The 250,129-nt window shown below is 48.0% G+C and overlaps 3 protein-coding genes and 2 non-coding genes across 5 annotated transcripts; 2 read left to right on the forward strand and 3 right to left on the reverse strand.

Annotated features, from left to right (window-relative positions):
• Positions 1-6,683: 6,683 nt before the first annotated feature.
• On the reverse strand, positions 6,684-133,040 carry HID1 (HID1 domain containing). The gene is made up of 19 exons (XM_075349631.1): positions 132,855-133,040; positions 111,822-111,971; positions 111,567-111,737; positions 108,516-108,632; positions 101,017-101,123; positions 99,746-99,865; positions 79,309-79,531; positions 79,173-79,229; positions 77,161-77,301; positions 60,695-60,785; positions 60,405-60,556; positions 60,236-60,314; positions 55,929-56,093; positions 55,488-55,715; positions 54,994-55,127; positions 24,340-24,411; positions 20,622-20,713; positions 19,322-19,480; positions 6,684-8,928 (listed from the first exon to the last, which is right to left on the reverse strand). The coding sequence occupies exons 1-19, from the start codon at positions 132,918-132,920 to the stop codon at positions 8,865-8,867; spliced, it is 2,388 nt and encodes a 795-aa protein (XP_075205746.1). The 5' UTR covers positions 132,921-133,040; the 3' UTR covers positions 6,684-8,864.
• A 122-nt stretch (positions 133,041-133,162) lies between these two features.
• CDR2L (cerebellar degeneration related protein 2 like) lies at positions 133,163-173,132 on the forward strand. Its single transcript, XM_075349632.1, has 6 exons — positions 133,163-133,940; positions 139,807-139,919; positions 144,036-144,184; positions 162,675-162,839; positions 164,170-164,440; positions 167,338-173,132. Exons 1-6 carry the CDS (start codon positions 133,862-133,864, stop codon positions 167,917-167,919), a joined length of 1,359 nt encoding a protein of 452 aa, XP_075205747.1. The 5' UTR covers positions 133,163-133,861; the 3' UTR covers positions 167,920-173,132.
• A 13,865-nt stretch (positions 173,133-186,997) lies between these two features.
• Positions 186,998-207,481, forward strand: MRPL58 (mitochondrial ribosomal protein L58). Its single transcript, XM_075347483.1, has 6 exons — positions 186,998-187,177; positions 188,385-188,418; positions 190,851-190,910; positions 194,202-194,284; positions 195,182-195,351; positions 207,173-207,481. Exons 1-6 carry the CDS (start codon positions 187,040-187,042, stop codon positions 207,255-207,257), a joined length of 570 nt encoding a protein of 189 aa, XP_075203598.1. The 5' UTR covers positions 186,998-187,039; the 3' UTR covers positions 207,258-207,481.
• A 22,570-nt stretch (positions 207,482-230,051) lies between these two features.
• Positions 230,052-230,124, reverse strand: TRNAR-CCU (transfer RNA arginine (anticodon CCU)). The gene has a single exon. It is a non-coding gene; the product is annotated as a tRNA-Arg (tRNA).
• A 233-nt stretch (positions 230,125-230,357) lies between these two features.
• On the reverse strand, positions 230,358-230,430 carry TRNAR-UCG (transfer RNA arginine (anticodon UCG)). Its single transcript has one exon. It is a non-coding gene; the product is annotated as a tRNA-Arg (tRNA).
• Positions 230,431-250,129: the final 19,699 nt, after the last annotated feature.

The following is a 250,129-nucleotide window of genomic DNA, read 5'->3' on the forward strand; positions in this document are numbered from 1 at the left end:
GACTTGGGGGAAGAGAGGCTGATACTGGGGGAGACTTGGGGGAAGAGAGGCTGATACTGGGGGAGACTTGGGGGAAGAGAGGCTGATACTGGGGGAGGCTGGGAGGAGAGAGGCTGATGCTGGGAGGGGGGAGGCTGATGCTGGGGGAGGCTGATGCTGGGGAGGCTGATGCTGGGGGAGGCTGATGCTGGAGGAGGCTGGGAGGGGGGAGGCTGATGCTGGGAGGGGGGAGGCTGATGCTGGGGGAGGCTGGGAGGGGGGGGCTGAGGCTGGGAGGCTGATGCTGGGGAGACTGGGAGGGGGGAGGCAAGTTGCTGGGGGAGGCTGGGAGGGGGGAGGCAAGATGCTGGGGGAGGCTGGGAGGGGGGAGGCTGATGCTGGGGGTGGCTAGGAGGAGAAAGGCTGATGCTGGGGGAGGCTGGAAGGAGAGAGGGTGATGCTGGGGGAGGCTGGAAGGAGAGAGGGTGATGCTGGGGGAGGCTGGGAGGAGAGAGGCTGATGCTGGGGGAGGCTAGGAGGGGGGAGGCTTCAGCATAGCGTTAGGGACCCAGTTACGAGATATGCCGTGAAGGGGCAACTGGGCAGATATACAAATGGCCATTTATATATGCTAAATATCTCATTTTTCTCAGATTTTCCTTAGCTGGAATGCAGGTCCATGTTCACACATTCATGGTTTTTTGTACTTGGGGTAAGAGAGGCTGATACTGGGGTAGACTTGGGGAAAGACAGGCTGATACTGGGGGAGACTTGGGGGAAGAGAGGCTGATACTGGGGGAGGCTGGGAGGAAAAAGGCTGATGCTGGGAGGGGGGAGGCTGATGCTGGAGGAGGCTGATGCTGGGGAGGTTGATGCTGGGGGAGGCTGATGCTGGAGGAGGCTGGGAGGGGGAGGCTGATGCTGGGAGGGGGGAGGCTGATGCTGGGGGAGGCTGATGCTGGGGAGGCTGATGCTGGGGGAGGCTGGGAGGGGAGAGGCTGAGGCTGGGAGGGGGGAGGCTGATGCTGGGGGAGGCTGATGCTGGAGGAGGTAAGATGCTGGGGGAGGCTGGGAGGGGGAGGCAAGATGCTGGGGGAGGCTGATGCTGGGGGTGGCTGGGAGGAGAGAGGCTGATGCTGGGGGAGGCTGGAAGGAGAGAGGGTGATGCTGGGGGAGGCTGGGAGGAGAGAGGCTGATGCTGGAGGAGGCTGATGCTGGGGAAGGCTGGGAGGGGGGAGGCTGATGCTGGGAGGGGGAGGCTGATGCTGGGAAGGATGATGCTGGGGGAGGCTGGGAGGGGGGAGGCTGATGCTGGGGGAGGCTGGGAGGAGAGAGGCTGATACTGGGAGGGGGAGGCTGATGCTGGGGGAGGCTGGGAAGAGGGAGGCTTATGCTGGGGGAGGCTGATGCTGGGGGGGAATGATGCTGGGAGAGGCTGGGAGGAGAGAGGTTGATGCTGGGGGAGGCTGGGAGGAGAGAGGCTGATTCCGGGGGGTAGGCTGATGCTGGGAGAGGCTGGGAGGAGAGAGGCTGATGCTGGGGGAGGCTGGGAGGAGAGAGGCTGATGCTGGGTGGGGCTGGGAGGAGAGAGGCTGATGCTGGGGAGGCTGGGAGGAAAGAGGCTGATGCTGGGAGAGGCTGAGAATAGAGAGGCTGATGCTGGGGGAGGCTGGGAGGAGAGAGGCTGATGCTGTGAGGAGAGAGGCTGATGCTGGGGGCAGAGAGGCTGATACTGGATAAAGCTGGGGGAGAGAGGCTGATGCTGGGGGAGAGGCTGCTGCTGGAGGTGGGGGGAGGGAGGCTGATGCTGGGGGAGAGGCTGCTGCTGGTGGAGTGGGAGAGAGGAGCCAATGCTAGAGACAGAAGACAAGGGTTGAGGGATAGTACAATGACAAAATTGATGGGTGGGAGTGTAAGGACTCAGAATGAGAAGGGGCAGCATTGGGAGCTCATTATGGAGAAGGGGCAGCATGTGTGGGCTCAGTATGGAGTGGAGCAATGTAGGGGAGTCAATATCAAGAGTAGGGTAGTGTGTGTGTGTGTGTGTGTGTGTGTGTGTGTGTGTGTGTGTGTGTGTGTGTGTGTGTGTGTGTGTGTGTGTGTGTGTGTGTGTGTGTGTGTGTGTGTGTGTGTGTGTGTGTGTGTGTGTGTGTGTGTGTGTGGGGGGGGGGTATCAGCATAAGCTCTAGTGCGGGCGGCACGGTGGCTCAGTGGCTAGCACTGCAGTCTTGCAGCGCTGGGGTCCTGGGTTCAAATCCCACCAAGGACACCATCTGCAAGGAGTTTGTATGTTCTCCCCGTGTTTGCGTGGGTTTCCTCCGGGTACTCCGGTTTCCTCCCACATTCCAAAGACATACAGATAGGGACTCTAGATTGTGAGCCCCAATGGGGACAGTGTTGCCAATGTATGTAAAGTGCTATGGAATTAATAGCGCTATATAAATGAATAAAATTATTATTATTATTATTATAGTGTGGTGGTCTTAGTATGATGAGTGGGGCAGCATGGAGGTGTCATTATGGAAAAGAGGAAGGCAGCATTAGGAGCTCATAGAGAGGGGCAGCATGCATGGGACATTGTGAGGAGGGGGTAGCATGCATGGGACATTGTGAGGAGGGGGCAGCATGCACAGGACACTGTGAGGAGGGGGCAGCATGCATGGGACATTGTGAGGATGGGGCAGCATGCATGGGACATTGTGAGGAGGGAGCAGCATGCATGGGACATTGTGAGGAGGGGGCAGCATGCATGGGACATTGTGAGGAGGGAGCAGCATGCATGGGACATTGTGAGGAGGGGGTAGCATGCATGGGACATTGTGAGGAGGGGGCAGCATGCACGGGACACTGTGAGGAGGGGGCAGCATGCATGAGACATTGTGAGGATGGGGCAGCGTGCATGGGACATTGTGAGGAGGGAGCAGCATGCATGGGACATTGTGAGGAGGGGGTAGCATGCATGGGACATTGTGAGGAGGGGGCAGCATGCACGGGACACTGTGAGGAGGGGGCAGCATGCATGAGACATTGTGAGGATGGGGCAGCGTGCATGGGACATTGTGAGGAGGGAGCAGCATGCATGGGACATTGTGAGGAGGGGGCAGCATGCATGGGACATTGTGAGGAGGGAGCAGCATGCATGGGACTTTGTGAGGAGGGGGCTGCATGTGAGCACAGTGTGCAGATCATATTTCATAATCGAGGAAGGTGTGGTGGGTACACAGTAGTTTATAAGTGAGGACAGTGTGGTGTTTTAGTTTATTAGGGGCAGTGTCACAGTCACAGTATATAAGTGGGTACGGTGTGGTGGGAATATTTTATACTCATGCTATGATTTGATGTGCCTGTGGTGATCCCCATTGGGTGGGTTAGTGCCCTTCATTTCTCATTGATACTTTTTCAAGTGTTTTACAGAGTAGATCTGTCTTAAACAGATGTCGTGTGCGAAAACTCATAGTTTTACGTTGTCACTAAGGGGCACGACCACTTAAAGTGCCTAGGGCAGCACGAAGGCCAAATACAGCCCTGGAGATGTGCAATATTGAAGATGAATATTTTACCACATCTCATATCTTTTTCAGTCCCTGCAGATTAGGATCCCGAGTTCTTTCTTCAAGGAACTGGCTTCACTACATACCAAATTTATCTGGGTGAATAAGCCGGCGAGACTTTCCCATTCCCTCTTGTGCAGACCTAAGTGTAGGGGAGGTCTGGGAATTCCTGATCTGAAAAAATATTACTGGGCCACACATATGGTTAGGGTTCTGGATTGGTGATGCCACTCTAGGACGAAGCCGTGGGTCGCCCTGGAACAGAACTTCTCAGACATACATCTCCCGGCCATTCCCTGGATCTTGAACTTTTCCCCGACTACTTTGAGATCTCACCCCACTATTGGCGCTACTCTGGAATGCTGCTCGAGAGGCGAAGTTCGACGTCTTCTCCTGCCAGTGCCTTCCCCCATGTCACCTATATTAGATGATCCGGATTTCCGTCCTGGCCTCTCGGACCCTGTTTTTCAGAGCTGGGTTCAGGGGGGCAGATTCAGAGCTTCATGTGCTCCCTTCATTGCTTCACTCGGTACGCCGGGTCTCTCAAGAGATTCGAAAAATTGTGTCTGGGAGAGGGTGCCCTGCGGCACTCACTTTCCCTGGTATACGATTTGCTATCAGACCCGGGAGATTTGCGCCCCCCCGCCTACTTGCTGCAGTAGGAAAGGGACCTAGGGACTGCTCTATCTGATTCACAAAGAAATAACATTTTACTGCTGGCACATAAAACCTCGATCAGTTCCAGACTGTTGGAGGCTAATTTCAAACTGGTGGCTAGGTGCTACAGAGTCCCGACTAGACTTCATAGGATATTCCCCTCAGTCGACCCCATCTGCTGGAGATGTGGCTCGGGGGAGGGTGATTACGTGCACGTCTTCTGGTCCTGCCCTTCTTTGCAGCGGTTTTGGTCAGAGGTGAGGGAGGCAATTAGACTGGTGACCGGTACGAATGAGACACTGGGTCCGGAATTGTTTATCTTACAGTTATCGGAACTCCCGGCTCCTAAATACAAGCGCTCCTTGCTAAGATTTCTGATCATGGCCGCCAGGTCTTGCTTCCCGCTTGGCTGGAAGTCCACTACCCTCCTCCACACTGACACAGTGGGTTTCAAGGACTAACGACCTAATGCATATGGAGGATTTGACATCCTCTCTCAATGATCGAGAGGAAGATTTTCATAGGACTTGGTTTCCATGGTTGGAGTTCATTTACTTGGTGGAATACGCTAGATTGCTCTCTGTTCCACGGGAGTCGTGATGCTCTGGGGAAACTCCCCCCTCCCCTTTTTTTTTTCCCTCGCTCTCTCTCCCCCCCTCACTTATTTGCCCCCCATCTTCCCCTATTTTCCTCTCCCCCTATTCCCCTTTCCACCTCTTTCTCTTAACCGGCTTTAAACTTTCTTTAGGCTTTGCTCTCTCTTTCTCCGCTCTATATTCTACCCTCTTTGTGTTGGGTTGGTTCATAAAAGGTTTAAATCGGGCCAGAGTCGAGCGGTTGTGGGGACGAGATTTGTACATGTGTGCAGATTGTTAGGTTACATGTCAATGTTAAATATTTGAAATAATTTATGCTGCTCTGTGTGGAGCAGGAGATATCTTGTATTGCTTCGAGTCTGTCTTTAAAATAAAGAATTTAAAAAAAAAAAAAAAGCCTTTTGGCATGAAGTTACGGCATTATGACGATTTCTGAATTAAAAAAAAAAAAAAAAATATCACAAAAAGTTGCATATTCTAATCAGGTTATGGCGGTGGAATATATATACAGTATTTATGTTGCAACCATTTTTAACTTGGATAAAAAGTTTAAATTAGAGCAAAAATGTTACATTAAAATGTGACATTTGACAAATTGGGCTCTAATAATTATAAGTGTATTACCATGTTTAAAAAACTACGTTGGCATAATTTGTACCATATTCAATACAAAAGGTATCACATTTGAAAGCTATAGCTCTAAAGTTAGTGTACTATAAATTTTTACACAAATTCTAAAATTTTTCATAAATGTAGACAATGGAGTACCCTGTAGCAGATTAGAAGAGACCTATCCTCTTGATGTACAAGTGGAGGTCTATACTCCCTCCATATTCTTCACTGGAAATGTATCCTCTTGATGTACAAGTGGAGGTCTATACTCCCTCCATATTCTTCATTGGAAATGTATCCTCTTGATGTACAAGTGGAAGTCTATACTCCCTACATATTCTTCACTGGAAATGTATCCTCTTGATGTACAAGTAGAGGTCTATACTCCCTCCATATTCTTCATTGGAAATGTATCCTCTTGATGTACAAGTGGAAGTCTATACTCCCTCCATATTCTTCACTGGAAATGTATCCTCTTGATGTACAAGTGGAGGTCTATACTCCCTCCATATTCTTCACTGGAAATGTATCCTCTTGATGTACAAGTGGAGGTCTATACTCCCTCCATATTCTTCACTGGAAATGTATCCTCTTGATGTACAAGTGGAGGTCTATACTCCCTCCATATTCTTCATTGGAAATGTATCCTCTTGATGTATAAGTGGAGGTCTATACTCCCTCCATATACTTCAATGGAAATTTCTAAAACATATGCAGGGGGCTACTCAAGAGTGAACGACTTGTTATTTCTGAATTTATACAAGTTTATCATTTGGCATTTGAAGAAACTGATCTTTGTTAGAATATGTATTTGCTGTGAGTGTAAATTGGAAGATGTGGGAAGATTTATTAAGTAGACATCAGATAATGAAGTGGAAGTAGGGAACCATGTGTCTATAACCTAGTACTAATGCTTAACCCCATAAAACCTGCACAATATTTCCTGCACTGTATTCCAGGTGAAATATATGGTCTATGTTTTCATTGAAATATATGGTCTATGCGGTCATACATTTCCAGGAGGAATAAAAAAGGAATGTCACAATCCTAAGTTCTAAAAAAGAAAATTGTTGTAATTTCATTTGGAATACAAGTAATTACTAAGTCATAGAGATATCTGTATCCTAGGCATGTAAGTCCAGGCGTCAAAGAGTGCACAAAGCAGTATAGGAACCTATATACACAGCGGCTGTACCAACACGTGTCAGTATCGGGATATCAGAGTTTACAGAGCTGTGCAACCTTTGACTTGTTTTTATGCGCACAAACACACACTTCATGACAAGTATTATTTATAGATCAATTTATTAATATAATTTAATAGATTATATCTGATTTCACATACAGGAGATGTAGTGCTATTCAATAAGAGATATAAAGAGCAATTCCTCCTTGATCCTAGCCGTACATGGCGTCAACAAGCAGGCTGGTTTTATTATGACAGTAGGGTCTATTTCATAGGGCATAGCCCTAAATATCATTATAACCCTCAAGAAATATCAGCCCAAGATGTTTCACCGTCACAGCAACACTTTCAATTTGCATGTAGAATAATTTACAGAAAAGATAAGTAATGCAATGTGTTAAACATATGCTTATCTTCTTATTGATTGGGGTCACAGTCTGATTATAGTCCGTAGCTGCATTAACATTAATGCAGGGTTCATAGCTGAAATCTCCCAGCACTCTTTGCTTTCTCTAGTGACTTACGTTGCAAGTGCAATCATTACATTGGCACGGTACAATAATCTGTTCTAGGAGGGAATAGATTTACCTGTTTACACCAGTTTTCTGGTGTCAAAAAAGTTGAAAACTTTGGCACACTCCATATTTGCACTAGAATGTGTATATAACCTTTCACTTTCCTTGCTTCTGTATAAATGGCAAAAAAGAGAGAAAACTTAGGCAGAATAGATAGGATCACCATTAATCTGGTAGATATACTATAATTTACGCTGAACATTGGGAGTAAATTATAGTGTAAATCTACACTTCCTCAAAGAGGGGAAGATTTTAGCTTCTGGTGACAGACACTCAAATTGACACCATATTTATTAGTTGTGCGGCTCTTAAAGCAACACTCCAGCATTTCTTTTTTCACCACTAGAGTAGTACTTCTAATCTAAGTCCCCTGCACCCAGTCTTATACTCACCCTGCAGCGTCTTCATGTGTTTTTAGCGTCACTCTGGACAGTCTTAGGCACTTTGTAACCTGCTGGTTGCTCCAGTGTTTCATGAAGTGCACCAGAGGCTCATTCTGGCTCTTATAGACTTGTATTGACAGCTTGTGGCGTAACTTCTGACTTTTGGAAAGCTGGACGCTATGGGCAGAAGATGGTGCTGTGGGACCAGAGTGACACCGGAAAAAGATGAAGACACCGGAGGGTGAGTTTCATGGCGGGGGCAGGGGACTTAGACTTAAAGCAACACTCCAGCGCTGAAAGTTCCCTCTGCTAAAGTGGTGCTTTAAAACTTTGACTCAAAAGAAAAGCCAGTTTCCACTATGAATGCTACTAAACTATAGAAGCACTACTGAGCAACATGGGATGTATCTGTGCTTGGCAAAATGGCTGTGTCCAATAACCAGCAAAATTGTGACTGCAGCTGTAGAGAGTAGGGCAGATTCATTAAGGCAGGCATTGCACAGATCAGCCTTAATGAGTGGCTCACTGGAGTATGATGCATCTAATTAAGTAAATCGAATGCACCGTGCCTGAAATGCGTTTGATGGGCAGATGTAGCCACACCCTGTGCCGACTCTGCCCCACTTCCACCTATTTTGGTGGAGCAGCATCATTCAGGCGGGTAAACACCAAAAGTTGCAGAAATTTTGAAACTTTTTAAAAGTGTTTTACTCCAGTTTTCTGATGAATCGCCCCCTATATTCCAGGCTTTAACTCCGTACAAACGTAATGTATCTATGAAGTCCCCAGAGTGTAGAACATGTGTACAGCATATGAAAATGGGAACAAGTGGCCAATGACTGACATCCTGGAACGCTGACCATTTGCCCAGGTAATATTCACACTACATCCTGACCCATTGTGTGGCACGTATTTCTTAATAGGAGGAATTGCTCTTTAACACAGGCTCAACACCTACCCATAGACAGGACAGTGTGAACAAACCATATAGTCGTAGCGAGAATATTGTGTAAACCTGGCTCAGATGACATGAGGCCTATTATGATACCGCCATTAGATATCAGGAATCATAATTCAAAAGCAGCTGTAAAGTTCTCAACTACAAAATAAATCAATACATAAAACAAAAATATAAAAATAACAAAAGCTTATCAGTAGTACACATGGTATGATATGATATGATATGCTGCCTTTCCACGAAGCAGATAGTGGTTTGGAGTTAAGTAGTCGATAACTTGTGCAAACACTTGGGCGCCTGGGAGGGAGCATCCTATGACAAGTAGTGAGGACTTCATGTTCGGTAGGTAATCTTCAATGGTTAAGGTCTAAACCCTCTGGATCTCAAACAATTTCACGTCAGTGTCATACCAGATAGGAGGATCCATGTTTCTGCAAAGGAGAACCAGAGTCAGAACCTTCAAAGCACACATATTAACCCTTTCAGGATCAAGGCGTTTAGATACCAGAACACCCACGGCAATATTCCACCTATTAAAATTACATATTCTATAGGGCATCATCTCTTTCTGCATTTTACCTTATACAAATACTATTTTTGTGGGCTTTTACATATTAGTGTTTTATTATTTAATTTTATACAGGTGCACAAACATTTCAATTTTTTTTATTTTAATTGTCAAGGACGGATACAGTGTGGCAGGAGAGAAAAAAAATCATAACGGTGAATCATTTGTGCTCACATTTAATGATGAGTGAGTTTCGAAAAACTCGGATTCGTGATACTCGTAACGAGTACTGTCTAATACTGTGCCTTTGACACAGTAGACCACTCCCTTCTACTACAAATTCTCTCATCTCTGGGCATCACAGACTTGGCCCTATCTTGGATTTCTTCATACTTAACCAACCGAACTTTCAGCGTCTCCCACTCTCACACCACTTCCTCATCTCGCCCACTATCTGTTGGGGTCCCCCAAGGTTCAGTTCTCGGACCCCTGCTGTTCTCCATCTACACCTTTGGCCTGGGACAGCTCATAGAGACCCACGGCTTTCAGTATCATCTCTACGCTGACGATACGCAGATCTACCTCTCTGGACCTGACATCACCTCCTTACTAACCAGAATCCCGCAATGTCTGTCTCCTATTTCATCCTTTTTCTCTGCTCGATTCCCAAAACTGAACATGGACAAAACAGAATTCATTGTCTTTCCTCCTCCTCCTCACTCAACCCCCCCACCTGACATATCCATCAATGTCAATGGCTGCTCACTTTCCCAAGTCCCACGTGCTCGCTGCCTGGGAGTAATCCTAGACTCTGATCTCGCTTTCAAGCCACACATCCAAGCCCTCTTCACCTCCTGCCGCCTCCAACTCAAAAGTATTTCCCGGATCCGTACATTCCTTTCCCAAGAAGCTGCAAAAATACTAGTACATGCCCTTATTATCTCCCGCCTGGATTATTGCAACCTCCTGATCTGTGGCCTCCCTTCTAGTCTCGCACCCCTACAATCTATTCTAAACTATGCTGCCTGGCTAATCCACCTATCCCCCCACTACTCCCCAACCTTTCCTCTCTGCCAATCCCTTCACTTGCTTCCCATTGCCCAATGACTCCAGTTCAAAACACTAACCATGACATACAAAGCCATCCACAACCTGCCTCCTCCCTACATCTGTGACAGTCTCCCGGGACTTACCTGCAAGATCTCCTTCTCTATTCCCCTCTCATCTCGTCTTCCCACCATCGCATCCAAGATTTCTCCCGTGCCTCCCCCATACTCTGGAATGCTCTGCCACAACATATCAGACTCTCGCCTACCTTGGCAAGCTTCAAAAAGAACCTGAAGACCCACCTCTTCTGACAAGCCTACAACCTGCTGTAACCCCCAGTCTGATATAGCGCCGTACAACCAGCTCTACCCTAACCTACTGTATCCTCACCTATCCCTTGTAGACTGTGAGCCCTCGCGGGCAGGGTCCTCTATCCTCCTGTACTAGTCTGTGCCTTGTATTGTTTATGATTATTGTACTTGTCCCTATTATATACACCCCTTTCACATGTAAAGCGCCATGGAATTGATGATGCTATAATAATAAAAAATAATAATAATAATACTTGCGTATTCATTCCGAATAGTGTGTGCAATGCAAGTCAATGGGGAATACTCGCAACGTAAAGAGTAACCCGAATGACGTGCTTTTCATGCGAGTAGCGAATAGTACGGCATTTGGGTTACTTGTTACATTGCGAGTTTTCCCTCATTGACTTGCATTGCACACGCGATTCGGAATGCATACGCGAGTATTAGACAGTACAGTGGAACCTTGGTTAACGAGAACAATCCGTTCTAGGAGCGTGCTTGTTAACCAAGTTACTCGTTCAGCAAAGCAAGACTTCCCATAGGAAAACATTGCAATGCAGACAATTCGTTCCAAAACCTGTTAAATGTCCCATTCCACACACGTACAAACACGTACAAACACAGATTTTGCTCACCTTACCTTCCATTCCCTCGCCGGCCTCATGGAACTTGTAGTTCGCCCGTACACGCTGTGTATCGTGTAACCATGCGACCAATGCCGGAGCTTCCGCTCCCAGCGCGCTGACGTCAAAGGCAGGAGCCGCTTGCCTCTGATTGGCCAGCGTGCTGCCTTTGAGTAACGGCTGACAGCAGAAGTTCCTCCCTCGTCGCTACAGGCTGTGTATCTGCAAGCCTCGCGATGACGGTGGACCTTCCCCTATCAGCCACTACTTAAAGGCAGCGTGCTGGCCAATCAGAGGCAAGCGGCTCCTGCCTTTGACGCCAGCGCGCTGTGAGCGGAAGCTCCGGCATCGGTCGCATGGTTACCCGATACACAGCGTGTACGGGCGAACTACAATTTCCATGAGGCCGGCGAGGGAATGGAAGTTAAGGTGAGCATAATACTGTATGTGTGTGTGTGTGCGTGCTTGTTTGTGTGTGTTTGTGCGTTCTTGTGTGTGTTTGTGCGGACTGCAAGTGCGGGTCAGAGCGCGGTGGATGCACGGAATCGGAAGTGTATGCGGTGAGTATTTGCTCGTACAGCAAAGATTGCTCGTAAACGGAGTTACAAATTTACAGCAAGCTTTGCTCATTCAGCAAAATACTCGCTAATTGGGTTACTCATTAAGCGAGGTTCCACTGTACTTGTTACGAGTATCGCAAAAACTAATATTTCGAAACTCGCTCATCATTACATATTTTGCATGATATGGACTCATTATTAAAAGGGTGCAAGATGCACATATAACTTGTGTCCATATCATAAAGAATTCCCTTGTAGATACATCGAGGGTAAGAAGAATGCACTTTAGTTTTGCTTTTTTTGGAAAATTTGTTTTTTCCCATTTTAAGGACATTTTTACATTTTTTTTACATTTCATTTTATACATATTGTATGCATTATCATCTTTTTAATGATTTAACTATCAGACACAAATCTTGGCATCCTAGCATTCTTCCTCATTCTTTGTCACAATGGGAAACCTATGATGTTATGGTGACAATGATTTTCATTGCAATACCCTTGCAAGACAGAAGCTTCTTGCTGATCATTTCAGCTCGGGGAGTTGGGTTAACCCTTCCATCAAACCTCTTTAATGGTGTACTGAGCTATGGAACGTTCTACCATTAAAGACTTACAGGAGATGGGCAGCGGGAGGGGGATAAAAGAGTTTCCTGGTACTACATAATTAAAGAAGGGAATTTTGTTTACTTACCGTAAATTCCTTTTCTTCTAGCTCCAATTGGGAGACCAAGACAATTGGGTGTATAGCTACTGCCTCCGGAGGCCACACAAAGCACTACACTTAAAAGTGTAAGGCCCCTCCCCTTCTGCCTATACACCCCCCGTGGGATCACGGGCTCCTCAGTTTTAGTGCAAAAGCAAGAAGGAGGAAAGCCAATAACTGGTTTAAAAACAAATTCAATCCGAAGAAACATCGGAGAACTGAAACCAATCAACATGAACAACATGTGTACCCGAAAAAAACAAAAATCCCTAAGAAAACAGGGCGGGCGCTGGGTCTCCCAATTGGAGCTAGAAGAAAAGGAATTTACGGTAAGTAAACAAAATTCCCTTCTTCTTTGTCGCTCCATTGGGAGACCCAGACAATTGGGACGTCCAAAAGCAGTCCCTGGGTGGGTAAAATAACCCTCGTGACAGGACCGTAAAACAGCCCTTTCCTACAGGTGGGCAACCGCCGCCTGAAGGACTTGTCTACCTAGGCTGGCGTCCGCCGAAGCGTAGGTATGCACCTGATAATGCTTGGTAAAAGTGTGCAGACTCGACCAGGTAGCCGCCTGGCACACCTGCTGAGCCGTAGCCTGGTGCCGTAATGCCCAGGACGCACCCACGGCTCTGGTAGAATGGGCCTTCAGCCCTGAGGGAACCGGAAGCCCAGCGGAACGGTAGGCTTCAAGAATTGGTTCCTTGATCCACCGAGCCAAGGTGGATTTGGAAGCTTGCGACCCTTTACGCTGACCAGCGACAAGGACAAAGAGTGCATCCGATCGGCGCAGGGGCGCCGTGCGGGAAATGTAGATTCTGAGTGCTCTCACTAGATCCAACAAATGCAAATCCTTTTCACATTGATGAACTGGATGAGGACACAAAGAAGGTAAGGAGATATCCTGATTGAGATGAAAGGGGGATACCACCTTAGGGAGAAACTCCGGAATCGGGCGCAGAACCACCTTGTCCTGGTGAATCACCAGGAAGGGAGATTTGCATGACAGCGCTGCTAGCTCGGACACTCTCCGAAGAGAGGTGACCGCTACAAGAAAAGTCACTTTCTGTGAAAGGCGAGAAAGGGAAACATCCCTCATAGGCTCGAAAGGCGGCTTCTGGAGAGCAATTAGAACCCTGTTCAGATCCCAGGGCTCTAACGGCCGCTTGTAAGGAGGGACGATATGACAAACCCCTTGCAGGAACGTGCGTACCTGAGGAAGTCGTGCTAGGCGCTTCTGAAAAAATACAGATAGCGCTGAGACCTGTCCTTTAAGGGAGCCTAGCGACAAACTTTTTTCCAAGCCGGATTGTAGGAAGGAAAGAAAAGTAGGCAATGCAAATGGCCAGGGAGGAAATCCCTGAGCAGAACACCAAGATAAGAATATCTTCCACGTCCTGTGGTAGATCTTGGCGGAGGTTGGTTTTCTAGCCTGTCTCATGGTGGCAATGACCTCTTGAGATAACCCTGAATACGCTAGGATCCAGGACTCAATGGCCACACAGTCAGGTTCAGGGCCGCAGAATTCCGATGGAAAAACGGCCCTTGAGACAGCAAGTCTGGTCGGTCTGGTAGCGCCCACGGTTGGCCTACCGTGAGGTGCCACAGATCCGGGTACCACGACCTCCTCGGCCAGTCTGGAGCGACGAGGATGGCGCGGCGGCAGTCGGACCTGATCTTGCGCAGCACTCTGGGCAACAGTGCCAGAGGAGGGAACACATAAGGTAGCCGGAACTGCGACCAATCTTGAACTAAGGCGTCCGCCGCCAGAGCTCGGTGATCGTGAGACCGCGCCATGAAAGCTGGGACCTTGTTGTTGTGCCGGGACGCCATTAGGTCGACGTCCGGCATCCCCCAGCGGCGACAGATCTCCTGAAACACGTCCGGGTGAAGAGACCATTCCCCTGCGTCCATACCCTGGCGACTGAGAAAATCTGCTTCCCAGTTGTCCACGCCTGGGATGTGAACTGCGGATATGGTGGATGCCGTGTCTTCCACCCACGTCAGAATCCGCCGGACTTCCTGGAAGGCTTGCCGACTGCGTGTTCCTCCTTGGTGGTTGATGTATGCCACCGCTGTGGAGTTGTCCGACTGAATTCGGATCTGCTTGCCTTCCAGCCACTGCTGGAAGGCTTGTAGGGCAAGATACACTGCTCTGATTTCCAGAACATTGATCTGAAGGGTGGACTCTTGCTGAGTCCACGTACCCTGAGCCCTGTGGTGGAGAAAAACCGCTCCCCACCCTGACAGACTCGCGTCCGTCGTGACCACCGCCCAGGATGGGGGTAGGAAGGACTTTCCCTTTGACAAAGAGGTGGGAAGAAGCCACCACTGAAGAGATTCCTTGGCCGCCTGAGAAAGGGAGACGTTCCTGTCGAGGGACGTCGACTTCCCGTCCCATTGGCGGAGAATGTCCCATTGTAGTGGACGCAGATGAAACTGCGCGAAAGGGACTGCCTCCATTGCTGCTACCATCTTCCCTAGGAAGTGCATGAGGCGTCTCAAGGGGTGTGACTGGTCTTGAAGGAGAGATCGCACCCCTGTCTGTAGTGAACGCTGTTTGTCCAACGGAAGCTTCACTATCGCTGAGAGAGTATGAAACTCCATGCCAAGATATGTTAGCGATTGGGTCGGGGTCAGATTTGACTTGGAAAAGTTGATGATCCACCCGAAACTCTGGAGAGTCTCCAGCGCAACGTTCAGGCTGTGTTGGCATGCCTCTTGAGAGGGAGCCTTGACAAGCAGATCGTCTAAGTAAGGGATCACAGAGTGTCCCTGAGAGTGCAGGACTGCTACTACTGCTGCCATGACCTTGGTGAAGGCCCGTGGGGCTGTCGCCAGACCGAAAGGCAGAGCTACGAACTGAAGGTGTTCGTCTCCTATCACGAAGCGTAGAAAACGCTGATGCTCTGGAGCAATCGGCACGTGGAGATAAGCATCCTTGATGTCTATTGATGCTAGGAAATCTCCTTGAGACATTGCGGCGATGACGGAGCGGAGGGATTCCATCCGGAACCGTCTGGTTTTCACGTACTTGTTGAGAAGTTTTAGGTCCAGAACGGGACGGAAAGATCCGTCCTTTTTTGGTACCACAAACAAATTGGAGTAAAAAACGTGACCTTGCTCCTGAAGAGGAACCGGGATCACCACTCCTTCTGCCTTTAGAGTGCACACCGCTTGCAGAAGAGCATCGGCTTGGTCGGGAGGCGGAGACGTTCTGAAGAATAGAGTTGGAGGACGAGAACTGAACTCTATCCTGTACCCGTGGGACAGAATGTCTCTCACCCAACGGTCTTGGACCTGTGGCAGCCAAACGTCGCCAAAGCGGGAGAGCCTGCCACCGACCGAGGATGCGGAGAGAGGAGGCCGAAAGTCATGAGGAAGCCGCCTTGGTAGCGGGTCTTCCGGCTGTCTTTTTTGGGCGTGACTGAGCCCGCCAAGAATCTGAGCTCCTCTGATCCTTTTGAGTCCTTTTGGACGAGGAGAATTGGGACCTGCCCGAGCCTCGAAAGGACCGAAACCCCGACTGTCCCCTCCTCTGTTGGGGTTTGGTTTGTCTGGGCTGAGGTAAGGATGAATCCTTACCCTTGGACTGCTTAATGATTTCATCCAAACGCTCACCAAACAGTCGATCACCAGAAAATGGCAGACTGGTTAAGCACTTTTTGGACGCAGAATCTGCCTTCCATTCCCTTAACCATAAGGCTCTGCGTAGAACCACGGAGTTGGCTGACGCCACTGCCGTACGGCTCGTAGAGTCCAGGACAGCATTAATCGCGTAAGACGCAAATGCAGACATTTGAGAGGTTAAGGATGCCACCTGCGGAACAGATGTACGTGTGACCGTGTCAATCTGTGTAAGACCAGCTGAAATAGCCTGGAGTGCCCATACGGCTGCGAATGCTGGAGCAAACGACGCGCCGATAGCTTCATAGATGGATTTCAACCAGAGCTCCATCTGTCTGTCAGTGGCATCTTTAAGTGCCGCCCCATCCTACACTGCAACTATGGATCTAGCCGCAAGCCTGGAGATAGGGGGATCCACCTTGGGACACTGGGTCCAGCCTTTGACCACGTCAGGGGGAAAGGGATAACGTGTATCCTTAATCCGTTTGGAGAAACGCTTATCTGGGTAAGCGTGGTGTTTCTGGACTGCCTCTTCAAAGTCAGAATGGTCCAGAAAAGTACTTAATTTACGCTTGGGATACCTGAAATGGAATTTCTCCTGCTGTGAAGCTGACTCCTCCACCGGAGGAGCTGGGGGAGAAATATCCAACATTCTATTGATGGACGCTATAAGATCATTCACTATGGCGTCACCATCAGGCGTATCCAAATTGAGAGCGGTCTCAGGATCAGAATCCTGATCAGCTACCTCCGCCTCATCACACAGAGTCCTCCTGCTGGGACCCTGACCAGTGTGATGAAGTCGAGGGCCGCTCATAGCGAGCTCGCTTAGGCTGTCTGGGACTGTCGTCCGTGTCAGAGCCTTCACCCTGGGATGCATGGGACACCCCCGGAGCCCGGAGCTGTTCCAACTGAGGGGGACCAGGGAGCAATGAGTCAACAGTGCCCCTGGTCTGAGTTACTGGTCTAGACTGCAAAGTTTCTAGAATTTTAGTCATAGTCACAGACAATCTATCAGCAAAAACTGCAAACTCTGTCCCCGTCACCTGGACAGTATTCACAGGTGGTTCTCCCTGGGTCACCTCTAGCAGAGGCCCCGGCCGAGCAGTTGCCACAGGGGCCGAGCACTGCACACAGTGGGGGTCAGTGGAACCTGCAGGTAGAGTAGCCTCACATGCGGTGCAAGTAGCATAGAAAGCCTGTGCCTTGGCACCCTTGCTTTTTGCGGATGACATGCTGTGGTCTCCTCTGAGCAATATAGGAGGGTATATAGCCAAGAATCACTAGCGACCGTACAGTGCAATGTATAGCATGCAAGCATAAAAATACAAATGTACACTTCGGCACTAAGTGGGGTCAGCACCAGAGGTGCCGCTTACCGCCCGCTCAAACGCGGGTGTGTGGTCGCCAGAATCCCGTGTCTGGGTCTCCCAGAACCTGTCTCCCCTCTCCAGCTCAGACTGCACACAGGAATGGCTGCCGGCGTTCTGTGAAGAGGGGCGGACCGTGGGCGTGCCACAGACAAAGTGCGGGAAACTGGCGTCCCACTGTGCCCAGTGTGAGGGCTGGAGTATGTAAATAGACTCCAGCCCTCTGCGCTGACATTCTGTACAGCGTCCCGCCCTTCCCCTGACTGGCAGGTCTGGGGGCGGGAACGAAACGAAACTAGGCCGCAAAAGCCGGGGACTCGATTAATAAGCGCGGCCGTCATACATGCACGGCCAGCGCGGAAGTCCCCGGCGCACCACAAGTCCCAGCCGCGCCGCAGCAAACTAACAGCAGCGGCCGGCGCGGCAGTTCGCAATACATAGACTCACTCAGCAGAGCTGTAGTGAGTAGTGGCACAAGCGCGCGGCGCTGTTGTCCCCGGCGCACTAACACACTCAGCAATGCTGCAGTGTGTCTGCGTCTGTATGGGGACACAGAGTACCTTGATGTAGCAGGGTCCTGTCCCTGACGATACTCAGCTCCATATCCAGCAGATTTCCCAGGGGCTGTGGATGGAGCACGGTCTCAGTGCCTGGAGACCGGTAAAATCCCACTTCACCCAGAGCCCTAAGGGGGATGGGGAAGGATGCAGCATGTGGGCTCCAGCCTCCGTACCCGCAATGGGTACCTCAACCTTAACAAACACCGCCGACAAAAGTGGGGTGAGAAGGGAGCATGCTGGGGGCCCTAGTATGGGCCCTCTTTTCTTCCATCTGACATAGTCAGCAGCTGCTGCTGACTAAATAGTGGAGCTATGCGTGGATGTCTGACCTCCTTCGCACAAAGCATGAAAACTGAGGAGCCCGTGATCCCACGGGGGGTGTATAGGCAGAAGGGGAGGGGCCTTACACTTTTAAGTGTAGTGCTTTGTGTGGCCTCCGGAGGCAGTAGCTATACACCCAATTGTCTGGGTCTCCCAATGGAGCGACAAAGAAAGGGATCTTTCACCAGGTTTTTGCTCCCCCATCTGAGAGCAGCATAATGTAGAGACAGAGACCCTGACTCCAGCCATGTGTCACTTACTGAGCTCTTTGCTTTCATTTTGATAAAATCAATGTTCTCTGCTGCAGATCTAGCAGTTATACAGAGCTCATGAATATGAAGGACTACATGGCAGCAGGCCAAGTAGTCCTTTAATGATAATCTACTGCTGATTAATCAGTGATTTTAATAAAACTACACTAAGCAGCCCAGTAAGTGACATCTATGGAATCAGGATCTCTGCCCCTACATCATGCTGCTTTTAGATTAGGTGGCAAAAACCTGGTCACAGATTTCCTTTAATGGCCTATCCATATATGACTGGTTGAATAGGTGCAAATCCTAATTTGCACAGGTGCCCAGGAGAATATATATCAGTACATCATCTATATATTGCCAAAACCTGAGGCCTACACCATTCACAGAAGAACAGCACTAAACAGAATAGCTTACATAGATGCCAAACCAAGTGTATCCCATTTTTCACACATTTAATAATGTACATCCCTTTAAACTACACCGCTACCTGCATGTCCACTGTTTTAGGCTCCTTTCACATTGCATTCTTACCTCCGTTCAGTGGTCCCGTCAAAGCTTCTGTCCGAACTCCCCGCAAAACAGCTTTTGGACGCATGAGCCGATGAGGCCACTGACCATAATGTTGTAGGCGGTCACCCTGTGCTCTGTTGTGCACCATTTTCAGGCGTATACACTTACTGGAGGCGGACACCCAGATGCAGTCTACTATGTCTGGGTGTCTGTCTCCAGAAAGCGTATAATCCTGAATACTGTGCATGACAGAGCACACGGTGACTCCATCTGCACCAATATTGTCAATGGCCCCGTCTGCGCATGCGTCCGAAACCAGTTTTGCAGGGGGGGACAGAAGCTCTGATGGGATCACTGAACGGAGTTCACAACACAATGTGAAAGCGGCCTTAGCCGGATTTCTATTTATTTATTAGGATTGTCTCACCTCAAGTAGATGACACCCCACATGTATGTACGAAACCACATAGCAGTGCCGGCATTGGCCTGATATTTGCGAATCAGAATGGGGTGAGGCACAGGTAGTAGCCCCACCAGTGTGCCATGCTGTAGAAACTTCAGAATTTCAGATTCATCAGTCAGTCCCCTACAAGACATAAAATGATCACACCACTTTAATGTGTAACTCAATAAATTACAAATGGCGTCCAAACAAACATTCAAATGAAGAAATTTATTTACTACCAAAACAGGAGTCTTTCTCACAAAATACACAAATAAAACAATTAAATTGATAAAGGTGGTGGAAACACAGGCACACAAGCTAGATCATTGATCGGAGAAAAGAAGAAAAAATGCTTTATGGGGAAAACCCACTAAGACCAAAGAGTGCAGCTTCCCTTTCAGTTATTCAATAGAAAAAGATAAACTGGTCAACAGTAGGTTACAACTGTAGGTGACTTCTTAATTAAGCAGAAATTAAATATGACCCAGCATGTGCATACAACACCCTCTGCCATCACTAAACCGGTCACACTACAGTAATAGCACCCTTCACATCACTAGTCTGTCATCACAAGCTCTTTCACCTCTTACGGTCACGGTAGTCTCCCTGATGTTTTGACACTAGTGACAGCCTTAGGAGTGGAGTCTCCCATCTCCATCTAGTTTCCTTTCCTTTGGTGTCTCATGAGTTAATTTCAGTTTTGTTGCCAGCAGCTCTGAGAAGGGCAGCTGTTGTTGCTTTGGGCCACACCCATTTAGGTTAAATACTGGAGCTTTCCCAGAAGACCTTGCTGCTGTTAGAATCCATTTCTACTTTGGCCAGCCTGGTGGAAGGAACTGCTGAGGTTTTCTCCTGTGCCCATGCACCTGCTACTATTGAGTTTGTCTGCTACAGTGAAGTTTGGTGTTTTGTATCCTTCTGTTTATGTCTGTCTTTCCTTTCCCTCCATGTTTATTAGTTGAGTGGCGACTCTAGTGTACTCGTCGGCCTACTGACTAGACAGGGTGAGTTTAGGGCCAGCTGACGGACCCCGGTATCCTGCTCGCCGACAGGTTGAAAGGACCTGTATAGGGATGCTAGGGAGCTCAGGAGTCCGCTTGAGGTGAGTGCAGGAGGTGCCCCCTCACCCCTCTCCCTAGCAGCAGGGATCTCCAATGTATCGGGACCCTGGGGTTTCCCCATTTTTGTGGTGTTTTTTGGTAGTGCGTCAGGTGCCCGTTGGTTTGATCATGTGTGACACGCATTATATACAGACATCTCCAACTCCGGGCGTGATACTTACTTGTCAATGCAGATCTTCTCTACTTGTGGAACCAAGACCTGTAACAGCCTCATGATTGTCTGCAGGGGCAGCTTCACTTTCCAAGACAAAACCTGTCAACGATAACAACGATATGTGAGATATATCACACAAACACACACACACAGAGTGTGTGTGTGTGTGTGTGTGTGTGTGAGATTATATATATATATATATATATATATATATATATATATATATATATATATATAGTGTATATATTATCATAGACACTTTCAGATTTAAAACCTAATTCAATAGTGATTCAGAAATTGCTTCTTGGTTGTTACTGAGTTAATACTGCAATGATACAGTCACTTAATTATACATGTATACCAACCAGTGTGCCAATTGTGACATTAATTGGAATTGGGGTCAGAAAAAAATTAAAATAAATCACAGTAATACTGTACTTTATAAAATATAGCGATTTACTGTAAAGAAACTATATAAAAAAATGGAGCAAGTGTATACTGTATATTCCACTTTCATTTTGCATTAAAGGGAATTTGTCACCAGGATTTTACTCCCCCATCTGAGAGCAGCATAATGTAGAGAACAGAGACCCTGATTCCAGCAATGTGTCACTTAAAGTTACTTGCTGTAGTTTTGATAAATTCACCATTTTTTTTTTTACTGCTGATCCATCAGTTCACCAGTGAATGCTGACCTCTATATAACCCACCCTACACCATTATTGGCAGCTGTGTACACTGTGCATAGGCAGAAGGTGGTGGCAGGGTTATACAGAGCACATGGATATAGAGGACTACATGGCAGCAGGTTTATTAGTCCTGTAGTGATAATCTGCCGATAAAACAGTGATTTTTTTTTTTCAAAACTACACTAAGCAGCCTGGTAAATGACACATCGCTGGAAAAAGGGTATGTCTTTATATTATACTGTTCTTCGATTAGGTGGCAAAAAAACTGATGACAAATTCCCTTTAATCAACCAAGTTTTCTAAAAAAAAATATAGATGTTAATTTTGTTATAGCATTACATTTGGCCAGGAAGGCTCGTGTGAATACACAGAACATAGGGTCCCATACTGAAGAACATAGTAGACTATCGTAATCCATACAAAGGCATAAAAGAAAAAGGGGATGTGGAACAATCCCAATGAAAACACAAAATACCAAGTAACAGAGCCCAATCTACACAGATGGGTGAGATTTTCTTTCAGATTTCTAGGTTTGACAAAGGTGATAAAGTTGTGACACTTCCTCTTTGGTTATTTTGGGAAAAATGGAGCAATAAAAAGCAGAGTTCCATCTAAATGCCTCTGCATTGTAAAGTGATGAGCAAAGGCTGCGAAACGCACAACAGCCTGTGATTTATGACCACAGCATTGTCATATACCTGTCTTCAGAAGTGATGTATAAAGGCAGAGACCTCAGTGTTAAACATAGCTTGGGAATAATGGCTGTAATAAGTACCATTTACAACACACCTTCTTCATATTAGAAAGGTCAGAAACAGCGATAGGCGCAAGTCGACCACTGAGAACCATACGGTTACCAAAAACGATGGCCTCAAAGATCTCAAGCTGAGCGGTTTGTCCAATCCAGTGCCACCTATGCACAGCTCACCGCTGGCCTTTGTTGACATGGTTCTCGTAGTGTCGTCACATCTACACCACGTCACCATTGTAGCCAATCACTGAGCTCAATGGTCTTGTGTTGCCTACTAGGGATAAGCGAATGTATTCGCCATTATTCGGTATCCGACGGATAACCGGCTATTCGCACCATTCGGTATCCGACAGATAAATTTTCCTGGCGCTCGTTTTCCAGCCTTTAGGTCCGGCATAATGAGAGTGAGAGAGACTGTACTGTTTCTGCCTATTCCTCAGTCACCATAGCTCGCCGTTGGGTCAAACGTGAAATTATTCTGGTTTCCCATAGACTTACATTGGGCGTCGAATATTCGCGAATGGTCGAATAGCGGTGACGTATTCGCCGGATATTCGGCAAAGCGAATATTAGGGTATTCGCTCATCCCTATTGTCTACCTTTGTATCATTGCTGCTGCCATGTTAACATAAAACAGAGGTGAGCAGAGATGAGATGGCTCTGGAGTGGCTTTAGTTGTTTTGCAGAAAAGCAAGCATCTGAGTTATTACTTAGACAATCCCTTTAAGCTATTTCAACCAAATAGCAAAACTACTTCCTTTGGCAGACCGTTCCAAATTTTGGCATTTTTGTGATGCTGAATGAGAGGGGTGTCAGTGCTTAGTGGTTCAAAACTCTTTTTATTCATAAAACCATTTTGTGAAAAATACAATCCTGGATACGTGCATCTGTCACTAAAGGAAACTTACTGCACAAGCTTCATAATTCTCATCAAATTCATTGTCAATAATAATGAGCGAGTGTGCTAGGCAGTGCTGGTTACTCGATCAAGCATCAGGGTGCTCAGGTATCCGCGGGGCTCGGCCAACTATCGCGGGAGCTTGGATGTGTTGTCCGTCCGTGAAACAACAACTACAACGCACAGGCTGTCTTCACTGCAGATGTGTGCAGGCACCCCATTGCAGTCCCTGTATGGCACTTACTGTGGTTAAAGCAATTTTCGGATGTAGTGCGCCAAAAGTAAAAACCCCACCGTCCCTCCCCCAAAAATGCTCTGTTTATTGCTGTATGTGAGCGGAGAGCCGAACTGCCCAACCATTGACTTCCATTATACTTGAGATGAGCCCTTTCAGAGTGTCTGCCCTGCTTGACTCGAGGACCGAGCACCCAAGCATTATAGTGCTAACCCATCTCTAATTGTCACACATCTGTATGCAGTGAGCTCCCTCTAGTAGCAGCAGCAGGTAAACAGTATCTTATTATTCAACTCAATGACTGTTTGAAGAGAGGCAGCAGAAAAAAATCACTTCTAGCCCCACACTCAGTGTAGACTCCCTAGTAGTGATGAGCGAGCACTACCATCTTCAGTACTTAACACGAGCAGGTGGGACACTCAGATGGGCTCAACTTGAGAACCGAGCAAAATTGAAGTCAATTGGAAACTCAAGCATTTTTCAGGAAGATCTGCATGAAAAATGCTTGAGTTACCCATTGACTTCCATTATACTCGGTACTTGAGTCACGCCCATCCAAACATCCAACTGCTCGTTTCAAGTACCTAATACCGGAGCATGGTAGTGCTCGCTCATCACTGCCCCCCCTGGCAGTGACAAGATTTTACTGTACACTCAGTGACACACACCCAACACTTTTTTGTACAAACCTCTGAGAATAAACTCGCTAGTTGTAATCATTTATTAGTAATGTCCATATAATTCTATTTTAGTTACTTAATGGGGTCGTCTCACAAAATGTTTTGTTCAAAGCTTAACAGAGTTTGTGAACACAGCAATTAAAAATAGTACTCGGTTTTGTGAATACGTGACATTTTGATCTTCAATCTTTGATCTCCAGCCCCCTGTGGCTGGAAATTAGGTTCACCTTCAATGGTGGACGCACATGCACAGTAGCGTCTTCTTGGTCACATGGGACAAGCTGCTGCCGCCCAATGAAAGAGAATAGTAATAAATTGCAAAGCGGTGAAAATGTCAGTGCTTTTTTCAATTATATGGTCGAAGTAATGATGTGCACCATTCCAGAGATTATTATTTTTTTAATTTGTGGGATAAACATATTTAATACTCTTCTCATTTACTCCTATCCACTTTCTACCGTTGTTCACTCACCCAGTCTGTCGATGGGTTCCAATGAGAAGAGGTGCTGGAGTGACGTCTGCTCTGCCGGCCTTGTGCGGCATCCTGTAGGATGTAATCAAATCATAATCAGCGACATTCATATAGAAGAGTGTTTATTTTTCTTCACCTGGGGCAAAGACATATACACAAGCTTCATATAGCTCTTTAAGAGGCTGAAACATTACTGTAACCCTAGGGCGCTAAAGCTTGAAGTTTTCATATTGGATAATTTGGATTGCTGCTTTTATTTCTTTAGACTGATATTAATGCTTGGAGATCTGGGGTCCAGTATCCTGAAGCTCTCCAGATCATTAAGGGCTCACTCAAGCGAGCGTATAGCAAGGTTGAATGCTACCCAGTATTTTGTCAAATAACACTGGGCCCATGTCACGGGGGTGTACGGATGGAACAGGGGCTCCTAGGGTGACCCCAAGACTCAGGCCCCTGTGCTGTCCCTTGTCTCGAAGGTAGACTTGATGGTAACCAGGTTCGAGCCTCCAACATGGCCCTGTCTCCTGTCCAAGCCCTGATACTATGATACTACTTCCACCTACCCAGGGAGTAGGCCGGAAACCCAGTGACCAAAACCCCACAAATAAATCACAGACAAGGGTAAACAAAAACGCTTGCGCACCGCACACAACTGGAGAGCTCACACCACATAGAACCGCAACTTGAAGATCACCATAAAACTGGATAATCACAGGAACCGATGAAGCAAAAAGCTATATCCGGCACTCAGCCCTAGAATCCACAACCTTATAAAGAGTGAGGGCATCTGGTGGTGATCAGCAGCCTGAGCTCCCAGCAGCTGATTACAAGTCAGCAGGGAATAACTCCTGCTGTATTGGAGAGCAGTGAAACCAGAACCAGCCGACACCCATGACAGGTTGTGCAACTAAGTGATCCTAGGCGGTTTGTCACACTCTGCAGTGTGAACAGAGTCCGATTCCGTGATGACACCCAACAAGTGAAACGCTAAACACCGCACAACAGTCCATTGTTATTCTATGGGGCAGTGCCAACTTGCAGTGCGAGTGCATCCAATAATCGGATCAAGTGCACCCATACAAGTCTATATAAGAAAGAAGTCCAGCGCAGTCCTAAAGATGTAGACTTTAAAATCATCAATATTTATTTATGAAATCCAATAAAATCCATAAAGTGTAGAGCGGTCAGCAAAAAATATACAGGGGATACAGGTATGGAGACCCCACAGAACTACGCGTTTCGACACAGTCTTACTCATGTTCAAGTGAGGAAAGAATGTTGGTTTCCTAAATGGTGTAACACACGCCCTCCATAATTGCATACACATGTGAGTTACCTACATAGGTTCCATATACATAGTAAATGGTTGCAATGCGGTTTTGTGAATAAAATCAGGGAAAGGTGAAAAGAAAAAATAGTGATTTAAAATGGTTAATAAAAATACATGTTGCATTGATTATATGTTCTCTGTCTTAATATTTTATATGACATATTTATAAATTTAGGAATACAATCACTAAAGAAGGGAATTTTGTTTACTTACCGTAAATTCCTTTTCTTCTACCTCCAATTGGGAGACCCAGACAATTGGGTGTATAGCTACTGCCTCCGGAGGCCGCACAAAGTACTACACTTAAAAGTGTAAGGCCCCTCCCCTTCTGGCTATACACCCTCCCGTAGGAGTACGGATTCCTCAGTTTTAGTACCAAAGCAAGAAGGAGGAAAGCCAATAACAGTTTCAAAAAACAAATTCAATCCGATAACAAGATCGGAGAACTTAAGAAACAACATGAACAACATGTGCACCCGAAAAACGAAACCCTAAGAACAATAGGGCGGGTGCTGGGTCTCCCAATTGGAGCTAGAAGAAGAAGGGAATTTTGTTTACTTACCGTAAATTCCTTTTCTTCTAGCTCCAATTGGGAGACCCAGACAGTGGGTGTATAGCTACTGCCTCTGGAGGCCGCACAAAGAACTACACTTAAAAGTGTAAGGCCCCTCCCCTTCTGGCTATACACCCTCCCGTAGGAGTACGGATTCCTCAGTTTTAGTACCAAAGCAAGAAGGAGGAAAGCCAATAACAGTTTCAAAAACAAATTCAATCCGATAACAAGATCGGAGAACTTAAGAAACAACATGAACAACATGTGCACCCGAAAAACGAAACCCTAAGAACAAATAGGGCGGGTGCTGGGTCTCCCAATTGGAGCTAGAAGAAAAGGAATTTACGGTAAGTAAACAAAATTCCCTTCTTCTTTTTCGCTCCTAATTGGGAGACCCAGACAGTGGGACGTCCAAAAGCAGTCCCTGGGTGGGTAAAAAGATACCACATGAACGGGCTGTCAGACAGCCTCTTCCTACAGGTGGGCCACCGCCGCCTGAAGGACCTGTCTACCTAGGCTGGCATCTGCCGAAGCGTAGGTATGCACTTGATAGTGTTTGGTAAACGTGTGCAGACTCGACCAGGTAGCCGCCTGGCACACTTGCTGAGCCGTAGCCTGATGCCGCAATGCCCAGGACGCACCCACGGCTCTGGTAGAATGGGCCTTCAGTCCAGATGGAATCGGAAGCCCAGCAGAACGGTATGTGTGAAGAATTGGTTCCTTGATCCACCGCGCCAGGGTGGATTTGGAAGCTTGCGATCCCTTATGCTGACCAGCGACTAGGACAAAGAGCGCATCAGAACGGCGTAGAGACGCCGTGCGAGAAATGTAAATCCTGAGTGCTCTCACCAGGTCCAACAGATGTAAACCGTTTTCAAATTGGTGAACTGGATGCGGACACAAAGATGGCAAAGTGATATCCTGATTGAGATGAAAGGAAGAAACCACCTTGGGAGAAAACTCTGGAATTGGACGCAGTACTACCTTGTCTTGGTGAAACACCAGGAAGGGAGATTTGCAAGATAACGCCGCTAGCTCGGACACTCTTCGAAGAGACGTGACCGCCACAAGAAAAACTACCTTTTGTGAAAGCCGAGAAAGGGGAACCTCTTTCAAAGGCTCGAAAGGCGGCTTCTGGAGAGCAATGAGAACCTTGTTCAGATCCCAGGGTTCCAATGGCCGTCTGTAAGGAGGAACGATATGACAAACTCCTTGGAGAAACGTGCGTACTTTAGAAAGCCGTGCCAAGCGCTTCTGAAAGAATACGGATAGCGCGGAGACTTGACCCTTAAGCGAGCTAAGCGACAAACCTTTTTCCAACCCAGACTGCAGGAAGGAAAGAAAAATTGGCAATGCAAATGGCCAGGGAGAAAACCCTTGAGCCAAGCACCACGCTAAGAATATCTTCCACGTCCTGTGATAGATCTTAGCTGAGGATGGTTTTCTAGCCTGTCTCATTGTGGCAACAACTTCATGAGATAAACCTGAGGCCGCTAGGATCCAGGACTCAATGGCCACACAGTCAGGTTCAGGGCCGCAGAATTCAGATGGAAAAACGGCCCTTGAGACAGCAAATCTGGACGGTTTGGTAGTGTCCACGGTTGGCCTACCGTGAGATGCCACAGATCCGGGTACCACGACCTTCTTGGCCAATCTGGAGCGACGAGTATGGCTCGATGGCAGTCGGACTTGATTTTCCGGAGAACTCTGGGTAACAATGCTAGAGGTGGGAACACATAGGGGAGTCGGAATTGCGACCAATCCTGAACCAAGGCGTCTGCCGCCAGCGCTCGGTGATCGTGAGACCGTGCCATGAAAACTGGGACCTTGTTGTTGTGCCGTGACGCCATCAGATCGACGTCCGGCGTCCCCCAGCGGCAACAGATCTGCTGAAACATGTCCGGGTGAAGGGACCATTCTCCTGCGTCCATGCCCTGGCGACTGAGAAAGTCTGCTTCCCAGTTTTCCACGCCTGGGATGTGAACTGCGGATATGGTGGACGCTCTGCTTTCCACCCACGTCAAAATCCGCTGGACTTCTTGAAAAGCTTGGCGACTGCGTGTTCCCCCTTGGTGGTTGATGTACGCCACCGCCGTGGAATTGTCCGACTGAATCCGAATCTGCTTGCCTTCCAGCCATTGTTGGAAGGCTCGCAGGGCAAGATAGATTGCTCTGATTTCCAGAACATTGATCTGCAGGGTGGACTCTTCCTGAGTCCACGTCCCCTGAGCCCTGTGGTGGAGAAACACCGCTCCCCACCCTGATAGGCTCGCATCCGTCGTGACCACTGCCCAGGACGGGGGAAGGAACGACTTTCCCTGTGACAATGAGGTGGGGAGAAGCCACCAACGCAGAGAGTCCTTGGCAGTCTGAGAGAGGGAGACAGTCCTGTCGAGGGACGTCGATTTCCCATCCCATTGGCGTAGAATGTCCCATTGTAGAGGGCGCAGATGAAACTGCGCGAACGGGACTGCCTCCATTGCTGCTACCATCTTTCCTAGGAAATGCATGAGGCGCCTCAGTGAGTGCGACTGGCTCTGAAGGAGAGATTGCACTCCAGTCCGTAGCGAGCACTGCTTGTCCAGTGGAAGCCTCACTATCGCTGAGAGAGTATGAAACTCCATGCCAAGATAAGTCAGAGATTGGGTCGGGGTTAGATGAGACTTTGGAAAGTTGATAATCCACCCGAAACTCTGGAGAGTGTCTAGTGCCACCTTCAGACTGTGTTGGCATGCCTCTTGAGAGGGTGCCTTTATAAGCAGGTCGTCTAGATACGGGATGACCGAGTGACCCTGCGAGTGCAGAACAGCTACTACTGCTGCCATGACTTTGGTGAAGACCCGGGGGGCTGTTGCCAGACCGAAAGGTAACGCTACGAACTGTAGGTGTTCGTCGTGTATGACGAAGCGTAGGAAACGCTGATGCTCTGGTGCAATCGGCACGTGGAGATACGCATCTTTGATATCTATTGATGCTAGAAAATCTCCTTGAGACATTGAGGCTATGACGGAGCGTAGGGATTCCATCCGGAACCTCCTGACTTTTACGTGTCTGTTGAGCAACTTTAGATCCAGGACGGGTCGATACGATCCGTCCTTTTTTGGGACCACAAACAGATTGGAGTAAAAACCGTGACCTTGTTCCTGAAGAGGGACGGAGGTCACCACTCCTTCCGCCTTTAGAGCGGCCACCGCCTGCAACAGAGCATCGGCTCGGTCTGGTGGTGGAGAAGTTCTGAAGAAACGAGTTGGCGGACGAGAACTGAACTCTATCCTGTACCCGTGAGACAGAATATCCCTCACCCAACGGTCTTTGACGCGTGACAGCCAAATGTCGCCAAAGTGGGAAAGCCTCCCACCGACCGCGGGTGTGGGAATCGGAGACCGCAAGTCAGGAGGACGCCGTCTTGGCAACGGTTCCTCCGGCTGTCCTTTTTGGGCGTGACTGAGACCTCCAAGAATCTGAGCGTCTCTGGTCTTTTTGAGTCTTTTTTGACGAGGCGAATTGGGACCTGCCCGGTCCTCGAAAGGACCGATAACCAGACTGACCCTTCCTCTGTTGGGGTTTGTTTTGTCTGTGTTGCGGTAAGGATGAGTCCTTACCCTTGGAGTGTTTGATGATTTCATCCAAACGCTCTCCAAACAATCGGTCACGAGAAAAAGGCAAATTGGTTAAGCACTTCTTGGAATGAGAATCTGCTTTCCAATGTCTCAACCACAGGGCCCTACGCAAAACAACGGAGTTGGCTGACGCCACTGCCGTGCGGCTTGTAGCGTCAAGAACAGCATTAATCGCGTACGACGCGAATGCCGCCATTTGCGAGGTCAATGGTGCTACCTGCGGGGCAAATGCACGTGTGACTGAGTCGACTCGCGCAAGCCCGGCTGAGATAGCTTGGAGTGCCCATACGGCCGCAAAAGAAGGCGCTAATGACGCTCCAATCGCTTCATAGATGGATTTCAGCCAGAGCTCCATCTGCCTGTCAGTGGCATCTTTAAGTGCCGCTCCATCTTCAACTGCAACCAAGGATCTAGCTGCAAGCCTGGAAATTGGAGGATCCACTTTTGGACACTGGGTCCAACCCTTGACCACCTCAGGGGGAAAAGGGTAGCGTGTATCTTTAAGCCGTTTAGGAAAACGCCTTTCAGGATAAGCGTGGGGTTTCTGGATTGCGTCTCTAAAGTCAGCGTGGTCCAGAAAAGTGCTTAATGTACGCTTAGGGTATCTAAAATGGATTCTCTCGTGCTGCGAAGCTGACTCCTCTACAAGAGGAGCTGGTGGGGAAATATTTAACATCTTATTGATGTTAAATATAAGATCATTAACTATGGCGTCACCATCTGGTGTATCTAGATTGAGAGCGGTCCCAGGATCAGAATCCTGATCAGTTACGTCCGCCTCATCACCCATAGATTCATCTCGCTGGGATCCTGACCATTGAGATGAATGTGAAGGCCCGTCATAGCGAGCCCGCTTAGGCTGCCCGGGGCCATCGTCCGAGTCAGAGTCTTCACCCTGAGGTGTATATGCCCGTCCCGGAGCTTGGAGCTGAGGGGGACCAGGGGGCAATGATTGCACAGTGTCCGTGGCCTGAAGTACAGGCCTAGCTCGCAATGTGTCAAGAATTTGTGACATAGTGAGAGACATTCTGTCAGCAAAAGCTGCAAACTCAGTTCCTGTCACCTGGACAGCATTCACAGGTGGTACACCCTGGGTCACGTCCAGCAGAGGTCCCGACTGTGCAAGCGCCGCAGGGGCCGAGCACTGCACACAATGGGGGTCCGTGGAGCCTGCCGGTAGAAAAGTCCCACATGCGGTGCAGGAAGCATATAATGTCTGTGCCTTGGCACCCTTGCGTTTTACGGACGACATGCTGCTGGCTCTCTGCAATGTGAGAGAGTCTATAGCCAAAGGGCGACCAGCGCTATGTAATACCAAGTATTTGTAGAAACAAAATACTAAGAATACTACTGGCACAAGAGGGGGTGAGCCCTGAGGGCTGCTTACCGCCCGCTGAATAGCGGGTAAGAGGCGCAGAATTCCTTGTCTGGGTCTCCCCGGCTCCCCTCTGCAGCTCAGCGTGTCAGCAGGAATGGCTGCCGGCGTCTGTGGAGAGGGGCGGTCCGTGGGAGTTCCCAAACAAAAGTGCGGGAAACAGTGTCCCCTCTGTGCCGATTGTGAGGGCTGGAGTATGTAAAAACGACTCCAGCCCTCGGCGCTGATGCACTGGCCAGCGTCCCGCCCCTCTCCTGACTGGCAGGTCTGGGGGCGGGAACGAACGGAAGCAGGCCGCAAAAGCCGGGGACTCGAGTTATCAGCGCGGCCGCCGTAAAAGCGCGGGCCGCGCTGAAGTCCCCGGCGCACCACAAGTGCCAGCCGCGCCGCAGTCCCAGCGGCCGGCGTGACCGATTCCCAGAAGTGGCCAGCGTCCCGCCCCTCTCCTGACTGGCAGGTCTGGGGGCGGGAACGAACGGAAGCAGGCCGCAAAAGCCGGGGACTCGAGTTATCAGCGCGGCCGCCGTAAAAGCGCGGGCCGCGCTGAAGTCCCCGGCGCACCACAAGTGCCAGCCGCGCCGCAGTCCCAGCGGCCGGCGCGACCGATCCCAGAAGTGTGCCTGCTTCAGCGAAGCTGAATGAGGCCATGGCACAAGCGCCGTAGCGCTGATGTCCCCCGGCGCACTACAACACCCAGCATGCTGCGGTGTGAGCGCCAAATGCACGGGGACACAGAGTACCTTGAGGAAGCAGGGCCATGTCCCTGATGTACTCCGCTCCATCCAGCATCTTCTCCAGGGGCTGTAGATGGAGCACGGTCTCAGTGCCTGGAGACCAGTAAATCCCACTTCACCCAGAGCCCTGTAAAAAGGGATGGGGAAGGAATCAGCATGTGGGCTCCTGCCGCCGTACCCGCAATGGGTACCTCAACCTTACAAACACCTCCGACATACAGTGGGGTGAGAAGGGAGCATGCTGGGAGCCCTGTATGGGCCCTCTTTTCTTCCATCCGACATAGTCAGCAGCTGCTGCTGACTAAAAACAATGGAGCTATGCGTGCGTGTCTGACCTCCTGCGCACAAAGCTAAAACTGAGGAATCCGTACTCCTACGGGAGGGTGTATAGCCAGAAGGGGAGGGGCCTTACACTTTTAAGTGTAGTTCTTTGTGCGGCCTCCAGAGGCAGTAGCTATACACCCACTGTCTGGGTCTCCCAATTAGGAGCGAAAAAGAAAAGGAATTTACGGTAAGTAAACAAAATTCCCTTCTTCTTTTTCGCTCCTAATTGGGAGACCCAGACAATTGGGACGTCCAAAAGCAGTCCCTGGGTGGGTAAAAAGATACCTCGTGATCGGGCTGTCAGGCAGCCCTTTCCTACAGGTGGGCCACCGCCGCCTGAAGGACCTGTCTACCTAGGCTGGCATCTGCCGAAGCGTAGGTATGCACTTGATAGTGTTTGGTAAACGTGTGCAGACTCGACCAGGTAGCCGCCTGGCACACCTGCTGAGCCGTAGCCTGATGCCGCAATGCCCAGGACGCACCCACGGCTCTGGTAGAATGGGCCTTCAGTCCAGATGGAATCGGAAGCCCAGCAGAACGGTATGTGTGAAGAATTGGTTCCTTGATCCACCGCGCCAGGGTGGATTTGGAAGCTTGCGATCCCTTATGCTGACCAGCGACTAGGACAAAGAGCGCATCAGAACGGCGCATAGGCGCCGTGCGAGAAATGTAAATCCTGAGTGCTCTCACCAGGTCCAACAGATGTAAACCTTTTTCAAATTGGTGAACTGGATGCGGACACAAAGATGGCAAAGTGATATCCTGATTGAGATGAAAGGAAGAAACCACCTTGGGAGAAAACTCTGGAATTGGACGCAGTACTACCTTGTCTTGGTGAAACACCAGGAAGGGAGATTTGCAAGATAACGCCGCTAGCTCGGACACTCTACGAAGAGACGTGACCGCCACAAGAAAAACCACTTTTTGTGAAAGCCGAGAAAGGGAAACCTCTTTCAAAGGCTCGAAAGGCGGCTTCTGGAGAGTAATGAGAACCTTGTTTAGATCCCAGGGTTCCAATGGCCGTCTGTAAGGAGGAACGATATGACAAACTCCTTGGAGAAACGTGCGTACTTTAGAAAGCCGTGCCAAGCGCTTCTGAAAGAATACGGATAGCGCGGAGACTTGACCCTTAAGAGAGCTAAGCGACAAACCTTTTTCCAACCCAGACTGCAGGAAGGAAAGAAAAATTGGCAATGCAAATGGCCAGGGAGAAACCCTCTGAGCCGAGCACCAAGCTAAGAATATCTTCCACGTTCTGTGATAGATCTTAGCTGAGGATGGTTTTCTAGCCTGTCTCATCGTGGCAACTACTTCATGAGATAAACCTGAGGCCGCTAGGATCCAGGACTCAATGGCCACACAGTCAGGTTCAGGGCCGCAGAATTCAGATGGAAAAACGGCCCTTGAGACAGCAAATCTGGACGGTCTGGTAGTGCCCATGGTTGGCCTACCGTGAGATGCCACAGATCCGGGTACCACGACCTTCTTGGCCAGTCTGGAGCGACGAGAATGGCTCGATGGCAGTCGGACCTGATTTTCCGGAGAACTCTGGGCAACAATGCTAGAGGTGGGAACACATAGGGTAGTCGGAATTGCGACCAATCCTGAACCAAGGCGTCTGCCGCCAGCGCTCGGTGATCGTGAGACCGTGCCATGAAAACTGGGACCTTGTTGTTGTGCCGTGACGCCATCAGATCGACGTCCGGCGTCCCCCAGCGGCAACAGATCTGCTGAAACACGTCCGGGTGAAGGGACCATTCCCCTGCGTCCATGCCCTGGCGACTGAGAAAGTCTGCTTCCCAGTTTTCCACGCCTGGGATGTGAACTGCGGATATGGTGAACGCTTTGCTTTCCACCCACGTCAAAATCCGCCGGACTTCTTGAAAGGCTTGGCGACTGCGTGTTCCCCCTTGGTGGTTGATGTACGCCACCGCCGTGGAATTGTCCGACTGAATCCGAATCTGCTTGCCTTCCAGCCATTGTTGGAAGGCTCGCAGAGCAAGATAGACTGCTCTGATTTCCAGAACATTGATCTGCAGGGTGGACTCTTCCTGAGTCCACGTCCCCTGAGCCCTGTGGTGGAGAAACACCGCTCCCCACCCTGATAGGCTCGCATCCGTCGTGACCACTGCCCAGGATGGGGGTAGGAACGACTTTCCCTGTGACAATGAGGTGGGGAGAAGCCACCAACGCAGAGAGTCCTTGGCAGTCTGAGAGAGGGAGACAGTCCTGTCGAGGGATGTCGATTTCCCATCCCATTGGCGTAGAATGTCCCATTGTAGAGGGCGCAGATGAAACTGCGCGAACGGGACCGCCTCCATTGCTGCTACCATCTTTCCTAGGAAATGCATGAGGCGCCTCAGTGAGTGCGACTGGCTCTGAAGGAGAGATTGCACTCCAGTCCGTAGGGAGCACTGCTTGTCCAGTGGAAGCTTCACTATCGCTGAGAAAGTATGAAACTCCATGCCAAGATAAGTCAGTCATTGGGTCGGGGTTAGATGAGACTTTGGAAAGTTGATAATCCACCCGAAACTCTGGAGAGTGTCTAGTGCCACTTTCAGACTGTGTTGGCATGCCTCTTGAGAGGGTGCCTTTATAAGCAGGTCGTCTAGATACGGGATGACCGAGTAACCTTGCGAGTGCAGGACAGCTACTACTGCTGCCATGACCTTGGTGAAGACCCGGGGGGCTGTTGCCAGACCGAAAGGTAACGCTACGAACTGCAGGTGTTCGTTGTGTATGACGAAGCGTAGGAAACGCTGATGCTCTGGCGCAATCGGCACGTGGAGATACGCATCTTTGATGTCTATTGATGCTAGAAAATCTCCTTGAGACATTGAGGCTATGACGGAGCGTAGGGATTCCATCCGGAACCTCCTGACTTTTACGTGTCTGTTGAGCAACTTTAGATCCAGGACGGGTCGATACGATCCGTCCTTTTTTGGGACCACAAACAGATTGGAGTAAAAACCGTGACCTTGTTCCTGAAGAGGGACGGAGGTCACCACTCCTTCCGCCTTTAGAGCGGCCACCGCCTGCAACAGAGCATCGGCTCGGTCTGGTGGTGGAGAAGTTCTGAAGAAACGAGTTGGCGGACGAGAACTGAACTCTATCCTGTACCCGTGAGACAGAATATCCCTCACCCAACGGTCTTTGACGCGTGACAGCCAAATGTCGCCAAAGTGGGAAAGCCTCCCACCGACCGAGGGTGTGGGAATCGGAGACTGCAAGTCATGAGGACGCCGTCTTGGCAACGGTTCCTCCGGCTGTCTTTTTTGGGCGTGACTGAGACCTCCAAGAATCTGAGCGTCTCTGATCTTTTTGAGTCTTTTTTGACGAGGAAAATTGGGACCTGCCCGGTCCTCGAAAGGACCGATAACCAGACTGACCCCTCCTCTGTTGGGGTTTGTTTTGTCTGTGTTGCGGTAAGGATGAGTCCTTACCCTTGGAGTGTTTGATGATTTCATCCAAACGCTCTCCAAACAATCGGTCACGAGAAAAAGGCAAATTGGTTAAGCACTTCTTGGAATGAGAATCTGCCTTCCAATGTCTCAACCACAGGGCCCTACGCAAAACAACGGAGTTGGCTGACGCCACTGCCGTACGGCTTGTAGCGTCAAGAACAGCATTAATCGCGTACGACGCGAATGCCGCCATTTGCGAGGTCAATGGTGCTACCTGCGGGGCAAATGCACGTGTGACTGAGTCGACTTGCACAAGCCCGGCTGAGATAGCTTGGAGTGCCCATACGGCAGCAAAAGATGGCGCTAACGATGCTCCAATAGCTTCATAGATGGATTTCAGCCAGAGCTCCATCTGCCTGTCAGTGGCATCTTTAAGTGCCGCTCCATCTTCAACTGCAACCAAGGATCTAGCTGCAAGCCTGGAAATTGGAGGATCCACTTTTGGACACTGGGTCCAACCCTTGACCACCTCAGGGGGAAAAGGATAGCGTGTATCTTTAAGCCGTTTAGAAAAACGCCTTTCCGGATAAGCGTGGGGTTTCTGGATTGCGTCTCTAAAGTCAGCGTGGTCCAGAAAAGTGCTTAATGTACGCTTGGGATATCTGAAATGGATTCTCTCGTGCTGCGAAGCTGACTCCTCTACAAGAGGAGCTGGTGGAGAAATATTTAACATCTTATTGATGGATGCTATAAGATCATTAACTATGGCGTCACCATTTGGTGTATCTAGATTGAGAGCGGTCCCAGGATCAGAATCCTGATCAGTTACGTCCGCCTCATCACCCATAGATTCATCTCGCTGGGATCCTGACCATTGAGATGAATGTGAAGGCCCCTCATAGCGAGCCCGCTTAGGTTGCCTGGGACCATCGTCCGAGTCAGAGTCTTCACCCTGAGGTGTATGTGCCCGTCCCGGAGCTTGGAAGTAATTCAGCTGAGGGGGACCAGGGGGCAATGATTGCACAGTGTCCGTGGCCTGAAGTACAGGCCTAGCCCGCAATGTGTCAAGAATTTGTGACATAGTGAGAGACATTCTGTCAGCAAAAGCTGTAAACTCAGTTCCTGTCACTTGGACAGCATTCACAGGTGGTACACCCTGGGTCACGTCCAGCAGAGGTCCCGGCTGTGCAAGTGCCACAGGGGCCGAGCACTGCACACAATGGGGGTCATTGGAGCCTGCCGGTAGAAAAGTCCCACATGCGGTACAGGAAGCATATAATGTCTGTGCCTTGGCACCCTTGCGTTTTGTGGACGACATGCTGTTGGCTCTCTGCAATGTGAGAGAGTCTATAGCCAAAAGGCGACCAGCGCTATGCAGTACAAAGTATTTGCAGGAACAAAATACTAAGATTACTACTGGCACAAGAGGGGGTGAGCCCTGAGGGCTGCTTACCGCCCGCTGAATAGCGGGTAAGAGGCGCAGAATTCCTTGTCTGGGTCTCCCCGGCTCCCCTCTGCAGCTCAGCGTGTCAGCAGGAATGGCTGCCGGCGTCTGTGGAGAGGGGCGGCCCGTGGGAGTTCCCAAACAAAAGTGCGGGAAACAGTGTCCCCTCTGTGCCTATTGTGAGGGCTGGAGTATGTAAAAACGACTCCAGCCCTCAGCGCTGATGCACTGACCAGCGTCCCGCCCCTCTCCTGACTGGCAGGTCTGGGGGCGGGAACGAACGGAACCAGGCCGCAAAAGCCGGGGACTCGAGTTATCAGCGCGGCCGCCGTAAAAGCGCGGCCCGCGCTGAAGTCCCCGGCGCACCACAAGTGCCAGCCGCGCCGCAGTCCCAGCGGCCGGCGCGACCGTTCCCCAAAAGTGTGCCCGCTTCAGCGAAGCTGAAATGAGGCCATGGCACAAGCGCCGCAGCGCTGATGTCCCCGGCGCACTACAACACCCAGCATGCTGCGGTGTGAGCGCGAAATGCACGGGGACACAGAGTACCTTGAGGAAGCAGGGCCATGTCCCTGATGTACTCCGCTCCAATCCAGCATCTTCTCCAGGGGCTGTAGATGGAGCACGGTCTCAGTGCCTGGAGACCAGTAAATCCCACTTCACCCAGAGCCCTGTAAAAAGGGATGGGGAAGGAATCAGCATGTGGGCTCCAGCCTCCGTACCCGCAATGGGTACCTCAACCTTACAAACACCTCCGACATACAGTGGGGTGAGAAGGGAGCATGCTGGGGGCCCTGTATGGGCCCTCTTTTCTTCCATCCGACATAGTCAGCAGCTGCTGCTGACTAAAAACAATGGAGCTATGCGTGCGTGTGTGACCTCCTTCGCACAAAGCTAAAACTGAGGAATCCGTACTCCTACGGGAGGGTGTATAGCCAGAAGGGGAGGGGCCTTACACTTTTAAGTGTAGTACTTTGTGCGGCCTCCGGAGGCAGTAGCTATACACCCAATTGTCTGGGTCTCCCAATTAGGAGCGAAAAAGAAATCCATAATATAGTCCTTAGTACAGAAACACTTTATAAAGTCCAATAAATGCATGTTTAATCTAATCCTGATTCTCATTTGATATATATGTATCAATATATGATTATCAGTAGTGGAGGATTATTTTTGTTATTTATCAGCAAACAATATTTTGTCTAAATAGGTGGTTTTTACTTTTCATTGATAATATGCACTTTTAGTTTTAATCTATCTTTTTATAAGGTTATTGTGAATTTTATATAATAGGAAAACATTTTTTCGCAAAATCGCATGTAATCGTAGGTTCGGAATCATATTGGTACAAATTTCAACAAGAACGGTTTCATAAGCTGCATTAAAACATTTTTCATATATCAGACAATATAAGTTTAATAATCTATCCCCTATTGTTTAAAAATAATAATAATAATAATAATAATAATATGATCATGTCATGAATTCTGTCTGGTGTTCAAACATATTTTCATATATTTTATTATATTAGCTGCACCATAAGATCTATATAAGACAGTATAAGTTTAATGTATATTATACAAATACTGCACTATTAAGACCCCCTTCCCAAAATAAATTGATGAATATATGGTGAAATTTCTGATATAACCGTACTAATTTTAATCAAAATAGGGGAATGACCATTAAACTTATACTGTCTTATATAGATCTTATGGTGCAGCTAATATAATAAAATATATGAAGAAGGGAATTTTGTTTACTTACCGTAAATTCCTTTTCTTCTAGCTCCAATTGGGAGACCCAGACAGTGGGTGTATAGCTACTGCCTCTGGAGGCCGCACAAAGTACTACACTTAAAAGTGTAAGGCCCCTCCCCTTCTGGCTATACACCCTCCCGTAGGAGTACGGATTCCTCAGTTTTAGTACCAAAGCAAGGAGGAGGAAAGCCAATAACAGTTTCAAAAACAAATTCAATCCGATAACAAGATCGGAGAACTTAAGAAACAACATGAACAACATGTGCACCCGAAAAACGAAACCCTAAGAACAAATAGGGCGGGTGCTGGGTCTCCCAATTGGAGCTAGAAGAAAAGGAATTTACGGTAAGTAAACAAAATTCCCTTCTTCTTTTTCGCTCCTAATTGGGAGACCCAGACAGTGGGACGTCCAAAAGCAGTCCCTGGGTGGGTAAAAAGATACCACATGAACGGGCTGTCAGACAGCCCTTTCCTACAGGTGGGCCACCGCCGCCTGAAGGACCTGTCTACCTAGGCTGGCATCTGCCGAAGCGTAGGTATGCACTTGATAGTGTTTGGTAAACGTGTGCAGACTCGACCAGGTAGCCGCCTGGCACACCTGCTGAGCCGTAGCCTGATGCCGCAATGCCCAGGACGCACCAACGGCTCTGGTAGAATGGGCCTTCAGTCCAGATGGAATCGGAAGCCCAGCAGAACGGTATGTGTGAAGAATTGGTTCCTTGATCCACCGCGCCAGGGTGGATTTGGAAGCTTGCGATCCCTTATGCTGACCAGCGACTAGGACAAAGAGCGCATCAGAACGGCGTAGAGACGCCGTGCGAGAAATGTAAATCCTGAGTGCTCTCACCAGGTCCAACAGATGTAAACCTTTTTCAAATTGGTGAACTGGATGCGGACACAAAGATGGCAAAGTGATATCCTGATTGAGATGAAAGGAAGAAACCACCTTGGGAGAAAACTCTGGAATTGGACGCAGTACTACCTTGTCTTGGTGAAACACCAGGAAGGGAGATTTGCAAGATAACGCCGCTAGTTCGGACACTCTTCGAAGAGACGTGACCGCCACAAGAAAAACTACTTTTTGTGAAAGCCGAGAAAGGGAAACCTCTTTCAAAGGCTCGAAAGGCGGCTTCTGGAGAGCAATGAGAACCTTGTTCAGATCCCAGGGTTCCAATGGCCGTCTGTAAGGAGGAACGATATGACAAACTCCTTGGAGAAACGTGCGTACTTTAGAAAGTCGTGCCAAGCGCTTCTGAAAGAATACAGATAGCGCGGAGACTTGACCCTTAAGAGAGCTAAGCGACAAACCTTTTTCCAACCCAGACTGCAGGAAGGAAAGAAAAATTGGCAATGCAAATGGCCAGGGAGAAAACCCTTGAGCCAAGCACCAAGCTAAGAATATCTTCCACGTCCTGTGATAGATCTTAGCTGAGGATGGTTTTCTAGCCTGTCTCATTGTGGCAACAACTTCATGAGATAAACCGGAGGCCGCTAGGATCCAGGACTCAATGGCCACACAGTCAGGTTCAGGGCCGCAGAATTCAGATGGAAAAACGGCCCTTGAGACAGCAAATCTGGACGGTCTGGTAGTGCCCACGGTTGGCCTACCGTGAGATGCCACAGATCCGGGTACCACGACCTTCTTGGCCAGTCTGGAGCGACGAGAATGGCTCGATGGCAGTCGGACTTGATTTTCCGGAGAACTCTGGGTAACAATGCTAGAGGTGGGAACACATAGGGGAGTCGGAATTGCGACCAATCCTGAACCAAGGCGTCTGCCGCCAGCGCTCGGTGATCGTGAGACCGTGCCATGAAAACTGGGACCTTGTTGTTGTGCCGTGACGCCATCAGATCGACGTCCGGCGTCCCCCAGCGGCAACAGATCTGCTGAAACACGTCCGGGTGAAGGGACCATTCTCCTGCGTCCATGCCCTGGCGACTGAGAAAGTCTGCTTCCCAGTTTTCCACGCCTGGGATGTGAACTGCGGATATGGTGGACGCTTTGCTTTCCACCCACGTCAAAATCCGCCGGACTTCCTGAAAGGCTTGGCGACTGCGTGTTCCCCCTTGGTGGTTGATGTACGCCACCGCCGTGGAATTGTCCGACTGAATCCGAATCTGCTTGCCTTCCAGCCATTGTTGGAAGGCTCGCAGAGCAAGGTAGATTGCTCTGATTTCCAGAACATTGATCTGCAGGGTGGACTCTTCCTGAGTCCACGTCCCCTGAGCCCTGTGGTGGAGAAACACCGCTCCCCACCCTGATAGGCTCGCATCCGTCGTGACCACTGCCCAGGACGGAGGAAGGAACGACTTTCCCTGTGACAATGAGGTGGGGAGAAGCCACCAACGCAGAGAGTCCTTGGCAGTCTGAGAGAGGGAGACAGTCCTGTCGAGGGACGTCGACTTCCCGTCCCATTGGCGGAGAATGTCCCATTGTAGAGGGCGCAGATGAAACTGCGCGAACGGGACCGCCTCCATTGCTGCTACCATCTTTCCTAGGAAATGCATGAGGCGCCTCAGTGAGTGCGACTGGCTCTGAAGGAGAGATTGCACTCCTGTCCTTAGCGAACACTGCTTGTCCAGTGGAAGCTTCACTATCGCTGAGAGAGTATGAAACTCCATGCCAAGATAAGTCAGAGATTGGGTCGGGATGAGATGCGACTTTGGAAAGTTGATAATCCACCCGAAACTCTGGAGAGTGTCTAGTGCCACCTTCAGACTGTGTTGGCATGCCTCTTGAGAGGGTGCCTTTATAAGCAGGTCGTCTAGATACGGGATGACCGAGTGACCCTGCGAGTGCAGAACAGCTACTACTGCTGCCATGACCTTGGTGAAGACCCGGGGGGCTGTTGCCAGACCGAAAGGTAACGCTACGAACTGCAGGTGTTCGTCGTGTATGACGAAGCGTAGGAAACGCTGATGCTCTGGCGCAATCGGCACGTGGAGATACGCATCTTTGATATCTATTGATGCTAGAAAATCTCCTTGAGACATTGAGGCTATGACGGAGCGTAGGGATTCCATCCGGAACCTCCTGACTTTTACGTGTCTGTTGAGCAACTTTAGATCCAGGACGGGTCGATACGATCCGTCCTTTTTTGGGACTACAAACAGATTGGAGTAAAAACCGTGACCTTGTTCCTGAAGAGGGACGGAGGTCACCACTCCTTCCGCCTTTAGAGCGGCCACCGCCTGCAACAGAGCATCGGCTCGGTCTGGTGGTGGAGAAGTTGTGAAGAAACGAGTTGGCGGACGAGAACTGAACTCTATCCTGTACCCGTGAGACAGAATATCCCTCACCCAACGGTCTTTGACGCGTGACAGCCAAATGTCGCCAAAGTGGGAAAGCCTCCCACCGACCGAGGGTGTGGGAATCGGAGACTGCAAGTCAGGAGGACGCCGTCTTGGCAACGGTTCCTCCGGCTGTCCTTTTTGGGCGTGACTGAGACCTCCAAGAATCTGAGCGTCTCTGGTCTTTTTGAGTCTTTTTTGACGAGGCGAATTGGGACCTGCCCGGTCCTCGAAAGGACCGATAACCAGACTGACCCTTCCTCTGTTGGGGTTTGTTTTGTCTGTGTTGCGGTAAGGATGAGTCCTTACCCTTGGAGTGTTTGATGATTTCATCCAAACGCTCTCCAAACAATCGGTCACGAGAAAAAGGCAAATTGGTTAAGCACTTCTTGGAATGAGAATCTGCCTTCCAATGTCTCAACCACAGGGCCCTACGCAAAACAACTGAGTTGGCTGACGCCACTGCCGTGCGGCTTGTAGCGTCAAGAACAGCATTAATCGCGTACGACGCGAATGCCGACATTTGCGAGGTCAATGGTGCTACCTGCGGGGCAAATGCACGTGTGACTGAGTCGACTTGCACAAGCCCGGCTGAGATAGCTTGGAGTGCCCATACGGCAGCAAAAGATGGCGCTAACGACGCTCCAATCGCTTCATAGATGGATTTCAGCCAGAGCTCCATCTGCCTGTCAGTGGCATCTTTAAGTGCCGCTCCATCTTCAACTGCAACCAAGGATCTAGCTGCAAGCCTGGAAATTGGAGGATCCACTTTTGGACACTGGGTCCAACCCTTGACCACCTCAGGGGGAAAAGGATAGCGTGTATCTTTAAGCCGTTTAGAAAAACGCCTTTCCGGATAAGCGTGGGGTTTCTGGATTGCGTCTCTAAAGTCAGCGTGGTCCAGAAAAGTGCTTAATGTACGCTTAGGATATCTGAAATGGATTTTCTCGTGCTGCGAAGCTGACTCCTCTACAGGAGGAGCTGGTGGGGAAATATTTAACATCTTATTGATGGACGCTATAAGATCATTAACTATGGCGTCACCATCTGGTGTATCTAGATTGAGAGCGGTCCCAGGATCAGAATCCTGATCAGTGACGTCCGCTTCATCACCCATAGATTCATCTCGCTGGGATCCTGACCATTGAGATGAATGTGAAGGCCCCTCATAGCGAGCCCGCTTAGGTTGCCTGGGGCCATCGTCCGAGTCAGAGTCTTCACCCTGAGGTGTATGTGCCCGTCCCGGAGCTTGGAGGTAATTCAGCTGAGGGGGACCAGGGGGCAATGATTGCACAGTGTCCGTGGCCTGAAGTACAGGCCTAGCTCGCAATGCGTCAAGAATTTGTGACATAGTGAGAGACATTCTGTCAGCAAAAGCTGTAAACTCAGTTCCTGTCACCTGGACAGCATTCACAGGTGGTACACCCTGGGTCACGTCCAGCAGAGGTCCCGACTGTGCAAGCGCCGCAGGGGCCGAGCACTGCACACAATGGGGGTCAGTGGAGCCTGCCGGTAGAAAAGTCCCACATGCGGTACAGGAAGCATATAATGTCTGTGCCTTGGCACCCTTGCGTTTTGCGGACGACATGCTGTTGGCTCTCTGCAATGTGAGAGAGTCTATAGCCAAAGGGCGACTAGCGCTATGCAGTACAAAGTATTTGCAGGAACAAAATACTAAGATTACTACTGGCACAAGAGGGGGTGAGCCCAAAGGGCTGCTTACCGCCCGCTGAATAGCGGGTAGGAGGCGCAGAATTCCTTGTCTGGGTCTCCCCGGCTCCCCTCTGCAGCTCAGCGTGTCAGCAGGAATGGCTGCCGGCGTCTGTGGAGAGGGGCGGTCCGTGGGAGTTCCCAAACAAAAGTGCGGGAAACAGTGTCCCCTCTGTGCCTATTGTGAGGGCTGGAGTATGTAAAAATGACTCCAGCCCTCAGCGCTGATGCACTGACCAGCGTCCCGCCCCTCTCCTGACTGGCAGGTCCGGGGGCGGGAACGAACGGAAATAGGCCGCAAAAGCCGGGGACTCGAGTTATCAGCGCGGCCGCCGTAAAAGCGCGGCCCGCGCTGAAGTCCCCGGCGCACCACAAGTGCCAGCCGCGCCGCAGTCCCAGCGGCCGGCGCGACCTTTTCCCAAAAGTGTGCCTGCTTCAGCGAAGCTGAATGAGGCTATGGCACAAGCGCCGCAGCGCTAATGTCCCCGGCGCACTACAACACCCAGCATGCTGCGGTGTGAGCGCCAAATGCACGGGGACACAGAGTACCTTGAGGAAGCAGGGCCATGTCCCTGATGTACTCCGCTCCATCCAGCATCTTCTCCAGGGGCTGTAGATGGAGCACGGTCTCAGTGCCTGGAGACCAGTAAATCCCACTTCACCCAGAGCCCTGTAAAAAGGGATGGGGAAGGAATCAGCATGTGGGCTCCAGCCTCCGTACCCACAATGGGTACCTCAACCTTACAAACACCTCCGACATACAGTGGGGTGAGAAGGGAGCATGCTGGGAGCCCTGTATGGGCCCTCTTTTCTTCCATCCGACATAGTCAGCAGCTGCTGCTGACTAAAAACAATGGAGCTATGCGTGCGTGTCTGACCTCCTTCGCACAAAGCTAAAACTGAGGAATCCGTACTCCTACGGGAGGGTGTATAGCCAGAAGGGGAGGGGCCTTACACTTTTAAGTGTAGTTCTTTGTGCGGCCTCCAGAGGCAGTAGCTATACACCCACTGTCTGGGTCTCCCAATTAGGAGCGAAAAAGAAAATATGTTTGAACACTAGACAGAATTCATGACATGATCATATTATTATTATTATTTTTAAACAATAGGGGATAGATTATTAAACTTATATTGTCTGATATGTGAAAATTTTTTTAATGCAGCTTATGAAACAGTTCTTGTTGAAATTTGTACCAATATGAATTCGAACCTACGATTACATGCGATTTTGCGAAAAAAAATTTCCTATTATATAAAATTCACAATAACCTTATAAAAAGATAGATTAAAACTAAAAGTGCATATTATCAATGAAAAGTAAAAACCACCTATTTAGACAAAATATTGTTTGCTGATAAATAACAAAAATAATCCTCCACTACTGATAATCATATATTGATACATATATATAAAATGAGAATCAGGATCAGATTAAACATGCATTTATTGGACTTTATAAAGTGTTTCTATACAAAGGACTATATTATGGATTTTAGTGAATGTATTCCTAAATTTATAAATATGTCATATAAAATATTAAGACAGAGAACATCTAATCAATGCATGTGTAGAATATTAAGATATTCATGTTTAGCAACATGTGTTTTTATTAACCATTTTAAATCACTATTATTTTTTCTTTTCACCTTTCCCTGATTTTATTCACAAAACCGCATTGCAACCATTTACTATGTATATGGAACCTATGTAGGTAACTCACATGTGTATGCAATTATGGAGGGTGTGTGTTACACCATTTAGGAAACCGACATTCTTTCCTCACTTGAACATGAGTAAGACTATGTGTCGAAACGCGTAGTTCTGTGGGGTCTCCATACCTGTATCCCCTGTATATTTTTTGCTGACCGCTCTACACTTTATGGATTTTATTGGATTTCATAAATAAATATTGATGATTTTAAAGTCTACATCTTGAGGACTGCGCTGGACTTCTTTCTTATATCGTTTAATGGGCTGCCAAGCTTTCCCTGCGCTGGGTCCACAAAGACAGTGGTACACAGCAACTCGGTGAGCTGAACTTTTTTCTTTATTTCATACAAGTCTATAGGTGCTTGAAAATCATCGGACTGCAATGATGTCATCTGAGTGCAGTCCGATATACACCACAAACAATGGAGAAGATGGAGAAATTAAATTCTCCATCTTCCTTACCTGTGCTTCGATAATCATGTGAAAATCAGAGCACAATAAATGGACACTCGGATGAAGCCAAACTCTGATCATAGTTTGAGCAGATTGTCATTAATGTAAATCGATCCGATTCTCTCACATGAAAGAACATAAGCCCAGGTGAGCAAGCCCTAATAGTTACTTTGAGAGCGCTGCTCTATAATCTTGCTTATGAAACTTAAAACTGACCATCCACACTTGGACTGAGAACCACCTATACTTTTCACATGTATCGTGACCCCACCTGGTGCCCTCCGTTTCCCTCCTCTGCTCAAACTGGTGATCCGTAGTTCCCACTTCAAAGCCCGGCACTCCCTGTATTCCTTTTAGGTCAAATCCTTTATTGATTCAATCCCATACACGATAAGAAGTCACAGTAACGTGTTTTGGCTTGAAACGTATTACTGTGACGCCTTTCCATGCATGGGATTGAATCAATAAAGGATTTGACAAAAGGAATACAGGGAGCGCCTGTCTGTTTTTCTTCATTTGGATGGTGGATGCCTTCCCTAGATTTGAGCACCATAAATATTTGAGTGCCGCCTTGAACTTTCCTTTACACCTCTGTAAAAACCACATATACACCGTGCAGAATTATTAGGCAAGTTGTATTTTAGAGGATTTTTTTATTATTGATCAATAACTATGTTCTCAATCAACCCCAAAGATTCAAATATCAAAGCATAATATTTGTGGAAGTTGGAGGGGGTTTTTTTAGATTTGGCTATCTTAGGAGGATATCAGTTTGTGCAGGTAACTATTAATTACTGTGCGGAATTATTAGGCAACTTAATAAAGAAGGGAATTTTGTTTACTTACCGTAAATTCCTTTTCTTCTAGCTCTAATTGGGAGACCCAGACAATTGGGGTGTATAGGCTATGCCTCCGGAGGCCGCACAAAGTACTACACTTAAAAGTGTTAGGCCCCTCCCCTTCTGCCAATACACCCCCCGTGCTCCCACGGGCTGCTCAGTTTTGGTGCAAAAGCAAGAAGGAGGAAAAAATAATTATAAACTGGTTTAACTTCAATCCGAAGGAAACTCGGAGAACTGAAACCATTCAACATGAACAACATGTGTACACAAAAAAACAGGGGCGGGTGCTGGGTCTCCCAATTAGAGCTAGAAGAAAAGGAATTTACGGTAAGTAAACAAAATTCCCTTCTTCTTTTTCGCTCTATTGGGAGACCCAGACAATTGGGACGTCCAAAAGCAGTCCCTGGGTGGGTAAAATAATACCTCGTAAGAGAGCCGTAAAACGGCCCTTTCCTATAGGTGGGCAACCGCCGCCTGAAGGACTCGTCCACCTAGGCTGGCATCCGCCGCAGCATAGGTATGCACCTGATAGTGCTTCGTGAAAGTGTGCAGGCTCGACCAGGTAGCCGCCTGACACACCTGTTGAGCCGCAGCCTGGTGCCTCAAAGCCCAGGACGCTCCCACGGCTCTGGTAGAATGGGCCTTCAGCCCTGAGGGAACCGGAAGCCCAGCCGAACGGTAAGCTTCGATAATTGGCTCCTTGATCCACCGAGCCAGGGTTGATTTGGAAGCCTGTGACCCTTTACGCTGGCCAGCGACAAGGACAAAGAGTGCATCCGAGCGGCGCAGGGGCGCCGTATGAGAAATGTAGAGTCTGAGTGCTCTCACCAGATCTAACAAGTGCAAATCCTTTTCACATTGGTGAACTGGATGAGGATAAATAGAGGGTAAGGAAATATCCTGATTGAGATGAAAGGGGGATACCACCTTAGGGAGAAACTCCGGAACCGGACGTAGAACCACCTTGTCCTGGTGAAAAACCAGAAAAGGGGCTTTGCACGACAACGCTGCTAGCTCAGACACTCTCCGAAGTGAAGTCCAAGGAAAGTGTATGTATCCACTCACCTGTGGTATGAAGGAGACCAATGCTTCCCAGACACGTGCAAGGATAAACCAGCTGGCAATCTTGTATGGAGACTTTTTCAAAAAAATCCAGCACCGAATCCAGGAAATGTATTAAAAATTAATGACGTTTATTGAAACATATTAAAAAGTCCTCTCCGTTTCTTTGCTCTGGACCCTATTTGGACTTTTTAATATGTTTCAATAAACGTCATTAATTTTTAATACATTTCCTGGATTCGGTGCTGGATTTTTTTGAAAAAGACTCTCCGAAGTGAAGTGACTGCTACTAGAAAAACCACTTTCTGCGAAAGGCGTGAGAGAGAAATATCTCTCATTGGCTCGAATGGTGGTTTCTGAAGAACCATCAGCACCCTGTTTAGATCCCAGGGTTCTAACGGCCGCTTGTAAGGTGGAACGATGTGACAAACTCCCTGCAGGAACGTGCGTACCTGTGGAAGTCTAGCTAGGCGCTTCTGGAAAAACACAGAGAGCGCTGAAACTTGTCCCTTAAGGGAACCGAGCGACAAACCCTTTTCCCGTCCAGATTGAAGGAAGGACAGAAAAGTAGGTAATGCAAATGGCCAGGGAGAAAAACCCTGAGCAGAGCACCACGACAGGAAAATTTTCCACGTCCTGTGATAAATCTTGGCGGACGTTGGTTTCCTAGCCTGTCTCATAGTGGCAATGACTTCTTGAGATAACCCTGAAGACGCTAGGATCCAGGACTCAATGGCCACACAGTCAGGTTGAGGGCCGCAGAATTCAGATGGAAAAACGGCCCTTGAGACAGCAAGTCTGGTCGGTCTGGTAGTGCCCACGGTTGGCCGACCGTGAGATGCCACAGATCCGGGTACCACGACCTCCTCGGCCAGTCTGGAGCGACGAGGATGGCGCGGCGGCAGTCGGCCCTGATCTTGCGTAACACTCTGGGCAACAGTGCCAGCGGAGGAAACACATAAGGGAGCTGAAACTGCGACCGATCCTGAACTAAGGCGTCTGCCGCCAGAGCTCTGGGATCTTGAGACCGTGCCATGAACGTTGGTACCTTGTTGTTGTGCCGAGACGCCATGAGGTCGACGTCCGGCACCCCCCAGCGGCAACAGATCTCCTGAAACACGTCCGGGTGAAGGGACCATTCCCCTGCGTCCATGCCCTGGCGACTGAGATAATCTGCTTCCCAGTTTTCCACGCCTGGGATGTGAACTGCGGATATGGTGGAGGTCGTGGCTTCCACCCACATCAAAATCCGCCGGACTTCCTGGAAGGCTTGTCGACTGCGTGTGCCGCCTTGGTGGTTGATGTATGCCACCGCTGTAGATTTGTCCGACTGAATTCGGATCTGCTTGCCTTCCAGCCACTGCTGGAACGCTTTCAGGGCAAGATACACTGCCCGAATTTCCAGAACATTGATCTGAAGCGAGGACTCTTGCCGGGTCCACGTACCCTGAGTCCTGTGGTGGAGAAAAAACCGCTCCCCACCCTGACAGACTTGCGTCCGTCGTGACTACTTCCCAGGATGGGGGTAGGAAGGATTTCCCCTTCGACATTGAAGTGGGAAGAAGCCACCACCGAAGGGAAGCTTTGGTCGCCTGAGAGAGGGAGATGGTCCTGTCGAGGGACGTCGGCTTCCTGTCTCATTTGCGTAGGATGTCCCATTGAAGAGGACGCAGGTGAAACTGCGCGAAAGGGACTGCTTCCATTGCTGCCACCATCTTCCCCAGGAAGTGCATGAGGCGCCTCAAGGGGTGTGACTGGCCTTGAAGGAGAGATTGTACCCCTGTCTGTAGTGACCGCTGCTTGATCAGCGGAAGCTTCACTATCGCTGAGAGGGTATGAAACTCCATGCCAAGGTATGTGAGCGATTGGGCCGGTGTCAGATTTGACTTTGGAAAATTGATGATCCACCCGAAACTCTGGAGAGTCTCCAGGGTAGCGTCGAGGCTGTGTTGGCATGCCTCTAGAGAGGGTGCCTTGATCAACAGATCGTCCAAGTACGGGATCACCGAGTGACCCTGAGAATGGAGGACCGCTACTACAGTAACCATAACCTTGGTGAAAACCCGTGGGGCTGTTGCCAGGCCGAATGGCAGTGCCACGAACTGCAGGTGTTCGTTTCCTATGGCGAAGCGCAAGAAGCGCTGGTGCTCTGGGGCAATCGGAACGTGGAGATAAGCATCTTTGATATCGATCGATGCAAGGAAATCTCCTTGGGACATTGAGGCGATGACGGAGCGAAGGGATTCCATCCGGAACCGCCTGGTCTTTACGTGTTTGTTGAGAAGTTTCAGGTCTAGGACAGGACGGAAAGACCCGTCCTTCTTTGGGACCACAAACAAGTTGGAGTAAAAACCGTGGCCCTCTTGATGAAGAGGAACAGGGACCACCACTCCTTCTGCCTTCAGAGTGCCCAGCGCCTGCAGAAGAGCCTCGGCTCTCTCGGGAGGCGGAGAAGACCTGAAGAATCGAGTCGGGGGACGAGAGATGAACTCTATCTTGTAACCGTGAGACAGAATGTCTCTCACCCAGCGGTCTTTTATTTGTGGCAGCCAGGTGTCGCAAAAGCGGGAGAGCCTGCCACCGACCGAGGATGCTACTAGAGGAGGTAGAAGTCATGAGGCAGCCGCTTTGTTAGCGGTGCTCCCAATGGCCTTTTTAGGACGTGACTTAGACCGCCATGCATCAGAGTTCCTTTGTTCTTTCTGAGACCTTTTGGACGAGGAGAATTGGGACCTGCCCGCGCCCCGAAAGGACCGAAACCTCGACTGCCCTCTCCTCTGTTGGGAGAGGTTCTGCTTGGGCTGGGGTAAGGATGTATCCTTTCCCTTGGATTGTTTGATGATTTCATCCAGGCGCTCGCCAAAGAGCCTGTCGCCAGAAATTGGCAAACCGGTTAAACGCTTTTTTGGAAGCGGAATCTGCCTTCCACTCCCGTAGCCACAAGGCCCTGCGGACTACTACCGAATTGGCGGTCGCAACTGCCGTACGGCTCACAGAGTCCAGGACAGCATTCATAGCGTAAGACGCAATTGCCGAGGTCTGGGAGGTAATGGAAGCCACTTGTGGCGCGGCCGCTTCAATTTTCGCTTGACCTGCTGATATAGCTTGTAGCGCCCATACGGCTGCGAATGCTGGGGCAAAAGAAGCTCCGATAGCTTCATAGATGGATTTCATCCAGAGCTCCATCTGCCTGTCAGTGGCATCTTTAAGCGAGGCCCCATCTTCCACTGCAAGTATGGATCTAGCCGCCAGTCTGGAGATTGGAGGATCCACTTTGGGACATTGAATCCAACCTTTAACCACTTCCGGGGGAAAAGGATAACGTGTATCCTTAAGGCGCTTAGAGAAACGCTTATCCGGACAAGCATGGTGATTCTGGATTGCCTCTCTGAAATCAGAGTGGTCTAGAAACATACTCTGTGTACGCTTGGGGAACCTGAAGCGAAATTTCTCCTGCTGAGAATCAGACTCCTCCGCCGGAGGGGCTGAGGGAAGAATATCCAGCAACTGATGAATGGATGCAATAAGATCATTCACTATGGCGTCCCCGTCTGGAGAATTAAGATTGAGAGCGCTCCCAGGATCAGAATCCTGATCAGCTGTTTCCGCATCATCAACCAGAGAATCCCCCCGCTGAGACCCTAAACAATATGATGTCGAGGGAAATTCTAAGCGGGCTCGCTTAGACGATCTGGGGCTAGGTTCTAAGTCCGAACCCTCCGTCTGGGATGTATGAGATACCCCGTGAGGACATTGTTGGTCCAACTGAGGGGGGTCAGGGAACAATGATTCAACAGAGTCCCTTTGCTGAGATACCGGTCTGGACTGCAAGGCTTCTAGTATCTTAGCCATAGTCTCAGAGAGTTGATCCTTAAAGGCTGCAAACTCAGTCCCCGTCACCTGGACAGTGTCAACAGGTGGCTCCCCCTGGGCCCCTCTTAGCAGAGGATCCGGCTGAGGAAGTGTCACAGGGGTCGAACACTGTACACAATGAGGGTCAGTGGAACCTGCCTGTAGCTGGGTCTTACATGCGGCGCAGGCAACATAATAAGCCTGTGTTTTGGCACCCCTGCCTTTTTATGGGCGCCATGCTATAGTTTTCCCTGAGTAACACAATAGGGTATATAGCCAGAAAGAACTGTGCTCATACAGTGTAAATTATATACAGTACACAAATAATGTACCCATACAATACAGCACCATGGGGCTAGCACCACATGTGCTGTTTACCAGCCGCCTAAGCGGTTGTGAGGCCACCAGAGACCGTGTCTGGGTCTCCCATGAATATGTCCCTCTCTGCAGCGTCGGTGGAGCTGACAGGAATGGCTGCGGCGTCCTGACGAGCTGAGGAAGCTGTGGGCGTGGCCTAGAAAGAGCGCGAAACGGGCGCTCATACTGTGTACAGTGAGGGGAGTGGAGCATGTAAATCATACTCCAGCCCTCATTGCTGCTCGCTCCGTGCAGCGTCCCGCCCTTCCCCTGCCTGTCAGGGCTGAGGGCGGGAGAAAAAAAGGGAAACTAGGCCGCAATGAAGCCGGGGACTGTAGTAATAAACGCGGCCGCCGTAAAAGCGCGGTCGCGTGAAAGTCCCCGGCGAACTACAAGTCCCAGCCGCGCCGCAGTGTCCCGTGGCAACGGCGGTCAGTGCGGTAGCCCTTACATATAAACACACTCAGCGACGCTGAGTGTGTAATGGCACATATAGACCCGGTCAGCGCCGCGGTCCCCGGTGCACTAGCACACCCAGCAAAGCTGAGGTGATGCCGTGCGCGGTCCCCATAGGGATACAGAGTACCTTTAAGATGCAGGGCCATGCCCCTGAACGGTATCGGCTCCTATCCATCAGGCTCCACAGGAGTTGTGGATGAAGCCCGGTCTCAGTGCCTGGAGACCGATAAGATCCCACTTCACCCAGAGCCCTAAGGGGGATGGGGAAGGAAAAATAGCATGTGGGCTCCAGCCGCCGTACCCGCAATGGATACCTCAACCTTAACAACACCGCCGACAAAAGTGGGGTGAGAAGGGAGCATGCTGGGGGCCCTATATGGGCCCACTTTTCTTCCATCCGACCTAGTCAGCAGCTGCTGCTGACTAATCTGTGGAGCTGTGCTGTGCGTGTCTGACCTCCTTCGCACAAAGCAAAAAACTGAGCAGCCCGTGGGAGCACGGGGGGTGTATTGGCAGAAGGGGAGGGGCCTAACACTTTTAAGTGTAGTACTTTGTGCGGCCTCCGGAGGCATAGCCTATACACCCAATTGTCTGGGTCTCCCAATAGAGCGAAAAAGAAAACCAAATATATTCCCATCTCACTTGTTTATTTTCACAAGGCAAACCAATATAACTCCACAAAATTTAGAAATAAACATTTCTGACATGTAAAACCAAAACCCCCAAAAAATTAGTGACCAATATAGCCACCTTTCTTTATGATGACACTCAACAGCCTACCATCCATAGATTCTGTCAGTTGCTTGATCTATTTACGATCAACATTGTGTGCAGCAGCCACCACAGCCTCCAGACACTGTTCCGAGAAGTGTACTGTTTTACCTGCCTGTAGATCTCACATTTTATGAGGGACCACAGGTTCTCTATGGGGTTCAGATCAGGTGAACAAGGGGGCCATGTCATTATTTTTTCATCTTTTAGACCTTTACTGGCCAGCCACGCTGTGGAGTAGTTGGATGCATGTGATGGAGCATTATCCTGCCTGAAAATCATGTTTTTCTTGAACGATACCGACTTCTTCCTGTACCACTGCTTGAAGAAGTTGTCTTCCAGACTCTGGCAGTAGGTCTGAGAGTTTAGCTTCACTCCATCCTCAATCCGAAAAGGTCCCACAAGTTCATCTTTGATGATACCAGCCCATAGCAGTACCCCACCTCCACCCTGCTGGCGTCTGAGTCGGAGTGGAGCTCTCTGCCCTTTACTGATCCAGCCTCTGGCCCATCCATCTGGCCCATCAAGAATCACACTCATTTCATCAGTCCATAAAACCTTTGAAAACTAAGTCTTAAGATATTTCTTGGCCCAGTCTTGAGGTTTTATCTTATGTTTCTTGGTCAGAGGTGGTGGTTTTCAGCCTTCCTTACCTTGGCCATGTCCCTGAGTATGGCACACCTTGTGCTTTTTGATACTCCAGTAATGTTGCAGCTCTGAAATATGTACAAACTGGTGGCAAATGGCATCTTGGCAGCTTCACGCTTGATTTTCCTCAAATCATGGGCAGTTATTTTTTGCCTTTTGTGCCCAACACGCTTCTTGCAACCCTGTTGGCTATTTGCCATGAAACTCTTGATTGTTCAGTGATCACGCTTCAAACGTTTGGCAATTTCAAGACTGCTGCATCCCTTTGCAAGACATCTCACAATTTTGGACTTTTCAGAGCCCGTCAAATCTCTCTTCTGACCCATTTTGCGAAAGGAAAGGAAGTTACCTAATAATTAAGCACACCTTATATAGGGGGTTGATGTTATTACACCACACCCCTCCTCATTACAGAGATGCACATCACCTGATTTACTTAATTGGTAGTTGGCTCTCAAGCCTATACAGCTTGGAGTAGGACAACATGTTTAAAAAGTATCATGTGATCAAAATACTCATTTGCTTAATAATTCTGCACACTGTGTACAATAGAGTAATACTATCTTAAAAACACATATATATTAAAATTGTATACATACATACACCCACACAACAAATACTTAGAAGAAGTGGTGGATGGAGAACACAGCCTAATTTCTACATGAACATCCATCTTTTTCCAGTTCGGATAAACTTGTGTCTTTGATATAGCTGCTGCTCTAACTTAAAAAGACCACAGGCAGGAAAAGGTGGGAGAAAGAAGGCTCTCCAGATACCATTTATCCTGGGCTCCCTCCGCATCTCTACCTTACTGCTCCTTACCTCTCCTAATCTTCATTCCTCCCCACAGCCCTGCTGTTGTGTGACAAATGATCTACATAACAATGCCTACTGAATAATTAATTTTAACTCTTGTATCAAAGGAGGAAGAAAAAGAAGGAGACATGTTAAATTCACACACCCCACTCTGAGACTCGGTGTCACTCAAGGGACGGGGCAGGTTGCTCTCTCCGGGAGATGAAGGAACTTCAGGATCAACAGCTCTTAGTGTTCCGTCTTCTGACACTTGGGATTTCTCAGTCAGCTTTTCTATACCTGATGGGGTAAATTAGTCAATTCATGTTATCTGACACTTTATAGCACAAGATCAGACAAACATAAGATGTCGAATTTGCAGAACTTTTTAGACTATAGCTGTCCTACTGTCCAATTGGTCTGACTTTACTAACCCAAGGAATTGGTTGTAAAGACAGTGGGAGATCAGTGCCATGACACATTATTGGACAACTATGTAATACATGGGCACGACGGGTTCACAAGAGTTGAAGTTCCCCCATGTATAATTGTCCTTATGCTTTACCGGCAATTCAGAAAGTCACACAGAGGATTAACAAGGAGGAACATGAGGGGGGAGGGAAGAGACCTAGCAAAAATCCTATACATGTGTAACCTTACCAGGTGTGGCTATCAGACTGGTCTTCAAGGTGCCAGGTTCTGCTGGGGCAGCAGGCCGGGAGCCTTCCATAGATACTCCATCTTGAGAATTAGTGCGTGATAGGGGTTCAGCAGTTTTCTTTTTCCTCTGAAGAGCGCGTTGGATGGATGGAGTGTCTGATGGGAGATTTGCTAACTGGTGAAATACATTGCGCTTCCGGATGATGGCATAAACTAGACTGGAGTTACCTGGAAAGTGAAAAATAGAAATGGGGATGAAATAGAAATGCAAAGGAACAAAATACAAATGGGAAACCTCTTCACCAGGACTGGTTAAATAAAAAGGGATCCTTATTTCTAGCAAAGTGGTGAGGGCTCAGTTTCTAGAGGCCACAATATTGTCCTTTGACATGAAAGCACATTGAAGGAAAAAAAAAAAAAATAAAGACAAGTAAAACTCACCATCAAACTGATACTGGATAATATTATTGAAGACTTCAAGCAGAAAGAAAACGAGATGATGATTCTGCGGGGAGGAGAAGAGGAACCAAGGACTGGAGAAAGCTTCCAGCAGATGTAGCAGCTTGTTAGAGGCTACCATGGAAAGAGACTTCAAGTACGGGGATACTGTGCAATGGAAAAGAGCAAGGATAAAGGTGAGCAAGGCAAATACAAGAAGAAATAACCTCTGTAGACTTGAGAGTTTTTGGTTTTATAGGAAAAATATAAGTCCTTTATGCATTACACACATTGAGAGAGGGAGCTCTAAGCTCGCTTTGGAAAGCAATGTTGTCCGACATACCCTGCATTGTCATGTTTTGTGTTTGTTATTGTGGTTTTTGACCTTTTAATGATATTAGATTAAAAGTTATTTTTTAATGGGGATTAATTTCATGGTTTTTCTCACTTCCACCCCTCTATTATTGGCTGCGGCCTGGTTTAGTTAAATACCTAGAGTGGCAAGACCCTCTAACAGAAATACAACTATGGTATCTGAACTTATAAAAGTTTAAAAAGATTTTAAAACTAAAATATATAAAATAATTAAAAGAAAACTGATCAAATATTAAAGGGGTTGTCCGACATAACAAAAATGTTTGAGTTTAAGAATCTGTGCTGTATTGTCATATTAATCACCCCTACATTGTTATTTTTTGTTTACTAACTTTTGTTCCTCTTGAATTATCTCTTTATTCTCTGCAGCTCTTTGTTTACATTCAGCTCCAGCAAACTGACCACTTCCTGTGCAAAACCTCCCAGTCACAGCTGGCACCGCCCGGCCTCAGTGTCCAGCTCCGCCCCAGTGTCCAGCCCCGCCCTCTGCCTGCCGTCTGCACACACATTCCCTGTCAGTATATTCTGCCCCAGCACTGACCTCTCATCACTACACGGCAGGACACTACACGGCAGATCACTACAGGGCAGCACATTACAGGACACTACAGGACAGGACACTACAGGGCACTACAGGGCAGCACATTACAGGGCACTACAGGGCAGCACATTACAGGACAGGACACTACAGGGCAGCACATTACAGGACACTACAAGGCAGCACATTACAGGACACTACAGGACAGATCACTACAGGGCACTACAGGACAGGATACTACAGGGCAGCACATTACAGGACAGGACACTACAGGGCAGCACATTACAGGACAGGACACTACAGGGCAGCACATTACAGGACAGGACACTACAGGGCAGCACATTACAGGACAGGACACTACAGGGCAGCACATTACAGGACAGGACACTACAGGGCAGCACATTACAGGACAGGACACTACAGGGCAGCACATTACAGGACAGGACACTACAGGGCAGCACATTACAGGACAGGACACTACAGGGCAGCACATTACAGGGCACTACAGGGCAGGACACTACAGGGCAGCACACTTCAGGGCACTACAGGGCAGCACACTACAGGGCACTACAGGGCAGCACACTACAGGGCAGGACACTACAGGGCAGGGCACTACAGGGCAGCGCACTACACTACAGCATTGCAAATAATAGCCCCACATCGGGCTCTGCACCCCACATCGGGCTCTGCACCGCATACACACATCGGGCTGTGCAACACACACACACACACACACACACACCATAGGGAGTACATACTCACCAGTCATCGGTCCCCGCCGCTCCTGCACGTTCGCGCGCTGTCTGTGCTCTAGACATATTAGCACAGTGGTGACGTCACCGCTGTGCTGAAGAGAGCTCAGACAGCGTGCAAGATGAGAAGCAGCGCTGCGCTGCTTCTCATCAGCACTTTCAAATGTACCGGCATCGGTGATCTGTGATGCCGGTATATTTGAATGTGTGATCCTGAGCAGGGGGGCCGGTGCTGGAGCTGACACCATGGCAGCCGCCGCCAGGTCACGGACCCCCACAGCAGTGCAAGGGGAGGTGCGGGGGAATGTGTGGGAGGGTGCAGGGAAGGGGGCGGGGCTCATCACACTGTACAGCCCAGCAGGGAGGCGACATGCTGTTTCCACATTTGCATGTCAACATGGCCCTGCCCATGTAGACGTGCAATGACCGGAAGCAGCAAAATCGCGGCAGGAGCGGTCACATGACCGCTCTGAGCCGGGGGAGAGGGGCTGACAGCAGGGCAGGTAAGTGGTCTCTATCTACTTACCTGCCCCAATGTAGCCCAATAGGGAAATAATAAAAAAAAGCAAATTAAGCCGGATAACCCCTTTAATTTAGAGCAATATTCTATAATGTATCAAGCGGGATTGGACTAGCATTACACCTAAGAATGGTTCAGACTCTCACAGCAAAGAGTCAGCTCCAAGTGCCACCTAGTGGACAAAATGAGAAAATGTATCTGTGTGAAACTGCGTTGGTGACCACAACAGGTGAGTACACCACAATTATGTGCATTTTTCCTAACTGGCACCGTCAGTTGTTTTGTGGGGGCCCTTTAAATGATTATTGTGCAATAAGCTCCCTTTAGAGATCATATAAAATATTTTTAGCATTCCCAATGTTGTTTTTAATGGGTTTTGAGTACTGGGACACCTCCACATGTTTGTTCCTACCTCCATATAGTTTAATCAGTAATAGTTTTTATACCTAAACTTTGCATACTCCATTTACACTATGCTGGTGGACACTAATTTGTGTTGGCTGATTCATTTAGCAGGAATTTCTCCTATGTCTGCGGGTGTTAGGGGAAGTAATGATAAATGGGAATGGAATTTTTACATGGCACATAGTTTCCCACAAAGATAAGAATACCTAGGATTGTTTGTCGTTCATTTCCCTCCATCTGACCTATTAGTCTGGACATCAAAGCAGGCAAAAGAGATTTAAAGGGGCTTTTAAAAGAGCAATCTTAAGTTTGTAGTTTATCCTCTATCCCAGAGGTTCCCAACTCCAGTCCTCAAGGCACACCAACAGTGCAGGTTTTCAGGATTGCCTTAGTATTGCACAGGGGTTGGAATCATCACCAGTGCAGGTGATTAAATTACCACCTGTGCAAAACTAAGGAGATCCTGAAAACCTGCACTGTTGGTGTGCCTTGAGGACTGGAGTTGGGAACCTCTGCGTCTATCCAAAAGCGAAGTGATAATTTACTGATCGTTGAGGGTCCCGAACCTCTGTAATTGGAGCAGAGGATGATCATGTCCACTTCTGCTCCATTCATTCTTATGAAGACCAGCCAAACGCTGAGCTTAGTTATCTCCAGTGGTCCCAAAAGAATGAATTGAGGGTCAGTGGACATGACTGACCTCTGCTCAAATCACACTGTGCTCTTCAGAACCCCCCTTCTCTCGGTTTCAGGATTAGGCCGATGTCACTCTTTGTGATTGCCTCGCGTTTACCTCGCGTGAGTCTCCTGATGCATCACCCGGCATGGACTCACACTCTCCTCACAGGAGTGGGTTGGTTGCATGTATCTCTATGCAGCTGAGACGCTCCTGTGAGGAGAGTGTGAGTCCGTGACGGGTGATGCACCGCGAAACTGGCGCTAAATAATCTCAAGTGTGACACCGGCGTTAGAGGAAGCCCCAGTTGTCAGACACCTAGCAATCAGGAAGTTATCCCCTATCCATTGGATAAAGGATACCTACCAAATTTGTTAATAGTCCAAATTAAGAGGTAGTCCAGTGCAGTCCTCGAAGTAATCTAAAAAATATTCTTTATCCAAAAAATATAAAATCAGAGGGACATACAGCTTGGTAAATAATTTCAGTAGCTCAGAACAATGTGTTTCGATGCATGGTCTTAATCATGCTCTGTTAGATCATGATTAAGACCATATGTCAAAACGCGTTGTTCTGAGCTACTGAAATAATTTCCCAAGCTGTATGTCCCTGTGATTTTATATTTTTGGGATATATAAAGAATATTTTTATATTACTCCGTGGACTGCGATGGACTACCTCTTAATTTGGACTATTAAGAAATTTGGTAGGTATCCTTTATCCAATGGATAGGTGATAACTTCCTGATAGCTAGGTCTATCTCTTAATTTGGACTATTTATCTTGCTTGCCCTACCTCTCCGTGCGCCGCATCCTCAGGTGGAGTGGGACTACAGCTGATCGGTGATCTGAACTTGGTTTTTCTTTGGTATAAATTTGTTAATACCCCATTAATGCCTGTATCTAGATATAGGGCCTGATTTCAGGTAGCCTTGGTAGCCAGGTGACCAACTTTTTTCCTTATATGCAGCAACACGTACAGAATAAATCAGGAAAAAACCCAACCATACAATCTACTCCTAGTGTGCCCCTTCCATCATTGTACCATTCACTACGATGGTCAGCAGGCAGTCATATAAAGGTTGTAAACGCTGGTGCCCACTGGTGATGATCTTGTGAAAAACCTGCATAGAAAGAAGAAGTAGTGTTAGAAAATAGAATATAAAGTCAGCCCTTGCATCTCCTGTAACATGTTGCACTCATTTATCACTCACCACAATAAGCAGGTCGGCATGAGTTCCTGTGAACACTGGGATATCCATCGGGACTCTCACAGAGTAGGGTTTGTTGAGGCGAACTCCAAAATTCCTCTCACCACTTAGCAGCAAAAGAATGAAGACCCCAATGTGCATGAGACCAACACGAGCTGTAAAGAGAAATGTGGCGATCAGAGGGCGCAACTTTATATATTGTGATAAAAGTGATCGCAAAAATATGAAGAAAAGAGGTGAGCGAAGGAGATGAAAACAGAGTGAAGGACGACTCAACAGAAGTGCAGACTCACACTGGTCCGCTCGGGCATCGTTCAAGAAGTACAGAATGGGAACCAGAACATCCAGGACATCGCTGCTCTTAAGGACAAAGAACAGGAATTTCTGTAGAAGTGAGAAAGATGGTAATGATGAGCACTCAAACCATTAGGCACAGCACCCAGTGCACTGTGTATTTATTAATTACTTTCGGACCACTCATAGATTTTAATGTCTGTGTGATGTTCTAAAATGTCACGGCATAGTACAACAACTGTACGAGACACAGCCGGACTCCCCATAGAGAAGGCAGTGATGGGTTATTACCATCTCTTCCTTCCTGATCAAAATTATATATATATATATATATATATATATATATTATACATATATATATATATATATATATATATATATATATATATATATATATATATATATATATATATATATATATATATATATATATATATATATATATTATACATATATATATACATATATACACATATATATATATATATATATATACATATATATATATATATATATATATATATATATATATATATACACACACACACACACACACGCACACACACACACACACACACAGCACTGAACGTATACTGGATACAGTATATATATAAAAAAAAAAAACAAACAACAGACCGTGCTTCTCTTCAGGACCCAGCGATCATGTCATCCCCAGGAGTTGAAAGGGAGCAGGAATTGCTTTACAAACAAGAGGCTAAATTTGCACAGTAACTAAGGCTGATATGCCAGCCCTACTTACAGGGGAAATCAACAATATAAAAATGTATTTAAATGTTCAAATGCTACTTCCCACAAAAGGTCTTGTATGACTTTGTGTAAAATGGAAAAAAAAAAAAAAAAAGACGACAAAATAAATAAAAACAGATTGAAAAAAAAAAAAAAAAAAAAAAAAAAAAAAAGAAGAAGAAGAGCAACTAGCAGTCCAAATTGCTGTTTTCAGCCCCGCCACCACATCAAAACAAAACTTATGACCAATATAAAAAGGTACACTAATTAAATATGAAATTGAATATAGAGAAATAAGGAACAATTATAAAAGACCATGATCCAAAGTGTACAGTGCAACTCCCAAAGAGAAGTAATTCAAAAGAAAATGGAGTTTTTGATAGACCCAAAGGAGGCAAAGTAGTAAATGAATAAACCTTTTTAATTAAAATAAACCCTAATGAAAACATGGCAGCAAAAAAAAAGGGTATAATACGCAATAAGTTCAAAAATGTACATAACACCAGGATACAGAAGGGAGGGAACAGTTTAAAATGTCTAGTGAACACTTCCTAAGAACACTCAGAGAAAGTAAAAAAAAGAATAAAAAAATGGGTCAATAGAAATCAGATACATGTATGTCATCAGACAGTAATTTGTATACATATACTGCACGTCAACTGTAGAACCTCAGTACAAAATACAACCACAGGGTGGCGCCCAAGTGGTGTGAGACCACAGTAACAATGTATAAGGGGCACACAAGCAGTGTACAGAAAAAAGCAAGAACAGATGAGAAGAACGAGGCGAATATGTGATGAATGTAAATTAGGAGTAGTAAATATCTTACCAATAATGAAAGTGCAGAGTGCCTGATGTGAGTACGCGCCCTGACGCATGTTTAGCTATGGCTTTCTCGGGGTCCGCAGCCCCCTGAGGAAGACATAGCAAAACGCAAGTCGGGAGCAAGTATTCACATCCAGGCACTTTGTACTTTAAAGAGGTGGTCCATTACAAAGAAAAGTGGCCACATCGATGTAAAGCTGAGACAGAAGGCTTTTTCTACATGCCTTCTGTTGTCAATTTTGCCTGAGAGGCGGCGGTATCGCTGTCTGCTCATCCCCATCACGTGACCCGAGCTGCAGTGACCTCTGAGGTCACGTCAACTTCTGCAATTGGAAGTTGACCTAGCATCATCGAAGGTGGGACCCAGTCTCCCTGAGTCACTGGTCTGTGTGCCAAAGTTCCATCTCACATCACAGCCCAGCAACTTGCGCATTCTCTCCTTTAATGCAAAGCGCCGCAAGCACAAATTATGCTTGGCTGTGATGTGTTGTGAAACTCTGCCCACAGCCTAGTCACTCACGGAAAAGGGGTCCCGCCTCGGTGCTCACCGGTCAACTTTCAATTCCGGAAGCTGAAGTGACATTACCGGATATCAAAGGCCACTGCAGCCCGGGTCACATGATGGGGATGAGCGGACAAAGATTGTGCCGCTCACAGGCTGAATTGGCAATAGAAGATATTTATAAAAAGCCTTCTGTCTCAGCTTTACATCGATGTGGCCTCTATGCTTTGTATTGGACCACACCTTTAATAATCAGTAAGATATTTACTACTCTTGATTTGCATTCATCCCAGTCACCTTGTACTTATCTGTTATTGCTTTTCTCTCTGCACTGCTTGTGTGCCCTTATACATTGAGTGACTCTGGTTTCACACCACTTGGGCGCCACCTTGTGGTAATATTGTGGACTGAGCCTCTGAAGATGACGTGTGTGTGTGTGTGTGTGTGTGTGTGTGTGTGTGTGTGTGTGTGTGTGTGTGTGTGTGTGTGTATGTATGTATGTATGTATAATATATATATATATATATATATATATATATATATGTCGCGGGCGGGGAGGAGGGTGTCAGCACACCGCGCTCACCCCTTCTGCTCGGGTCCGGCGGTTGCTCCTGGTGGCTCGAGCTGCGGGCCGGATCCCGGGGTGTCTCGAGCGACACTCCTCGCCCGTGAGTGAAAGGGGGGGTATGTTTGTTGGGATTATAGTTCGTGACGCCACCCACGGTTGTGGTGATGGCACCACCGCTGCTCAGTGTGGGGGTCCCGGGGATGGTGATGGGAGCAGCCAGGTGTTGTGTTGCCCCTCCGTGGGTAGGGGTTGGTGATCCCGGGGCCCGGTGAAGAGATGTGAAGTGTAGGGCCTGGAGGGCGCAGGGGCGCGGGGGCAGCGCTATGCCTTGCGGCACTGTGGTACTCACTCAGCCTGAGACACGGACACAGTTTGTACGGTAAACCAACGGCTGGTAGGACGGTCCCACAGACGGTTGCACCTGCACTCCCGGTAGGTGACGGTGACGTCTCTCTTCCTTGCACCTGTTTGACTGATGGTAGCGGTGGATTCCCTCCGGTTACCCGCTCCCCGACTGCAATCTGGGCCGGAGGAGCTCTACACTTTGCCCGCAGGCGCTGGCCCTGGGGAAACTGGTGCCTTGGCGGTGGCGGTGTCTCCCCGGTAATGGTCGGGCTGTTGCCGTCAATCGGGACTTTGTTGCTGGGGGATCTGCGTCCCCTTCACTGACGGATTCGGCAAATTGGGCGACTCCTAGCCTTGCCGGGGTCCGAGAGGCCCCTGCCCTGGTGCTGACTGTCCTTCGGAACACTGCTCCAGACCACCGGGCACACAGCCAACGGGGTCCTTCCAGGAACTTCCGGACGGTCACCGCCGTCGCTGACCTTGCTGTTCTAGCCCTACACACAGCTGGGCTCTCAGGCTTCTCCTTCTCTCTGCTCTGTCACCACTTCTTGCTTTCCTCCTTTTCCACTTTCCTTTCCTTCACTTTCACTTCTGGTTGTTTCCTCTAGCCCCTGCCTGGGCTACTCTGCTGTTCACTCAAGCTCCTCCTGAGCTAAACTGCTTCTTTACTCAAGCTCCTCCTGAGCTCATCTGCCTGGTAACTTCCTGCCTCCAGAGTTGTGAGCTCCTTGGTGGGAGGAGCCAACCGCCTGGCCCACCCCCTGGTGTGCATCACAGACTCCTGGAGGGAGGCAACAAGGATTTCTGGTTAGCAGGTGTGCCTACCTGGAGTGTGGGGTGTAGTGGTGTTGTTATCTGTGTCCCCTGGCTTGCCCAGGGCGACACATTCCCCCCTAGCAAAACGCAGACCGTCCGCGGGCTGCCGTCCCACACCGGTTTTATTTTTCTGTAAAAAGGGGATAACAGGGTTAAACATAACATAAGCATAACATTTTTAATCAACTCTTCCCAAGACGGGAGGCACATTTTACTTTTAACGTTTCAACGGTGTACGGTCACGGTTTCCGCTCTCTCCCACCCAAGCAACCTGGCCCTGATGCTGCCCCTAAAACCCAGGCAGCACCCCTTGACCCACAGTCCAGCACAAGTCACCCGAGCGGGATCTGTCCTTCCCTCCAGAGGGTAGCCACCGGTCCCTTTGGTGGCTGGGCCCTGGCCTGCTCTGCTCAGGGCCCTCCCTCCAACCTGCCTCTCCGGAGGCGGCATTGCGGAAACGGTAACGGTACCCAACATATTTACAAGCCACTAACGTTTGTGGTTGCCCTGCAGAGTTCATGGGCTTGTCCATGGCTAGTTCCCATGCATTTTTAAACTTTTAACGGTCCCCACGGGGACAACGGTGCCGGCTCCTGCCGGTTGCTAATCACAGCTGACAATCAGGTGAAAACTCGGTTCAATCAGTGTTTTTCATTTTTCAAAACTTTCAACAAACTTTCAAACAAACAAAGCGCTGGTCCCTACGGGGACGGTGCTGCGGGCCTCCATTGCCCTACTCCGGTCCTGCTGCTGCTTCATCCGAGGGAGGGGGTGCAGAGCTCATCTTGCCCTCCGGGCTGCCCCTCAGCTTTACATCCAGGGCAAACCACCCCCTCTCTCCGCAGTGCCGAGTGTATCGCACCATGTCTCCCGGGATAAGATTGCGGCCAGGATGCTCTTCGGGCAGGTGAGCATGCACATCCCGCCGGGCTACAAATACCTCGGCCTCCAGGCCCGGTTCGTATATGAACCCGTAGCCCCGGCGGATATCGAATCGCCTCACCTGCCCCTCGTAGAACGGGCCCCGGACACGGAAGGTCGCTTGCCGCAGGTTCTCCTTTTCCCGTATGACTCGGGCCACCAGCTCGGCTTTCCTACGCTCCCTCTCCGCGATCTCCAGGCCCAGCTTGGTCGGCTCCCTGTCCCAGTATGGCTCCGGCGCACGGGTTGAGCCCCGCGGGACATTCAGCACGTTACCCACTGTCAGGAAGGTGGGTGGCGTATCCCGCGGTGTCATGGCCTTGGGCGCTGCCTTGCAGCAACAACCCGGCGCCACCTCAGCCGAGGTGTGGGGAATGGGCACAGGGGCTTTCCGCAGTTGGGCCTTTGGCTCGGAGTGGGTCATCGACTCCGGCTCGGGGAACTGCTCGGGGACTGTCTCTGGCGCAATCTTCGGGGCCTTCCATGGCAATGCCTCCGGTTTGCTTCGGGCTCCGGCTACAGGTCGGTCCGCCGGGGCGGACGGGCTGGGTATCGCTACCGGTTGCGGTGGCAGCGGGCCTAGTGGCGGGGTCACGGCCTCCGAGACAGGTGGCGAAGGAGGCAACGGGGGGAGAGGGCTTGGACCGGGTCCCTCAGCCGCAGCGACCGGTCCCTCCGGGACATAGGGGCGTGGGTCGCTCACCCTCCCTTCCTCCGCTTCCTCCTCGCGTTTCCGCACGGCTGCCAAAACGTCCGCCATGTCGGTCTCCCACTCCTCCAGGAGGAGCTGCATTTTGACCTGCAGCCTTAGATGGAGCTGCGCGGTCCGGATCTCCACCCACGCTGCGGTTCCCGGTGCGGGGGCCACGGTGTTTCGGGACGGCATCCACATGGTGTCTTTGCTGTTTGCTTCCAGGAACGGGATGTTTGCAGAGTCCTGGCGTCCCTGCTTTTATAGCGGCGACTACATGCCGCCAGCCGCCATCGCGTCCCCCTTAGCTCTTTTCGGCCCCTCCTCTCTCGGGGCGGAGTTTTGGCCTTCGCGCATCTACTGCTCGAGAAGACGCTCGAGCGGGAACTTTTCGCGCCAAAGATGGCGACTTCTGAAATTTTTCTGCCGGATACCTCCGGCGGTAACAAGGCGCACCTCTACCAGACGGCAGAGCGGTAAGATCCTGTTCGTGACGCCAAGTTGTCGCGGGCGGGGAGGAGGGTGTCAGCACACCGCGCTCACCCCTTCTGCTCGGGTCCGGCAGTTGCTCCTGGTGGCTCGAGCTGCGGGCCGGATCCCGGGGTGTCTCGAGCGACACTCCTCGCCCGTGAGTGAAAGGGGGGGTATGTTTGTTGGGATTATAGTTCGTGACGCCACCCACGGTTGTGGTGATGGCACCACCGCTGCTCAGTGTGGGGGTCCCGGGGATGGTGATGGGAGCAGCCAGGTGTTGTGTTGCCCCTCCGTGGGTAGGGGTTGGTGATCCCGGGGCCTGGTGAAGAGATGTGAAGTGTAGGGCCTGGAGGGCGCAGGGGCGCGGGGGCAGCGCTATGCCTTGCGGCACTGTGGTACTCACTCAGCCTGAGACACGGACACAGTTTGTACGGTAAACCAACGGCTGGTAGGACGGTCCCACAGACGGTTGCACCTGCACTCCCGGTAGGTGACGGTGACGTCTCTCTTCCTTGCACCTGTTTGACTGATGGTAGCGGTGGATTCCCTCCGGTTACCCGCTCCCCGACTGCAATCTGGGCCGGAGGAGCTCTACACTTTGCCCGCAGGCGCTGGCCCTGGGGAAACTGGTGCCTTGGCGGTGGCGGTGTCTCCCCGGTAATGGTCGGGCTGTTGCCGTCAATCGGGACTTTGTTGCTGGGGGATCTGCGTCCCCTTCACTGACGGATTCGGCAAATTGGGCGACTCCTAGCCTTGCCGGGGTCCGAGAGGCCCCTGCCCTGGTGCTGACTGTCCTTCGGAACACTGCTCCAGACCACCGGGCACACAGCCAACGGGGTCCTTCCAGGAACTTCCAAACGGTCCCCCTCCGGACGGTCACCGCCGTCGCTGACCTTGCTGTTCTAGCCCTACACACAGCTGGGCTCTCAGGCTTCTCCTTCTCTCTGCTCTGTCACCACTTCTTGCTTTCCTCCTTTTCCACTTTCCTTTCCTTCACTTTCACTTCTGGTTGTTTCCTCTAGCCCCTGCCTGGGCTACTCTGCTGTTCACTCAAGCTCCTCCTGAGCTAAACTGCTTCTTTACTCAAGCTCCTCCTGAGCTCATCTGCCTGGTAACTTCCTGCCTCCAGAGTTGTGAGCTCCTTGGTGGGCGGAGCCAACCGCCTGGCCCACCCCCTGGTGTGCATCACAGACTCCTGGAGGGAGGCAACAAGGATTTCTGGTTAGCAGGTGTGCCTACCTGGAGTGTGGGGTGTAGTGGTGTTGTTATCTGTGTCCCCTGGCTTGCCCAGGGCGACACATATATATATGTACAGTGCCTACAAGTATTATTCAACCCCCTGCAGATTTAGCAGGTTTACACATTCGGAATTAACTTGGCATTGTGACATTTGGACTGTAGATCAGCCTGGAAGTGTGAAATGCACTGCAGCAAAAAAGAATGTTATTTCTTTTTTTATTTTTTTTAAATTGTGAAAAGTTTATTCAGAGGGTCATTTATTATTCAACCCCTCAAACCACCAGAATTCTGTTTGGTTCCCCTAAAGTATTAAGAAGTATTTCAGGCACAAAGAACAATGAGCTTCACATGTTTGGATTAATTATCTCTTTTTCCAGCCTTTTCTGACTAATTAATACCCTCCCCAAACTTGTGAACAGCACTCATACTTGGTCAACATGGGAAAGACAAAAGGAGCATTCCAAGGCCATCAGAGACAAGATCGTGGAGGGTCACAAGGCTGGCAAGGGTACAAAACCCTTTCCAAGGAGTTGGGCCTACCTGTCTCCACTGTTGGGAGCATCATCCGGAAATGGAAGGCTTATGGAACTACTGTTAGCCTTCCACGACCTGGACAGCCTTTGAAAGTTTCCACCCGTGCCGAGGCCAGGCTTGACCGAAGAGTCAAGGCTAACCCAAGGACAACTAAGGAAGGAGCTCCGAGCCCGTAAGGTACCTTTACTTTCAAAGCGTCATGTCAAGGCTCGTCTACAGTTTGCTCATGATCACTTGGAGGACTCTGAGACAGACTGGTTCAAGGTTCTCTGGTCTGATGAGACCAAGATCGAGATCTTTGGTGCCAACCACACACGTGACGTTTGGAGACTGGATGGCACTGCATACGACCCCAAGAATACCATCCCTACAGTCAAGCATGATGGTGGCATCATGCTGTGGGGCTGTTTCTCAGCCAAGGGGCCTGGCCATCTGGTCCGCATCCATGGGAAGATGGATAGCACGGCCTACCTGGAGATTTTGGCCAAGAACCTCCGCTCCTCCATCAAGGATCTTAAGATGGGTCGTCATTTCATCTTCCAACAAGACAACGACCCAAAGCACACAGCCAAGAAAACCAAGGCCTGGTTCAAGAGGGAAAAAATCAAGGTGTTGCAGTGGCCTAGTCAGTCTCCTGACCTTAACCCAATTGAAAACTTGTGGAAGGAGCTCAAGATTAAAGTCCACATGAGACACCCAAAGAACCTAGATAACTTGGAGAAGATCTGCATGGAGGAGTGGGCCAAGATAACTCCAGAGACCTGAGCCGGCCTGATCAGGTCTATAAAAGACGATTATTAGCTGTAATTGCAAACAAGGGTTATTCCACAAAAAAGAGAATTTTGTTTACTTACCGTAAATTCTTTTTCTTATAGTTCCGACATGGGAGACCCAAACCATGGGTGTATAGCTTCTGCCTCCGGAGGACACACAAAGTACTACACTCAAACGTGTAGCTCCTCCCTCCGGGCTATATACACCCCCTGGATGACAATCTACCCAGTTCAGTGCAAAAGCTGAAGGAGGACATCCACCCATAAGTAGAGATAGAGTAAAACTCGGAATAACCGGAACTCTGACTACTAACAACAGCCGGTGAAACACACGGAACAAAAAAACTGCCAACAGGCAACAGGGAGGGTGCTGGGTCTCCCATGTCGGAACTATAAGAAAAAGAATTTACGGTAAGTAAACAAAATTCTCTTTTTCTTTATCGTTCCTTATGGGAGACCCAAACCATGGGACGTTCCAAAGCAGTCCATGGGTGGGAATAAACCAAACTGAGAAGTAGGCAAAACCTAACTTCACAAATGGGCGACAGCCGCCTGAAGAATGCGTCTGCCCAAGCTCGCATCTGCCGAAGCATGAGCATGCACTTGGTAGTGCTTCGAAAAAGTGTGCAGACTGGACCACGTGGCAGCCTGACAAACCTGCTGAGCCGTAGCCTGGTGCCTGAAAGCCCAGGAGGCACCGACAGCTCTGGTCGAGTGCGCCTTAATCCCTGGCGGGGGAGGCACCTGAGAATACTGGTAGGCATCGGTGATAGCCGACCTGATCCAACGAGCTAGGGTCGGTTTAGAGGCAGCGAGACCCTTGCGCTGACCAGAGGTTAGCACAAAAAGTGAGGTGCACCTCCTAAAAACGGCGGTGCGTGACACAGATTCGGAGCGCCCGCACCAAATCCAAGGTATGCAACGCCTTTTCAAAGCGATGCACAGGGGCCGGACAAAGAGAAGGCAATGAAATGTCCTGGTTAAGGTGGAAAGGAGACACCACCTTAGGGAGAAAGTCCGGAGATGGACGAAGAACCACCTTGTCTTGGTGAAACACCAAAAAGGGGGATTCCGAAGATAGCGCAGCCAAATCAGAAACTCTCCTGAGAGAAGTTATGGCTACTAGAAAAACAACTTTCTGTGAAAGTCTAAACAAGGGAACCTCCCTGAGAGGCTCAAAGGGGGGTTTCTGTAAGGCCGTGAGGACCAGATTAAGGTCCCAGGGATCCAAGGGCCGCCGGTAAGGAGGAATGATGTGAGATGCGCCCTGCATGAAGGTGCGCACCTGAGCCAGTCGGGCGATACGCCGCTGGAACAATACCGACAGAGCCGACACCTGTCCCTTGAGGGAATTGAGGGACAGTCCCAGCTGTAGACCGGACTGTAGAAAAGACAGGATGGTCGGCAAGGAGAACGGCCAAGGAGCATGGTCGGAAGAGCGACACCAGGACAGGAAAATCCTCCAAGTCCTGTGGTAAATCTTGGCCGAGGAAGACTTCCGAGCCTGAGTCATGGTGGAGATGACCTCAGAGGGAATGCCTGAAGCCGTCAGGATCCAGGACTCAAGAGCCACGCCGTCAATCTGAGAGCCGCAGAATTCTGGCGGAAGAACGGACCTTGAGAGAGAAGGTCTGGGCGGTCCGGGAGATGCCACGGCACCTCTACGGACAGACGGAGCAGGTCTGGGTACCAAGCTCGCCTGGGCCAGTCCGGAGCAATGAGTATGACTCGACGGCCCTCCATTCTGATTTTGCGCAGAACCCTGGCCAAGAGCGCTAGAGGGGGAAACACATAGGCCAGACGGAACTGAGACCAATCTTGAACCAGTGCGTCTGCTGCGAAGGCTTGAGGATCGTGGGAGCGAGCCACGTAAACCGGAACCTTGTTGTTGTGCCGGGATGCCATTAGATCCACTTCCAGAGTGCCCCACTTGCGGCAGATTGATCTGAACACTGACGGATGCAGGGCCCACTCGCCGCTGTCTACGGTTTGACGGCTGAGGTAATCGGCCTCCCAGTTTTCCACGCCTGGGATGTGGACTGCAGATATGGTGGACTTGGAGTCCTCCGTCCACTGGAGGATTCGTTGAACCTCCAACATCGCCAGACGGCTGTGAGTCCCGCCCTGGTGATTGATGTAGGCAACCGCTGTCGCGTTGTCCGACTGAACTCGAATGTGCCTGCCCGCCAACAGGTGGTGAAAGGCTAGGAGAGCTAGAAACACAGCTCTGATCTCCAGCACATTGATCGAGAGGGCTGATTCGGACGGAGTCCAAGTGCCCTGTGCTCGGTGATGGAGAAATACTGCTCCCCAACCGGAGAGGCTGGCATCCGTGGTGAGGATCACCCAGGACGGAGTCAGGAAGGAGCGTCCCTGAGACAGAGAGAGGGGCCGAAGCCACCACTGAAGGGAGCTCCTGGTCTGTGACGACAGAGCCACCTGCCTGTGCAAGGAAGAGATCAGCTTGTCCCAACAGCGGAGAATGTCCAGCTGCAGGGGACGCAGATGGAACTGAGCAAAGGGGACCGCTTCCATGGACGCCACCATCTGACCCAGCACCTGCATGAGGTGTCTGATGGAATGACGACGGTGCCTCAGCAGAGAGCGCACCGCCAGACGAAGGGACTGCTGTTTGACTAAGGGCAACTTGACAAGTGCCGGCAGAGTCTCGAATTGCATCCCTAGGTACAAAAGCACCTGGGTCGGGGTCAGAGTGGACTTGGGCAGGTTGACAAGCCACCCGAACTGAACTAGCGTGGCGAGAGTGAGAGAGACACTCCGCTGGCAGTCTGCACTGGATGAGGCCTTGACTAGAAGGTCGTCCAGGTAAGGAATCACTGCCAACCCCTGGAGGTGCAGGACCGCAACCACTGCTGCCATGACCTTGGTGAATACTCGAGGGGCCGTGGCTAAGCCGAAGGGGAGAGCCACGAATTGGAAATGTTCCTCTCCGATCGCAAAGCGTAGCCAACGCTGGTGTGAAACCGCAATAGGCACATGCAGATAGGCATCTCTGATGTCGATGGATGCCAGAAAATCTCCTTGGGTCATTGAGGCAATGACCGATCTCAGAGATTCCATGCGAAAATGCCGCACCTGAACATGCTTGTTGAGAAGCTTGAGATCCAGGATGGGCCGGAAGGAACCGTCCTTCTTGGGGACTAGAAAGAGGTTTGAGTAGAAACCTCTGAACCGTTCCCGGGCGGGAACCGGAATAATTACCCCGTTGGCCTGCAGGGATGCCACGGCCTGAGAGAAGGCGGCGGCTTTGGAGCAGGGGGGGGTGGACAGAAAAAATCTGTTTGGCGGGCTGGAAGAAAATTCTATCCTGTAGCCGTGGGAGATGATATCCCGCACCCACTGATCGGAGACGTGTTGCAACCACACGTCGCCAAAGTGGGAGAGCCTGCCACCGACCAAGGACGTTGCTGGCGCGGCCAGATAGTCACGAGGAGGCTGCCTTAGTGGCAGCGGCTCCTCCGGTCTTTTGAAGACGCGGCTTTGCGCGCCAGTTGGATTTACGATCCTTGGCTGCGGTAGTGGACGAGGCCGAGGGCTTAGAGGATGACCAGTTAGAGGAACGAAAGGAACGAAACCTCGATTGGTTCCTGCCCTGGACAGGTTTCTTGGCTTTAGTTTGTGGCAAGGAAGTACTCTTCCCGCCAGTAGCTTCCTTAATTATGTCATCCAGCTGTTCCCCGAACAGCCGGGACCCAGCAAAGGGGAGACTCGCAAGGTACTTCTTAGAGGAAGCGTCTGCTTTCCACTCTCGAAGCCACAAGATCCTGCGGATCGCGAGGGAGTTAGCGGAGGCCACCGCCGTGCGGTGAGAAGCCTCCAGGATGGCAGACATGGCGTAGGATGCAAAAGCCGAAGCTTGAGAAGTTAAGGCATCCGTCTCAGGAATAGAGTCCCTGGAGAGGGAATGAATCTCCGCCAGAGAGGCAGAGACTGCCTTAAGAGCCCACACTGCCGCAAAAGACGGGGAGAACGAGGCTCCTGCCGCCTCATATACAGACTTGGCCAGAAGGTCAACCTGGCGGTCAGTGGGATCCTTAAGAGAAGTGCCATCAGCCACAGCTACGACTGTGCGGGCTGAGATTCTGGACACCGGAGGGTCTACCTTTGGGGACTGGGCCCAGTCCTTAACAACCTCTGGTGGAAAAGGAAAACGGTCATCTGAACTACGCTTCGGAAAACGTTTGTCAGGACAGGCCCTGGGCTTGTTGACAGTGGTGTGAAAGCTGGAGTGGTTAAAAAACATACTCCTAGGTTTCTTAGGAGAGGTAAACTGGTGAACCTCTACCAGAGAGGCTTGTTCCTCTGACTCTGGTGGATTGAGGTTCAGTACGGAGTTAATGGACGCAATCAAGTCACTAACATCCGCATCACCCTCAGACAAGTCAATGGGGTACATAGAGGTAGCGTCTGAGCCCACAGTAAACGAATCCTCCTCGCCCTGCACCTCGGCTTGTGAATCAGAGCCGTGGGACGAGGAAGGAGAAGGTTCCCTGCGTCTCCGTTTAGGGGGACGGGGTCCTAGGACATGCTCTGAGTGCTCTGCAGAGCTCGGAGCCGCAGAGGCACCCTGAGAAGGGGGCTGATGCATGGACAGCAGTGTCCGGGACAGCTGCCCCATGGAGTCGGCAAAAGACTGGGAAATAGCTTGTGAAAAGGAAGCTACCCAAGCCGGGGGTTCAGGCACCGGGGCCGGAGCAGCCGGAGGGACCCCTGAGGAAGCTCCAGGCTGAGACACAAACATGTTAGCACAGGCATCACAATGTGGGTATGTGCTTGGCTCTGGCAGAATGAACTTACATGCAGTGCATATAGCGTACATGTTAGCAGCCTTGCTTCGGGTGACAGACATGCTGCTGAGGTGGAAGCTCTGCAGCAAGAATACACTCCTGTAGAATGCCCTGAGAGTGTAATAAAAGTCCACAACCGAAGGTTGTGGCTTACCAGCCCGCTCTATGTGTGCCCTCCGGATTCCACCGCTCAAAGACCCTGTGAAGCGTCAGCCTTCCTAACAGTATGCAGCTGCAGCATCCAGCGCCTTCCAGTGTAAGAACGCTGAGAAAATGGCGCTGGGAGAAGGAGGGGGGGCGTGTATAAGCCCAAGAGCGGGAAAAACGGAGGGCAGAGAGATACAGGGAGAGATACAGGGGAGGGAACATCTCCCCAGAGAGGAGTGCCCTCCCCTCTGCTGGTCGGGCGGTGGGCGGCGCTGTATGCAAAACATGCAGAGAAGCCGAAACCGAAACTAGGCCCAAACTGAAGCCGGGGCCTAGATTTTAAAATGCGGCCGACGAGCAGGCACCTTCGGCGCGGTTCTCAGGGGAAACCCCCAGAACCGGCCGGAATTTACAGTAACGCTAAAGCACATACTGTCCCCCCAATAAAAGTACCCGGGACCCCTGAAAAAACGTCTCAATACTTAGCTTTTGAGACGCAGGGCCATGTCCCTGAGTGGGGGTTAACGCTCCTTCCAGCAGGGACCAGACAGGGCTGCGGATGGAGACCGGCCTTCTGCAAGCAGAGAGGACCGTGGAGGCTCCCACTTCAAACAGAGCCTCGACAGAGGATGCGAAGGAGCGCGGCATGTGAAGGCTCCAGCCTTATAAAGTCAACCTTAACAGCACCCGACAGAGTGGGGTGTGAAGGGACATGCCGGGAGTCCAGACTGGACCCGCTTTTCTTCCAAATCTTTAAAATTAAAATAAAAAAATATCAGAGAAGGCAAGTGTGTGATCCTCCTGAAACACAAAGCATTGAACTGGGTAGATTGTCATCCAGGGGGTGTATATAGCCCGGAGGGAGGAGCTACACGTTTGAGTGTAGTACTTTGTGTGTCCTCCGGAGGCAGAAGCTATACACCCATGGTTTGGGTCTCCCATAAGGAACGATAAAGAAATATTAAACCTAGGGGTTGAATAATAATTGACCCACACTTTTATGTTGAAAATTTATTTTATATATATATATATATTTATTGTATATATATTACAGTCATATGAAAAAGTTTGGGCACCCCTATTAATGTTAACCTTTTTTCTTTATAACAATTTGGGTTTTTGCAACAGCTATTTCAGTTTCATATATCTAATAACTGATGGACTGAGTAATATTTCTGGATTGAAATGAGGTTTATTGTACTAACAGAAAATGTGCAATTAGCATTTAAACAAAATTTGACCGGTGCAAAAGTATGGGCACCTCAACATAAAAGTGACATTAATATTTTGTAGATCCTCCTTTTGCAAAAATAACAGCCTCTAGTCACTTCCTGTAGCTTTTAATGAGTTCCTGGATCCTGGATGAAGGTATATTTGACCATTCCTGTTTACAAAACAATTCCAGTTCAGTTAAGTTTGATGGTCACCGAGCATGGACAGCACGCCTCAAATCATCCCACAGATTTTCAATGATATTCAGGTCTGGGGACTGGGATGGCCATTCCAGAACATTGTAAATGTTCCTCTGCATGAATGCCTGAGTAGATTTGGAGCGGTGTTTTGGATCATTGTCTTGCTGAAATATCCATCCCCTGCATAACTTCAACTTCGTCACTGATTCTTGCACATTATTGTCAAGAATCTGCTGATACTGAGTTGAATCCATGCGACCCTCATCTTTAAGAAGATTCCCGGTGCCGGCATCGGTCACACAGCCCCAAAGCATGATGGAACCTCCACCAAATTTTACTGTGGGTAGCAAGTGCTTTTCTTGGAATGCCGTGTTTTTTTGCAGAACGCCTTTTTGTATGACCAAACAACTCAATCTTTGTTGCATCAGTCCACAGGACCTTCTTCCAAAATGTAACTGGCTTGTCCAATTTGCATACCTCAGGTGACTCTGTATGTGGCGTGCTTGCAGAAACGGCTTCTTTCGCATCACTCTCCCATACAGCTTCTCCTTGTACAACGTTCGCTGTATTGTTGACCGATGCACATTGACACCATCTGCAGCAAGATGAAGCTGCAGGTCTTTGGAGGTGGTCTGTGGATTGTCCTTGACTGTTCTCACCATTCTTCTTCTCTGCCTTTCTGATATTTTTCTTGGCCTGCCACTTCTGGGCTTAACAAGAACTGTACCTGTGTTCTTCCATTTCCTTACTATGTTCCTCACAGTGGAAACTGACAGTTTAAATCTCTGAGACAACTTTTTGTATCCTTCCCCTGAACAACTATGTTGAATAATCTTTGTTTTCAGATGATTTGAGAGTTGTTTTGAGGAGCCCATGATGCCACTGTTCATAGGAGATTCAAATAGGAGAACAACTTGCAAGTGGCCACCTTAAATACCTTTTCTCATGATTGGATACACCTGCCTATGACGTTCAAAGCTCAATGAGGTTACAAAACCAATTTAGTGCTTTAGTAAGTCAGTAAAAAGTAGTTAGGAGTGTTCAAATCAAGAAATTGATAAGGGTGCCCATACTTTTGCACCGGTCAAATTTTGTTTAAATGCGGATTGCACATTTTCTGTTAGTACAATAAACCTCATTTCAATCCAAAAATATTACTCAGTCCATCAGTTATTAGATATATGAAACTGAAATAGCTGTTGCAAAAACGCAAATTGTTATAAAGAAAAAAGGTTAACATTAATAGGGGTGCCCAAACTTTTTCATATGACTGTATATACACGCATACATATATACACACACGTCATCCGTGTACACATACATACATATACACTCACACATACATACACTTCTGTACCCTTGTTTTATATCAGTTTTTTGGACTTACTGTGTATTATACCTTATTTTTTGCTACCAAGCTTTATTCATATTTAATAGGATTTGTTGATTTTCTGCTTCACCTCCTTTGGGCCTATCAAAAACACCATTTTCTTTTGAATTACTTGTCTCCTAAGTAAATACGTGAATATGATGTCTTGGAGCTCTTAAAACTATTTGTGTGAAAAAAAAAACCTGAAAATTGAAAGAGGCAAAATGTCCTGGCCCCCAACTCACTAACTACAGTCTCAGACTGAATCTAAAGACAATAAGAATGAATCCTCACCTTGTTAAAATCACACAGTTTCCAGAAGAGAACCAGCAGTTCCTGATGAAATTGGATCTTCTTGGTAGAATTTGGTAGGTATGTCTGAGTGAGTGGATTAAGGAGCAGGCGGGCAAGACCCTTCAAGATGAACTGGAAGTCCTAGGCATTAATAATAAAGACACAAATCAGTATCAATTTTTAGGGCAAAATTGTTAAACTGCTTCCAAGGGCCATATTAATATTTAAAGCACTCGAACGTTTTTGTTTTTTTTTTTACTTCAGCGCTTGAGTGGTGCTATAAATCTGAGGCCCCGGCCTCCGTTTTTATAATCACCTGCCACCATCTTCATCCTTCACCATCAATCTCTGGTGATTTGTGACCTGCGGGCTGTTTCAGTGTTTCATGGAGCACATTAAAGGCCGCTTTACACGCTGCGACATCGCTAAAGCGATCTCGTTGGGGTCACGGAATTTGTGACGCACATCCGGCCGCGTTAGCGATGTCGTTGCGTGTGACACCTACGTGCGATCGAAAATCGTTGCAAACACGTGCAAAAATCGCTAATCTGTGACATGCCCCCCTATTCCCAATTATCGTTGCTGCTGCAGGTACGATGTTGTTCGTCGTTCCTGCGGCAGCACACATCGCTATGTGTGACACCGCAGGAATGAGGAACCTCAACTTACCTGCAGCCGCCGGCAATGAGGAAGGAAGGAGGTGGGCGGGATGTTCTTCCCGCTCATCTCCAACCCTCCGCTTCATTTGGGCGGCCGCTTAGTGACGCCGAACTAACCACCCCCTTAGAAAGGAGGCGGTTCGCCGGTCACAGCGACGTCGCTAGGCAGGTAAGTAGTGTGACAGGTCCGCGTGATTTTGTGCGCCATGGGCAGCGATTTGCCCATGACGCACAAACGATGGGGGCAGATACGCACGATAGCGATCTTGCTAGCGAGATTGCAGCGTGTAAAGCGGCCTTAAAGGTCACAACTCAACGCATCTCTATGAAAATTTCATTCAGATTCTCAAGGAGTTATGTTGAGCGCTTGTGACATAACTTCTGACTTCCAGCCAGTCAAAAGTCACGGACACAAGATGGCGCTGTGGGACTAAAGTGGCGCCAAAAACTATGACGCCACCACAAGTGTAATACAGTTGATTTACATTTAAAGCGCCACTAAAATGCTAAAAAACAAAAAAAAAAGCTGGAGTGGTTCTTTAAATACTTCTTATGTGGGACGTCACCAATCAGGCGAATGTGGATCATCATTTCATATTTTGGGGAAATCCAGAGAGAGGCACAAAATGCATATATAAGTGATTCTCTCCACCTCCTTTACTACTTTCTACAAGGTCAAGGAGCCTGTATTCTGCAAATATACCCACATAGTTAACCATTAAAGGGTTTCTCAATTACTTTTATATTGACGAAATATCCTATGTATAGGCAACCTCACCAATCAGCAATTCTTGGTGCCGGTGGCAGCTGGATGTTAGCAGTTGTGAAGCTGAACAGCACAGCTCAATCAAGGATAAGGCTAAAAAGATTTGTGTCCGGCATCCGCAAATAAAAATCACACCTTTATTGAATCGGTTTACATGATAAAATAAAGCATAGACAGTATAGACAGACCAGTCTACGCGTTTCGGGCAAAGCCTTTAGTCTTGGTCAGAGCGGTCTGAACTTCACTTGTTCTAAATACAGTACAGCTCAATCAACTTTGCAGTGGACAAGGCCATGTACTACAGACCTGCCCCTATTTGGATGATTATGAATGAATCAACAGTACCCGGCTGTGGCCACTATATAGCTGATGGAGGTGTGCTGTTCAGCTCCTCTCAACTGCGAGCATCCAGCTGCCACTGGCAGCAAGAATTGCTAATCTTGGTGGTGTCTGACCCCCAATTATCTGATACTGATGACCTAAACATGGCTACATGAGCCTAAAATTAAGCAAACTCCAGTTGATCGTGGAGATATCTAAGTAAATCTATACTATGAACCCCATTCCAGAATGTAACACCCTCTTACCTCCTCTCTGTGGATTCGTGACAGATAATTCACAAATAGATTGTCTGGTGCTGGGCTCTGTAAGAGAACGATGAACAGCATTAGTTTGAAGGCAGGAGTCAGGGAAATAAAAGCATGGCATATTGCGGTAACATACATCACCCTCGTCCATGGCAGTGCTAGTGGTAGTCCCATCCATGCTGGGGCTAGATGTATTGGCGGGGTCCGAATCCAATGTGACAATGAGCAGCTGGGCAGAGACCTCAACCAGTGGTTCACGCGAATCCCAGAAAAGCAAGTGGTTGTAAGGAATCCCATAGCCGACAGGGTCATATGCACAAACCACATTCAGGAGGGATGTAAAGAGGGGTAGCGCATGTCTGCAGAGGGGAAGAAGGCAAAACACTTAAAGGAAGAAAATAGATGCTACCAAGAAAATAAGATTTAAAACTGTTAAAAACGGTCAAGAACCATGAGAGACACTTAGCTTTGGTGCTAAAAGTTCAGATGTTTTGCTCCTTCTATAGTAGTGATACGTATTTTACATACTGCCAATATTAATAGCTAATGTATGTGATCGGTGAAGACAGTACTATTGTTATATTACCCTAGAATAAAAAAAAAAAAAGAAGATTTGTCATTAAAGGGCTATTTCCATCTCCAAGATCCTATCCCTATATGTATGTGTAATAATAATATTTATTAATTATTAATAATAATTAATAATAATAATAATAATAATACCTCCAATTACAAAAATAGTATAGTTCTCCTGATTAGCTATGTCTTTTACCTCATGTGTAGCTTAGCAGCATCGTTACGACCATGAGCAACTAACTCACAATATAAGTAATATATAGGTAATATGAGGTAAGCGGGTGCTGCTACTACTACTACTGCATATTGAGACAGGAATCTTAGAGATGGGAATAACCCTTTAAATTTTATTTTAATAAATCTAGTATAGTGTGTGTATGTTAAAATCCCTACCACAGTCTTCTCCGGTACTCAGTGGTATTCTGCTCCTCTTCTCAGTGACGTCTCCTCCTCTGCAGACTCCGAGTCACACTGTGCCCTGAGTGATCTAGAAGTGCGTTTTACAATGTAAGTCTATAATGTCAAAACAAGGATCCATAGACTTACATTGTAAAAGAGACTATAGAACATAGAGTGAGCTGGATAGTCTGAATTGTAGTGTCGTCACTGAGAAGAGAAGTAGAACAGCGCTGAATACTGGAGAAGACTGTGGTAGGTAAGTATATAAACATACATATATATGTATAAACGCTGCAGGAATCAGGATGACTGCCAAAATGCTAGCTCTAAAATCAGTAGGGTTTGAGGGAAGGCAGCAGCAAAATCAATCTAGGACATTTGTCCTCTGAAGCTAAGAGAATTCAGAATATAGCTCTGGGGTATAGTACAGAACACAATTAATAAGGCAATGCATTTTTCAAAAATACTTGACCATAAACCGTGTTTTTCCAAAAATAAGACCTCCCCCAAAAATAAGCCCTAGCAGGGATTTTCAGCATTTTCGGAGCAAGGCTTAAATATAAGCCCTACTCCGAAAATAAGCCCTAGTCGCAGTTCAATAATGAAATGTCCATGCAGCTAAAAAAAGATACAGATACTGCAGGGCACTTCATTATACACAGCGGGCACCCTATAATCATACTCTCCAGACGCCGAGCAGAGGACCTGCAGTGATCGTAGCCCCGCACACACATACATACATCGGATCACACACACACACAATCACTCATCAGATCACACACACACACACACAATCAGATAACGCACTCAAACATCGGATCACACACACATCGCATCACACACATACTCACCACATCCAGCGACACCAATTTCTTCTGGCTGGCAGAATCCTGACAGGCTGTGCGGTGGAGCGCAAGGACCTGCCGCAATGCTTGCTTACAGGACCTGCGGGCCGGACACGTGACCTCCTCCCATCGGCCGGAAGTATTCTCTAACGCTGCATGTAATGAGTGTCAGTGATCTGCTGTGTGTGTGTGTGTGTGTGTGTGTGTGTGTGTGTGTGTGTATATTAGTGTTCGTGTGTGACAGACAGATTATCATTGCTCGGACTACATTGGTGCAAGCCTAATAGTTTGACACATCCTCTGCTGTGATTAGTAGCTCGATGAATATAGACATTGTACACAGAGAGCCTGGTACAGGAAGGGTTAGTTTTCTCAGCTTTGCTGCATGCTAAACCTAAAAACTCTGTCAGAACCACTGTACCTAGTAATCGAAGTGATACATCATTGAATTCACAGTCTCTTTGCCTACGTCATGCTGTTCTCAGATGAGGTAGCAAAAATAGTCTGACAGATTCCCTTTAAACATCATTCCCCATACTATGTATATACCAACATCTACAAAAACACCATATTTAAACACAAATTGTATTACAGGGGTTGTCCAGGTATAAATTCTTGAAATGCATAAGCTCATGTGGACCACTGTGCCATATTTTATCATGATTAACAATAAAGAATAATTTAGTTTTACGAAGGTGTTGGAAAGACTTTCTTAAAAACATAATGTATTGATAACCTATCCTTAGGATCGATCATTGAGATTAGATTGGAGAGGGTCTAACAACCCCTACTTCCACAGATCAGCTGTTATTAATTTTCGCAAGCTAGGAGCTGATCTCCAGTACAGTGTATGGAGCTGTGCTGTTGAGTGTTTACATCCAGATGTTGTCTGTGCTCATAACAGCTGAACTGTAGAGGTGCCGAGTGTTGGACTCCTACCAATCTGATATTTATGACCTAGCCTCAGGATGTGTCACCAATATTTTTGCCTTGACATGCCATTTAATATTCAGTCTAAGAACCTACTGTATGCATTTATTATCGTACTCAGGAAGTCTATATTAACTATCTAAATGGTCTAACGCTAAAAAAAACCCCAAGAAATAATTGGACTTTGGGGATATTAGTAGTGCCAACTAATCATACATTAATTACTTGTATAAATATCTTGCCATTTAGATTTTTCCAGTTATGTCAAAAAAGATGCCAAGTGGCCACATGTACATTATGGTTTCAATATTCATCATTGGCATGAACACAGCCCAGACGATCACGCAGATATCCCACCACAGTCACTGTTTGTCACGAACAGCACACCACATACGCAATTGACTGACGAGTCATGGACAAGGTGATGGCTGCATTCGCTATTAGAGAAACTCAGCGAGAGTATAGAATATATACCATCGATTCCAATGCATGGAATATATACAGTATATACTTCGGTAAGGTCACTGCAAAGCTCCACAATAACCCAAGAAAAACTTCAAGCTGCCACCACCACCACAGGTCAATTGGACATCTGGTAAAGGGAGCGTATGGCTTCAGGGATGCAGTTTATAGAGCAAGAGGAACACAGCTATTAAATTTTGATATATTTAATCTAAAAAAGGCAGAGTTTATAAAAAAATGTTCCAAAGGGGACAAAACAATACAGTATACACAGTTGCATAAAATAAAAAGGATAAACAAAAGTAATGGACTTGACTTGTGGTTGCCGAGGTGGAACAATTATCTTTTGGTAAGCGCTCCAGTAGAAATATGGGACAACCCTACACAGAACTGTATCTTCCAGATTGAACAAGGATCATAATTTGGCATTTGCTTTAACACAACTAAAGCTTAGCTAGCCCCCTATGACGATTCATAACAGGGCTGGTCATGGGATGTGGCATCAGTCTCTAGAAAATTATGAGATCCCCAACTTTCAGGATATTTTCACCCCTGGAGGTCCAAGGTGGAAGATATCATGGTCATGTTTTTTATCACAATGCTGCCTTTCTATAGAGATGAAACATGGCATGATAGCATCATCCATATAACCAATATTAATTTGGGATGATGCACTGATTGCACAATAAAAAAAAAAAAAAAAATGCATGCTTTCCCCCTCGGGTTCGCGGTGTTGAAGCCCCAATATTCGTCACTGACCACAGGCGCCCCAAAAAAATCTATAATCCTGCTTTGATCAGAGGAAGCTGTTTCTTTTGAAGGAGTATTTCTCTGCCTCTGAATATAAAGACCCCAAACCTTGTGTCTGTTTCCCAGCAGATAACGAGCTGAATTACCTGTCCACAACGGGAGGTCCCACTTCAATGAAAGCTTTAAGTGTAATTTCTCCCTCTTTCTTCCCCAGTTATTATTAATCCCATATGTTTCAAGTGGGAGACGGCCATGTCCCTGACTTTTATGAATTTTACAATTTCTCTCTAGGACAATTCTAGGGTCATATCTGTTTATAACAGAAACTGCATAGAAGTGCTTGATCCATCATGCAACTGATGGATTTATAATGGAGAAGATATAGTAATGTGGCATACAAACATTTCTGTGAGTTTTTGAGATATCCAACGCTAAACAGTAATTAAGAAGTAACATTCCCATCAGCATTGCCACAGCTATAAAGGGTGCATCGTACTTGAGCCGTGTCGTCTGTGGGTATCCAAATCTCAATCTAACTCTTAAGAGACAAACACCACCAACACGGGTCATAGTTAGCTTGCCCTATACATTGTATAATGTGACTCAGAAGCTTCAAGTAAAACATCTGTCTGCCTGAATTAGCTGCTTTGAATGGACAATAAACTAGTTAACTACACAGTAAAAGCCGAATAGACGCAGTTAGGCCCTGCCTATAATGCTTTGTGTCATCCCCATGTACTCAAGAACATAAACAGGGCCTGTAAATTCAGTCACTCAACCTCCGCCATCTCCTTTTACCATCACACAGACTGATGACAGAGGCAATGAACATCGACCTGTCCGATTTTATACACGTTCACTATGAACCAATACAAATGTATTGAAAGAAGGGAATTTTGTTTACTTACCGTAAATTCCTTTTCTTCTAGCTCTAATTGGGAGACCCAGACAATTGGGTGTATAGCTACTGCCTCCGGAGGCCACACAAAGTATTACACTTAAAAGTGTAAGGCCCCTCCCCTTCTGCCTATACACCCCCCGTGGGATCACGGGCTCCTCAGTTTTAGTGCAAAAGCAAGAAGGAGGAAAGCCAATAAACTGGTTTAAACAAATTCAATCCGAAGGAATATCGGAGAACTGAAACCATTCAACATGAACAACATGTGTATACAAAAAAACAGGGGCGGGTGCTGGGTCTCCCAATTAGAGCTAGAAGAAAAGGAATTTACGGTAAGTAAACAAAATTCCCTTCTTCTTTGTCGCTCTATTGGGAGACCCAGACAATTGGGATGTCCAAAAGCAATCCCTGGGTGGGTAAAATAATACCTCGTAATAGAGCCGTAAAACGGCCCCTTTCTACAGGTGGGCAACCGCCGCCTGAAGGACTCGTCTGCCTATGCTGGCATCCGCCGAAGCATAGGCATGCACCTGACAGTGTTTCGTGAAAGTGTGGAGGCTGGACCAGGTATCCGCCTGACACACAAGCTGAGCCGTAGCCTGGTGCCTCAAGCCCAGGACGCATCCACCGCTCTGGTAGAATGGACCTTCAGCCCTGAGGGAACCGTAAGCCCAGCAGAACGATAAGCTAGAGAATTGGTTCCTTGAACCACCGAGCCAGTCTTGATTTGGAAGCCTGTAACCCTTTACGCTGGCTAGCGACAAGGACAAGAGTGCTTCCGAGCGGCGCAGGGACGCCGTACGATCGATGAAGAGTCTGAGTGCTCTCACCAGATCTAATCAAGTGCAAATCCTTTTCACATTGGTGAACTGGATGAAGACAAACAGAGGGTACGGATACCCTGATTGAGATGAAAGGGGGGATTCCACCTTAGGGAGAAATTCCGGAACCGGACGCAGAACCCCTTGACCTGGTGAGACACCGGGAAGGGGACTTTTCACGACAATGCTGCCCCGACAGACACTCTCCGAAGTGAAGTGACTGCTCCTAGGAAAACCACTTTCTGCGAAAGGCGTGAGAGAGAAAAATCCCTCATAGGCTCGAATGGTGGTTTCTGCAGAACCATCAGCACCCTGTTCAAATCACAGGGTTCTAACAGTCGTTTGTAAGGAAGGACTAAGCGGCAAACCCCCTGCAGGAACGTGCGTACCTGAGGTAGTCTTGCTAGGCGCTTCTGAAAAAATACAGAGACAGGGTGGATAAAAATCTTGATTTTTTTAAAAAAAATCAAAAAAATCAGATTTTTTTGATTTAAATCAGATTTTTTTGATTAAAAAATCTGATTTAAATCAAATGATTTAAATCAAGTTGTACACAAGCAAAACTTTGTCTTTTTGCAAATCTAATTGTTTTACACAAATAAAAATATTAAAACAGTTGATTATGAAACCTAATAATTTTTATTTGCACTATTAAACACTCAGAATTGAACTACAGAGAGTAAGTACTTTTTAACAATAGCCTATCTCTAACGTTTGAAGTAAGCAAACATCTTCAGTGAATACATCAGTCCTTTAAGCCTACTGTTTATTTAGGACTTTTAATAGGAAAACCAGTTGTCCTGCTTTAGCAGTTCCTAAGCGGTTTCGGACTGTTGTGTGCACAAAACCAAATGAAGAAAACAATCTCTCTACTCCTGCGGATGAAGCCGATGCAGTCAGTAGCTGAGTAGCTAGATTTATTATCTTTGCTGGAAGAACAAGTGATTGCGACTTCCACCAGTCCAGTGGTTTTAGTTCATTAACGACGTTATCTGCAAACATGTATTTTTGAAATGGTGCAGATTCACACTTCAATTTCAGCACAGTTGCCACAATGTCATGGTTAGTATTGGCGAGCCACTCCATTGCAGAGTTGATTTCCGCCGCAGATAATTTTTTCCCTCTGTAGATGGGATGCAAGATATTGGCTAAATAGTGTTCTTCTTTTAATGCTTGGTCCTTGCGGTGCTGTATTGCAACCTTTACATTGTTTGAGAGGTTCAAGAGATCTAGAGAACCTTCTAAATCTTTCCAAACTTCTGTGGCATCAGCTATGGTTGCAGTATCTTTCTGCATTTTATCCAACGCAATCGATATTGGCTTTAACCTTTCCAAAAGGTCCTCGGCATTTCTCTTCACACCAAGATTTAATACTTTGCTTCGTATATTAGCATCAATTTTATCCCGATGTGTTTCGCAAATGGACAGTAATTTTGACCAGTTGTTAATAAACAGTTCCAAGCAGTCAGCCAAGGTATTCCATCTAACATCTTGTGGTAGAACCAACTTCAGTCCTCCCATTTCCTTGTAGGTTGCATGTGCAAAATGATTATTGCGGAAATATTTAACAATTTCTACAACATGTTCCTTGACACCCAAAATATGCAGGTCTTTTGCCAAAAGATGCAACAAATGGGCAGAACAACCGTATGTAATGACATTTGTGTCATCCTGTGCCAGTTCCGCTCGCATTTTTGCCACATTGCTTGCGTTATCAGTAACTAAGCTCCTTACTTTACATCCAAACTGTTCTTGGCATTGGTGAATTGAGTTCTTAGCAATTTCAAGTAAATATTCAGCAGTATGTGAATTTCCAGATGTGTCGATTGTGTCTGTAAGGTAAGTTTCACCATCTTCTGTTGTGACACAAGTGCAAATTATGGGGTCGTTGTGGATGTTGCTCCAACCATCCAAGCTCATGTTAACAACCTTGTCTTTCAAATATTTTGTACAAGCCGCTCTTTCTATGTCGTATACAGCCTGAAGATGTTTTCCTGAGATATCAAATCTACTTGGTGGTTTGTAGCCTGGTCCAATTCCTTCGATCATTTGTACAAACAATGGGTGCTCAACTAGTCGGAAAGAAGAATTGGTTGCAAATATGAATTTAGCAATTAATTCATCAAAATGTTCTTTCTGGCTCGTCGTAATCTTTAAGATGAATTTCTCTACACTTTGTTGCACGCAAAGTTTTTTTTGGGGCTGCTTTGTTGAAGTTGTACCCAGATATTGATTGTCACGTGCAGCACAAGCCATATTTGACCCTGAAAGCACAGAAGAAGGGAATTTTGTTTACTTACCGTAAATTCCTTTTCTTCTAGCTCCAATTGGGAGACCCAGACAATTGGGTGTATAGCTATTGCCTCTGGAGGCCACACAAAGTATTACACTTAAAAGTGTAAGGCCCCTCCCCTTCTGGCTATACACCCCCAGTGGGATCACTGGCTCACCAGTTTTAGTGCCAAAGCAAGAAGGAGGAAAGCCAATAACTGGTTTAAAGACCAATTCAATCCGAGGAAACATCGGAGAACTGAACCATACCACATGAACAACATGTGTACCCGAAAAAACAGAAAAACCCCGAGAAAACAGGGCGGGTGCTGGGTCTCCCAATTGGAGCTAGAAGAAAAGGAATTTACGGTAAGTAAACAAAATTCCCTTCTTCTTTGTCGCTCCATTGGGAGACCCAGACAATTGGGATGTCCAAAAGCAATCCCTGGGTGGGTAAAAGAATACCTCATGATAGGGCCGTCAAACGGCCCTCTCCTACAGGTGGCCAACCGCCGCCTGAATGACTTATCTACCTAGGCTGGCGTCTGCCGAAGCGTAAGTATGCATCTGATAATGCTTGGTAAAAGTAAGTAGACTCGACCAGGTGGGTGCCTGACACACCTGCTGAGCCGTAGCCTGGTGCCGTAATGCCCAGGATGCACCCACGGCTCTGGTAGAATGGGCCTTCGGCCTTGAGAGAACCAGAAGCCCAGTAGAACTGTAGGTTTCAAGAATTGGTTCCTCGAGCCCCCGAGCAAGGGTGGATCTGGAAGCTTGCGACTGTTTACGCCGACCAGCGACAAGGACAAAGAGTGCATCCGGGTGGCGCAGGAGCGCCATGCGGGAAGTAGAACCTGAGTGCTCTCACCAGAACCAACAGATGCAAATCTTTCTGAAATTGATGGACTGGACGAGGACACAAAGAAGGTGAGGTGATATCCTGATTGATATGAAAATGGGATACCACCTTAGGGAGAAATTCCGGAACCGGACGCAGAACTACCCTGTCCTGGTGAAGGACCAGGAAGGGAGTTTGTATGAGAGCGTTGCTAGCTCGGAAACTCTCCTAAGAGACGAGACCGTTACTAGAAGGCCACTTCCCGTGAAAAACGGGAAGGGAGACATCCTTCAAAGGCTCGAAAGGCGGCATCTGGAGAGCAATTAGAACCTTGTTCAGATCTCAGGGCTCTAACGGCCGCTTGTACGGAGTGCTGAGAAGACAAACTCCCCGTAGGAACGTGCGTACCTGAGGAAGTCGTCGTTTCTGAAAAAATACAGATAGCGCTGAGACTTGTCCCTAAAGGGAACTGAGCGACAACCCATTTTCCTACCTAGATTGCAGGAAGGAAGGAAACATAGACGATGCAACCGGCCAGGGAGAAACACCCTGCGCCGAGCACCGAGATAAGAACATCTTCCACGTCCTGTGGTCAATCTTGGCGGACGTTGGTATGCTAGCCTGTCTCATGGTGGCAACCACGTCCTGAGGTAATCCTGACGACACTAGGTTCCAGGACTCAATGCCACACCATCCGGTTGAGGGCCGTAGAATTCAAATGGAAGAATGGCCCTTGAGACAGCCAGTCTGATTGGTCTGGTAGTGCCCCCGGTTAGCCTACCGTGAGGCACCACAGAACCGAGTACCACAACATCCTCGGCCAATTTGTAGCGACGAGGATGGCGCGGCCGCAGTCGGTCTTGATCTAGCGCAGTACTCTGGGCAACAATGCCAGAGGTGGCACCTAAGGTAGCTGGAACTGCGACCAATGCTGAACTAAGGCGTTTGCCGCCAGAGCTCGATGATTGTGAAACCGTGCCATGAAGCTGGCACATTGTTGTTGTGCCGTGACGCCATTAGATCGACGTCCGGCCTCTGTCAGCGGCGCCAGATCTCCTGAAACCCGTCCGGGTGAGGAGACCATACTCTTTCGGCCACACCTCAGCGACTTAGGAAGTCAGCTTCCTAGTTTCCACACTTGGGATGTGAATTGTGGATATGGTGGATGCCGTGTCTTCCACCCACATCAGAACCTGCCGGACTTCCTGGAAGGCTTGCCGGTTGCGCGTTCTTCCTTGGTGGTTGATGTATGCCACCGCTGTGGAGCTGTCCGACTGAAGTCGGATATGCTTGCTTTCCAGCCGCGCTGTAGTGGAGAAAAACTGCTCCCCACCCTGATAGACTCGCGTCTGTCGTAACTATCGCCCAGGACGGGGATAGGAAGGACCTTCTTTTTGACCAAGAGGTGAGAAGAAGCCACCACCGTAGAGATTCCTTGGCCGCCTGAGAAAGAACGACGACTCTGTTGAGGGACGTCGACTCCTCGTCCCATTGGCGGAGAATGTCCCATTGTAGTGGACGCAGTAAAACTGCGCGAAAGGAACTGCCTCCATTGCTACCATCTTACGTAGGAAGTGCATGAGGCGTCTCAATGTGTGCGACTGGTTCTTAAAGAAGAGCCTGCAGCCCGTAGTGAATGCTGTTTGTCTAGCGGCAGCTTCACTATCGCTGAGAGAGTAAGAAACTCTATGCCTAGATATGTTATCGATAGGGTCGGGGTCGGATCTGACTTTAAAAAGTTGATGATCCACCCAAAACTCTAGAGAGTCTCCAGCGCAACGTTCGGGCAGTGTTGGCATGTTTCCTAAGAGAGTGCCTTGACAAGTAGATCGTCTAAATACGGGACCACAGAGTGACCCTGAGAGTGCAGGACTGTGACTACTGCTGCCCTGACCTTGGCGAAGACCAGTTGGACTGTCGCTAGCCGGAAGGTAGAGCTACGAACAGAGGGTGTTCGTCTCCTATAACGAAGCGTAGAAACGCTAGTGCTCTGGACCAATCGGCACGTGTGGATAAGCATCCTTGATGCCTAATGATGCTAGGAAATATCCTTGGGACCTTGAGGCGATGACATGGCGGAGGGATTCCATCCGGAACCGCCTGGTGTCCACGAGCTTGCTGAGCATTTTTAGATCCAGAACGGGACGGAACGGCCCGTTGTTATAGGTACCGCAAAGAATTTGGGGTAAAAACCGTGACCTTGTTCCTGAAGAGGAACGGGGGTCATCACTCTTTCTGCCTATAGAGTGCACCCTGTTTGCAGAAGAGCAGCGGCCCGGCCGGGAGGTGGAGAAATTCTGAAGAATCGAGTTGGAGGACGAGAAGTGAGCTCTATCCTGTACCCGTGAGACAGAATGTCTCACACTCAATGGTCATTGACCTATGGCAGCTAAATATCGCCAAGGCGGGAGAGCCTGCTACCGACCGAGGCCGCAAGTCATGAGGAAGCCGCCTTGGAAGCGGGTTTTCAGACTGTCGCTTTTTTGGGCGAGACTGAGCCCGCTAAGAATCTTAGCTCCTCTGATCCTTTTGAGTCCACATTGGACGAGGAAAAATGGGACCTGCCCGAGCCTCGAAAAGGCCGAAAACCCCGACTGCCTCTTGCTCTGTTGGGGTTTGTTGTGTCCGGGCTGAGGAAAGGATGAATCCTTACCCCTGGACTGTTTGATGGTTACATCCAACGCTCACCAAACAGTCGGTCAGCAGAAAAAGGCAACTGGTTAGGCAACCTTTTTTGGAAGCAGAATCTGCCTTCCATTCACTTAACGAGCAGACCAGGCTCTGCTTAAAAACACGGAGTAGCGGAGGCTACCGCCGCACGGTTCGCAGAGTCCAGGACAACCTGAATCGCGTAAGAAACAAATGCAGACATTTGAGAGGTTAAGGATGCCACCTGCGGCACAGATGTACGTGTAACCGTGTCAATCTGTGTAAGACAAGCTGAAATAGCTTGGAGTGCCCCAAGGGAGAGAATGCCGGAGCCAACGGTGCGCCGACAGCCTCATAGATGGCTTTCGACCAGAGATCCATCTGTCTGTCAGTGGCATCTTTGAGTTTGCAGTTCCATCTCCCACTGCAACTATGGATCTAGCTACAAGCCTGGAGATTGGAGGATGCCGCTCGGGACATTGGGTCCAGTCCTTGACCAAGTCAGGGGACAGGGATAACGTGTATCCTAAGCCGTTTGGAGAAGCGAGTATCTGGATAAGCGTGGTGTTCCTGGACTGCCTCTCTGAAGGCAGAGTGGTCCAGAAAAATACGTGAAGCTGACTCCTCCACTGGAGGAGCTGTGAGAAATAACCCACATTCTATAGATGGACGCTATAAGATTATTTACTATGGCGTCACAATCAGGTGTATCCAGATTGAGAGCGGTCTCAGGATCAGAATCCTGAGCCGCTACTTCCGCCTCATTACACAGCGAGTCCTTCTGTTAGGACCCTGATGAAACCGAGGCCGCTCATAGCGAGCCCACTTAGGCTGTCTGGGACTGACGTCCGTGCAGAGCCGTGACTCTGGGATGCGTGTGACATTCCCGGAGCTGTTAGTTATTCACACTGAGGGGGGCCATGGATCAATGATTCAACAGTGCCCATATTGTGAGAGACATGTCCGGACTGCTAGGCTTCTAGTATCATAGCCATAGTCTCAGAAAAACTGTCAGTAAATACTGCAGACACCGTCCTCATCCCCTGGCCATTAGTGCATACAATGGGAGTCTATGTACCTGCCGGCCGTATAGCCGTACATGCTGTACCAGCTGTATAGAAAAACATGTGGTTCTGCACCTTTGTTTTACACAGAGAATATGCTGATAACTCCTCCGCATAATCCAGGAGGGTATATACAACGTGCGACCAAACAGTGCAATGTATATAGTACAAGCATATCTATAAGTGCACTTCTGCACTAGTGGGGTTAGCACCACAGGTGCTGCTTAACGCCTGTTACAGCGATTGTGTGACTATCAGAATGCCAGGGTCTTCCACACTTGTCTCTGTATCGTACAGAAACTGACACTAATGGCTGCCGGTGTCCTTGTAGAGAAGGAAGCCGTGGGCGTGCCTGAGAAAGTGCGGGAATCCGGATTCACAGTGCACACAGTGAGAGGGGTGGAGTATGCAAAACATACTCCAGCTCTCAGCTCTGCTCTATGCAGCGTCACGCCCCTACCCTGACTGTCAGGGCTGTGGGCGGTAACGAAGGGAGACTAGGCCCAGAAGCCGGGGACTCGAGTTAACAGCGCGGCCGCCGTAAAAGCGCGGGCCGCGCTGAAGTCCCCGGCGCACCACAAGTGCCAGCCGCGCCGCAGTTCCAGCGGCCGGCGCGACCGATTCATAGAAGTGGCCAGCGTCCCGCCCCTCTCCTGACTGGCAGGTCTGGGGGCGGGAACGAACGGAAGCAGGCCGCAAAAGCCGGGGACTCTAGTTATCAGCGCGGCCGCCGTAAAAGCGCGGGCCGCGCTGAAGTCCCCGGCGCACCACAAGTGCCAGCCGCGCCGCTGCCAGCGGCCGGCGCGACCGATTCCTGGAAGTGGCCAGCGTCCCGCCCCTCTCCTGACTGGCAGGTCTGGGGGCGGGAACGAACGGAAGCAGGCCGCAAAAGCCGGGGACTCTAGTTATCAGCGCGGCCGCCGTAAAAGCGCAGGCCGCGCTGAAGTCCCCGGCGCACTACAAGTGCCAGCCGCGCCGCAGTCCCAGCGGCCGGCGCGACCAATTCCCATAAGTGAGCCTGCTTCAGCAAAGCTGAATGAGGCCATGGCACAGGCGCCGCAGCGCTGATGTCCCCCGGCGCACTACAACACCCAGCATGCTGCGGTGTGAGCGCCAAATGCACGGGGACACAGAGTACCTTGAGGAAGCAGGGCCATGTCCCTGATGTACTCCGCTCCATCCAGCATCTTCTCCAGGGGCTGTAGATGGAGCACGGTCTCAGTGCCTGGAGACCGGTAAATCCCACTTCACCCAGAGCCCTGTAAAAAGGGATGGGGAAGGAATCAGCATGTGGGCTCCTGCCGCCGTACCCGCAATGGGTACCTCAACCTTACAAACACCTCCGACATACAGTGGGGTGAGAAGGGAGCATGCTGGGGACACTATATGTGTCCTCTTTTCTTCCATCCGACATAGTCAGCAGCTGCTGCTGACTAAAAAGTGGAGCTATGCGTGGATGTGTTGCCTCCTTCGCACAAAGCACAAAACTGGTGAGCCAGTGATCCCACTGGGGGTGTATAGCCAGAAGGGGAGGGGCCTTACACTTTTAAGTGTAATACTTTGTGTGGCCTCCAGAGGCAATAGCTATACACCCAATTGTCTGGGTCTCCCAATGGAGCGACAAAGAAATTAAAAATATAAATCGACTGCGTATTTGAAGAAATATAACGAAAATATTGAAACAAACTTTTTGAACAATGTAATGGTCCTCGTCCTATAAGGGCTGTCTCAAAAGTTATGCTACTCAAGTTTTCCGGTGAGGTTGCTGTAATACTGGTAACTAATATCAGAGCCTCAGCAACTGAAAAAAATTATGTCACAAAAGTTTTAAAAATGTTTTTTTTTTAAAATGGTCAATTTGGCAGACTTCAAAAGTGAATTGCAGCCTATAATAAAAAAAAATAAGCGTATACACACTTTATTTTTACTTAAAGGACATGTGCACCTTTATTTTTTAAGGTGCAGCCAGTCACAGTGTGCACATGTCCTCCCCCCGCAGCTCTCTTACCTCCGATGTCAGCGCTGCGGGGATCCGTGGCTTCGTTCTGCCCGTCCGCGAGCGCGCCTCCATTCATTTCAATGGAGCGTGCGGCTCGCTGACGTCACGCCGCTGGATCACTGCGAGTAGGCCGCAACCGGAGGACGGGAGGCGGACGGTCAAAACGAAGCCACGGATCTCAGCGCTGCGGGGATCGGAGGTAAGAGCGCTGCGGGGGGGGGGGACATGTGCACCTTAAAAAATAAAGGTGCACATGTCCTTTAGCGTTAATTTTCTGTGAAATATTGCCTTAACATAAATTTAAATTCTATACTCCAGAACTACCAGTGCTAGAAATTTTTCTTTTCATAGACTTTAACCATCCCAGTAAAATGTCTGTTAAAAAAATAGGTTGTAAATTAATTGCCAGACTTACCACTAGTACTAGGCTCCTGGTGCATAAGAAGCTGTGGGGGTTCATTGACATTAGTTGTATCACTATCAACATCTTCATTTCCCTTCTGGTTGCAGTTTTCATAATGTGATTTCAAATGGCAAACAAGTCCTTGGATATCCTTTTGACAGTATTTGCACTTTGTTCTTGCACCTTTCTTTCCAAGATCTGCTGCTGGCATCTCAACAAAATGAACCCAAATAGGGTCTCTCTTACGACCTGCTGCCATGGCTCACACAGATCACTTATGAAGTTTGATTGTTACTACAGCCTGAGCCAAGCACTGCTGATGTTACTACAGCCTGAGCCAAGTACTGCTGACTATCCAACAAGTTTGGGCATGTCAACTGAATGCAGGGAAAAAGAAACTAAACCAAAACTGAAACCAAGCTAGAAGTGTGGAATTAAAGGGGCAGTATGAACAAAATGTGGAGGCTATTAATAGTTTATACAATTAAGACATGCTGCTTTTAAACACCTACCTATTGCCATATAGTAAAAAAAAAAAGATTTTTACTTACTTTGGGGTCCCCCCCTCACCCTGGCGTTAGATCGTTGCCCCTAGTTTCGTCCGTGTAACTATGGGCGCACATGCACACTGCTCTCACTTCTCATTTTAATCGTGATTTATATTAAAAAAAAACCTTTTGATTTAAATCAGTGATTTAAATCATGATTAAAATCATGATTTAAATCGATCCGATTTAAATAGAAAAAAATCTTTTGATTTAAATCGTGATTTAAATCATGATTTAAATCGGCGTGATTTAAATCAATCCACCCTGTACAGAGAGCGCTGAGATTTGTCCGTTAAGGGAACCGAGCGACAACCTTTTTCCAACCGAATTGCAGGAAGGAAAGAAAGTAGGCAAGGCAATTGGCCAGGGAGAAACTCCCTGAGCAGAGGACCAAGATAAGAATATCTTCCACGTTCTGTGGTAGATCTTGGCAGATGTGTGTTTTCTGGCCTGTCTCATAGTGGTAATGACCCCTTGAGATAACCCTGCAGATGCTAGGATCCAGGACTCAATGGCCACTCCATCAGGTTGAGGGTCGCAGAATTCTGAAGGAAAAAACGACCCTTGAGACAGCAAGTCTGGTCGGTCTGATAGTTCCCCCGGTTGGCCTACCGTGAGATGCCACAGATCCGGGCACCACGACCTCGTTGGCCATTTTGGAGCGACGAGGATGGCGCGGCGGCAGTCGGACCTGATCTTGCGTAACACTCTGGGCAACAGTGCCAGAGGTGGGAACGCATAACGGAGTTGAAACTGCGACCAATCCTGAACGAAGGCGTCTGCCGCCAAAGCTCTGTGATCGTGAGACCGCGCCATGAATGCCGGGACCTTGTTGTTGTGCTGAGACGCCATTAGGTCGACGTCCGGCATCCCCCAGCGGCAACAGATCTCCTGAAACACGTCCGGGTGAAGGGACCATTCCCCTGCATCCATGCCCTGGCGACTGAGAAAGTCTGCTTCCCAGTTTTCTACGCTCGGGATGTGAACTGCGGATATGGTGGGTGCTGTGGCTTCCACCCATAGCAGAATCCGCCGGACTTCCTGGAAGGCTTGCCGACTGCGTGTCCCACCTTGGTGGTTGATGTAAGCCACCGCTGTGGAGTTGTCCGACTGAATTCGGATCTGCCTGCCTTCCAGCCACTGTTGGAACGCTTTTAGGGCAAGATACACTGCCCTGATCTCCAGAAAATTGATCTGAAGTGAGGACTATTACTGAGTCCACGTACCCTGAGCCCTGTGGTGGAGAAAGATCGCTCCCCACCCTGACAGACTCGCGTCCGTCGTGACCACCGCCCAGGATGGGGTTAGGCAAGATTTCCCTTTCGATAATGAGGTGGGAAGAAGCCACCACCTGAAGGGAAGCTTTGGTTGCTTGAGAGAGGTAGACGTTCCTGTCTATGGACGTCGGCATCCTGTCCCACTTGCGTAGGATGTCCCATTGAAGAGGACACAGGTGAAACTGCGTGAAAGGGACTGCTTCTATTGCTGCCACCATCTTCCCCAGGAAGTGCATGAGGCGCCTCAAGGGGTGTGACCGACCTTGAAGGAGTGATTGTACCCCTGTCTGTAGTGACCGCTGTTTGTCCAGCGGAAGCTTCACTATCGCTGGAAGAGTAAGAAACTCCATGCCAAGATATGTCAGCGATTGGACCGGTGTCAGATTTGACTTTGGAAAATTGATGATCCACCCGAAACTCTGGAGAATCTCCAGAGTAACGTTGAGGCTGTGTTGGCATGCCTCTTGAGAGGGTGCCTTGACCAGCAGATCGTCTAAGTAGGGTATCACTGAGTGACCCTGAGAGTGGAGGACCGCAACTTTTGTAGCCATGACCTTGGTGAAAACCCTTGGGTCTGTCGCCAGGCCGAACGGCAGTGCCACGAACTGAAGGTGTTCGTCTCCTATGGCGAAGCGCAGGAAGCGCTGATGCTCTGGAGCAATTGGTACGTGGAGATAAGCATCCTGATATCGATCGATGCTAGGAAATCTCCTTGGAACATTGAGGCGATGACGGAGCGGAGGGATTCCATCCGGAACCGCCTGGTCCTTACGTGTTTGTTGAATAGTTTTAGGTCCAAAACAGGACAGAAGGACCCGTCCTTCTTTGGAACCACAAACAGGTTGGAGTAGAAACCGTGACCCTGTTGCTGAAGAGGAGCCGGGACCACCACTCCTTCTGCCTTCAGAATGCCCACCGCCTGCAGCAGAGTCTTGGCTCGCTCGGGAGGCGGAGATGTTCTGAAGAATCGAGTCGGAGGACGAGAGCTGAACTCTATCCTGTAACCGTGAGACAAAATGTCTCTCACCCAACGGTCTTTTACTTGTGGCAGCCAGGTGTCGCAAAAGCGGGAGAGCCTGCCACCGACCGAGGATGCGGTGTGAGGAGGCCGTAAGTCATGAGGAAGCCGCCTTGGTAGCGGCGCCTCCGGCGGTCTTTTTAGGGCGTGATTTAGACCGCCACGCGTCGGAGTTCCTCTGATCCTTCTGAGGCCTTTTGGACGAGGAGAATTGGACCTGCCTGCGCCCCGCAAGGACCGAAACCTCGACTGTCCCCTCCTCTGTTGGGGTATGATCGGTTTAGCCTGAGGAAAGGATGTATCCTTTCCCTTGGATTGTTTGATGATTTCATCCAGTCGCTCACCAAACAAGCGGTCGCCAGAGAATGGCAAACTGGTTAGGCACTTTTTTGAAAGCAGAATCTGCCTTCCATTCCCGCAACCACAAGGCTCTGCGTATTACCACTGAATTGTCGGACGCAACCGCCTTCCGGCTCGCCGAGTCCAGGACAGCATTATGGCGTATGACGCAAACGCTGACGTTTGAGATGTTAAAGACGCAGCCTGCGACGCAGACATACGTGTGACTGCCTCAATTTGCGCTTGAGCCGCTGAGACCGCTTGGAGCGCCCAGACGGCTGCGAAAGCTGGAGCAAAGACACGGCAATAGCTTCATAGATGGATTCCAACCAGAGCTCCATCTGTCTGTCAGTGGCATCTTTGAGTGAAGCCATATCTTCCACTGCAACTAAGGATTTAGCCGCTGGAGATAGGAGGTCCACATTGGAACACTGAACCCAGCCCTTGACAACGTCAAAAGGGAAGAGATAACGTGTATCCTTAAGGCAAAAACGATATCTGGAGAAGCCTGGTGGTTCTGGACTGCCTCCCTGAAGTCAGATTGATCCAGAAAGCGTACTCAATGTACGCTTGGGGAACCTGAAACGGAACTTCTCCTGCTGAGAAGCTGACTCCTCAGGCGTAGGAGCTGAGGGAGAAATAACCAACATGTGATTGATGGACGCCTTAAGATCGTTCACTACGGTGTCACAGTCAGGTGTATCCAGGTAGAGAACGTTCTCAGGATCAGAATCCTGATCAGATACCTCCGCCTTATCATAGAGAGAGTCCCCATGCTGAGACCCTGAATGATGCTGTGACGTCGAGGGATGCTCCCAGCGAGGTCGCTTAGGGGGTCTGGGACTGCGGTCCGAGTCAGACCCCTCACCCTGGGATCCCTGAGACACTCCAGGAGCACCTTGTTGTACCAACTGGGGGGGGGGGGGGGGGGACCAGGGGCAATGAATCAACAGAGCCCATGGTCTGAGGGAGCGGTCTGGACTGCAAGGCTTCTAGTATCTTAGCCATAGTCTCAGAAAGTCTGAAGTGGATACTGCAAACTCCGTCCCCACCACCTGGACCATTAGCAGAGGCTCCGGCTGAGTAAGTTCCACAAGGGCCGTGCATTGCATACAATTGGGGTCCGTGGAACCTGCCGGCAGTATAGCCGTACATGCTGTACAGGCTGCATAGAAAACCTGTGCTTCTGCACCCTTGTTTTTCACAGACGATATGCTGTTATCTCCCCCGAACAATCAAGGAGGGTATATAGCCAAAATACAAAAGTGCGACCGAACAGTGCAATGTATAGCGTACAAGCATATATCTATATGTGCATTTCGGTACTAGTGGGGTCAGCACCACAGGTGCTGCTTACCGCCCGCACACAGCGGTTGTGTGACCACCCGAATCCCTGCCAGGGTCTTCCCAAACTTGTCTCTTTTCTCAGTCACAGAAAAAACTGACATGAATGGCTGCCGGCGTCCTGTGTAGAGGAGGAGGCCGTGGGCGTGCCCCAGAAAGTGCGGGAATCCGGTTTCACACTGTGTACAGTGAGAGGGGTGGAGTATGCAAAGCATGCTCCATCTCTCAGCGCTGCCGTGCTGTGCAGCGTCACGCCCTTACCCTGACTGGCAGGCCAGTGGGCGGTAACGAAGTGAGAGAAGGCCGCAAAAGCCGGGGACTAGAGTAATAAGCGCGGCCCGGCATATAAGCCCTGGCCGGCGCGGAAGTCCCCGGCGCACCACAAGTCCCAGCCGCGCCTGAGATAAAAATGGCAGCGGCGGTTAGCGCGGCAGTCCCCCAATACTCTAACACACCCAGCACGCTGTAGTGTGCGATGGCACCAGTGCGGGCAGCGCCGCCATCCCTGGCGCACTAACACACCCAGCAGTGCTGCCGTGTGTTTGTGCGCGGTCCCCACGGGGACACAGAGTACCTCAACGTAGCAGGGCCATGTCCCTGAGGATACTCCGCTCCATGTCCAGCAGATTCCCAGGGGCTGTGGACGGAGCACGGCCTCAGTGCCTGGAGACCGATAAGATCCCACTTCACCCAGAGCCCTAAGGGGATGGGGAAGGAAAGCAGCATGTGGGCTCCAGCCTCCGTACCCGCAATGGGTACCTCAACCTTAACAAACACCGCCGACAAAAGTGGGGTGAGAAGGGAGCATGCTGGGGGCCCTAGTATGGGCCCTCTTTTCTTCCATCCGACATAGTCAGCAGCTGCTGCTGACTAAACAGTGGAGCTATGCGTGCATGTCTGACCTCCTTCGCACAAAGCATGAAAACTGAGGAGCCCGTGATCCCACGGGGGGTGTATAGGCAGAAGGGGAGGGGCCTTACACTTTTAAGTGTAATACTTTGTGTGGCCTCCGGAGGCAGTAGCTATACACCCAATTGTCTGGGTCTCCCAATAGAGCGACAAAGAAATAGAGGATTCATTTAAGATTTTTAATTCTGAGTGGAGCATTTTCTGGAAAACACTCTACTATTTCAATTGCATACCGATTTTCCGTGGAGCAGAAGAACTGTACCCATGGGTTGGTTGTGCCACTGTTCTCTGATGATGGTGGAAGATACATTGCTTCAGAGAAACAGGTCAGTAGGAGTTTGAGAAGTTCAGTCCTAATAGAGAAAAGGAAGAAAACCTTTATTTTTATTGATAAATATTTCTCTACTCTTGGGTCATGAAATCTGCCATCCAAAACCTGAGACTTTGAGAACTGGCTTCTCCATGGTGTCACCAGAATATAACTTTGGGTCAGAAGATGTCAATTGGCCTACCAACTTTAAAGAATGATACATGGCATCAAAAACATAACTAGATGATGGCGTATTTATGATTAGCTAACCATTAACCATGGATTACCCAGACAGAACAAATTCATTATTTTTAAGCGTCTTTTAGCTGCAAAAAAAAAACACAAAAAAAAAAACCAAACAGCATTTTTCTGTTCCAGCAAGTGAATGATTTCTGAAATCTCATGCACATGTGGATTATTTCTTCCTTTCAGATTTGAAGCTGTCTACATCATGTCAATTTCTTCCCAGATTTTGCAGTGTTTTTTACCCATTCAATTGAAGGGGGGGGGGGACAGAAAAAAAAAAACCATAAAAACATATGCAAAAATGAGTGGTTTTTATGTAGTGTTTTTCCTGCCAAGAGACCCATTTTTGATGCAGAAATGTCTGCAGCAAATGCTTGATGTGTGTATATATACCCTTACACTTCCGCTGACTTTTTCATTAAAGGGGTATTCCCATCTCCAAGTTGCTATCCCAATATGTAGTAGTAATCATAATAATATTTGCAAATACCTTTAAATTAGGAATGTAGTATAGTTCTCCTGATATAGCCTTGTCTCTTACCTCATTTGCAGGGTATTTGCAACTTAGGTATCCATGGTTACAACTATCATATGAGTGGACACAACCATGGATACCTAAGCTGCAATGCCCTGCACATGAGGTAAGAGACATGGCTAATCAGGAGAGCTATACTATATTTCTAATTGGAGATATTTCCTAATATTCTTATTATTATATCTACTACATACTGGGATAGGATCTTGGAGATGGGAATAACTTTTTAACTGTTACTTTATAAAAGCAGAAAAAAAAAACGGTGTCAGATCAGTCATAGGATGGACATCAATGGCAATGGGCTCCACCATAAGTGTACAACATTTGATAAGCAATAAGAATCCAGATTCTTCCTATTTCATACAAGGCCTGCTCTACAGAACAGCTCTCTTACTGGGTCAACGCTCACCTACCTGTTGAGATCATGCGGGTGGTTGAGTGCTGGAGAGTGAGCAAAGCCAACGCCGGCTTCCCAGATGTACTCACAGCTGTCCAGAGTGTGAATGTCTTCTGCTGTATCCTACAGATAAGTAATATTCAAACTGTGACTAAAAAATGCAAATACGTTGGTAAAAAATAAAATAAAGACAAAATTTGGTAAAGAACAACACGTTTGTGCCAAATGGAAATTCCAGGTTGTCTACTACTTTTACATTGACAGCCTATCCTTAGGATAGGTCATCAACATCTACTCGGCTGGGGTCCGACACACCGCACCCCCGCTGATCAGATGTTCTCGGTGCCGGCGAGAGCAGGAGGCCGGAAATGCTCAGTTCCGGACCTGCACTGTCTTCTGATAGCAGCCCGGGTACTGCACATCCACCTCCCATTCAAAATCATTGTAGTCAGATAGGCACTACTCGGCCACTATCAGAACACAGGGCAGCTCTGGAACTGAGCATTTCCGGCCACCTGCCCTCGCCGACACCGAGAATATCTGATCGGTGGGGGTGCCGGGTGTGGGATTCTGGCCAATCAGACATTAGTGGCCTATGCTAAGGCTAGACCATCAATGTAAGCGTAGTAGACAACCCCTTTAAAAAGGGATTTGCCACTTTTGGGGACAATTTTATTCTTTTTATTTAAATACACTTATGTGGAGCTAAAAAAAAAAATCAGTCTTATAATTTGGTTTAATTCAAAAAAGGTTGCACTGTTTGGCTTTTCACAGGCTCTTTTCCCTGCACATTGAACTAAAATTAGAAAAAAGAAGGGAATTTTGTTTACTTACCGTAAATTCCTTTTCTTCTAGCTCCTATTGGGAGACCCAGACAATTGGGTGTATAGCTTCTGCCTCCGGAGGCCACACAAAGTATTACACTTTAAAAAGTGTAACCCCTCCCCTCTGCCTATACACCCTCCCGTGCATCACGGGCTCCTCAGTTTTGGTGCAAAAGCAGGAAGGAGGAAACTTATAAATTGGTCTAAGGTAAATTCAATCCGAAGGATGTTCGGAGAACTGAAAACCATGAACCAAAAGAACAATTCAACATGAACAACATGTGAACACAAAAGAACAACCAGCCCGAAGGGTACAGGGGCAGGTGCTGGGTCTCCCAATAGGAGCTAGAAGAAAAGGAATTTACGGTAAGTAAACAAAATTCCCTTCTTCTTTGTCGCTCCATTGGGAGACCCAGACAATTGGGACGTCCAAAAGCAGTCCCTGGGTGGGTAAAAGAATACCTCGATAAAAAGAGCCGAAAACGACCCCCTCTTACAGGTGGGCAACCGCCGCCTGAAGGACTCGCCTACCTAGACTGGCGTCTGCCGAAGCATAGGTATGCACCTGATAGTGTTTCGTGAAAGTGTGCAGACTAGACCAGGTAGCTGCCTGACACACCTGCTGAGCCGTAGCCCGGTGCCGCAATGACCAGGACGCACCCACGGCTCTGGTAGAATGGGCTTTCAGCCCCAAAGGAAGCAGAAGCCCAGAAGAACGGTAGGCTTCAAGAATCGGTTCCTTGATCCACCGAGCCAAGGTTGACTTGGAAGCCTGCGAACCCTTACGCTGGCCAGCGACAAGGACAAAGAGCGCATCAGAACGGCGCAGGGGTGCCGTGCGAGACACGTAGAGCCGGAGTGCTCTCACCAGATCTAATGAGTGCAAATCCTTTTCACATTGGTGAATTGGATTAGGGCAAAATGAAGGTAAGGAGATATCCTGATTGAGATGAAAAGGAGATACCACCTTAGGGAGAAATTCCGGAACAGGACGCAGAACCACCTTATCCTGGTGAAAAACCAGGAAGGGGGCTTTGCATGACAGCGCTGCCAGCTCCGACACTCTACGGAGCGATGTAACTGCCACTAGAAATGCCACCTTCTGCGAAAGACGTGATAAAGAGACATCCCGCAGCGGCTCGAAAGGTGGTTTCTGAAGAGCCGTTAGCACCCTGTTAAGGTCCCAGGGTTCCAGCGGACGCTTGTAAGGTGGGACTATGTGGCAAACTCCCTGCAGGAACGTGCGGACCTGCGGAAGCCTGGCTAGACGCTTTTGAAAAAATACGGATAGCGCCGATACTTGACCCTTGAGAGAGCCGAGAGACAACCCCTTGTCCATTCCGGATTGAAGGAATGAAAGAAAAGTGGGTAAGGCAAAAGGCCAGGGAGTAAAACCCTTATCAGAGCACCAGGATAAGAAGATCCTCCAAGACCTGTGATAGATCTTGGCGGACGTTGGTTTCCTGGCCTGTCTCATGGTGGCAATGACATCTTGAGATAACCCTGAAGACGCTAGGAGCCAGGACTCAATGGCCACACAGTCAGGTTGAGGGCCACAGAATTCAGGTGGAAAAACGGCCCTTGTGACAGCAAGTCTGGGCGGTCTGGGAGCACCCACGGTTGACCCACCGTGAGATGCCACAGATCCGGGTACCACGACCGCCTCGGCCAATCTGGAGCGACGAGAATGGCGCGACGACAGTCGGACCTGATTTTGCGCAGCACTCTGGGCAGCATCGCCAGAGGAGGAAATACATAAGGCAGTCGAAACTGCGACCAATCCTGAACTAATGCGTCCGCCGCCAGAGCTCTGTGATCTTGAGACCGGGCCATGAATGCTGGGACTTTGTTGTTGTGCCGTGACGCCATGAGATCGACGTCCAGCGTTCCCCAGCGGCGACAGATCTCTCGAAACACGTCTGGGTAAAGAGACCATTCCCCCGCGTCCATGCCCTGACGACTGAGAAAATCTGCTTCCCACTTTTCTACGCCCGGGATGTGAACTGCGGAGATGGTGGAAGCTGTGGCTTCCACCCACTGCAGAATCCGTCGGACCTCCTGGAAGGCTTGACGACTGCGAGTGCCGCCTTGGTGGTTGATGTATGCGACGGCAGTGGCGTTGTCCGACTGGATCCGGATCTGCCTGCCCTCCAGCCACCGATGAAAGGCCAATAGGGCTAGATACACTGCCCTTATCTCCAGAATATTGATCTGAAGGGATGACTCCATCGGAGTCCAGGTTCCCTGAGCCCTGTGGTGGAGAAAAACCGCCCCCCACCCTGACAGGCTCGCGTCCGTGGTGACCACAGCCCAGGTTGGGGGTAGGAAGGATTTTCCCTGCGACAGAGAGTTGGGAAGGAGCCACCACTGAAGTGACGTCTTGGTTGCAAGGGAAAGAGAGACGTTCCTGTCGAGGGAAGTCGACCTCCTGTCCCATTTGCGGAGAATGTCCCACTGGAGTGGCCGCAGATGGAATTGCGCGAAGGGCACTGCCTCCATCGCTGCCACCATCTTCCCCAGGAAGTGCATGAGGCGCCTCAAGGGGTGTGACTGACCCCGAAGAAGAGATTGCACCCCTGCCTGCAGCGAAAGCTGTTTGTCCAGCGGTAGCATGACTACCGCTGACTGAGTATGAAACTCCATCCCAAGGTACGTCAGTGATTGGGTCGGTGTCAACTTAGATTTTGGGAAGTTGATGATCCACCCGAACTGCTGGAGAGTCGCCAGAGCGACGGAAAGGCTGTTTTGACACGCCATCTGAGAGGGTGCCCTGACCAGAAGATCGTCTAAGTAGGGAATCACCGAGTGGCCCTGAGAGTGTAGGACCGCCACAACAGATGCCATGACCTTGGTGAACACCCGTGGGGCTGTCGCCAGGCCGAAAGGCAATGCCACGAACTGAAGGTGTTCGTCCCCGATGGCGAAACGCAAAAAACGTTGATGTTCGGATGCGATCGGCACATGGAGATAAGCATCCTTGATGTCGATCGATGCTAGGAAGTCTCCTTGTGACATCGAAGCGATGACCGAGCGGAGAGATTCCATCCGAAACCGTCTGGTGCTCACATGTCTGTTGAGCAGTTTGAGGTCCAGAACGGGACGGAACGAGCCGTCCTTCTTTGGCACCACAAACAAGTTGGAGTAAAAGCCGCGACCATGTTCCTGGGGGGGAACAGGGATCACAACTCCTTCTGTCTTCAGAGCGTTCACCGCCTGAAAAAGTGCATCGGCTCGCTCGGGGGGCGGAGAGGTTCTGAAGAAACGAGTCGGGGGACGAGAGCTGAACTCTATCCTGTAACCGTGAGACAGAATGTCTCTCACCCATCGGTCTTGAACATGTGGCCACCAGGCGTCGCAAAAGCGGGAGAGCCTGCCACCGACCGAGGATGCAGTTCGGGGATGCCGAGAGTCATGAAGAGGCCGCCTTGGAGGCATTGCCTCCGGCGGGCTTTTGGGGGCGTGGCTTAGCCCGCCACGCATAGGAGTTCCTCTGGCCTTTCTCCGGCCTGCTGGACGAAGAGGATTGAGGCTTGGCGGAGGGACGAAAGGACCGAAACCTCGATTGTATTTTCCGTTGCTGAGGTCTCTTCGGTTTGGACTGGGGTAAGGAGGAGTCCTTTCCCTTGGATTCCTTAATAATCTCATCCAATCGTTCGCCAAACAAGCGGTCGCCAGAAAACGGCAAACCGGTTAAGAACCTCTTGGAAGCCGAGTCTGCCTTCCATTCGCGCAGCCACATGGCCCTGCGGACTGCCACAGAGTTAGCGGATGCCACCGCTGTACGGCTAGCAGAGTCTAGAACTGCGTTCATGGCGTATGAAGAAAAAGCTGACGCCTGAGAAGTCAAAGACGCAACCTGCGGAGCAGAATTACGTGTGACCGCATTAATCTCAGCCAGACAAGCTGAGATAGCTTGGAGTGCCCACACGGCTGCAAAAGCCGGGGCAAAAGACGCGCCCGTGGCTTCATAGATGGATTTCACCAGGAGCTCTATCTGCCTGTCAGTGGCATCCTTTAGCGATGAGCCATCTGCAACCGATACCACAGATCTAGCCGCCAATCTAGAGACTGGGGGATCCACCTTGGGACATTGAGCCCAACCCTTAACTACGTCAGAGGGGAAGGGGTAACGTGTGTCAGTAAGGCGCTTAGTAAAGCGCTTGTCCGGAACCGCTCTGGGCTTCTGGGCAGCATCTCTGAAGTTAGAGTAATCGAAAAACGCACTCCGTGTACGTTTAGGGAACCGAAACTGGTGTTTCTCCTGCTGAGAAGTCGACTCCTCTACAGGTGGTGGCGGGGGAGATATATCCAACACCTGGTTGATGGACGAGATAAGGTCATTTACTATGGCGTCCCCTTCAGGTGTATCAAGATTGAGAGCAACGTCAGGGTCAGAGCCCTGAGCTGCTACGTCCGCCTCGTCCTCCAGAGAGTCCTCAAGCTGGGAACCCGAGCAGCGTGAAGAAGTCGGGGAAGATTCCCAGCGGGCCCGCTTAGCCGGTCTGGGACTGTGGTCCGGGCAGGAGTCCTCCACATGAGACCTAGGGCCCCCCTGGGAACGCGCTGCGGCGCGGACAGAGAGGGGCCTGGAGGCGACGATCCAACAGGGCCCGAGGCCTGTGTAAGGACCGGTCTGGACTGCAAAGCTTCAAGCAGCTTGGCAGACCATTTGTCCATAGACTGAGCCGTGGATTGTGAGAGTGACTCAGAGAGTTTTTCAGCAAAAACTGCAAACTCTGTCCCTGCCGCCTGGACAGGGGGAGCAGGGGGGTCTACCTGAGCCGAGGGGCCCACTAGTGACCGAGGCTCCGGCTGAGCAAGCAAAACAGGGGTTGAGCATTGCTCACAGTGAGGGTAGGTGGAACCCGCAGGTAACTTAGCCGCACAAGAGGTACAGGTCGCAAAATAACCCTGTGCCTTGGCACCCTTGCTCCTTGTGGACGACATGCTGTTGTCTCCTAGGAGAGTGATCACTGAGGGTATATGGGAAAGGGTATACAGCCCGACCGAACAGAAATATATAAATATATAGTATCTATTCCGGCACCCTAAGGGGACCAACACCGGGTGACCGGTGTGGCTTACCGACCGCTAAAAAGCGGAGCGTGTGTCCTCCAGATTCCCTGCCTTAGGTCTCCCAGCGTTGCAGAGCTCTTTCCTGGAAATCCTCCACCGGCAGAATGCCAAAAAAATGGCTGCCGGAGCTCTCTGGGGAGGAGTGGGGCCGTGGGCGGCGCTAGAAAAGTGCGGGAATCTGGAGTCCCCACAGTGGTCAGTGAGGGGGGAGGAAACATCCAGGATGCTCCGGCCCTCACATCCGACGTCAGGTCGGCAGTCCCGCCCTTACCCCTGATAGACAGGCCCGGGGGCGGGAGTTTTGCTACTAGGCCGCAATTGAAGCCGGGGACTAAATTTAAGACCGCGGCCGACAAGCAGGCGCGGTCAGCGCGGAAGTCCGCCGGCCGTCACAAATAAGCAGCTGCTGCAGCGTCCGGGATGAAGGCGCTCCATGCACATCCCCCATGGGGACACAGAGTACCTTAGTGATGCAGGGCCCGGTCCCTGAGGATAAATAGACTCCTGTCCGACAGATTCCCACAGGGGCTGCGGAGGGAGCACGGTCCCAGTGAATGGATGACCGCTCAGGATCCCACTTCTCCCAGAGCCGCTAAGGGATGGTGAAGGAGACGGCATGAGGCTCCGGCCTTTGTACCCGCAATGGGTACCTCAACCTTAACAGCACCGCCGATGTAGTGGGGTGAGAAGGGAACATGCCGGGGGCCCCGTGGGGGGCCCACTTTTCTTCCAACCGATATAACTAAAATGAGAATGCATGAGTGGATGTGTGCCTCCTTCCACACAAAGCATAAAACTGAGGAGCCCGTGATGCACGGGAGGGTGTATAGGCAGAGGGGAGGGGTTACACTTTTTAAAGTGTAATACTTTGTGTGGCCTCCGGAGGCAGAAGCTATACACCCAATTGTCTGGGTCTCCCAATGGAGCGACAAAGAAAAAAAGAATTATAAACTCCGACTGTGATAGCAAGCTCACTGACTGATTCTCAGTGAACTCATTCTGCGGCCAGCAATATAGACAGGTAAACACAGAAGCTATAGAGGGCAAATTGTACAAAATGTTTAATGAAACCCAATTGCAAACATGATTTTTTTAGCCCAAAGTGCATGCATTTAATGAATTTTGTATTAAAAAAAAATAAACGTTTTTTACACTCTTAGGCTATGTGCGCACGTTGCATAATTGCATGTAGTTACGCTGCGATCTGCACCGCAGCGTAACTGCATGCGTCCTGCGTCCCCAGCATAATCTATGAAGATTATGCAGGAGCCGTGCGCACGTGGCGTATTAGAGTGCAGCGCTTCAGCTGCTGCCCGAAGCGCGCGTTCTAAGTAGTGACATGTCACTTCTTTCCTGCGCTCTGCATGCATCCCCCGCTCTGTCTATGGGAGGGGCTGCAGTCAGAGCGCAGGAAATCGGCTTTTTTTTCATTACGGACTGTTTCTGCAGCGATTTGAAGCGCACGTGTGCTGTTCAAATCGCTGCAGAAATTTCTGCAGGGACAGTACGCAACGTGCGCACATAGCCTTAGATAGACACTTGGTTTCTGGAGAAACAAGGGTAATGTACATATATACAGTATGTCCAGAATATACTGGTCTGAGGTAACGCTCACCGCTCCACTTTTCTTGTGGCTTTGCACTGTAAAGTCTGGACAGAAGAGAAGATCGGCGATGGCGAGGAGCAGAGATTCAGCTAGTGGACGTGATCCATCTTCCTCATCATCCTCATCCTGAAAAAGAACAGAAATGTTCTGCAATGAGCCCCACGGACTGACACTGGGCTTCAGGTAGAGATGCAAATGGATACTGGATCAAGGATAATAGTAAAAAACTAGTGATTTTCATAAGACAAAAAGAAAAATGTACAGGCTCAAAGTCAGTGGCGTAACTACCGCGGTCGCAGCGGTCGCGATCGCGACCGGGCCCGGGAGGTTAGGGGCCCGGCGGCCGCCCGGCAGATCAGCAGCCAGCTCCTGTCAGTGTGAGAGGAGCCGCGCTGATCTGTCACAGACCACGCCGCCGCTATTTGACCCGCTGCCGCCACCGACATCGGGCCCCCCTGCCTGGTGTCAGCGCCGGCACCGGGGCCCCCTACCTGGTGTCAGCGGCTGCGGCGCCTCCCCCGTAACCCCGCACAGTAATGATGAAGCATAGTGCGGTCGGTGCCGCGCTATGCATCACCATTCTCCCCCTGTGCGGTGACGTCACTCCCGAGCGACTGCTGTGCTGAGTGCATAGAGTGCAGGACAGGAGGACGCTGACTGCAGCACCGGGAGAACGAGCAGCGGGGAGGACAGCAGCGGTGGAAGGAAGAGAGAAGGTGAGTACTTGTTGTTTTTTTTTGTTTTTTTATTCTAATATAAGTGAGTAAACGGTGGCCAGAGGCTTGGGAAGGCAGTTCTGGGGAAGCTGCATTATTATACATGGAGGTCTGAGGAGGCTGCATTATATATGGAGGTCTGGGGAAGCTGCATTATTATACATGGAGGCTTAGAGAGGCTGCTTTATACATGGAGGTCTGAGGAGGCTGCATTATATATGGAGGCCTGGAGAGGCTGCTTTATACATGGAGGTCTGAGGAGGTTGCTTTATACATGGAGGCCTGGAGAGGCTGCATTATTATACATGGAGGCCTGGAGAGGCTGCTTTATACATGGAGGCCTGGAGAGGCTGCTTTATACATAGAGACCTGGAGAGGCTGCTTTATACATAGAGACCTGGAGAGGCTGCTTTATACATGGAGGTCTGGGGAGGCTGCATTATATATGGAGGCCTGGAGAGGCTGCTTTATACATGGAGGCCTGGAGAGGCTGCTTTATACATAGAGACCTGGAGAGGCTGCTTTATACATGGAGGTCTGGGGAGGCTGCATTATATATGGAGGTCTGGGGAGGCTGCATTATTATACATGGAGGTCTGGGGAGGCTGCATTATTATACATGGAGGTCTGGGGAGGCTGCATTATTATACATGGAGGTCTGGGGAGGCTGCATTATTATACATGGAGGTCTGGGGAGGCTGCATTATTATACATGGAGGTCTGGGGAGGCTGCATTATTATACATGGAGGTCTGGGGAGGCTGCATTATTATACATGGAGGCATGGAGATACTGCATTATACATGGAGGCCTGAGGAGGCTGGGTCCATTGTTATACATGGAGGCCTGGAGAGGCTGGCTGCTACATTATACATGGAGGCCTGAGGAGGCTGGCTGCATTATTATACATGGAGGCCTGGAGAGGCTGGCTGCATTATTATATATGGAGGTCTGGGGGGCTGCATAATACAAAATGAAGGACACCTTATACATGGAATATGGGGCTGCATAATGCAATATGAAGTTTTATGGGGTTGCGTTATAATACATATAGGACTATGGGGGCTACATTATAATATATGGAGAACTATGGAGGCTACCTTATACATGGACTATGGGGGTGCATTATAAAACATTGGGGACTATGTGGTGCAGTATAATATATGGAGAACTATGGGGTGAATTATAATATATGGAGAACTATGAGAAATTCATTATAATAATTGGAGGGCTACTTTATACATGAAGGATTATGTGGTGCAGTATAATACATGGAGAACTATAGGGTGAATTATAATACATAGAGAACTATGAGAAATTCATGATAATAATTGAAGGGCTACTTTATACATGGAGGATTATGAGGGTGCATTATAATATATGGCGGACTATGTGGTGCAGTATTATATATTGAGTACTATGGGGTGAATTATAATGCATGGAGGACTATGGAAGTGTATTCTAATATATGAAGGGTTATGTGGGACCCTTTATACTATATGGAAGGCTATGTGGGTGCCATTATTGTATTTGGAGAACTATATACAAGGGGGGACAAAGATACAAGCAGGGGATGGGAACGTTTTGTGCTGAGGGAAAAAGGCTCTTCCCCTCAGCACCCAGCTTTCCCATGCTCTGCTATACATCTTCTCTCAGCACCCAGCTTTCCCATGCTCTGCTATACATCTTCTCTCAGCACCCAGCTTTCCCATGCTCTGCTATACATCTTCTCTCAGCACCCAGCTTTCCCATGCTCTGCTGTACATCTTCTCTCAGCACCCAGCTTTCCCATGCTCTGCTATACATCTTCTCTCAGCACCCAGCTTTCCCATGCTCTGCTGTACATCCTCTCTCAGCATCCAGCTTTCCCATGCTCTGCTATACATCTTCTCTCAGCACCCAGCTTTCCCATGCTCTGCTGTACATCCTCTCTCAGCATCCAGCTTTCCCATGCTCTGCTATACATCTTCTCTCAGCACCCAGCTTTCCCATGCTCTGATATGTTAAAGCTGGGTACTGACGGAAATATGTATAGCATAGCATGGGGAAGCAGTGTGCCGAGGACAAGATGGATATCAGAAAATAGGAAAGCTGGGTGCTGATAGAGGAATTTCAGATCATGGGAAAGGTGGGTGCTGTGGGTAAGAGCGAAGTGTCAGCATCATTATCCTGTACCCTGAGTGTCAGTGTCATTATCCTGTACCCCAAGTGTCGGTGTACGTGGAGGGGGGGCCCAGGTCTGAACTTTGCACCGGGGCCCATCAAACTCTAGTTACGCCACTGCTCAAAGTACAATGCGTTTTGGAGCTCAAAGTCTCTTTGGGGGGTGGTTTTAATGACATTACCTGGCTACGCCCAGCACCAGGCACTGATGACCAAAAGAATCCCCTCCAGTCCGGGTCCTCAAAGATATAAGGCAGTACCCGAGTCAACAATCGGGCACAGTTCAACACCATTTGCTTTTCATTGTCTGAGTGACAACCGCTGTCGGCTCCTGTCACCAACTTCTCCACTGCCTGCAGGACACATATGAAGTGTGTCAAGTGAAACACTTCTCCACATCAAAAAGTAACACAACTATGTTTCTTGTCACCATTTACCTTGTAACATAATGTCGCCAAGTTCGATGGAGATTCCTCTCGGACTGCACGAATCTCAGCAGCTGGGATCAAAGCGAACACATCCTGCACGGAGGTGGCCGAATCAGACCAAAACTGGTCCCAGAAGGCGTCATCTGTAGCTTCAACTGGCTGCAAGAAGCAAGAAAAAAATAGAAAAGAGAATTTAAAGGGATGTAGGAAATGACTTGAGGCGGTCACATGCTGCTGAATTCAGAAGTGATGATGTCACCATTTCATCAGTACTGTGATGGACTGCAGCGGTCATCAGAGAAACATGCAATGTTTCAAATCGCTCAACGGCTGCAATCAATCACAGTCTACAGTGGTCATGTTAGGGCTAAGACACACAGTGAGTAAATCAGTTTGAGTGGAATGCGATTAAAAAAAATTTGCATTCCATTTGGACCCATGTTACCCTATGGGGCTGTTCCTATCTGCGATTATTTTCTCAGCCCTAATCAGACCAAGAAAACAGTCACAGCATGCTGTAGGTGGAATCCGATCTATTTTTACTCACACCCATACAATTCTATGGGTGCGAGAGAAACATCGCACTGCACTCGGATGACACCGGAGTGCAGTGCAATAATCGCATCAGCTGGCAATGTAGGAGATGGGGAGATTAGTCCCTTCCTTTCCTCTGCAGTGCCCGCCTTCTCCTCCGCAGCTGTGATCCAATCGCAGGATCACATCACAGTGGCATGACACTCAGCTTACACTTGCAGCACAGTGGGAGGCGAGGGTCACATCCGATGCACTTGCCTCGGATACCATACGCTCATGTGGCCCTAGCCTTACTGGACAGCAGTGATGCCTTCAATGGTACCTACAAGACTCGTGGAGTCGACAAATATTAAAATACGTCACTGACTTACGTACACAAATTAGTAAAATATAACTTTTATTAGATAAGTAAAACTGAAATAAACATCACCAACATACTTTATATGTTCAGTATTCTACAACCTCCCACAAAATGGGGCACTTACAGAGCCAACCCAATAGCCCAAAGGGCAATGAAAGGACTGGTCCGGGATAATATATTGAATATATCCACCACAATAAAGTAATTTAACCAATTTATTTATTGTGCTTATATGAGGATATGAATGTCTCAGCAATATTTGTATGTTATAGCATTGTCTACATAGCTGCCACCGGCTTATTCAGTCAGTATCATTGAATCTATTGTACTATCTTGCAGCCTATTGTGGTGGTGGTCAAAATTAAATATATTGGATACTAATTCTTTAATGTGCTGACTTTAATTGGATTAATATAAATTGTCACCCTTTTGAGGAAAGATTGCAGTTTCACCCTTTGGCGATTTAGATAATTAGGGACCACCGTCCAAGTTAATCAGGGTACATAAGAATAATCCACATAATAGCAAAGTGGTATTACCCTATTATTCTGCCGCTAATACCCTGTTTGAAGATTGAAAAACATGAAATTTCCTTCCTGAATACAATCATGGAAGTGAATTTGAGGCCCACTTGGTTGATATTGGGGAAGATTCAAACTGTATTATTGTGCCTGTAGGGATTAGAAGGATGTCATCTACATAACGTAGCCACATGGCTATCTGTGAAGTTCACTCTTCATTCCATTCATTAAAAAGACTACAGTTTCCTCCCACCAGCCCAAAAACAGGTTTGCATATGTGATAGCACAGGGGCTCCCCATTGCGGTGCCCGAGTTGGTGGAAAAACTGCCCATCAAAACAGAATATAGTTGTGTGACAGCACAAATGTAAGGAGATCCATGAAAAAAGCATCGTGTTTCCATAGGCGAGTATGCCTATTACTTTGGAAATGTTTGACCGCTTTTCATCCATTCCTATGTGGTATTGAACAGCACAGTGCTTTCACATCTAGGCTGGATGGAAAGGCATTTTGTTCCACCTGTATATCCTCTAATCTCCTTAGAATGTCTATTTTGCCCTAGACATAGGATGGCTGAATGCTGATAAAGAGGATGTGCCCACTGACAGAGTGAATGGCATGCTAGAGAGAAGAATTGGGATGTATTCAATTAGTTAAAGGGGTTGTCCATTACTAAGATAACCCCACGTTTCCCCCAGGTAAAATAATAATTTCAAAAAGAAGGAGCTAGCACGATTTCTATACTGTATTTGTTAATAAATTAGAGATTTTTGGCAAAACATTGCAATATTTTGAGCCACCCCGCCAACGTCCCGGCAAATCCCATGGGGCAGTCCTACACTAAATATTATATTTTGTTTGGGGTGCCATATGGCCTCACACATCAAATGCAGAACTGCTTGAGGCAGCACTTACCTGGTGCTTTTCATTCCCGTACCTATGACTGAGTCACAGCTGTGGGCAGGACAGGCCCAGGCAAGTGCTGCTAAGATTAAATAGCCTGTGGACAGGGCCGGTGGCTGTGTGTGAACAGTCACCAATAGCTAAACCAATATACAGATAGAACAACCAAAAAAGGGTGCACGGCCTGGTGGAGGCTAACCACCTGCCAAAAAATTTTCAAAAAGAAGGAACCAGCACGATTTCTATACTGTATTTGTTAATAAATTGGAGATTTTTCGCAAAACATTGCAATATTTTGAGCCACCCCGCCAACGTCCCGGCAAATCCCATGGGGCAGTCCTACACTAAATGGTTGTTCTATCTGTATACTGGTTTAGCTATTGGTGACTGTTCACACACAGCCACCGGCCCTGTCCACAGGCTATTTAATCTTAGCAGCACTTGCCTGGGCCTGTCCCGTCCACAGCTGTGACTCAGTCACAGGCACGGGAATGAAAAGCACCAGGTAAGTGCTGCCTCAAGCAGTTCTGCATTAAAGGTGTGAGGCCATATGGCACCCCAAATAAAATATAATATTTAGTGTAGGACTGCCCCATGGGATTTGCCGGGACGTCGGCGGGGTGGCTCAAAATATTGCAATGTTTTGCTAAATATCTCCATTTATCAATACAGTATAGATATTGTGCTGGCTCCTTCTTTTTGGATAAAATAATAATGCCTATACTCCCCTCCCATTCCTTCTGCCTACCTTCAGACCAAACGAGTAGTCAACAGGAAGTGAGCACAGCGGCTGCCGCTCACTTCCTGTTGATTAACTTGTTAGGCCCGAAAGCGGGGAGAAGGAAGCCGGCGCTGATTGAACGGGGGGCTCATGTGACGTTACCACACCATGTGAGCCCTGGCATAGCTGGAAAGACGCTGGCACGGGAGGGGAGTATAGTCCTTATTATTTTACCTGGGGGAAACACGTGAAATCAGAAGGGGTTGTCCTAGTAGTGGACAACACCTTTAAAACTGCTTTTAGTATGTTGTTGGGCATGAGAGCAGCAAGACCATGCCATTCTATAGGCTGTGTGAAAAAACAGCCAACCATATCAGAGGAAGGGTTTCCAGAGACCGGTCACACATCAGAGGTGACAGCCAAACACATTTCATTTACTTATGAATTTAGTACATGACCTTGGTGCTTTTATTTTCAGGAGTCGCTGCTCTAGGCTGGGTGGCTTGACTTTAGCTTAAGGACTTGTTGCTGGGTTAAAAGTGGCTACTTTTGCTCTTATTTTATTTCCAATGCTCCCAAGTATTCAGTTTTTGAGGGGGGGAGGGGGTTAACATCCACCATACAGTTCTAGAGACGGTTTTTTTTACCAAAGGGGTGTGGCTCACAGGATTCTCTGGGGAAGCATTTAGGGTATGTGCGCACTAGACGTTTTTTTCACGCTGCGTTTTTATGTGCGTTTTTGTCTAAAAAAACGCACCCGTGGCTAAAAAAACGCGGCAAAAACACATGCGTTTTTGCCGCGATTTGGTGCGTTTTTTGCTGCGTTTTTACTCACTGCGTTTTTAATCAGTGCACAATGCCATTAAAGATTGTTGATGAAAAAAAAAAAAAAAAAAGGTCTGATGTCATTTCCTTCTTCAAAATGTTCATTGTATGCAGGAGAGCAGACAGCAGCTGCAGAACTACAAGTCTCAGCATCCTCCATTCACTAGTGTATGCAGGAGAGCAGACAGCAGCTGCAGAACTACAAGTCTCAGCATCCTCCATTCACTAGTGTATGCAGGAGAGCAGACAGCAGCTGCAGAACTACAAGGCTCAGCATCCTCCATTCACTAGTGTATGCAGGAGAGCAGACAGCAGCTGCAGAACTACAAGTCTCAGCATCCTCCATTCACTAGTGTATGCAGGAGAGCAGACAGCAGCTGCAGAACTACAAGTCTCAGCATCCTCCATTCACTAGTGTATGCAGGAGAGCAGACAGCAGCTGCAGAACTACAAGTCTCAGCATCCTCCATTCACTAGTGTATGCAGGAGAGCAGACAGCAGCTGCAGAACTACAAGGCTCAGCATCCTCCATTCACTAGTGTATGCAGGAGAGCAGACAGCAGCTGCAGAACTACAAGTCTCAGCATCCTCCATTCACTAGTGTATGCAGGAGAGCAGACAGCAGCTGCAGAACTACAAGTCTCAGCATCCTCCATTCACTAGTGTATGCAGGAGAGCAGACAGCAGCTGCAGAACCACAAAGCTCAGCATCCTCCATCCAGGACTGTATGTAGTTTTTTGCCCAAAAAGAAAAAAAAATGACATGGGCTTCGCCATATTTTTGTATGCTAGCCGGGTACAGCAGGCAGGTACGGGCTGCCCCCAACCCCCAGCTGCCTATTTGTACCCGGCTGGGAACCAAAAATATAGAGAAGCCCTTTTTTTTAATTATTTCATGAAATAATTAAAAAAAAAAAATGACGTGGGCTTCGCCTAATTTTTGAGTCCAGCCGGGTACAACTAGGCAGCTGGGGATTGGAATCCACAGTGCAGGGTGCCCATGCTTTCTGGGCACCCCCACTGCGAATTGCAGTCCGCAGCCACCCCAGAAAATGGCGCTTTCATAGAAGCGCCATCTTCTGGCGCTGTATCCAACTCTTCTAGCTGCCCTGGTGACGGGTGGCTAGCTAGGTAATAATGGAGTTAGGGCTAGCTGTATATTATCAGCTAGCCCTAAGCCCGAAATTCATGGTGTCACGCCAATATTAGACATGGCCACCATGAATTTCTAGTAATGATAAAAAAAAAAACACAACACACAGAAAAATATTTTTATTAGAAATAAAACACAACACAATTAGTGACTCCATCTTTATTGAAATAAACCCCCCTCCGCAGTAATCCTAGGTTAGGGTGCCGCGCCGTCCAATCCGGATCCAATATCATCTGATCGGTTTGCTGGAAGGCAGAGCGATCAGATGATGTGTCAGGATCAAGTGCCTGAATCCCATCACACATCAGCTGATTGTATAAAAGCCGATTATACAATCAGCTGATGCATCAGTAGAAAAAAAAAATACTCACTTATGTGCTGATGACCGGCAGCTCCTGGAGCAATCGATTGGACAGGAGTCTGATCCCGTCCGATCGCTGCAGCAGCTGCCGGTGATCAGCTGATGAAGTCCCCTGACGGCAGGATCAGCTGATAGCCGGCCGGGCGCAAAAAAGCCGGCGAGACTACGATCAGCTGATGCGTCAGGTGACTGCATCAGGTGATCAGCGCCAGGTCCTGCAAGCAAGGTCCTGCCCCGGGGAGACTGCACACAGCCAGAGCGGCGGTACCGGGAGGAGCTGGGAGCGGGCATGGCACCGGGACCCTGCAGACAGGTGAGTATATATGACATTTTTTTTTTTCTACTGTTCACTTTGGTTTTCGCCGCTGCCTCCACCTCCCGCCCAGACATGACGCCGCACGGAGCTGACATGCACAGGACGGGAGGTGGACGCAGCGGTGACTGTACCGGGAGGATTCATGCTTCTGTGTTTACCAACAGAAGGAATCCTCTTCCTGTACACGTCACTGTAGTGCCCACCCCTTGCGTTTATAGCTGCGTTTTTAGTCATAGAAACGCGGCTATATGCGTTTTTCATTGCGTTTTTAACATCTCATTGAATTCAATGAGTGAAAAACGCAGTGGAAAACGCAGAAATAATTGACATGCTGCGTTTTTGTGGTCACCACAAAAACGCAGCTAAAAAAAAACGCTGTGTGAGGACAGCACTTCTGAAAACCCATTGACATTGCTGGGGAAGCAATGTCACTGCGTTTTCAGCACAAAAACGCGGTAAAAAACGCCGCTAAAATAGCGGCAAAAACGCCTACTGCGCACAAGGCCTTAGGCTGTTCCTGCATTATTACCCCATGAGCCACACCCCTTGGTAAAAAGAATGAAAATTAGCACAAAATGAAAATAATCATATCTCTGTAAGGATAAGGAGAATCAGATCCCAGGTGAGGAGTACACTGTGTGCAGAATTATTAGGCAAGTTGTATTTTAAAGGATTTTTTTTTGTATTATTGATCAACAACTATGTTCTCAATCAACTCAAAAGACTCAAATATCAAAGCTTAATATTTTTTGGAAGTTGGAGGGGTTTTTTTAGATTTGGCTATCTTAGGAGGATATCTGTGCTGTTAACTATTACTGTGCAGAATTATTAGGCAACTTAATAAAAACCAAATATATTTCCATCTCACTTGTTTATTTTCACCAGGTAAACCAATATAACTGCACAAAATTTAGAAATAAACATTTCTGACATGCAAAATCAAAACCTCAAAAAATTAGTGACCAATATAGCCACCTTTCTTTATGAGGACACTCACAGCCTACATCCGTAGATTCTGTCAGTTGCTTGATCTGTTTACAATCAACATTGCATACAGCAGCCACCACAGCCTCCCAGACACTGTTCCGAGAGGTGTACTGTTTTCCCTCCCTGTAGATCTTACATTTTATGAGGGGCCACAGGTTCTCTATGGGGTTCAGATCAGGTGAACATGGGGGCCATGTCATTATGTTTTCATCTTTTAGACCTTTACTGGCCAGCCACGCCGTGGAGTAGTTGGATGCATGTGATGAAGCATTGTCCTGCATGAAAATCATGTTTTTCTTGAACGATACCGACTTCTTCCTGTACCACTGCTTGAAGAAGTTGTCTTCCAGAACCTGGCAGTAGGTCTGGGAGATGAGCTTCACTCCATCCCCAACCCGAAAAGGTCCCACAAGTTCATCTTTGATGATACCAGCCCATACCAGTACCCCACCTCCACCTTGCTGGCGTCTGAGTCGGAGTGGAGCTCTCTGCCCTTTAGGCTACATGCGCACGCTGCTTCTTTTTCGTGTTCACAAAATGCAGCCAAAACTGCAGCCAAAACTGCAGCCAAAACTGCAGCCAAAACTGCACCTTGTCAGAGAGAGCCTGGAAATGTCACAAAAAATGTAGGTGCTTTTTTGGTGCATTTTTGCTGCTTTTTTGGTGCGTTTTTGGCTGCAGTTTTGTCAACAATTGTTTCATGTATTTTTCAGTTCAAACAAGCCCATAAAGCTTGTTGAATTGAACAAAAAAAAAATAAATAATTAAAAAAAACTGGCGTGCGGTCCCCCCCAATTTTAATGCCAGCCAGATAAAGCCATACGGCTGAAGGCTGGTATTCTCAGGATGGGGAGCCCCCCAGCCTAACAATATCAGTCAGCAGCCGCCCAGAATGGCCGCATCCATTAGATGCGGCTGTTCTGGGACTGTACCCGGCTCTTCCCGATTTGCCCTGGTGCGTTGGCAAATCGGGGTAATAAGGAGTTAATGGCAGCCCATAGCTGCCACTAAATCCTAGATTAATCATGTCAGGCGTCTATGAGACACCCTCCATGATTAATCTGTAAATTACAGTAAATAAACACACACACCCGAAAAATCCTTTATTAGAAATAAAAAACACAAACACATTCCCTCATTACCAATTTATTAACCCCGACAAACCCTCCATGTCCGGCGTAATCCAGGATGATGCAGCGTCGCATCCAGCTCTGCTGCATGGAGGTGACCGGAGCTGCAGAAGACACTGCTCCGGTCACCTCCATGCAGCTAATGAAGACAGCCGCGCGATCAGCTGAGCTGTCACCGAGGTTACCCGCAGCCACCGCTGAATCCAGCGGTGGCCGCGAGTAACCTCAGTGACAGCTCAGCTGATCGCGCTACAGCGTGGAGCCGGCGGCAGGAGCGTGGAGCCGGCGGCAGGAGCGTGGAGCCGACGACAGGAGCGTGGAGCCGGCGGCAGGAGCGTGGAGCCCGGGACTTTCAGCGGCGGCGGCGGTGAGAGGGGTCCATCATCTCCCCTGTGCGTGCACGCTGGGGACCGCGGTACTTCGGGGAACACATGCTGGACGGGACTATCAGCGGCGGCGGCAGCGAGAGGGGCTTTGACGTTGGCAGCTGAAAACATTGATTTTTCCCTCTCGCTGCCGCCGCTGCTGCTGATAGTCCCGTCCTCCACATCATCTCTCCTGTGCGTGCACGCTGGGGACAGTGGTACTTCGGGGAACACGTGGAGGACGGGACTATCAGCGGCGGCAGCAGCGAGAGGGGAAAAATCAATGTTTTCAGCTGCCAATGTCCATCCCCCTCTCGCTGCCACCGCTGCTGATAGTCCCCGTCCTCCACATCATCTCCCCTGGGGACAGCGGTACTTCGGGGAACACATGGAGGACGGGACGGGACCACTTGCCTGACCTCACTTCCTGACAAATCACCTGCGTTTTTGCTAGCAAAAACGCAGGTAAAAGGCAGGTAAAATGCACCACTTGTGATTAGCATGTATTTTTCCTGCGTTTTTGATGCCCTCATTGATTTCAATGGGTGACAAATGTTGACAAAAACGCAGGAAGAATGAACATGCTGCTTTTTTTTTGTCACAAACTTTTGACAAAAAAAACGCTGACAAATAAACTGCAATGTGCACATGACAAATCTGACTTCTCATAGACTTTGCTGGGAAGTCAGATGTCAGAAAGTTCTGCTGCCAAAACTGCAGCCAAAAAAGCAGCAAAAAAGCAGGAAAAAAAGCAGCGTGTGCATGTAGCCTAACTGATCAGCCTCTGGCCCATCCATCTGGCCCATCAAGAGTCACTCTCATTTCATCAGTCCATAAAACCTTTGAATAATCAGTCTTAAGATATTTCTTGGCCCAGTCTTGACGTTTTATTTTACGTTTTTTGTTCAAAGGTGGTCGTTTTTCAGCCTTCCTTACCTTGGCCATGTCCCTGAGTATGGCACACCTTGTGCTTTTTGATACTCCAGTAACGTTGCAGCTCTGAAATATGGCCAAACTGGTGGCAAATGGCATCTTGGCAGCTTCACGCTTGATTTTCCTCAATTCATGGGCAGTTATTTTGTGCCTTTTGTGCCCAACACGCTTCTTGCGACCCTATTGGCTATTTGCCATGAAACGCTTCATTGTTCGGTGATCACACTTCAAAAGTTTGGCAATTTCAAGGCTGCTGCATCCTTCTGCAAGACATCTCACAATTTTGGACTTTTCAGAGCCCGTCAAATCTCTCTTCTGACCCATTTTGCCAAATGAAAGGAAGTTGCCTAATAATTAAGCACACCTTATATAGGGTGTTGATGTCATTACACCACACCCCTCCTCATTACAGAGATGCATCACCTGATTTACTTAATTGGTTCTCAAGCCTATACAGCTTGGAGTAGGACAGCATGTATAAAATTATCATGTGATCAAAATACTCATTTGCCTAATAATTCTGCACACAGTGTAGATGGAGAGATTTGAGTACAGTTCGATGACTTGCACGAACACCAAGGCTTGAGTGGGTGGGTGTACGACGTCCAATTTGTATGCGCTGTCACTCACAGCATGCACTATTTTTTTTTCTCATGCAGAAAAAAAGCGCTGGTCAGCACTGTGCAATAGTATAATACTGGGCCGAGTGCTATCCGACAAGACATTAGATCTCACATGGTCATGTTATACCCTCATGTGAGCCCTAATACTGAGAACTAAGAAGTGGCTTATTGATATACCTATGTGCAGATGATATGTGTTTTTGATGCGTTTCCGCCGCAGCAACACACTAAAAACGCATGGGCATTTTTTTTACCTGCAGATTTTACAAATCTAATGTAAGTGTGAAAAATCTGCACAGAAACTCAGCGTACCCGCAAGAGAAATTGACATGTTTTGGATATGAAACGCACATGGGTCAGTTTACGTTGCATAAAAAAAAAGAGGCAAAGCGGGCGCGAGACCCTGCGTTTTTGACACAGAGAAAATATGGAGCGTGAAAACCTCATCATGGGAACGTAGCCTCAGTGCAGTCCATAATGGTTCCTTTAATCACGCAGCCTGTGCAGCGGCCATTCAGAGCAGTGACGTCCACATGACGCACACACCGCACACACGCTGGATCAGACGTCTGCTGCTGCCATATGGCTTCATACTGTAGATGGGTAAACAAAGGTGTGGGTGTAGAGCTGTGTGCAGACAGTAATGCTGCCAGGCCGCCCCCACTCACTTCTGTACGATCAGAAACACCACATCGAGGAGCCACAGGACAGAGTCACTAATATAGAGGGGTGGGTTATGGGCCACATGGCACAGATCTGCAATCATCATGGATGCCCAGCAGGGTGTCTTGCTGTAGGAACTTGTTTTACAGGCGTCCGCCGAGTGGGTAAGACAGGTATAACAAGGAAGCAAATGCCTCCCCCTCCCCCCCTCAACAAGCATATACCTCATTCAATATCACTATAAGGGGACAATACATGTTACATTAAAGGGGTTCTTTGCAGATCAAAAAAAAAAAAAACCCACATCATTAAAATATCATTATAAATAAATTTCTAAATAGCTTTGATTAGTAAATTTATCTAAGGAGTTAGTAACTATAATACATTAAAAATACTGCATCTCGGCAAATCTGACGCATTTCGGACATAGAATTACCATTAGTCGGTTTTTGCCTTGATGCAATATTTTTACCTCTTTGCTAATTAGGAGGTATTTAAGAACGTTTTTTATATTGATATCTTACTCATGTATGTATTTTTTTTCGATTCCCTAACGGGAACCTGTCAGCAGAAATTTTGCACTAAACCTACAAGATTCCCCCTCTGCAGCTCGTGGGCTGCATTCTAGAAAGGTTCCTGTTGTTATTGTGCCCCCTTTTACTCCAAAATAAATACTTTATAAAGTGGTACCTTTTCGTATGAAAATCTTGTTAATCGAACACGGGGGTGGGCTGTCTGGTGTCTGTTATCCTGCCTCCTGCTGCTTTACGCCATCCCCCATTGCTCAATTTCATACCTCATGACACCGCCCAGTGCACCCAAGGTCTCGCGCATGCGCCGTTCCACTCTAGCGGGACTGTGCACCAGGGCTGTGGAGTCGGTAAGCCAAACCTTCGACTCCGACTCCGACTCCTCAAATTCTCTTGCACCGACTCCGACTCCGGCTCCGACTCCGACTCCGGCTCCGACTCCTACATATATTGCTTATAGTTAGGTGAAAAATTTATTGTAGTACATGAATATGTGTATGTGAACATCAGACATTTAATAATTTTTATGATACAATAATCAAGATATTTGGATAGAACATAAAATATATTTATTGGAATACAACTTTAGAACACAAAAAACTGTAATAAATTGTAAATATGTAATACACTATGTAATATACAGTAGATTACATATATATCTTGTGTGTGTGTATATACACTGTATATATATATATATTATATATATTACATATTTACAATTTATTAGTTTTTTGTGTTCTAAAGTTGTATTCCAATAAATATTTTATGTTCTATCCAAATATCTTGATTATTGTATCATAAAAACAATTAAATGTCTGATGTTCACATTGTACTACAATAAATTTTTCACTTAAATATAAGCATTATACTAAATGTTGTTATTTAGTAAAATATTCAGCACATTCTGCATTGCACTCCTGTCCCCAATTTATTATATATTTTAGGAGTCGGAGTCGGTGCATTTTATACCGACTCCGACTCCGACTCCACCAAAATGAGCTCCGACTCCGACTCCGACTCCACGACTCCGACTCCGACTCCACAGCCCTGCTGTGCACAGTGTGACCGCTGGTGACGTGTTGCGCAGGCGTGAGATTATGGGCGGCGCTGTGATTTTCCACCGTTCTGCGGAAGCACTGGCCAGATGAATCCACGTCACTTCTTACCAAGATGGGAAAGAGGTGATGCACAGAACAGGTCTCAGGTTATATACTGGACCCACATGTATTATAGAGCATGGCTCAGTAATCCAAGGCTTACATCTATGATAACTGAAATCTAGGCATCTTATAAAGATCACAAACTTATACAGGAATGTAGTCCAAGGCTTTCCAGCAGATTTGGACTTTGGGATTATGACATAGCTCAGAATGTGTTTTCTGCAATACAATGCAATATTTCTTAAAGGGGTTGTCAGGGACTTTAAGGCTGGGGCCACACGGGGATTACTGCGATCCCCTCGCATGACACTCGGGTCACGCTGGCAGTACAGCAGAGCAGAGTGTCCTGAGTGTCCCTGCGACTTAGGTACGACCGTGCAAGCGGACCTCAGCTGTGGGGGGCGGGCTGGCACTGAGGAGGGGCGGGCCAGCGCAGAGGAGGGGAGAGAGGGATTTATCTCCCTCTCTCCTCCGTTGCCGGCTATTGCCATTCTCGCACTGCACTAGTGGTACACCGGTGTACTGCGAGTGCAGTGCAATTTTTCTCTCACCCCATAGACTTGAATGGGTGCGAGAGAAAACAGGATCACATTACAGTCGCAGCATGCTGTGACTGTTTTCTTGGTCCGATTAGGGCTGAGAATATAATCGCTCATGTGCGCTGACACACAGGCTAGAATTGATCCGAGTGAAATGGGATGTTTTATCGCACTCCACTCGCACCGATTTTCATGCCATGTGGCTTAGGCCTAACAGTGATGACTTATCCTTAGGATAGGTCATCAACGTCTGATAGGTGGGGGTGTGACACCCGGCACCCCTGCTGCTCGAACTATTCAGTTATGGAGCTGCACAACTCCATTAACGGAAGAGTGGCGGCGTCCGGTTGTTGCGCATCCACCACCTATTGATTTAAATAGGAGCGGATGTGACGTACCTGGCCACAGCCACTATACAGTTGACGGGGCTGTGCTGTGCAGTTGCATAACTGAGTAGTTCCAACTGGGAAGAGCTAATCGGCGGGGGTTCCGGGTGTCACATCCCCTCCAGACAGACAGTGATGACCTAGCCGAACGATAGTTCATCAATGTTGAAGTCCAGAATAACCCCTTTAGGCCTGTTTCAGACGTCAGTGATTGTGGTACGTATGTGCTTTTTTTTTTTTTTTTTTTTTTTTTTACACGTACCAGAATCACTGACATACGTCGTCAATTAATGGGTCTGCTCACACACCAGTGATTTTTCACTGACCGTGTCTCCGTGCGGCGTACACGCGTGTCCGTGATTGCAGTATGGAGACAAGTCAGTTTCTTTCTGGCATCACTGGTGTCCCACGGACCACACTATGGTGTGATCTGTGAAACCTGTACCAGAAAAAAACGTACATATAAATTAACAAACATTTTCAACTCAACTTTCCAGTGACGCTCTGTGCAGCCTCCGCTCTCTGCAGCTTCCTGACCGGCTCATGCATATTCATGAATGCAGTCATAGCCGACCTGGAAGTAGCTGCAGAGAGCGGTGGCCAGACGCTACAGAGCCGAGGAGTTCAGCACCATGGAGAGCAGGAATGTGACAGGTGAGTAATGTCCATGTGCAATCACGGAGTACAGATCACGTATCACACATGGATAACCACCGTGTGCCGTGAATCACGGAACACGGAGGGACATAGGCATTTTTATACGTCAGTGAAGAACATCTGTGTTTATTACTGACATGTCAAACAGGCCTTAAGGAGGTTTTCACACCCACATTGATCCCCAGTGCCCCCCATTCTAGCAATGACTTGGTCACTGCTGGTCCTGTCCTCCACTAGTATATTGAGGAAGGGACCAGCAGGAACTGGGTAAGTGCTGGAACGTACCATGCAAGAGATTAGGGAGGGCAAGTACTATTTATTTTTTTAACTGTTTAAGGCTTTAAAGGGGTATTCCCATCTCCAAGATCCTATCCCAATATGTAGTAGGTGTAATAATGATAATAATAATATTAGCAAATACCTCCAATTAGAAATGTAGTATAGTTCTCCTTGTCACTTATCTCTAGTGACAGGTAGATTAGGTATCCATGGTTATGCCCACGAGCAACTAACTGTCATTATATTCGTAGTCGAAACCAAGGATACCTAAGCTACCTGCAATGCCCTGCACATGAGGCAAGTGACACAGCTAATCAGGAGAACTAGATTACATTTCTAATTAGAGGTATTTGCTAATAATAATAATAATATTATTATTCCTACTACATATTGGGATAGGATCTTGGAGATAGGAATAACCCTTTAAATTGTCAATTGACCTCAGGCAGTTCTGGGTGCATATTGCTAATCCGTGCCTAACCATCTCTGTATACACTAGCATAGATAAAGAGATCTTTAAAAAAAGAGTATTTCTAAAGATCTTTTATCGTATACTAATGAGCACAGGGACTAGTCCCCTGAGCGTTGCTTCCCTTGGCTAATCACCCCCTCATTAGCACGTTGTACGCCCCTGTTGGTGTGCAAACATGCTAATAAATATGCAGCATCAGAGGATGATCTCCCTCACCGCTCCGCTGCCATCGCCGGATTACGGCTCAGTGCGCATGCCCCCGGAGTTCCCATCATGCGCACTATGAAGTCAAGTGTACACATTCTAGCTTCAAACTGAGGTAGTGCACATGACCGAAACCCCGGGGTCATGCGCACTGAGCCAAAATCCAGCGTCGGGCGTTGATGGCGGCGGAGAGGTGAGTGAGATCATCCTGTGACACTGCACATTCATTAGCATGATAGCACACCCACAGGGGCAACTAACATGCTAATGGGGGCGAATAGCAAGGGAGCTAACACCCTTAAGTCTAGTCTCTGCGCTCATTAGCATACGGTAAAACATCTTTAGAAATACTTTTCTAAGGATCTCTTTATCTATGCTAGTGTATACAGGGACGGTTAGGCAAGGGATTAGAAATATGCACACGTGGGTCTGGGTGCATATTGCTCCTGACAAGTCCCCCCTAAATAACACACAGCCATTAATGTCTAAACTACTGGCAACAAACGCGAGTACACCCCTAAGGCTGCTTTCACACATCCGGTAGGTGCAGAGCCGGCCAGTTCGGCTCTAAAACCTATGCAACGGATGCGGCGAAAAAGCCGCATCCTTCGCATACGTTTTTTTAAATGTGGCCCGGCCAGTTTTTGCCGCTTGCGGCATGCTACTGAGCATGCGCAGTGGCAAAAACCGCATGCAGCAGCCGGATGCGTTTTTTGCCGCATCCGGCGTCCATAGGCATGCATTGAAAACTGCGCCGCATCGACCGGATGCGGCGCGATGCGGTTTTTTTTGCAGCACAAAAAAACGTGCCAGGCGACGTTCCATCCGGCTGCCGCATCGGCTAAATCTGCCGCATGCGGCAAAAAACGGACGGAACGCAAGCCCATGCAGCACTAATTAAAGTCTATGCAGGAAAAACGCAACCGGCAGCAAAAAAAAAACAAAAACGGTTGCGTTTTTCCTGCAAAGTGCCGGATTGTGCCGCACAGGAAAAACCGGATGTGTGAAAGCAGCCTGAGTGAGAATGGGCGCAAATGGTGTCCAATTACACATTCTCTCTCCCCGGTGTCATGTGACTCATTAGTGTTACAAGGTCTCAAGTGTAAATGAGGGGAGCAGGCGTGTTACATTTGATGTTATCACTCACACTCTCTCATATTGGTCACTGGAAGCTCAACATGGCACCTCATGGCAAAGAATTCTCTGAAGATCTGAAAAAATGAATTGTTGCTCTACATAAAGATGGCCTAGGGTATAAGAAGATTGCAAACACCCTGAAACTGAGCTGCAGCACCGTGGCCAAGACCATACAGCGGTTTAACAAGACAGGATCCACTCAGAACAGCCTCTCCATGGTCAACCAAAGAAGTGGAGTGCAGATGTTCAGCGACATATCCAGAGGTTGTCTTTTCAAAATAGACATATGAATGCTGCCAGCATTGCTGCAGAGGTTATAGGGGTGGGAGGTCAGCCTGTCAATACTCAGACCATACACCACATACTGCATGACTGTCATCCCAGAAGGAAGCCTCTTCTAAAGGTGATGCACAAGAAACCCCGCAAACAGTTTGCTGAAGACAAGTGGACTAAGGAAATGGATAATTGGAACCAAGTCCTGTAGTCTGATGAGAAAAAGATAAACTTATCTGGTTCAGATGGTGTCAAGCATGTGTGGGGGCAGCTAGGTGAGGAGTACAAAGACAAGTGTGTCCTGCCTACAGTCAAGCATGGAGGTGGGAGTATCATGGTTTGGGGCTACATGAGTGCTGCCGACTGTGTGGAACTACAGTTCATTGAAGTACCCATAAATGTCAACATGTACTGTAACATATTGAAAGAACATGATTCCGTTACTTCGTATTCCAATATAACCCCAAACGCACCTCCAAGACGATCACTGACTTGCTAAAGAAACTGACAACTGGCTGAGCATGTCTCCAGACCTAAACCCTATTGAGCATCTGTGAGGCATCCTCATACGGAAGGAGGAGGAGTGCTAAGTCTCTAACATCCACCAGCTCCATAGTATCGTCATGGAGGTTGGAAGAGGATTCCAGTGGCTCCAGTGAAGCTCTAGTGAACCCCAGGCCCAAGAGGGTTAAGGCAGTGCTTGAAAATAATGGTGGCCACACAAACTATTGTCACTTTGGGCACAATGTGCCCAATTTCACTTAGGGGTGTACTCACTTTTGTTGTCAGCAGTTTAGACATTAATGGCTGTGTGATGAGTTATTTAGAGGGTACACCAAATTTACACTGTTATACATTATGTACACTCATTGTATCATGTGTCATATCTTCAGTGTTGTACCATGGAAAGATATAAAATATTTACAAAAATGTGAGGGGTGTACTCATTTTGTGATATACTGTATAAACATGTACACACATATAGACACATACTGTATATGGCAGGGATCCTGGGACTCCCCGGGGGCAGCTGTATTGGGGATGTCCATGCTGTAGCATGTTACTACAGGGGATCCATGATGCAGTAGCATGTTACTACAGGGGATCCATGATGCAGTAGCATGTTACTACAGGGGATCCATGATGCAGTAGCATGTTACTACAGGGGATCCATGATGCAGTAGCATGTTACTACAGGGGATCCATGATGCAGTAGCATGTTACTACAGGGGATCCATGATGCAGTAGCATGTTACTACAGGGGATCCATGATGCAGTAGCATGTTACTACAGGGGATCCATGATGCAGTAGCATGTTACTACAGGGGATCCATGATGCTGTAGCATGTTACTACAGGGGATCCATGATGCTGTAGCATGTTACTACAGGGGATCCATGATGCTGTAGCATGTTACTACAGGGGATCCATGATGCAGTAGCATGTTACTACAGGGGATCCATGATGCTGTAGCATGTTACTACAGGGGATCCATGATGCTGTAGCATGTTACTACAGGGGATCCATGATGCAGTAGCATGTTACTACAGGGGATCCATGATGCAGTAGCATGTTACTACAGGGGATCCATGATGCTGTAGCATGTTACTACAGGGGATCCATGATGCTGTAGCATGTTACTACAGGGGATCCATGATTCTGTAGCATGTTACTACAGGGGATCCATGATGCTGTAGCATGTTACTACAGGGGATCCATGATGCAGTAGCATGTTACTACAGGGGATCCATGATGCAGTAGCATGTTACTACAGGGGATCCATGATGCAGTAGCATGTTACTACAGGGGATCCATGATGCAGTAGCATGTTACTACAGGGGATCCATGATGCAGTAGCATGTTACTACAGGGGATCCATGATGCAGTAGCATGTTACTACAGGGGATCCATGATGCTGTAGCATGTTACTACAGGGGATCCATGATGCAGTAGCATGTTACTACAGGGGATCCATGATGCTGTAGCATGTTACTACAGGGGATCCATGATGCTGTAGCATGTTACTACAGGGGATCCATGATGCAGTAGCATGTTACTACAGGGGATCCATGATGCAGTAGCATGTTACTACAGGGGATCCATGATGCAGTTGCATGTTACTACAGGGGATCCATGATGCAGTAGCATGTTACTACAGGGGATCCATGATGCAGTAGCATGTTACTACAGGGGATCCATGATGCAGTAGCATGTTACTACAGGGGATCCATGATGCTGTAGCATGTTACTACAGGGGATCCATGATGCAGTAGCATGTTACTACAGGGGATCCATGATGCAGTAGCATGTTACTACAGGGGATCCATGATTCTGTAGCATGTTACTACAGGGGATCCATGATGCTGTAGCATGTTACTACAGGGGATCCATGATGCTATAGCATGTTACTACAGGGGATCCATGATGCTGTAGCATGTTACTACAGGGGATCCATGATGCTGTAGCATGTTACTACAGGGGATCCATGATGCAGTAGCATGTTACTACAGGGGATCCATGATGCTGTAGCATGTTACTACAGGAGATCCATGATGCAGTAGCATGTTACTACAGGGGATCCATGATGCAGTAGCATGTTACTACAGGGGATCCATGATGCAGTAGCATGTTACTACAGGGGATCCATGATGCAGTAGCATGTTACTACAGGGGATCCATGATGCAGTAGCATGTTACTACAGGGGATCCATGATGCAGTAGCATGTTACTACAGGGGATCCATGATGCAGTAGCATGTTACTACAGGGGATCCATGATGCAGTAGCATGTTACTACAGGGGATCCATGATGCAGTAGCATGTTACTACAGGGGATCCATGATGCAGTAGCATGTTACTACAGGGGATCCATGATGCTATAGCATGTTACTACAGGGGATCCATGATGCTGTAGCATGTTACTACAGGGGATCCATGATGCAGTAGCATGTTACTACAGGGGATCCATGATGCTGTAGCATGTTACTACAGGGGATCCATGATGCAGTAGCATGTTACTACAGGGGATCCATGATGCTATAGCATGTTACTACAGGGGATCCATGATGCTGTAGCATGTTACTACAGGGGATCCATGATGCTGTAGCATGTTACTACAGGGGATCCATGATGCTGTAGCATGTTACTACAGGGGATCCATGATGCAGTAGCATGTTACTACAGGGGATCCATGATGCAGTAGCATGTTACTACAGGGGATCCATGATGCAGTAGCATGTTACTACAGGGGATCCATGATGCAGTAGCATGTTACTACAGGGGATCCATGATGCTATAGCATGTTACTACAGGGGATCCATGATGCTGTAGCATGTTACTACAGGGGATCCATGATGCAGTAGCATGTTACTACAGGGGATCCATGATGCTGTAGCATGTTACTACAGGGGATCCATGATGCAGTAGCATGTTACTACAGGGGATCCATGATGCTATAGCATGTTACTACAGGGGATCCATGATGCTGTAGCATGTTACTACAGGGGATCCATGATGCTGTAGCATGTTACTACAGGGGATCCATGATGCTGTAGCATGTTACTACAGGGGATCCATGATGCAGTAGCATGTTACTACAGGGGATCCCTGATGCTGTAGCATGTTACTACAGGGGATCCATGATGCAGTAGCATGTTACTACAGGGGATCCCTGATGCTGTAGCATGTTACTACAGGGGATCCATGATGCTGTAGCATGTTACTACAGGGGATCCATGATGCAGTAGCATGTTACTACAGGGGATCCATGATGCAGTAGCATGTTACTACAGGGGATCCATGATGCTATAGCATGTTACTACAGGGGATCCATGATGCTGTAGCATGTTACTACAGGGGATCCATGATGCAGTAGCATGTTACTACAGGGGATCCATGATGCTGTAGCATGTTACTACAGGGGATCCATGATGCAGTAGCATGTTACTACAGGGGATCCATGATGCTATAGCATGTTACTACAGGGGATCCATGATGCTGTAGCATGTTACTACAGGGGATCCATGATGCTGTAGCATGTTACTACAGGGGATCCATGATGCTGTAGCATGTTACTACAGGGGATCCATGATGCAGTAGCATGTTACTACAGGGGATCCCTGATGCTGTAGCATGTTACTACAGGGGATCCATGATGCAGTAGCATGTTACTACAGGGGATCCCTGATGCTGTAGCATGTTACTACAGGGGATCCATGATGCTGTAGCATGTTACTACAGGGGATCCATGATGCAGTAGCATGTTACTACAGGGGATCCATGATGCAGTAGCATGTTACTACAGGGGATCCATGATGCTATAGCATGTTACTACAGGGGATCCATGATGCTGTAGCATGTTACTACAGGGGATCCATGATGCAGTAGCATGTTACTACAGGGGATCCATGATGCTGTAGCATGTTACTACAGGGGATCCATGATGCAGTAGCATGTTACTACAGGGGATCCATGATGCTATAGCATGTTACTACAGGGGATCCATGATGCTGTAGCATGTTACTACAGGGGATCCATGATGCTGTAGCATGTTACTACAGGGGATCCATGATGCTGTAGCATGTTACTACAGGGGATCCATGATGCAGTAGCATGTTACTACAGGGGATCCCTGATGCTGTAGCATGTTACTACAGGGGATCCATGATGCAGTAGCATGTTACTACAGGGGATCCCTGATGCTGTAGCATGTTACTACAGGGGATCCATGATGCTGTAGCATGTTACTACAGGGGATCCATGATGCAGTAGCATGTTACTACAGGGGATCCCTGATGCTGTAGCATGTTACTACAGGGGATCCATGATGCTGTAGCATGTTACTACAGGGGATCCGTGATGCAGTAGCACAGCACCGTGCAGCCCCCGGCCTCAGCTGCAGAGGATGACTACATGACGCACATTATATCCCCTCCACCATATGGAACGTAGACACCTGCTCTGCTCGGTCCCCGCGGCCATAGGTGTGGACTGGCGGCCCCTCCCCCCGGTACCTGTGTTTTCGTTGTCAGCTGGATGACCGCCTTCCTAAAGTTCAGCTTCGTGTCCGTGTTCCCCATCCCGGTACCGGCCCGAGCTATAAGCTCCGCCTGTTCACGGCCCGATCCGTATCCCTACCAGATCCGCCTGCGGCAGCCAGGGAACCGGATCAGTCAATCAACGCAGGACGCCACGCCCCCAGCCCCGCCCACTCAGCCGGCGTATGCGTCCTACCTCTAGGGCACCGAGTGGTCACCGTGACCTCATTAGACTCCGCCTACACGACTAGACCCGCCCAAATACTTAGTCTCCGCCTACTTATCGTATCATAGCTCGTTATACTAGTGAATGGTTATGACAGGTACAAGGGGCGCAGCGGTGTGTTATCACTGTGCACGGTACAGTATGGCGGTGACCCTGCAGCGGCGGCCATGCACGGGTTAAGGATGCCGGAGCCCCGGATGATGATGTGGGAAGGTGGGGGACGCGGCCTCCAATCAGCAGCGTCACAGCTTGGATCTGAGGGGCGGGGCGTAGCCGGTCCAGGCCCAGGGATGTGACGGGATGCTACGGGGAGCCGGGATACAGGACAAGGACCGGGAAGAGCGGGGGTCGGCAGAGTGACAAGCCGCGGGGATACGGGTCCTGGGCGGGGCAGGCCCCTAGAATACACTGGTGCTGTCCGTGTGGAGCCGCTCCATGCCCCATACTGCACACACGGACCGGGCATTGTAGCGCCAGGGCCTCCATCACACATTGTCCTCGGGGCTGGCATTGCCACACACGTACATGGCGCCAGTGCTGTGCTATAGGGTGTCTGCAGTGTAGGCTGCTGTGTACAGGGGCCCGGCATGACCCGCGGGCGCTCCTGAGCGGATGATTAGCGATTGGCAGCAGCTGATGATCTGACCGGCTGCAGCCTGGTCTATGGGGTCAGACAACACGGGCTGGGGAATAGGGAGAAGAGCTAATACCTTGGCCATCCGTCCATAGTTGTAGATCCAGCTGCCCACCTGTACACATGTTGGGGGCAGGAAGAATGGAAGAGTTCCACAGTGAGGAGGACGAGCCGTGGTATGACCACCATGACCTGGAGCAAGGTAAGAGCATGGCCTCTAAACCATGGGAGAGACATCCCCCCCCCATCCTGCCCTCCGCCGTGGGAGAGACACCCCCCCCCCCCATCCTGCCCTCCGCCGTGAGAGAGACCCCCCCCATCCTGCCCTCCACCGTGGGAGAGACCCCCCCCCCCATCCTGCCCTCCACCGTGGGAGAGACCCCCCCCCATCCTGCCCTCCGCCGTGGGAGAGACCCCCCCCATCCTGCCCTCCGCCGTGGGAGAGACCCCCCCCCCATCCTGCCCTCCACCGTGGGAGAGACCCCCCCCCATCCTGCCCTCCGCCGTGGGAGAGACCCCCCCCATCCTGCCCTCCGCCGTGGGAGAGACACCCCCCCCATCCTGCCCTCCGCCGTGGGAGAGACACCCCCCCCCATCCTGCCCTCCGCCGTGGGAGAGACACCCCCCCCCCATCCTGCCCTCCGCCGTGGGAGAGACACCCCCCCCCCCATCCTGCCCTCCGCCGTGGGAGAGACACCCCCCCCCCATCCTGCCCTCCGCCGTGGGAGAGACACCCCCCCCCCCATCCTGCCCTCCGCCGTGGGAGAGACACCCCCCCCCATCCTGCCCTCCGCCGTGGGAGAGACACCCCCCCCCCATCCTGCCCTCCGCCGTGGGAGAGACACCCCCATCCTGCCCTCCGCCGTGGGAGAGACACCCCCCCCCATCCTGCCCTCCGCCGTGGGAGAGACACCCCCCCCCCCATCCTGCCCTCCGCCGTGGGAGAGACACCCCCATCCTGCCCTCCGCCGTGGGAGAGACCCCCCCCATCCTGCCCTCTTAGGCTACATGCGCACGCTGCTTCTTTTTCGTGTTCACAAAATGCAGCCAAAACTGCAGCCAAAACTGCACCTTGTCAGAGAGAGCCTGGAAATGTCACAAAAAATGTAGGTGCTTTTTTGGTGCATTTTTGCTGCTTTTTTGGTGCGTTTTTGGCTGCAGTTTTGTCAACAATTGTTTCATGTATTTTTCAGTTCAAACAAGCCCATTAAGCTTGTTGAATTGAACAAAAAAAAAAATTAGAAATAAATAAATTAAAAAAAACGGCGTGCGGTCCCCCCCAATTTTAATGCCAGCCAGATAAAGCCATACGGCTGAAGGCTGGTATTCTCAGGATGGGGAGCCCCACGTTATGGGGAGCCCCCCCAGCCTAACAATATCAGTCAGCAGCCGCCCAGAATGGCCGCATCCATTAGATGCGGCTGTTCTGGGACAGTACCCGGCTCTTCCCGATTTGCCCTGGTGCGTTGGCAAATCGGGGTAATAAGGAGTTATTGGCAGCCCATAGCTGCCACTAAATCCTAGATTAATCATGTCAGGCGTCTATGAGACACCCTCCATGATTAATCTGTAAATTACAGTAAATAAACACACACACCCGAAAAATCCTTTATTAGAAATAAAAAACACAAACACATTCCCTCATTACCAATTTATTAACCCCGACAAACCCTCCATGTCCGGCGTAATCCAGGATGATGCAGCGTCGCATCCAGCTCTGCTGCATGGAGGTGACCGGAGCTGCAGAAGACACTGCTCCGGTCACCTCCATGCAGCTAATGAAGACAGCCGCGCGATCAGCTGAGCTGTCACCGAGGTTACCCGCGGCCACCGCTGAATCCAGCGGTGGCCGCGAGTAACCTCAGTGACAGCTCAGCTGATCGCGCTACAGCGTGGAGCCGGCGGCAGGAGCGTGGAGCCGGCGGCAGGAGCGTGGAGCCCGGGACTTTCAGCGGCGGCGGCGGTGAGAGGGGTCCATCATCTCCCCTGTGCGTGCACGCTGGGGACCGCGTTACTTAGGGGAACACATGCAGGACGGGACTATCAGCGGCGGCGGCAGCGAGAGGGGGATGGACGTTGGCAGCTGAAAACATTGATTTTTCCCTCTCGCTGCCGCCGCTGCTGCTGATAGTCCCGTCCTCCACATCATCTCTCCTGTGCGTGCACGCTGGGGACAGTGGTACTTCGGGGAACACGTGGAGGACGGGACTATCAGCGGCGGCAGCAGCGAGAGGGGAAAATCAATGTTTTCAGCTGCCAATGTCCATCCCCCTCTCGCTGCCGCCGCTGCTGATAGTCCCCGTCCTCCACATCATCTCCCCTGGGGACAGCGGTACTTCGGGGAACACGTGGAGGACAGGACGGGACCACTTGCCTGACCTCACTTCCTGACAAATCACCTGCGTTTTTGCTAGCAAAAACGCAGGTAAAAGGCAGGTAAAATGCACCACTTGTGATTAGCATGTATTTTTCCTGCGTTTTTGATGCCCTCATTGATTTCAATGGGTGACAAATGTTGACAAAAACGCAGGAAGAATGAACATGCTGCATTTTTTTTGTCACAAACTTTTGACAAAAAAAACGCTGACAAATAAACTGCAATGTGCGCATGACAAATCTGACTTCTCATAGACTTTGCTGGGAAGTCAGATGTCAGAAAGTTCTGCTGACAAAACTGCAGCCAAAAAAGCAGCAAAAAAGCAGGAAAAAAAGCAGCGTGCGCATGTAGCCTTATGGCTGGGTTTAGTGTTTACACAAGTGACACTGTGTTGGGCAGAGCGTCTTCCTGCCGAGGACCCTGCATGATATACAAGGTTGGGGGGTCCTAGGAATCCTCATTTCATGATCATTGTGCAGTCTAGGGCTATGTGTGCACACTGCGTTTTTTTTGTGACAACAAAGATGCAGCGTTTTTGGCCACAAAAAAATGCACAAAAAACGCACTCGCGGTAAAAACTCATCAACAAAACTCATGCTTTTTTGTGCGTTTTTTGCTGCATATTTGTTGCTGCGTTTTTTCCAATGCATTGCATGTGTGAAAAACGCTGGCAAAAACGCAGAAATAATTGACATGTTGCATCTTTGTGGTCACCACAAAAACGCACCAAAACTGCTCTGTGCGGACAGCAAAAATGAAACGTCATTGCCTTTGCTGGGGAAGCAAAGCCATGCAGTTTTTAGACCAAAAACGCACCGTGTACTCATAGCCTAACCGGTCACCGATCACCCACCACATGATTACCCGTTTGTCGGCTGAAATTATTTTTTGGTTTGCACAAAAAAGATCTTCATTCTCTGCAGTAGATGTGACTTGTACTGCCAAGAACAATGGCAGCGTATGGGCACTGAGCAATATACTGCAGATCAGAGCACATCTGAAGCCGGGGCATGTGTGGCTGGCTATTACACAATCACCGGTCAGCCGGTGTGTGGAAATGAAACACTGCGCATCATGCACTGTGAATGGACCTTCACTGTGGTCATGTATTGCATAGAAGCTTGTACTTAGAGGGAATTTGTCACCAGGAATTTGCTACCCCCTCTGAGAGCAGTATGATGTAACGGCAGAGACCCTGAATCCAACGATGTGTCACTTACTAGGCTGCTTGTTGCAGTGTTAATAAAAGCCATGTTTTATCTGCTGCAGATCTACCAGTTCTCTGAATGCTGAGCTCTGTATAACTCTGCCCATACCACTGATTGGCAGCTTACTGTGCATAGGCAGAAAGCTTCCAATATGTGCAAGAAACTAAAACAAGTCTGAGAAAATATGCTGTTGGTATTAGTGTTATGTGTAGGTGCATGTTCACCATGGTTATTAACAGACCACACCAAGAATAAAAACAATGAGCTGCAGTAAGTGAATATTAATCGTACATGCAAGAGACAGAGGGTACTTATCTGACACTATTTTGTTCAAAAAGTGTAAAATCCATCTCAAAGTGACAAGGTGTACCCAATCTAAATCCCCTATCAGTGTCTTTGGAGTGTGGGAGGAAATCTGAGAATCGGAATCAGGAAGAAGTCCACGTAAACACGGGGAGAACATACAAACTCCTTGCAGAATAACCACTGAGCCACCCCATTTGGTCCAATTAAAAAAAAAAAAATGCACAACACTGTCATCCTTTTTTCAAAGGATTGGATTTGGAGCAAAAATACGATTGTGTGAACTTAGCCTTACTATGTGGTCACGAGCTGCACAATGTCTATGCTGCTTTATTTTTTTAAACTCGACATGTCTTATCTTTAGTATTCTCCCCAATATCTTTAATAAAGAAAATATTTATGTATAATATATACTGTATATATTCTCAGTTGAGCAGAGCCCAGTAAAACTGAACAGTGACACTCCACCCAGGGAGCCTCCTTCCAGACAGCTGTAGTGTGGTCGGCTTTTTATTATGTCTTCAAATCCTGCCCCAACAACAAGTCTAATAACATCGTAGGAATTAATACACGCTGTCATTTGCAGCAATAGATTTTGAAGGGGTTTGTCCACTGCTTGGACAACCCCTTCTCAATTCCTATGTTTACCCCCCAGTGAAAAAAATTCACCTATTGTCAAACTGCCTCTCCTAGGGATCGTGTGACATAGTTATTGTAACCTGCTCCCTGTGGCCAATCAGCACTGGTTTACACTCCCTTCTTCAGAAAAATCAGACATCCAGAGAAAGTGAGAGAGAAGCCGCAGCTCTGACTTCCTCGAAATGTCAATTATGTCTGAAGGAGTGAAGTTGTGCTGAATGGCCACAGGGAACATGTCACACGATCCTCAGGAGAGACAGTGCTGACACCGCATCGGCACCAGAATATGTGTTGTTATTTTACTGGAGGGAAACATAGGGATTGAAATTGGTTGTCTGAGTAGTGGACAACCTCTTTTAAATGTGGAAATTGTGTCATCTTCCTGAGGTTTCTTTGAGTATGAAAATTCTTCCGCCTTTTTTTTCCAATCCCTTTTGTTATGCAGCATGTATCTGAGTGTATTGATTGTCGTTGAAGACTCAAAAGGAAGGATATTGGCAATGGTTTATAAAGTCAACCATTGTCTTGATGTTTATATGCTTTAAAATGACATAGAGGGGTCCGCCCTTAACACTAGAAGTCCCATAATTTTCGAGCTCCCCACTGAAGTCCCAAAAGAGGGTCAAATGACCAAATACAATAAACTGAATAGAACTAACTAGAAACTAAATGGCTAAACTCAATGGAAAACAACAACCTCCTGTGGTGCGACAGTAATGGCCTTAATTACAGAACAAAAGACAGTGATTATAGGATGTTAGCTAAAATCCTTCAGGTCAATCGACCCGTCTCTGGGTTCCGAAGGTAGAAATGTTAAATGACCCCTCTCTGGGACTTCTAGTGTTAATAAACCCCTTAATAAAACGATCCCGTATTTTGTTGTGTTTATAAATTGGAATTCAGAAAATAACACTTTGTAATAATTCCATAGAGATGGTTTCTCTCTTAAATAGACCCCCATAAACTCCTAATGCTTTCCTACCCTCCTTTTCTTTATATGTGATGGCGGTGAGGTTGTTATTCCACACAATAGCACACGGGTACATACACCCCGTTCGGATATGCCACAGTCCAGAGCCTAAATTGTGCAGGTTTTACAGATCCATGTAGCATCGTGATTTTTTTTTTATTTTTAAACTGCGCCATTGAAGAATAAAATATAATAAGTGCTATCCAGCAATGGGGCTTTACTTTACTTTAGCGCATGTTTATTCTTCAAAATCGAGAAGAATTTTGGCACTGATGTATCTAATTTGTACTTGCATCTCTCACAACTTCAATCCATCCATTGTTTTCTCCATGAATTATGAATGTGTGCTGCCTGACAGTGCAAACAATGCTCTATTTTCTCGTTTGAGAAGCCGTGGCTGAGAGATATGAAACTACGTAGCTGGGGAAATTGATATTACAAATATGAATAATATATAATATGTATATAGTGAAAGGATAGCAATAAGGAAGCTGATTTGGGCTAATCGTACATCCAGGGTGTTGACTTCTAGTAATAGGAGACCGTTTACCATTCTGTTTCTCTCCATCAGATCTGCATCTGGCAGCAGAACTGGGGAAGACCCTACTGGAGCGCAACAAGGAGTTAGAAGTATCTCTGCAGCAGATGTACCTGAGCAACGAGGACCAGGTGCAGGAGATTGAGGTAACAGGACCTCACTGAAGGGGTTTTCTAGCCATGTTCCTGCTGGGCTCTTAATGATGCCATAAGGTGGTTTTTCTGCTCTGGATCATCGATTCTGAACTAGAACAGATAGATAAGGCTGCTTTCACACTACGTTTTTTTTTTAACATGCGTCCTGAACGTTTTTTTAACGCGAAAACTGATCCAGTGCAAATGCGTTTTCATTTCAATGCATTTGCAATGGACTTGCATCAACATGCGTTCACCTGCGTTTGCGTGCGTTATAGTGAGGATCCAGCGACTTGCAGTTTTTTAACTTTTTTCAAAAACGCTACTTGTAGCGTTTTTGAGCTGCGTCCAAATACTGCAAATTGCTGGATCCTGACTATACTGCATGCAAACGCATGTGAACGCTGGCATGCTGATAGACAGGATCCTGCTTGCTCTACTGAGCATGCCCAGAAACCAGCCTCACGTGATCAGTCTATCTCTCTCCCCCCTGAGAGCTGCGGACACTCGTAACCAAGGTAAATATCGGGTAACCAAGCAAGTTACCCGATGTTTACCTTGGTTACGAGCCTCCACAGCTGTCAGAAGCCGGCTCCCAGTCTGTCACGTTCCGTTCCCCTCACTCCCGATCACATGACTCCAATGCCCGCCCCTAAACATCCAGTGACAGGATCCTGCAAAATAACACATGTGTTTGCATGAGTTTTTCTTTGTAAAAGCAGGATCCGCTTTTACAGCAAAAAAACGTTCATGACACATGTTAAAAAAACGTAGTGTGAAAGCAGCCTAAGAAGGACGTCTGCAGTTGTGGCTCGGTTTTAGCACTAGGCTATGTGCACACGTTGCGTATTGTCATGCTGAAAATTCTGCAGCGATTTGGCAGCGCATGTGCGTTTCAAAACGCAGCCGATGCGATATGGATGTATTGTGACTGCCGAACTGAAGCAGAATTCATGCGCTCTGGATGCTCTCTCTCCCATAGACAGAGTGGGAGTAGCATCCAAAGCGCACAAAATAAGTGAAATGTTGCTTTTTTAATCGCAGCGATTCGGCCACAAATTTCAGCATCCAAATCGCTGCGTTCTAAAACGCAACGTGCACATGGAATTTGCACAATTTACATAGACTTTGCCGGGGATGCAAACGCATGCGTTTACGCTGCAGTGCAAACAAAGCGCAGCGTAAATGCATGGTAATACACAACGTGCGAACATAGCCTTGCATGGTTAATCATACATGGTCACCTATCCCTGAATGGCCAGCATGCAAGGCTAGATTTTCCATGAATTGGCCATTGAATGAGAAACAAATGCTAATTACTGACCTGTCTCTAATCTCCACTTCATATTTAAACTCCCAGAACACTTTGTCTACTCTCTTGACCCTTTACAATCCAATTTCTGCTCCTTACATTCTACTGACACTGGCTTTACCAAAGTCTCTAATAATCTACTGACTGCTAAATCTATTGGCCATTAATCCCTCCTGATTCTCCTGGATTTCTCTGCTGTATTTGACACCGTTGATCACCATCTCTTCCTCACTATGCTCTGCTCTATGGGGCTCAAGAATACTGCTCTTTTCTGGTTCTCCCCTACGCCTCTAACCGAACCTTCTTCATACAATTTATCAGCCTTTCTTCCCCATATCTGTCAGGGTTCCTCAAGGCTCCGTTGTAGGTCCCCACTTGGTACTGAAAACTAAATTTGCTGATGGTTTATCCACATCTTTATGCTGATGACACCCAATAATAGACATCTTCTCCTGAGATAACCCCCGCATTACTACAAAATACCAGTGATTGTGCACTGTCTCTAACATCATGTCCTCACTCTTTCTGAAACTGAACTCATTGTCTTTCCTTCCTCTACAAACCCACCTACACCCAATATTGCCATTACAGTGTGTGGTTCTACCAAAACTCCCTAGCAGTACGCCCGCTGTCTTGGGATTATATTTGACTCTGATCTTTCCAGTGTTCCCTAACTCCGGTCACCTCCTCCTCAAAAACATCTCAAGAATTAACAACTTTCTTTTTTGTAATTATAAAAACTGCAAACACCTTTACTGTTGCTCAGATTTGGTCCAGTCTCAATTCTCTACTATTTAGTCTTCTTCTCACTAAACTTTCCACTCTCCAATCTATCCTGAATGCAGTAGCCAGGGTATTTCTGTCCAGATGCTAAACTGATGCCTCCACATTGCCAGTCATTGCACTGGTTGCCCATCCACTACAGAATACAACATAAAATTATCACACTAATACTATACATTTTAGATCCCCCGTGGTGGTGATTACACTACTTGGACAGCCCCTTTTATATTCGCCATGTTTGCCTCCATTAAAATAAAAAACCTTATACTCACCTCCTGTGCAGGCGCGGTCCCTGCACTCACGTTCCTGGGGCTCATGTGAGATTTCTACATTATGCGAGGCCCTTCCCAACCACAGCTGGCTTCACTGATTTCGCCTTCAGATGTATAAGTAATCAAGACGAAGCGAGAGCTGTATAATAATATAATAAGTTTTATTTCTATAGCGCCAACATATTCCGCAGCGCTTTACAATTAAGAGGGGACATGTGCAGACAATATGAGACAATACAAAATAACAAAATTAAGATACCAAGAGGAGTGAGGGCCCTTCTCTTAAGCTTACAGTCTGAGGAAATAGGGGAGACACAAAAGGTGAATGGGGGGGAGAAAAGCTGTAGCTGGCGCTCACTTCCATTGTCCGAAGGCAAAGAGAGTGAAGCCAGCTGTGGTTGGAGAGGGCCTCGCATGATGTAGAAATCTCACATGAGCCCCAGGAACGTGAGTGTGAGAACCACTGGAACGGCAAGGGAGGTGAGTATAATCTTTTATTTTAATGGGGAATGAGAAGGGGTTGTAAGAGTATTGGGCAACCTCTTTAAAGGCCCCGTCACACACAGAGATAAATCTTTGGCAGATCTGTGGTTGCAGTGAAATCATGGACATATTGTTCCATTTGTACACAGCCAAAAACCTGGCACTGATTGTCCACAATTTCACTGCAACCACAGATCTACCACAGATTTATCTCTGTGTGTGACAGGGCCTTTAGACAAGCCTTATTGCGTTATGGTAGGTTCCATCATCAATGAAGGGGGTTTTCGTTAGCTTTAATGGCTCAAATTCAACTTAAAATCTTCCTCTACAAGCTGGGAACTTTTGTGCTTTTTTGTAAAAGAATAAAAATGCTCTATTCTAGCTTAAAACTTTATAAACTATCATTTTTCCACTCACCAATATCTTGCTTGCGGTCATGGGGGTTCCTTAGCCACATCAGAACAGCCTAGTAGTCTTCACTGTTTTTTCTAATCTGCTTTGTCATCTGTATTAATACAAATCTCTTGGAAATACTTGTTCAGAGGACAATAGCAGGGCCATTCCACAGAGACTACTAATAAAGAGCTATTGACTGTTCTTTTTAAATAGCAGGATTCACAATACTAGAAGAAAACAGGTTTACTTTATACCAATTTATGCTAGGCCTAAGTGCTACCTGCCTTAAAACCAATAACCTCAAACACACTCCAGCATTATTGTTTTCTTTTTCACCTCTAGAGTGGTGCTTTAAATCTAAGTCCTCTGCCCCTATTCTTTATTCGCCCTCCTATCAGTTTCCACCAATTTGTGACCTGCCGGCAGTTCCAGTGTTTCAGAGGTCACTCTTCAATACAAGTCTATGAGAGCCTTGTTGTGGCTCTCCTAGACTTGCATTGAGCGTTTGACATTATTTCTGACTTCCGGCCAGTCAGAAGTTGCAATAACAAGATGGCATTGTGGGACCGGAGCGACGCCAAAAAAAAGTGAAGCTGCTGAAGGGTGAATATAAAACTAGGGGCAGGGACCATAGACTAAAAGCACCACTCAAGTGGTCAAAAAAAAACCCTACTGGAGTGCTCATTTAAGCCCTCTCGTGTTTGGGACATGGATCTTCATTATATCCAAGTGACGCTTGTGACATGGGTGGATGACATTTCATACATGTGTCGCCAGTACACCCATTTAATGGACAATTTATTATGTATAAGTTGATACTCAGCCACTATCATGTTAGAATAGCATAATTTTATATTTTTTGTATTACTTTTGGCTCCACAGTACCTGAGTAAACAGCTAGAGATGCTGCGCCAGGTGAACGAGCAACACGCTAAGGTATATGAGCAGCTGGACACAGTAGCCCGCGACCTGGAAGCCACAAATGTCCGGCTTGTGCAAGAAAATAAGGTGGCCCAACAAAAGATAGAAAGGTGAGAAAATAGAAAAGTACCTCAAGATCAGACAATTGTGAAGAACCAGACTGCATTGTGTTACAGATTCCAAAGGAGCATTTACACTGCAAGATGATTGCGAACAAGTCTTGTTAAAATGCTCATTTCATGATTATTTTGCCGTGTAAACAGGCTGCTGATCACCTGATGAACAATAAAAAAAAAAAGCTTGTTCATTGGGTGAAATGATCTTTTGTGCAGCACAAAAGATCATAGTTCTCAGTGGTAGATCATCTTGTGTAAACAGGACTCGTACTGCCAAGAAATATGGCAGCCTATGTGTACTGAGCAATGTAGTACAGGTTTCTAAGTGCACATAATTTGCTTTGGTCTACCTGTGTAAACAGGCATTAAAACGAACATAGTTTACCAATCAGCGTTCTTATCTTACCACTGATTGATCCATATAAATGAACCTTAAATGGGTTGTTCCACAAAGTACATTGTAATCAATAGATCTTGGTGTGATGATAATACGTTCCAGAATTCGATATGTTAAATGTTCCTGTGCTGAGATAGTCTTATAAATATGTCCCTGCTATGTACTGTGTAATAGAAAAGCGCTGCGGAATATGTTGGCGCTATAGAAATAAAGATTATTATATGTCTGACCGTACAGGGACATGGTCTGATCATATCACAACTTTTGTTCATGTGAGTTTGCAACAGAGTATACAGGCATTACAGCATGGGATCATAGTTTATTCTTTCTGTGAGGTAAAATGTTTAAAAACAGGGAAATGTTTTACTTCACAGAAAGAATCAGCTATTATCCCTTTTATACGTTTTGTTTTCTCCCCTGCCCAGGAGCTGTGGTATGATCAGACCATGTTCCTGTACGGTCAGACACGCCCATTACACAGTACATAGCAAGGACACATATATAAGATTATCTCAGCACAGGAACATTTTTAAAAGTCCTCAAATTGTTAAAATTATTACTATTCCAAGATCTATTGATTAAAATGTACTTTGCGAGGAAAACCCCTTTAAGCTATGTTAAACATGCCTGGGGCTGCATGGCAATGCTCAGAAAAGTCACATGACTAAAACGCAGTGAAGTTGCACACAAGGTGCAGTTACATGTGACATGCATTGAAGCGAATGGCAAGTAAATTGCATGTGCTCAACAGCAGAGGTTCCAACACATTTGGAAACCTTTGCCACTGTGGGTTCGTAATGCAACACCATAGAAAATTATTAGCTGAGATGTCAGTGTGATGCTGTTATTTCAGTTCTGTGCAACACATTGCTGTGTAGCCCTGGCCTTAAAGGGTTGGTCTCATCTGCAAGACCCTATCCCATTATCTAGTAGGCATAATAATAATAGAAAATATCTCCAATTAGAAATGTGGCATAGTTCTCCTGATATAGCAATATCTCTTACCTCATGTGCAGGGCATTGCTGCTTAGGTTTCTATGGTTACCTCCACAAGCAACTAACTGTCACTACATGTAACCATGGATACTGCAATTCCCTGCACATGAGGTAAGAGACATGGCTGTATAGGAAACAATACTACATTTCTAATTAGAGGTATTTTTACTATTATTATTATTATACCTACTACATATTGGGATAGGATCTTGGAGACGGAAATACCCCTTTATTATAAATCAAATAGTTTTCTTTGTCGCTCCTAATTGGGAGACCCAGACAATTGGGTGTATAGCTACTGCCTCCGGAGGCCGCACAAAGTACTACACTTAAAAGTGTAAGGCCCCTCCCCTTCTGGCTATACACCCCCCCCGTGGGATCACGGGTTCCTCAGTTTTTTGCTTTGTGCGAAGGAGGTCAGACACGCACGCATAGCTCCACTGCTTAGTCAGCAGCAGCTGCTGACTATGTCGGATGGAAGAAAAGAGGGCCCATACAGGGCCCCCAGCATGCTCCCTTCTCACCCCACTTTCTGTCGGCGGTGTTTGTTAAGGTTGAGGTACCCATTGCGGGTACGGAGGCTGGAGCCCACATGCTGATTCCTTCCCCATCCCCATTAGGGTTCCGGGTGAAGTGGGACTTTACCGGTCTCCAGGCACTGAGACCGTGCTCCATCCGCAGCCCCTGGAGAAGCCGCTGGATATGGAGCTGAGTATCGTCAGGGACAGACCCTGCTCCGTCAAGGTACTCTGTGTCCCCGTGCATACCGCGCGCACACCGCAGCATGGCTGGGTGTGTTAGTGCGCCGGGGACATCAGCGCTGCTGCGCTTGTGCCATTTCCTCACTACAGCTTGGCTGAGTGGGTAGACTTAGGGCGAACGGTCGCGCCGGCCGCTGGGGTCAGTCACACTGCGACGCGGCTGGGACTTGTGGTGCGCCGGGGACTTCCGCGCTGGCCGTGCATATATCACGGCCGCGCTTATTACTACAGTCCCCGGCTTTTGCGGCCTAGTTCGTCTCGTTCCCGCCTCCGCACCTGCCAGTCAGGAGGAGGGCGGGACGCCGTACAGAGCATCAGCGCTGAGGGCTGGAGTCTGTTTTACATACTCCAGCCCTCACACCAGGCACAGTAGGACGCAGTTTCCCGCACTTTGTTTGTGGCACGCCCACGGTCCGCCCCTCTTCACAGGACGCCGGCAGCCATTCCTGTCTGCACGCTGAGCTGGAGAGGGGAGCCTGGGAGACCCAGACACGGGATTCTACGACCTCATACCCGCTTTTCAGCGGGCGGTAAGCAGCCCTCAAGGGCTCACCCCCACTTGTGCCGTTGTGTACTTGGTATTTTGTGTTTGCACCGGGGGTGTCACATGCACCCCAGGGTGACGGCTCTGACTCGGACGACAGTCCCAGACAGCCTAAGCGGGCTCGCTATGAGGGGCCCTCAACTTCGTCTCACTGGTCAGGATCCCAGCGGGATGAATCTATGGGTGATGAGGCGGATGTAACTGATCAGGATTCTGATCCTGGGACCGCTCTCAATCTGAATACACCGGATGGTGACGCCATAGTGAATGATCTTATAGCGTCCATCAATAAGATGTTAGATATTTCTCCGCCAGCTCCTCCTGAGGAGGAGTCAGCTTCACAGCATGAGAAATTCCATTTCAGATATCCCAAGCGTAAATTAAGCTCTTTTCTGGACCACTCTGACTTTAGAGACGCAATCCAGAAACACCACGCTTATCCCGATAAGCGGTTTTCCAAACGGCTTAAAGATACACGCTATCCTTTTCCCCCTGACGTGGTCAAGGGCTGGACCCAGTGTCCCAAGGTGGACCCTCCAATCTCCAGCCTTGCAGCTAGATCCTTAGTTGCAGTGGAAGATGGAGCGGCACTTAAAGATGCCACTGACAGACAGATGGAGCTCTGGTTGAAATCCACCTATGAAGCTATTGGAGCGTCGTTGGCGCCAGCATTCGCAGCCGTATGGGCACTCCAAGCTATTTCAGCTGGGCTTACACAAGTCGACACTGTCACACGTACATCTGCTCCGCAGGTGGCACCATTGACCTCTCAGATGTCTGCATTCGCGTCTTACGCGATTAATGCTGTCCTAGACTCTACGAGCCGTACGGCGGTGGCGTCAGCCAACTCCGTAGTTTTACGCAGAGCCTTGTGGTTGAGGGAATGGAAGGCAGATTCTGCTTCCAAGAAGTGCTTAACCAGTTTGCCTTTTTCTCGTGACCGATTGTTTGGTGAGCGTTTGGATGAAATCATTAAACACTCCAAGGGTAAGGATTCATCCTTACCTCAACACAGACAAAACAAACCCCAACAAAGGAGGGGTCAGTCTGGTTTTCGGTCCTTTCGAGGCTCAGGCAGGTCCCAATTCTCCTCGTCTAAGAGGACTCAAAAGGATCAGAGAGGCTCAGATTCTTGGCGGACTCAATCACGCCCAAAAAAGACAGCAGGAAGAACCGTCACCAAGACGGCTTCCTCATGACTCTCAGTCTCCTCTTTCCGCATCCTCGGTCGGTGGCAGGCTCTCCCGCTTTGGCGACATTTGGCTGTCACAGGTCAAAGACCATTGGGTGAGAGACATTCTGTCTCACGGGTACAGGATAGAGTTCAGCTCTCGTCCTCCAACTCGTTTCTTCAGAACTTCTCCACCGCCCGACCGGGCCGATGCTCTGCTGCAGGCGGTGGCCGCTCTAAAGGCGGAAGGAGTGGTGACTTCCGTTCCTCTTCAGGAACAAGGTCACGGTTTTTACTCCAATTTGTTTGTGGTGCCAAAGAAGGACGGGTCGTTTCGTCCCGTCCTGGATCTAAAGTTGCTCAACAAACACGTAAAAACCAGGAGGTTCCGGATGGAATCTCTCCGCTCCGTCATCGCCTCAATGTCTCAAGGAGATTTCCTAGCATCAATAGACATCAAGGATGCTTATCTCCACGTGCCGATTGCGCCAGAGCATCAGCGTTTTCTACGCTTCGTTATAGGAAGCGAACACCTGCAGTTCGTAGCGCTACCTTTCGGGCTGGCGACAGCCCCTCGGGTCTTCACCAAGGTCATGGCTGCAGTAGTAGCAGTCCTGCACTCGCAGGGTCACTCTGTGATTCCGTATTTGGACGATCTACTTATCAAGGCACCCTCTCAAGAGGCATGCCAACACAGTTTGAACGTGGCACTGAAGACTCTCCAGAGTTTCGGGTGGATTGTCAACTTTGCAAAGTCAAATCTAACCCCGACCCAATCACTAACATATCTTGGCATGGAGTTTCATACTCTCTCAGCGATAGTGAAACTTCCACTGGACAAGCAGTGCTCGCTGCAGACAGGGGTGCAATCTCTCCTTCAGGGCCAGTCGCACACCTTGAGGCGCCTCATGCATTTCCTAGGGAAAATGGTGGCAGCAATGGAAGCAGTCCCTTTCGCGCAGTTTCATCTGCGCCCTCTACAATGGGACATTCTCCGCCAATGGGACGGGAAGTCGACGTCCCTCGACAGGGATGTTTCCCTCTCTCAGACAACCAAGGATTCTCTCCGGTGGTGGCTTCTTCCCACCTCTTTGTCAAAAGGAAGGTCGTTCCTACCCCCATCCTGGGCGGTAGTCACGACAGATGCGAGCCTATCAGGGTGGGGAGCAGTGTTTCTTCACCACAGGGCTCAGGGTACGTGGACTCGGAAAGAGTCCACCCTTCAGATCAATGTTCTGGAAATCAGAGCAGTCTATCTTGCCCTGCAAGCCTTCCAACAGTGGCTGGAAGGCAAGCAGATCCGAATTCAGTCGGACAATTCCACGGCGGTGGCGTACATCAACCACCAAGGGGGAACACGCAGTCGGCAAGCCTTCCAGGAAGTAAGGCGGATTCTGTCGTGGGTGGAAGACACAGCATCCACCATATCCGCAGTTCACATCCCAGGCGTGGAAAACTGGGAAGCAGATTTTCTCAGTCGCCAGGGCATGGACGCAGGGGAATGGTCCCTTCACCCGGACGTGTTTCAGGAGATCTGTCGCCGCTGGGGGATGCCGGACGTCGACCTGATGGCGTCACGACACAACAACAAGGTCCCGGTTTTCATGGCACGATCTCACGATCACCGAGCTTGGGCGGCAGACGCCTTAGTTCAAGATTGGTCACAGTTCCGGCTACCTTATGTGTTCCCACCTCTGGCACTGTTGCCCAGAGTGCTCCGAAAGATCAGGTCCGACTGCCGCCGCGCCATTCTCGTCGCTCCAGACTGGCCAAGGAGGTCGTGGTACCCGGATCTGTGGCACCTCACGGTAGGCCAACCGTGGGCGCTACCAGACCGTCCAGACTTGCTGTCTCAAGGGCCGTTTTTCCATCTGAATTCTGCGGCCCTGAACCTGACTGTGTGGCCATTGAGTCCTGGATCCTAGGGGCCTCAGGTTTATCTCATGAGGTGGTTGCCACCATGAGACAGGCTAGGAAACCATCCTCCGCCAAGATCTACCACAGGACGTGGAAGATATTCCTATCTTGGTGCTCTGCCCAGGGAGTTTCTCCCTGGCCATTTGCATTGCCTATTTTTCTTTCCTTCCTGCAGTCTGGGTTGGAAAAAGGTTTGTCGCTTAGCTCCCTTAAAGGTCAAGTCTCCGCGCTATCCGTATTTTTTCAGAAACGCCTAGCGCGACTTCCTAAGGTACGCACGTTCCTGCAAGGAGTCTGTCATATCGTCCCTCCTTACAAGCGGCCGTTGGAGCCCTGGGATCTGAACAAGGTTCTAATTGCTCTCCAGAAGCCGCCTTTCGAGCCTATGAAGGAGATTTCCTTTTCTCGGCTTTCACAGAAAGTGGCTTTTCTAGTGGCGGTCACGTCTCTTCGGAGAGTGTCCGAGCTGGCGGCGTTATCTTGCAAATCTCCCTTCCTGGTGTTTCACCAGGACAAGGTAGTTCTGCGTCCAATTCCAGAGTTTCTTCCCAAGGTGGTATCTTCCTTTCATCTCAATCAGGATATCACTTTACCGTCTTTGTGTCCGCATCCAGTTCACCAATTCGAAAAGGGTTTGCATTTGTTGGACCTGGTGAGAGCACTCAGGATCTACATTTCCCGCACGGCGCCCCTGCGCCGCTCGGATGCACTCTTTATCCTGGTCGCTGGTCAGCGTAAAGGGTCGCAAGCTTCCAAATCCACCCTTGCGCGGTGGATCAAGGAACCAATTCTTCACACCTACCGTTCTGCTGGGCTTCCGATTCCATCTGGACTGAAGGCCCATTCTACCAGAGCCGTGGGTGCGTCCTGGGCATTACGGCATCAGGCTACGGCTCAGCAGGTGTGCCAGGCGGCTACCTGGTCGAGTCTGCACACTTTTACCAAACATTATCAGGTGCATACCTTCGCTTCGGCGGATGCCGGCCTAGGTAGACAAGTCCTTCAGGCGGCGGTGGCCCACCTGTAGGAAAGGTCTGCTTGACAGCCCTATCACGAGGTATTCTTTTACCCACCCAGGGACTGCTTTTGGACGTCCCAATTGTCTGGGTCTCCCAATTAGGAGCGACAAAGAAGAAGGGAATTTTGTTTACTTACCGTAAATTCCTTTTCTTCTAGCTCCAATTGGGAGACCCAGCACCCGCCCTGTTTTTTCTTAGGGATTTTGTTTTTCGGGTGCACATGTTGTTCATGTTAATAAGTTCAGTTCTCCGATGTTGTTTATCGGATTGAATTTGTTTTTGAAACAGTTATTGGCTTTCCTCCTTCTTGCTTTTGCACTAAAACTGAGGAACCCGTGATCCCACGGGGGGGTGTATAGCCAGAAGGGGAGGGGCCTTACACTTTTAAGTGTAGTACTTTGTGCGGCCTCCGGAGGCAGTAGCTATACACCCAATTGTCTGGGTCTCCCAATTGGAGCTAGAAGAAAAGGAATTTACGGTAAGTAAACAAAATTCCCTTCTTTATTGATTTTAAACATTACATGTTATACAATTAATATCAAATAATTTCACTTTTTAGCCAAACATTAATTTTCCCTTTCCACCATGTCTCCCTCAAAACATTTGACAAACAATAATAATGTAAAATTAGTGTAAATATGAATGTTCATTGACTCACTAATAAGGGAATACCCCTTTATGCAGATGTCAGTGCTAATTCCATAATCTGCATTCCATACAAAGGCTAATCCTATGGCTTTTTTCTTTGTCGCTCTATTGGGAGACCCAGACAATTGGGTGTATAGCTACTGCCTCCGGAGGCCACACAAAGTATTACACTTAAAAGTGTAAGGCCCCTCCCCTTCTGCCTATACACCCCCCGTGGGATCACGGGCTCCTCAGTTTTCATGCTTTGTGCGAAGGAGGCTGACATCCACGCATAGCTCCACTGTTTAGTCAGCAGCAGCTGCTGACTTTGTCGGATGGAAGAAAAGAGGGCCCATACTAGGGCCCCCAGCATGCTCCCTTCTCACCCCACTTTTGTCGGCGGTGTTTGTTAAGGTTGAGGTACCCATTGCGGGTACGGAGGCTGGAGCCCACATGCTGCTTTCCTTCCCCATCCCCTTAGGGCTCTGGGTGAAGTGGGATCCTATCGGTCTCCAGGCACAGGAGACCGTGCTCCGTCCACAGCTCCTGGGAATCTGCTGGACATGGAGCTGAGTATCGTCAGGGATAGGACCCTGCTACATTAAGGTACTCTGTGTCCCCGTACAAATCGTGCACACACACCAGCATTGCTGGGTGTGTTAGTGCGCCGGGGGCAGCAGCGCGGCGCGCTTGTGCTATTACTCACTGCAGCTTTGCTGAGTGAGTTTATGTATTACGAACTGCCGCGCCGGCCGCTGCTGGCGGTTTTTACACTGCGGTGCGGCTGGGACTTGTGGTGCGCCGGGGACTTTCGCGCTGGCCGTGCTTATACGACGGCCGCGCTTATAAATCGAGTCCCCGGCTGGCCTAGTTTCGTTTCGTTCCCGCCCCCAGGCCTGCCAGTCAGGGGAAGGGCGGGACGCTGTTCAGAACGTCAGCGCCGAGGGCTGGAGTCTGCTTAGCATACTCCAACCCCCCTCACTGGGCACAGTGGGACGCCAGTTTCCCGCACTTTGTCTGGGGCACGCCCACGGCCCGCCCCTCTTCACAGGACGCCGGCAGCCATTCCTGTTTGCAGTCTGAGTGGAGAGGGGAGACAAGCTCTGGGAGACCCAGACACGGGATTCTGGCGACCACACACCCGCTTTTGAGCGGGCGGTAAGCGGCACCTCGGGTGCTGACCCCACTAGTGCCGAAGTGTTCATTTGTACTTTATGCTTGTATGCTATACATTGCACTGTACGGTCGCTATTCTTGGCTATATACCCTCCTAGATTGCTAGACAACAGCATGTCGTCCGCAAAAAGCAAGGGGGCCAAGGCACAGGCTTTCTATGCTACTTGTACCGCATGTGAGGCTGTTCTACCGGCAGGTGCCACTGACCCCCATTGTGTGCAATGTTCGGCCCCTGTAGCACTTGCTCAGCCGGGGTCTCTGCTAGAGGTGGCCCAAGGAGAACCACCTGTGAACACTGTCCAGGTGACAGGGACGGAGTTTGCAGTTTTTGCTGATAGATTGTCGGTGACTATGTCTAAAATCCTTGAGACTTTGCAGTCCAGACCGGTAACTCAGACCATGGGCACTGTTGATTCAATGCTCCCTGGCCCCCCTCATTTGGAACAAATCCGTGCTTCGGGGGGGTCCCATGCATCCCGGGGTGAAGGCTCTGACACGGACGACAGTCCCAGACAGCCTAAGCGAGCTCGCTGGGAGCGACCCTCGACTTCATCACACTGGTCAGGGTCCCAGCAGGAGGACTCTCTGTATGATGAGGCAGAGGTAGCTGATCAGGATTCTGATCCCGAGACCGCTCTCAATCTGGATACACCTGATGGGGACGCAATAGTGAATGATCTCATAGCGTCCATCAATAAAATGTTGGATATTTCTCCCCCAGCTCCTCCAGTGGAGGAGTCAGCTTCACAGCAGGAGAAATTCCATTTCAGGTATCCCAAGCGTAAATTGAGTACTTTTCTGGACCACTCTGACTTTAGAGAGGCAGTCCAGAAACACCACGCTTATCCAGATAAGCGTTTCTCCAAACGTCTTAAGGATACACGTTATCCCTTTCCCCCTGACGTGGTCAAGAGCTGGACCCAGTGTCCAAAGGTGGATCTCCCAATCTCCAGGCTTGCGGCTAGATCCATAGTTGCAGTGGAAGACGGGGCTTCACTTAAAGATGCCACTGACAGACAGATGGAGCTCTGGTTGAAATCCATCTATGAAGCTATCGGCGCGTCGTTTGCTCCAGCATTCGCAGCTGTATGGGCACTCCAAGCTATTTCAGCTGGTCTTGCGCAGATTGACACTGTCACACGTACTTCTGTTCCGCAAGTAGCGTCCTTAACCTCTCAAATGTCTGCATTTGCGTCTTACGCTATTAATGCTGTCCTGGACTCTACGAGCCGTACGGCAGTGGCGTCCGCCAACTCCGTGGTTTTACGCAGAGCCTTGTGGTTAAGGGAATGGAAGGCAGATTCTGCTTCCAAGAAGTGCTTAACCAGTTTGCCATTTTCTGGTGACAGACTGTTTGGTGAGAGATTGGATGAAATCATTAAACAGTCCAAGGGTAAGGATTCATCCTTACCTCAGCCCAGACCAAATAAACCCCAACAGAGGAGGGGACAGTCGAGGTTTCGGTCCTTTCGAGGCTCGGGCAGGTCCCAATTCTCCTCGTCCAAAAGGACTCAAAAGGATCAGAGGAGCTCAGATTCTTGGCGGACTCAGTCATGCCCAAAGAAATTTTAGGTAAGGAGATGGATGTTTGAACACCGCGCCAAAGACCACTAATGCAGGAGATGAATTTAACGTGACTTTATTCCATGTTCAGGTCTACGCGTTTCAGGAGCGTCCGCTCCCTTCCTCAGGACAATACAGGCACAAGCAACATCAAAATCAGCAGTCAAAGAATGAGCCGAAAACTATATACCTTCCGGTGTGACGTCATTAATACGCCCACTTCAGCAAGAAAAGAAAAAAATCGGCGGGAATTCCATACATTCATTGAATAGCAAGTGACATGATTTCAATGCAAAATCTGCTTTTCCTTATCATAAACATATCTATTAAAATTGTCATAAAAACTTCCAATTTAATAAAAAGAAAAAGAAAAAATGGAGTCCCGTGTGTTTGTAACAATTGAAAACAATATATAGAGGAATAGTGGTAGTATGAAAATAGACCAACCAGTGAATCAGAGGTCTCACCTTAATTTTAATATTGTATCAATTTTATAATCATTTTTAGTTTTATGTCTATGTTGGTTGTGTAATTCAATGACCACACAAATTGCTAATATATATTAATATTTATGTATATCTTGTATTTTATTGTTCTTTTCATTCTTCACAATCAGATGTGAATTCTGGTTTTTTATATATGTTTATTGTTTCTTCCATTTTTCTATACGGGTTTTCTGTGTGTATTAATATTTTCCGTGCTTATCCAGCACGGTAAATCTGTTCACTCTTTGCCGCATGCGCTTTAATGTTTTTTTCCCACGCTTTGAACTTTCACGACCCCACACACTCATCTTGCTTCTTACCTTTTTTTCCCGCATGCGTATAAGTTTTTTTCCCACGGTTTGAACTTTCACGACCTCACTTGTGCTGAGAAGTGCAGTTCTCTGCTCCTTGTATCTTATATAGTGTGTTTATAGCACTCACATTTGATGTTCTGCTGTTGCAGGAGCGGGTTTTTACCAGGGCTGTGGAGTCGGAGTCGTGGAGTCGGAGCTAGTTTTGGGTGGAGTCGGAGTCGGAGTCGGTAGAAATGTACCGACTCCGACTCCAGCTTTAAAGAAAATGTATTAATATTTCATAATTGAACTTTCATATGAATTTTATAAATGTTACTCAATTATTTATGTTCTATCAAACTATGAACAACAGTGATAAGCAGTTCTGCTGGAGATAGAGACATTTCTTATTTCTTGTGTGTCACTGTTCACTGCCCTTATCTATTCTTATACTTGGTTAACTTCATGCTGCCCCAACCCCCCTACTTACAATGTATGAAACTGAAAGCGAAAATGTGTTGCTAATTCTTAGTAGTAAAGCTCCTCCTCTAGACTAGATCATACTAGGTGTGCATCTTCTTCCAAGCATCTCACAGCTGCCTGCTACTCAGAAGAGGAAGACTGTAAGAAGTATTATCCTTTCAACAAACTTTGCATCAGTTAACTGTGAGTACATGAGGAATAATAATAACAGTATTACTGACCAGTATATCAGTTGTACGACCTGGCAATAATTTTGTACAATTGTTTTTAGGAAAAACAATTGTCATTTGGATTGTGAATGCAGAATTAAAAACCTGAGAATGTCAAAGAAGCATCACATTAAATCCGCTGTATTTGAACATTTCACCATCACTCAAGATAGAAAACATTATGTCTGTCAGTGTATGACAAATGATCCAGACGAAAACAAATGCTGTGAAGCCAAGATAAGTGCATATTCAGGCAAAGATAAAAATGCTCCTACCAGAGCTTCTAATCTAAAGAGACATTTACAGCGCTTCCATCCAGAAGTACTGAAAGCAGTGGATGAGAAAGACTGCACCCAAACCAAAGAACCAGTGCCCAGCTCTTCCAGCCAAACAGAGGAGCAGAGAACTTTGCAGCCATCAGTTGCAAGATATTTTGTCAGTGACAAAGTTACTGTGACAATGACAGTAGATACATTTAAAAAACAGATCATAGAGCTTGTTGTAAAGGATAGTGTGCCTATTTCATTATTTTCACGACCAGCTTTTATGTGTTTGAATGGGGAAATGGCCCGCAAGCTTGGTGTTTCTCTGGAGAGAGAGAGTATTAGAAAATTAGTAATCGAAGAAGCTTTTAAACAAAAGGAAGAACTTAAAAAAACTCTCAAGGGACGCTTTGTGTTTCTTAAAATGGATGCCTGCACACGTCACAGAGTGAACTATTTTGCCATCAATGTCCGGTTTGTTTGTGACAAAAATGAAATAATTACCAAAACATTGGCAGTAAAAGACACCAAAGCTCATCACACCGGTGAGTTTCTCCAGGTCTTGGTGGAAAAGGTTCTGCAAGACTATGAACTTAAAAAAGAGCAAGTTCTTTCTGTCGTAACTGACAATGCTTCAAATATGATAAGTGCTATTAAGCTAATGAATGAGAGTAATGATGGTGACCAGCAGCTAGAAGAACATTCTGGGTCCACTGACACAGAAATGTTTGAAATAGAGGAACACAGTATTGTAACTGAGGAGCAAACTGAAGTTGCTTCAGATGAACTGCAACATGATAGTTTAGATAATCTTGTTGAAACTGTGTCAATGCGATCTTTCATTCATCACATGCGCTGTGTTGTGCATACGCTACAGCTGGCTATAAGAGACAGTCTGCAAGAAGGACATGCTGCTGCACTGATTGGCAAGGTGAGAAAATTGGCTACTGTTGCCAGAACCCCTAAAGTTGACTCAATTTTGAAGAGACGTGCTGGAAAAGGGGCAATTATTGATCAAGCCACACGATGGGGCAGTACTTACTTAATGATTCAGCGCTTGGTTGAACTGAAAACCTTTCTTGTAGACATGGCTAATCCTCAACTGACGCTAAATGAAAGTCAGTGGAATCAGGTGACTGAGCTGGAAAAATTGCTAGAGCACCCATTTACAGTGACTAAAAAATTACAAGCAGAGGACTTAACTCCAGGTATTTTCTTAAAGGAGTGGAGGAACCTGATGTTTCGCCTGTCCCAAAGAGGAGGGTTAATTGCAAGTGGCATTGCTACATCAATGAAACGGAGAGAGGAGCTACTATTACAAAATAACATTCTTTTGGCAGCTGTTTATGTAGACCCAATGCATCGGATTCTTCTAGATGATCAACAGCTAAGTAAAGGGAAAGAAGCTCTGTTTGAAATAGCAGTAAGGATGAAAGGGTTGCAGAACAGTCAGGAGGAACAAGAAGAATTTGGTCGTTCTGCCACATCTTAACCCTCATCATCAACTGATGAAGAATTTAATTTAGAAAAATATTTGGATCACAAGGACCGTGCAAAGCGTTCCCGCATAGAAGAAGAGTCATCCCCATCAAGGAACACAGCCAGTACATTTCAGCAGAATTTTTCATGTGCACTAAAAGAGATTGAGAAATTTGATCGTTCATCAAAAATAACAGTGCAACAAGCGATTCCCCTGTATCCTGACATTGTCAGAGATGTTGCCCGAGTGGTCACTGCTTTGCCACCAACCCAAGTTAGTGTAGAGAGGTTGTTCTCTGCTCTCAAAATAATTAGATCAGACTTGAGGGCATCCATGAAGGAGGATCTGACAGAGGCTATACTTTTTCTGAGGACAAATGTATAGATTTCTTATTAACAGCATAACAGTGTTTATTGAAATTTACTTACAGTTTTGAAAAGTTTATAACAGTTATTTGCTATATTCTAATTGTGTTCTAATAAATATAGTGTTTGCTCTAAGTGGTCTGATTATTTATCTGATGGTGAGAAACTGAATAAGCTCCATGTTAATATTTTACAACAGTAAATTTATTGTTACGAAGTGGCCATTTATGAAGGAGTCGGAGTCGGAGCCGGAGTCGGAGTCGGAACCTGATAAAATCCAGGAGTCGGAGTCGGAGTCTGAGTCGCAACTGTGTCTTACCGACTCCACAGCCCTGGTTTTTACATGTACCGCGGCCTGCTCTGTGTGGCCCAATGGTTTGATCTCCTGTCACATTCATTACACATATTAACCCGACGTCTTGTGGGTTCTATTCTGATTCACTGGTTGGTCTATTTTCATACTACCACTATTCCTCTATATATTGTTTTCAATTGTTACAAACACACGGGACTCCATTTTTTCTTTTTCTTTTTCTTTTTATTAAATTGGAAGTTTTTATGACAATTTTAATAGATATGTTTATGATAAGTAAAAGCAGATTTTGCATTGAAATCATGTCACTTGCTATTCAATGAATGTATGGAATTCCCGCCGATTTTTTTCTTTTCTTGCTGAAGTGGGCGTATTAATGACGTCACACCGGAAGGTATATAGTTTTCGGCTCATTCTTTGACTGCTGATTTTGATGTTGCTTGTGCCTGTATTGTCCTGAGGAAGGGAGCGGACGCTCCTGAAACGCGTAGACCTGAACATGGAATAAAGTCACGTTAAATTCATCTCCTGCATTAGTGGTCTTTGGCGCGGTGTTCAAACATCCATCTCCTTACCTAAAATTGCTTACTACAGGGATGACTGCTGCCGTTGACCGAGTATATATGCCTGCACAGTGGTTGTGACTTTCACAACTATACTTGGTGAGTAACCTCCGTGAATCATACCCTATTTGTTTGTGGGGTAAGACCCTATTGCGCTCTCTATCCACAGTGTTTTCACGCCCAAAGAAAGCAGCCGGAGGAACCGCTACCAAGGCGGCTTCCTCATGACTTTCGGCCTCCTCTCTCCGCATCCTCGGTCGGTGGCAGGCTCTCCCGCTTTGGCGACATTTGGCTGCCACAGGTCAAAGACCGTTGGGTGAGAGACATTCTGTCTCACGGGTACAGGATAGAGTTCAGTTCTCGTCCTCCAACTCGATTCTTCAGAACTTCTCCGCCTCCCGACCGAGCCGATGCTCTTCTGCAGGCGGTGTGCTCTTTAAAGGCAGAAGGAGTGGTGATCCCTGTTCCTCTTCAGGAGCAAGGTCACGGTTTTTACTCCAATTTGTTTGTGGTGCCAAAAAAGGACGGGTCTTTCCGTCCTGTTCTGGACCTAAAACTGCTCAACAAGCATGTGAAAACCAGGCGGTTCCGGATGGAATCCCTCCGCTCCGTCATCGCCTCAATGTCTCAAGGAGATTTCCTAGCATCAATAGACATCAAAGATGCTTATCTCCACGTGCCGATTGCTCCAGAGCACCAGCGTTTTCTACGCTTCGTTATAGGACACGAACACCTTCAGTTCGTAGCCCTGCCTTTCGGTCTGGCGACAGCCCCAAGGGTCTTCACCAAGGTCATGGCAGCAGTAGTAGCAGTCCTGCACTCTCAGGGTCACTCTGTGATCCCTTACTTGGACGATCTACTTGTCAAGGCACCCTCTCAAGAGGCATGCCAACACAGCCTGAACGTTGCGCTGGAGACTCTCCAGAGTTTCGGGTGGATCATCAACTTTTCAAAGTCAAATCTGACCCCGACCCAATCGATAACATACCTTGGCATGGAGTTTCATACTCTCTCAGCGATAGTGATGCTTCCGCTGGACAAACAGCGTTCACTACAGACAGGGGTGCAATCTCTCCTTCAAGGCCAGTCGCACCCCTTGAGACGCCTCATGCACTTCTTGGGGAAGATGGTAGCAGCAATGGAGGCAGTCCCTTTCGCGCAGTTTCATCTGCGTCCACTACAATGGGACATTCTCCGCCAATGGGACGGGAAGTCGACGTCCCTAGACAGGAACGTCTCCCTTTCTCAGGCGGCCAAGGATTCTCTTCAGTGGTGGCTTCTTCCCACCTCATTGTCAATAGGAAAGTCTTTCCTACCCCCATCCTGGGCGGTGGTCACGACAGACGCGAGTCTATCAGGGTGGGGAGCAGTTTTTCTCCACCACAGGGCTCAAGGTACGTGGACTCAGCAAGAGTCCACCCTTCAGATCAATGTTCTGGAAATCAGAGCAGTGTATCTTGCCCTACAAGCCTTCCAGCAGTGGCTGGAAGGCAAGCAGATCCGAATTCAGTCGGACAACTCCACAGCGGTGGCATACATCAACCACCAAGGAGGGACACGCAGTCGGCAAGCCTTCCAGGAAGTCCGGCGGATTCTGACGTGGGTGGAAGACACGGCATCCACCATATCCGCAGTTCACATCCCGGGCGTAGAAAACTGGGAAGCAGACTTCCTCAGTCGCCAGGGTATGGACGCAGGGGAATGGTCCCTTCACCCGGACGTGTTTCAGGAAATTTGTCGCCGCTTGGGGATGCCGGACGTCGACCTAATGGCGTCCCGGCACAACAACAAGGTCCCGGCCTTCATGGCACGGTCTCACGATCTCAGAGCTCTGGCGGCGGACGCCTTAGTTCAAGATTGGTCGCAGTTCCGGCTGCCTTATGTGTTCCCACCCCTGGCGCTGTTGCCCAGAGTGCTACGCAAGATCAGGTCCGACTGCCGCCGCGCCATCCTCGTCGCTCCAGACTGGCCAAGGAGGTCGTGGTACCCGGATCTGTGGCATCTCACGGTAGGACAACCGTGGGCACTACCAGACCGGCCAGACTTGCTGTCTCAAGGGCCGTTTTTCCATCAGAATTCTGCGGCCCTGAGCCCGACTGTGTGGCCATTGAGTCCTGGATCCTAGCGTCTTCAGGATTATCTCAAGAGGTCATTGCCACCATGAGACAGGCTAGGAAACTAACCTCCACCAAGATCTACCACAGGACGTGGAAGATATTCTTAGCTTGGTGCTCTGCTCAGGAAGTTTCTCCCTGGCCATTTGCATTGCCTACTTTTCTTTCCTTCCTGCAATCCGGGTTGGAAAAAGGTCTGTCGCTCGGTTCCCTTAAGGGACAAGTCTCTGCGCTATCTGTATTTTTTCAGAAGCGCCTAGCACGACTTCCTCAGGTACGCACGTTCCTGCAAGGGGTTTGTCATATCGTCCCTCCTTACAAGCGGCCGTTAGAGCCCTGGGATCTGAACAGGGTTCTCATTGCTCTCCAGAAGCCGCCTTTCGAGCCTATGAGGGATGTTTCCCTGTCTCGCCTTTCACAGAAAGTGGCCTTCCTAGTAGCGGTCACGTCTCTTCGGAGAGTGTCCGAGCTAGCAGCGCTGTCATGCAAATCTCCCTTCCTGGTGTTTCACCAGGACAAGGTGGTTCTGCGCCCGATTCCGGAGTTTCTCCCTAAGGTGGTATCCCCCTTTCATCTCAATCAGGATATCTCCTTACCTTCTTTGTGTCCTCATCCAGTTCATCAATGTGAAAAGGATTTGCATTTGTTGGATCTGGTGAGAGCACTCAGAATCTACATTTCCCGCACGGCACCTCTGCGCCGCTCGGATGCACTCTTTGTCCTTGTCGCCGGTCAGCGTAAAGGGTCGCAAGCTTCCAAATCCACCCTGGCTCGGTGGATCAAGGAACCAATTCTTGAAGCCTACCGTTCTGCGGGGCTTCCGGTTCCCTCAGGGCTGAAGGCCCATTCTACCAGAGCCGTGGGTGCGTCCTGGGCATTACGGCACCAGGCTACGGCTCAGCAGGTGTGCCAGGCGGCTACCTGGTCGAGTCTGCACACTTTTACCAAGCATTATCAGGTGCATACCTATGCTTCGGCGGACGCCAGCCTAGTTAGACAAGTCCTTCAGGCGGCGATTGCCCACCTGTAGAAAAGGGCCGTTTTTACGGCCCTATCACGAGGTATTATTTTACCCACCCAGGGATTGCTTTTGGACATCCCAATTGTCTGGGTCTCCCAATAGAGCGACAAAGAAGAAGGGAATTTTGTTTACTTACCGTAAATTCCTTTTCTTCTAGCTCTAATTGGGAGACCCAGCACCCGCCCCTGTTTTTTTGTATACACATGTTGTTCATGTTGAATGGTTTCAGTTCTCCGATTTTCCTTCGGATTGAATTTGCTTAAACCAGTTTATTGGCTTTCCTCCTTCTTGCTTTTGCACTAAAACTGAGGAGCCCGTGATCCCACGGGGGGTGTATAGGCAGAAGGGGAGGGGCCTTACACTTTTAAGTGTAATACTTTGTGTGGCCTCCGGAGGCAGTAGCTATACACCCAATTGTCTGGGTCTCCCAATTAGAGCTAGAAGAAAAGGAATTTACGGTAAGTAAACAAAATTCCCTTCTTTCCTGACACAAATCAGCTCCATTGTATGCATATACATGGTACTGCAATCTGCACCTCCTGAACAGTGCCATGATTTCTGCCACTGATCTTGGAGTAAATTCAGACTGGTGTGAACATACCCTTCTGTTCAGGAACCCTGCCTGACTAACCACTGATAAGGTGTTCCATGAAAAGTTATTACATGGGGAAGGTGAATATTCCCATTTAATATAGACATGATTCTGAATATTTTGTATTTCCAGTTTGACGGATACTATAGACGGTCTACAGAGGCAGGTAGAAGATCTGCAGAGACAGATTGAGGAATTGCAAGGTCTGGAAAAAGTGCGAATGAGAAGGGAAAAGAGAGAAAGACGTCGCACCATCCACACCTTTCCCTGCGTACGTGAACTGTGCTCCAACAGCTGGTGAGTACTAAGCAGTGACTGCAGGATTATTGGGAATTACTTTAGTTTTTTTCTTTAAACTGCATCAGAAGGATTTTCTAAAACCAGAAAACCTCTTTAAAGATCCAATTAGAGATGTAGCATTAAAAGTGCGCAAGAAAGACAGATAGGGGCCGTTCATTAAAGGGATCGTCTGAAGGCAAAGTAATATTCATTCTAAATCTTTTTTTTTTTTTTTTTTTGTGCCATGATCAAAACCATTTTTTAATACACTTGCATTAAAAATTCACTAGCTATTTTTTTTTTTTTTTACACTACTTCATCTCAGAGCATGCTGATAGTCAAACAAAATATGATCAATAGGCAGAGACTGCTGTGCCTCTGCCCCATTCCTCAAACAAAGCGTCATCAGTGATGCTCATTACAAGGACTGAGCTATTCCATGTACAATGAATACAATAACAGCGTGCTCTATTCCTGGCTCAGATGAGCAGGCAACAGAGTGGTGTGAATACCCAGCGTGCAGACGCCAGTGACATCACCTGAGTGCCATCCGATTTTTATGGATTGACAGAATGGAGAAGATAAAGATTTTTTTTTTCTTCTGTAAACTGAACATACGAGAAAATCGGATCACACTCTGATTTAACTCTAGTAGCATAGTTGGACCGATTTTTCTCGGGTGAGAAAAAAAAAATCTGTCGTCTGCACCTAACCATATGGTGTGTTACACCAGAATTCTGGCATAATCATCATAATGAATTGCCATCTGTAAAATGTAATCCAAGGTATAAGTGTCACAGACGTGTAAGACTCCTGTAAGGGGCACATGTGATCCCTGGTGAGGTCATGGTTGTCCTCGCACAGCCAAGTGTATGCAGGAAGGAAACAGTTTCTTAACAATGACTGCTGCATAACAGCATTGGGTATAGGAAAAAGGGGCCCTTATGCTGACACATTTTAAATTTAATATGCATGAACAGAAACATATTTATGGATCCGTTTAAACAGTGGAGGCCAATGTTTGGTTCTTTTTAGGGCCTTCGTCGAGGCTTATATTGTACAGGTAGCGTGCACTTCAGCTGATGTCTCCTGAGAGGGCCGAAACGTTGGCCTCCAGTGTATATATGAATACCAAAGCTGAAATAAAGTTGAATGCTGTGGTTAGATATTTCACATATATGGGGTTTTATATCATACTATGTAGCAAAAGAAATCCACTATGTGCTGACCATACTGCTATCACAGTTTAGATTTCAATTCAGTTTGGTCAATTGCAAAATGTATGAATATGAGAAGGACATTGGTAAAATCATGGTTAGTGTTGACCATGACGAATGCTTGTATGCAGGTACGATGATGCTTTCAGCAAACATGCTTCTTGCTTGGACCTATCTCAAAAGCCATTACAGATGGAAAATCAGCGTTTGCAGATGGCTGTTAATGCCTTGAGAGCGCAGGTAGCAGAGGAACGGCAGCGGAAGGAGCGGGCAGAACAAGAGTACCAGGCTGTCATCCAGGAGTACGCTGAGCTGGAGCAAAGAGCTTGTGAGATGGAGAACTGTAAGATGCGCATAAAAGAGCTGGAGAATGAACTGCAGGAATTACAGCAAATGAAGCAAGTGAGTCCATTCTGGAAAATGCATCCTATTCATCTAAAAGCAGGGGCTACATGTCTAGGGCCTCATTCACACAGCAGTATTTTTGCATTGGTGTTTGTGGTGCTTAAACCAGGAGTGGATCTGACAAAGAAAAACTATAATTGCAAGATTGACATCTGTTCTATGCTCTGGAGACACTTCTGGTTTTGGAATAGAAACAATGATGTGTGAATGAAGCCTAATTGTCTCTTCAAGGGAGGAAATGGACAAACTCCAATGCCACCTATTGGAGGTAGCAATCCTAAGAGTTAAAAGTGGCCTTTTAGCGAGCCTTGTCATATGACTTAAAGGGAACTTGTCACCACTTTTTTGGCGTATAAGGCTGCTTTCACACTGTCTTTTTAACATGCGTCCTGAATGTTTTTTTGCTGCAAAAGCGGATCCTGCTTTTACAGCAAAAAACGCATGCAAACGCATGTGTTCTTTTACAGGATCCTGTCACTGGATGTTTAGGGGCAGGCATTGGAGTCATGTGATCGGGAGTGAGGGGAACTAAACGTGCCAGACTGGGAGCCGGCATCTGACAGCTGTGAGGCTCGTAACCAAGGTAAACATCGGGTATACTTGCTTGGATACCCGATATTTACTTTGGTTACGAGCTTCTGCAGCTGCTAAGAGCCGGGCTCCCTGCACACGTAACCAACGTAAACGTCGGGTAACTAAGATAAGTGGTTACCCGATATTTACCTTGATAACGAGTGTCCGCAGCTCTCAGGTGGGGGAAAGGGAGGGGGAGAGACAGAGAGAGGGAGGAGAGAGACAGAGAGGGAGGAGAGAGAGACTGATCACGGAGGCTGGCTTCTGGGCATGCTCAGTAGAGCAAGCAGGATCCTGCCTATCAGCACGCCAGCGTTCACATGCGTTTGCGTGCTGTTTAGTCAGGATCCAGCAATTTGCAGTATTTGGACGCAGCTCAAAAACGCTACAAGTAGCGTTTTTGAACGATGCTAAAAAACTGCAAGTCGCTGGATCCTCACTATAACGCACGCAAACGCAGGTGAATGCATGTTAACGCGAGTCCATTGCAAATGCATTGAAATGAAAACGCATTTGCACTGGATCCGTTTTTGCGTTAAAAAAACGTTCATGACGCATGTTAAAAAAAACGTAGTGTGAAAGCAGCCTAAGCTGTGGCCACCACCACCGGGCTCTTATACACAGCATTCTAACATACTGTATATAAGAGCCCAGGCCGCTGTTAGCACATAACAATTTATAATACTTACCTAACGGTAGTGTGGTTGGCCATATGGGCATCTCCGTTGTCCGGTGCTGGCGCCGCCATGGCCATCTTTGTTCTCCTTCTCTAGCCGCGGTGCATGACGCGTCCGACGTCCTACACACTCGCCGGCATTCAGGTCCTGAGCAGGGCAGATCAAAGTATTGTAGTGCGCCTGCACAGGATCGGCGAGTGTGTATGACCTAGACGCGTCTTGCACATAGGCTTCAGAGAGAGGACGAAGATGGCCAAAAGAGGAGGCGCCCATATGGCCAACCGAACGACCGTTAGGTAAGTATTATAAAGTGATTTTTATGTTCTACACAGCGGCCAGTGCTCTTATATGTTAGAATGCTGTATATAAGAGCCCACTGGTGGTGGCCGCAGCGTATAGGCCGAAAAACTGGTGACAGGTTCCCTTTTAAGATCTATGCCAGATCAGAACCTCAATTTGTAGACACTGTGTTTCAGGATGGTTGTCCCTCATCAGTGATCTGATCTGGCTGTATGAAAGGCTAAGACTGGGTCTAAAGGGGAAGTTATTCTCCTTGCTGAGATTGACACCCCATTCCAGTATGCCAGTGGTGAGGAGACTTTAAGCCACAATGCTCCTCTGGGAAAGATCCAAATTGTCTCTTCAATGAGGAAATAGACGAAACACTGTGTCTGCAAATTGAGGTTCTGATCTGGCATAAGTCCTAATTTATATGACAAGGCTCGTTAAAGGGTCACTTTTCACTTTTAGGATTGCTACCTCCAATAGTTTGCACTAAAGTTCATCTACTTCCTCACTGAAGAGATATTTGTATATTTCCCATAGAAGCATTGCGGCTTAAAGTCTCCTCACCACTGACATGCTGGAACTGTGTGTCAGTCTCCGCAAGGAGAATAGCTTCCTCTTTAGCATAAAGCCTAAGGCACAGTAATATTAGGTTACTGTAACTGTAATGCAGCCTTGAGGGTGATCTTGTGGCTGTCACAAAAGCAATCCAACATGGTTGGATTTTTTGCATGCTTTAGATCAGTGTTTCTCAACTCCATTCCTCAAGAACCACCAACAGATCAGATTTTCAGGTTTTCCTCAATATTAGACAGGGAATAATTCCATCACCTGTGCAACATGGAGGAAATCCTGAAAACTTGATTGAGGAAACCCTAAAAACATGATCTGTTGGTGGGTCCTGAGGACTGGAGTTGAGAAACACTGGTCTAGATAGAACAATATCTGTATAATAGGGTAACATACTATCAAATACGTTGGTTAAATTCTGCTGTACTGTTTAACAAGCGGACACAGAAAATAAGCTCGTGTCGACGAGTCCTAATAACACATAAAACGTTGTCAAAAGTGTCCATATGCTTGTTATTTATTCTAAACTCCATTTTATTTGCTATGCAATTACGAGGAAATTGCATGTGATGAATGTCTCTAGTGTAGGCCTATAGACAAGAGCTGTAATTGTGGATGCAGGAAGACAATTACACAAAGACAAAGAGCAATCATGTTTTCAAAGAGGCCTTTGTATCTAAAGCCTGTGAATAAATTCACACAAACAATGGCCGTAGCCTAGAATAAATGATGACAAGATGAATGCTCAGTCCTCCTTTCATAGCATATCTCATCCCTATGTTCACACAGGTGAAGCGTTACCTCCTAAGTCGGGGAGATAGCCTATCGCAGGCATTGCTAGAGCCCCTTAACAAGACCCCAGAGACGGATGACCCAGAGCCAATAGAGGGGGACGAAGTTTTGGGCAAGAATCCAGCATCTCCGAACTCAGCTGTCAGGAAAAGCTGCAGCGACACAGCACTGAGCGATATCGTAGGGAGAGATGCCGCCAGCCGGCATGAAGGCAATTATACCCTGCATGCCAACAATACGAGGCGCCGTGGCATGTCTATTCTGCGAGAAGTGGATGAGCAATATCACGCACTGCTGGAACGTTACGAGGAGCTGTTAGCCAAATGCAGGAAACACGAGGACAATCTCTGCCACGCTGGGGTGCAGACTTCTCGTCCGGTGTCAAGAGACAATTCCAGCAGAGACCTCCCTGCAGAAGAAGTAGAGCCCGAGAGAGCACTAACTCTGCAGCTGGAGGCGGCCGACCGTCGGCTGGAGCAGAGTCAACCAGAGTACAAGGCTTTGTTTAAAGAGATATTTAATCGCATCCAGCGAACCAAGCAAGATGTTAGTGCCGGAAAGGGACCTGGTGGCAAGTGAGACCCATTTCGACCAAATTTACACTAATCCCCCCCCTGCACTCTGATGTCCTCCCAACAGTTGCTTGTGGAGTACTTTTCTCACTGCCTATAGCAGACCCATAGACCTTGGCACATTCCTTTCTGAATACTTATGTGTGGTGCCAGTTTTCTGAATAAGCTTTGCTATGCACAGCCAATGCATTATTAATGTAGACATGTATGATGCTATTACTATAGCAAAGCTATATAGAAAATAAAAGCGTAAAATCACTAGCTCAGGTTCTCTTTAGACCTGACCCATGGGTAATGGTCACAGGTCTGACCTTTACCCACCTTAGACCCCAATTGGCTGGTACATAATGTACATCATTACCTATAACAGACTAATCGACATGCATTAGTTCACTTTATATAGGGACAACACTAAAGGCCACATCTCACTAAGCAACATTGCTAGCAACATCGCTGCTGAGGCACAACTTGCTAGCCATGTTGCTGTGTGTGACATCCAGCAACAACCTGGCCCCTGCTGTGAGGTCGTTGGTTGTTGCTGAATGTCCTGGGCCATTTTTTAGTTGTTGCTCTCCCGCTGTGAAGCACACATCGCTGTGTGTGACAGCGACAGAGCAACAACTAAATGTGCAGGCAGCAGAAGCCGGCTTCTGCGGAGGCTGGTAACCAATGTAAATATCGGGTAACCAAGAAGCCCTTTCCTTGGTTACCCAATATTTACCTTCGTTACCAGCATCCACCGCTCTCAGCTGTCAGTGCCGGCTCCTTGTTCCCTGCACACGTAGCTGGAGTACACATCGGGTAATTAACCCCATGTGTACTGTAGCTAGGAGTGCAGGGAGCCAGCGCTAAGCGGTGTGCGCTGGTAACCAAGGTAAATATCGGGTTGGTTACCCGATATTTACCTTAGTTACCAAGCGCAACATCGCTTCCACACGTCGCTGCTGGCTGGTCACTGGTTGCTGGTGAGATCTGCCTGTGTGACAGCTCACCAGCAACCCGTGTAGCGACGCTCCAGCGATCCCTGCCAGGTCAGGTTGCTGGTGGGATCGCTAGAGCATCACTTAGTGTGACGGTACCTTAAGGCCTGGGCTGCACTACTGATTGATTTTTACTAGCGTCATCAGCAATAGTCCAATGCAATACACTGAGCTGTATGCAATTGGGTGGACTGTAGCTGCCACTTAATAGTTAATCAATCAGTATCGTTACAAAAAGTCGCAGTGTCACCCAGGCCTAACTGCTTATGATGTAGCTACAGGTAGTATATAACACTAGAGATATAAACAGTCACTGTTGGCCTATTTATTGCGGATTGGTATTAACATTGCAGGTATATACAGCACGCCTGTTCTGTGGCGCATATTCGGTATCGGAAGGTTTTCGGATAAGTCGCTTGCAGAGTTGATCCTCAGTGTTTTAAGGCTCTGCAGAGTCCGTCTCTGCACTTTGCTGCTAAATGTATTATCCTTTGTGCGTATGTGCATAGAAAACTTTTATTATTGCAACTACAAAAAAAAAGCAGTGACAGGGACAAAATCTTTGCCGTTCACACCTTTCAAGCGTGATCTATCCAATATGACAGATTTTAGGCCTGGCCCTGTCTCTTTTCATTCACAGTGTCCTTGGACCTGTCACTGTGACACATTGCTGAGCACACTACCAGAAATATGAACACTAACATCATACAATCACTCGATTAAAGCCATGCTCCCAGCACCCAAGCAGTAAAAAGATGCCATAGAGGTGCTGCGGAGGCCTAGACATGTATGCAATAAGATGGCAATTTATTAAGCTTCAACAGAATTGCTTCTGCTCTGAACATGCCACCCTAACACCAGTGGACCTTTAAATACAGCATATATTGCACCAGCCATGGACTCATTCAATACAGCTCAGAAGCTGCTGGTTTATAAAAAAGAATAACTCTATTAGTGAATTGTGCATTTTCCTATTCAGGATCCTGATGTCTCGGCCACAGAGAGGTTAATTACAAAGAGCGTCTTTTGCTCTGGAGGACCTGTCCAGGCCATACACAGACAGCCTATTGATTTGGATGGGTTCTGTGTAATGTTCTGCTTTTCCCTGTGGGGGTGCTGCAGGAAAACAGAACACTTATTGCCAGGTTCTTCCTAACATTGCAGCTGATGATACCGGTGAGTGGCCATTTTTTGATTAGCCGATTATCATATGACCATAATAACATAGATTTTATGGATTATCTTAAGACTGAGAATATGATATTCCCATTTCACCACACAATAAGAAATACGTTGTGCACTTTGCATTGGCAGCAAATTGCTTGAAAAATCCAAAATTTGTCTGGTTTTTTTTTTTTTATTTATTTTATTTTGTTTTTGTTTTTTTTTTTTAAGTACAGTACAGACCAAAAGTTTGGACACACCTTCTCATTCAAAGAGTTTTCTTTATTTTCATGACTCTGAAAATTGTATATTCACATTGAAGGCATCAAAACTAAGTATTTCATTCCACATGTTTTAAATCATGTGTGAAACAACTGAAAATATGTGTTATATTCTAGGTTCTTCAAAGTAGCCACCTTTTGCTTTGATTACTGCTTTGCACACTCTTGGCAGTCTCTTGATGAGCTTCAAGAGGTAGTCACCGGAAATGGTTTTCCAACAGTCTTGAAGGAGTTCCCAGAGATGCTTAGCACTTGTTGGCCCTTTTGCCTTCACTCTGCGGTCCAGCTCACCCCAAAACATCTTGATTGGGTTCAGGTCTGGTGACTGTGGAGACCAAGTTATCTGGTGTAGCACCCCATCACTCTCCTTCTTAAGGCCCTGTCACACACAAAGATAAATGTTTGGCAGATCTGTGGTAGCAGTGAAATCATGGACATATTGTTCCATTTGTACACAGCCACAAACCTGGCACTGATTGTCCACAATTTCACTGCAACCACAGATCTGCCGCAGATTTATCTCTGTGTGTGACAGGGCCTTTAGTCAAATATCCCTTACACAGCCTGGAGGTGTGTTTGGGGTCATTGTCCTGTTGAAAAATAAATGATGGTCCAACTAAACGCAAACCGGATGGAATAGCACGCCGCTGCAAGATGCTGTGGTAGCCATGCTGGTTCTGTATGCCTTCAGTTTTGAATAAATCCCCAACAGTGTCACCAGCAAAGCACCCTACACCATCACACCTCCTCCTCCATGCTTCACAGTGGGAACCAGCCATGTAGAGTCCATCCGTTCACCTTTTCTACAAAGACACGGTGGTTGGATCCAAAGATCTCAATTTTGTACTCATCAGACCAAAGCACAGATTTCCACTGGTCAAATGTCCATTCCTTGTGTTCTTTAGCCTAAACAAGTCTCTTCTGCTTGTTGCCTGTCCTTAGCAGTGGTTTCCTAGCAGCTATTTTACCATGAAGGCCTGCTGCACAAAGTCTCCTCTTACCAGTTCTAGAGATGAGACAGTGTGTCCAAACCTTTGGTCTGTACTGTACATACTAGAGTGATCCATATGACCAAGGTCACACATAGCAATGTGAATAATTTAATTTATATTTATGTAACATGTAAATGCTGCAGTGTGCCTCTAAGTTGTCAAACCTTACCCCTTTTCTGCTTTAAAGGGAATGTGTTGTCAGAAATGACACTGTTTTTGTCTTATATGCGGGTGGTTGTTTTATATTTTTGCTTTTTTTTTGCAATGTACCCCCTCATATTTATTGAAAAAAAATTGTAATCTTGCAATTTTCACACTGGCCATTTTGGGCCTTTTTAGACTGAAATTCCTATTCATTCAGGGAGAGTTTTCAGCAAGCTCCTTATCATCAGAGGTAGGATTACAATGACTGGTAACACCTGATAACACAACACCTGATAACACAGGATTCACACATGTTCCTGTTCCCATCCCTTATCAATGACCTTTGCCTACACTTATTAGACACTTCCTTACAAAATATAGGAGCAGTGTTGTTGCCTAAACTGGAAAACTATTTTAAACAGGTCATTTTCTGATGAGACATGCCCTTTGTCATAGACAGGTTGATGTAATGTTTTGGGGTTTTTTTAAATGCCTACAAGCATCACAAAAAGCCTGCAAAAAAAATGGTAGGAGTAAATGACATGGAGTATATGTGACTCCACCTTTGCAAAATGATGCAACACTTTGCAAACTCTCCCCCCCCCTCAGACATCCCTAACTATTTGTGGTTACCGAATGGAGTGAAAGGGGTTAAAAATTGCAATGCTGTACAATAATAATGAATACTAAATCTTTGATATGTGACTTTAATCAATGCGTTTCGGACTAAGCTTCTTCATCAGGATCATCACATTTACAATATGATGATCCTGATGGAGTATTACTCCGAAATGCAGCGAATAAAGTCACATATTGAACATCCAGTATTTATCTCTATTCTTTTTAACCCCTCCCATGCCATTGTGCTACACCAAAGTATCCTCGATACTGGGGCTGCAGCAACTGTATATCCAAGGCTTGTTTCAATGGTTGTGTCTGACACAACCCTCCCAGGTGAGCAAAACCATATAGTTTCACCTTGTGTCTCAGATCAGACCCTATTGCGCTTGTTCTCTTCCCAGTCAGTATTTTGTGGTTACAGCAGAATTGTTCAAACAGACTACAAACAAACTTCTTGAACTGATACCAGAGTCCTATACCCCTTCATCTGTCCACAAGATGTTGTGGATAGAGTGCCTTTTACGGCTGTTTGTACTCTGTTACCATGGAGACATATGGGCCTTATTAGGAGTTATAGACACAACGTGATGGGATGCTTAATCGAGACAGTTACTGAAGAAAATAAAAAACTCGCTATGATTTAAAAAAACAAAAACAAAAAAAAAAAACAGGTTTTTGCTCACAATCTGTTAATAATATGATTTACTACTAGAATAGCATATTTTGCTATTAAAGTAAGCAACTGTAGGGGTCAAAATGCACCAAAACAGAAATAATGGTAATTGCAGACACTGTGTTTGCTGCATTTGTCGGAAACAGTCCACCGGGATGATTAGTGGCTGCATCAGCATCGCAATGAGCGGCGTTTCAGGGGCACACACTGTCTGCAATCTTCCTTATTGCCAATGACACCCATCAACTTTGAGGAAATCTGCGTGTGATGGACTACACTGGATCAAAGGTGGTTTATAGTCAGCGTCGGACTGGCTACCGGAGGAATCTCCAGTAATGCCAGGCCTGGATTCAGGTACCTGCATTGCACTCCGGAGCTCTCACCTGAGCTCCGGCGTGCAGCCTAGACTGTACCGCGAGCGCCGAGTGATTGATTTCCCGGCAATTGCGGTTCAGTTCATGTCAGCTGCAGACATGCCGGGCTGAACTCCGGAGCTCCCACCTGAACTCCGGAGCTCCCACCTGAACTCCGGAGCTCCCACCTGAACTCCGGAGCTCCCACCTGAACTCCGGAGCTCCCACCTGAACTCCGGAGATCACCCCGGCCTGTCTGCAGCTGTCACGAACTGACCCGCAGTTGCTGGGAAATCAATCACTCGGCGCTCGCGTTATAGTCCCGGCTTCACGCTTGAGCTCAGGTGAGAGCTCCGGAGTGCAATGCAGGTATCTGAATCCAGGCCTGGCATTACTGGAGATTCCTCCGGTAGCCAGTCCAACACTGTTTCTAGTTACCTTATTTAAAGAGATCCCAGAATAGAAGACGACTTCTGGGTGTCTGCCTGCAGAAAGCGTATACACCCCAAAATGCAAGACAGAGCACACGTTGACTCAGTCTACTCCATTATAGTCAATGGCCATGTCGGCGCATGCGTCCGAAACACGTTTTGCTGGGGGAGGTTTGAAGGGAAACCCCGACGGGACCATTGAACATGGGTAAAAACGCAATGTGAAAGCAGCCTTAGTGGGGAATGATCTTCAGCTGAGATATTACTGTTTGATGCCCCCAAGAGTATGGAGAACCGCTATGTCACCCACATGTTGAAGGTTTGTTTGCCCAAATTCCAGGGAGGGCTAAAGCATTAGTCATGATGGAACCTCATTGACTTCCAAACTCATAAGCTCCAGTTTTCTTTGGAGTGCCCTTTTTAATAGGTAGGGCCAAGAAGAGAGACTTCAAGTCACCTAGCTAATCTGAGGGTAACAATAACAATATTACGTGGCAAATCTAACCTATCCCACCCTACCTCGTGATAAGAAACTTGTGGGAACATTCTGCAAGCCCCATTCTCACTATGTATCTATGCATGTAAGGTCTTTGGGCATAAGAACGTGACCCAGAAGTTCACCTCACACTGGGGCTGAAGTTGGTAGATGTATCCAGGAGTATTACCAATGTGTTCGGCATCTTTGCACCCCTGATGGAGGATATTATGCAGCCATCGAAAATATTATTAATTATTGCTGTCTTAGTCCAACTTTTTTCATAAATTGTTGTCCAAGCTTGAATATTATTTATTCTGTAATGTATAGGTAAGATTTAGTTCATATATTGTCACTTTATATATTGTCACATATATTCTACAAGGTACGGAAAGTCCATCTGACCATTGGCATCGGTAGCTTTTATGAGTGATGCTCAGGTATTGGATGCTCTTCTGCTAAGGATGGCATGTGAAGACTTACATCTATATACGTGCAAAATTCTCAGGTTCGGGCAACAGTCAGTATTAAGTGTGCCCTTACTGTAATGATCTGGAATGACCTCGACATCTCAGTATTAGCCTCAAACAGGCCATCTCTGTATACGATGGCCATAAAAATGGGAACTTTAATTTACTCTTCTACGTAAAAATTGCTTTATTCTTAAGGTAATAAATATACTAGAATGTAACAAATAATTGTGTCTGTGTAATTCTTATATATAAGTAATAACCATTAGACATAGATGTTCCTTCAAGATTGGATATGGTCATTGACATCAGTTTTAGCTATGCTTTCTTACATGCATTGCCTCTGAAAATGCCAGGAACCTAGTGCAAAGAGGCTCAGGTGTTAACAGAATTCACAGCCCCTGTGTTTTTGGGATATCTGGGGGTCCAACAGCTTCCACTGTGAATGATGTATCAAAAGAAGATTCCACGTGGAGGAATCATCTTTCCTACAAGGATATCGGACATAAAATGGTTAAAGCGATGGGTGCACAAGTGTACAATATTTGAAGGTCCTGCTATCTCAAGATTTTGGATTTAGCTCTGAGGCAAACATTCTTCACATCTAACTGCATTGAACAATGCATTTTTCCAGTTAAAATTCTAAAAGGGAACCTGTCAGGTGCAATATGCACCCAGAACCACGAGCAGTTCTGAGTGTATCTCTCTAATCCCTGCCCAACCATCCCTGTATACACTAGCATAGATAAAGAGATCTATAGAAAAAGGATTTCTAAAGATCTTTTATCGTATGCTAATGAGGCCATGGACTAGTCCCAAGGGCGTTATTACCCCCAACTAATCTGCCCTCTTAGCATGTTAGCACGCACACAGGGGTGTGCTAACATGCTTTTCAATGCGCATTGTCCAGCGTCATCAGCGTTGACCTTTGGCCGTTGTGACCACTTCAGATGCCAGGTTTAGGGTCAGAAGTTCCGGTCATGCGCACTAGACCTCTCTGAAGCTGGGATGTGTATACCCGCCTTCATAGTGCTGGGACTTCTGATATTGTGCACTGACCCTAAACCCGACTCCTGCAGACGTGATAATGAACACAGATATGTGTGTCATTGCTGATGACGCTGGGCAATGGACATTAAATAGCAGGTTAGCACGCCCCCGTGGGTATACTAACATGGTAAGAGGACGGACTAGTCAGGTGAAATAAAGCCCTTGTGACTAGTCCCTGCGCTCATTAGCATATCATAAAGGATCTCTTTAGAAATACTTTTCTAAAGATCTCTTTATGCATGCTAGTAGATAACACAGGCAGGTATTAGAAATTCGCAACCCAGAACTGCTCATGGTTATGGCTGCACATTGCAGCGGACAGGTTCCCTTTTAAAGGGTTATTCCCGCCTGTATCGGATATAATTTATCCATTGGACAGGTGATAAATCTTAGATCTACGAGAGAAGGTCTGAACTTCAGAACTTCCACCCATTGCCAGAACCAGAGGTGATTGGGATTATGGAAACAGTTGAGCGAGCTGTGCTAATCTGCTTCTGTAATTCCCATAGACGTGAATATTAATGAACAGCTTAGCGCAACCTGCTCGACTGGTTCTCTAATCCTAATTACCTCTGGTCACCACATATAGATCGGTATTACCATTACAGCCATGAATGGCAGAGATGGGAGTACCTTTTTGCAAGCAAATTTGTCACCAGATTTCATAATACAAACTTCATAGACTATAATTATATAGATCTCTTAGACCTGATATGGCTGGTGTATTCCCTTAGTGATTTTCACTGATGAAATAAAATGCAATGCTTCTCCTCTATAGTGTGAATAATCACAGACCGTACACTGAGGCCATAGACTTCTATGGGTAACTTTGATTTGTCACTCGAATCAAAAGATCGGACAGCTCTCCATAATCTTTTGTATAACACTCAATCAGAAAAAAAAAAGTCAAGCCCAATAGAGTGTGTGTCCTTGTTCGTCCGCTAAAGGAATTCGCACCGTCTCATTTACAAATCACAAAATTTTGCACAGACACCCCATTTGACTCAGTGAACGTCATAGATTATATTTTGACGGGAAAATGTAACTCCATGCTTTAAAGTTATTCACCAAAAAACCTGCCTCCATTAAAGTCAATGAAGCTGGGAGCTACAGCTCATTAATAGGAGATGTGATTGGTTGCTATAGGCAACGAACGACATTCTCCGTATAAGAAGCCGATGTGTAAGGTAAGGTAAGACTGACTATGATTGTTTGATTGCGTCTTCTGTATTCTGAAAAACTACAGTGTATATATAGTAGTTAAAACTATATTTTCCTGTCAGGCTCAACTGCAAAGGAGGACTACACCGTGTGCAGAATTATTAGGCAAGTTGTATTTTAGATGATTTTTTTTTATTATCGATCAACAACTATGTTCTCAATCAACCCAAAAGACTCATAAATATCAAAGTTTAATATTTTTGGAAGTTGGGAGTGTTTTTTTTTTTTGTTTTTTTTTTAGATTTGGCTATCTTAGGAGGCTATCTGTTTGTGCAGGTAACTATTACTGTGCAGAATTATTAGGCAACTTAATAAAACACAAGTATATTCCCATCTCACTTGTTTAATTTCACCAGGTAAACCAATATAACTGCACAAAATTTTTAAATAAACATTTCTGACATGCAAAAACAAAACCCCCAAAAAATGAGTGACCAATATAGCCATCTTTCTTTATGATGACACTCAACAGCCTACCATCCATAGATTCTGTCAGTTGCTTGATCTGTTTACGCTCAACATTGCGTGCAGCAGCCACCACAGCCTCCAGACACTGTTCCAAAAGGTGTACTGTTTTCCCTCCCTGTAGATCTCACATTTTATGAGGGACCACAGGTTCTCTATTGGGTTCAGATCAGGTTAACAAGGGGGCAATGTCATTTTTTCATCTTTTAGACCTTTACTGGCCAGCCATGCTATGGAGTAGTGGGATGCATGTGACGGAGCATCGTCCTGCATGAAAATCATGTTTTTCTTGAACGATACCGACTTCTTCCTGTACCACTGCTTGAAGAAGTTGTCTTCCAGAAACTGGCAATAGGTCTGGGAGTTGAGCTTCACTCCATCCTCAACCCGAAAAGGCCCCACAAGTTCATCTTTGATGATACCAGCCCATACTAGTACCCACCTCCACCTTGCTGGCATCTGAGTCGGAGTGGAGCTCTCTGTCCTTTTACTGATCCAGCCTCTGGCTCATCCATCTGGCCCATCAAGAGTCACTCTCATTTAATCAGTCCATAAATCCTTTGAATAATCAGTCTTAAGATATTTCTTGGCCCAGTCTTGATATTTTATCTTATGTTTCTTGTTCAAAGGTGGTCGTTTTTCAGCCTTCCTTACCTTGGCCATGTCCCTGAGTATGGCACACCTTGTGCTTTTTGATACTCCAGTAAAGTTGCAGCTTTGAAATATGGCCAAACTGGTGGCAAATGGCATCTTGGCAGCTTCACGCTTGATTTTCCTCAATTCATGGGCAGTTATTTTGCGCCTTTTTTGCCCAACACACTTCTTGCGACCCTGTTGGCTATTTGCCATGAAACACTTGATTGTTCGCTGATCATGCTTCAAAAGTTTGGCAATTTCAAGACTGCTGCATCCCTCTGCAAGACATCTCACAATTTTGGACTTTTCAGGGCCCGTCAAATCTCTCTTCTGACCCATTTTGCCAAAGGAAAGGAAGTTGCCTAATAATTAAGCACACCTTATATAGGGGGTTGATGTTATTACACCGCACCCCTCCTCATTACAGAGATGCACATCACCTGATTTACTTAATTGGTAGTTGGTTCTGAAGCCTATACAGCTTGGAGTAGGACAACATGTATAAAAAGAATCATGTGATCAAAATACTAATTTGCCTAATAATTCTGCACACAGTGTAGCTAGATATGTTCCATTGATTTCACACTCAAAGGTTATCATTATGCACAGGAAGATGGTATTGGAGGCTGGAGGTTTATCCATTTCAGGGATGAGTCCCACTTTATCTTGGATGCAATGATAGCTGGAGATTGATCTGGAGACCACATGGGCAAATGTTTTTAGCATTTGCATGTCATTAACATGTCTATCCATCCCGTGATTTCCATTATTCCATTCTTGATGTTGCCATTCTGACCTTGATTTCCGAGGTACACCGGCTTCATCAGGTCTATAATGTGTACAGTTTGTATAGTGAAATCTGGTGACGATCTGCTTTAACTTCTGCATTCTCATATTATATAAATATTGGTGTCACCGATCCATGAGGATTGCAACAGAGGATATTAAATGTCCATTGTTATTTCAGCAAACTGCATAAATCAGCAGTACAGGCAAATATACGAAACTTATAAAGGCTTCTTTCTCCAGTTATGATCCACTTCTTCCTTACCTCCTGAACTCATCATTCCCAATAAAACAGCTCAACTCTTTCTTAGTCTTATAGTCTACACCAGAGGTCTCAAAAACACGGCCCGCGGGACGCATGTGGCCCCTGAGGCTGCTTCTTGCGGCACGCAGACACCTAGACCCCGTTATGATTGCGCTCCGTACATACACGGGGCCGCCGCCGTCAGCACTTTCCTTCAGGTGAATATAATTTGCTGCACCGCGCAGAGCAGCATTTCTCTCCACAGCTTTACTAATGGCAGCCGCCACTGGCCAATCAGAGGCCAGCAGCTAACGTGGGTGTATTCTGATTGGCTGCCATTAGTATTGATGTGAAGAGAGCAGCAGAGCCGCAAATCATTCCCCAGAAGGAAAGCGCTGATGGCGGCGGCCCAGTGTACTGGACAGTAATTGTCACGGCCCTCATGGGGTCTAGGTGCCTGCGTGCTGCAATAAGCATGTAAGGAAGACACCGATGGAACGGAGGAGAGGTGAGAAGAATCTTTTTTTTTTTTTTTGTTTATGTGAACAACGTCATGACAGGATATTACTACAGGATAGGACAGTACTGCAAGGGGACAATATGGGCACATTACTACAAGGGGACAATATGGGCACTTACTACAAGAGGACAATATGGGCACAATACTACAAGGGGACAATATGGGCACATTACTACAAGGGGACAATATGGGCACTTACTACAAGGGGACAATATGGGCACAATACTACAAGGGGACAATATGGGCACATTACTACAAGGGGACAATATGGGCACATTACTACAAGGGGACAATATGGGCACATTACTACAAGGGGACAATATGGGCACTTACTACAAGGGGACAATATGGGACATTACTACAAAGAAACAATATGGACACATTACCACAGGAGACAATAGGGCACATTACCACAGGACATTATGGACACATTACTACAGGAGACAATATGGGCACAATACTACAAAGAAACAATATGGACACACTATTACCACAGGGGACAATATGGACACACTATTACCACAGGGGACAATATGGACACACTATTACCACAGGGGACAATATGAGCACATTATAATCACAGGGGACAATATGGACACAATACTACAAGGGGACAGTATGGGACATTACTACAGAGAAACAATATGAGCACATTAGCACAGGAAACAATATGGGCACATTACCACAGAAGCCTATATGGGCACATTACCACAGGAGACAATATGGGCACATTATTACCACAGGGGACAATATGGGCACATTATTATTACCACAGGGGACAATATGGCCACATTACTACAGGATGGGGATATTACTAAAAGATGAGGACCAGAATGGAAATATTACTACAAAATATTGTCCAAAATTACTATATGGTGGTAATTGGAAAAAAAATATTACTTACAAAAAGGGGATCAAATGTAAAAAAAAAATTCAAAATAAAGAATGCTTTTATTTTCCCCATTAAAAAATACTTTTTATATATAAACTGAAATAAAAATAAGTGCACATTTGTTTTAATAAACGAGCAAAAAATGGTCAAAAAACGTTATCCAAATGTGTATGGGAAAAAAAATACGCCATCACTTAAAATGTCACTGGGTCTAGCAAAGAATGCGGCCCCCCAAATATTTTTTTTTCTATGTGCGGCCCTTATACTCAGTCAAGTTTGAGACCCCTGGTCTACACAGATGGAAGGTGTGAGAGGAGCAGAGCGAGAAAACAAGTCGAGGCAAACAAGACAGCAGATCATGCGAAAGTTAAGCCACTTTACATAGGGAGTAATCTATACACCATGTAGTAAACCATAGCAGGCTCAAAAAAATGTGTTTACTGCCCAGTTCAGGATATTGTATAAAGGCAATAATCTCACTGCTTACACTGCCATCATTTTTACAATCCTTGTTGCATTAGTTTTCTCATATGAAAAAAAAATTCTTAACTTCTCGTACCCATTAAAAAGCAAGCAGATAACATACTTTTCTTTTTATCACGGGGTCACTGACTCATTCACATGACCGTTCCGTCTGTCCTGGTCAGTTCCTGTTTTTTTGCGGACCTACAGACAGGACCATCTTTTCTAATGTCTTTTGTGTAGGATCGGATGGCACACAGAAGTACGTCCGTGTGCATCCGATCCTACAAAAAAACACATCAGATGCCGTATGTCCGTTCCGAACATGTCCTATTCTGTTCCGTAATAACGGACCGTGACTCAATACAAATCAATGGGCCCGCAAAATCCCCGGAAGCCGCACGGAAGCAGTTCTGTGTGACGTCCGTCGGTGCCCGTGCAGTCTGTGTCCCGCTCCCGCACCAGCCCAGCAGCTGCCCGCACTGCAGTGTGTCAGCATATGCCTGCACTTCAATGTGTCAGCATTTGTCTTCACTACAATGTGTCAGCATTTGCCTGCACTACAATGTGTCAGCATTTGCCTGCACTACAATGTGTCAGCATTTGCCTGCACTACAATGTGTCAGCATTTACCTGCACTACAATGTGTCAGCATTTGCCTGCACTACAATGTGTCAGCATTTGCCTGCACTACAATGTGTCAGCATTTGCCTGCACTACAATGTGTCAGCATTTGCCTGCACTACAATGTGTCAGCATTTGCCTGCACTACAATGTGTCAGCATTTGCCTGCACTACAATGTGTCAGCATTTGCCTGCACTACAATGTGTCAGCATTTGCCTGCACTACAATGTGTCAGCATTTGCCTGCACTGCAGTGTGTCAGCATTTGCCTGCACTTCAATGTGTCAGCATTTGCCTGCACTACAATGTGTCAGCATTTGCCTGCACTACAATGTGTCAGCATTTGCCTGCACTTCAATGTGTCAGCATTTGCCTGCACTTCAATGTGTCAGCATTTGCCTGCACTACAATGTGTCAGCATTTGCCTGCACTGCAGTGTGTCAGCATTTGCCTGCACAATAATGTGTCAGCATTTGCCTGCACTACAATGTGTCAGCATTTGCCTGCACTACAATGTGTCAGCATTTGCCTGCACTACAATGTGTCAGCATTTGCCTGCACTACAATGTGTCAGCATTTGCCTGCACTACAATGTGTCAGCATTTGCCTGCACTTCAATGTGTCCGCATTTGCCTGCACTTCAATGTGTCCGCATATGCCCGCACTGCAGTGTGTCCACATATGCCCGCATAGCAGTGTGTCGGCATATCCCCGTACTGCAGTGTGTCCGCATATCCCCGCACCGCAGTGTGCCGGAAATATCCCCACACTGCAGTGTGTCCGCATACGCCCGCACTGCAGTGTGTCCGCATACGCCCGCACAGCAGTGTGTCCGCATACGCCCGCACTGCAGTGTGTCCGCATACGCCCGCACAGCAGTGTGTCCGCATACGCCCGCACAGCAGTGTGTCCGCATATCCCCACACTGCAGTGTGTCCGCATATCCCCGCACTGCAGTGTGTCCGCATATCCCCGCACTGCAGTGTGTCCGCATATCCCCGCACTGCAGTGTGTCCGCATATCCCCGCACTGCAGTGTGTCCGCATATCCCCGCACTGCAGTGTGTCCGCATATGCCCGCACTGCAGCACTGCAGTGTGTCAGCATATGCTTGCACTGCAGTGCGAGCAGCTGCGGGGATGGCGAGCGCTGCTGTCAGGAGGTTAGTAAAGTTTATTACCTGCGGTGATGATCTCCTGCACGCCTGACGTCAGCGCTCGTCACTGACAGCCGCGTTCTTACATCACCTCTCGTGGGTGGCCCGAGACTGTGACTAGCGATGATGTCATGGGCCGCTCGCGAGAGGTGATCTGAGAAAGTGGTGGGCATAGAACTCAGTCACCAGCGCTGACGTCAGGAGTGCAGAGGCTTCCATTACTACAGGTAATGTACCTCGCTAACCTCCTGAAGTCAGTGCTGGTCATACCCTGCAGTGACCTGGGCTGACCTCATGATATTAGCTCAGGTCACTGCACTGCTCTCCCAGCCAATGGGGAACATTCTGTTCTTCATTGACTGGGACAGTGAGTATTGATCGTCGTGGGACCCCCTTATTGGATTACGCTGGACCCGGATTTATTTTCTCTTTTTAATAAATTGGTAAGAGGGAATGTTTTGGGGAGTGTTTTTTTTTTTTTTTTCAAAAATGTGTTTGTTGTCTATTTTTTTTAATTACTGACTGGGTTACTGATTTCGGGTATCTGATAGAAGCGTGACATCCCTAACCCCAGGGCTTTATGCCAGGTGATATTACACATCTGGCATCAACCCCATATATTATCCCGTTTGCCACCGCACCAGGGCATCGGGATGAGCTGGGTCAAAGCATCTAATGGATGCGCCACTTCTGGGGCGGCTGCGGCCTGCTATTCTCAGATTGGGGAGGGTTCAAGAACCGCGGACCTCCCTAGTCTGAGAATACCAGACCACAGCTATCCGCTTTACCTTGGTTAGTGATACAATTTGGGGGGACCCCACGTTTTTTTGTTTTAAATTATTTATTTAATTTAAAATAACAGTGTAGGGTGCCCTCTGTTTTGGATTACCAGCCAAGGTGAAGCTGCCAGCTGTGGTCTGCAGGCTGCAGCCGTCTGCTTTACCCTAGCTGGGTACACAAAATAGGGGGGACCCCAAGTCGTTTATTTTTTTTAATTGTTTATTTTTTTGGCTAAATACAAGGCTAAGCACCCTTTAGTACCACATGAAAGGCACTAAAGGGTGCAAAATTACAAAATGCTGGGGAGTGGGACATTATATATGTCTTTCTCATCTATCATCTATCTATCCCTCTATTCATTCATCCATCCATTCATTCATTCATCACTCTATGTATCCCTCTATCTATCTATCCCTCTATCTATATCTATTTATCTAGCTGCTTGTGAGTTTTGCGGTCCGCAAAAAAAGCGGAAGGCACACGGATGACACACGGCCTGTATATGGAACGGAACGGATGTCACACAGATTCCACACGGATGCATCCGTGAAAAAAATGGACTTTTTTGCGGACCGCAAAAACGTAACGGTCATGTGAATGAGCCCTTACATTGGCAAATTTGTTTTAAAAAGGACTAAAGTAGAACATCTCAGTTTGGTTTGTTTTTTTGCAGGACTGTTTATTTTGAAAATGATCTGAAGAACATCAATTTCACACTTGAGACATGGTCCATGCTCACATTGCAAAACACGGCAAGATACTGCAGCAAGCTGTACTTTTCTGTCAGATCACAGACAACGTGAAGTAAACCCATCGAACCATGTTATGGTCAATGGGGTTTGTCATGTGACTGATGCTCATCTATTTGAGTGTTATTCTATGTTGAAGCAGAGCAACATAATTGACTGAATTCAGTTGTGAACAGCGTTTATAACCTTATGACCAATTTGGAATTTTTGTTAGCGATAAGTATCTATATGTAACTATATATTCTATTATGTAAGTCTGATATTGCGGCCCCACTCACTGCAACTACTGCACTTCCACTGCGACGGTTGTACTCCCAGAGTTTCACACTACGTTTTTTTAACATGCGTTATATGAAGGTTTTTTCGCTACAAAAGCAGATCCTGTTGTTCCAAAGAGAAACGCATGCAGGATAGTGTCAGTTGAAGTTTATGAGCGTGCATTTGAGTCATGTGATCGGGAGTTAAGGGGGCTTTACACACAACGACATTGCTAACGAGATATCGTTGGGGTTATGGAATTCGTGACGCACATCCGGCCTCGTTAGCGACGTCGTTGCGTGTGAAACGCAGGAACGACCGTTAACGATCAAAATTACTCACCTAATCGTTAATTGTTGACACGTCGTTCCTTTCCCGATTATCGTTGCTTTGCAGGACGCAGGTTGTTCGTTGTTCCTGCGGCAGCACACATCGCTGTGTGTGACACTGCAGGAACGAGGAACAACACTGTACCTGCGGCCGCCCGCAATGAGGAAGGAAGGCGGTGGACGGGATGTTACGGCCGCTCATCTCCGCCCCTCCGTTTCTATTGGGCGGTCGCTTAGTGACGCGCACGAACCGCCCCCTTAGAAAGGAGGCGGTTCGCCGGCCACAGCAACGTCGCTAGGCAGGTAAGTATGTGTGATGGGTCCTAGTGATGTTGTGTTCCACGGGCAGCGATTTGCCCGTGACGCACAACCGACGGGGGCAGGTGCTTTCACCAGCGATATCGCTAGCGGTGTCGCTGTGTGTAAAGTGCCCTTAAGTGGAACTGGACGTGACAGACTGGAAATTCAGCAGCTGGGGGGGGCAGAGAGAGAGAGTTGCGTGTGGTTCAGTCAGGATCCAGGGACGTGCAGTATTTGGAGGCAGCTCAAAAACTACAAGTAGCATTTTTGAAAAAAGTTAAAAAACTGCAAGTCGCCGGATCCTGACTAAACTGAACGCAAATGCATGTCAACGAATGTTGACGCGCGTCCATTGCAAATGCATTGAAATTAAAACGCATTTGTACTGGATCCATTTTTGCGTTTAAAAAACGTTCAGGACGCATGTTAAAAAAACGTAGTGTGAAAGCAGCCTAAATTGCGCACTCCCACTGCGACTGTTGTACTCCCAGTGCAAATGCCGCACTCCGACTGCGACTGTTGTCCCAGAGCAAATGCCGCACTCCCACTGCGACTGATGTCCCAGAGCAAATGCCGCACTCCCACTGCGACTGTTGTACTCCCAGTGCAAATGCCGTACTCCCACTGTGACTGTTGTCCCAGAGCAAATGCTGCACTCCCACTGCGACTGTTGTACTCCCAGTGCAAATGCCGTACTCTCACTGCGACTGTTGTCCCAGAGCAAATGCCGCACTCCCACTGCGACTGTTGTACTCCCAGTGCAAATGCCGTACTCTCACTGCGACTGTTGTCCCAGAGCAAATGCCGCACTCCCACTGCGACTGTTGTACTCCCAGTGCAAATGCCGTACTCCCACTGTGACTGTTGTTCCAGAGCAAATGCCGTACTCTCACTGCGACTGTTGTCCCAGAGCAAATGCCGCACTCCCACTGCGACTGTTGTCCCAGAGCAAATGCTGCACTCCCACTGCGACTGTTGTTCCAGAGCAAATGCCGCACTCCCACTGCGACTGTTGTCCCAGAGCAAATGCCGCACTCCCACTGCGACTGTTGTTCCAGAGCAAATGCCGCACTCCCACTGCGACTGTTGTCCCAGAGCAAATGCTGCACTCCCACTGCGACTGTTGTCCCAGAGCAAATGCCGCACTCCCACTGCGACTGTTGTCCCAGAGCAAATGCCGAACTACCACTGCGACTGTTGTCCCAGAGCAAATTCCACACTCCCACTGCGACTGTTGTACTCCCAGTGCAAATGCCGCACTCCCATTGCGACTGTTGTACTCCCAGTGCAAATGCCGTACTCCCATTGCGACTGTTGTCCCAGAGCAAATGCCGCACTCCCACTGCGACTGTTGTCCCAGAGCAAATGCCGCACTCCCATTGCGACTGTTGTACTCCCAGTGCAAATGCCGTACTCCCATTGCGACTGTTGTACTCCCAGTGCAAATGCCGTACTCCCACTGCGACTGTTGTCCCAGAGCAAATGCCGCACTCCCACTGCGACTGTTGTCCCAGAGCAAATGCCGCACTCCCACTGCGACTGTTGTCCCAGAGCAAATGCCGCACTCCCACTGCGACTGTTGTCCCAGAGCAAATGCTGCACTCTCACTGCGACTGTTGTACTCCCAGAGCAAATGCCGCACTCCCACTGTAATTTTCGTACTCCCAGAGCAAATGCTGCATTCAGCCCAGCTTCCACACTCCCACAGCTTGCTCTCCTTCTTGCACAGGGCAGGGCTCTGTCTATTCTGCCATTTTCAGCAGCATGAAGAAATCCAGTACAATATAAACATGGGGGCTTTATGTAATACAATAATACCTTATGCACACAACAAGGGCAGATACAATAGAAGCAGTTGCATATAGAAACAATCAGATTGCAGCTTCACTTTACAATTTGCTGTAGAAAAATACAAACTGACCGGTTGCTATGGGCAACTGCTACATTTCCTGCCTCCTGAACTGCCTTTCCACATCCGCTGGTCTGGGACGCGGAACTAAGCGCTCGTAGCTCTAGTTTACGACGGAAGATTTGTGTGTTGCACCGCAGGCAGGAAACGCTTTACAGCCATCATGGCTGCAGCCGGTTTGCTGCCTCGGTTGTCGGTGCTTCGTGCTTTTGGTCCCCTTAGTCTACGTTACTCGTCCTGCTTTCAGAGCGCCTATAGTTTAGATAAATTATATCCAGAGAGTAACAACCGGACGTCAGAGGTGAGCGGGCACAGGGGAGGGACGTTCTGCATGGTGTGTGATTGACAGCTGCTTCCACCAATGGGAGGCGCGTGCGGACTTGTTTGTGACCTCTAGGAGCTATCACCATTGTGGTGACTTTAGGAGACAGTAATATATAGGGAATAATCTATACACTAAAGGGTAATAGCAGGCTCCTGCCTAGTTCAGGATATTGTATAGGAGAGATCATCCCTCTGCTTTATACTACAGCACTTCTTTCCTTAACAATGGCCGCATTGCAGTCCTATAGACCTGATGAGAACCTGTCAGCAGGATATGAGTGTGAGGTCCCTTTAATGCTTACTACAGTCATATCTGTGTAGTAGAATTTCATTGGGGCATTATTAGAAATCTATATTTGCAGATTTACTGCCAGTGTCCTGTCTGCCCTGTGCAGCGGCCACCATTGCCCTGGTTTGTTTCATCAGATGGGGCTGCGCCCTTGCTGTTGACTCCTGATGATGTGAGATCAATGTACCTACCTATGAGGAGCCCCCTCATTACAGCAAATCTGGGCAATAAGAGCACTTGCGCAGGAATGGACTTCATTTTCCATGATTGTGGACGGCATTACAGGTCTATTTGTACATACCGTAATTTCATTTTAGCAGCCATGGAATCATAGCTTAGGCTGCTTTCACACATCCGTTTTTCGCCGTGTGGCACAATCCGGTAAAAACCGGAAAGAACGGTTCCGGCGTTTATTGCCGCCGGATCCCTTCTTTCCCCATAGACTTGTATTAGCGCCGGATTGTGCTGCATGGCCTTGCGTTGCATCCGGCTTTTTCCGGATCCGGTGTAAATAGCTTGCAGCGTTTTTTGTCTCCGGCAAAAAAACGTATGGCGCCAGTTTCAATGAAAGCCTATGGGCTCCGAATCCGGCATATGACGTAATCCAACGACAGATCCAGTTTTTTGAACTGCGCATGCTCAGTAGCACAACGGATCCAGAAAAAACGAAAGGAACGCATGGAAAAAACTGATGCAGCGGATCCGTTTTTACGCCAGATCTGTTGCATCTGTTTTTTGCCAGATTGTGCCAGACGGCAAAAAATGGGTGTGTGAAAGCAGCCTTATAGATTTTAATAAGTAATTAAGTATTGAAAGCGCAAAGTTAATATGGTATATTTGGCTTAAAACCTTTGATTTAATTCTCCTATTTTTCCACTTAATATCATTACTACAGGTAAGAAGACCATATCTCATAGACATTCCTGTAGGTAAGTTGTTTTTTTTTCTTCTTATAGCGATATTTACTGTTACAGGTACTTGGGTCATATGCCTAATCTGGATATTAGAGGAGGTGTTAGACAAACAACATATGTATGATTACTGGGCCCTACACCTTTCATGAGAACATGTAAATGAAGCAGTAGTGTTCATGTGACCATTGCTCATTTGTATGGGATTGGTAGTGCATATACATAACAATCGCTTCCCCCAGGGAGTGGACTGATTGGTGTCACACATTCACAATGCTGCTTCATTTACCTGGGGCACTTGGGACATCTTTTCTGATAATCAGTGAGAATCCCACAGTGATCATACATTTATTTATCCTGTGCGTCCAAGTAAATGGCACTTAAACATATTTTTTCCATTGATTTCCATTTGTGTTTTTATACAGTCATGGATGAAAGTGTTGGCACCCTTGAAATTGTTCCAGAAAATGAAGTATTTCTCCATGAAAATTATTGCAATTCCACATGTTTTATTATACACATGTTCATATTTTTTGTGTGTATTAGAAGAACACAAAAAATGAGGGACAAAAAGGCAAATTGGACATAATTTCTCACAAAAGCCCAAAAATGGGCCAAACAAAATTGTTGCCACCTTTCCATATTTGTGGGTAAACAACTTTGTTTCAAACATGTGATGCTCGTTCAAACTCAACTGTGGGAAGTAACAGGTGTGGGCAATATGAAAATCACACACGAAACCAGAAAAAAGGGGAGACGACTCAATTTTTGCATTGTGTTTCTGTGTGTGCCACATTAAGCATTGAGAACAGAAAGAGAAGAGAACTATGACGACTTGAGAACCAAAATTGTTGAAAAATATCAGCAATCTCAACTTTACAAGTCCATTTCCAGAGATCTTAATGTTCCTTTGTCCTCAGTGCACAATAAAGAAGTTTTCAACCCATGGCACTGTTGCTAATCTCTCTGGAAGTGGACAGCAGAGAAAAATCGATGAAAGATTGTAACACAGGATGGTTCGAATGGTGGATAAGCAGCCCCAATCGAGTTCCAAAGAAACTCAAGCTGTCCTGCAGACTCTGGGTGCATCAGTGTCAGCACGAACTATGCGTCAACATTGAAGGAACTGAAATGCCATAGCAGGAGACCCAGGAGGACCCCACTGCTGACACAGAAGCATAAAAAAGCGAGGCTGCAGTTTTCTAAAATGTATGTGAGTAAGCCAAAATCCTTTTGAGAAAGAGTCTTGTAGACAGATGAGACCAAGATAGAGCTTTTTGGTCAAGCACATTATTCTGCTGTTTACCAAAACCGGAGTGAGGCCTCCAAAGAAAAGAACACAGTACCTACAGTCAAATGTGGTGAAGATTCAAAGATGTTTTACTAGCACTGGGTGCATCATGAAATCTGAAGATTACCAAAGGATTTTGTTCAATGTAGTGCCCTGTGTCAGAAAGCTGGGTTTGCATCCTAGGTCATGGGTCTTCCAGCCGTACAATGACCCCAAACATACTTCAGGAATCACCCAGAAATGGGTGGAGACAAAGCGCTGGAGAGTTCTGAAGTGGCAGCAATGAGTCCAGACTAAATCTCATTGAACACCTGTGGAGAGATCTTAAAATTGCTTTTGGGAGAAGGCTCCTTCACATATGAGAGACCTGGAGCAGGCGGCAAAAGAAGAGTGGCCCAAAATTACAGATGAGAAGTGTAAGAAGCTTGCCAATGGGCATAGGAAACGTTGCTTGTTTTTATTCCAAAACCAAATTTTAAATAAAGGGCGCCATCAATTTTGTCCTCCCATTTTTGTGACACTATGTCCAATTTGGCTTTTCTTTTTGTGGTGTTCCAATACACACAAAGGAAATAAACATGTGTATAACAAAATGTGTAATTGCAAAAATTTTCTGGGAGAAATACTTCATTTTCTGGAACAACTTCAAGGATGCCATGACTGTATATGCTATTACTGCTCTACCCACTGTAGACACCGTTTTAGGTGAATGATTCTAGGACTCTGTCCACATTTGTGTCTCAGACTCCATTGAAAGCATTGTTCTATTGGAACACTCAGATTAGATGAAAATAGCACTGCATTCAAGGCTGTTTCTTCTGTCAAATCGATAAATACCATCAGGGTGCACAACGAGCCCTATTATCAATAAATTAGGGTGTAATCAGGATTAGATTAGCACTTGTTCTCAGGCATTTTCTTATATAATACCAGGATCGCTGCCAATTCCACATTTGCTTGCCATTTTAGTCACTTGCTGTCGTTCCACATTTGACTGCACCATAGCTGTTTAACACTATAAGCACTAAACATAGAGTAACGTCACTTCAAGATTGCTGGTAAAATGTAGGAAATGGTCCAAGTGGAGGTCTCACATGTCAGGTATTAGTCACTGATTGAGAGATTCATTTGCTTTCTCTAACAAAATGTTTGTCTTCAGATCGTCTGACCATCTCGTACAGTAAGAGCAGTGGTCCTGGGGGACAGAATGTGAACAAAGGTGAGCGCACGAGATCTAGAAAAATGACAGATTTACAGAAAAGGAAGATTTCCTGTGCCACATGCAAAACTCACTGAATAATTTATATGCCATGCAGGGAATTTTTCAACCTTCTGTACAACCAATATAGAGGTCGGGGGGGTTCCAGTGTACCCACTGACCGATGCAACTGTGAGAGTAGGCCAGGGCTATAGGCAGTTTGTCCAGATGTAATAAGATTATCTGTGTGTGTAAATAATCTAAGTATAGATGTCGTTGCATAATTATCTTTGTGTCTATATGACAATCGCATAGAAGCTTCATAATATAATTCTTAGATGTGTATTCCGCAGTATGTTAACAAAGATAATGAAGCCAAAATGAACAAAGCGGTATTCATAACATACTGAGAGACTTCATAATCAGTTGGTTCACACCATGTGGGATGTGAGATGTTGACTCCTTGTTCTTGCTCCAAGGTCAAAGTTGAATGTTGTATAATCATAAGATTCTTTAATACTCGGGTCAGAAGCTGGCTTCTGCTCTAGCCGTGAACACGTCTCATTGTCTGATTCAAGACCAATTTGAAATCCGTCTCTGTGACCCTGAGAAATCCCATATGTGATTTCCCCAAAATTCCCAACCTTGATACAACCAGTACAAAGGGCAGCATTTACAGTGAGTGGCCACTTTTTTAGAGACATTTTCTCTTTCTCTATTGGAACTTCTCTATATGGAAATTAGGCAAGTGACACCCCCACCCCTAAACCATATTGCAGCATAAAATCAAACAGATGAGTTTGTGTGTATCTACACTAAAATGGGACAATTGAGTGATCTGAGACACCATTACTGCTAGACTAGCCGGGGTTCAGACTTCAAACAGAATCGAGAGTTACTGAGAATGGTGTGATCAAGGAATGGAGATCCTTTAGACGTAACCAGCATGACAAAAAGGAGAGTGTGCAGCTTTGCCGGGTGATACTGATGCACGATCCACGAGTAATATACAAGTGGAATCATATTCTGATGAACAGAGTGCACGGTCTAGTAAATTACAGCTGAATACAATGCTAGTGCTACATCCAACACATCCGATACACAACGTTTTCCTTATCACAGATGGGATATAACAACAATCAACCAGGTGAAGTGACCTTACTGACTAGTGGAAAAACAAAAGGCGAGCAAAAGAGCGCACAAATGGAATTATTGAGCAGTGTAAAACCATTGTGAGGTCTGATCAATAGATTTGTTGTTCCAATTAACCCTTCATATTAGGTATCAATGCTTAAGGCTAGTGGTAGAGTGAGGGTAAAGGGTCCAGCACTCCTTCCATTTGGCACAGGTGTTTTTAAATAGCAGGGGTCTGCCTTTTCTTCGCTCTCAGTTCACACACTAGGAGCTTGTGGAAGGTGAGTTATTCAGCTCTTTTCACAAAGTTTTTGTGCTGTGTGTCGGCCATTTTTGCGGTGATTTTGTGTCTGTGGGGCGGTGTGGCTTGGAGTCTTGGGGACTCAGCCTTGGAGTATGGGCACTGTGAGGCACCAGGTCACCTACACTGCTGGTGCATTGACGCTGCGGCAGTGGTTGGCACACAGTGCCACACCTTTTAAGGCATTGGGACCCACTCGGAGGTTTGCCGTGACGTGTCAGTGAGCTTCATACAGTCTGATCAGAATGTTAAACCAAGAACCTTGTTCAGGTACAGTGGAACCTTGCTTAACGAGAACAATCCGTTCTGGGACTGTGCTTGTTAACCAAGTTACTCGTTCAGCAGAGCAAGATTTCTCATAGGAAATCATTGCAATGCAGACAATTCGTTCCACAATGTGTTAAATATCCCAACCTGGTCCCCTATTCTATCATTCCACACATGCACAAACGCACACAAACATGTACAAACACACACAAGCACACATGCACACGCACATATATGCTCACCTTACCTTCCGTTCCATCGCCGGTCTCCTGGGACTTGCTGTTCTCCGGTGCGGGCCGTGTATCGGGTAACCATATTCGACGAGGGCGGAACTTCCTGCCAGAGCGCTGTCAACGGCAGAGCCGCTTGCCTCTGATTGGCCAGCGCGCTGCCTTTGAGTAGCTATGGATGCTGATGCCTGGAGCGGAGCGGCGCACTACAGGACCCAGGAGATCGGCGATGAAACGGAAGGTACACATATTATATGCTCACCTTACGTTCCGTTCCACCGCTGGTCTCATGGTACTTGTAGTTCGCCACGATGTACCCGGGAACTACAAGAACCATGAGTCCGGCGGTGGAACGGAAGGTAAGGTGAGCATAATGCTGTATGTGCGTCCATGTGTGTTTGTGTGGACTGCAAGAGCGGGTCAGAGCGTGGTGGATGTATGGAACCGGAAGTGTGTGCGGTGAGGATTTCGCTCGTACAGCAAAGCTTTCTCGTAAACCGGGTTACAAATTTACAGAAGGCTTTGCTTGTTAAGCGAAATTCTCGTTAAGTGGGTTACTCGTTAAGCGAGGTACCACTGTATTTAAATTTTGCCTGGCGGCATTAGATCAACTGATGATTTTTGGATGTGCGGCCATGTCTTTTTCTACTACTATGTTGAGGAAAAGGAAATGTTTTCTGGGATCATCCTGGACACACTGATACCTTTGGATGAATGTTTGCAAAATATGGCTTCAATATGGCTTTTTAATTAACCAAGTTCATCCCTTCATGGGAGTCGTTTACCATATGTTAGAAGGACACTTTCAGCAGTATAAGGCCCTGTGCTCACGCTGCGGTTTTGATGCAGTTTTGCCACAGAAAATTTTCATAACCTTGCTGCAGTCCTTCCCCCATCAAAACCTATGGTAAGAAAAAATTCTGTGCGCACACTGCGTTTTTTTCACCAACAGGTTTTGCTGCAGAATTTCCACTGCAGAATTAATGTGCATGTCACTTCTTTACCGCAGGTGCCTGCGGTATTTTCCACCATTGACTGTAATGTAATCATGACAGCAGGGAATAACTCAGGTAGCAAATTATGCAGCAGTTATGCAATGTGACATTTTAAATTTTTCATATGGCTAATTGTATTTTTCATTTCTTTATGTATCATAGAGCAGTTATGCTTGTTCATATTACTCTGAATTTGGTTTTCAGCTTTCACTTTATAGAAATCATCAGATTGTCAGGCTACTGATCACAAAATTGGACAATTGCAGTGCACTGGAGAACTGTATTCTATACTTTTGGCAATTTTCTGTGTAACTTGGTATTGTTTTTGTCATAAACCGAAATAGATATCAAGGTAAATTTTGGTTTATTGTTTTTGTCCACACAGTTAACACAAAGGCTGAAGTAAGATTTCACGTGTCCTCGGCTGACTGGATTCCAGAGGATGTAAGGCAGAAGATCTCTGTCCAGGTAACCTGTTCTTGGGTGGTTGGACTGTTTATATATTGGACAAAACTGAAGATGCTATTTTATGGTAATTGGTTCATGTACTTGTCCCCCAGTCACTTCAGTTATATATCTGCTGTTCTAGTGTTTTTAGGAGAAATTGTTCATGTGGAAATTTTCACCTTCAGTTTTCAATATGAGGGGAGTAGTGATGGGCGAACGTGCTTGGCACTGCTCGTTACTCAATCAGACATTAGCATGCTCGGGTACTCGCGGAGCTCAGCTGAGTTTCACAGGTGCTTGAATATTACGTCCGTGAAGCAATGACCACAGAGCACAGGATTGCTTCAATGCTTGATTTGTGCAGGCACCCCAGGGAAAGCCAGCCACAGTCTCTGAATGGGTCTCACCAGGGTTAAACAACGTTCTTGGATATAGTGTGTTCAAAAAAATAATGTAAAAAAGTACACACACACCATCCTCCCTCCTGCCGGAAATCCTCTGTTTATGGCTGGCTGTGTATGAGACCCAAATAGGCCAATTATTGACTTTCCATAATGCTCATTACTCGCATCGAGCTCGTCCGAGCGTATGACCAGCTTGAATCATTGAAGCATTTTAGTGCTTGTCCATCACAAGAAGGGAGGAATCGACCATTGTCAGTGACCTCTGGTGGTGGCTCAGCGTCATAAGAACCAAGGAATGTGCATCTTGAAATTAAACATGTGCAATCACACTTTTTTCAACATCAGTCAGGACCTCCTGAAACACAGAAAATGTCTGTGCAGTCCCACAAAGATTAGTAGGTTAGGCTGGTATACAGGTGAATGGGCAGCATGTAAGAAAACATTTTAAATTGTGTATATATCAGCATTTAGGATTATTGTGCTTCATGGCTTATTCCATTCCTGTATTACCTAGAATAAGAACCGAATAACCCGCAATGGAGAACTAATTGTAGTATCGGAAGTGAGCCGGCACCAAATGCGAAACTTGGCTGACTGCCTAGATAAAATCCGATGTATGATTTCTGAAGCCAATCAGAAGCCAAAGCCTGTATCGAAAGAAGATGTTAAACTTCGGCTAATGAGGTATTTTCTTTTCTTCTAGGACTACAAATGGATTTTTGTATACACTTGGGTATCTATTTTTTATTGAAGTGGTTCTCACTGCTTAAGGTGCTTTTACATTACATAATTATCAGGAATTAGAATTTCTAAAGCTGGGTTCACATACAACGACGTCGTTGTTACGTCACCATTTCCTGTGACGTAACAGCGACTGACGATGATCGCTAGTAAGCTGTGAAACATGTAATTTTAAGCAGCGATGGAGCAGGGATCATAGCGACCTCGACAGTCGCTGTGCGGTGTCACATGCATCGCTGTGCCACGACTCAGACCTTGATAGAGGCGTGGTGTTTACCCCTCGACATGTTTTGCGTTGCCTCTTTTCACGCCTCTCTGTTCCGATTGGTGATCTCTACAGCGCCTTTGTGTTGCCTTTTTTTCATGCCAAATTTCACAATTTGAGAACACAAAGCATACCTACCTTTTCAATCACAAGGTCTGATGAAAGATCCACAAAGAACGACACACTAGCGACACTAGACAGAGACTCTACTACGTGGAACAAAGAATGGAACTTAAAGAATGAAATCACTGTAACACCTTCGGCAAGGTACCCAATCGGAACGCTGTTGTAACCACCAATCGGAGTCGTAGGGGCGTTGCAAAATACACCGCAAAAACACGCCCTTGTCCTGCCTTCAGTCCTACGTCACTGCCTTCAGCGTCATCGCGACCGTCGCTGCTGCGGTGTCAAACACAAGGATGCTGAGCTTATCATCATGGCGCAGCGGGATAGCAGCGATCAAAAAATGACCTGGAACATTCAGGAGCGAGCAGCGATTTCACAGCAGAGGTCTGGTCATTGTTAGGTGTCACACACAGCGACGTCGCTGTTGAGGTCGTTGCTGCGTCACAGAAAATGGCGACTTAGCAGCGATGGCGTTGTCGTCGTCGCTGTGTGTGACACCACCTTAAGAAGACTAGTTTTTTGTAGGGGGGGGTTTATCGTAAAGTGTAAACAGACTGTCAATCACTAGAGAATGAACTAAACATTAATCTTTTGGTTTTCCTAAAAGATCATTGTTCTCTGCTGCACATTGTCCTGTGTAAACAAACATGTGCTTCTGAGAACAATAGCAGCCTATGCATTCAATGTGATCTATAGCTAAGGATTAGTATATCGTGATCTGCTTGTCCGAAATGGCTTTTTTATAACCAGCTAAGGCTAGGTTCACACGCTGCGTTTTTGTGCGTTTTTTGCGGCAAAAACCGCACAAAAAAGCACCCGCGGCAAAAAAACGCGGCAAACGCACGCGTTTTGCCGCGATTTGGTGCGTTTTTTTGCTGCGTTTTGCTTTGTTTTTGCTCACTGCGTCTTTATGCGTTTTTTATCAGTGAACAATGCCATTAAAGATTGTTGGGAAAAAAAAAAAAAGGTCTGATGTCATTTCCTTCTTCGATATGTTCTTCATTCTCCACTAGTGTATGCAATAGAGCAGACAGCTGCAGAACTACAAGGCTCAGCATGCTCCATACAGGACTGTATGCTGGAGGGAGAGGCAGAGGGAGCAGAACTACAAGGCTCAGCATACTCCATCCAATAGTGTATGCAGGAGAGCAGACAGCAGCTGCAGAACTACAAGGCTCAGCATCCTCCCTCCAGGACTGAATGCAGGAGTTTTTCTTTGTCGCTCCATTGGGAGACCCAGACAATTGGGTGTATAGCTATTGCCTCTGGAGGCCACACAAAGTATTACACTTAAAAGTGTAAGGCCCCTCCCCTTCTGGCTATACACCCCCAGTGGGATCACTGGCTCACCAGTTTTGTGCTTTGTGCGAAGGAGGCAACACATCCACGCATAGCTCCACTTTTTAGTCAGCAGCAGCTGCTGACTATGTCGGATGGAAGAAAAGAGGACACATATAGTGTCCCCAGCATGCTCCCTTCTCACCCCACTGTATGTCGGAGGTGTTTGTAAGGTTGAGGTACCCATTGCGGGTACGGCGGCAGGAGCCCACATGCTGATTCCTTCCCCATCCCTTTTTACAGGGCTCTGGGTGAAGTGGGATTTACCGGTCTCCAGGCACTGAGACCGTGCTCCATCTACAGCCCCTGGAGAAGATGCTGGATGGAGCGGAGTACATCAGGGACATGGCCCTGCTTCCTCAAGGTACTCTGTGTCCCCGTGCATTTGGCGCTCACACCACAGCATGCTGGGTGTTGTAGTGCGCCGGGGGACATCAGCGCTGCGGCGCCTGTGCCATGGCCTCATTCAGCTTTGCTGAAGCAGGCTCACTGATGGGAATTGGTCGCGCCGGCCGCTGGGACTGCGGCGCGGCTGGCACTTGTAGTGCGCCGGGGACTTCAGCGCGGCCTGCGCTTTTACGGCGGCCGCGCTGATAACTAGAGTCCCCGGCTTTTGCGGCCTGCTTCCGTTCGTTCCCGCCCCCAGACCTGCCAGTCAGGAGAGGGGCGGGACGCTGGCCACTTCCAGGAATCGGTCGCGCCGGCCGCTGGCAGCGGCGCGGCTGACACTTGTGGTGCGCCGGGGACTTCAGCGCGGCCCGCGCTTTTACGGCGGCCGCGCTGATAACTAGAGTCCCCGGCTTTTGCGGCCTGCTTCCGTTCGTTCCCGCCCCCAGACCTGCCAGTCAGGAGAGGGGCGGGACGCTGGCCACTTCTATGAATCGGTCGCGCCGGCCGCTGGAACTGCGGCGCGGCTGGCACTTGTGGTGCGCCGGGGACTTCAGCGCGGCCCGCGCTTTTACGGCGGCCGCGCTGTTAACTCGAGTCCCCGGCTTCTGGGCCTAGTCTCCCTTCGTTACCGCCCACAGCCCTGACAGTCAGGGTAGGGGCGTGACGCTGCATAGAGCAGAGCTGAGAGCTGGAGTATGTTTTGCATACTCCACCCCTCTCACTGTGTGCACTGTGAATCCGGATTCCCGCACTTTCTCAGGCACGCCCACGGCTTCCTTCTCTACAAGGACACCGGCAGCCATTAGTGTCAGTTTCTGTACGATACAGAGACAAGTGTGGAAGACCCTGGCATTCTGATAGTCACACAATCGCTGCAACAGGCGTTAAGCAGCACCTGTGGTGCTAACCCCACTAGTGCAGAAGTGCACTTATAGATATGCTTGTACTATATACATTGCACTGTTTGGTCGCACGTTGTATATACCCTCCTGGATTGTGCGGAGGAGTTATCAGCATATTCTCTGTGTAAAACAAAGGTGCAGAACCACATGTTTTTCTATACAGCTGGTACAGCATGTACGGCTATACGGCCGGCAGGTACATAGACTCCCATTGTATGCACTAATGGCCAGGGGATGAGGACGGTGTCTGCAGTATTTACTGACAGTTTTTCTGAGACTATGGCTATGATACTAGAAGCCTAGCAGTCCGGACATGTCTCTCACAATATGGGCACTGTTGAATCATTGATCCATGGCCCCCCTCAGTGTGAATAACTAACAGCTCCGGGAATGTCACGCATCCCAGAGTCACGGCTCTGCACGGACGTCAGTCCCAGACAGCCTAAGTGGGCTCGCTATGAGCGGCCTCGGTTTCATCAGGGTCCTAACAGAAGGACTCGCTGTGTAATGAGGCGGAAGTAGCGGCTCAGGATTCTGATCCTGAGACCGCTCTCAATCTGGATACACCTGATTGTGACGCCATAGTAAATATTCTTATAGCGTCCATCTATAGAATGTGGGTTATTTCTCACAGCTCCTCCAGTGGAGGAGTCAGCTTCACGTATTTTTCTGGACCACTCTGCCTTCAGAGAGGCAGTCCAGGAACACCACGCTTATCCAGATATGCGCTTCTCCAAACGGCTTAGGATACACGTTATCCCTGTCCCCTGACTTGGTCAAGGACTGGACCCAATGTCCCGAGCGGCATCCTCCAATCTCCAGGCTTGTAGCTAGATCCATAGTTGCAGTGGGAGATGGAACTGCAAACTCAAAGATGCCACTGACAGACAGATGGATCTCTGGTCGAAAGCCATCTATGAGGCTGTCGGCGCACCGTTGGCTCCGGCATTCTCTCCCTTGGGGCACTCCAAGCTATTTCAGCTTGTCTTACACAGATTGACACGGTTACACGTACATCTGTGCCGCAGGTGGCATCCTTAACCTCTCACATGTCTGCATTTGTTTCTTACGCGATTCAGGTTATCCTGGACTCTGCGAACCGTGCGGCGGTAGCCTCCGCTACTCCGTGTTTTTAAGCAGAGCCTGGTCTGCTCGTTAAGTGAATGGAAGGCAGATTCTGCTTCCAAAAAAGGTTGCCTAACCAGTTGCCTTTTTCTGCTGACCGACTGTTTGGTGAGCGTTGGATGTAACCATCAAACAGTCCAGGGGTAAGGATTCATCCTTTCCTCAGCCCGGACACAACAAACCCCAACAGAGCAAGAGGCAGTCGGGGTTTTCGGCCTTTTCGAGGCTCGGGCAGGTCCCTTTTTTCCTCGTCCAATGTGGACTCAAAAGGATCAGAGGAGCTAAGATTCTTAGCGGGCTCAGTCTCGCCCGAAAAAGCGACAGTCTGAAAACCCGCTTCCAAGGCGGCTTCCTCATGACTTGCGGCCTCGGTCGGTAGCAGGCTCTCCCGCCTTGGCGATATTTAGCTGCCATAGGTCAATGACCATTGAGTGTGAGACATTCTGTCTCACGGGTACAGGATAGAGCTCACTTCTCGTCCTCCAACTCGATTCTTCAGAATTTCTCCACCTCCCGGCCGGGCCGCTGCTCTTCTGCAAACAGGGTGCACTCTATGGCAGAAAGAGTGATGACCCCCGTTCCTCTTCAGGAACAAGGTCACGGTTTTTACCCCAAATTCTTTGCGGTACCTATAACAACGGGCCGTTCCGTCCCGTTCTGGATCTAAAAATGCTCAGCAAGCTCGTGGACACCAGGCGGTTCCGGATGGAATCCCTCCGCCATGTCATCGCCTCAAGGTCCCAAGGATATTTCCTAGCATCATTAGGCATCAAGGATGCTTATCCACACGTGCCGATTGATCCAGAGCACTAGCGTTTCTACGCTTCGTTATAGGAGACGAACACCCTCTGTTCGTAGCTCTACCTTCCGGCTAGCGACAGTCCAACTGGTCTTCGCCAAGGTCAGGGCAGCAGTAGTCACAGTCCTGCACTCTCAGGGTCACTCTGTGGTCCCGTATTTAGACGATCTACTTGTCAAGGCACTCTCTTAGGAAACATGCCAACACTGCCCGAACGTTGCGCTGGAGACTCTCTGGAGTTTTGGGTGGATCATCAACTTTTTAAAGTCAGATCCGACCCCGACCCTATCGATAACATATCTAGGCATAGAGTTTCTTACTCTCTCAGCGATAGTGAAGCTGCCGCTAGACAAACAGCATTCACTACGGGCTGCAAGCTCTTCTTTAAGAACCAGTCGCACACATTGAGACGCCTCATGCACTTCCTACGTAAGATGGTAGCAATGGAGGCAGTTCCTTTCGCGCAGTTTTACTGCGTCCACTACAATGGGACATTCTCCGCCAATGGGACGAGGAATCGACGTCCCTCAACAGAGTCGTCGTTCTTTCTCAGGCGGCCAAGGAATCTCTACGGTGGTGGCTTCTTCTCACCTCTTGGTCAAAAAGAAGGTCCTTCCTATCCCCGTCCTGGGCGATAGTTACGACAGACGCGAGTCTATCAGGGTGGGGAGCAGTTTTTCTCCACTACAGCGCTCAGGGTACGTGGACTCAGCAAGAGTCCACTCTTCAGATCAATGTTCTTGAACACAGAGCAGTGTATCTTGCCCTACAATCCTTCCAACAGCGGCTGGAAAGCAAGCATATCCGACTTCAGTCGGACAGCTCCACAGCGGTGGCATACATCAACCACCAAGGAAGAACGCGCAACCGGCAAGCCTTCCAGGAAGTCCGGCAGGTTCTGATGTGGGTGGAAGACATGGCATCCACCATATCCACAATTCACATCCCAAGTGTGGAAACTAGGAAGCTGACTTCCTAAGTCGCTGAGGTGTGGCCGAAAGAGTATGGTCTCCTCACCCGGACGGGTTTCAGGAGATCGGGCGCCGCTGACAGAGGCCGGACGTCGATCTAATGGCGTCACGGCACAACAACAATGTGCCAGCTTCATGGCACGGTTTCACAATCATCGAGCTCTGGCGGCAAACGCCTTAGTTCAGCATTGGTCGCAGTTCCAGCTACCTTAGGTGCCACCTCTGGCATTGTTGCCCAGAGTACTGCGCTAGATCAAGACCGACTGCGGCCGCGCCATCCTCGTCGCTGCAAATTGGCCGAGGATGTTGTGGTACTCGGTTCTGTGGTGCCTCACGGTAGGCTAACCGGGGGCACTACCAGACCAATCAGACTGGCTGTCTCAAGGGCCATTCTTCCATTTGAATTCTACGGCCCTCAACCGGATGGTGTGGCATTGAGTCCTGGAACCTAGTGTCGTCAGGATTACCTCAGGACGTGGTTGCCACCATGAGACAGGCTAGCATACCAACGTCCGCCAAGATTGACCACAGGACGTGGAAGATGTTCTTATCTCGGTGCTCGGCGCAGGGTGTTTCTCCCTGGCCGGTTGCATCGTCTATGTTTCCTTCCTTCCTGCAATCTAGGTAGGAAAATGGGTTGTCGCTCAGTTCCCTTTAGGGACAAGTCTCAGCGCTATCTGTATTTTTTCAGAAACGACGACTTCCTCAGGTACGCACGTTCCTACGGGGAGTTTGTCTTCTCAGCACTCCGTACAAGCGGCCGTTAGAGCCCTGAGATCTGAACAAGGTTCTAATTGCTCTCCAGATGCCGCCTTTCGAGCCTTTGAAGGATGTCTCCCTTCCCGTTTTTCACGGGAAGTGGCCTTCTAGTAACGGTCTCGTCTCTTAGGAGAGTTTCCGAGCTAGCAACGCTCTCATACAAACTCCCTTCCTGGTCCTTCACCAGGACAGGGTAGTTCTGCGTCCGGTTCCGGAATTTCTCCCTAAGGTGGTATCCCATTTTCATATCAATCAGGATATCACCTCACCTTCTTTGTGTCCTCGTCCAGTCCATCAATTTCAGAAAGATTTGCATCGGTTGGTTCTGGTGAGAGCACTCAGGTTCTACTTCCCGCATGGCGCTCCTGCGCCACCCGGATGCACTCTTTGTCCTTGTCGCTGGTCGGCGTAAACAGTCGCAAGCTTCCAGATCCACCCTTGCTCGGGGGCTCGAGGAACCAATTCTTGAAACCTACAGTTCTACTGGGCTTCTGGTTCTCTCAAGGCCGAAGGCCCATTCTACCAGAGCCGTGGGTGCATCCTGGGCATTACGGCACCAGGCTACGGCTCAGCAGGTGTGTCAGGCACCCACCTGGTCGAGTCTACTTACTTTTACCAAGCATTATCAGATGCATACCTACGCTTCGGCAGACGCCAGCCTAGGTAGATAAGTCATTCAGGCGGCGGTTGGCCACCTGTAGGAGAGGGCCGTTTGACGGCCCTATCATGAGGTATTCTTTTACCCACCCAGGGATTGCTTTTGGACATCCCAATTGTCTGGGTCTCCCAATGGAGCGACAAAGAAGAAGGGAATTTTGTTTACTTACCGTAAATTCCTTTTCTTCTAGCTCCAATTGGGAGACCCAGCACCCGCCCTGTTTTCTCGGGGTTTTTCTGTTTTTTCGGGTACACATGTTGTTCATGTGGTATGGTTCAGTTCTCCGATGTTTCCTCGGATTGAATTGGTCTTTAAACCAGTTATTGGCTTTCCTCCTTCTTGCTTTGGCACTAAAACTGGTGAGCCAGTGATCCCACTGGGGGTGTATAGCCAGAAGGGGAGGGGCCTTACACTTTTAAGTGTAATACTTTGTGTGGCCTCCAGAGGCAATAGCTATACACCCAATTGTCTGGGTCTCCCAATTGGAGCTAGAAGAAAAGGAATTTACGGTAAGTAAACAAAATTCCCTTCTTTGCCCCCAAAAAAATGACGTGGGCTTCGCCATATTTTTGTATGCTAGCCGGGTACAGCAGGCAGGTACAGGCTGCCCCCAACCCCAGCTGCCTATTTGTACCCGGCTGGGAACCAAAAATATAGAGACGCCCTTTTTTTTTTTTTTAATTATTTCATGAATTTCATGAAATAATTTTTAAAAAAAAATGACGTGGGCTTCGCCCAATTTTTGAGTCCAGCCGGGTACAACTAGGCAGCTGGGGATTGGAATCCACAGTGCAGGGTGCCCATGCTTTCTGGGCACCCCCGCTGTGAATTGCAGTCTCGCAGCCACCCCAGAAAATGGCGCTTTCATAGAAGCGCCATCTTCTGGCGCTGTATCCAACTCTTCCAGCTGCCCTGATGCCGGGTGGCTCGCTGGGTAATAATGGGGTTAGGGCTAGCTGTATATTATCAGCTGGCCCTAAGCCCGAAATTCATGGTGTCACGCCAATATTAGACATGGCCACCATGAATTTCTAGTAAAGATAAAAAAAAAAACCACAACACACAGAAAAATATTTTTTATTAGAAATAAAACACAACACAATTAGTGACTCCATCTTTATTGAAATAAAGAACCCCCCTCCGCAGTAATCCTGGGTCAGGGGTCCCGCGCCGTCCAATCCGGATCCAATATCATCTGATCGGTTTGCTGGAAGGCAAAGCAATCAGATGATGTGTCAGGTTCTAGGGGCTGAATCACATCACACATCAGCTGATTGTATAAAAGCCGTTTATACAATCAGCAGATGCATTGGTGCAAAAAAAAAAAATACTCACTTATGTGCTGATTACCGGCAGCTCCTGGAGCGATTGGAGGAGTCTGATCCCGTCCGATCGCTGCAGCAGCTGCCGGTAATCAGGGATGAAGTCTCCTGACGCATCCGCTGATAGGTTAAACCGGCCGGGCGCCCGCGTCACCGCGATACTTACGATCAGCTGATGCGTCAGGTGACTGCATCAGGTGATCCATCGCCAGGTCCTGCATCCATCGGAGGTGTCCCGGCCATCTGCACACAGCCGGAGCGGGGGTGGCGATACCGTGAGAGGAGATGGGAGCGGGCATGGCACCGGGAGTCTGCAGACAGGTGAGTATGAATTTTTTTTTTTTTTCTACTGTTCACTTTTGTTTTCACAGCCGCTTCCACTTCCCGCCCGAACATGGCGCTGCAGCATACATGCACAGGACCGGAGGTGGAAGCGGTGGTGACGGTACCGGGAGGATTCACGCTTCTGTATTTACTGACAGAAGGAATCCTCTTCCTGTACATGTCACTTTACTACCCACCTCCTGCGTTTATAGCTGCGTTTTTGGTCTTAGAAACTCACCAAAACGCAGCTATTTGCGTTTCTCATTGCGTCTTTCAACATCCCATTGCACTCAATGGATGAAAAGCGCAGTGAAAAACGCGGGAATAATTGACATGCTGCGTTTTTGTGGCACCACAAAAACGCAGCTGAAAAAAAACGCTGTGTGCAGACAGCAAAAATGAAAACTCATAGACTTTGCTGGGGAAGCAAAGTCATGCAGTTTTCTGAGCAAAAACGCACCCGAAAACTGCGCAAAAACGCCGTGAAAAACGCACTGTGTGAACTTACCCTTAGGCTGCTTTCACACATCAGTTTTTTGCCATCAGGCAAAAACCTGAAAAATACGGATCCGGCATCTGTTGCCACCGACTCCGTTTTTCCCCCATAGACTTCTATTAGCGCCGGTTTGTGTCGGATGGCCTTGCGTTCCCTCTGGCTTTTGCCAAATCCGGCAAAATTTGCTTGTCTAGCGGCCGGATGGAACGCTGAGAGGAACGTTTTTTGTCTCCGGCGAAAAAACGCATTGCGCCAGATCGACGTACGACATGTTCCAAAATGGAAGACTATAAACGCCGCATCTGGTATAATGCGGCACAAAAACGGATACGGCCACCAGATCCGTTTTTTTGAACTGAGCATGCTCAGTATCACAACAGATCCGTCAAACTGAAGGAACTGATGGAAAAAACGGATGCAATGAATCCATATTTTCGCCGGATCCGTTGCATCATTTTTTTCGCCGGATCGTGCCTGATGGCAGAAAACTGATGTGTGAAAGCAGCCTAAGGCTATGTTCACATTTCCGTTGTTTTGCATCAGTCACCTGCGTTGATTAATGCTTGTGACTGATGCGTTGTACAACGGGTGACAAGAAATGGAATTTCTTGTCATGAGAAAGCAGATCCCGTTGAGAGAGAGAACGATAAGCTGATCGCTCTCAAAAGCCGATCAGCTGATCGCTCTGAAAAGCCGCCCACCGGGAGATCAGCTGATCGCTCTCAAAAGCTGATCAACTGATCTCTTTGAAAGGCCGATCATTTCAGGTTAAAACCTGCATGGGGGGAGGGGAGGGGGGAACTGATTTTACATGATTTCGGACGTTTTGCTGGACATGCTGAGCATGCTCAGTAAAACGTGACGGATTTCTGAACTGGAATCTGTTGCGTGACGCAGGATAACGTAATCCTGCACCATAGACTTACATTATGCCTCCTGATGGATTCTAACGGAATCCTGCAGGGTGCGTTTTTTTGCCGCAACAAAAAACGTTGCATGCTGCATCCCTCCCACCTGACGGTCAGTCAGTAAATGACTGATGCGCCACACGGCGGATGCAACGCAGGGTCATCAGTCACAATCCGCCGCTCATACAAGTCTATGGGAAACAACGGAATCCGCCAAACGGATTGCGTTGTTTATCAGAGCGGCGGATTGTGACTGATCCTAAACAACGTAAATGTGGACCTAGCCTAACGTTGCTTATTTGCGGTCATTTAATGCAGCCACTCATCTGGTGTAAATGCAGATTTAGTATGCTGTTGTATAAAAAGGCAGCATGTTATTGCTACAGATTTATTTTCTTGCTAACCAAACTGGCAGAAAAAAATTCTGTTATGAAACATATTATGTAGTACCACCCTAATGTCACATTCAAAGCACCACTCCAGTATTTTTTTTCTCCAGCCCTGAAATGGTGCTTTAAATGTAAGCCCCACTGCTAACAGTATTCTACTCAACTGCCGCTGTCTTCATCCTTTTTTCGTGCTGCTCCGGTCCCGTGGCGCCATCCTGTGATAGTAACTTCTGACTGTCTGGAAGTCAAAAGTTACGTCACAAGCGCTCAATGCAAGTCTATGAGAGCCACAACAAGGTTCTCATTAAATTACATTAATTTGTGACATTCAGAGGCTGACTGGAGCGTGCTGGAAAAAGATGAAGACAACAGCAAGTGAGTAGAATACAGAAGACTTACTTTTAATGCATAACTCTAGTACTGAAAAAAGTAAATGGTGGAATGGTGCTTTAAGTCGAATTAAGATATCTATGAACCATTATGTACAAATTGTTTTATACATAACAGTCCTGGATCTCCTGACCTGAACTTGACAGCCTCATAGGCATGTTTGAGGCTATCAAGTTCAGATCAGGAAACATGCAGTCAATTTGTGCATCGCAGTCTATACACAGACCATGTTTCACAGACGTCTAAATTTGGCCTTCAATGGGATTTCTGGTTTGGACACCTCCAGCAGGTGCTTCTAGTCTGATCGGTTGGGAATTGGTCAATACTAGCACTTAAAGGGAACCTGTCACCACTTTCTTGGCGTAGAAGCTGCGGCCACAAACAACGGGGTTTTATATACAACATTCTAACATGCTGTATAAAAGAGCCCGTTGGTGGTGGCCGCAGCTTATAGGCCAAAAAAGTGGTGACAGGTTCCCTTTAACATAGATGTTTCCTTTACACATAGGTCCATGCTCTCTATTGCTAACAGCATTCGAGTCCAGGGAGTTCAATGTTAGATCTACTTTTTTTGTAATTGCTACATCTTATTTTGCCTGCAGGTTAGAAAATGCAAACCGAGAACGTCTGCGACAGAAGAAGATCCATTCTTCAGTAAAACAGAGTCGCAGTATAAGCTTGGAATGACTGATGGACAAAGCTCACATCTTTCCATTTTTCTGTAACATGGTTTCCATATGGCACAATGTTGACAACGTAGCATTGTTTTGTGCCCTAAATTCCTACAGACATCGTGTTATTCACAAGGAATGGCAGGTGGTACCGTGACCTAGCCTGTGGTATCCACACCTAGAATAAGACTTGTCACAAATAAAAGTTCCTTAATAAACCTGGTATCAACTTTGTCTAAAGACTTGAAAACTGTACTTTGTGTTTGTCAGTAAAAAACAGATACCTTGTTATTCCAAAAATAAGACACTGTCTTATATATTTTTTGCCCCCCAAAAAAGCACTAGGGCTTATTTTTGGAGGAGGTCTTATTCTTGGAGAAACACGGTTGGGGGTAAGTTTACCCCCAAAAAAAGCACACACCCCCACTTCCCAGGAGACTCTTACTCATTAGACCCGGACGTCTGCGTGGCTCCCAGGTCCTCCTTTGATCTGTGGGTGCTGCACGCCGTCCTACCCTGCTGCTGGCTGACACGCTCACACACACACAGCAGATTGCAGACACACACAGCAGAACGCGCACACACACAGCAGATTGCACACATCACATCCAGCGCTTCCAGCCATAGGGAATGATGGGAGGAAGTCACGTGTCCGGCCGCATGTCCTGTTCTGCAGGTCCTTGCGCACCACCGCACTGCCTCTCAGGATTCTGCCAGCAAGAAGAGATCGGTGTCTCTGGATGTGAGTATGTATGCAATCCGATGTGTGTGTGATCCGATGTGTGTGCGATCCGATGTTTGTGTGTGAGATCTGGTGTGTGTGAGATCTGGTGTGTGGAGGTGTGCAATTACTGCAGGTCCTGCTGTTCAGCGACGGGTGATTTACGGGGTCCCCACTGTGTATAATGAAGTGTCCTGCAGTATCTGTATCTTTTTTAGCTGCACGGACACTTCATTATTGATCCGTGACTAGAGCTTATTTTCGGGGGAGGCCTTATATTTAAGCCTTGCTTCGAAAATGCTGAAAATCCCTTCTAGGGCATGTTTTTGGGGGAGGTCTTATTTTTGGAAAAACACGGTATATACAGAACAAACAGGTCAAACGGGTTAGTACGACAACCAAGTCTATTACATACGATAAAGTTGAATTTCATCGTTTGACACCCCTATGAGCATGCCTGAAATATAAGTAGTCACCTTATTTAGAAAACATTCCAATTTTGAAGAGTGGTTATAAAGTCTCAATTGTAATTTACATAGTTCTAGGTGTCATTTGGGAGGGAACATCTGCAATGCTGTACTGTGGAAAAGACCTCCAACACAAGCTATTGGCTAAAAGGGTTGGTCACTACCATCATATTGATAACCTATCCCTTGAATGGGTCACAACTAGATCACATCAGTAAGGCCACGTGCACATGTTAAGTACTAGTTGGTGAGGGTTTTTTTTACCTCTGTGTTTGTAACTCAATATCAGGAATCGAAGAATCAGAGGAAAAGTATAATGAAAACACAGGCACCACTTCTGTATTTCTTTGTCGCTCCTAATTGGGAGACCCAGACAATTGGGTGTATAGCTATTGCCTCCGGAGGCCACACAAAGTATTACACTTAAAAGTGTAAGGCCCCTCCCCTTCTGGCTATACACCCCCCGTGGGATCACGGGCTCATCAGTTTACATGCTTTGTGCGAAGGAGGTCAGACATCCACGCATAGCTCCACTGTTTAGTCAGCAGCAGCTGCTGACTATGTCGGATGGAAGAAAAGAGGGCCCATACTAGGGCCCCCAGCATGCTCCCTTCTCACCCCACTTTTTGTCGGCGGTGTTTGTTAAGGTTGAGGTACCCATTGCGGGTACGGAGGCTGGAGCCCACATGCTGCTTCCTTCCCCATCCCCCTTGGGGCTCTGGGTGAAGTGGGATTTTACCGGTCTCCAGGCACTGAGGCCGTGCTCCATCCACAGCTCCTGGGAATCTGCTGGACATGGAGCGGAGTATCTTCAGGGACATGGCCCTGCTACGTTGAGGTACTCGGTGTCCCCGTGGGGACCGCGCACAGACACACGGCAGCACTGCTGGGTCTGTTAGTGCGCCAGCGGCGCTGCCCGCACTAGTGCCATCGCACACCACAGCGTAGCTGGGTGTGTTAGAGTATTGGGGGACTACCGCGCTAACCGCCGCTGCCATTTTTATTCAGGCGCGGCTGGGACTTGTGGTGCGCCGGGGACTTCCGCGCCGACCAGGGCTTATATGCCGGCCGCGCTTATCACTCGAGTCCCCGGCTTGTGCGGCCTAGTCTCACTTCGTTACCGCCCACAGGCCTGCCAGTCAGGGTAGGGGCGTGACGCTGCACAGCACGGCAGCGCTGAGAGCTGGGGTATGTTTTGCATACTCCACCTCTCTCACTGTGTGCACTGTGAAACCGGATTCCCGCACTTTCTCAGGCACGCCCACGGCTTCCTCCTCTACACAGGACGCTGGCAGCCATTCATGTCAGTTTTTTTCTGTAGCAAGAAAAGAGACAAGTTTGGGAAGACCCTGGCAGGGATTCGGATAGTCACACAACCGCTGTGAGCAGGCGTTATGCAGCACCTGTAGTGCTGACTCCACTAGTGCCGAAGTGCACATATATATATATATGCTTATACGCCATACATTGCACTGTTTGGTCGCACTTTTGTATATACCCTCCTTGATTTGTTCGGAGGAGATTACAGCATATTGTCGGTGTAAAACAGGGGTGCAGAAGCACATGTTTTCTATGCAGCCTGTACAGCATGTACGGCTATACGGCCGGCAAGTTACATAGACCCCCATTGTATTCAACTCAGCCGGAGTCTCTGATAATGGTCCAGGGGATGGGGACGGAGTCTGCAGTATTTACTGACAGATTTTCTGAGACTATGGCTATGATACTAGAAGCCTTGCAGTCCAGACAGGTCTCTCAGACCATGGGCACTGTTGAATCATTGCTCCCTGGTCCCCATCAGTTGGAACAACTACGAGCTCCGGGGGTGCCACGGGCATCCCAGAGTGACGGCTCTGACACGGACGACAGTCCCAGACAGCCTAAGCGAGCTCACTATGAGCGGCCCTCGGCTTCATCACACTGGAGGATCCCAGCATGAGGACTCTCTGTGTGATGAGGCGGAGGTAGCTGCTCAGAATTCTGATCCTCAGACCGCTTTCAATCTCGATATACCTGATAGTGACGCCATAGTGAATGATCTTATAGCGTCCATCAATAAAATGTTGGATATTTCTCCCCCAGCTCCTCCAGTGGAGGAGTCAGCTTCACAGCAGGAGAAATTCCATTTCAGGTATCCCAAGCGTAAATTAAGTACTTTTCTGGACCACTCTGACTTTAGAGAGGCAGTCCAGAAACACCACGCTTATCCAGATAAGCGCTTCTCCAAACGGCTTAGGATACACGTTATCCCTGTCCCCTGACGTGGTCAAGGGCTGGACCCAGTGTCCCAAGGGGCATCCTCCAATCTCCAGGCTTGCGGCTAGATCCATAGTTGCAGTGAAAGATGGAGCTGCACTTAAAGATGCCACTGACAGACGGATGGATCTCTGGTCGGAATCCATCTATCAGGCTCCGACACGCCGTTGGCTCCAACCTTCGCAGCCGTAGGGGCACTCCAAGCTATTTCAGCTTGTCTCACACAGATTGACACGGTCACACGTACATCTGTTCCACAGGTGGCATCCTTAACCTCTCAAATGTCTGCATTTGCGTCTTACGCGATTAATGCTGTACTAGACTCTACAAACCGTACGGTAGTGGCGTCCGCTAACTCCGCGTTTTTACGCAGAGCTTGGTCGTTAAGTGAATGGAAGGCAGATTCTACTTCCAAAAAAGTGCTTAACCAATTTGCCTTTTCTGGTAACCGACTGTTTGGTGAGCGTTTGGATGAAATCTTTAAACAGGCCAAGGGTAAGGATTCATCCTTACCCCAGCCCAGACAACACAAACCCCAACAGTGGAAGGGACAGTCGGGGTTTCGGTCCTTTCGAGGTTCGGGCAGGTCCCAATTCTCCTCGTCCAAAAGGACTCAAAGGGATCAGAGGAGCTCAGATTCTTGGCGGGCTCAGTCACGCCCAAAAAAGACGGCCGGAAGACCCGCTACCAAGACGGCTTCCTCATGACTTTCGGCCTCCTCTCTCCCCATCCTCGGTCGGTGGCAGGCTCTCCCGCTTTGGCGACATTTGGCTGCCACAGGTCAAAGACCATTGGGTGAGAGACATTCTGTCTCACGGGTACAGGATAGAGTTCAGTCTCGTCCTCCAACTCGATTCTTCAGAACTTCGCCACCTCCCGACCGAGCCGATTCTCTTCCGCAAGCGGTGTGCACGCTAAAGGCAGAAGGAGTGGTGACCCCCGTTCCTCTTCAGGAGCAAGGTCACGGTTTTTACTCCAATTTGTTTGTGGTGCCAAAAAAGGACGGGTCTTTCTGTCCCGTTCTGGACCTAAACCTGCTCAACAAGCACGTGATAACCAGGCGGTTCCGGATGGAATCCCTCCGCTCCGTTATCGCCTCAATGTCTCAAGGAGATTTCCTAGCATCATTAGACATCAAGGACGCTTATCCCCACGTGCCGATTGATCCAGAGCACCAGCGTTTCTACGCTTCGTTATAGGAGACGAACACCTTCAGTTCGTAGCTCTACCTTCCGGCTGGCAACAGCCCCACGGGTCTTCGCCAAGGTCATGGCAGCAGTAGTAGCAGTCCTGCACTCTCAAGGTCACTCGGTGATCCTGTTTTTGGGCGATCTACTTGTCAAGGCATCCTCTCAAGAGGCATGCCACCACGCCCTGAACGTTGTGCTGGAGACGCTCCAGAGTTTCGGGTAGATCATCAACTTTCCAAAGTCAGATCCGACCCCGACCCAATCGCTAACATATCTACGCATGGAGTTTCATACTCTCTCAGCGATAGTGAAGCTTCCGCTAGACAAACAGCGTTCACTACAGTCAGGGCTGCAATCTCTCCTTTAAGGCCAGTCGCACACATTGAGACGCCTCATGCACTTCCCATGTAAGATGATAGCAACCATGGAGGCAGTCCCTTTCGCGCAGTTTCATCTGCGTCCACTACAATGGGACATTCTCCGCCAATGGGACGGGAAGTCGACGTCCTTCGACAGAGACGTCTCCATTTCTCAGGCGGCCAAGGAATCTCTACAGTGGTGGCTTCTCCCACCTCATGGTCAAAAGGAAGGTCCTTCCTACCCCCATCCTGGGCGGTAGTTACGACAGACGCGAGTCTATCAGAGTGGGGAGCAGTTTTTCTCCACCACAGGGCTCAAGGTACGTGGACTCAGCAAGAGTCCACCCTTCAGATCAATGTTCTGGAAATCAGAGCAGTGTATCTTGCCCTACAAGACTTCCAGCAGTGGCTGGAAAGCTAGCAGATCCGAATTCAGTCGGACAACTCCACAGCGGTGGCATACATCAACCACCAGGAAGAACACGCAGCCGGCAAGCCTTCCAGGAAGTCCGGCGGATTCTTACGTGGGTGGAAGACACGGCATCCACCATATCCGCAGTTCACATCCCAGGCGTGGAAAACTGGGAATCAGACTTCCTCAGTCGCCAGGGTATGGACGCAGAGGAATGGTCTCTTCACCCGGACGGGTCTCTGGAGATCTGTCGCAGCTGAGGGATGCCGGACGTCGACCTAATGGCGTCAAGGCACAACAACAAGGTCCCGGCTTCATGGCACGGTCTCACGATCATCGACCTCTGGCGACGGACGCCTTAGTTCAAATTGGTCGCAGTTCCGGCTACCTTATGTGTTCCCACCGCTGGCATTGTTGCCCAGAGTGCTGCGCAAGATCAAGTCCGACTGCCGCCTCGCCATCCTCGTCGTTCCAGATTGGCCGAGGAGGTCGGGGTACCCGGCCTCACGGTAGGCCAACCGTGGGCACTACCAGACCGACCAGACTTCCGGTCTCAAGGGCCATTTTTCCATCTGAATTCTGCGGCCCTGAGCCTGACGGTGTGGCCATTGAGTCCTGGATCCTAGCGTCTTCAGGATTATCTCAGAAAGTGGTTGCCACCATGAGACAGGCTAGGAAACCAACGTCCGCCAAGGTCTACCACAGGACGTGGAAGATATTCTTCTCTTGGTGCTCTGCTCAGGGAGTTTCTCCCTAGCCATTTGCATCGCCTATTTTCTTTCCTTCCTGCAATCTGGGTTGGAAAAAGGTTTGTCGCTGAGCTCCCTTAAAGGACAAGTCTCAGCGCTATCTGTATTTGTTCAGAAACGCCTAGCACGGCTTCCTCAGGTGCGCACGTTCCTGCAGGGGGTTTGTCATATCGTCCCTCCTTACAAGCGGCCGTTGGAGCCCTGGGATCTGAACAAGGTTCTAATTGCTCTCCAGAAGCCGCCTTTCGAGCCTATGAGGGATGTTTCCCTTCTCGTCTTTCACAGAAAGTGGCCTTTCTAGTATCGGTCACGTCTCTTCGGAGAGTGTCCGAGCTAGCAGCGCTGTCATGCAAATCTCCCTTCCTGGTCTTTCACCAGGACAAGGTAGTTCGGCGTCCAATTCCGGAATTTCTCCCTAAGGTGGTATCCCACTTTCATCTCAATCAAGATATCACCTTACCTTCTTTGTGTCCTCATCCAGTCCATCAATTTGAAAAATGCATCTATTGGATCTGGTGAGAGCACTCAGGATCTACATTTCCCGCACGGCGCCCCTGCGCCGCTCGGATGCACTCTTGGTCTTTGTCGCTGGTCAGCGTAAAAGGTCGCAAGCTTCCAAATCCACCCTGACTCGGTGGATCAAGGAACCAATTCTTGAAACCTACCGTTCTGCTGGGCTCCCGGTTCCCTCAGGGCTGAAGGCCCATTCTACCAGAGCCGTGGGTGCGTCCTGGGCATTACGGCACCAGGCTACGGCTCAGCAGGTGTGCCAGGCACCTACCTGGTCAAGTTTACACATTTTTACCAGGCATTATCAGGTGCATACCTACGCTTCGGCAGACGCCAGCCTAGGTAGACAAGTCCTTCAGGCGGCGATTGCCCGCCTGTAGGAAAGGGCTGTTTGACGGCCCTATCACGAGGTATTCTTTTACCCACCCAGGGACTGCTTTTGGACGTCCCAATTGTCTGGGTCTCCCAATTAGGAGCGACAAAGAAGAAGGGAATTTTGTTTACTTACCGTAAATTCCTTTTCTTCTAGCTCCAATTGGGAGACCCAGCACCCGCCCTGTTTTTATTAGGGTTTTTTGGGTTTTTCGGGTACACATGTTGTTCATGTTGAATGGTTTCAGTTCTCCGATGTTTCTTCGGATTGATTTGGTCTTTAAACCAGTTATTGGCTTTCCTCCTTCTTGCTTTTGCACTAAAACTGATGAGCCCGTGATCCCACGGGGGGTGTATAGCCAGAAGGGGAGGGGCCTTACACTTTTAAGTGTAATACTTTGTGTGGCCTCCGGAGGCAATAGCTATACACCCAATTGTCTGGGTCTCCCAATTGGAGCTAGAAGAAAAGGAATTTACGGTAAGTAAACAAAATTCCCTTCTTTCTTACCCTCTCCTGGATATGGCTTATAAATACTGGGGTAAAAAACTCACCAAATATTCAACGTGTCCATGTTCCCTAACTAATCAAGTAGCTGAATGTTGCCAGAGTGGAACATCTCGCAATGTACACTGTTTAGTGGCTGAGCCCATGTACTGATGATCAGTTCCTAGACAATTAAGTAGGGCACCAGGCCTCAGAAGCTCACTGATCTGATATTAACCTATCCTAAGGTTAGAAAATCAATGCCAAAGCAGCACACAACCTCTTCATGAAATAGAAGACAAATGCATAGCACACTATGATTTCCAAGGTCAATAAGTTAAGGATGGGGGGAGGGGTACAAGTCTTGCTTCAATGCAATTGCTGTGTGAAACCAACCTAGTAGTGATATAAGGCCAGAGTCACACTTGCGAGTGCCTCGCGTGTAACTCGCGCGAGTCTCTTATTGAATCATCCGGCACGGACTCGCACTCTCCTGACAGGAGCGGGTCGGTTGCATGTATGTCTATGCAGCTGAGATGCTCCTGTCCTGAGAGTGTGAATCCATGCCGGGTGATTCGATGAGGCACTCGCAAGTGTGACTCTGGCCTTATGCACTCAATGGTGCTGGTGGAAACAAAAACTAATTGGGAGCATATAATTTGTTAAAACTCTTAATTAGTGTATATGTTACCGGCAATGTGTAAAAACAGGCATTCTATAGAATACCTAGGCAATGTATACAATGCCGGACAATGGGTCGTCAAAGTATGAAATACATCAGATGTTCATACATTTCCTAGGCATTCTATAGAATACCTAAATGACAAACAGGCGGAGTGTAGAATACTACAGGGGTGGTCCGTCCAAAAGTAGGTGGACAGAGCAGGCAGCAGCAGATCTGTGACACTGGCTCAGTTGCCCTTAGCATTAGCCACCAATCAGATTCCACCTTTGAGGAATTTTCAGGTGTATGTGCAAGACTAAGTGCCAAACTAATAAATGCCTTTGCGTCAAAAAAAATAAATAAAAAATGAAGTGCAATTCAAAATGCCATTCTATCCTCCCGTGCTGCAACAAATAGTCAGGAATGACACTTCTGATTCCTTTTTTTTTTCACCAGTAAAGATATCCTGTTCATTTTGCATTTCTTCTTTCATTAGTTTTTTGACTGTTACGAAAGACTTTTCCAATCTGAGCACCTAGACATTTTATGTAATAGCTAACCAGGGCTGTGGAGTCGGAGTTGTGGAGTCGGAGCTCATTTTGGTGGAGTCGGAGTCGGTATAAAATGCACCGACTCCGACTCCTAAAATATATAATAAATTGGGGACAGTAGTGCAATGCAGAATGTGCTGAATATTTTACTAAATAATATTTAGTATAATGCTTATATTTAAGTGAAAAATTTATTGTAGTACAATGTGAACATCAGACATTTAATCATTTTTATGATATAATAATCAAGATATTTGTATAGAACATAAAATATTTATTGGAATACAACTTTAGAACACAAAAAACTAATAAATTGTAAATATGTAATATATATAATATATATATACACACAAGATACACTATGTAATATACAGTAGATTACATATATATTACATATTTACAATTTATTAGTTTTTGTTTTCTAAAGTTGTATCCAATAAATATATTTTATGTTCTATCCAAATATCTTGATTATTGTATCATAAAAATTATTAAATGTCTGATGTTCACATACACATGTTCATGTACTACAATACATTTTTCACCTAACTATAAGCAATATATGTAGGAGTCGGAGTCAGAGCTTTACCTGAGCAGTTCTTGTCATTCTTTATAATACCTAGACATTTTATGTAATGCCTAGGGAAAGTATAGAACACCACAGATATTTCATACCTTGCCTGAAAACGACAGGGATTGTATACATTGCCTAGGTATTCTATAGCATGCCGGGTTTTCATAGATTGCCTGTAACATATACAGTTAGGTCCAGAAATATTTGGACAGTGACACAAGTTTTGTTATTTTAGCTGTTTACAAAAACATGTTCAGAAATACAATTATATATATAATATGGGCTGAAAGTGCACACTCCCAGCTGCAATATGAGCGTTTTCACATCCAAATCGGAGAAAGGGTTTAGGAATCATAGCTCTGTAATGCATAGCCTCCTCTTTTTCAAGGGACCAAAAGTAATTGGACAAGGGACTCTAAGGGCTGCAATTAACTCTGAAGGCGTCTCCCTCGTTAACCTGTAATCAATGAAGTAGTTAAAAGGTCTGGGGTTGATTACAGGTGTGTGGTTTTGCATTTGGAAGCTGTTGCTGTGACCAGGCAACATGCGGTCTAAGGAACTCTCAATTGAGGTGAAGCAGAACATGCTGAGGCTGGAAAAAAAAAGAAAAAATCCATCAGAGAGATAGCAGACATGCTTGGAGTAGCAAAATCAACAGTCGGGTACATTCTGAGAAAAAAGGAATTGACTGGTGAGCTTGGGAACTCAAAAAGGCCTGGGCGTCCACGGATGACAACAGTGGTGGATGATCGCCGCATACTTTCTTTGGTGAAGAAGAACCCGTTCACAACATCAACCGAAGTCCAGAACACTCTCAGTGAAGTAGGTGTATCTGTCTCTAAGTCAACAGTAAAGAGAAGACTCCATGAAAGTAAATACAAAGGGTTCACATCTAGATGCAAACCATTCATCAATTCCAAAAATAGACAGGCCAGAGTTAAATTTGCTGAAAAACACCTCATGAAGCTAGCTCAGTTCTGGAAAAGTATTCTATGGACAGATGAGACAAAGATCAACCTGTACCAGAATGATGGGAAGAAAAAAGTTTGGAGAAGAAAGGGAACGGCACATGATCCAAGGCACACCACATCCTCTGTAAAACATGGTGGAGGCAACGTGATGGCATGGGCATGCATGGCTTTCAATGGCACTGGGTCACTTGTGTTTATTGATGACATAACAGCAGACAAGAGTAGCCGGATGAATTCTGAAGTGTACCGGGATATACTTTCAGCCCAGATTCAGCCAAATGCCGCAAAGTTAATCGGACGGCGCTTCATAGTACAGATGGATAATGACCCCAAGCATACAGCCAAAGCTACCCAGGAGTTCATGAGTGCTAAAAAGTGGAACATTCTGCAATGGCCAAGTCAATCACCAGATCTTAACCCAATTGAGCATGCATTTCACTTGCTCAAATCCAGACTTAAGACGGAAAGACCCACAAACAAGCAAGACCTGAAAGCTGCGGCTGTAAAGGCCTGGCAAAGCATTAAGAAGGAGGAAACCCAGCGTTTGGTGATGTCCATGGGTTCCAGACTTAAGGGAGTGATTGCCTCCAAAGGATTCGCAACAAAATATTGAAAATAAAAATATTTTGTTTGGGTTTGGTTTATGCCATGCCATGATTAACCTAGGACTTAGTGGCAGCTATGGGCTGCTGCCATTAACTCCTTATTACCTCGATTGCCACCGTACCAGGGCAATTCGGGATGAGCCGGGTAGAGTCCCGGGACTGTTGCATCTAATGGATGCGGCAATTCCGGGTGGCTCCCCATAACGTGGGGCTCCCCATCCTGAGAATACCAGCCTTCAGCCGTGTGGCTTTATCTTGGCTGGTATCAAAATTAGGGGGGAACACACGCCGCTTTTTCAATTATTTATTTATTTATTGTCCTGCACTATATTGACCCGCCCACCGGCGGCTGTGATTGGTTGCAGTGAGACAGCTGTCACTCAGCGTGGGGGCGGGTCTGACTGCAACCAATCATAGGTGCCAGTGGGTGGGGGAAGCAGTGAATACTAGATGGAATAAGGAGCAGCCGCATTTTCAAAAGCAGGAGAAGCCGCAAGAGCAGTGTGACAGCTGTGCAGCGCCGCACCAGTGATCGGTGAGTATGAGAGAGGGGGGAGAGAGACCAGGAGTGATTTTAAATGATTTAAGATCGTTCTGCTGGACATGCTGAGCATGCGCAGTAGAACGTGATGGAATCCGTCAGCGGATTCCGCCGCTTAGTAGATTGCGGCGGAATCCGCCTCCATAGACAATCATTAGACACCTTGGCGGATTCTAACGGAATCCGTCAAGGTGCGTTATTTTAACGACCCAAAAAACGCTACATGCAGCGTTCCCTCCGCCCGACGCTGATCAAAATAACAACTAAGCGGATGCAACGCAGACACTTGCGTTACGATGCAAAAAAAATGAGAGAAAATGTTGTCTAAATGTTTCTTGTATTAACCAACATAGCTTTAGACTATATGTACAGTTAGGTCCAGAAATATTTGGACAGTGACACAATTTTCGCGAGTTGGGCTCTGCATGCCACCACATTGGATTTGAAATGAAATCTCTACAACAGAATTCAAGTGCAGATTGCAACGTTTAATTTGAAGGTTTGAACAAAAATATCTGATAGAAATTGTAGGAATTGTACACATTTCTTTACAAACACTCCACATTTTAGGAGGTCAAAAGTAATTGGACAAATAAACCAAACCCAAACAAAATATTTTTATTTTCAATATTTTGTTGCGAATCCTTTGGAGGCAATCACTGCCTTAAGTCTGGAACCCATGGACATCACCAAACGCTGGGTTTCCTCCTTCTTAATGCTTTGCCAGGCCTTTACAGCCGCAGCTTTCAGGTCTTGCTTGTTTGTGGGTCTTTCCGTCTTAAGTCTGGATTTGAGCAAGTGAAATGCATGCTCAATTGGGTTAAGATCTGGTGATTGACTTGGCCATTGCAGAATGTTCCACTTTTTAGCACTCATGAACTCCTGGGTAGCTTTGGCTGTATGCTTGGGGTCATTATCCATCTGTACTATGAAGCTCCGTCCGATCAACTTTGCGGCATTTGGCTGAATCTGGGCTGAAAGTATATCCCGGTACACTTCAGAATTCATCCGGCTACTCTTGTCTGCTGTTATGTCATCAATAAACACAAGTGACCCAGTGCCATTGAAAGCCATGCATGCCCATACCATCACGTTGCCTCCACCATGTTTTACAGAGGATGTGGTGTGCCTTGGATCATGTGCCGTTCCCTTTCTTCTCCAAACTTTTTTCTTCCCATCATTCTGGTACAGGTTGATCTTTGTCTCATCTGTCCATAGAATACTTTTCCAGAACTGAGCTGGCTTCATGAGGTGTTTTTCAGCAAATTTAACTCTGGCCTGTCTATTTTTGGAATTGATGAATGGTTTGCATCTAGATGTGAACCCTTTGTATTTACTTTCATGGAGTCTTCTCTTTACTGTTGACTTAGAGACAGATACACCTACTTCACTGAGAGTGTTCTGGACTTCAGTTGATGTTGTGAACGGGTTCTTCTTCACCAAAGAAAGTATACGGCGATCATCCACCACTGTTGTCATCTGTGGACGCCCAGGCCTTTTTGAGTTCCCAAGCTCACCAGTCAATTCCTTTTTTCTCAGAATGTACCCGACTGTTGATTTTGCTACTCCAAGCATGTCTGCTATCTCTCTGATGGATTTTTTCTTTTTTTTCCAGCCTCAGGATGTTCTGCTTCACCTCAATTGAGAGTTCCTTAGACCGCATGTTGTCTGGTCACAGCAACAGCTTCCAAATGCAAAACCACCCACCTGTAATCAACCCCAGACCTTTTAACTACTTCATTGATTACAGATTAACGAGGGAGACGCCTTCAGAGTTAATTGCAGCCCTTAGAGTCCCTTGCCCAATTACTTTTGGTCCCTTGAAAAAGAGGAGGCTATGCATTACAGAGCTATGATTCCTAAACCCTTTCTCCGATTTGGATGTGAAAACTCTCATATTGCAGCTGGGAGTGTGCACTTTCAGCCCATATTATATATATAATTGTATTTCTGAACATGTTTTTGTAAACAGCTAAAATAACAAAACTTGTGTCACTGTCCAAATATTTCTGGACCTAACTGTATGCCCACGAGGCTGCCGCGTTTGGGTCAGGAGTACCATGATTGGTCTGTGCAACGCAGTCTTGAGTATGGAAATACGGATGTGTGAATCAGGCCTAATGGGAACCCAGCACAGGTCTCCCCCAATTCAGCTGATTGCAAGGAGTCCTACTGATAATTAATGCGGACCCTCTGATCGTGGTCTTCCAAAGACGCATTGCACCACAATGGACTAGACTAAAGGGGGTGTTACACACAGCGATATTGCTAGCGATATCGCTGGTGATAGCACCTAACCCCGTTGTTTGTGCGTCGCGGGCAAATCGCTGCACGTGGCGCACAAAATCGTTTGGAGCCGTCACACGGACTTACCTGCCTAGCAACGTCGCTATTGCAGGCGAACCGCCTCCTTTCTAAGGGGGCGGTTTGTGCGGCGTCACAGCAGTGTCACTAAACGGCTGCCCAATAGAAGCGGAGGGGCGGAGATGAGCAGGACGTAACATTACGCCCACCTCCTTCCTTCCTCATTGCCGGCGGCCGCAGGTAAGCTGCAGTTCGTCGTTCCCGAGGTGTCACACGTACCAATGTGGGCTGCCTCGGGAACGACGAACAAACTCCATCCTGCAACAAGCAACGATTTTTTAAAAAGAACGACGTGTCAATGATGGACGATAAGGTGAGTATTTTCCATCGTTAACGGTCGTTCCTTGCTGTCACACGCAACGACGTCGCTAAAGATGCGGATGTGTGTCACGGAATCCGTGACCCCGGCGATATATCGTTAGAGCTGTCGTTGCGTGTAACGGGGCCTTAAGGCTACGTTCCCACAATGAGTATTTGGTGAGTTTTGATGGTCTAGAAACTTGCTGTCAGTGTATATGCACACACCGTCACTTAAACGCTGGTTTAGCCATCAAATTTTCCCAGACAAAGCCACCTCTGGAATTCGGCAGTGATCGCTTTCTGTAACTGAGCGTTTCCAGGTGCCTGCTGTTGCCACCAGCACCTAGAACAGCTGATCAGCAGGGGTGCAGGGGTTCAGGGGTGCAGGGAGCCATGATCAGTCATTGATGACCTATCCTAAGGATAAGTCATCAATGTTAACCCTTTCACAACCTTCGGTAACCGCAGGGAGGCGACCTAGGACGTATATATACATCCGAACCCATGATCATCCCTGCACATGTCTGCTGATGCGATAAGCAGACGTGCGGCTAACAGGTGCAGGTGGATCGGAGATTCACCCGTGCCTGTTAACCTCTTAGATCGCGCTGTCAAACACTGACCGCAGTCTAACGCACTTCAGTGGAGATCACGCTGTTTCCCACCGCCATTGGTGGCCCCATGACGTAATCACAGGGTGCCAATGTGTTGCCATGAAAGTGTGGGTTCAGATGGATGACCCATGTCGCCGGCAGAGCACAGGCATTCACAGGAACACAGTATTTCTGCTGATCAGAGCAATGCTTCTATTGGACTGTGCAGGCATAAAGTCCCCTAGGGGGACTAGTAAAACCAGTAAAAATTGTAAAATAAAAACAAAACTAAGAGTATTAAAAAATAATATAAAATATAAAACCTAAATGTCCAAATCACCCTCCTTTTGCCCCATTAAAAAAAACCAATAATAATAATAAAAAAATACATATTTGGTATTGCCGCATTTAGAAATGCCCGATTTATCAAAATATAAAATCAATTAATCTGATCGGTACACGGCGTGGTGAGAAAAAATATTCCAAACGCCAAAATAACGTTTTGTGCTCTCAGCAACATTATATTAAAATGAATAACAGGCGATCAAAACATCACATCTAACCAAAAAATGGTATAATTAAAATCAACAGCTGTCACTGAGCCCCAGATCTCGAAAAAAGAGACCGCTATGGTCTTGGAAAATGGCGACAAAAGCGCAACTCTTTTTTTTCACGTCTGAATTTTTTTCACGACTTATACTTGTTTGGTATCTACGAACACGTACTGACCTGAGGAATCATAATGCCAGGTCATTTTTTAAAAAACCCAAAAAACAATTGTGCAATAGTTGTTTTCTTGCAATTTCCCCACACTTTCTTTCCCATTTTCCATTTAATATGGGGCCTAAAGAATGGTGTCGCTCTCATACAGGGCCGTATTTGCCACTAGGCACCCGTGGTCCCGTGCCTAGGGCGGCACTTTCTGGCAGCAAAAAAAAAAAAAAAAAAAAAAAATATATATAATTTTTTTTTTTTTTTTACATCCCCGCCCCCCGTCCCTCCCTCCGTTACACTCGGCTGTGTTCCGGGGGGGGGGGGGGGGGGGGGTTGGGAGGGAGGACAGGCGCACTTCTGCTGTCTATTTAAATACATGGCGGGCGCCAGGCATAGTGAGCTGACTAACTCCGGAAGTTCCATGGCCTGCACTTCCGGGGTCAGAGGCGCGCGGGTGCGACAGTCAGCTCACTGCCCCGTGCTGCAGCGTCCAATCCTGCAGATGACACACGCCGCGGAGGAGGACGCGTCTGCAGCTGGAGCAAGCCAGAAGAGGAGCCAGCTAGAGCAGGGCGGCGGGCACCGGAGCAGGTAAGGCAGAGGCAGAGCCTAGAATGTATGGGCACCTTACAGGTTAGTTGATGATCGTTGCAAATTGCGATGCCTCTTTTTGTCCACTGTAATCATGCAAGGGGAGGCTGGGGGGAGAGAGGCTGAGGCTGGGGGAGGCTGGGAAGAGAGAGAGGCTGGGGGGAGGCTGGGAAGAGAGAGAGGCTGGGAAGAGAGAGAGAGGCTGAGGCTGGGAAGAGAGAGGCTGGGAAGAGAGAGGCTGAGGGGAGGCTGGGAAGAGAGAGAGGCTGAGGCTGGGAAGAGAGAGAGACTGAGACTGGGGGAGGCTGGGAAGAGAGGCTGAGGCTGGGGGGAGGCTGGGAAGAGAGAGAGGCTGAGGCTGGGCGGAGGCTGGGAAGAGAGAGAGGCTGGGAAGAGAAAGAGGCTGAGGCTGGGGGGAGTCTGGGAAGAGAGGGAGGCTGAGGCTGGGGGGAGAGAGGCTGAGGCTGGGGGGAGAGAGAGGCTAAGGCTGGGGGGAGAGAGAGGCTAAGGCTGGGGGGAGAGAGAGGCTGAAGCTGGGGGGGAGGCTGGGAGAAGAGAGGCTGATTCTGGGGGAGGCTGGGAGGGGGAGGCTGATGCTGGGGGAGGAGGGAGGCTGAGGCTGGGGGAGGAGGGAGGCTGAGGCTGGGGGAGGCTGATGCTGGGGGAGGCTGGGAGGAGAGAGGCTGATGCTGGGGGAGGCTTTGAGGGTGAGGCTTGGAGGAGGGAAGCTGATGCTGAGGGAGGCTTGGAGGAGGGAGGCTGATGCTGAGGGAGGAGGGAGGCTGATGCTGGGGGAGGCTGGGAGGAGAGAGGGTGAGGCTTGGAGGAGGAAAGCTGATGCTGAGGGAGGCTTGGAGGAGGGAGGCTGATGCTGGGGGAGGCTGATGCTGGGGGAGGCTGTGAGGAGGAAGGCTGATGCTGGGGAGGCTGGGAGGAGGGAGGCTGATGCTGGGGGAGGCTGGGAGGAGGGAGGCTGAGGCTGGGGGAGGCTGGGAGGAGGGAGGCTGAGGCTGGAAGGAGAGAGGCTGATGCTGGGGGAGGCTGGGAGGGGGAAAGTGAGGCTTGGAGGAGGGAGGCTGATGCTGAGGGAGGCTGGGAGGAGGGAGGCTGATGCTTGGGGAGGCTGGGAGGGGGAGGGGGAGGCTTGGAGGAGGGAGGCTGATGAGGAGGGAGGCTGATGAGGAGGGAGGCTGATGCTGGGGGAGGCTGGGAGAAGGGAGGCTGATGCTGGGGGAGGCTGATGCTGGGGGAGGCTGATGCTGGGGGAGGCTGGGAGGAGGGAGGCTGATGCTGGGGGAGGCTGGGAGGAGGGAGGCTGATGCTGGGGGAGGCTGGGAGGAGGGAGGCTGATGCTGTGGGAGGCTGGGAGGAGGGAGGCTGATGCTGTGGGAGGCTGGGAGGAGAGAGGTTGATGCTGGGGGAGGCTGGGAGGAGAGAGGCTGATGCTGGGGGAGGCTGGGAGGAGAGAGGCTGATGCTGGGGGAGGCTGATGCTGGGGGAGGCTGGGAGGCGGGAGGCTGATGCTGGGGGAGGCTGATGCTGGGGGAGGCTGATGCTGAGGGAGGCTGATGCTGGGGGAGGCTGGGAAAAGGGAGGCTGATGCTGGGGGAGGCTGGGAGAAGGGAAGCTGATGCTGGGGGAGGCTGGGAGGAGGGAGGCTGATGCTGGGAGGAGGGAGGCTGATGCTGGGGGAGGCTGGGAGGAGGGAGGCTGATGCTGGGAGGAGGGAGGCTGATGCTGTGGGAGGCTGGGGGAGAGAGGCTGATGCTGGGGGAGGCTGGGAGGGGGAGGCTTGGAGGAGGGAGGCTGATGCTGGGAGGAGGGAGGCTGATGCTGGGAACAGGGAGGCTGATGCTGGGGGAGGCTGAGAGGAGAGAGGCTGATGCTGGAGGAGGCTCATGCTGGGGGAGGCTGGGAGGAGAGAGGCTGATGCTGGAGGAGGCTCATGCTGGGGGAGGCTGGGAGGAGAGAGGCTGATGCTGGAGGAGGCTCATGCTGGGGGAGGCTGGGAGGAGAGAGGCTGATGCTGGGGTAAGCTGGGAGCAGGGAGGCTGATGCTGAGGGAGGCTGGGGGGAGAGAGGCTGATGCTGGGGGACGCTGGGGGGAGAGAGGCTGATGCTGGGGGACGCTGGGGGGAGAGAGGTTGTTGCTGGGGGAGAGGCTGCTGCTGGAGGCGGGGGGAGAGAGGCTGCTGCTGGGGGAATGGGAGAGAGGGACCAATGCTAGAGACAGAGGACAAGGGTTGAGGGATACAGCAATGACAATATCGATGGGGGGGAGTGTAAGAACTCAGAATAAGAGGGGGGCAGCATTGGGAGCTCATTATGGAGAAGGGGCAGCATGTGTGGGCTCAGTATGGAGTGGAACAATGTAGGGGGAGTCAATATCAAGAGTGGGGTAGTGTGTGTGTCTCAGCATAAGCGCTAGTGTGGTGGTCTTAGTATGATGAATGGGGCAGCATGGAGGTGTCATTATGGAAAAGAGGAAGGCAGCATTAGGAGCTCATGGAGAGGGGCAGCATGCACGGGACACTGTGAGGAGGGGGCAGCATGCACGGGACATTGTGAGGAGGGGGCAGCATGCATGGTACACTGTGAGGAGGGGGCAGCACGCATGGGACATTGTGAGGAGGGGGCAGCACGCATGGGACATTGTGAGGAGGGGGCAGCATGCATGGGACACTGTGAGGAGGGGGCAGCACGCATGGGACAGTGTGAGGAGGGGGCAACATGCATGGGACAATGTGAGGAGGGGGCAGCATGCATGGGACACTGTGAGGAGGGGGCAGCATGCATGGGACACTGTGAGGAGGGGGCAGCATGCATGGGACACTGTGAGGAGGGGGCAGCATGCATGGGACACTGTGAGGAGGGGGCAGCATGCATGGGACACTGTGAGGAGGGGGCAGCATGCATGGGACATTGTGAGGAGGGGGCAGCATGCATGGGACATTGTGAGGAGGGGGCAGCATGCATGGGACACTGTGAGGAGGGGGCAGCATGCATGGGACATTGTGAGGAGGGGGCAGCATGCATGGGACACTGTGAGGAGGGGGCAGCATGCATGGGACACTGTGAGGAGGGGACAGCATGCATGGGACACTGTGAGGAGGGGGCAGCATGCATGGGACACTGTGAGGAGGGGGCAGCATGCATGGGACACTGTGAGGAGGGGGCAGCATGCATGGGACACTGTGAGGAGGGGGCAGCATGCATGGGACACTGTGAGGAGGGGGCAGCATGCATGGGACCCTGTGAGGAGGGGGCAGCATGCATGGGACACTGTGAGGAGGGGGCAGCATGCATGGGACACTGTGAGGAGGGGGCAGCATGCATGGGACACTGTGAGGAGGGGGCAGCATGCATGGGACACTGTGAGGAGGGGGCAGCATGCATGGGACCCTGTGAGGAGGGGGCAGCATGCATGGGACACTGTGAGGAGGGGGCAGCATGCATGGGACACTGTGAGGAGGGGGCAGCATGCATGGGACATTGTGAGGAGGGGGCAGCATGCATGGGACATTGTGAGGAGGGGGGCAGCATGCATGGGACATTGTGAGGAGGGGGCAGCATGCATGGGACATTGTGAGGAGGGGGCAGCATGCATGGGACATTGTGAGGAGGGGGCAGCATGCATGGGACACTGTGAGGAGGGGGCAGCATGCATGGGACATTGTGAGGAGGGGGCAGCATGCATGGGACATTGTGAGGAGGGGGCAGCATGCATGGGACATTGTGAGGAGGGGGCAGCATGCATGGGACACTGTGAGGAGGGGGCAGCATGCATGGGACATTGTGAGGAGGGGGCAGCATGCATGGGACACTGTGAGGAGGGGGCAGCACGCATGGGACACTGTGAGGAGGGGGCAACATGCATGGGACAATGTGAGGAGGGGGCAGCATGCATGGGACACTGTGAGGAGGGGGCAGCATGCATGGGACACTGTGAGGAGGGGGCAGCATGCATGGGACACTGTGAGGAGGGGGCAGCATGCATGGGACACTGTGAGGAGGGGGCAGCATGCATGGGACACTGTGAGGAGGGGGCAGCATGCATGGGACATTGTGAGGAGGGGGCAGCATGCATGGGACATTGTGAGGAGGGGGCAGCATGCATGGGACACTGTGAGGAGGGGGCAGCATGCATGGGACATTGTGAGGAGGGGGCAGCATGCATGGGACACTGTGAGGAGGGGGCAGCATGCATGGGACACTGTGAGGAGGGGACAGCATGCATGGGACACTGTGAGGAGGGGGCAGCATGCATGGGACACTGTGAGGAGGGGGCAGCATGCATGGGACACTGTGAGGAGGGGGCAGCATGCATGGGACACTGTGAGGAGGGGGCAGCATGCATGGGACACTGTGAGGAGGGGGCAGCATGCATGGGACCCTGTGAGGAGGGGGCAGCATGCATGGGACACTGTGAGGAGGGGGCAGCATGCATGGGACACTGTGAGGAGGGGGCAGCATGCATGGGACACTGTGAGGAGGGGGCAGCATGCATGGGACACTGTGAGGAGGGGGCAGCATGCATGGGACCCTGTGAGGAGGGGGCAGCATGCATGGGACACTGTGAGGAGGGGGCAGCATGCATGGGACACTGTGAGGAGGGGGCAGCATGCATGGGACATTGTGAGGAGGGGGCAGCATGCATGGGACATTGTGAGGAGGGGGCAGCATGCATGGGACATTGTGAGGAGGGGGCAGCATGCATGGGACATTGTGAGGAGGGGGCAGCATGCATGGGACATTGTGAGGAGGGGGCAGCATGCATGGGACATTGTGAGGAGGGAGCAGCATGCATGGGACATTGTGAGGAGGGGGCAGCATGCATGGGACATTGTGAGGAGGGGGCAGCATGCATGGGACACTGTGAGGAGGGGGCAGCATGCATGGGACATTGTGAGGAGGGGGCAGCATGCATGGGACATTGTGAGGAGGGGGCAGCATGCATGGGACATTGTGAGGAGGGGGCAGCATGCATGGGACACTGTGAGGAGGGGGCAGCATGCATGGGACATTGTGAGGAGGGGGCAGCATGCATGGGACATTGTGAGGAGGGGGCAGCATGCATGGGACATTGTGAGGAGGGGGCAGCATGCATGGGACATTGTGAGGAGGGAGCAGCATGCATGGGACATTGTGAGGAGGGGGCAGCATGCATGGGACATTGTGAGGAGGGGGCAGCATGCATGGGACACTGTGAGGAGGGGGCAGCATGCATGGGACATTGTGAGGAGGGGGCAGCATGCATGGGACATTGTGAGGAGGGGGCAGCATGCATGGGACATTGTGAGGAGGGGGCAGCATGATGTGAGGTCAATGTGCAGATCATATTTCATAATTGAGGAAGGTGTGGTGGGTATAATTTATAAGGGAGGGCAGTGTGTAGTTTATTAGGGGCAGTGTGACAGTCACAGTATATAAGTGGGGACGGTGTGGTGGGAATATTTTATACTCATGCTATGTTTTGATGTGCCCGTGGTGATCCCCATTGGGGGGGGGGTTAGTGGCCTTCGTTTCTCATTGATACTTTTTAGGCTATGTGCGCACGTTGCGCAAATACATGCAGTTACGCTGCGCTTTGTAGCGCAGCGTAACTGCATGCGTCCTGCGTCCCCTGCACAGTCTATGGAGATTGTGCAGGGGCCGTGCGCACATGGCGCTTTAGAGCGCACCGCTTCAGCTACTGCCGAAGCGCTGCGTAAAAAGAAGTGACATGTCACTTCTTTCCTGCGCTTTGCCGGCAGCTCCTGCTCTGTCTATGGCAGGAGCTGCAGGCAGAGCGCATGGAATCGGCGCTCACTACGGACATTTTCTGCAGCGATTAGAAGCGCACATGTGCTCTTCAGATCGCTGCAGAAATTTCTGCAGTGAACTGTACGCAACGTGCGCACATAGCCTTAAAGTGTTTTACAGAGTAGATCTGCCTTAAACAGATGTCGTGTGCGAAAACTCAGTTTTACGTTGTCAATAAGGGGCGCGACCACTTAAAGTGCCTAGGGCAGCACGAAGGCAAAATACAGCCCTGCTCTCATAAATAAAAAAGTTATGGCTCTTGGAAGAAGGGGAGGAAAAAACGGATAATTGCCGTGTGGGGAAGGGGTTAAAGTAGAGGACAATCCCTTTAAGTATGGAGAGCTGGCAGTTTTTAGCGGAAGCCGTGCACAGAGTGAGTATGTCATCCTGAAGAGGTTAAAAGAAGAGATGTGAGGTGCAATGGTGATTTATCGGGCAGTTTCCAGTCTGAATCCGGCTGAAAAACACGCCGCGTGCACATACTTTTACCGGCTTTGATAACACTTTATTTATAAAGTCATTGGCGGATGACATACATTGCTTACATGTGGACAGGAGTAAAATTCGCCAAATTCATTAAATGGCGTGCAAACCACAGCAAGAGATGTCTACAGCCAGGGGACTGGTGTAAATTCTGTCTGAATGTATGCCACTTCTGTTTATAATCCCCCCAAAATTCACAAGATTGATAATCTTTGGAATAAAATAAGTTACAGACTATTGGTAAGAAGTAATAGCTGGCAGATATACCACGGATAGCAGAGGGTTAATCATCACTCGAGGGGAACACTCCCTTCTAATGTGACTGACCATGTGAAATGTGAGCGATGGCTCCCTCTAGTGGTGATTCCTGTAATAAATCAGGAAATGTACACTGTAAACGTCAAGGCTTAGAGAGTGAAATATACAATTATTGATGTAATCAGACAAAGAAATCTAATTGCTAATTGCTAAATGTAGAAAAACGGTAAAATGAAATTAATTGCATAAAAAGAAAAAAAAAAGAAAAAGTTTAACAACCACCCCAGATGGGACTCGAACCCACAATCCCTGGCTTAGGAGGCCAGTGCCTTATCCATTAGGCCACTGGGGCCGCACGTAGATGCAGTCTTCTAAATCTGTATGTAACATATACATAGGTGGCGTGATAGATGTACAGGATTAGGATATTATGGTTTTATATATTTGCAAACCGATTCAATACAGAATCATTAACATACGGTTAACCAGCGATATAGAACTAAAAATCTAGTATTATTATAACTGCACACTCGGGGAAGGCACCACAAGCACAGCCGAAGCCCAGGAAAGGGAAGCAGCAAAAAGCGACCACGAAGGGACTCGAACCCTCAATCTTCTGATCCGAAGTCAGACGCCTTATCCATTAGGCCACGCGGTCAGTGCTTCTGCTGCTTAGTAAAGGATATATGGAGCTCAATAACAGACTGCACTAGACCAAAAGGAGGATTGTCCTCTGCCCGTCCAGCATGGAGAACCATTGTATATCATGCAGTTTATTTTAGTTCCTTTTTTTTATGAAGGGCTATTGTTTTTTACCCTTCTTTATCTACTAAAAACAACCCAGTATGCAGATATAAAGGCGGAGGCCAAAAGAACATGCATTTGCTCTCTCAGCCTATGGTAATAGGGATAAGCTCCAGTCCCTACAGAAACTTTCAGCTAAGTGCATGATTGCGGTGGGGTTGTCCAGTCTAATCCATAAGTCTATAATATAAATACAGGAGAACCAAGCAGTATAGAAAGTGCAAAAATCATTTATTAAACACACAAGGAGGGGTTGTCAAAGGTTTCACATAAAATATAAAACTATTTTTTCTCCTGAGGTTAACATGGCAAATTTTAAAGAGGAATCTCAAAAACACTAATGAGTATTAAAGATACATTTTTTTCCCCAAAAAGTCCAGTATATTCATATTAAGTGTGACGTCCTGGACTAGCCAGGTAGTCACAGTTAGAGCCCCGCACAACACCTGTCCCCTAATAAGGTGTCACCAGCCAACCATTAAAACCCTAGTCACCCCCCTCAGGGCTTCATGGGCACACCAGGGGGCGTAGCCAGGTGGTTGGCCACGCCCACCGAGGAGTTCAGAGAGCCTGAGGCGGGAAAACGTTAGTCAGTTGCTAGAGAGTTCAGTAGAGGAGTGGAGAGTGGAAGGGCCTGTGCCCAGGTCTGCAGCAGTCTGACAGGTGCCAGGGTTGGAGCCCGGGCACCTTTGGCTAGGAGGCATACGGAGGCCTCTGCCTGCAGGAGCCGGGAAGACGGCTCGGTGGAACCGTGGTGGACCGGGACAGGGTAGTGGCCCACCAGTACCGACCAGGGGAACCGACTCGGAAACCGGAGCACACAGGGGGGTACTCAGACCCTGAAACGAGGTCCAGAAGCTACTGGACTGAGTTAATTAACTGATTGCGGCCAGGACTATAGGTCCTTTCCCACCCAAAGTCCCGACTGAAGACAACAGCCCAACGAGGGGGATAGAAAGCCACCGCCACAGCAGAGAGATCCCATCGGCCAGTGTCTGCGGGCAAAGGGCTCCTCTGACAATCACAAGCCGGGGAGCGTACTCCTGTATTGCAAGTTCAGGTAGTCCATCAACACTCAAAAAAAAAAGTGCAGGAGAAAGGCAGAGACCACCAACCGGGTGGGGGGACCAGACCGCAGCCGGCTGCAGGCACCGACCACCATCATCTTGGTTTACCAGAGACTTGTGTGTGTTACTAATCGGGAGTACACCAGTGCCCTTCGGCCACGCACCTCTCTGCACCGCCCAACTGCTCCCCCAACGGGTCCCGGGGCCACCATCCCTACCCACGGAGGGGTTAACATCTTGCTGCACAACCTCTCTCCTGGGTGCCCCATAGCTGCAGCGGTGGTGTCCACCTTTACAACAACCAGTGGGTGGCGTCATGAACTTAACCACGGCACCGGCTGTAAACCTACGTCCCCCAAAAACGCCAGCCCCTTTCAGATTGGAGTGACCACAGGGCCCCTGGGTCCGGAGACGCTCAAGCCACCCACCAGCGAGCCCGGATCCGAGCGGCTCGGTTGCAGCTGAGCCCGGGGCGGTACATAATCACTGTTTGATAAATTGAGCAACAATAGTTACATAGGAAGCAAACAAGGGGTTGTGAACTCAACCCACACATATGTAAAGTGCCACAGTGCATACAGGGTTAAAAGGTCTCCTTTCGGTAGAACCTTCATAAAATAATAAGGTGCTGACAGTGCAAATGCATAATAAAGACTTAGAAAGTAAGGCAAAACATGTATATACAAAAATTCCTATTCAAGTGAACTATATTAAATGGTTGCCTTAACACTCTGAGGACTGGCATCTTTTACTTCAATTAGCTCTTCCCTTTGGTAAGGCAACCATTTAATATAGTGGTATGGTATGGTGCTATGGAGATTTTTCTGTTTGACTATAATCCATACGTCTGCAGTCACTCTGTCACTCTATATGACTGCAGACTTATTAGTCCTCCCAGTGCACACAGTGCAAGGATTGACCGGTATCAGAGCCAAGACTATATCATACTAGAAATAGGCCCAATGCTATCGCATCCGGAGTGCGGTGAAATGACCATCTGTCTATGCTTAGTGGTGCTGACAGGAGCAGTGGACATGTGTCACACTGTTTCCGCTTTCCAACATATCTGTTGTATGTCATCCTTCCGCATTGGTGTATTGTGTGTTGCGTCATTTGACCTCTTTCACCCCTGTGCACTGTCGCTTTCTTTTTGTGTGCTGTATATTGGTATCTGGTGTTGTGTTTCTTGAGCTGTGTTCACTATGTGGTGTCTCCCCCGTGTGCTGTGTGTGTGATTACACCATATGGTCTCTTGTAAGCTGTTGTGACTATAATTGGAGGTGGTATATTGTTTTGTGCAGTTTGATGTATGTGAGATTGTGCTGCACGCCGTCCTCCCCTGCATCCGGCGGACTCACACATCAGAACACACTCGCAGATAAGAAGACACATATGAGAACACACACTCACACATGAGAGCACACACTCACACATCAGAACACACACATCAGAACACACACATATGAGAATGCACACATCAGAACACACTCATCAGAACACGCACACACATATGAGAACGTAGATTTTACAGGAAAAAAAAGAGGCATTCAAAGAAAAGAACACGGTCCCTACAGTCAAACATAGCGGAGGTTCCCTGATGTTTTGGGTTTGCTTTGCTGCCTCTGGCACTGGACTGCTTGACCGTGTGCATGGCATTATGAAGTCAAAAGACTACCAACAAATTTTTCAGCACAATGTAGGGCCCAGTGTGAGAAAGCTGGGTCTCCCTCAGAGGTCATGGGTCTTCCAGCAAGACAATGACCCAAAACACACTTCAAAAAGCACTAGAAAATGGTTTGAGAGAAAGCACTGGAGACTTCTAAAGTGGCCAGCAATGGGTCCAGACCTGAATCCCATAGAACACCTGTGGAGAGATCTCAAGATGGCAGTTTGGAGAAGGCACCCTTCAAATCTCAGGGACCTGGAGCAGTTGCCAAAGAAGAATGGTCTAAAATTCCAGCAGAGCATTGTAAGAAACTCATTGATGGTTACCGGAAGCGGTTGTTCGCAGTTATTTTGGCTAAAGGTTGTGCAACCAAGTATTAGACTGAGGGTGCCAATACTTTTGTCCGGGCCATTTTTGGAGTTTAATGTGAAATGATCAATGATTTGATTTTTGATTCATTCTTTTTTGTGGGTTTTCATTGCAAGCAAAATAAATGAAGATAATAATACCAAAGAATTTGTGATTGCAATCATTTTCAGGAAGAAACAGAGTATTATCTGACAGAATTGCAGGGGTGCCAATACTTTTGGCCAGCACTGTAGATAGAAACATTCCCAACATCTCTGCTTGCTGTCAGTGAGCATAAACATTCCCCACCATCTCTGCTTGCTGTCAGTGAATAGAAACATTCCTGATCATCTTTGCTTGCTGTCAGTGAATAGAAACATACACAGACTGAGAGACAGACAGACAGGCACAGACAGAGAAAGAGACAGGGAAAGAGTCAGAGACAAACAGACAGACAGAGACAGATAGGAAAAAAAGCCAGCCAGACAGACTGAAAGACACAGACAGAAAGACACATGGGGAAAGAGACAGACAGAGGCAGACAGGGAAAGAGACAGAGGGAGACAGACAAGGAAAGAGACAGAAAGACAGACAAAGACAGACGGGGAAAGAGACAGATGGGGAAAGAGACAGACCTGGAAAGAGCCAGACAGGGAAAGAGATAGATGGGGAAAGAGACACACCTGGAAAGAGACAGATGAGGAAAGAGATAGACCAGGAAAGAGATAGACCAGGAAAGAGACAGACCAGGAAAGAGACAGACCAGGAAAGAGACAGACCTGGAAAGAGACAGATGGGGAAAGAAACAGACCAGGAAAAGAGACATACCAGGGAAAGAGAAAGACGGGGAAAGAGACAGACAGGAAAAGAGACAGACAGGAAAAGAGACAGACAGGGAAAGAGACAGACAGAGACAGACAAGGAAAAAGACAGACGGGGAAAGAGACAGACGGGGAGAGAGACAGACGGCGAGAGAGACAGATCGGGAAAGAGACAGATGGGGAAAGAGACAGATGGGGAAAGAGACAGACTGGGAAAGAGACCCACTGGGAAAGAGACGGATGGGGAAAAAGACAGATGGGAAAGAGACAGACCTGGAAAGAGACAGTCCTGGAAAGAGACAGTCCTGGAAAGAGACAGACGGGGAAAGAGACAGACGGGGAAAGAGACAGACGGGGAAAGAGACAGATGGGGAAAGAGATAGACAAGGAAGGAGACAGATGGGGAAAGAGACAGACGGGGAAAGAGACATACCAGGGAAAGAGACAGACGGGGAAAGAGACAGATGGGGAAAGAGATAGACAAGGAAAGAGACAGATGGGGAAAGAGACAGACGGGGAAAGAGACAGATGGGGAAAGAGACACACCTGGAAAGAGACAGATGGGGAAAGAGACAGATGGGGAAAGAGACAGACCTGGAAAGAGACAGATGGGGAAAGAAACATACCGGGGAAAGAGACAGACAGGGAAAGAGACAGACGGGGAAAGAGACAGACAAGGAAAGAGACAGACAAGGAAAGAGACAGACAAGGAAAGAGACAGACGGGGAAAGAGACAGATAGAGACAGACAAGGAAAGAGACAGATAGGGAGAGAGACAGACGGGGAGAGAGACAGACGGGGAGAGAGACAGATGGGGAAAGAGACACACCTGGAGAGAAACAGATGGGGAAAAAGACAGATGGGAAAGAGACAGACCTGGAAAAAGACAGTCCTGGAAAGAGACAGATGGGGAAAGAGACAGATGGGGAAAGAGACAGATGGCGAAGGAGACAGACCGGAGAAAGAGACATACCAGGGAAAGAGACAGACGGAGAAAGAGACAGATGGGGAAAGAGACAGACAAGGAAAGAGACAGACGGGGAAAGAGACAGACGGGGAAAGAGACAGATGGGGAAAGAGACAGACGGGGAAAGAGACAGACGGGAAAGAGACTGACTGGGAAATACACAGACACAGAGATAGAGAGAGACAGACACAGAGATAGAGACAGACAGACACAGAGACAGAGAGACTGATACAGAGACAGACAGATAGATAGACACAGACAGACACACAGAGACAGAGAGGGAAAGAGAAAGACAGACAGATAGACAGACAGACATAAAGCTGAGAGTATAATATATAAAGCTGAGTGTATGTGTGTATGTATGTATGTTTGTCCGCTAAAGGAATCCGCACCGTCGCATTTACAATCACGAAATTTTGCATAAACACCCAATGTGACTCAGGGAGCATCATAGACTATGTTTTGACGGGAAAATATAACCCTGCACTTTAGGTTCAGGTTCGGAGTTCAGGTGAGAGCACCGAAGATCACCCCGGCCTGTCTGCAGCTGACATGAACTGAACTACAAGCGCCGGGGAATCAATCACTCGGCGCTCGCAGTACAGTCTCAGCTGCACGCCGGAGCTCAGGTGAGAGCTCCAGAGTGCAATGCAGGTACCTGAATCCAGGCCTGGAATTACTGGAGATTCCTCCGGTAGCCAGTCCGACGCTGCCCGTGCACCGACCCCGGATTTGGAGTTCTCAGGGAGCTCTGTGTAACTATCCCGATTCAGCAATCTGGATAATTACAAAAAATTAAGGAAAAACAAAGAAAATAGGAATAACCGGAAGCGTTATACTTAGCAAGTCTCCTGTGCAGCTTTAACACTACTTCCGCAGCAGCTCATTACCCTCATGCATATTCATACTGCTTCTCCTGCCAATTGGCGATCCCGGCGTCTTTGACTGATTGCAGTCAGACAGTGCCCCCACCCTGTCTGACAGCATGTGTGACTATTTGTTATCACACGCTATCTGCGTATCTATAGTGGTGTAAAAATAAATAAATAAAAAAAAATTGGCTTAAGGTCCCCCTCTAATATGATACTCAGCACAGATAAAACATATGACTACAGGTTGCAGCACCCAGCCATGTGCTTATCTTTTTTAATTTTTTAAATAAATAATTAAAATGATTGCGGTCCCCCTCAATCTTGATACCCAGCCATGATAAAGCTGACAGCTGGGGGCTGGTATTTTAAGGCTGGGGAGACCCATGGTTATTGGGCCACCCCCAGCATAAAAATAGCAGCAGGTAGCTGCCCAGAATTCTTGCCTCCATTAGAGGCCATTTTACCCAGCTAATCTCAATTGTCCTGGTGCGGTGGCAATTGAGGTAATATTAGGGGTTAATGACAGTTCACTGGTGCCTAAGCCCTAGATTAGGCAGCTGTGCCGCTCATTAATCCTAATACATATTCACTGCAGAGGAAGCAGTGAATATGTATTAGAGTTAATGAGCAGGACCGGAAGTAGTGTTACAGCTGCATGGGAGACTTGGTAAGTATAACTGTCCTGCTGTAATCCCCCTAGCCCTTTCTACTACCATTTTAAAATGCAATATTCGGGTCCCCATCGACGTACATAAGGATTGGCGTCTGGGCAAATATCCAGGATTAATTCCTGTCCCGAAACGTTTTTTTTTAATCTGGTTTGACCTGCCGATCCCAAATATCTGCGGGTTCTCCCATCACTATTTTTAATGACATTATCTTTAAGCTTGGGGTTGTAGTTCCGCTGCAAAATAAATATATAGCCAATCAGATGCCTTCCTGATTGTACTACAAGATGGATAAATAGCTGCCAAATCCCCAACTCTATTTGTTGACCATGCTTCATTGTTCCTACAAACACTCATTATTGTACTGCTCTCCAGCCCTTCTGCATTCACTGTTATAGCCAAATATTTCATATTTTGACTCCTCAGTCTAAAGCATCTGCTTCCAATTTCCTGCACCCAATTACCTATAATTTCAGGCATAGTTGAAGGTGTAGTTTTTGGCTGCAGTCCTCAGTGCTGAGAAATATAGGCAGATACTTATCTGCCATGCAGTACCATCAGGGAGGCATCAGATTGGCTACAAGTTATTCTGTAACAGGATGACGACCCCAAACATATGGCCAATGTAACTAAGAACTATCTTCAGCGGAAAAAAAGAACAGGGAAGTGATGATATGGCTCCACAGAGCCCTGATCTCAACATCATCGAGGCTGTCAGGGATTATATGAAGACAGAAGGATTTGCACAAGCCTACATCCACAGCAGGCTTCGTCAGGGAAAAGTCTTTTCCCTGACGAAGCCTGCAAAGGCGATACGCGTGGGGCCCTTACCCCGGTACTAATCCCCATTCCCTGTGTGCCTTTAGGAGCCTGGTCACTGGTAACTGATGGGTCTGTACCCCGGTACTATTCCCCATTCCCTGTGTGCTTCTATGAGCTTAGCTAATTGTAATTTGTGGGATAAGTGGCAACTCTGTTTAGTGAGGGAGGCCCTTAACACTAACCTTATGGATGGCTCTACATAGATAGGAGATACCACATTCAATATCCCCTCAGATACTTATTACTGAGTTTCCTCTGTACCCTAATTAATATATACTGTATATTCTTACCAGTACCATATGCTTGAATCACAATTTATTGTGTCATATATTTTCTCTCAGGTTATAGGCACCAAGGGGGGTGCATAATATATGGTTGATGCTAAACAGACATGACATGCACATTTGACCATAGGTTTATATCTACATCTATATACTTGTGATTTCAGTACAGGTTCACATATGTATATATATTTTTTGTTAATAATTTTTTTGTGCAACATATGCATATTAATGCACTTTTGTATAACCAGATGGTCGGTTTAATTATGTGTGACAGGCTTATCTGATACTACATTGATATCATGTATGTATTATAGATTTTTCCTGGCACATATCTCCGCGTTATATCTTTTATGCAATGTTCTTTGGCCAATATATGCGTATTTATCATGCACCCTTGATGATATTGTCAGTTATTGGTACTTGGGATTGTGTGTCTTTATCTGCTACTAATAATCAACAATCTCAGCACTGCTACATCCCTTGTGTGTGTGTTCTACTAGGAATAGGTATTACAACTTCCTAAAAAAGGTCCCAAAATTGACAAAACAACAGGTTCAGGTGTAGTGTAGTGCCTGTCAGCCACCATCTCAATTCATACCAGCACAGTTGCATCCTTGTGTTGGCTTCATAGTGTACATAAACTCCATAGTACCCTACTGCTAAAAAAAAATAGTGTAAGTTAAAAAAAAAAAAAAAATTGCTGTCACAGCCTGTAGTTCTGCCTGAAGCCAAATACCATAATATATAGCATCCTGGTGGTGGCTTCATATCTTACAGACCTTAGATAGTGGCCTGCTGCAACTAAGGGGTACTTTGCACACTACGACATCGCAGGTGCGATGTCGGTGGGGTCAAATTGAAAGTGACGCACATCCGGCATCGCAGGCGACATCGTAGTGTGTAAAGCCTAGATGATACGATTAACGAGCGCAAAAGCGTCGTAATTGTATTATCGGTGTAGCGTCGGCGTAATCCATAATTATGCTGACGCGATGGTCTGATGTTGTTCCTCGCTCCAGCAGCAGCACACATCGCTGTGTGTGAAGCCGCAGGAGCGAGGAACATCTCCTACCGGCGTCACCGCGGCTCCCGTAGGATATGCGGAAGGGAGAAGGTGGGCGGGATGTTTACATCCCGCTCATCTCCGCCCCTCCGCTCCTATTGGCCGCCTGCCGTGTGACGTCACAGTGATGCCGTACGACCCGCCCCCTTAATAAGGAGGCGGGTCGCCGGCCAGAGCGATGTCCCAGGACAGGTGAGTGCATGTGAAGCTGCCGTAGCGATAATGTTCGCTACGGCAGCTATCACAAGGATATCGCAGCTGCGACGGGGGCGGGGACTATCGCGCTCGGCATCACAGCATCGGCTTGCGATGTCGCAGCGTGCAAAGTACCCATAACACACAGTGTCAGTGTTCCCAAATTTTAATTAATACTCGGTGTCAGTGGCTCTATTTCTGCCTGAAGGCCAATACCTTGCTAGCAGCAACCTAGCATACTGGTGGCGACTTAATATCTTACAGAACTTACATAGTGTCCTGCTCTTATTAAAACACAGTGTCAGTGTTACCAAATTTTTAATTAATACTTGGTGTCAGTGGCTCTAGTTCTGCCTGAAGGCCAATACCTTACTAGCAGCAACCTAGCATACTTTTCGTGGCTTCATATCTTACAGAACCTACATAGTGTCCTGCTCTTATTAAAACACAGTGTCACCAAATTTTGAATTAATACTCGGTGTCAGTGGCTATACTTCTGCCTGAAGGCCAATACCTTACTAGCAGCAACCTAGCATACTTTTGGCAGCTTCATATCTTACTGAACCTACATAGTATCCTGCTCTTATTAAAACACAGTGTCAGTGTTCCCAAATTTTAATTAATACTCGGTGTCAGTGGCTCTACTTCTGCCTGAAGGCCAATACCTTACTAGCAGCAACCTAGAATACTGGTGGCAGCTTCATATCTTACAGAACCTACATAGTGGCCTGCTCTTATTAAAACACAGTGTCAGTGTTCCCAAATTTTAATTAATACTCGGTGTCAGTGCCTCTACCCCTGCCTGAAGCAAAATACTGTTATAGCACCAAGCTAGCATCCTGGTGGTGGTGTCTTCAGATCTTACAGAACCTACATAGTGCCCTGCTCTTACTAAAACACAGTCTGAGTGCCAAAAAACAATACTAAAATAAAAGTGGTGTCAAACACGGTTTTGTTTTAGGGCTGAAAAACAATCACAACATCTTTGTCGACTTCTCCAAGTGGTACTTTGTCCAATAAAGGTACCTTGCAGTTTTTAGACTTACAGAAAGATCTATCGTGGGAAACTATTAACACAAGTTTAACAACCTGGCATCAGTGTTGTTCCACTACCTGTACAAAGGTGATGTTACAGTATAAACCTTCAAATAATCAAACAAAAAAAATGGGAAAAAGAGGCGGTAAGGACCGTGGACGAGGTGGTAGTGACAGTGGTGGTTGCCAAAGCAGCGTGACCGAGGCAAAGAAAAAGATTCCTGCTTTATCTGCCTCTGCCTTCCTATCGCAATTTTCTTGTCCACGTGGGAAACCACAGACTTGACAAATGGCAACTGTTTGGTCTGGAGGACTCTGAACAGTGCGAACAGGTAACGAGTTGGCTAGCAGAAAATGTCTCCAGTTACTTGTCGTGTAGCAAATCCCAAGGGTCCACACAGACAGACTTGAGTAGCCCAGAGGCTGGGCCATCGAATCCTCAGCCTGGTCCTCCTTCCTCGCAACATCAGTATTCTAAGGAAACATATGACCCCAAAGCAGGTTACTCTGGGGAACTATTTACGGAACCCTTTGACCTTTCTTGCCTCTCACTGAGCAACACCACCAACGCAGGTGAGGCCATGGTGTGCAGTGATGCACAGATCTTTGAGCACCCAAGGCCAGAAGAAAACCATGCTGTTGGCAGTGACATGCTGGGCAATCAGGTGGAAGTGTTGGAGGATGATGAGACACAGTTGCCCTCAGGTCAGCCTGAAACCTCCATTACCGAAGATGTTGACCTTCAGGAATTTGAAGACGACCTGGTTGATGATGAGGTGACTGATCTAACATGGACGGGTGGCATGGATTGGGAGAGCAGTAGTGCAGAGGAGCATGTGCCCATAGTCCGCAAAAAAGGCTGTAAGAGATAGGGTTTCAACCACTGCCAGAGGTCAATCAAGTGTGCACATGACACCACCACCTGTGGCATCTCAGAGTCCAAGGGTCCGTGCACTAACTGTGCCATCTCAGAGTCCAAGGGTCCGTGCTGCGATTGTGTGGGAGTTTTTTCCAAGAGTCCTCCAGACCAAACAGTTGCCATTTGTCAAGTCTGTCAGACCAAGCTTAGCAGAGGCAGAAATACTTCCAACTTGGGCACCACCACCATGAGAAACCATATGTTAGCCAAGCACACCACTAGGTGGTTGAAAGCTCTAGATGAAAAACCACGATTTTCAGACTCAAAACTCTGCCACTTGCCTGGGCTGCCTGCTTCTCAAACTGGTGTGCAAGAAGGTGGCGCTGATGCCTCCTTCTCCTAAGCTGATGTTGGCGAAACTCAATCATCAATACCCACATCTGCTTCGGTGTTCCAGTGTTCCGTTCAGTTATTCATAACACAGACATTTGAAAAGAAGCGAATATACCCCGCTATGCACCCAAGGGCAGAAACCATAACTGCACACATTGCACGGTTGATAGACCTTGAGATGTTGCCGTATTGTCTTGTGGGAACAGAGGCTTTCCACGACCTTTTGGCGGTGTTAGAACATCGGTACTCTGTGCCTAGCCGCCACTATTTTTCATGTTGTGCCATCTCCGCGCTCCACAATCACGTGTCCGTAAACATCAAACGGGCTCTCACCAACGCCATAATAGGGAATGTCCACTTAACCATAGACACATGGACAAGTGGAAGTGGACAGGGACGCTACATTTCACTGACGGCACACTGGATGAACCTGGGGGCGGCTGGTGGCGGCGGCTGAGCCGGCAACATCCCATATAGTTCCCACACCCAGAATAGTGGGCCCCAATTCAATCACAGTTTCAGTAGCCTCCTACACAGCAACTCCCTCCTCCTCCTACTCTTCATCTGGCTCCTGTGCAGCCTCCTCAAGATCCGCCAGTGTCCAACCGTCGACAACATTCCCCAGCTGGGATCTCTGCATTACTGCCTCGGCTAAGCAGCAACACGCTCTACTGAAGCTGATCGGTATCAGTAGCAAATCGCACACAGCACCACAGCACCTGAGCTTCTGAAATCAATAACTGAGCAGACAGTTGAGTCTCTTGCACCGTTGGACCTCGGTCCAGGGATGGTAGTGTGCGATAATGGTTGTAATCTGGTGGCGGCTTTAAAGCTTGGAAAGCTTGTACACGTTCCTTGTATGGCCTATGTTGTAAATTTAGTAGTTCAGCACTTTCTCAAAAAATACCCTGGGGTACCAGACCTACTTACCAAGGTATGACGTATTAGCACCCATTTCCTCAAGTCATCTCCCTCTTTTGCTGGCAGCAAGTGATACAGCAGCGCTTTCACTTGCCTCATCTCAGAATAATATGTGACCTCCCTACAAGATGGAATTCAACCTATCATATGTTGGCCAGGATCCATGAGCAGCAGAGGGCAGTATCCCAATTCCAGCTGGAACATAGCCGTCAGACGCAGCTGCCAGACATAAGTACTGCAGAGTCGGTGTGGATTGCAGACATTTGTCAGGTCCTAGAGAATTTTAATTACTGTACCAACATTGTGAGCAGTGATGATGCTTTTATTAGCATTACCATTCCACTGATTTGTTTATTGAAATGCTCTCTGGATGGTCTGACTGACCAAAGTGTTAATGCACCAGAGGTATCTGTGGATCCAGACTTCACAATGGTTGCTAGTAATCCGCACAACCTCGGCCAACAGGCTCAGGCCACCTTTGGTCAGCATCATGAGGATGAGGAGGATGATGAAGAACAGGAATGCTTTGAAGTTGGTAACCAAGGGATTGACAACCCAAGCTTCAGGGCTGTCCAGCATGGATGGCCTGAGGAGGAGCAGGAGGAGGAGAGAGAGACTGAGGAGGAGAGGAGGTTTAGGGAGACAGAATGTATTATTTTTTAAACTTTAAAATTTCAATTAGAATTTTAAGGACAGAAAGTGGAAATCACATCCTCATTACAACTGCGTCCAAACTCAACATCAACAGCGCAATAATTACAAAACTAAATTAGCAACTTTCTACACCATAACGCCTGCCTCGCAATCAAATGTGAGATCCTGATGAGATGCCCCAAGATAAAACCTGGGGCCATTATGGCCTTAAAGGCGCTATTCCAATTATAACGATCCTGGTAATACGAACAATAACCTACAGATCTAGACGAACAATGACAAGAAGGGAAGGATAAGGAGGGTGGGAGGTAAGAGAAGGGGAAGAGAAAAATAAAACCAAACACCACCAAAAAGCCGAATGTGATTTATGAGACCATTGGAACCTAGCCCTAAAGGCCTTCGCCAGCCGCGTAATAGTGCCAGGGTGACCAAACTGCCTGGAAGCGTTCCACTGAAGCGTTTAATAATGCTGTGAGGTGCTCCATTCGTCTGACATCCAGTATTCTACTCCTAAGGCCATGGAATAACGGGGTCCCCGACTGCCTCCAGTTCCTTGGAAATTAGACACCGGGACGCTGTAAGGATGTGAGACAGAAGCCTAGCGGCCACCTTTCCTGTGCCCCTCACCCCAAGATCCATAATATAAATCAGGGGATCAAGGTCCATCTCTATATACAAAATTAACTCCTTAACCAGCACCCAAAAAGGGATTATCTTCGGGCAGTACCAAAATATATGCAAGGTGGTATCCGTGCTCCCCCCGCACCTCCAGCAGCAAGCGGGGTTAGAAGGTTCCAAACCATGGAGGAAGTCCTGTGTATGGTCCCTTTCCTCCTTCTCTTTCTCTTTGTTGTTTTTTTCGGTTGCTTTAGCCCTTGCTACACCTGAGAGGTATTGAGTAAAGATTTTTAGCCAGGTTTCTTACAATGCTGCCGGAGTATTGACTCTGATGCAGACATCTCTTTGTGCTTTGGCATAGTTAGCATACATTCTCTACCAAAATACTATTTCCTTTACAAAGGACCCTTGGTTGTTATATATAGATCCTGCTTTCCGTTATAACCTCCTCTCCCCTAAACCTTCCTTGGACTTTGAATTAATGTCTTTTGGCAAGTATGGTATACTTTGGTTGCCATAGCCATGGCGCTCTGTTTCGTGTTAAGATGGCTACATGTGGGGAGGATTAATATCTGTCCCCAATATAGCGCACGCCTTGGTAGGCCGGGGTTCCGGGACTAGATAAGTCCCGATCCGGCATAGTCATGCGCAATGGGACGGCAACACGAATACCTGCCTGATACCACAACTGCGCATGTGCGGGAGTGACGTCACCATAATACTATGACCGCTTCCGGTTTGTTATCGTGGAACAGGAAGCGGGAAGTGATCGCGCAGATGCGGAGGTGATGTCACTGCCGCTTGATCGCGCAGGTGCGGAAGTGACGTCTGTGCCACAATTTGACCACTTCCGGCGTTACGCCGCGAGACAGGAAGTAGTTTTGAAACAGCGGCCCGCATTTATAAAAGATATCATTATGGAAGGTTATACTGTTTTTTCGCCCGGTGCCTTGGGGTTATTATACCTGGAGCACTAGCGGGTAATGCATGCCAGATGACTTGCCCTCTACCAAAGGCTACTGATGTCGGTCTGATACCACTAGGAAAGCCAAACCAACTAAGGTATGAAAATGGACATCTTTATCTAAATACTGTGTATGTTTGAGAATGTATGCGAAGTTGTGGACATTACATTATATTCTAATTTGGGAAACCGATATCTTTTTGTCTAGAAAGAAAACTGATGAAACTGATGAATCGGATATGATGAAATCCTTAGTTCTTCCCCTGATGAACCCCTAAGATAAACATAGGGGGGAAACGCGTCGGGATTGGGATTTGCTATCAGTGATCCTAGCAGATAAGTCTCCCTGCTGGGATTATATGTTACTATTAAACATCACCGGTACATTATTACCAAATATCATCTGTATGACTGTACAGGAATATACATATGTACAGTTAAAATCTGGCTATAATATTTATGATGACCAAATTCTAGCAAAGATTTTTTATCTTCTGTGGATTTCCAGATCTGATGCAAATACATTTATAAGCATCATCTTTTTCCTCTTTTGTACTGTGCAGGAAAAAGTTACATCCGGGGTGCCAATTCATTTGGTAACCTGATTATGGTAATGACCTGTTGACTATTGTGCACTTTCCATTCTTGGTGGTGGTTTCTCCTGCGACTTGCGGGTCGAAGGGACAGAATATAGAAAGCCGACGAGGAGCGGGGGGTACCCAATGCTTTATGGTGCACCTCCGCTGGTAGGTAGGTAAAAGGGAGGGATAGACTATCCTCTTCCCTATATCCCCTAGAACAATAGGTGAATAATCTGGAAAAAATGACAATGATTAGAGTTATGTTACCTAGAGTTCTATCTAGAGTGTTGAGATAATCAGCGCTCCTCTTTTCACTAGTTGGCTCTACCCTTCTTTGTCCTCCCACTCACCTCACGTGACCAGTTTACAATTTGGTAATATAAGAGTTATTACGCTTTATATTTAAGAGCATTTTAATACTATATAATAATAAATATTGTTTTTAGGAGTTTTTGTTTTTTGGTTTTTATGGTACCAAAACATCAATATTTTGTAGCATTACACCATATCACCGACCACTCCTGCGGGAGAATCTGCCTACCCACGAAAGACTCCCATTTCCGCATATAATTGAAGTTCCCATCGGAATAACAACTTATAGATTTCCGAAATCAAACCCCTGGTGTCAGTACCCCTCCTGTAAATTTTCTCAAATTCTGTGGGGAGGCCTACCAAACAAATAACTGGTCAGGTTTCTAATCTGTAGATATTGGAAGAACTCTTGGTCAGTGAGGGAAAATTTATCCTTGAGAGACTCAAAAAAGTGAATCTGCATTGTGTTCCCATCTATAATATCTGCAATCTGAATAGACCAGCCTTAAGCCAGGGATTCACCATGCCCAATTCTAAGCTACTTGGGAGCATAGGTTGGTATAAGACACCAAAGGGGAGCAAGGACACGCCAAGGGAAATCTCCTCATGCAGGATAACCAAAGGTCCCTAGTAAACTGCATAGGACCCAGGAGAGGAGGGAAGGAGTCACATCGGGCTGGAGGCCACAGGAGCGCATTTGGGTGTATGAGGGCTAGCCAAAGCTTCTCTATTTCGGTCAACTTGTTGTATGCTGAAAGAGACTCCCTACAAAAGATCCTCCTAAGATGGGTAGCCCAGTAGTATTTAAGAATATCCGGAACTGACAGCCCCCCCCTACTCCTATAAGCCGTCAACACCCCCCTGGCTATTCTGTGATGCTTATTGCACCAAATGAACCTTAAGATAGCTGCCTGGAGGGCCTTCAATTCCTTCACCGGGACCTTGACCGGGAGAGTTTCAAAAAACAAATAATAACTTAGGTAACAAGCTCATTTTTACCTCCGCAATACGCCCCATCCAAGAAAGGGGAAGGGGTATCCATTTATCCAGGAGGGCCCTCAGCTCCCAGAAAAGGGGAGAGAAGTTGAGACTATAGAGGGAGTCATAGGAAGATGTCAAATAAATCCCCAGGTATCCAATGGAATGTAAAATTCAGTTGCAGGTAATCTAGCACAACCGAGTCAAGATTCAGTGGCATTGCATCCGTTTTGCTAGAATTAACTTTATACCCCGAAAGGTTCCCATATTCACTCAGAGTGTGCATAAGGTTTGGAAGGGATACATGATTGTTAGTAAGTGTAAGGAGAACATCATCTGCAAAAAGCGAGATCTTAAATGATGTACTCCCAACAAGTACCCCCGAAATGTCTGGGTTATGCCGGACCGATGCCGCCAAGGGCTTGATGCACAGCGCGAAAAGGAGGGGGGACAAGAGACACCCCTGCCTGGTGCTATTAGAGATGATGAAGGGCTTGGTAGTATAAAGGGGAAGTTTAATTGACGCAGTTGGGGAGCTATATAGGGACTTTAGCGCGTGCATGAAACCACCCGAGAGCCCAAAGACTTCCAATGTCCTGAAGAGGAAAGGCCACGAAAGGCAATCAAAAGCCTTCTCCGCATCAAGACTTAACACCAGCATCTGCTGATTCCTCCAATTCGCGACGTCCACCAAGTCTATTACCTTCCTGGTATTGTCCCCCCCTGGTGGCAAGAGACAAAACCCACCTGGTCTTTGTGCACAAGTTGGGGCAGCCAGCAATTAAGTCTAGATGCCAAAAGCTTAGTGAACATCTTCAAGTCGGAGTTCAGAAGGGCTATTGACCTGTAGTTGGCACAGTCCAAGGGGTCCCTCGACTTAGGAAGAATAATTAAGTGGGAATGTGTTGGAGGAATAGGGGCTCCCTGCAAGAAGGAGTTAGATAAGGTGGCCAGGTGTGGGAGGAGCTCCATGGCGAAAAGTTTATAATATATGTAAGTGAATCCGTCCAAGCCAGGTGACTTCCCATTGGTCAGAGACCGTAGAACCGACTCCATCTCCTCTATGGAAATTGCCTCATTTAGGGCATCAATTGCTCCACTGGGCAGTGAAGGGAGCTCAAGAGCGGAGAAGTAGTCCCCCAGTGCCTCATCCCCACGCAAATCCATGCCTGGAGGGACCTGAAGGTTATAGAGCCCTATCCCCCTCTTTGTGTTGATGCCTTCGATCTCTGAGCTCTTGGGGAAAGTCCATAAAGAAACTATCCTCCACAGGTTAATTATCAGCTTGCGTGAAGCTACTCCCTGATCTAGGGTCCAGTTACCTGCCGTGCTTGGTCTGGTTCGGTTATTAAGTACTCCGGTGCCTGCCGTCCTCCAAAACTAAGCCTAGCACCTTTCTCCAGTACCCTGCGACTGGGTCTCCGACTCCTTCAGTCCCAGACCACCGTCTGCAACCTAACCAAAAGTCCCACAGGGAGCTCCAACTCCCAGCTCCTCACTCTTTGGGAGCTACTACTGCACTGACCATAATCTCTGCTCTGATCTCCACTTCCTCTCACTGACTTCCTCCCTCCCACCAGTCTGCCTGACCCCTAGGTGAGTGGCCCTGTTCCAGCTAGACCATCCACTGGTGTGCCTGACAGGGTGTGGTGTGAGGTGTGATTAGGATTTGAATGCTCATGGAGCAATACCAATAGTTAGGATCCCAAAACCATGGGGGGGTTGAGTCCTGCACCAGAAGTGAAAGGGGGCGCAGTACCCTGTGACGCCCTGACTAGTCCAGGGGCGTCACACTAATAAAGCTGAAGGCCTGCACTGCATCCTGGACCCGCCTCCCCGACAGAATGTATTCTTAGCAGTGACACAGAAAGGTTTCCAGTTCGGAGTCTGGGACACATGGCACAGTTCATGTAACACTGCCTTTCTCATGACAGTCGGCTAGTCCACATTTTTGCAGACAACAAATACTGGTTATGTACCATCCTTGACCCACGCTACAAAGACAAATTCGCTTCGCTACTTGTCGAGGCAAATAAGGATTGTACTACGGAAACATTCAAGAGGGCTGTAGTGGAGCAGTTGATGAAACGATTACTCTCAGATCACGCTAACGTCAGCGGTAGCATCAGAGGTATATATATATATCTCACGCAACACGATTACAAGAGAGGGCTACGCATAATAGGAGCAACACAGGCGGGGGACTAATGTGCCAAAACTGGTCCATTTTCCATAAACCGTTTACTCAGAACCAGATACCAGTTGGGGGAACTATGACAAGGAGGGAACACGTAAGTAAGATGGTTAGGGACTATGTAGGTGACCGTATCAGCGTGCTTTCAGAGCATACTGTTCCCTTTAACTATTGGGTTTCCAAGCTCTACACTTGGCCAGACCTCGCCTTATACGCTTTGAAAGTGCTAGCTTGCCCTGCTGCGAGTATGTTGTCTGAGGGTGTTTTCAGATCAGCGGGGTCAATAATAACAGATACTCACACACGACTATCCACGGAAAGTGCAGACAGTTTTACGATGATCAAAATGAATCATAGATGGATTGCCCCAGAGTATCTCAGGCCGCCTGTTAACAAGACCCAATAATAAATGTAGCCCCAAAATTTGTATTTCTTAAGTTCAAATAAGTTACATTGTTTCTCATTCAAGACTATTTTGTCTTCTATCATCTAATGAGACCGCATGACTAATCTAACTTATTATGCTGCTGTGATGTAATTGTTTGGCCTAATCACCCAGGGCAATATTTTTCAAGCCTTTGTACTTTATGCACTGGCACAACCACTGTCGAGGCTTTAGTCAGGCATTTTCTATTTGTGTTCTTTTTTGATGCTGTGCTCCACGGTGTGTTACACATGGCCCCCTGCGGAATCAGAATTTTTTTAAGCTCCTTGACATGTTATGCCCTGTTGCAAATCCTACCAATTTTTAAAAAAAAAACTGTTGGGAGTGTGGCGCCCCTGACCTGGTCAGGCACCACTGAGTACTGCACCCATGCTGGGGACAGTACAAAACAGGTAATCCAGAAGGCTGACCGAGGTGTGACTACACAGGCGCATAGTGATCAGGTCTCACACATGTACCTTTGGGAGGACCCCTGGGGATCCCAGGAGGGGGCGAGGCCTCCATCTCCACTCAAGGGGTGTGGTAGAGAGCCTGGTTGCTAGGTGACGTAGGCAAGAACAGGAGAGGAGTGAGTAGTGAGCCGAGAGGAGTGGGGTAGTGAAGTTCAGGGAGAGCAGAAGCCGACCCTGGAGCTCGACACCATTCTGACAACGTACGCGCAGTGACTACCGACGGGGGAGAACGGTCACCTGGTAGTGCTGCCCGAAATCCACCCACGGCTAAAGAGAGAGCAACGGAGTGGAGAGTAAGGAGACTGTCAGGGAGATACCAGGCCCAACCGGGTAACAGGTCCCAGTGCAGGGATAGATCCACCTGTCCTTTGCCA

The sequence above is a fragment of the Anomaloglossus baeobatrachus genome, chromosome 5 (assembly GCF_048569485.1).
Source record: "Anomaloglossus baeobatrachus isolate aAnoBae1 chromosome 5, aAnoBae1.hap1, whole genome shotgun sequence".
NCBI lineage: Eukaryota > Metazoa > Chordata > Amphibia > Anura > Aromobatidae > Anomaloglossus > Anomaloglossus baeobatrachus.

Excerpts from the sequence above, each read along its gene's own strand:
- MRPL58 (XM_075347483.1), top strand. The coding sequence starts at position 187,040 with ATGGCTGCAGCCGGTTTGCTGCCTCGGTTGTCGGTGCTTCGTGCTTTT. Across the intron at positions 187,178-188,384 it reads GTAACAACCGGACGTCAGAG|GTAAGAAGACCATATCTCAT; the intron begins GTGAGCGGGCAC and ends TCATTACTACAG. Across the intron at positions 195,352-207,172 it reads GTTAAACTTCGGCTAATGAG|GTTAGAAAATGCAAACCGAG; the intron begins GTATTTTCTTTT and ends TTTTGCCTGCAG.
- HID1 (XM_075349631.1), bottom strand. The coding sequence starts at position 132,920 with ATGGGGAACACGGACACGAAGCTGAACTTTAGGAAGGCGGTCATCCAG. Across the intron at positions 79,532-99,745 it reads TTCTGCTCCACGGAAAATCG|ACATGCGCTACCCCTCTTTA; the intron begins GTATGCAATTGA and ends TCCCCTCTGCAG. Across the intron at positions 60,315-60,404 it reads ATGCCGACCTGCTTATTGTG|GTTTTTCACAAGATCATCAC; the intron begins GTGAGTGATAAA and ends CTTTCTATGCAG.
- CDR2L (XM_075349632.1), top strand. The coding sequence starts at position 133,862 with ATGTTGGGGGCAGGAAGAATGGAAGAGTTCCACAGTGAGGAGGACGAG. Across the intron at positions 133,941-139,806 it reads CCACCATGACCTGGAGCAAG|ATCTGCATCTGGCAGCAGAA; the intron begins GTAAGAGCATGG and ends TCTCTCCATCAG. Across the intron at positions 162,840-164,169 it reads GAACTGTGCTCCAACAGCTG|GTACGATGATGCTTTCAGCA; the intron begins GTGAGTACTAAG and ends GCTTGTATGCAG.